The sequence below is a fragment of the Bos indicus x Bos taurus genome, chromosome 14 (genome assembly GCF_003369695.1).
Source record: "Bos indicus x Bos taurus breed Angus x Brahman F1 hybrid chromosome 14, Bos_hybrid_MaternalHap_v2.0, whole genome shotgun sequence".
Taxonomy (NCBI): domain Eukaryota; kingdom Metazoa; phylum Chordata; class Mammalia; order Artiodactyla; family Bovidae; genus Bos; species Bos indicus x Bos taurus.
The window spans coordinates 44,478,266-44,766,623 of record NC_040089.1 but is presented as its reverse complement, the minus strand read 5'-3'; the positions used below and the strand labels follow the sequence as shown (position 1 = coordinate 44,766,623).

General features: G+C 41.1%; 1 protein-coding gene across 2 annotated transcripts; it reads left to right on the top strand.

Moving 5' to 3' along the window:
* The first annotated feature begins 129,406 nt into the window (after nucleotides 1-129,406).
* Nucleotides 129,407-285,219, top strand: PAG1 (phosphoprotein membrane anchor with glycosphingolipid microdomains 1). 2 transcript variants are annotated; one of them, XM_027561254.1, is made up of 9 exons: nucleotides 129,407-129,851; nucleotides 180,882-180,952; nucleotides 223,340-223,437; nucleotides 262,800-263,007; nucleotides 264,628-264,679; nucleotides 267,746-267,842; nucleotides 269,939-270,540; nucleotides 275,128-275,187; nucleotides 280,374-285,219. In XM_027561254.1, exons 4-9 carry the CDS (start codon nucleotides 262,883-262,885, stop codon nucleotides 280,740-280,742), a joined length of 1,305 nt encoding a protein of 434 aa, XP_027417055.1. In that variant the 5' UTR covers nucleotides 129,407-129,851; nucleotides 180,882-180,952; nucleotides 223,340-223,437; nucleotides 262,800-262,882; the 3' UTR covers nucleotides 280,743-285,219. The 2 variants fall into 2 exon arrangements, with proteins under 2 accessions (XP_027417055.1, XP_027417056.1); XM_027561255.1 differs by lacking the exon at nucleotides 180,882-180,952 and having other exon boundaries at nucleotides 129,761-129,851.
* Nucleotides 285,220-288,358: the final 3,139 nt, after the last annotated feature.

Genomic DNA, 288,358 nt, shown 5'->3' with positions numbered 1-288,358 from the left:
ATCCTCCAAAGTTATTTTTGAAACCTGATTAAGGTTTAATTTAAGCTCCTACTTTTAAGAGACAAGCATTTTTTTTTTTTTTTTTTTTTGCTGAGTTTCAGCGAGAGTTTAGCAATCTCCTTGATATTTGTAAATCTCATCGAGATTATCACAGTAGGAGACGAACCATGCCTTGGTTTGCATATCATTTTCTCTGCAGCTAATAACCAGCACAGTGAAGAACTAATCATCTCGGCAGGGCTGTACCTGCTGTTCTAAGCTTGGGAAGAAGATAATTGCAGCTTAAAGTATCAGAGGAAAGAAGGAAAGAAATGTCATATTATTTCCCTTTGTAGCGAACAGAGACAGTGGCAGGAAAGAATTAGAGAACTGTGGTTTCTGAATTATTTATCTGGTGTCACAAATGTCACAGGACTTTTTAGTGAAGTTTTTGGTCATTACTTAACAGGAGTGTTTAAGATGCACAATCTCAAGACTCGCTTAATAAAATTCAAGTCATTAAATTCCCTTTTAAGAATGGAAAATAAAGAGATTGCCACTGAAAACGCCGCATGGCTTGGAAAGTACAGCCAAGTAAAGAATACACAGAAGAAAAGAGCCGGGCATTTCCACAGAAGTGGGGGCTCAGTTCCATATGGCTTGGCGTGGTGCGGAGCAGATGGCCTGGGCAGCGTGCTGGAAGAGATGACGGGGCCAGCAGGCAGCTCATGAAGCCTGCCATATGAAAAGGGTTTCAATCAGTTAAGGCAAGGAAAAGTGACGATTTTTATGTTTATGATCCTTCACTTTATGCTTTTCTAAGAGTGAAATAAAATGGCAGGAGGACAGATGTGAGGATAAGATAGGATTATCTCCTGATAGGTGGACTGGTGCCAGATGGCCAGGAAAACAGCTCTGGGTGCTAAGCCAGAATCTTAAATGTCTCCCAAATAACAGCTCACTTTTGTGTGGTGCTTTTTATGCCAAGCTTTTAAAATGTCACAACCTTACTAGGTAGGTTTGAATTTTGTTCCTCATTTAAATTGAGAAAATGGGGCCCTCAAAGAGATAAATTGATAATTCATCCTTAGTGAGTTGTGGAGCTGTTTCTGACTTTAGGCTCCTTCCCTGATGCTAAGAGCCAAATAACTGGAAAAGAATCTGATCCTGGGAAAACTGAAGGTGAAAGGAGAAGAGGCCGAGGATGAGACCATTGGATGGCATCACCGACTCAATGGACATGAATTTGAGCAAACTGCAAGAGATAATGGAGGAGAGAGGAGCCTGGGGCGCTGCAGTCCGTAGGGCCGAAAAGAGTCGAACACGACTGAGCAACTGAACAACAACCACAACGTCTCTGGAAGACGTGTACTTGGTTAAAGGCAGGTCTCCTCTATCACATATATAGAGGGAAGGACAGACATCGTACAGGTACTTACATCTGCAATGCGCCAGGTGCCATCAACACTTTGTGGATATTGGAGGTGTGAGGACTCACATGGATTTATAATCCAGTGATTCTCCATAAGTAGTTTTCCTCCATATAGAGAATTTACCGTCATGGTCCTTCTAAAGAGTGCCCAGCACTCTGCCCTGCACTGTAACTTGCAATGACTGGCTTTGCCATTCTGAGGCCCGGCTTCTCTCCTGCCTTGCCCCCTCCCTCACCTGTACACACCTTCTGAGCCCCCTAAACAGGACCGCACCTTGCTGTCTGCTGGCATGCCCAACAGCCCAACATTTGCCTTCTTAACTTTCTGCCTGGAATTCCTCACCTCTCATTCACCTCAAAATCCTTCTTGTCCAACTTCAATGTAAGCTTCCTCTAACAAGTGCCTCTGGGCTTCGCCCATAGGCTACAACCAGAAGCAATGTCCCCTCCCTGGGAACTCCCTGGACATCTTGACCACACCTCTGGGGTCACTGTGTCAGCATTGTGGTTATTTTGTACTGATCTTATCAACATTTCTTGATAGAGAGCTTTCGAATAAAAGGTTTTTAGTCTGTCCAAGTTTGTGGACCCCAGGATATAGCAATGTTGTGAATAGATGCCCTGAAAACAATTGTCCTTGAACACAATTATCTGTATGTTAAAGATGATCCTATGATTAAAAACTAAATTATGCCATTACATACTGTAGCAACTCTAGATACTGATCCCCCCAAACACACACACTTCAAGGTTTTCTTGTTGTTGCTATTGTTTCTGCTTGCTTCTTCATTTGCTTTATGCTTTGCTGAAATTTTCTATTTTTGTTACAACCATACTCAGAATGGAAACATATCTATATTGCTGCTTTAAAATCTTGATCACATAATTCTAACATTGTCTTCCTGGCATTTTTAAGAATAAATTATGAGAATATGGGAAAATATCTATAAAATGATCTAAAACCCCCCCTCCAAGCAAAACTAAGAGATTTTTTAGAAAATCAGATTTTGAGAATGAATGTCATTATCAAAAACCAGATTTTGAGAATGAATGTCATCATCCAAGACCAATCAGAGATGGATAACTTTCTTCTATAACTTTATAAGAGTCCTTGAAAGTCAGTACCACAAATGGGGACATTTTCAGTCTTTTTAGTGAAATTTATCTTTTTCCAGAATTGCAGTGATTTTCTTTTTATCTAAGCCTTCTCCCTGTGGCTATTACTTTTATAGCCATTATCCCCTCCGTGTTCTGACCTCATCACCTCAGTCCTGTATTCTTGCAACATCTTCACAAATGGACCCTCTGATTTGGGACTCTTTATCTCCTATAAATCACCTCTGTCCAGAATCCAAAGTGATCTTTCTTAAATATAACTCTAAAGGTGCAACAGACCACAGTGGTCAAGAGGCTGGGCTCTGCGGTCAAGGATACTCAGGATACTCAGAGATACTCTGTATCTCTGGACACTTAGGAGCTGTGTGACTTTGGACAAATTACTTATCTTATCCAAGTGTCATTTTGTCCTGTTCCGCATTATTCAAGAAAACAACTGTACTGTCTGATAGCACTGATGTGAAAACTTCTCTTGTAAAAATACTCAAGCAGCATGCCTGGCCTAAAGTTTCAGTTACTTAATGCTGTAACTTTCATGTCATTTGTTTACTTTGGGAGGAGGAGAAGAATAAGGAGGAGGAAGAGAAAGGGCAGGAGGAAGAGAGAGGGAGGTGAAAGGGGAGGAACAGGAAGAAAGAGGGGTTGGGGAAGAAGAATAGGAAGAAAGAGAAGAAAACTTCAAATGGTTCCTAATAGATTGCAATATAAAACACACACTTCTTGGCTTGGAATTTTAAAATATGAAACACTTCATAATTTAACTCATTCTATCTCTACAGCATAATTTCTTGCTCCTTCTTTCGATGGAAACTCTCTCTTCAGTCACAAAGAGACCTGCACACTTGCCATTCTTTCTCATACCCATGAATATGTTGGTCTGCCTGACTGTAACTCTTCTGAAGCCCACCTGTTAAACTTCTACATCATTCAAGACTCAAGTATAAGCTCCTTGGTGAAGTCTCCTTATTACCCCAGATAGAATGAATTCCCCATTTTGCTCCCAAAGCCATGTTATTCTTACTTCTGTAAGGTAAGTTTCATGTGGCATGAAAGTGAAAGGGAAATCGTTCAGTTGTGTCTGACTCTTTGCAACCCCATGGACTTAGTCCATGGAATTCTCCAGGCCAGAATACTGGAGTGGGTAGCCTTTTCCTTCTCCACGGGATCTTCCCAACCCAGGGATCAAACCCAGGTCTCCTACATTGCAAATGGATTCTTTACCAGCTGAGCCATAAGGGAAGCCCAAGAATACTGGAGTGGGTAGCCTATCCCTTCTCTGGTGGATCTTCCCAACCCAGGAATCGAACTGGTGTCTCCTGCATTGCAGGCAGATTCTTTACCAACTGAGCTATGAGGGAAGCCTTATATGGCATGGTCTAGTCTATTTGTCTTTTTCTCGTTAAGCTGTAACAATCCTTTCAAGAAATGTCTCATTAATGCCTGGTTAGACAACACCTGACAGGAGTGCCTGGCATAGAGTCGACGTCCATCAGTGTTTTTAAATGAATAATAAATGTACAAATGGATAAATTTAGGAACCAAAGCAATCATTCTTTGTGGAACAAAGATGTAAATTTGGCTAACACATATTGTTGTGTAGTTGCTCAGCAGTGTCCAACTCTTTGCGACCCCATGAACTGTAACCCAACAGGTTCCTCTGTCCATGGGTTTTCCCAGGCAAGAATACTGGTGTGGGTTGCCATTTCTTCTCCAGGGAATTTTCCCAATCCGGGGATCAAACCCAGGTCTCCTACATGGGCAGGCGGATTCCTTACTGCTGAGCCAGTGGGGAAGCCTAACACATACTGGGCCTGAGTATTTCACTTATAAAATGAAACAACAAAACACACACACACACACACACACACAAATGTGCAAAGAAACAGTGAACAACTATACATAAAATACATAAGCAGCAAGGAAGTATACGTAATATCTTTAAATTATAATGGAAAATATTCTGGAAAAACGTTTCTATATAACTGAATCACTTTGCTGTACACCTAAAACTAACACAATATCATAGGTCGACTATACTTCAATACAAAATTAAAAATAAAAAACACAATTTAATATCAGGGAATGGTTTTAGAAAATAGTGTGCTTTTGTGCTGGCTCAGTCTAATCTTATAAAGCCTTTCTTCACATCTTCAATAAGTTCTGAGAGGTCAAAGTTCATAATGGGAACCAAGAGCCATTAAGTCTAAACCCATTTTCTGGTTATCTTTCTATTAACAAGACATTCCGTTTATTATAAGATTCCAATTCTTGGTCTATCGGGGCTCACTATGAAAAGAAAGGCAATAGAGATTTTACTTCTGGGACTTATAAAAGCAAATAATCCCAGCCAAAGAAAACCTTTATGCCCAAAGATATATTTTGTGTTATTACAACTTAACAGCCAAAAAAGATATATATACAAACAAGCTTAATGCCTGAAATATTATGATGTTAAGTATACTTTGACACATTTATTCAGTGAGATTCTGCTTTTTCAAATGATGATGCCTTTAATGTGCAAATAGTTTAATGTGAAAATATTTTTAATATGTTAAATTTAAAAATCAGGGTATATGATTGCAAATAAACAAGGATCACAGTTATGTAATGAAAGCATTGTATAGGCAAAATATTGAAAAATATATCAAATATTAATAATATTTGGGTAGTAGAGCTTTTTTTGCTTTTTGGTAATTTCAAAACGTTCTTTAATAAAAATCTATTATTATTATTATTATAAATATTACTTAATTTTTAATCCTAAAGCATATAATGATGGACTACTGCCAACTAAGACCATTAAGCCAATTTAGTCCAATATACATTAGAAGATTCTAATAGTCATTCAGCCTTCTCAGAAAGTTGCTCTACGTATTCACTTGCCAAACTATGATTTCAATTCAACAACCTTCTATGGAGCACCTATTGTGTGAAGTCTTTGTGTTACGCATTGAGTTGGGAGAGAGAAGATAACAAAGAAAACACGTAAGACCTCACAGCAAGCACCTCACACTCTAGTTATGGGACTACATACACCTGGGTCCCAGCTCTCCCCAGCACAGTCTGTCTGTGTCAACCTCTCTAATAGAGATGAGAGTAAAGGGCTGCGTGAGATTTAACCCTGCAACAACACTAAGGAGTATGTACAGAAAGCTACCCTTTGAGTTAGGAGTGAAGGATTGAGAAATGTAAAGATGTGAGAGAGGATAGTCCAGAAAGAGGAAGAAAGGCGTTAAAATGTGAGCAGAGTACTGAGTTGTCTGCTGTGTTGAAAGCATTCAACATGAGGTGGGAGAAGACTTGGGAATGAAGCTAGGATAATTGCAATAATGCATTTGTTGGCAGTGTACACAAAACACCTAAATAAACCTGCTTCTCTTCCAAGCTTCAAATATTATGCATGCATGCTAAGTCGCTTCAATCTTGTCTGATTCTTTGAAACCCTATGGACTATAGCCCACCAAGTTTCTCTATCCGTATCATTCTCCAGGCAAGAATACTAGAGTGGGTTGCTATGCCCTCCTCGGGGGATCTTCCTGACCCAGGGATCGAACCTATGTCTCTTATGTCTTTTGCAATGGCAGGCAAGTTCTTTACCACCTAGGAAGCCCATAAATACTATAGAATTAATGTATTCTGAAATACTCATATATCCATAACTTGATTTCCTATGTTTTGGCTTATTTTTGTTTTCATATTTAGACTTGCATCATTTTAATTATAATAATAAGAAATATAATAACAGCATCAAACCTTTATTCAGGATTTACCCTGTGCCTAGGCACTCTGATTCTCATTTTCCATATATTGTCTCACGTGAATCTCATGAAAATCACAGGGGTAAGCCCTTCTCCCCATTCTACAGATGAATAAACTGAGTCTCAGAAATATTAAATAATTTTCCCAAGGTCACACACATAGTAGGTCGAAATGAAAAGACTCGAAGGCCCGAACTGATCACATAATTCATTAAATGAAAATTCTCTGGGCTTGAGGAGGCCAGAGTAGGCCATGCCCTACCGATGTAGTTTGTCAGGGTAGTCGCTAGATGGCAGAACCGGCCCACTTTGGACAGAATTTGGACTGGGCACTGTTGAACTTGGAAGCCTTTATGGGATCTTTAGAGCTTGTTAGAAGTAACTGTTTCTCTTCAAATTAAGTAGACTGGAGCAGAAATAATAAGTCTCACTCTGTAGTTAAGCTGTAAAAGGAAATTTTTTACTTTTTAAGATGGAGAATCACAATCAAAATCCTTTCCCACATATTTGGAAATGTGTAGTCTACAAAATAAAATTAAAAAGGATGCACGTCTTCTCATTTCTTCCTTCACAGAGGAGGGGGATATTGTGAGCTGACAATTTTAGATGAAGCTCTCTCTGGTTTCAGGTTATCGTGCCTTTGTCTGCTACAGTAAATCTAGAGAATAAAGAATCGTGAGGGACTGAGCCAGGTCCTTAATACCCCCAGAGGTCTGACTTGGGCATCACGTGTCTACCTGGAGTGGACTTTTATATATTACTCCACCCTGTCAGATTTGCAACTATAATAGGTGCAAGTATTTAACAGGGATGATTAAAGAGAAACAACGTCCAGAAAATGAATTTAGGGCCGAACTTAATTTTTATCTTTTGTCGTGTTTTTCAGGTTGAAATCAAAACTCAAGCAGGCTTTACCCAAAGAGCTAAAATAGTCATATCTATGAATGGCACTGACTCTAAGGAAATTCACTCATAGAAGTGCCCGGCCTCCTCATGGGAATAGATCAAGGGGATCTATTGAGGTAACAATCCTTGAGATAACACAGACTCCACCCAAATCATCATAGTCTGAGGCTTTTATGACAACTAAAGGTTTACAATAGAAATACTCTAAATATGTGATGGATATATGAGGTCAAGTCACGTCAAGTTCACATGACAGCTCACCTACAAACCATGAAAATCCTAGACGACCAATTTCCTGTTTTCTAGAAAGAGCACAGGCCTGCAGCCACTTACTCCCCTCCCAGGCCCCCTGTCCAGGCCCCAGTCCTACTTAAAAAAATTTAAAAACCTACTCAGGAAACATGTCACAGAAGAACACAAAGAAGAATTGTAATTGCCAAATGTGAAATGAGAAGAACTATTCAAAGCCATGTTGGCTGAAGCAGAAAGTATGTCTCCCATTGTACTTTTGCTAGAACGTGCCTGAGGCATTTCTCATAAATGGGAACAAGAAAATCTACCGTTTTCCCCCTTCTTCAAAAGAAAGAAATACTAATATCATTGTATCAGATTCCAGAGTATTTCTAGAGACATGTTTTTAGTAGATATTTAATCAGCTTTATTGAGGTATGACTGATATAAAATAAAATTCGGGAGTTTTAAGGGTATACTTTGATGAGTTTTAGCGAATGTATAGGGCTGTGAACATTTCTTGTGACCAAAAATTATACATTGTCCTGAGCAACCAACTCCTTCCTCCCACCCCTCTCCCAGCTCCTCAGCTCCTACTCTGTCCATCTAGTGTTTCTTTTTCTAAATTATCAGAAGATAAAATCATATAGCATGTAGTCCTTTTTTCCTGGCTTCTTTCACTCAATACAATGTTTTTAATATTCATCCATGGTATCCTATGTATCAGTGGAGGGTTTCTTATGAAGGCATAGTTCACTTACAATATGGTGTTAGTTTTGGATATACAGCATGGTGATTCAGTATTTTTGCAGATTGAACAGTCTTGAGAGTCCCTTGGACAGCAAGGAGATCAAACCAGTCAATCCTAAAGGAAATCAACCCTGAATATTCATTGGAAGGACTGATGCTGAAACTGAAGCTCCAGTAGTTTGGCCACCTGATGCAAAGAGCCGACTCATTAGAAAAGACCCTGATGCTGGGAAAGGCTGAGGGCAGGAGGAGAGGAGGATGACAGAGGATGAGATGGATGGATGGCATCACCAACTCAATGAACATGAGTTTGAGCAAACTCCAGGAGATGGTGAAGGACAGGGAAGCCAGGCATGCTGCAGTCCATTGGGTCACAAGGAGTCAGAAACAACTTAGTGACTGAACAGCAGTGAACAAATATTTCATTAAAGGTTATTACAAGATAATGAATGGGTACACTTCCCTGTGCTAAGTAAATCCTTGTTGCTTATCAATTTTGTGTATAATAGTTTATATCTTGTAACGTGTAGTTAGTTGCTCAGTCATGTCTGACTCTTTGCGACCCTATGGTCTGCACCCTGCCAGGCGTCTCTATCCATGGGATTTTCCCAGCAAGAATAGTGGAGTAGGTTGCCATTTCCTCCTCCAGGGGATCTTCCCTACCCATGGATTGAACCTGCCTCTCTTTGTCTCCTGTATTGCAGGCAGATTCTTTACAACTAAGCCACTGGTCTCCCCCTAATTTATCCCTCCTCACTTCCTTCTCCCCTTTGGTAATCAAAAGTTTGTTTGTTATGTCCATGAACCTGTTTCTGTTTTATATATACATTCATTTGTATTATTCTTTAGATTAATGGGGTTTTGCTTTTTTTTTTTTTTTTTTGCTGAGTAACATTACATTATATACATACTTTACAGTTTATCTATTCATCAGTGCCGAAAATTTCTTATCTTTAGTTTTCATTGTCATGAATATAGCCACTAGGAACATTCAAATACAAGTCTTTGCAGAAATATGCTTTTCATTTATCTTGGGTAAAATTTTAGGAGTGGGATTGCTAGGTCTTCTGGTAAATGTATGTTTAATTTTTTAAGACTCTGCACCACACTTTGGATAGGAATTTATCTACAGTGTGTAGTTCTTTCTACATCCTGTGTCTAGAATAGTAAGGGAGCAAAGGGTCTTTACCACAGGAAAGGTGCTTAGACAACATCTTCTCCGGAGTTTCAGATGATCGCTATCATTTGTATCTTGCTCTTGGACAGGGAGTGATAAAATACCAAGATTTTTATCCTAGCCTGGGAAGATAGAGCTGTCAGGCCAGCGCTGTCTCCCTCACATGTCTTAGGCGGGGGTGGACACTGCTTGCTCTAGTGCATTTTACGAGCAACCCTGCATTGGGATCTGAACCACCCATAATAAAGCTGTCCTCAGTTCTTTGTCAGTGTTTCTCTGCATGTGCTCCTCCCAAGGGAATGCCAAGGGAGAAGAAGAGCTTGTATACTAAATCCCCTAACTGAATGCTCTCCAGTTGCTTCCCTGTGGACCTTAATAGCCAGCATCTATATATACAAGTATCTGGTGTATAAATGCTAATGTTGACTATTATACTATTATCAAAAATCAGGTTTTGTAGTAGCTCAGGCTGAATTTAGAATTTGGAGATTGGAATTTGGACTATCTAGGACTGAAAAGAGAAATTAAAAATAAAATAAATGTATAAGACTTCCCTGGCGGCTCAGATGATAAAGAATCTGCCTGCAATGCGGGAGACTCAAATTTGATCCCTGGGTCGGAAAGATCCCATGGAGAAAGGCATGGCAACCCCCTCCAGTATTCCTGTCTGGAGAATTCCATGGACAAAGGAGCCTGGCAGGCTCTAGTCCATGGGGTCGCAGAGGGTCAGACATGACTGAGTGACTAACACACACAAATGTATAAGAGGCTACTGCCTTGATTATATTTATTAGTGTACAGTAGGTTATACTCCCTGGAGGAGAAAATGGCAAGCCACTCCAGTATTCTTGCTGGGATGATCCTGTGGACAGGCTACAGTCCACAGGGTCGCAAAGAGTTGGGACACAGCTGAAGCAACTGAGCACACACGCACACACAGTAGGTTCTACTCAGAACTGGGCACTGGGCATTTAGCAGCAAACAAGGAAGACAAGACCTTGTTTTCAGGGAGCTTGTTTTTTAACGGATTGAGAAGATAACCTGTTCATCAATGAATGGGCAAACACACACACACACACACACAACATGGAAAATATCAACACCAGGCAAAGAATAAAATCAGGATGATGTGCTAACAGGGATCTGGGGAAGCCTCTCTGAAAAAGCTGCACATATATGGATCACAAAAAGTGCGTTCATAGGACAAAGAAGCAAGTAATGCAAAGGTTCTGGGTAGAAGAACCCTGAGGAACAGAAAGAAAGCTGCTGGGGCAGAGCCTGGTGGGGGAGGTGCGGGGCGGGGAGGGCTTGAGGGAGAGAAGGCAGGAAGTAAAGGTTTGAGGTTTTATACAATAGATACTCTATATTCTGCCTCCAAGTCCAATGATTATTTTAACTCACAGATAAGAGACCTAAGAAGAAAATTAAGGTTAAAGGAATTGAGGTTAAGAATGAATTTATAAAACTCTAATAGATTTTTTTTATCAGTTCAATGAACAAAAAATAGATCAAGAACACCAATCTTGCCTCCTAAAGACATTACCTTTCTTTCTCCCTTCTTTGGCATTTCTCCTCAATTTTATTATCCAATCACTTTCTCATAGTCTTAAAGATTTTCCTCCAGGTTTTTAATCTGATTTTATTTGCAGTTGTGATGGAGTAGCTCATGAATGTTAGTCTGTGCTCCAATGTTATGCAAATTTATGCAAATGAATGATTATGTTTTTGAAAAGTTGTATCCCTGAATGACACACAAAAACAATATGTGCTATTTAAGCACTAAATCACGAGATAAGCAGCATGAAGATCATTTATTTTCATGAGGTGGCAAAACTATGACAGATTATGTACAGGACAGCCAAGGGGCAGAGAAGTAGAGAGGCCAATTACTTGTCCGTCTCCCTGACACTGAGTGAAGGAGGCTGCTCAGATGTGGCTGATTTTAGTTTACAATTTGGAACTGCCAGCGACTTGCACATATTTCATACAAAATTGTTATGGTTCATATGTGGTAAGCAAGTGAAAGTCGCTCAGTCGTGTTCAACTCTTTGCAACCCCATGGAAATTCTGGTCCATGGCATTGTCCAGGCCAGAATACTGGAGTGGGTAGCCGTCCCCTTCTCCAGGAGATCTTTCCAACCCAAGGATTGAACCCAGGTCTCCTGTAGTGCAGGCCGGTTCTTTACCAGCTGAGCCACCCTCATATGTGGTACACAGAAGTAAATCTGCATACTGTAGTAGAGAGTTTTCTGGTTAGAAAGGACTTACTTGGTTGAAATTCTTGGTAAAGAAATGTTATAATTTAAAAATATCATTTCAAAGGATTTTTTAATTAAAAGATAATTGAGTTTATAAGATTACAGTTTATTCCTGATTAATTCCAATTAATTATAATAGTGATTTACTATCAATTTATTTGGTCAAGCACTATACTACACATTCGTTGGTTTGCTTATTTATAACCTCATTTAATTCTCCCAACAATCTTATGCAAAAATTGTCACTTAGGAACGTGAATTAACTTGTCCAATCTCACACTGGCCAGTGATTCCATGGCCAGAGTTTTAATCCAAGTCTGTCAAAGTTCAGAGCCTCAACTCTTAACCTCTACATTCTATGGTCCCAGAATGAGGAAGAAACAGAAAATCATTCTGGCCATAAAGACCAGATGTCATAAGGACTATTGAAGCTATTTAAAAATAAATTACATCTTTTGAGTGGGCTTCCCTGGTGGCTAAGATGGTAAAAAATCTACTTGCAATGCAGAAGACCCAAGTTCAACCCCTGGGTCAGGAAGATTCCCCTGAAGAAGGGAATAGCTACCCACTCCAGTATTCTTGCCTGGAGAATTCTATGGGCAGAGGAACCTGGCGGGCTACGGTCCATGCAGTTGGCTGGAGATACATTTCCATATTTCTGTTCACTCATTCATTCAGCAAGTATTTGTTGATCACTTACTATTGGCCAGTACGGTATGGGCACTGTTCTCTGCATGGAAACTACAGCAATGAACAAAATACAATCACTTCTCTCCAGGAGTTTACATTTCAGAAGGGAAGATGTGTTGATTTCCTTGGGCTAGCATAACAAATTAGCACAAAATGGATGGCTTGCACCCACAGAAATTTATGTTCTCACAGGTTTGGAGACCAGAAATGAAGGTATTAGCAGAGCCACGCTCCTTCTAAAGGCCTTGGGGAGAATTCTTGGCTGTGGCTAGGTGACCTCAGTCTCTGCCTCCTTCACATGGCCTTTCCTGTGTGTCTTCTCCTTCCTTATCTCTTATGAGGCCACTTCTAATTGAGTTAGAATCCACCAAGTTAAACCCACAATCTCAAAATCCTTAACTTTTCACCAACTGTATGAGGGTTCCCTTCTCTTCACATCATCACCAACATTTGTTATTTGTGGTCTTTTTGATGATAGCCATTCTGAAAGGTGTGAGGTGAATCTCACTGTGGTTTTGATTTGCATTTCCTTGATTCTCGGTGATGCTGAGCATCTTCTAATCTGCCTGTTAGCCAGCTGTATATCTTCTTTGCAAAAATGTCTATTCCCATCTTCTGCCCATTTTTTGATTGGTTGCTTGGTTTTTATTTTGTTTTGTTTTGTTTTGATATTAAGTTGTATGAGCTGTTTATATCCTTTGGGTATCAACTCCTTGTCAGTCATTTAATTTGTAAATATTTTGTCCCATTCAGTAGATTGATGGTTTCCTTTCCTGTGCAAAAGCTTTTAAGTTTAATTAGGTCCTATTTGCTTATTTTTGCTTTTGTTTTCTTTGCTCTAGGAGATAGACCCTAATTTGAAAAGATACATGCATCCCTATATATATATATAGCAGCGTTATTTACAATAGCTAAGATATGAAAGCAACCTAAGAGTTCATCAACAGATGAATTAATAAAGAAGATGTAGTATATATACCAAGGAATATTATTCAGCCATAAAAGGAATGAGATTTTGCCATTTTCAACATCATGGATTGATTTGGAGGATATTATGTTCTGTGAAGTAAGTCAGACAAGGACAAATACTCTGTTATTGTTCATATGTACAATCTTAAAAATAAAACAAAAGAATATAATAAAACAGAAACATACTCACAGATATAGAAACAAACAAGTGGCTACCAGTGGGGAGAGGGGACGAGGGAGGGACAAGATAGAAGTGGAGGATATGTGTAAAATAAACAAGCTATAAAGGCATATTGTACAGCACAGGGAATATAGCCAATTAACTTCTAAGAACTTTAAAAGGAGGATATTCTATTAAAGTATCAAGTCACTATGTTGCACATCTAAAATATAATACAATGTTGCATAATACTTTAAATATTGTAAACCAGCTACACCTCAATAAATAAAATAAAAATAAGAATAAAATAAATGCCGGTCACACACTAAGGATTACCAATGACAGCTTTGAAGTTTTATTTATTTATTTATTTTGGGCCACACTGGGTCTCCACTGCTGTGCCTGGGCTTTCTCTGGTTGTGGTGAACAGGGGCTACTCTCTAGCTGTGTCACACGGGCTTAGTTGCTCCTCTGCATGTGGGATCTTCCCGGACCAGAGATGGCACCCATGTCCCCTGTATTGGCAAGCAGATTCTTTACCACTGAACCATCAGGGAAGTCCCCGATGACGGTTTTTTCATGTTGATTGCAAACAGTTTTTCCTTCCTGTGAGTTTTTTGGTGTGACTAAAGATTAGCTTTCTGGCAAAAAAAAAAAAAAAAAAAGTCTTAATTACATCCGCACAGATCCTTTATCCAAATAAAGTCACATTCACAGGTATGGTATGGGGAGATGGTAGTGGGGAGATGGAGACGACAGTTCAACTCACTACAGATAAACAATTTTTAACAAGTAACAAATGTATAGTGACAATAAGTCTATAGAGAAAAGGAAAACAAGGAAGAGGAACAGTGAGTATAAGGAAGGTTTCACTGAGGAGGTTACATTTAGGAAGAGACCTAGAGAATGTAATAGAAATCGGATGGACTGGAGTGCGGCAGAGGTGGTTAGCCACTCACCAGAACCTTTTCCCTTCCTGGCTCACAATGAACATTTCCCAGCCCCTTTCTATCAGGTGTGCCAGTGGGACTGAGTTCTAGTGAAGCAACAGGAGTGGAGGCATTGACCAGAACATGCAACCTGTCCCGGAAAACCTCTCCCATGAACTCCTTTCAGCCCTTCTCATCTTCCAGTTCGCTGTAAAGGAGTGCCCTCCAGAGCAACTCAGGAAGCCTCACATCCAATGTGGCAGAACTTCCTTTAGCCTGGGTTCCAGAGTGATAACATGGAAGAACATTAGATGAGAAAGAAAATATCCACTGTGTTTGAGCCACTATAGAATTTTGGATCTGTTCATTGCAGCAGGTATTCATTAAGAAATACACAGCGGGAAGAGCACTAAAGGAAGCCCGTGTAAAACGCCCCGGGCAAGGGCATGCTTGGTCTGCTTAAAGAGAAGTAAGGCAGCCAGTGTGGCAGGCACGGTGGGCAATGAGGAAAGTGTGGAAGACGAGGTCAGGGAGGCCCACACTGTACCACAGCAGCCCTCTAGAGATCGCTGTAAATTTTGGAAGCCATTGCAGAATCTAACATCACAACGATTCCCATGGCTGCTGTAAGGAAAGGAGAGTGAAGCGGAGCATGCGCCGAAGCAGGGAGCCCAGGTAGGAAGCTACTGCAGAAATCAAACTCGAGCTGATGGTGGCTTGGTCTAGACTTGCTGCCGTCCATGTGAGAGGAGTAGAGAGGTGATAGATGTGTTTGAAAAGTAAAGTTGTCATGATTTCCTGAGACACTGGGTATAGGGTATGAAAGGATGAGAGAACATGTGGATGACCCTAGGGCTTTTGGACTGGTCAGCTGAAAGGATGGCGTTGCCTTGTGATCTGTTTTGATAAAGACAGCCCTGATGTCAATATCCTGTGTACACTGACAGTAATAATGATGCAACCTGCCCAGAGCCAAGGAAACATCTGATTAAGGATTCTTGAAGAACAATAACAAGGCTAAACAAGGTACTGCATCCTCTCTTTGGAATGCTCTCCCAGTGTGCATCCACCCTGACACACAAAGGATGCTATTTTCCTTTTAAATGAACCATTTGTTTTATCTTTGACACTTCTGCGATTTTACCGTGTCATTTTCAAGTTCACATGAGCAGCTTCTATCTACCTAAAGAACAGGTTTACAAAACGTAGGAACCATTTCCATTTGAGTACTTATATACTGTCTACTCAGGTACCTAATACAGTAAGTGAGGAACTTAAATATTTTTTTTTGAAAACTGAGCACATCACCATCTTGATGTGTTAAAAAAAAAAAAAAAATGTCCTGATATAGATAGCCTACCCAGTTCAAAGAATGGTCCCTCAAGAAACAAAAGAATTCAGCAGGTGATGATGACTTCTTTAGTATAAAAAGATTCTAGAAACAATCATAGAAGATAATTTCCCTTCTATTCCCAGAAAGTGAAAATTCTTTGAAGATAAAGACTAAGTTTCATGTATATTTCATAATTCGAGAATCCTTCTCTCCTGCTTTCTAGCTGGGACTTTCCAGGTGGCACTAGTGGTAAAGAATCCATCTGCCAATTCAGGAGACATGACAGACACGAGTTTAACCCCTGGGTCAGGAAGATCCCATGGAGGAGGGCAAGGCAACCCACTCCAGTATTCTGCCTGGAGAATCCCCATGGATAAAGGAGACTGGCAGGCTACAGTCCATAGTGTCACAAAGAGTTGGACATGACTGAAGCGACTTAGCATGCAAGCAACCTTTTCCTACCACGAAATAACAGCATCTTTTAGATTGAAACAGAAGGAAATGATTCAGAAAAGAAATATTGACAGGTGAAATCACTTATGTAAAAGTTCCTTTGCAACAGGAACTTCTTGCAATAGCCAACTATAGCTGAAAAGAATTCTTTTTAATGGAATAGCTCTAATCAATTTTGGATACAAGTCTGAATGGGATATGGACTCCTGGACTATCACCCTTTAGGTCACTGAAGCAAGAACAGAAGAGGAATCTGGAGAGTAGTACAATTATTTCAGCAAATCTGTACCAAGAACCTAAAAATACAAGGCAATCTGCCTAATATTCAAAAACAAAGACCTAAACCCTCTCCTCAATGGAGACAGCAGACCTCAAAACTAGACTTTAATTTCCTGTTTTCCACCTGTGATATTTAGGGTAGGCTTATTGCATTACAAACAAATGCATAAGTGTAATGCCTCCAAACAATAGTTTTGTTTTCTCTAAATTTACAGTCCGGTGTTGAGTTTTTTTTCCCACATCACCCTCTGTACATGGTGGGCCCAACTGTGGGCCAAGCCTCTCCTTGTGGCTCCTCCCTTCCCCTCTTCTGAGTCAGTCCTGGGGGAGGAAAGAGTGACGGCAAACTTGTGCGTGAGTTTTCATGACGGTCTTAGAGAAAGAACATATTTGTACCCAAATTTCATTAGTTAAAACTCAGTCACATGGCCACAGTTAACAGTAGAAGGTGCACAAAGTAGCCGCGTGCCTAGGAGGAAAAGGAAGTGAGTTATAGAGAACACATCACAGTTTCATTTGTTATTTCAAAACATGGAAATTGCCCCTGTTGTTGGTAGAATCTTGATGATAAGCCTTTACATATTACGGTTGGCTTTGTTGATTTATTTATGAGGAAACGTCACCCAGCCAAAGATAATAAAAAGAAACAGAAAAATATCTTGAGGCAGTCACAAGAATGTTTGAAATGGCATCTTTGAGTTCTTTTGTCCGTTTCTCATTATTTATTATGTTAAGGAAAAGTTAAGCATCCCTTCTCTTCTCTTTTAAATATTACTTTTCTGGGGCCTCCGAGTTAGTTTTTCTGGATTTTGTGTAAGTTCATCATCTCTAGTCTTTCCGGGCTCTTGACTCTTCATAGGAAATCAGTCATCCTAGAGAACAAAGCAGAAGTGTGTTATAATGAAGTAGGAGGTTCATCAGCCAGATTATCTTAATTAAGTGTCTCCAAAAATGAGACTGCTGAGACTAATTATTGTCTGGAACTTGAATGAATAATATGTCTTACATAGGTATACTGGCTTTATTTTGTTGGATTTTTCCTCTCAAATTTATGTGGATAATATTAGAGACAAATTAAATTCAAAGGTTTGATTATGAATTTTCAGTTGAATAATAAAATTCTTTAATTTCTCTTGTATTAAAAAGAAAGTCATTGTATTCAGTAAGACTAGAAATGAAAGCTTCATTCCATGTTTTAGAGTCAAAAAAGGAAAGTAAGAAGCCCATTGCAATACAATTCCATTGAACTCAGGGTGGCGGTCCCCAAAGGCACACACTAGCATCCACGCAAAACAGGGACAGAGTCTAGCACAGCATCACCACCCCCGCCCCCGCCGCCCACCGCCTGATAAATCATCCTCTTTGACCATGTCCACAGCACATGGAGGCCTGTACCCTCCTCTGTTACCACCAACCCAAAGATACATTTCAAAGTAAAATTGGCACCAGTTATTCTTCTATAAGTCGACAGCCTCAGCTTAGGAAAGTTCTAGCAGAGGAATAAAAGGCAAACTGGTATATTTTAATCTGGAAGGTGTATTTTGTATCCCAGTGTATTGCTACAGCTCCCTTGGGTACAAGGAAGTAGCTCAGCCTTGGGCGATGTCATGGACCTGTGTGCCACCCCATAGCGTTTACTCAAACAGTCAACTTGATGTGGTGGACGTCTGTAAACGTGCTATTCAAAGCATGGTGCCTCCTGCTTGTCAGAAAAATCTCAGTCCCCACCCGAGAGTGATTGCATCAAAGTCTGTGTCTTGACAAGTTTGCCAGGTGATCTTCATGCACATAAAATATGGGAATCACTGTCTTACAGGGTTCTGTGATCTCTTTGCCACCGTTTCATCTCTTATTAATTTCTTAACATGATCATCATGTGAAAACTCAATTGTGTTTTCTTGATTACCTCTTTATTAGCATCACTAAGAGGAGCACATCACTAGTTACACAATCCAGCTTGATGAAATAGGCCTATTAATTAGGGCACAAATGCTTCATCTAGGATTAAACTGTTAATAGTGGATTTCTTTGGTGGAGAAATGTATAATACTTACACGCTTTACAAAGGATGAAGGATTGTGACGGTGGGGTGGAGGGGCAAAGCCAGTAATCCTGATTTTCTTCAAAATCTACTTGTCCTAAATATTTTAAATCTTTTATTAATACTACTCAAGAATTATAGTCAGCAAAATGAAATTTCATCTTGTTGCTAAAAGTTCACACTCAATTATTAAAGTTATGAAAGCAAAATTATAAACAATTCCAGCATATATATTTGTTTATTTGATTGGGAAATCCTACAGAATGCAGGGTAAATACCATTTCCAAGAAAAATTAAGAGAAACTCTACGAGTTACAATCCACTCCAGTATTCTTGCCTGGAGAATCCCAGGGACAGAGGAGCCTGCTGGGCTGCCGTCTATGGGGTCGCACAGAGTTGGACATGACTGAAGTGACTTAGCAGCAGCAGCTACGAGTTACATATGCATTTATGCAAACCAATTTATAAATGCCAAGATTAGCAAAACACATTTAAATTTTTTTAATATTTTGTTGTGACATTTTATAGATAGCATTATTCAAAAATTATTGAATTTTTAAAATTTTAATTGGCAAAGGTTATAACCACAACTATCATCCTTGAGACCGCTTTTCTACCTCTGGAAGTACAAACCTACAATTAGTATGAATGGATTCTACTCTTTAAAAAATGTGAGAGCAATTATTCTCATGGCCGATGAAATCCCGAATGACCTGAAGTGTTCCCACAATGTATCAAGGACATTTCTTCTGCAGAAAGTGCCAAGAACTTTTCCAAGAATGTCTTATGAAAAAGAGAATTTTCCCACAGTAGAAGAGAGGAAATGCATGCTGAAAGGCAAGTACTAATAGGCAGTATAAAGCATGTGACCTACTTAATTATATGCCCTTGGGACAGGCAATGTGTTTGCAAAGCAACGAAGGCCTTCAAGGTCACATTTGAGGAACACAAATCAGATGTAAGAAGGATGAGGAAGGAATCCCAGTTACGTGGCATCTTAATGAGATGAAACATCCTCACATCTTTATAGTTTATGGCTATTGACTGTGACTACAAACCCCCAAGGGAAGGGACAGAAATGCTTATTAAAACAGTGAGAAGCAGGCTGCGTGGACAAATGAAGTACGCTGCCATTGAGCAGTATTAACCAAGAATGGAATTGGGCTGTTTTCCCCGCTTAGGTTATAAATTTATAAGTAAAATGAAATTACATTTTTCTAATCTAATGTTTTCCTATTACAATCTTCAGCCCCACTTTGTGGAAAAAGACACAAGGATCACAGTTCCTTGCCAAATTACATTTTTTAAAATAAGTGTTCACAAAATAAAAATCTTAAAAATTTCCCTCATGTAAATAATTACATGGAGACTCACAGATCCCCAAAGAGCCCCCATGGGTACTGATCCTCTCTCTATGTCTCTGATAGCACTAAATAATGTGGGCAAAATGGTGGTTTTCCCACAAGTTCAGTGTCTGTATCTCTAACACGGCATTTCCCAAAATGAGTGTGTGCTTTTAATGAATTACAAATGCTCATGTACATATGAAAGATGTGTTCTATGAAGGCAACCCCAGCAACTATAAATGGAACAACTGTAATGACTGTCAAAGTCAGCCCAAAGCTCATGAAATAATAATACCCTGTACTTTGTATTTTTCTCTGAGGAGCCTTGCACACTTTACATGCCTGGAAATGTTTCTCTTTTTAGTAAAAGAGTCCTTTAAAGGCTATTCCTGAGCATTGAGCGAGATAAATTACACTCATTTCAGCAAACTATTGTGCAATTCTCAGTATTCTATTCACAGTGTATCAAACCATTCTTCCAAGTGCATTTTTTTATGAAGATGAAGTGAGAACATTTCCTGTTTTTCTTTCAGTCTGTCTTAATTCATCTTGGGCTTCTTATATTTAATTAAATTATTCTTTTGTAAGTTTTATATTGATCAAAGAGACCAGACAAGGAAATATATGCTACAGTTGAATTTTAATGCATGAAATATAATCACAAAGCTTTGCACCTACATGGGTTTTCTACTCTTCTATATTTAAAAGCCAAATTTTCTACAGAAAGATTACATTTGTAAAGTTGGACAGACCCTTGTTTAAGTCATGTGCTTTGTACTTGTTTTGGAGGTGGGGCGGGTTTAAATCAGATTCACTTTATACATAATAAAATTTTTCTTTTTAAGATCAATGAATTTTTATTAATGTGTTTGTAGTTATATCATCACTACCACAAACAAAATATGTAGTATTTTTTTTATCCCAGAATGTTTCCTCAATGTCCTTATGTGGTCACATTCCCCCACTCCCAGACCTGCTTTTTTTAAAATATTAAATGAGATCATAAAATATGTGGTCATTTGAATCTGGTTTCTTCCACTGAGCATAATCCTTTTGAAATGTTCTTATATTGTTGCAGGTATCAATTCATTTCTTCTTATTACTGAGTGGTATTTCATTGAACATATGTACCACACTTTGATTCTCCATGCAACAGTTGACAGGCTGTTTTCAATTTGAGTGATTATGAATAAAATTGCTATAAACATTCACATCCAGATCTTAGTTTTGACACATCTATTTATTTCTCTTGGATAAATACATAGGAATGGGATGGCCAGGTCACATGTTAAGCAGATGTATACCTTAAAAGTAACTGGTCAACCCATCACCCAGAGTGGTTATGCCATTTTGTATTTGCACCAGCAATGTTTGAGAATCACAGTTGCTCCCATTTTTATTCACACTTAACACTATCAATTTTTTATTAAGGCCAGTTTAGGTATGTATAGGATCTCACTGCACATATCTTATTGATTTTTAAGAATTATAGGTAGTCTGAATACAAATCCTTTATCAGACATAAGCTTGTAAATATTTGCTCCCAGTTGGACGCTTTTTTTCATTTTTTAGAAGAACAGAAACTTTAATTTGATTAAATTTAATTTATTAATATTTCCTCTAATGATCTATGCTTTCTGCCCTCATTTTCACTTTCATATGCTCTCAATATTTAAAGACTATATCTTGAATATTAGCTAGAATAAAACAACCATTATATGTTTCCCTTTCTATTTTCAAGTCATCTCATGTCAGGCATGTATTAGCTTCTTATTGGTGCGATAACATAAACCTATGAATTTTTTTGGCTTATAACACACACTTAATATCGTATAATTCTTAATGTATAATTCCCATCACTTCATGGCAAATAGATAGGGAAACAGTGGAAACAGTGGCAGACTTTATTTTGGGGGGCTCCAAAATCACTGCAGATGGTGACTGCGGCCATGAAATTGAAAGATGCTTACTCCTTGGAAGAAAAGGTATGACCAACCTAGATAGCATATTCAAAAGCAGAGACATTACTTTGCCAACAAAGGTTCGTCTAGTCAAGGCTATGGTTTTTCCTGTGATCATATATGGATGTGAGAGTTGGACTGTGAAGAAGGCTGAGCGCCGAAGAATTGATGCTTTTGAACTGTGGTGTTGGAGAAGACTCTTGAGAGTCCCTTGGACTGCAGGGAGATCCAACCAGTCCATCCTATAGAAAATCAGTCCTGAATATTCACTGGAAGGACTGATGCTGAAGTTGAAACTCCAATACTTTGGCCACCTGATGCAAAGAGCTGACTCATTTGAAAAGACCCTGATGCTGGGAAAGATTGAAGGTGAGAGGAGAAGGGGACAACAAAGGATAAGATGGTTGGATGGCATCACCAACTCAATGGGCATGAGTTTGAGTAAACTCCGGGAGTTGGTGATGAACAGGAAGGCCTGGCGTACTGCAGTCCATGGGGTCACAAAGCGTCAGACACGACTGATCAACTGAACTGAACTGAATTCTTAATGTCAGAAATCCAAAACAGCTAGGCTAAAATCAAGGTGTCAACAGGGCTACGTTCCTTTCTGGAAACTCTAAGAAGGAATCCATTTCATTGTCTTTTACAGCTTCTGGGGACTCCCCACATACCTATTGGTGGCCCCTTCCTCCATCGTCAAAGCCAGTAAAAATCTGTCTAGTCCTTTTCACATCGAATCACTCTGACCTCTTTTATTCCATTTTTAAGGAGCTGTGACTATACTGGTTCCATCTGAGTAATCCTGAATTACTTCCCTGCCTTAAGATCAGCTGATAAACCACCTTAGATCTGTTCATATCCTTAATTTCCTCTTGCTGTGTAATATAGTCAGAGGTTCTGGAGGTTATAACAAGACATCTTTGTGGGCCATTATCCTTCCTGCCTCAGGCAACTTGGTAAGAAATCAGACTAAAAGCATCTGTGCTATCATAACTTCTAAGCTGTCTTCTTAAAGTACTTAAGAGACACACTGCACTGCCCCAACCCATTTGCTTGTCTGCCTTCAATCCTTAAATTGTGAGCTCTTTGAGGAAAGGGACTGGACTTTTTTTTTTTTTTTTTAATCTCTGCAGCCCTTACAGAGATAGGCCTGCCATATAAAAGATAATAAAAAATATTTAATAGTTAATAAATGAGTGAATTAATGAATGAATAAATGAATGAATGAAATTTCTTCAAATCAACCTGCTCTTCTTGCTCCCATCTGTTTTCATTATGAGGCTTTAGGCTGAATGGGTTAAACCTTAGATCTATTGCTTATTTGCTCCGTAACTTTGAGTTTCTGGATTCTATTTCTGCTGCAGCTGTAACAGATTACCACAAATTTAGCAACTTAAAAGGATGCCCATTTATTATTCCACAGTTCTGTAGTTCAGAAGTCCAGAGTGGCTCAGTGGGGCTCTCTGCTTCAGGTCTCACAAGGCCAAAACCCAGGTGTTGGCCAGGCTCTCATCTGAAGAGGCCAGGGGGAATTCATTTCCTCTTGGTTGCTGGATTGAGGCCCTGGTTGCTGGCTCTCCACCAGGGTCCACTCTCTGCTCACAGGGGCTGCCCACACACATGGGGCCCCTCTATCTTTAAAGCTGCGGAAGCAAGGCTGAGTCCTCACCCCTCAATTCTCTCTGGATTTTGGAATCTGCCCTTTGGAGACACATGTGATTAGATCAGGTCCATCTGGATAATCTCCATGTCTTAAGGTCAACTGACTTGGGGCTTTAATTACAGCTGAGAAATCCCTTCACAGCACTACCTAGATTAGTGTCTGATTAAATAACCAGGGAATTGGAATCATGGGTTGGGGTGGGGCAAGGTGGGGGAGAATATAAAGATTTCTGTCTACCTGACTTCTGACTTAACTGAACTATACTTTCCTTCACTTTTATAAAAAGTGAGGGTAGGACTTACCCCTACCTTGTTTATTGCTATGGGAATTAAATACCATAATCCATGTAATATGCCTCACACAGATCCTAGATCAAAGTTGAAATTTATAATATATTCATTTTGTAATGTACAACACAATTAATATCATTAGCACTGCTATATGTTATATATGAAAATAGAGTAAATCCTTAATTCACATCACAAGAGAAATGTTTTCTTTTATTTTGCCTTTATATGAGATGATGTTCACTAGACTTGTAATCATTTCATGATGTGTGTAAGTAAAATCATTATGCTGTACACCTTAAATTTATGCAAAGTGGTTTGTCAATTATATATCAATAAAACTGGAAGGAAAATATATATTCATTTTCTTACAAAAGTATATTCATTTCCACAAATATCTACATTGTTTTTCTATTATTCTAGAAGCTTTTGGCAAAATGTGTGCAAAAATAAACTTGACTTTTTAATAATTAAAATTGAGTTTACTCTCTGAAAAACTATATTTTGAATGAAAAATAAAGAACTTTTCCATATAAATTTAGATGTAGTGTTTTACATACCATTTTTTTACATATTTGCAAACTTTGAATAAAGTGTTCTAGGCATAATTTTTAAAAAATCAAATAGTCTCATATGTTTTACCACCAGTAACAGATTTTCTAGGAAACTTCACTGCTCCAATTCATTTTTGTTATTTTGTACTTTCATTATAGGGAAACTCCTGTTGTGGTATGCATTTTCTTTATACCAGGAACTAATTTGAACTAACTTAATCTCTTTAATAATTCCATAATTTATTAAAGAGTCTTTCTAGGTCTTTGATGTGGAAAGACAAATGATCAACAGCTGTTCTCACCAGAGAGTTCCTAACCTCTGACATGGGCTGAGTGAGTTAATCTATAAAGCCGTTGACCTTTTGATAGCTAGTTTGAGGGCTTTTAATAGGTAAAACACTTCTAAAAGAATGAATCGGATATTTCCGTCTCCAAAAATTGCCTCCTGTTCTCCTCAGGCCTTTGGGTCCTTACTGACTTTGTCTTCCACATAAAATGAGAAGGCAGTTTTATAACAAGATAGCTGTGGTTTTTGGTTATTCCCAGTATTTTTCCAATGTCCTATTTTATGAAATGAGTTTTTCAATAGTAAACATTCTACTTACATATTAACAGAGAAAAATTCATTTAACTATATTTATGTAAAAATATTCAAGTTAACACAGAACAAAAATCCTAATAACTCACCTGGAATCCTTTTCTCCTTTTCTTATTTCCATATTTGTTGTTTTGTTTGTAGAAGGACATTTGGTCTACTTACGTTCATACAGTTCTTAAGACAATTTTCCATTATTTCATTTGGTCTTTAACCACAGCCCCTTTGAGAGGTCAGATGACTGTTATTATCCCTCTTTACCAGTGAGGAAATGGGCTTAGAGAGGATAATTGACTTGGTTATTTTCATGTTAGCTGGTAAGAAGCCGAGCCCGTCCTCTGATTTTTCATCCTGCATTCTTTCCTTAATGCAGTGCACCAGTTATATTCAAAACATCTCTCAGTTGACAGACTTCCCCTTAGGTGTAAATTATTTAGCCACATGTTATTAGCTTTGCTAATTTGTTTTAGCACACTGTATTCTAAAAAACGTTAAAAGTTAGGACTCATACTAAAGAAAACCTAAAAATTTGTGCATAAATGTGAAATTTAAAAATTCTATTGTGAGATATGTTATCATTAAAAATGCGTTTGTTATTATTATCTTCTCATGGTAAACTGCAATAACTGTTCTCTAAATGCTATGTTTTAATTCTAATTTATACAGTTCTAATTTTGAAAATCTCATTTTTCACCCAAAGTTCACAAAGCTATCTTAGCTACACTAAGAAGTACCATGCTTTTCTGGGGGTGGCGGGGGGGTGGGGAATGTTAGTAAAAACTAGACTGACTGTATCATTTATCATCCAAACAAAGACACTTTTGAGAGGGAAAGAAATGCTAGCAATAACAATTGTTATTATACTAGCAATAATTATTATTATTTCCAATAATAATTGGAAAAAGAGGTATAAAAAAGAGGTATAAACCAGGTTGGGCCCAAGAACACCAGGATATATAGTCACTCTCATAATAACCCACAAAGATCTCAAAGATTTTCAGTGTCTTGAGTGATAACAACCTTTTTCTTCATTACCTTCCCATGTAGGTGCCTACATTTAAAACTGGGCCTTGTACCTTGTCATCACCCACTAGTTTCATTTCCAAAATTTTGAAATCCAAACTTTTCCTTCCCCTCTCACTGCCTCACTGTTACTGATTCTGCCTTTCATCCTCCAATTCCTGGACCAACTCTGTTCTTACCACCTATCCACCAGACTGCAGACTCGTTTGTCTCCAACCCAGTCATGCCCTATGGGGAGCCGTTGCAGGAAAGCTCTCACTGGAAACTTTGATCTCTTCTACACTGTGCCCTTCCAATGAACCCAGCTTTTCAGTTCTTCATCTTGAATTATGAAGGATGAAGGATAATAACTTCATATTGTCTCTTCCCTTCATATCATGAGGCTGGGGGGCATAGCCAAAGAAAGTCCCCAAACCAAACTCATTTGTTTTGGGTTTTGCTTTTCAAATGCATCCTGTCTGTTAGCACTGACCCCTTCCCCTATGTAACAATCCTTTCATTTATCATTAATTAATGTGCTTTCTTCCATGCTCCTCAGGAATAAATCAGACATAATTTCTGCCTTCCAGGAGGATAAAAATAGTAGGACAGTCATAGGTTCAAAAAGTGCAATTAAAAATTACAGACACAAGGATAGCAGTATGTTGGATCATAAAGAAAGAACATAAATAGAGAACAGGATGAAACGAGCCAGGAAAGATTTCACAGAGGGTTACTGATTGAATTAAGACTTGAAAAGTGAATAGGCATTCTCAAGAGGCAAGGGAGTAAAATGAAAGAATATTCCAGGCAGAAAGAGCTTCATGATCAAAGACAGGAAGATATGAAATTGCCTAATGTACTTGGAGGATGGAAGGCACATCTGAATGGCGAACTGTGGAATTCAGATGAGGCTGGAGAAGTGTGGTCACTATACAGAGGACAGTGGGGCCCACTGACCAAACAGGAGACTGGTGTGGTCAGTCTTACATTAGAGACAGATCACTCTGGAGGTGAAGTGAAGGATAGACAGGAAGGAAGGATGCAAGACGTGAGCCTACAGTAGCAACGAAGTGACTATTGCAGATGATGATATGTCTGCATTAGGCCCCTGACCACAAGGTGGGCAAGGAGGAAAAGGAAAAATGAAAAATTAAGGGTGGAGAGAGTTGGGTTTTGGATTAGCTGCTAAGGAGGACTTAATGGGGAGACTTGATGACCCCTTAGCATCTGATGCGGGTTACTAGACAGAAGAGCAATTAAAAAAATGTAAGAAAGGCAAGAGAAGAAATACATTTATGGAAAAGATAATAGAGTTTTTACCCATTCCAGTATTCTTGCCTGGAGAATTCCGTGGACAGAGGAGCCTGACAGGCTACAGTCCATGGAATCGCAAAGAGTTGGACGCTAATGAGTGACCAATGCACATAGACACATTAGGTGCCTGTATAATGAATATTGTACTGAGCTGCCCAAATTCCCCTTCAGGGTTGCAGGATTTACCCTCTGCATTGCTGGGAATGAGTGGCTTCTCATCCTAGTCAACATATAGATTCACATATCACAACGCTGTATCCCTTTTTAGTTACTGCCCTCATGTTACGGGCAGCCAGCATTCCATGCTGGTCAGTGCAGAGGTATAAAGGCCCAGCCCCTTCCCCCCAACTAGAGACACTATGAAGGACCATCCCAGCCTCAGAGCTCCCTCTGAAGTTGCCTCTGGCTTTCTGAATGCACTACAACGTAACTTCTACTTCCCTCCAAAGTGCTTCCTTCTTTCACCTTCTAAAGATATTGTTCCCAAGAGCATTTCCTAACAAATGGGTACATGCAAATTTTTAGTGTGAATTGCCAGAGACTCTGACCTACAACATTGCCTGAAATTGATGGGACTAGAGATGTCTTAGCACCTGAGCCCAGAACAGACGATGAGTTTGGCAGAAGATGTTAACTGAGCCCATTGGACGGAATGAGCTCACTCAGGGAGGCACACCCAGTGAATAAGTAGGAGCGTCAGGGAATCTTGAGGTGTAACAGTTTTTAAATAAGGTGTTAGAAGAAAAGCTAAGAGAGAGAAATGATGCTTTGAGGGGTCATAGAATTAAGAGACGGTGAAGGCAATGGCACCCCACTCCAGTACTCTTGCCTGGAAAATCCCATGGACGGAGGAGCCTGGTAGGCTGCCGTCTATGGGGTTGCTAAGAGTTGGACACGACTGAGCGACTCACTTTCACTTTTCACCTTCATGCATTGGAGAAGGAAATGGCAACCCACTCCAGTGTTCTTGCCTGGAGAATCCCGGGGATGGGGGAGCCTGGTGGGCTGCCGTCTATGGGGTTGCACAGAGTCGGACACGACTGAAGTGACTTAGCAGCAGAATTAAGAGAGGGTACTATTTAGGAAGTCAAAGGTGGGATAAAGTGGTCCACAAGTTGCAAGGAAAGTGTGTGTTAGTTGCTCAGTCATATCCGACTCTTTGCGACCCCATGGACTGTAGCCCACCCGGTTCCTCTGTCCATGGGATTCTCCAGGCAAGAATACTGGAGTGGGTTGCCATTTCCTTCTCCAGGGGATCTTCATGACCCGGGGATCGAACCTGGGTCTCTGGCACTGCAGACAGATTCTCTACTGGCTTGCAAAGACTCTAGTGGTAGTAACAATTAGGGAACCAGTTGTCACTTGGATGGAGCCATTCACACAATGGTAAGGGCAAACCAGTCTACACTGGCTGCAGAGGGTTCATGATTTAAAAGAATGAGCTTAATTATGAGGAGGGAAGAATCAGAGCAGTAACCAAAAAGGATGCAGCATTGTGATGTGTGAATAATAGAGAGGGTATTTCTGTAACTCAAAGGCAGAAACAGAGCCAGGCTTGGGGGTTTGGAAGACAAGGAAGAAAACCTTAAGGCATCACTTGCTCAGGGTTTTTGCCCTCTGGATCCAAGTGATTCTTCTTCCTTGATTCGTACTTCCTCCTAAATGGATTAGCTTTCACTGTTTCTTTATGCACATGAATGCCTCATACCTGTTGGATTTCTGTGTTCCCAGCTCAAGGGACCAGCCTAGGTTGAGACCGGTACAGGTGGTGCAGTGGTAATGAGTCTGCCTGCCAAGGCAGGAGATGCAAGAAACACATTCAATCCCTGCGTGGGAAATATCCCCTGGAGTAGGGAATGGAAACCCACTCCAGCATTCTTGCCTGGAAAATCCCATGAACAGAGGGGGCTGGCAAGCTATAGTTTGTGGGGTCGGAAAGAGTCAGACACGACTGAACACACACAAACAGCCTGTTTTAGTACAGGAGACAGTTGACCTTCACCTTCTCTAGGAAACTGTCCTTAATCTCTCTGTTAATAAGGATTGCTCGGTCCTCTGACTCCTAAGATTTCACCTGTCCTTTTCTCATATTCTTGTCATTTTCTTTCTCGTATAATGTTCATGAACATGGCTTTTATGGACTTTATTATTCTGTAACTCTTTTGGGGGAAAATTCAGGAAGAAATTACCTTGGAATAGATAAAACTATCTTGAATGCCCTATATAGTAGTACTTAAGAGTTGATGCACAATACTTTGAAGAAAAGATACCAAATAACAAAATCAAGAAGAGAGCGGGAATGTGTTGAGTCATTGAGGTGCCCTCCATTCTCACTAATATCTCATTTTGGAGAAATAGAAAAAGGAATTATTGTCATCTGCAGATAAAATAAGCTTATGGAACCAAGAGCTAATTAATATTGAGTCAGACAGGCTTGAGAATGTTGCTTTAAACTAAACTAGCTCTTTGGGGCAGAAATAAGACATCTAGTTAAAGATGTCAGTTAATCTCCTTAAGGTGCCAATGAATGCAGCAATGTGATATACACTAAAGCATTTCATGGCTAGGTGTCCAACAGTACTAAGAGTTGTCAAGATGTTAGTTTCATTAGGAAATATATTTCTTAATGGGCTTCCCTGGTGACTCAGATGTTAAAGAATGGTCCTGCAATTCAGGAGACCCAGGTTTGATCCCTGGGTCAGAAAGATCCCCTGAAGAAGGGAATAGCAACCCACTCCAGTATTCTTGCCTGGAGAATTTCATGGACAGAGGAGCCTCACAGACTACAGTTCATGGGGTCACAAAGAGTCAGACACAACTGAGTGACTACACACACCCAATGAACTAACACCTGAGAATTCATCCAAGAAGGTTGATTTATTTACAACAATTTTCCTAAACCATACCAATTCTTTAGTATAGGTTTTGGTTAGAAAAATTATAGGGTGGAACTCAGAAAATAATTGTAACTCTAGCATTCAGTCCAGCCTCTTAATATTTCCTTTCAAAAGTGAGTTGCAAATGACTGGGTAGGAGAAAGTAGAAGAAAGAGAAAATCTATATTCAGTTTCTGAAAGCTGTGAGTGAGTGAACCAGAGCAGGGTTAGATCAGCAGTACCTGTTGTTTTACTGAAGTCTTTTCAATTGCTTCATCTCTCTCTCTCTCTCTCTCACACACACACACACTTTTCAGGGAAATTAACATTTTCTGTAAGTTTTCCTTTTCACTTTCCTGCTAATGGAAATACATTTAGGCAGATCTTGCAAATTTTGGAATATTTCACATAGAGTTATCTTACTGGTGTTCAAGTTTCCTTCTAGATTTGGTCCTTCTGTGGGAAACAAAAATTTATAAAACCAATTATATGTACATATCTCCTAGCTGAGTTAACCCCAGTGGCTCAGTGGTAAAGAATCTGCCTGCAATGCAGGGGCTGCAGGAGACATGGGTTCAATCCCTGGGTCGAGAAGATCCCCTGGAGGAGGGCAAGACTCCCCACTCTAGTATTCTTGCCTGGAGAATCCCATGGACAGAGGAGTCTGGCGGGCTACAATCCATGGAGTTGCACAGAGTCAGACATGATTGAAGTGACTTAACACACACACATGCATCTCCTAGCCAAAACACTTTTTTAATTTTGAAATTCTCTTATCTGGACCTTTCCCTAGAAGAGATCATTGACTTCGGAATCAAAACAAGCTTTTCTAATTGGTGAAACAGGAGTAATATTTGAAGTAATCAGTTGTGACAAGCCATAGATATTATAATTTAGGCAGTTAAGATGTAGAAAAAATATTAGGTAGATAAAAAAGAATACTCAGAGATACACAATTGGAATTGCAATTTTCAAATAAAATGAGCTATTTTTCCAAATAAATTTAGAAAATTTTTAAAGTTCCTTGAATACAAACTAGAGCCACTTTAAGAATTAACAACCTAAACCAAGATTTATAATATTAATTTTATGATAGAGAACACTAATGAAGTCAGAAATGATTAAAAGTTATATTTTGGGGTTAGGGGGAAAGTTATATTCTGAAATTTATTTGAATTAAAATATTTATGAAGAGTATAAAGCTTGGAATGCATAAGATTTAGCTGTAAGATATAGCTGCATATTATAAAGCATGAAATATGTAAAAACATTCAGTAAATTCCAGAAAGAAGATACACTTGGTATTGCTTTATTTATGAGAAGACTTTACTGTAATAAATTAGTTATTTTGAAGACATGTTATCAGTTTATGACAAAATTTCAAATGCTTTGAGTCTCAGTGCAAACTGAAAATTGCTCAGTCATGTCTGACTCTTTGCAACCCCTTGGACTATACAGTCATGGAATTCTTCAGGCCAGAATACTGGAGTGGGCAGCCTATCCCTTCTCCAGCAGATCTTCCTGACCCAGGATTCGAACTGGGATCTCCTGCATTGCAGGCAGATTCTTTACCAGCTGAGCAGTTAGTTATTCAAAGGACCCTGAGTCACACCTACTTGCTGATTTGGGAGGGCCTTCTGGAGAGGCAGGAAGCAACTGGGACTCCCTCTGCAGACATAGACCCTGGCAGCAGCCATTTTTGGAAACTCATCGTAACTCAAGAACACTGGTGCTGGCAAGAATCATTTTGGAGTCCTCTCACTGGGCTTCCCTGGTCACTCAGATAGTAAAGAATCTGCCTTCAGTGCAGGAGACCTGGGTTCAATCCCTAGTTGGGGATGATTGCCTGGAGCAGGGAATGGCAACCCACTCCAATATTCTTGCTTGCAGAATTCCACGGACAGAGGAAACTGGTAAGCTACTGTCTAAGGGAGTCACAGAGTCTCACACACACACACACACACACTCCAGTCTATATGCACTGGGGGCATATCTGCCAACCTTAAGCTGTCACCACTCCTGGTAACCCCAAGGCCCACAACCATCTGTTTGGGTACCTGGACCCACCCACCAGTTGTACTAGCATTACCCTGGTCTCCCTCACACCCCACAGCCAGTTGCCTGGAGACCCAGCCCCACCCATCAGTGGGCCAGGAACCAGTGGACACAAGATAGACCTGGCAGCCCACCAGGCTATGATCCAGCCCCACCCACTGGCACATCTACAGTACTCAGCCCCACTAGAACAGAAGGGCTCACAGAGACCACATAGGGGACACTCCTGGAGCATATAGCTCTGATGACCATAAGGGACTGTGTTACTGGCCCTACAGAACATCTCCTATATAAGGTTACTCCTCAAAGATTGGTAAATGTAACTGACCTACCTAATACATAGAACTAAACACAGAGAATTAGATAAAATGAGGAAACAGATGGATATGTTCCAAACAGAGAAACGAAACAAAACCTCAGGAAACTAAATGAAGTAAAGAAAAGAAATTCACCTGATAAATGATCAGGAAGATACTCAGTGAACCTGGGAAAAGAATGGATGGTTGATGTATGGCAAAACCAATACAATATTGTAAAGTAATTAGCCTCCAATTAAAATAAATAAATTTAAATTAAAATAAATAAATAAATAAAAACAACAGTAAAATGATAAAAACAAAAAAGAATGGATGAACTTAGTGAAAACTTAAAGAAAATATAAAGTAGAAACAAACAGAGCTAAGGACTACAATAACTAAAACATAAAAGTATGCTAAAATAAATCAGTACTATTGAGATAATACAAAGTAACACATCAGTGAACTGGACACAAAGTAGTGGAAACCACCCAAATCAAGCAGAAAATAATAATTTTTAAAAGTGAGGAAAGTTTAATAGACATATGCAGATGACACCACCCTTATGGCAGAAAGTGAAGAGGAATTAAAAAGTCTCTTGATGAAAGTGAAAGAGGAGAGTGAAAAAGTTGGCTTAAAGCTCAACATTCAGAAAACGAAGACCGTGGCATCCGGTCCCATCACTTCATGGGAAATAGATGGGGAAACAGTGGAAACAGTGTCAGACTTTGTTTTTTGGGGCTCAAAAATTACTGCAGATGGTGATTGCAGCCATGAAATTAAAGGATGCTTACTCCTTGGAAGAAAAGTTATGATCAACCTAGATATCATATTCAAAAGCAGAGACATTACTTTGCCAACAAAGGTCCGTCTAGTCAAGGCTATGGTTTTTCCAGTAGTCATGTATGGATGTGAGAGCTGGACTGTGAAGAAGGCTGAGCGCCAAAGAATTGATGCTTTTGAACTGTGGTGTTGGAGAAGACTCTTGAGAGTCCCTTGGACTGCAAGGAGATCCAACCAGTCCATTTTAAAGGAGATCAGCCCTGGGTGTTCTTTGGAAGGAATGATGCTAAAGCTGAAACTCCAATACTTTGGCCACCTGATGCGAAGAGTTGACTCACTGGAAAAGACTCTGATGCTGGGAGGGACTGGGGGCAGGAGGAGAAGGCGAAGACAGAGGATGAGATGGCTGGATGGCATCACCAACTCGATGGACGTGAGTTTGAGTGAACTCTGGGAAATGGTGATGGACAGGGAGGCCTGGCGTGCTGCAATTCATGGGGTCGAAAAGAGTCGGACACGACTGAGTGACTGAACTGAACTGAACTGAATCGCTAAATCACGTCCAACTCTAACATTTTGTGACATGGTAATGTTTAGGATACCAGTTTGGGAAATTCTAGCTTAGGTCTTTAAATAAGGACATTTAATTTTAAGTTAATTATTACAACTAATAGCTTTCATACTACTCTTTTAGTCTAATTCTGTGCCATTGGCTACTTTAAAGCTTTTAAAAACATGCTTAACCAAATTCTTCACATTATCAAATCTAAGAATAAAATTTCCCTGCATTCCACTCCTCCCTCCCTATATTTGAAGTTTTACTATGTGAAATATGTGATTCTAGACCAATTTTTTTCAATAAATTGTTCTATATGATACATCTTCTAGTTTAATGGTTTTTACTATTTTGTACTTGTGCATATCTTTTTGCTTGTTTGAATGAGAAATGAACATCTTGTGAATTGCTCCCGGGAAGAAAATCTACAGCCAATAATAAAGAAGCTAAATCACACTTGTGAAAGTTTAGGGAATCCAGAGAGATAATCAGAGAATGGAGCTTAGACTTTGTTGAAATACCTCTACTCCGTTGCCAGACTGTTAGTACTAAGGATTGAGATGAAGAAACAGCTGGAACTGCTCAGTAATTGTGGCTGGGGGCGGGGTGTGGCATGGGGGTGAGGGGGCATACAGTGTTGGGATTGACCACTCAAAGGCACTTGGCTTTATCTCTTAAAGTGAAGTAGGAGCAAAGGGCTATCTCCCCATCCACAACACGCGAAGACTTGTCAGCCAATATTTACTCTGAATACAAAAGCCACACTTAGAAATTGTAGTTAGGAATGCATACTATTAATACATTACATGCTGAAACTCAATCCAAATGCTGCTGATATTTCAAGGTCAGCTGCTCACCTCTCACTGTTTTCTAAGATTCAACAAAAATGTCTCCGTTCTCAAATAAAGCTCTGTCAAGGCTCAGCCTCATAGAGAGGAAGATGGAGCTATTCCAAAAGGAATAACCAAACCGCCCTGTTCCCGGGCTGGTGCTTCCAGTTCTTAGGGAAAGATTCTTTGCTCTATCCCGATAGTTTCCTATATGGAGAGAGACTTAACTTGAGCTGGGGAGCCTGCCTCAGGACAGAGATCCACCATAGCTAAGCTTAAGACTATATGTCATCATGGCTTATGGAGGAAACTTGGGAGAAAATTTTCTTTCCCAGTTTGTGAAGACTTCTTAGGGGAAAAATAGGACAAGATAACTTGTTCACATGTTAATTTTTAAATTAATACACTTTACTTTTTATATGAGAAATTTTCTGTTTCTCATATTGAATTTTCTTTATGATGATCTGACAATAAGTTATGATCAAGTCTAAGGAGCCTAACCCAGACCTTGCATACACAAAGACCTCAATAAATATCATTGACTGATTTTCTAGACTTTCCCAAAGGCTACCTTTAAAGAATTAACTGTTAAAAGTTTGATGTCAACCTTACATGTGAAACTGTTTTCTCTGGGATTTGTGATCTGCCAGACTTAAGTTTTGCTCCACAGGGATATGATTAACCATCAAGTTCTATTAGGAGCTTGTACCAAATTAGTCTATTATATTCAAATGGAGGCCTGATTTGCCACTTCCATACCACATACCACTCTTCTCTTGACATCATGTCAATACTAATCTTCCTATATGCTTTCTTTAACTCAGTTAGGCCCTGGGCTGACATTAGCATAATTGACCTAGAAATTATAGATAATAGAAGCAAGAAAAGGTTTTAACAGGCTGCTGCTGCTAAGTCTCTTCAGTTGTGTCCGATTTTGTGTGACCCCATAGACAGCAGCCAGGCTCCCCCATCCCTGGGATTTTCCAGGCAAGAACATTGGAGTGGGTTGCCATTTCCTTCTCCAATGCATGAAAGTAAAAAATGAAAGTGAAGTTGCTCAGTCGTGTCTGACTCCCAGTGACCCCATGGACTGCAGCCTACCAGGCTCCTCCATCCATGGGATTTTCCAGGCAAGAGTACTGGAGTGGGGTGCCATCACCTTCCCAGTTTAACAGGCTAGACAGAATTATTTAGTCTTTTTCCACAATGCCCTTTTTATTACTGTTATTTCACTCTCTTTAATCTATTTACCTCCCCTTGTTGAAGCAGTGAGGCCTAAGAGACTGCTATGAAGCTCCCTTTTCCTCAAAGACGAGCCTCCTTAAGATGTCATCAGTCTTGACAACAAACTTCAAGGTCAGTTCCTTACTAATTTAATGTTGCGAAGAGAAATAGGAGACTAGGTTAAATGCCCTTCCCAGACTAATCAGGAGCACAACTGTGGTCCGAACTCTTGTCCTCTGGCTCCCAGCTAAATCAGCTAGAAAAACAGTGCATTCCTCCACCACACCCTTGCTGGGACTGCTACCAGGACCACTCAAAAGGTGTAATATAGTGTTCTAATTGTGGGCCTGTATTTTAACTATAAAAAATGTGAAACCACACTCCTTCTCAGATGGGACCTGAACCCAGATGCACCTCAGACTGGGACTTGAACTCATGATCTCTGACTTAGAAGAGGACTTAATCCCACTGTCTTTTAATTGAAAATGCTCACCTGGGGTCAGGACTTACTGAAGCCCAGGTTCTTTTGTCTCATCACAGAAAGAATTCAGCATGAGCCAAAGTGGCAGGCGAAGAGTGAATGTATTAGCATTGAATGCTTAGGAGAGACTTAAGCAAGCCAGTAAGGGAACACAGCCCTGAGAACAAAGAGGGCTACACTTTTATAATCACAGAAAAAGAAGGGAGGGGGAGAAGACCACCTCCTTCCTCATTCTTGGTTAAACGTCAATGCTAATATTGTTAGTTCCTCCTTTTGGCCCTATGTGGTCTAACTGGGACTGCGACGGTTCTATTTAAATCACATGTATATTAGCAAGAGTGTGGTAACATATACTAAACTATGGTAATTCATCTCAGGTTTCAGTATAGTGTCCCCTTTTACCTAGTTTCTTACCCCTTTCACCTATATTCCTGACTTGGCTACATGCAGAAATGCTATTCTTCAAAGACCATTAATTCCCTGACTTTGTGGAATAAGATTCAGACTCTATATCTACTGTCTTGTATATTAACTATCAGGGTTTTTGGCTTGAATGTGGTGCTTGAATCTTCCTGGTCTTTCTTCAAGGTAGAGTAGATTGTTGCTAGGTTACTGGATTCTTTTCTTGAGTGGTCATTAGCCTACAACAGTCTCGCAAACTCCCTTAAAATTCCCTTTCCATCTTTAATTCCCTATTGGGATTTCTAAACTATTTAATTATCCTACTCTATCCCTATCAAATAGGCATGCTTATCCCTTTTAGGTGACCATTCACTGGGCCTCGATCTTTCAACTTAACTACTAGGGTTTACATCAGGATTGAATCCCGGGCACTGCATGGAATTACAAGAATAAATACCTTTTGATTGGAAGCTTTCAATCAGCCTTAATGTTGAAAACTCAGAAAGCACACTTCTTGCCATAGGTGGAGCAGGATAACCTAGTTAATGAACATGGAGCCTGTTCTACTGGCGTATATGACCCTCTGGCTCTAGTCCCATCAAATCTTAGCAACTATCCAAGGTCAAGTTTTGTCAACATTTAGATGGAAGTCATCCAGAGAACAGCCCAGGTGTGGCAGGAGATATGCTGATGATTCAGTAGTTGACATTATTCCTTCTGAGTCAATAATTAATCCCAGCATGCTATTATTGGCATTCTGAAGACTTCTGTAATTTGCATGGCTTAAAAATTAGACTCAGTAGAAACTATTGTTGGTAACAATAGTCAAGAGAAAACACCAAGCCTGGGTATAACTACATTTCAGAACTAATTGACTACATAAGTTTTCTCAAGATCTTCAGGATTTTCTGTAGAGAAATTTTTTGCCTTAATTTAAATAAAATTATAATTTCCTAGGAAAAATTACTGTGGACAAAAGAGCCATGAAGTAGCATCTTGACAGAGTTGTGGGAATAGTTTTCTCATGCCAGAGAATTGCTTGAGTTTCCCGATAAAAGATGGCCCTCTGTGAGTTGCTTGCAATTGAGCAGTGAGACTACAGAGACCCTTCTCTTCAGGAAAACGTATGTATTTGAAGAAACAGTAGCTGAAATACTTATGCCTTTTTATTCTAGTCATTTTCACTTATATTAAGAATGTAGATACTTAAGTGTCATATCTTCCTTCCATTGAACCATAACATCCTGATATTTAGGAGCAACAGTCTCACTACTCCTCTTACATAAGGGATTAACAGGACAGCTATACTGAATAAACAACAGTACATGCAGCCTGGGTTTCTTCCTGGTTCATAGTCCAGATGATACATTCTAGGTTAACATGTTTATGATGGTAAAATGTTCAAGCAGCTTAAGAAAATCACTTTCAATAAAGATTTCTGAGGAAAAGAGACTAACCTAAAGGAAGCATGCTGCTGCTGCTGCTAAGTCACTTCAGTCGTGTCCGACTCTGTGTGACCCCATAGATGGCAGCCCACCAGGCTCCTCTGTCCCTGGGATTCTCCAGGCAAGAACACTGGAGTGGGTTGCCATTTCCTTCTCCAATGCATGAAAGTGAAAAGTGAAAGTGAAGTCTCTCAGTCTTGTCCGACCCTCAGCAACCCCATGGACTGTAGCCTTCCAGGCTCCTCTGTCCATGGAATTTTCCAGGCAAAAGTACTGGAGTGGGGTTCCATTGCCTTCTCCAAAAGGAAGCGTAAGGAGGTGTAATTGATCCAGACATATTGACTCTACCAAGAAATATTTTTTTATGAAAGGCCACAGTTAGAACTGGACATGGAACAACAGACTGGTTCCAAATAGGAAAAGGAGTACGTCAAGGCTGTATATTGTCACCCTGCTTATTTAACTTATATGCAGAGTACATCATGAGAAATGCTGGGCTGGAAGAACCACAAGCTGGAATCAAGATTGCCTGGAGAAATATCAATAACCTCAGATATGCAGATGACACCACCTTTATGGCAGAAAGTGAAGAGGAATTAAAAAGTCTCTTGATGAAAGTGAAAGAAGAGAGTGAAAAAATTGGCTTAAAGCTCAACATTCAGAAAACGAAGTTCATGGCATCTGGTCCCATCACTTCATGGGAAATAGATGGGGAAACAGTGGAAACAGTGTCAGACTTTATTTTTGGGGAGCTCCAAAATCACTGCAGATGGTGACTGCAGCCATGAAATTAAAAGACACTTAGTCCTTGGAAGGAAAGTTATGACCAACCTAGATAGCATATTCAAAAGCAGAGACATTACTTTGCCAACAAAGGTCCGTTTAGTCAAGGCTATGGTTTTTCCAGTAGTCATGTATGGATGTGAGAGTTGGACTGTGAAGAAAGCTGAGTGCCGAAGAATTGATGCTTTTGAACTGTGGTGTTGGAGAAGACTCTTGAGAGTCCCTTGGACTGCAAGGAGATCCAGCCAGTCCATTCTAAAGGAGATCAGCCCTGGGTATTCTTTGGAAGGAATGATGCTAAAGCTGAAACTCCAATACTTTGGCTGCCTGATGTGAAGAGTTGACTCATTGGAAAAGACTCTGATGCTGGGAGGGATTGGGGGCAGGAGGAGAAGGCGAAGACAGAGGATGAGATGGCAGGATGGCATCACCAACTCGATGGACATGAGTTTGGGTGAACTCCAGGAGCAATTCATGGGGTCGAAAAGAGTCAGACACGACTGAGCGACTGAACTGACTGACTGACTGACCAGAATTTGACATAGCTGGGAAACAACTAAATTAAGAGGCCACTTAGAAGCCAAAATAGTAAATATATAAATATTTAAACTTCTCTAATAAGCTCAATAATTTTTGAAAATTTCAGCTCTACTGAGGAATAACTGACATTAAAAAATTGTAAGATATTTAAAGTGTACAGTGTGGTGAATTGATATTCATATGCATTGTGAAGATTCTCACAATCAAGCTATTTAGCACACTCATCCCCGAACATTTTTATATTTTCTGGGTTTTGATGGAACCATTTAAGTTCTATTCTCTTAACAAATTTAAGTTATACAATACAGTGTTATTAATGATTGTCACAGTGTTTAACATTAAATATTATATCCTCACCACTTCCTTCGGAGAAGGCAATGGCACCCCACTCCAGTACTCTTGCCTGGAAAATCCCATGGATGGAGAAGCCTGGTAGGCTGCAGTCCATGGGGTCGCTAGGAGTCGGACACGACTGAGCAACTTCACTTTCACTTTTCACTTTCATGCATTGGAGAAGGCAATGGCAATCCACTCCAGTGTTCTTGCCTGGAGAATCCCAGGGACGAGGGAGCCTGCTGGGCTGCCGTCTATGTGGTCGCACAGAGTTGGACTTGACTGAAGCAACTTAGCAGCAGCAGCAGCAGCAGCACCACTTCCTTGGTGGCTCAGATGAGAAAGTATCTGTCCACAATGCAGGAGACCTGGGTTCAATCCCTGAGTCAGGAAGATCACCTGAAGAAGGGAATGACAACCCACCCCATTATTCTTGCCTGGAAAATCCATGGACAAAGGAGCCTGGCAGGCTACTGTCCATGGGATTGCAAAGAATCAGACACAACTGAGTGACTAACACTTTCACTTTCACTTTCATTAGATCCTCAGACGTTATTCGTCTTATAGCTGAAAGTTTGTACAGTTTCACCAACCTCGCCCTAATTCCCCACCCCCAGTCCCTAGAAATTAGTTTTCTACTCTCTTTAACTATGAGTTTAACTTCAATTTTGGGGTTTTGGGGAGGGGCTTATTTTTTAGATTCCATGTGTAGATGATACCATACTTGTCTGTCTGACTTACTCAGCATAATACACTCAAGGTTCACCTAAATTGTCACAAATGGCAAGGATTTCCTTTTTAAAGGCTAAATAGTAGCCCATTCTCTCTTCCTCTCTCTCTCTCTCTCTCTCTCTCTCTATATATATATATATATATATATAAAATGTCTCTCTCTATATATTTCTATATCTCCATTCATGTATCTGTGGACATTTAGATTGTTTCAATTTCTTGCCTATTATAAACAATGCTGCAGTGAACATGGGACTACAGCTATCTCTTCAATATCCTGTTTTTACGTCCTTTGGTATGTACCTAGAAACAGGACTGTTGAATCGTCTAACAGTACTGTTTTTAAGCTTTTGAGAAACCATCATACTGTTTTCCATAGTCAGTACATATTACCACTAACAGGGCGCAAGTATTCTCTTTTCTCCACATGCTCATCATCTCTTATCATTTTGGCAGTAGCCATTCTAACAGGTGTGAGTGATATCTCATTATGCTTTTAATTTGCATTTCCCTGATGATTAGAGATATGGAGCATCTTTTCATTTACCTATTGACCATTTGTGCTTGGAGAATCCCAGGGACGGCGGAGCCTGGTGGGCTGCTGTCTATGGGGTTGCACAGAATTGGACAGGACTGAAGTGACTTAGCAGCAGCAGCAGCAGCATTGACCATTTGTGCATCTTCCTTAGAAAAATGTTCAGTTTTTCTGGCTGTTTTTTTAATCATATTGTTTGGTTTTTCACTATTGAGTTTTATGAATTCTTTGTATGTTTTGGATATTAACCTCTTATCGGATATGTAATTAGCAAGCATTTTCTCCCATTTCGTAGGTTGCCTTTTCATTTTGTTGACAGTTTCCTTTGCTGTGCGGAAGCTTTTTAGTTCAATGTATTCCCACTTACTTATTTTGCTTGTTTTGCCTTTACTTCTGGTGTCAAACTCAAAAAAATTATTGCCAAGACCAATATCAAGGAGCGTATCCTTTGAATTTTCTTCTAAGAGTTTTATGGTTTCAGGTCTTATGTTCAAGGCTTTAACCATTTTGACTTGATTCGTGTGTGTGGTATAGGATAGGGGTTCAGTTTCGTGTTTTCACATGTGGTTGTTCAGTTTTCCTGACACCATTTCCTGAAGAAACTATCTTTCTTTATTATATATTAACTGACTATATATTTATATGTTTGTTATATATTAACTAACTATATGTTCATAGGCTTATTTCTGGACTGTGCTCCTTTGATCTATGTGCCTGCTTTTGTGTCAATATCACACTGTTTTGATTGCCATACCTTTTTAATATAGTTTGAAATCAGAAAGTATGATGCCTCCAACTTTGTTCTTCTTTCACAAGATGGCTTTGGCTACTCAAAGTCTTTTGTGGTTTCATATAAATTTTAAGATTGTTTATTTTTGTGAAAAATGCCATTAGAATTTTCATAGAAATTGCATTGAATCTGTATGTTGCTTTGGATAGTATAGACTCTTTCACAGTATCAGTTCCTCCAATCCATGAGTATGGAATATTTTTCTGTTTGTGTTTATTCTTTCTGTTTCTGTTTATTCTTCTTTTTCTTTAATCACTTATATCTTTCTTATAAGTTTCTGTGTACAAATCTTTCATCTCCTTAGGTAAATTTATTCCCTGGTGTTTTATTCTTTCTGATGCAATTGCAAATGGAATTGCTTTCTCAACTTCTCTTGCTGATAGTTTGCCATAGTATATAGAAATACAACTTATTTTTATATATTGATTTTGTATTCAGCAACTTTACTGAATTTATTACTATTAATTTATTGGCTCTAATAGTTTTTTTGTGGAGTCTTTAGGGTTTTTACATATAACATTACATCATCTGCAAATTGAGATAGTTTTATTTCTTTTCCAATTTGGATGACTTTTATTTTCTGTATCTTGCTTAATTTCTCTAATTGTTTAATTCCAGTAGTATGTTAAATAAAAGTTGTGAAAGTGGGTATTCTTATCTTAGATTTCAAAATTAGATATGATGCTAACTGTGGGCATGTCACATATAGACTTTATTCTATTGAAGTATGTTCCCTATGTACACAGTTTACTGAGAGTTTCTATCATAATTGGATGTCAAGTTTTATTAAATGCTTTTTTATGCATATATTGAGCCGATCAGATGATTTTTATCCTTTATTTTGAATATGGTGTATCACATTGGTTGTGGGTATTACATCTACATCATCCTTGCATTCCTGGAATAAATCCCTCTTTGTAAAAAATATGTATTTGTTTAGGTCTTGGTTGTGGCTCATGGGATCAACCATTGAGGCAGGTGGAGTCTCGAGTTGTGCACAGGCTCAGTTGTCCTGAGACTTGTGGGACCTTAGTTCCCTGACCAAGGATCAAACCCACATCCCCTGTATTGCAAGACAGGTTCTTAACCACTGGACCATGAGGGAAGTCCCTGAAATAAATCCCTTTTGGTCATGGGGTGTGATTATTTTAATGTACCATTGAATTTGGCTAGCTGATATGTTGTTGAAAAAGTTTTTACATCTAAGTTTATCAGGAATATTGAACCATAATTTTTCTTCTGAAGCACTAGATACTAAGTCCAAACCCTTTGCCACTCAAGGAGAAGCTGGGAGTCGTGAATTCCCTCCCAGTAGTATGTCATTGTGCTAGTGACAGGAATTACAGTGAGACTGTGTCTTGGACTTTCCTGTGCATTTTGATATGGGTGTCTTCTCTTTAACCCAATGTGTAAGCGTCACTCAGCTAGCTTCTGGCTTTCTCTCAGAAGCAATTGCTCCATGTGGAGTTGTAGATTAGGTGCATCCACGGAGGAAATGAGCCCAGGAGTCTCCTACATCACCATCTTGAACCAGAACTAAATTTTTTTTTTTTTTAATTTTAATTTAAGAGCTGGAAGGGGTCTTAGAGATTAGTTCATACTTGAAGTATAAAATTAGGAAAGTAGAATGTGTGTATATTCCTGACAACTCTAAGCAAAACGAGGCAGTGAAGGGGATTTATTCAGAAAGCATAGCCAGCCTCTCGGTAGTCAGGCCCTCTTCCAATTCTAAGGCTCTCTCTTCAACTTTTTCACTGTAACATCCTTTTCCAGACTATGCTTATCTGAATATTTTACAATGTGCCTCCCCTGAAATGTGCCTACTTTAGCTCCACTTCCCCTCAGTACTGGATAGAAACTGGATAATCTAATAGACTCACTATGAAAAAAAATCTATCAATTGTTAATAATAACATATTATCTCCTTAATGTTACGTTTTGAAAACTGCTACCCATTTTTAAACATTTTAATGTTCTCTGATTAATGTCCTTTCGATACATGGGTGATGACTAGTGATAGTATGAAAGGCTTATATTTTACTTCTGTTTTTGGACAAGTGAATCTGAAAAACTGTGGGGTATTCATTTTAAAACAACCATTTTTAGAAACCATAATGTGTTCACTGGTCTTATTAAAGAAAAGCAAGAGAATTAGGAGGTGGGATAATATGAGTGGAAAGGAGTAAGGAGAAGCATTAGGAAGGAAGTACTGAATAAGAACAAGGAACAGTGCCATTAGGAAAGGACAAAATAATTATATATAGTGGAAGCAGAATGCTGTTCTTGTCAAATGAAAAGGAACATATAAATGCTTGCCTGAAATTAAGAGACTTAGTTAAAATTAGTAAAATATTCTTGAAAAAAAAATAACCACTTCTGAAATTATGCTGGCAATTTAGTGTTATTTTTATGTGTTACTTGTAGTAACCTAGAAAAAGAATTTTGGCTAAGAAGGGACTCTAAAAAGTGATTAATATAAGTCCCTTGCTTATACATGTAGAAACTGAAGCACAGAGAATTTAAATGACTTGCTTAAGATTGAACAGCAGCAGAATTGACATGTGAGTACATAGCCCCTAATATAATGCTCGAGCTTCCCCTGTAATTCAATTGGTAAAGAATCTGCCTGCAATGCAGGAGACCTGGGTTCGATTCCTAGGTCAGGAAGATCCCCTGGAGAAGGAAATGGCAACCCACTCCAGTATTCTTGCTCTGTCCCATGGACAGAAGACCCTGGCAGGCTACAGTTCATGGGGCCACAAGAGTCAGACACGATTTAGAGACTAAACCACCACCATAACGCTCAGTGGTAGATTGAATAATGGCCACCCAAAGATGTCCACATCATAGTTCCCAGAACCTGTGATGTGTCACCTTAAATGTTAAAAAAACAAACAAAAAAAGACTTTACAGATGTGATTAAGGATTATGAGGATTATGAGATAGGGAGATTATCCTGGTTTATCTTGGATCCAGTGTAATTACAAAGGTCCTTATAAGGCAATAACAGATGGGTCAATGGGTCAGAAGCAGAAAAGAGATGTGATTATGGAAGCAAAGCTCAGAGTGATGTCTTTTGAAAATGGAGGAAGGGGCCACAGTCAAGGAATACAAGTGGCCTTGAGAAGCTGGAAACTCCACTAAAGCCTCCAGCAGGAATGAAGCCCTGCCAACACCGTGATTTTAATCCATAAAACCCAATTCAGATTTCTGACCTCTAGAAATGTAAGAAAATAAATTTGTGTTATTTCCAACCACCAGGGTCATGTGAATTTGTTATAGCAGCAATAGGAAACTAATATGCTTTCCATTTAAACAGCTTACTTCCTTCCTTAAAATAATCATGAGTGTTATTAAAAGGAACAGCAAAATGCAGGAACTTTACTGAAAATTCAAATTTCCGTTACCAGATAAGCTGTGATACAGTCAGATGAACCAACTAGCTAGTTTCCCACAGGCTGACATATGAACTAGACTCACCATTTTAAATTAAAAAACAGTAACAGCAAAGTTTAAAACAAGGTCCAAAATATGATAAAGGGATTTTAAAATAAAATGGAAGAATCACTTTGTTAAAAATCATTTGGTTACAAGGAAACAAATTAACTCTGGCTGGCTTGAATACAGTGGAAACTAGAGGCTGGAAGGGAAGCCAAACTATAGAAAGAACAGGGAATCTTGTAGGAATCATGGTCACCACTTTTTCTTTCTGTCTCACTCTCCATAGTCCTTTGGTACTTCCTCTCTTTGTGCACAGGCTTACCGGAAGCCTACCTCTTCTCATTCCAGGCAATCATGACCACCCAATTTTGACTTTTTCTTATATCCCAACTGCAATCTAACAGGTATTGATTGAAGTCACTTCCTTCAAATCTGATCTTCTGATCTTCAAGGAGAGAAATATCTGATTAGTCCACTTGGTCAGATGCCCACCACTCCAATTAGTTGGGACTGGTTGAGTCCCGTGGGGACCAATCATGGAATTGTAGGGTTCTATGTTTCAGCTCATTAGAGAGTTCAAGGGCACAAGATCAGAAAAGCGGAATATGCAGTATAGATCAAATGACCAATATGTCAATTATATCTCTAAACAAGTAGAGTGGAGCTGGATTCAGACAAATTTATAATATTAACCACAATTATTGTTTTAAAAAGAATATATATATATGAATTGAATTTCTCATTAAATATGTAAAAGGATTCACATTCAAACAAAGCAGTGTAAAACAAAGCACATCAATAAAAAATAGACAAAATGTAAGATCAATCACCTAAAGTATATGCTCAAAATTTTTTATGGAATGAACCAAATGAAAAGTTAAACCTCATTAAGTCAAATGAAGAAAGAGCAAATGGCCAACAGAAGTAAATAACACTACAAATAAGACATAAAATACAACCACAGATACCCAGAAGAATTAGAAAAACAAGAGAGTATCATGTACAACAAATGGAAAAAAGGTGAAAGTTATTTAAAAAATGATAAAATATTACTCCAGTTCAAATGGAAAACCAGTAATTAAGAATTTTTTAAATGTAAATGATAGCTCTCTTCCCATATTTTTTCTTGTCTGCTACCCAATAGACAAAAAATACCTCATAATATATTTAGATGAAAGGCCACTGTGATTTGACAGAACTTACTCCATATTATCATTTAGCCCTTATCTATTCCCTACTTACTCATTTCTAGCTCACAAATAAGAAAGTCTTACTTAACCAATGATTTGTTTAAGCCCTCTTAAAAAATGGTGTTTTCATAAACTACTGTAGAAAATACTAGAATCTGTACCCCCTTTTTCCTTTCCTTGAAGTTATTGCTCTTCTGAAATTTTAATGTCTTAACCAGATAAGTTTCCCTGGTACCTCAACAGTGTTGGAAATTGGACTGGACAGAAATCCTTCCTCAAATAACAGAAATCCTTCTAAATAACATCAAAGAAACTGCAGAAAAATTATCAAGGCTGAACAATTAAATAATTATGAGTTCTTTGCTACTGTCTTCCACCAAGGATTTCCTGGCAAATTCTAGATTTTACCTTGTTTCCTGGAAGGTGCAGAATAGTAAGTCAACAGCACATGTTATCTACATTAGCAGATGGTAGAGATGAGATTCTGCAGAAAAGCTGATATGCTCAGCTTCTCACATCAGTGGTAGAAAGGAGGAACAGTATTCAGAACCTTGGAATCCAACTACATGACTCATTACCTGGACTATCCTTTCTAAGAATTAAAAATATATTGCAATTGAATACCAAAAAAGTATATTCCTTTAGAAAATCTGACCTCAGTTGGAGTTGGAAGAGTAGGTAACATTGTAGTTTTAAATATTCAGTCTCCGCACTACCTCTGTAGGAGGAGTATCCTTCCCTGTCTCTAGATTAGGTTTGCCACACAACTTGCTTTGACTAATGAATGAGCTGTTGGCAGATTTGATGTCAGCAAGAGCTTGAAATGTGTTTGTGCGGTTATCTTCCTGTGCCTCTGCAGTCCCCATAAAAAGAGATTTCGCTGTATATGTGTTTGTCCCAAAACAAAGACAAGTGGGGCCAACGAAAGCCAAGCCTGCAGCTCAAAGCAGAGCCATCCAGCTGAGTCTACATCTGTCAACAAGCAGACCCATAAAAAAATTGTTGAGTGGCGCTGGGATTTTATGGTCAACTGGTAGAAACTGACCAAATGTGAGAATGTATGGTCTATAGGGCCTGAAGAGGTTTGACTGCTTTCAATTCTGTTGCCTGAGTTACTTTTCCTAATTTTCACTCAGGAGCTTTAATTTCCCCAGGCTAAATTGATTTGCTCCAGCTCCCAGCCATTTCTTTAATTTTGCACTCAGCTTTGTTGTCAATACTACTGCTCCAATATTTACAGCTTCAATGACCATCAGCTCTGGGTTGCCTGTTGATTGCCTTTGACTGCTGTTGCTGAGAGCAATTCACAGAATCCCCAGGAATGTTGAAGGTATTTACGGATTTGGTGTCTGCATACTTTGTTTTAATCTTCTGTTATAGTTATAAGAAGGGATTCCCTGGTGGCTCAAACAGAATTTGCTTGCAGTGTGGAAGACCTGGGTTTGATCCCTGGGTAGGGAAGATCTCCTGGAGAATGGGATGGCTACCCACTCTAGTATTCTTGCCTGGAGAATCCCATGGACAAAGAATCCTGGAGAGCTACAGTCCATGGGGTCACAAAGAGTTGGACACAACTGAGAGACTTTCACTTTCTTTCTTTCATAGTTATAAAAAAAGATGTTTCTAAGGTCACTATTTGTTCAGGATGGTTTTCATCACTGTGAAAATCTTATTTTCACATAACATTTAGAAAGTACATATTTATTAAATGATAGAATCTAAGTAGAATCCCATATGATTAAAGCTAATAGGATATAAAAATTGCTTTATTATGTTATAGTTCAACTTGTGTAGCTATCTATTGAAGTACATAAGAGAATGTAATTCAGACTTTCAAACTGCTGAGTTCTCAATCTCAGCACTGTTGACATTTGAGGCCAGACACTCTGTATTAGGAGTGGCTGTCCTGTGCATTGTTTAACAGCATCCCTGGCCTCTACCCACCAGATACCAGTAATACCCCGCCCCTAGCTATATCAACCAAAGATATCTCTATGTATTTCTAAATGCCCTTGGGAAAAATTATCCCAGTTGAACACGTTAGTCTCTCAGTTGTGTACAACTCTTTGTGACCCCATGAACTGTGGCCTCTGTCTATGGAATTCTCCAGGCAAAAATGCTGGAGTGGGTAGCTGTTCCTCTCTCCAGGGGATCTTTCTAATCCAGGGATTGAACCCAGATCTCCCACATTGCAAGCAGATTCTTTACCATCTGAGCCACCAGGGAAACCCAGGTGACAGCTGCTGAATTAAAAAATACTCTATTTTCATTATCAACTAAAAATACTTAACTCAGAAATTACTCCAATTTCCCATTTCTCCCCAATGACTGTGCTAATCTGACTGGTCTCTATACTCTCACCAAACTCAAAGGTAGTCAGTCTTTCCTCATACCTGTCAAAGTTTAAAAAAATGTTCCATAGCACTGAAGTCCACTTGCAATGCAGTGATAAATGTCAAAGCAACTTTCATGCAGATAAATTTTTAAATAGGCAGGACCTGGTGAACATAGCATCATTATGCTAACTTTATATTGAAGCCAGATCAACAGAATATTGTAACTATGGGTCATATATAAAAAAGCTGCACATAGTCTTACTAAAGAGATCTGGAAATTACTATAATATTCATTAAAGTGATGTTTTACCTGTATTTCATTGTCCTCAATTGTACAGAGTCAAATTCTCTACTGATTTAAAGCTTTGCACTCCAGAACAGCTACAACTAGTCTGATTCTTATAATTAGACGGTATAAGATTTTTGCATGCAAACACCATAATCATATTTTGCTTTCAATAAAAAGCCATCTGTTTTCTAAAGGATGCACTCCCAGGCATGCAATATTTCATTTAGATATTATAGTGTTGCTGTATTTTTCCTTGCCATGTGAATCACAGTCATTGCAAGTGTAAAGTCCACACGGTTTGTGTTGCAATAAGGTTATCTCCTTTTCCAGTGTTAGTTTTGAGGCAGCATATCAATATTTTATGCCTAGACTGACATAGCAAATATGGGAGTAATTAAAACAGTTCAGTGGAGAGCCAGCTACACTGGCAGATGGTGAAAGCCTCTTCACCAACCATTTTTAAGCAGAGGCTATTAAGTCAAGCATGTTTTCTTTGAGAGAGCATTGGCTAATCTAATCTCCACCATTCCCTGAGTCTAATATTATTATACTATTCTTATTTTTAAACACTTTGATTTCATTCAATGAACCATTCAACTGTTCTTGGGAACTAAGTGCTAGGAGAGGTAATGCCTAATATTTATCACATAATTATCTCTTTTTGTCCTCTGATAGCATGAGTATTGTTGTCTCCATTTTACAGATGGAAAAATTGAGGCTTAAAAAGATTAAGTGCCTCCTTCCAACTCAGTGTCAAAGTAGAGATTTAAGCCCAGATCCGATCTGGCTGTCCCACCACTACCCTGAAGTCATAGACCAGAGGTCAGAGTCATGATCGTGTGCTGAGTTTGTCCAGCTCATAAGGTACAAGCCACAGATCTTTTCCACACACAGCACTGTCCATATTTCTTAAAATCTTGTGCCTTATATCACTTATGATAAGGTTCTATACTAAATAAAAACTGATTAGGCAATGAAGAGAACAGTGTTACTAAGTGTCCTGTGACAAACGAAGCTTTGTTCTCTAGTTTTTAAGTAATCATATTGGTTCAAAAATATATTTACATGCTCTGTGCAAAAACTCAGTTAGAAGGGAAGAATAAAACCTTATCATTTTAATTTTGTTATTTCCTTTAAAACTGCATATACCAATTTAGCAAAACGGTTTGTATGTATAATTTGCATGTGTGTATATACTTTTTAAGAAGTTAAGTTTTGAGTCTTAGGTTTCATGTTTATGCCATTCCTTTCCACATCGGTACAAAGATTTGTAAAGAAACACAACTAAAAATAGATCGAGAACCTTGTTTATGGTACAACTTTTTTCCTGAGGGAAGTCAGAAAACTATAAAATGAGACAGCTTACTGTAGTGTATATATTATTTCAGAGTAAGATGAAGAAACATGTTAAAACCATGCACTAGAAATGCTATTTCTGTATAAAAATAATGAAATGTCAGGATCAAAAGGAATCCTATAAATCACTATTATTCACTTCTGCTCCTTATTTTATTACTTGAAATGCATGCAGCTATGAATCTGAGACCTTTTCTCCTATTAAACTAACAATCGACTAAATTGACACAATTCCACACTCTCATTAACAAAAAAGCCATCCTATCCAAATTACATGATTTAGTTTATCCATTATTTGACCTTTTCTTATCTCGTATTTCTTGTTTATAGCTTCAAGCTTTGAAAGCTGGCTTGATTTATAAAAATATTTTCCTCACAGCAAACAAAATAAAGCAAGACAGTTCCCACAGAGCACTTTATTGTATTTGTATCTCATCTTGTTCCAAAAGATATTTGAGAGGACTTACAAAGTGATGGTACTAATATGACAATATTAAAAGAGATAAAAAGTCAGAGCCAAATAAAATAAGAATAACAAGAGGGGAAACTTTATAATGTGATTTACATAAAAAGTGAAAGTGGTTGACCACTGAGTTGCTATTATTTAATATTATAAACAAAAGAACAAACTGCAGATGTATGTGCTTCACTGGTTGTACTTTGCTTTTCTCTCTTCTTATGGTCCACTCTCGGGGCTTCCCAGGTGGCTCTAGCAGTAAAGAAGCCGCCTGCCAATGCAGGAGACATAAGAGACTCAGGTTCGTTCCCTGGTTTGGGAAGATCCCCTGAAGGAGGGCATGGCAACATACTCCAGTATTCTTGCCTGGAGAATCCCACAGACAGAGGAGCCTGGCAGGCCATGGCCTATGGGGTCATAGAGAGTCGGACATGACTGAAGCGACTAACTGTCCTTCACAATATCTTTAAAATTGTCTGCTTCTTTTCATTCCTATTACCTGACTTACTGCCAGATCCTTGTGAGCTGATAATTATAATAACTCCAGGAGGTGATAATTGAAGTAACCAGTCTATATACTCCACTGGTCTCCAGCATTTCTTCACTTCCATCCATCATCCATGTGACTGTCAAATTAATCTTTCTAGACACCACATCCATTCCTCTTGCATGTACAAATTGTTGATGGCAATTCCTTATCTTTAAATTACCTTCCAACCCCTGCTATAATTACTGCATTATTTTAATACTCCTCAAATGAGCTGAAATTTTATTACCATCTTAACATACCAAACACAGTTCCTCCTCCATACACTTTGCCCAATTCATTCCTCATTCACTCAGGACCTCCTGAGTCTCTGCATATTTATAGTATTTAAATCCTTGTCATGCATCACAACCCAGCTCAAGACTGCATTCCTGATATCTCTGATTCACAAAATGTTGCCTGCTTAAGATGTTCACCATAAGAACATAGGCAAAACACTCTCTGACATACATCACAGCAGGATCCTCTATGACCCACCTCGCAGAATATTGGAAATAAAAGCAAAAATAAACAAATGGGACCTAATTAACCTTAAAAGCTTCTGCACATCAAAGGAAACTATTAGCAAGGTGAAAAGACAGCCTTCAGAATGGGAGAAAATAATAGCAAATGAAGCAACTGACAAACAACTAATCTCAAAAATATACAAGCAACTCCTACAGCTCAACTCCAGAAAAATAAATGACCCAATCAAAAAATGGGCCAAAGAACTAAATAGACATTTCTCCAAGGAAGACATACAGATGGCTAACAAACACATGAAAAGATGCTCAACATCACTTATTATCAGAGAAATGCAAATCAAAACCACTATGAGGTACCATTTCACACCAGTCAGAATGGCTGCGATCCAAAAGTCTACAAATAATAAATGCTGGAGAGGGTGTGGAGAAAAGGGAACCCTCTTACACTGTTGGTGGGAATGCAAACTAGTACAGCCACTATGGAGAACAGTGTGGAGATTCCTTAAAAAACTGGAAATAGAACTGCCTTATGATCCAGCAATCCCACTGCTGGGCATACACACTGAGGAAACCAGAAGGGAAAGAGACACATGTACCCCAATGTTCATCGCAGCACTGTTTATAATAGCCAGGACATGGAAGCAACCTAGATGCCCATCAGCAGATGAATGGATAAGAAAGCTGTGGTACATATACACAATGGAGTATTACTCAGCCATTAAAAAGAATACATTTGAATCAGTTCTAATGAGGTGGATGAAACTGGAGCCTATTATACAGAGTGAAGTAAGCCAGAAGGACAAACACCAATACAGTATACTAATGCATATATATGGAATTTAGAAAGATGGTAACAATAACCCTGTGTACGAGACAGCAAAAGAGACCCTGATGTATAGAACAGTCTTATGGACTCTGTGGGAGAGGGAGAGGGTGGGAAGATTTGGAGAACGGCATTGAAACATGTAATATATCATGTGTGAAACGAGATGCCAGTCCAGGTTCAATGCACGATACTGGATGCTTGGGGCTAGTGCACTGGGACGACCCAGAGGGATGGTATGGGGAGGGAGGAGGGAGAAGGGTTCAGGATGGGGAACACATGTATACCTGTGGCGGATTCATTTTGATATTTGGCAAAACTAATACAATTATGTAAAGTTTAAAAATAAAATAAAATTAAAAAAATAAAATTAAAAAAAAAAAAAAAAAAAGATGTTCACCATACATTGCACAATGAATAAAAAGAAAATACCAGTCTGGAATTAAAAGAAAAAGAAGCTATCCATAAAAGATTTCTGAACTACTATTACACTTAATACTTGCTACATTCATCTAGAAATAAATAGCATATATCTTTGTATTTTCCGCCAATGAGAATATTTCTCTATAGGAATTAGCTGAAATAGAATGCGATTACCAGAAACCTCTGGAAATTCCATCTGGAATTGTGAATGAAGGTGGGTCATTAATAAACCAGCTCTAATCAGATCATGCCAAGATAATTGGGTCAGAGTAAACGTGTTGTAATTTAAAATAGAAAGACAGTGGCACTGCCTGCAGTTGTTTGTTTGCCTTGCCATTGTTCGATATTGTAATGCTTAATTGATTAAGGTATATTTTCTACACAACACTTCACTAATAAGAGCAAGCACAGCTATCTTTCACTTAAAGTAACTTTATGCGTCCCTGAAAGCTCTTAAAGCCCTAAGGGCCAAGCCCACATAATGGTACTTCTCTAATTGCACATACACAGAGCAAAGTCCAAAGAGCACCTCATAAAGTCATTTGTAATTTGTCCAACCCAAAGACTGGTAACAATATCATGAAACTTCTTCATGTTTATGAGTCTCTTCTCCCTCTTTAATTTGACTGTCTCTTGAAGTCAGAAACCAGGTCAAATCATGCATTCAATAAGTATTATTCAACATTTGTTCATGAGGATTCATTGGAAGATATGAAGCTAAAATGTATGAAGTATTCAGAGTTCAGAGTTGTAAGTAACAGAAACGAACCCTGGCCAATTTCAGGAGAAAAGGAAAACAATATATTAAAAAAGCCATTGGGTGCCACACATACAATCATGTGGGAGACTGGTGAACCAGGAAGAGAGAATACGCAGGAAGGAAATTGGGCCCATAAAATTGACTGGGCAAGAATATTGATGCCCCACATATGACCATGGGACATGGCAACTTTGGACTCTGGAGGCCACTCCTGGCACTTTACCTGGGAGACTAGATGTTGCTGTCACTTGTTGCGTCGGATTCAGGTTCTATAGCAGGCATGTCTGATTGGACCCATAACCTGGGTTATGGGTGTGCACTCAGCTGCAAGAGGCTGGCAAAACCCTGACAATTCTTTTGAGCTTCAATAGCAAAAGGCAAAACAGGTTGATTGTAAGAGTAAGATCCAGATGTCCAGACCAAAAGTTACTTTTTTCAAAACGGTATGTATCCACTACCATGTATTTTGATCATTTGCTCTTTAGAAAGATCACCCTAGTCGGAATGTTCAGAACAGATTACAGAAGCAAAACCTGAGTTTCAATCTGAAGTTGCATGCAAAAGCTACGAGGAAACTGAGGAAAAAAGGAATTTGAGAGAAAATGAAGCAATCACCTTGACAGAACCTGGAGACCAGTTGAAACTGATAAGCGAAGGACAGTTGTTGATAATTTCCGACTTGGGGGACCATATGAGTTAAAACCAGAGAAGGCAATGGGGATGGAGGAGCCTGGAGGGCTGCAGTCCATGGGGTCGAGAAGAGTCGGACACGGCTGAGCGACTTCACTTTCACTTTTCACTTTCATGCATTGGAGAAGGAAATGGCAACCCACTCCAGTGTTCTTGCCTGGAGAATCCCAGGGATGGGGGAGCCTGGTGGGCTGCCATCTGTGAGGTCGCACAGAGTCAGACACAACTGAAGCGACTTAGCAGCAGCATGAGTTAAAACAGAAAATTAAAGAATATCAGCAAATTTAGGGAAGATAATAAATATTATTTGGGGGCAGATCAAGTATAAGGTGCATGTGATAGTTTGATTCAGAGGCTGGACTCAGCTGGAATTGTCCACTGAAGTATCTGCTTACTCACAGTGTCTCCATTCAGTTTGGGCTTCCACAATGGGTTTTATATAAGCAAGAAATGAAACTTTCTTGTGCTAAACCACTAACACTTTGGGATTTAATACTGTAGCAGAGCTGGACTTACCCTGGCCTAACACAATGATTTCCAAATATATAGCTACATTATGGTTGTTCAGTCACTAAGTCATGTCCGACTCTGCAACCCCATGGTCTGCAGCATGCCAGGCTTCCCTGTTCTTCACTCAAAGGAAAGGCTCCCAGAATTTGCTCAAACTCATGTCCATTGAGTTCAGTGATGCCATCCAACCATCTCATCCTGTGTCACTCCCTTCTCTTCCTGCCAGCAATCTTTCCCATCATCAAGGTCTTTTCCAATGAGTCAGCTCTTCACATCAGGTGGCCAAAGTATTGGAACTTCAGCTTCAGCATCAGTCCTTCCAATGAATATTCAGGGTTGATTTCCTTTAGGACTGACAGGTTTGATCTCCTTGCTCTCCAAGGGACTCTCAAGAGTCTCCTCCAGCACCACAATTGGAAAGTATCAATTCTTCAACGCTTAGCCAGCTGCATCATATAATGAAATATACCTTCATTTGCCTTGTCTTCTTGTACCTATTAGCCTAGAGGCCAGTCTGAGGGAGGCTCTTCTGTTCCACCATGAGCAGTCTGGAAAGTGAGCTTCTGCTCAGTGTGGTACCTGAAATACACATGATATGGGCCTGGGCGCCCATCCTGTCATGCTACCTACAAATAGTGGAGCCTTGGATAAGTTAGAGAATATTTCTGGGCCTCAGTTTTCTCATCTGAAGAAAAAGAATAATGATCATATTACTTGTCTTAGAATTGTCATGAGAGTTAAACAAGATGAGACATCAATTATGTGGAGGGTGGAAAAAATATGGCCATAAATTTTCTTAGCAAGACTTGGAGCTTGTTTCCCCATTCCTTGAAATAAATCTGTTCAAATGATTCAGTTTGACTGATAACAGAATGTGGCAGAAGTGACAGTACTGGCAAATCTCAGAGGCAAGCGGTCTTGTAGTTTCTGTTTTCACCCTCTTGGAACATCATCATCACCTTGTGAAGAAGTTCAAGCTAACCTTCTGAGGACAAGAGATCACATACAGACAGATAGATCCAGCCATTCCAGCGTTCTCTGCTGAGGTTGCAGATATGTGAATGAGGCCATTCAGACCAGCCAACTGCAGCCACCCAAGTGATTCCAGGAAAGACTGGAAGAACCACTCAGTTGAAACCTGCCTACATTGCAGAATCATGAGCAAGTAAATTATTGTTTGTTAAAGATACTACAATTTACAATGGTTTATTATATAGCAATAGAACTGATATATTGCCCATAGAATATCCAGAGCAAATGTCTATCTGGGAGTTGGATATGAATCTAGAGCACATAGGAAAGATAATATGATCATCATCATGACAGTCAATGCCAAGAACTGCATGCAATAATCCAGCGTGAAGTCATATGGTTTTAGTCATGGGCAAAGGTGATCATTGAAACTAACATTTAAGATATGAGTAGAGAAAAGAAATTAGTGAAGGAAATTTTAAAGAAGCAGCCAGTGATAAGTCAAGCAAATCCATTAGATTAAACAAGTAGGAAGTGACTTTGGTGGAAATAATGTTTTTGAGTTGGTATGAAAACCAAGTGGAGATAGGTTGAGATATCAACAGAAAGTTAAGAAAGAGACACTAACAGATATTTTTTGTAAATATTTTCTTATGACTAATAAGAAACAATAGGGTATAAGTTGAGGTGGTTTTTTTCCCCAAAGATGAAAAAAAATATTAAATTGCTTATAAAATGGCATGAAATTTTTAAAAAATATACTCAAATTATTCAAAGGTTTCAATGACACATAAGGTCCCCAAGGAAAAAGTAGGAGATGGGAATAGGCACAAGGGTGAAGAGAACAGCCTTTTTCAGGAAGAAGAGCTATAAATTCACTGACCCTGGCATGAAGAGTAAAAGAACAGGTATCAGAAAGGCTGACTCCTGGGAATGGTGCCAAGGACTGGGGAAGGGGAGGGGATTTACAGTAGATTAGATTTACAATCTACTGTAAATTAAGTGCCAGGTGGCAGCACAAAAGAAACGGCATTTATGCCTAAGATCCTCTGATTTCTCTGTAAAGTTAGAGCTCGTTTACCTTCCAAAAATGGAGATATATGCAGTGCTAAAAGACCCAAGGGACATGGCAAAGATTTGAATAGGCAATGGGACATAGTGTCTGTGGTAATTTAAATGTGGCCATGAATTCCTGGCAGTTCTTAGTAAGAGCTGGAGTCTGTCTCCCCAGCCCTTGAAATCCAGTCAGTCTTATGACTTGTTTTCATGGACACAATTCAGTTCAGTTCAGTTCACTCAGTCATGACTAACTCTTTGCGACCCCATGGACTGCAGCATGCCAGGCCTCTCTGTCCATCACCAATTCCCGGAGTGTACCCAAACTCATGTCCATTGAGCCGGTGATGCCATCCAACCATCTCATCCTCTGTCATCCCCTTCTCCTCCCACCTTCAATCTTTCCCAGTATCAGGGTCTTTTCAAATAAGTCAGCTCTTCGCATCAGGTGGCCAAAGTATTGGCGTTTCAGCTTCATCATCAGTCCTTCCAATGAATACCCAGGACTGATCTCCTTTAGGATGGACTGGTTGGATCTCCTTGCAGTCCAAGGGACTCTCAAGAGTCTTCTCCAACACCATGGTTCAAAAGCATCAATTCTTCGGTGCTCAGCTTTCTTTATAGTCCAACTCTCACATCCATACATGACCACTGGAAAAACCACAGACTTGACTAGACGGACCTGTGTCGGCAAAGTAATGTCTCTGCTTTTTAATATGCTGTCTAGGTTGGTCATAACTTTCCTTCCAAGGAGTAAGCTTCTTTTAATTTCATGGCTGCAGTCACCATCTACAGTGATTTTGGAGCCCCCAAAATACAAGGTGGCTGAAACAAATGTGACTGGCAAGTTGGTTCAAATGCAAGCTCTGCCACTTTGAGATGTGGGACCCATGGTAAGTGTATTCATTAATTCATTCATTCAGCACCTATTTGTTGGATAACAGACTAAGTGTTAGATATATAGCAGTAAAAAAAAGGCAGGGGGTAACAATAGATCACTACCTGCTATGGTCTGAATGATCATGTCCCCTCAAAATTCACTGCTGTATGTGAAAGCTTAATACCCAATGTGATGGTATGCATAAGTGGGGCTTTTGGAAGATGCTGACAAGCTGAGAATGGAGCTCTTATGAATGGGATTAGTGCTCTTATGAAAGAGTTCTGTAGCACCTTACACCATGGGGGGATCCAGAGAGAAGCTGACAATGCATAATCCATAGAGGTCCTTCACCAGAACCCCATCATGCTGACACCCTGATTTTGGACTTCCATCCTCCAGAACTGTGAGAAGTAAAGTTTTGTTAATTATGAGCCATTGTTGTAGCCATGCGTTCCCGGAAACAAACTCACTCAGAAGGACAATGCAGATAGTGGAGTGCAGTTTATTACACTGGTGGGCCCAAGGCAGAGTCTCCTCTTAGCCAAGGACCCCGACCAGTTTTTGTGAAAACCTTATATACCCTAAGTGTACGTGCTCAAACCCACCTCCCCAAATTCTGTGAAACTAGTCTGAACAAAGGAAAAGAAAGATACAATCAAAGTTAACCCGTGATTCGTATGCCTTAAGCCTAGGTAGTTAACCGTGGACAATTATCAATAGGCCTGTGGTCATACCCCAATAAGCATAATAGAATTTATGATTCTATTTGGTTACAAAGATAATTAGGGTATTCTTTTAGGCGATGGAGAGTCTAGGTACGAGCCCTGGGGCTCTTCCATGGTGGGGGGTGGGGGTGGGTCTGGTTTTCCAGTTGGTAAGTCATTTCCATAGATACTGGGCATAGAGCTCAAAGTCCACAGTCTGGCTGAAGACGGAGTCCTGCTTTCATGATGGAGCCTGTTCTATCTGTTTCCTCCTTCACCATCAGTTTGTGCTGTTTTGTTATAGCATCCAGAACAGACTAAGGCACTATCTTTATGCAATTTACAGTCCTTGGAAATTACTTACTGTGTCTCATTTGTCTTTCTGGAAAATGTGTCTTAAAAATGTAACTGCTGGTAGCTAGCACTTCAGTTCAGTTCAGTTCAGTCGCTCAGTCGTTTCCGACTCTTTGCGACCCCATGAATCGCAGCACGCCAGGCCTCCCTGTCCATCACCAACTCCCGGAGTTCACTCACACTCATGTCCATCGAGTTGGTGATGCCATCTAGCCATCTCATCCTCTGTGTCCCCTTCTCCTCCTGCCCCCAATCCCTCCCAGCATCAGAGTCTTTTCCAATGAGTCAACTCTTCGCATGAGGTGGCCAAAGCACTGGAGTTTCAGCTTTAGCATCAGTCCTTAGTGACCATTAAACTATGTGTATAACGACACTCTCACCCTTAATTGTGCTATTTTTTTCTATTCTCTCAACAGCACTAAGAAGTAGGTACTTTTATTTTTCCCATTTTGTAGTTAAAAAAACCGAGGTTAAATAACTTTTCCTAAAGTCAAACATCTGGTAAGTCGTGGAGCTGGATTTCAAATACAAGCAAACTGACTCCAAAATCTCCCTTCCTATAAGGAAATTTTATATAAACTCATCAATTAATGTTAGTGGAGAAAGGAAAAGAAGAACAAGGGGAAAATGAGAGACTCACCAGAAAGAAATTGCCATGAAGCAGAAAAAATTGTGACCAACTATTTAAGAATGCATTAAAGCCAGGGGGTGGTTGAGGGGGTGGGCGGAGAAGGCAATGACACCCCACTCCAGTACTCTTGCCTGGAAAATCCCATTGACGGAGGAGGCTGGTGGGCTGCAGTCCATGGGGTCGCTAGGAGTCGGACACTACTGGGCGACTTCACTTTGACTTTTCACTTTCACGCATTGGAGAAGGAAATGGCAACCCACTCCAGTGTTCTTGCCTGGAGAATCCCAGGGATGGGGGAGTCTGGTGGGCTGCTGTCTATGGGGTCGCACAGAGTTGGATACGACTGACTCGACTTAGCAGCAGCAGCGGGGAGGAGCCTAACAGAACAATCACCACTATGAAACAAACGCATAAGACAGAAATGCAGGAACTCAGAAAAGAGACGGTCGCCTGCTAAGCAGGAGACTCAGGTTCAATCCCTGGGTTGGGAAGATACCCTGGAGAAGGAAATGGCAACCCGCTTCAGCATTCTTGCCTATGAAATCCCAGCACAGAGGAGTCTGGTGACAGGCTGCAGTCCATGGGGTCGAAAAAAGTCAGACATGACTTAGCAACTAAACAACAAGAAGATAACAGGAAAGGACGAATTATGAGCTAGAGGAATTTAGGAATACAGTAGGAGAAAAATATAATAACAGAAATAAATGTAAAATTTGAAGGGGATTCAAGGGAAACGAGCATTGATGGAAGTCCCATGATAGAAGCAGAAATTAAAATTTCACAAATAAGCAAAATGAAACAGAAATAGTTACTCAAGAAAATTTTTCTGAAATAATGATTTTACACATATTGAAAATCAACCATTCCCCAGAGTAAATTTACCCAGAATGATCCATGCTGAGGAATACACTCATAAACCTAATAGATTTTAAAAGAAAGAAAATATTTGAGACATGCAGAAAAATTCAGCTTAGATTGGCTTCAGACATTTTTACACATTTCAACATCAGAACACAAGGGAGGAAAACCTTCAAAATCTTCAAGGAAAAATTGTGACTTTAGCATTTTATATTCAATTTAATTGCTTTTCAGTTGTAAGGACAACAGACAAATTATCTTGAACATTCAGGGAATATTGTTCCCATAAACCCTTATTAAGGAATCAACTAGAGGAAAGACTTCAGCCAACCACTGGCAGTGAGAATTGCAACTAAATGACTCTGAGACTAGAATAAATATAGAAATAGAGTGATAAACTGGAAAATTTTTAATTTCTGACAAATTATAAAGGGCATAATGAAAAAAACAGTAAAAGAGGGGAAAGTTTAGATATAGAATAGTTACTTAAGCCTGGGTTCCTAGAAAGGAGAACTTGCCACAAAGGCTTTTGTGTAAGTATTTATTGGAGAGTGTGATCTAAAGAGTGGAGAGAGGAATAGAAAAGGAACAGAAAGGGAGTGAGTCCATACAGAAATGTGTTATTGTTTTATAGACTGTTACAGATCCCACCAACTTATCCAACATGGTTCATTGAAAAGTCTATCTTCACTCTACTGATGTGGGCTGCTGCCTTTTTAATATGCTAAATCCTTTTATTTTAGAACTGTTTCTTGTTTTTCAGCTCAGGAACTTGTACCAAACTGTTTTTATTTTTGAAGATGTAAAATATGCTTAAATACGTGGAAGCACCGATCCTTCCCACAACTCTTCCAGATTTTTCTTGTCTGTTCTTCTTATTTTTCCATTTGAACTTTAATACCAGCCTGTCTGACTCCAAAATAAAAATGCTGTTGCTATTTTTATTGAATCACATCTTTATGATGTGGATTTTTTTCGTCCAAGAAATGATACACCTTTCCATACGTAGTTTCAGAAGCATTTTAAAATCTTAAGTAGATCTTTATATAGACCTCACTCTTATTCCTCAGAGAAGGCAATGACAACCCACTCCAGTACTCTTGCCTGGAAAATTCCATAGACGGAGGAGCCTGGTAGGCTGCAATCCATGCGGTCGCTAAGAGTTGGACACGAATGAGCGACTTCACTTTGACTTTTCACTTTCACGCATTGGAGAAGGCAATGGCAACCCACTCCAGTGTTCTTGCCTGGAGAATCCCAGGGACGGGGGAGCCTGGTGGGCTGCTGCCTATGGGGTCGCACGGAGTTGGACACAACTGAAGTGACTTAGCAGCAGCAGCAGCACTCTTATTCCTAAACATTTTATTTTATTGTTGTTGAATAGAGTTTTTCTTCCCTTATATCAAATATGTAGACTGTTTATTCACAACCTTGCATGCATGCATGCTAAGTCGCTTCAGTCATGTCTGACTGTTTGCAACCCTACGGACTGTAGCCTCACAGGTTCTTCTGTCCTTGGGATTCTCCAGGCAAGAATACAGGAGTGGATTGCCATGCCCTCCTCCAGGGGATCTTCCCAACCCAGTTACGGAACCCAAGTCCCCTATGTCTCCTGCATTGGCAGGTGGTTTCTTTATTACTAGGGCCACCTGGGAAGTCCATTTACCACCTTATTAAGCAATCTTATTTTGACTGATCTCTGAGTTTTTGTTAAAGAATCCAAACTGTGTCTATATTGATTAAACTTTGATAGATATAATGTGTCTTGAAGTCAAGAGCAGCAGCAATCCTTTGTATATGATAAATAATATTACTTGAAATCAGATCACATCTTCTATGAAGGCATTATTCATCCTAGTTTAGGTATATAATGTTATGATTGCTATTGATTTGTTTGCTTTTCTTCAAAATCAAAAACAATACTCAGCTGCTGTTTTTGATCATCATTAAGTAATCCATGAGTATTCTGGGAACATATTTACTATAATGTAGAACTTTATCTCTGGAGAAGGCAATGGCACCCCACTCCAGTACTTTTGCCTGGAAAATCCCATGGACGGAGGAGCCTGGTAGGCTGCAGTCCATGGGGTCGCTAAAAGTCGGACACGACTGAGCGACTTCACTTTGACTTTTCACTTTCATGCATTGGAGAAGGAAATGGCAACCCACTCCAGTGTTCTTGCCTGGAGAATCCTAGGGATGGGGAAGCCTGGTGGGCTGCCGTCTATGGGGTCGCACAGAGTCAGACACAACTGAAGTGACTTAGCAGCAGCAGCAGGAGAACTTTATCTCAAGAGGAAATATGTGGCTTTTACCATTAAAATGTTTCAATTATTCTGAGCTATGTCTTCTCTCTTATCATGAAACATCCAACTGATTTTCCACACAAGCCTCAAGCTATACCAAATCCTTCTCGAGCAGCAGGAATCAGAAGCATTGACTCTTTGGAGCCAGGAATGTAAAGGCTCAAGCAACTATCACTGATCAGAGCTAAGTGAATTGATGCATGTATAAAGGCAGGTAGGTGAATTGATGCAGGTATAAATCACAATAGTCAGAAACCAAGCAAATAGATAGTAATCCAGGGTGAAAGGGCAGTACTGAATAGAGAATGAGAAAAATCAATGGCAGAAAGACTAGGCAGAAGCATCATATATAACTCATGAATGAAGAAAAACAAATTGTCCAACAGAAAAGGAAGAACCATCAATAAATGTGATGGGCTGTTATGCAGCTGTTAAAATGACAATTCTGGTAATTGGTTAGAAACACTGAAATACCATGATTCTAAATGAATAAAATACAGGACACTGACAACAGTATTCAGTATTGTTGTTTTAATAAAAAAATCAACTACACATGGACAAAATTTGTAAGCAAACATGAAGAAATAAATATTAGAGAGTTAGAATTATGGTTAGATTAAAAAAAAACTTTTCATTGGTTTAACAATAGTTTTTAAACTCTGTTACTAAGATATGGATTTAAGAGAATGTGAAAAGTGATGGCAGCAAGAAGACCTTTTACTAAGGCAGGCATCTGCCTCAGTCAAGACATTTTATATATTTCCTGTTAGTAAGAACGAATGCTTTTTAACCATCTCCTGTATACTAAGTCTTTCAAGCAAAAGTCAGTTCTTAACCACGGTTAATATCAGCTTTGCAAATATCATTCCTTGCACTCTGATAAGAAATGGATAACACGAATATGCAGACAATGAGAGAGGGAGGGAGGAAGTAAAATAAAGACATTTCATGCTATTCTCTCAAGGAAGGTATGAAAGAAATGTATGATGACATCTGTTCTCAAGGCACTGAGAATTTAGGTGAGTGAGAGAGAAGGAGAAATGGACTTGAAATAATTGGCAGTAAAATACTCTATTTCCTGTTATCTCAAGCTACAATAACAGATTAAGCTAGAAAATAAACACATAAACCCAACCCCACCCATGTTTCTTAAGAGCAATGTGGGAATTTGTAGCAGAACAGTTCTACAATTGTGCAAGACTGTTTCATGAATTGCAAGATGGTTTACTCAGTATCTGAAACAGTGTTTCTCAATTTTTATTTCATTATTCCTATTAAGACTTTTCCAGACATGTGTCTTTATAAATCCACTGCTTTTTGCATACCTGGAAACATATAGTCTATACCTAATACTCTTTAAATGAATAAAGGTTGTATCTATTCAAGAAAAGTTTAAGATAATATAGAAATCAAAGTAAAACTGAAGGTATACATGGATTCTGCAAAGGAGAAGCATTTCTCAGTTGAGGGACTATTAGGAAGTTGTTGTTCAGTCAGTCAGTTGTGCCCAACTCTTTGTGACTCCTTGAACTGCAGCACATCAGGCTTCCTTGTCCTTCACTATCTCCCGGAGTTTGCTCAAACTCATGTCCATTGAGTCGATGATGCCATCCAACCATCTCATCCTCTGTCACCCCCTTCTCCTCCTGCCTTCAATCTTTCCCAGCATCAGGATCTTTTCCAATGAGTCGGCTCTTCATATCAGGTGGCCAAAGTATTGAAACTTCAGCTTCGGCATCAGTCCTTCCAATGAATAGGGTTGATTTCCTTTAGGATTGACTGGTTTGATATCCTTGCTGTCCACAGGACCCTCAAGAGTCTTCTCCAGCACCACAGTTGGAAAGCATTAGGAAGAAAGATTTTCAACTGTGTGTTGGGGAACACAGAGAAGTCATATTAAGTATACGAAGAGGAGATCTGACTATGAAAAGCCTTAAAAACAATTCTTGGGAGTTAGGACTAAAAGCTGAAAGTGAAAAGAAAGAAGCCATTATAGGACTTTACAGAGAAACATGATAAAAATCATCTTTTAGGAAAATTGACCTGGCAACAGTATAAAAGATGAATCAGAAAGAGCAGAGAATAAAAGAATGTAGATTAACTAGAAGACTGCCAGTAATTGGATGTACACTTAAGAGATGACAACTGTAAGGGGGGAAAATGAGGAGATTGAGATTCTCCCAAAGAGAACATGGCAGAAATTTTCCTCACTGAAAGCCCTTGGTTGCAAGTAACTGAAACTGGCTTAAACAACAAGGAAAAGTATGGACTCCATTGCTGGATATCAAAGGAAGTGCACCCTTTCGGAGGAACTTAATCCAGTTTCCTTAACTCCATTTCCTCGAGAATCATTGACTCAGCACTCATCCACATGTTGGATTCACTCTCAAAGTGATGTTAACATAATGACCTCCTTTCCAGATGTCACATCCATACACGAATATATCCTGAGAAAAAGCAGGAGAAAGAAAAAAAGATAATCGCTTCTGAAAGTTCTCCTGGAAGAGTAAGAAAGAATTTCCCCAGAATCCCCAACGAATCTGTCCTTGAATCTCAGGAAACTGAACTGGTTTATATGACAATTGCTAATGCATTTGGGCAAGAGGAAAAAATTCTCCTTAGATCATTCTGGTGCATTCCTGGACTTGGGGCATGGCAACCCACTCCAGTATTCTTAGTTAAAGAATCCCATGGACAGAGGAGCCTGGCAAACTACAGTCCATGGGATGGCAAAGAGTTGGACACAACTGAAGTGACAGCATGCATGCACACATGTGGGCTACCTGGGAGAAGATTAGCTGATGGGTTAATCAAATGGACAGTCAGCAATGATCCTGGGGCCTAGGGAAAATATCAGAGCTGGAAACAGAAATGTAACTGTCACCCTTATAGAAGGGAATGAGCTCACCAAGAGAGTAAGTATAAAATAGGAAATATGACAATTTTTGTTCTCATATTAGAGAAAGGAAAAAAGAGATACTAGTGGATCTAAAAGAAAAAAAGAGCCGTCAGATCAAAGGAGTAGTAAATGCAGTATAATCATCAGGAAGAAAATGTCAAATGGTCCAAAGAGATATGAAGAGGAGAGCTGATAAAGCCAGGTTTGGGGCTAGAGAGGTATGAGAAGTATATGAGGAAGTCATTTAAATATTCATGAACAATTTCCAAAGAGTATCTAAGGCTGAATTCAAGTTCTCAGTGTAAATTTGCAATAGGTCAGGTAAGTTGGGTTTCTCTCACAAACCAGTACGACTTCTGCACAAACAACAGCAACAAAAGGATGATTCCATCATGGGGGATGTGTTATTGGGTTTGGGAAAAGATAAGTAGTGAGAGAGTTTAGAGTCCTGATAAAGCAATATTAGGGAAGGGCTTCCCAGGTGGTGCTAGTGATAAAGAACCCACCTGCCAATGCAGGAGGTATAAGAGACTCAGGTTCAATTCCTGGGTCAGGAAGATCCCCTTGAGAAGGGCAAGGCAAGCAAGCAATCACTCAGTCGTGTCCGACTCTTTGCAATCCCGTGGACTGTAGTCTACCAGGCTTCTCTGTCCATGGGCATGGCAACCCACTCCAGTCTTCTCGCCTGGAGAATTCCATGGGCAGAGGAGCCTAGTGGCCTACAGTCCAAAGGGTTGCAAAGAGTCAGACACAACTGAAGTGACAGCACGCACTCACGCGAGGCGATATTAAATAGTTGACCATGGAACTTAAAGTGGAAAGGGCATTGTAGGCCAAAGGGTGCTGATGGACAGATTTCCCTTGTTTATCAGGTGACACAGACAGCATTTGGGTTCCATTTAATTGAATTTGCACTCTAACAGAGTAGACTTGCTAGCTTTGTGTTTTACTTTGAGTTACCGTGAAAATACAGCTTGAATAAGAACCTGGGTCCAGGTAGTTTTTTCAGAGGCAAGTCTAGAAAGAAGAGAGGGTCCCAGGAGTAAGACAGGGAAGTGATTAAAAACCCATAGCTTATTGTTACTGATTTCATCCAGCTTTAGCAGACAGTTCAGTATAGATACCAACATCCCACCTCAAGCTTCAGTGGTGCTGTCTAAGTTTCTAACCCAAATCTTTCTCTGAAGCCCAGCAACAGAGCTGAAATGGCAAAGGTGTTGACAAACCTGGGGCAACCCTCGGCCAGTGGGAAGTGGGACTGGATCAGTCAATGCCACTGGGTCAGTCAGGGTCTGTTGCACCAGTTGGCTACCAATGTAGGCAACTGATTTGATCCCTAGGTTGGGAAAAGATCCCCTGGAGGAGGGCATGGCAATCCATTCCAGTATTCTTGCCTGGAGAATCCCATGGACAGAAGAGCCTGGTGGGCTACAGTTCATAGGGTCGCAAAGAGTCAGACATGAATGAAGTGACATGCAGGTAGGCAACTGAGACTCAGCTCATCTGGTTAACGCACAAAAATTGTGTGGAAGGCCCTCAAGTACCCCATCACGTTGCACTCTGATAGAGGATTGCCTCCAGGTGTTCACTCCCTGCCGTTCGGGCTGCACCTGCGCTGGTGATTCAGAGAAAGCCCCGAGGCAGAAAAGCAGAGTCACAACTTCAGGTTCGGGTAAGAGGTTGGCCAACGCAGACCACAGTCCAGCACAGCTGCTCTGAGATCAGTCACCGAGGGAGCTGTGACACAGGCATCACACGCAGCTGCCACTCTGGGGTGGGGTTTCTTACCCGCATCACTGGTGACATTTTGGACCACTGAGAATTCTTTGCTATGGGGGCTTCCCTGTGCATTGTAAGATGTTTAGCAGCATCCTTGGCCTTTCCTCCTTAGATACCAGTTGCCCCCTGCCCAGTTGTTACAACTTAAAATGCCTCTAGACATTGCTAAATGTCCCTAAGGAGGCAAAATCCCCTTTTGTGGAGAACCAGTGTGCAACACTGTAATTTTGGGTAAGTTTCTTCACTTCTCTAAATCTCAGTTTCTCATCTGTAAATTGAGAGTAATAGAGGACCAACCTCAGGGGCCCTGTGTGTGCATGTGCTCAGTTCCGTCTGTCGTTTCTGACTGTGACCCTGTGGACCATAATCCACCAGGCTCCTCGGTCTGTGGGATTCTCCAGGTAAGAATACTGGAGTGTTTCGGGGAAGGATTAAATGACATGGAGAACGTTCATTACAGAGCAGAGTACCTGCTACACAGTACTTGTTAACAACAACAATAATGCAGAAAACTTCTGTACTTGACATTAGTGAATTTTTATAGCTAGAATTCAAGGTTTATTTTCCCCTTCTCCGATTAAAAATAATGATAACAAAATACTTATTCCTAATATCTGTTTCTGCAAATGAAACAAAGGCTGAATTTCAATGTGAGTATATCAGTAAAAAGTCAACATCAATCACTTTTGATCTTCTTTCATTACCAAACACCAATTAATGCTCCTAAGTTAACATGACTATGTGTCATTTGTTGGAGCTAAGTGAAAGCAGGATATAAAGGAAATAACTCTGCTTAAGATGTGACCAGTCCAAGTTCCATGAATGAAACAGGGCACTCAAAGCCAGTGCACTGGGACAACCCAGAGGGATGGGATGGGGAGGGTGGTGGGAGAGGGATTCAGGATGGGGGACACATGTATACCCATAGCTGATTCATGTCAATGTATGGCAAAACCCACCACAATATTGTAAAGTAATTAGCCTCCAATTGGAATAAATAAATTAATTTTTTAAGAAAGAAGTGAATAGAAAATTAGAATATCCTATTCAAGAATCACGGAGAAGGCAATGGCACCCCACTCCAGTACTCTTGCCTGGAAAATCCCATGGACGGAGAAGCCTGGTAGGCTGCCATCTATGGGGTCGCACAGAGTCAGACATGACTGAAGCGACTTAGCAGCAGCAGCAGCATTCAAGAATCATCTTGCAGTGTTTACACCTCAGTATTTTGCAAAATACAGATGTAAAATGTACATTTACTGAAATAAATTTTTTTAACATAGTCAGCAACCTCAGGCATGAATATTTCAGGTTTATTAGCATAAACTGAATACCAGCATGCAAACACTGAAATGAATTTATGGAAATTGTTAATGATTCATTACATAGAATAATTAGATTTTTGTATGATCTGAGCAAATGCATTAGCAAAAACAATTATGCACTGATACAATGAAAAACCGCTCTCAGGGAAAAAGCCATTAGTGTAATAAAAAGGACATTTTGCAGGGGCTCCTCCTGTACTTTTTTTGACTCAGTCCCAAACAGCTGTTGCCATCTGCCAGGGAGAGCCCTTGGCAGATATATTTGACCAACTTCTGCTAAACCCTTCTCTGTTGAAAATGCCTACCCCAAAACTCTCAGAGGCCCAAGATCTTTGAGAAGGAGCGAACGAATACCCAACGCGCTGACTTATCTCATTCTAAAGGATTGTAAGAGAAAAATGAAACAACGTTAAGAATGAAAAGTATATTCATGGGAAATTGCTTGTGGTTTCTGAGTCTGTCTCTCTCAAACTTTTAGCGGGTGTGTCTTTTTGCCCACAGTGGACTCACTGTTCAAACTTGTTGCTTCATCTTGTAACTCCTTCTTTTCTTTTCTTTTATAGGTTATTACAAAATATTGAGTATAGTTCCCTGTGCTATACAGTAAGTCCTTGTTGATTATCTATTTTATATATAGTAGTGTGTATTTTTAAAACCCAAGCTGCTAATTTGTCCTTCCCCAACCCTTTCTCCTTTGGTAACTCTTTGTTTTCTACGTCTGTGGGTCTATTTCTGTTTTTTCCATAAGTTCATTTGTATCATTTTTATTTCACATGTAAGTGATATTATCTGATATGTCTTTGTCTGGCCTACTTCACTTGGCATGAAAATCTCTGGGTGCATTCATGTTGCTGCAAATGGCATTATTTCATCCTTTTTTATGGCTGAATAATATTCTATTGTATATATACACCACATCTTCTGATCTACCCCTTTGTTGATGATATTTAGGTTGTTTCCAGTGTTGGTTATTGTATATAGTGCTGCAGTAAACATTGGGGTGCACATATCTTTTCAAGTTATGGTTTTCTCTGAATATATCCCCAGGAGTGGGATTGCTGAATCATATGGTAGCTCTATTTTTAGTTTTTTTAGTAGCAGTTTTCTCGCTGTATGCTGCCACCCTGTTTGCTTAATCTATACACTGAGTACATCATGAGAAATGCCAGCCTGGATCAGTTACAAGCTGGAGTCAAGATAGGTGGGAGAAACATCAACAATCTCAGATATGTGGATGATACCACCCTAATGGCAGAAAGCGAAGAGGAACTAAAGAGCCTCTTGATGAGGGTGAAAGAGTAGAGTAAGAGAGCAGGCTTAAAACTAAATATTAAAAAAACTAAGATCATGCCATCTGGCCCCATTACTGCATGACAAATAGATGGGGGAAAGGTGGAAGTAGTGACAGATTTCCTCTTCTTGGGCTCTAAAATCACTGCTGTTGGTGACTGCAGCCATGAAATCAGAAGATGCTTGCTTCTTGGCAGGAAAGCTATGACAAACCTAGATGGTGTGTTAAAAAGCAGAGACATTACACTGCCAACAAAGATCCATATAGTCAAGGTTATGGTCTTCCCAGTGGTCATGTATGATTGTGACAGCTGGACTGTAAAGAAGGCGGAGCACTGAAGAATTGATGCCTTTGACCTGTGGTGCTGGAGAAGACTCCTGAGAGTCCCTTGGACAGCAAGGAGATCAAACCAGTCAATCTTAAGAGAAATCAACCCTGAATACTCATTGCAAGGACTGATGCTGAAGTTGAAACTGTAGTATTTTGGTCATCTAATGCTTGCAGCTGACTCATTGGAAAGGTCCCTGATGCTGGGAAAGATTGAGGGCAAGAGAAGAGGGCATGAGAGGTTGAGATGGCTGGATGGCATCACCAGTGCAATGGACATGAAATTGGGCAAACTTCGGGAGATGGTGAGGGACAGAGAGGCCTGGCGTGCTGCAGTCCATGGGGTCACAAAGAGTCAGACAGGACTGGATGACTAAACAATATGTTTTCTAGTAGTAGTTTGTAACCACTTTTTAACGTGACTTCAAACTCTTAAAGTGCTGGCATCTAGAGATTGTCATATTTATAATCTGGAGCCCTGGCACAGAGCACTCAATAGATAATGAATGAGTGAATGAATTAATAAAAATGTCAGTTAGTCCAACTCATCATGACTGGTGGAACAGGCCCTAACATCAGTTAAGAACTTAAAATATCTAAGTGTTCACAGGGATATCTCTGTAAGTACTATACCTCAGAACCACCCAGCCTTCCTATCATGGCTTAGCCTTCCTAGAATAGATACAGTCTGGGGCAGCAGGAAATGAGGCAATCATGTGTAGACACTGAATGCTCAGAGCCCTGTGACATGAACGAGATCTACGCCCCTCCATCCCTGCCCAGAAAAGAAGTTAGGCGATCTTCCAGATCACTGAAACAGACAAAGATGTCTGCCAGGAATTGCCAGTTAACTCAGGCTAAGTAGGTTTTTTTTTTTTTTTTTTTTCTGCTCAAATTAATAGTATAATTGCTTTAATTCTCCATTTCTCTATTCATGTGCAGACATAGCTTCAGATGAAATAATTTGAGGTGGCAAGTCCTGGGGGAATAAAAGGGAAGGAGCCCAGAGACAAAGGAGGAACTTTCAAAACTAGCTCAGCTGTGTCACAGAAGAGGCTGAGTGCATCCAGGTGGCAGTCTGGAAATTATGAAGTGAAACTGGATCTACATAAATGATTAGGAAATGCTTTTTTGAGTTGTACAAGTAAGAATTATAGCAATTTTCATACTGTGAACCATTTGATTTTACCTGAATCTATCAACATTTCAAAAGTAAATCCCTGTGTCAGTTCTTTCTGTCTGACTGCAAGGAACCTTTCCTGTAAGAATTCAATCTGAAAGGCTGCAAACAGTGGTAAAGATAAGAAAAAAACTAAACTTAAATAATTCTACTGTCTTCCAGAAAGTAACTCTGAATAATAAAAAAATCAAATTAAGTACAGTAGAGTCTCACATTGATGTCATCTTGGAAGTTGGCTCTGAGACTGTGCTAGAGATGGACAAGTATTTTAACGAGAGTTCTGGGTTTTCGTTACCAATCTCAGTTATATTTCATCAAGATAATGCTCCCTCTACTGCCTTGGTAGTGTTGATAACCAGTCACGAACTGCAGATTATGAACAATCACAGCATAGTTTAAAATCTGACAGAAAAATAAGCAGGCACCATATAAATTACAATGAGATAATCTGTGAGAAAGCTTTGTGAACCGCAGCACACCATGCAAATCTGAGTTATTATGGCATGGAAGGCTCACTGGAGTATTTTTTTTTCTCTTAATAAAATGATGTGACTAATTAGAAGGACAAAACCTCATTAAATTGTTTAACCTGATTTTCCTTTTTAATTATTGGAAGCTTATCTACTTTCTTAGCAGATTTCTTTTCTGAATGGAGATCTCTCCCTGCTGTGATTAGATTTCACAGAGACCATGAGATACATCACCTCTGGAACTGTTTGAGTCAAAGGAATATAGGATTAGTCTACCTGTGTTCATTTTAATTCACCGTGGAGACCGTAGACCAGGAAAAAAGTGAATGAGAGAAAAGTAAATCCAGATTACTGACTCTTGAACCCAGGTAGTTCAAATTATGGCTAAGATCTCCTTGCTTGAGATTCTATTCCTGGGCCTTGAAAAGAATTCACAGACATACTCTGAGTCAGATTTGGGGCATAACATGAAATGACTGTTATTGTCAGCTAAATGATCTGAAAAAAAAATTTTTTTTTTCCTGAAGCCTCAATCATTTATTTTCCAGACCTAATGGCTTTAAAATGATTTGTGAAAAAATAAAATAAAATGATTTGTGAAGCTGACATATATTTTAAAGCAAAATACATAAATGTTCATGCATTTAAAAAATAGACTTAAGGAATCATAAGACCTTGGTGAATAACATTATAAACCAAATAGTAATTTTCTTTGTTTTAATTTTCTTTTTCATTCTTTAGGACATTTTTTTTTTCTCTTCAAAGTTTGCTACTCTGAGAGGGAAAAGTATGCTTTTAAATGTCTCATCAGATTAAATAAGTTTTAATGGGAAATTCTTTTGAAAAATTTGTCCAAATACTTTTGAATTCTCTCACCAGTTTTTTTTTTTTTTAATGAACCTGTCCCCAATTGACCTATGTTAAAACACTCATAAAAATAGATATTTTAAAGATGTTTTAACAAAAATATTTCATCCTAAGAAGAGATAATCAGCCATTACCTTGCTATTTATTTTCTTTTCCTTCACTGTGCCCTGGGCCTTACATTGCTTCTTAAATTGCTTCTTGATGCCTCTATTGCTACTCTGAGTCCCAGCTAGGAGATACTGATACTTGGAACACATTATGATACAGTTTGCAGCAATGCTGTTTTACTAGAGTTCAGTTTTTCTAAGACCTAGTTCAAATTCAGTTCAAATAACAGCTCATGGGCTAATCAAATTCTCTTAACTAAAATTTTGTAGAATTAATATTCTGTAAAATGACTGGTCTCTTATCATACATTTAAATTGCTTTGTTCAGAAATTTGGGTCACGATATTGGTCTGGTAAAGTATACTTGGGAATATCTATTTTTATTCTTACCAGTTTCACTTTCTTTTAGATTTTGAAGAAAATAAACAGGAAAATTAAAAAAAAAAACTCATGCACAACAAAGGAAACTATTAGCAAGGTGAAAAGACAGCCTTCAGAATGGGAGAAAATAATAGCAAATGAAGCAACTGACAAACAACTAATCTCAAAAATATACAAGCAACTCCTACAGCTCAACTCCAGAAAAATAAAGGACCCAATCAAAAAATGGGCCAAAGAACTAAATAGACATTTCTCCAAGGAAGACATACAGATGGCTAACAAACACATGAAAAGATGCTCAACATCACTTATTATCAGAGAAATGCAAATCAAAACCACTATGAGGTACCATTTCATGCCAGTCAGAATGGCTGCGATCCAAAAGTCTACAAGCATGCTGGAGAGGGTGTGGAGAAAAGGGAACCCTCTTACACTGTTGGTGGGAATGCAAACTAGTACAGCCACTATGGAGAACAGTGTGGAGATTCCTTAAAAAACTGGAAATAGAACTGCCTTATGATCCAGCAATCCCACTCCTGGGCATACACACTGAGGAAACCAGAAGGGAAAGAGACACGTGTACCCCAATGTTCATCGCAGCACTGTTTATAATAGCCAGGACATGGAAGCAACCTAGATGCCCATCAGCAGATGAATGGATAAGAAAGCTGTGGTACATATACACAATGGAGTATTACTCAGCCATTAAAAAGTATACATTTGAATCAGTTCTAATGAGATGGATGAAACTGGAACCTATTATACAGAGTGAAGTAAGCCAGAAAGAAAAACACCAATACAGTATACTAATGCATATATATGGAATTTAGAAAGATGGTGACAATAACCCTGTGTACGAGACAGCAAAAGAGACACTGATGTATAGATCAGTCTTATGGACTCTGTGGGAGAGGGAGAGAGAGAGGGTGGGGAGATTTGGGAGAATGGCATTGAAACATGTATAATATCATGTATGAAACGAGTCGCCAATCCAGGTTCAATGCACGATACTGGATGCTTGGGGCTGGTGCACTGGGACGACCCAGAGGGAGGGTATGGGGAGGGAGGAGGGTTTAGGATGGGGAACACAGGTATACCTGTGGCGGATTCATTTCGATATTTGGCAAAACTAATACAATATTGTAAAGTTTAAAAATAAAATAAAATTTAAAAAAAAAACCTGAACTATCATCTGAGGATCCAAATGTTAAACCCCTAGTTACTGTTTCTAAGTTAACTGGAACAAATAAACAAGAAGGAAAGATAAAAAAAAAAAACTCACTGTCATGTTGACTCTGATGCTACTGTTCCCTATATGTGGCATCTTAAAAAAAAAAAAAAAGATGATACAAATGCACTTATTTACAAAATAGAAACAGACTCACAAACGTAGAAAACAAACTTACAGTTACCAAAAGGGAAAGGAGGCAAGGGGGAATAAATTTGGGGTTTGGTATTAACAGATACACATCACTATATATATAAAGTAGATAACCAACAAGGATCTACTGTAAAGTACAGAAAACTATATTCAATACCTTATAATAACCTAAAATGAAAAAGAATCTGAATCACTTTGCTATACACTTGAAGCTAACACAACATTGTAAATCAGCTATACTTCAAAAATTTTAAAATAAAATTAAATAAGAAATAAAATACTTTAAACCATACTTAATAAAAAAAGTTTACTCAAATATGTCTAAACATGTGGATGTTATATGTTACTACAAGAGGAAATAGTATGGGAAAATTACATTTCCAAATGATTCTGAATGATCACATATGAACACACATCTATGACTTTTCCCCAAAGCCTAACCAAGAGCCTATAGTAGGCTGAGGTCCTAAAATTAAATTATGTTAATAAGTGCAAGGGATTAGAATGAGATCTTCCAGTCACACTGATTTAAACCTAAGTGCAGTCTGACAATGGATTCTATTCTTGCACTCAAAATTCAGACAATGTGTTTAAAAATCAAATAAAAATAGTGTTTAGAATCATATAGTCATTACCATGCGTGATCCACATCAGACATGGTTTTCCTTTCCATAGATAATCAAGAGTTGGACATGTATTCTATTTATCAAGAGTTGGACATGTATTCTATTTTTGACCATATTTCTGATCCAGTTAAGTTGGTCATAATAGAGGAAAATTCAATTAATGCTTTTCAAGGCTTAGCCCTTTTTCTTTAATGGATTATCAATGCTTGGGTAACAGCTGAATGAGGAAGGGGCCTTAGATACTACTGTCCTAATGAGAGGAAGGAAATACATTCTATCAAATGTTCAGATGTACCTATTCTTAGGTTTTATTCTAACTAATTCAGTAACATTAAAAATTAATCTTTTCCACTCTTTAGAAAAGTGAAAATTTTAGATGGGAGATTAGAGAAAAAATTTATGTACGTATTTAATTATTTATGTCTATAAATGCTCCTACAGTTATAAATCAGTGCGCACAGAGCTTGGTGCTTTGTGATAGTGAAGAAGAGGTTTTGGAAATCTGCATGGGGTGCTGTAAAGCATAGGTATTACCCAACATCTTTATGGTAAGCAGTTTCCTAGGGCAAAGGGAAGCCATTCTTCTAAGGGTGGGTACTGTATTTCACAGATTTTTGCTACAGCCAGTTTCATAATTTATTGCACCAGCTTTGTTCCTAACACACCAAATATTTCCCACCCTCCTTGCTAAGCAACCCCCACAGACTGAGAAAGAAATAATCAAGGGACATATGTCTCTTCTTTGATTTCATCTGCTCCTCACCTGCCTGCTTCCCCAGCTCACCTCCTTTCTGAAGACCACTTACTACTGACACCTAACTACCAGTATCCTTTATGACCTCAGAAAGACCCCATGGCAAAGCAGAGGGCTCTCAGAAGTACAGACAGGTCTGAGAACCTAGAATATGGCCTTCACCTACTGAGCTTCAGGAAACCCCCATATACACCATGATCACAGCTTAACTCCCAGGGGTTCCATGATAGTATTTTATCCTTCTGAAAATCTTTTCAGGATTTAAGTGAATTTCTCACAGGTAAGTAAAGAAATTGACATTTGGGTAACCAACTGGGGACTAGAAACCAGAAGTAGGTTTGGATTAGGAAGATTCCAGCTACTGACAGGAGCCAAACTGAAATCTCAACTGTTCTAAGAAAATGATGAAAAAAGAAAGGTCATCTAGATGAATGATTTGTGAGCATGAAGTAGGTGCTCTCTTTATTGGCACACAGACACTTGTATCATGCTTTCTCTTTCTCTCTTCCTCCACTTTCCTCTTTAGGAGTGAAGACTGAGGAGGAAAAGGCAGAGATCAAGTGGCGAAGGGGCAGAGTCTGGGACTCCACACGAAAATGCTAAGGTTTCAGGTCTCCAGCAGTCAACTTCCTGTGTTTCAGTCATCTTACCTCCCAACATACTTCTCTTATTTTCTATAAGGCTGAATGAACTGGAACACTCTCTGGAGGAGCTTTGCTTATTTCACAGATTCTCTCTATTAACAGAAAACCACTTCATCATCATCAAAGAAAGAAGTCACCAAATGATTATGCTATGATTCTTCTTAATTTAAATGTTGTCAGTTTCTAGCAGGTATTGCAACACCTCCTCCAGTTGCCTCCCTGGATTTCATCTGCTTTCTTTGTAGTAGTTGCTGTTGTTCATCAGACCACAGGAAGATCATCCTCCATATTCATGATCCAAAGAAAAAAATAACTGATGGCCTATTTATAGCTGACAATTGTTGCCCTGTAGAAGAATGAGGAGGGAGGGTTTCTTAGGCCAAGGCCCTGCATCCAAGCAGGAGAGGACGGTATGTCAGTGATTCCAAGGCGGCACTGCTCTATCTCTAATTACCCTGATTCATCAGCTGTTAATTCTGTCAGGAATTTTTGACAGAAAACCAACACATCAGAGACAAAACTGAAGGCATTAATTCTGGTCTTTTAAGCCTAAGAATATTAACATAGCAACCAATCTGATGGAGGGGATCAGGCTGAGGGGGAGGGGATGACACCACAGCTGCACAATTGCCTGTTGTAATCACTGCCGTTATCTTCTGTGCTTTATATTCAACAGTTCTCTGATAGTTCTCTGTGCTGATCACTGCACATTGATTTGGAGAAGAAGAAATGAGTTTCTGAACACATAAGGCCTTTCTGGTATACTTAGAACAATTCACTTCCCTTTTTTTCTTTTCTGATGCATTTTCTGACTTCAAAGATCACGTGACTCGCTTATTTTTAACTTTTTTTTTTAACATAATTTATCAGGCCGGACGTTGGATGGGGTAAAGCATGCAAAATAAAATTTAAATTGAATTAGAAATGAATTTTGTCTTAATAAGAGCCCCATTCAAAGTTCACATTTAAATGTTCTGAGATGGTGTGTGGGATATTTATGTGAATCATCCTACTCAGACATCTAAAAGGGACAGGAGGGCGGAGATTATGTTAAAAAGGCAGCACTTTGACTCCAACGTGAGGCTCTATAGCTGGAAGCCTCAATGTTCTCCAACAGGAAATTTCAGGTTGTCAGCAAGCGCTGCTGACTGTCACTCATACCCCCCTGGCATTTCTGTCCCTGGCTGCAGACACGGGAAATGTATGTTTTAATGAGGGTGACTGGGGTGCTCATTGTCCATGGAGAGGGCCCGAGAGCAAGGAGCACCTTGTCTCGAGGGCAGCGGCACATAGAGCCCAGCCCTCCGTCCAATATGACTGAGCTTAAAAAGAGCACCCTACGTGCTAAATTCTCTCCTCTGAGATGATGAAAGCTAGCTCGCATTGTTGAGTGCTAAGAGTACCAGGCATAACTTCAGACCCTTGACTTAAGAAGCTAATTTAGTCCTGAAACAACCCTGAGAGGTAGGTTTTAATATTAGCCCCATTTTAGAGATGCGGAACCTGAGGCTTAGGAAGATACAATTACTAACCCAAACTCCCTGGGCCAGAAAGAAGTGACAATGAGATTCTAACTTATGCTCCTAACCAGGCGTAACCATCGCTGCTCTGGACTCTTCCCCAGCTGTCTCCCAACATGCTGCCATTGTGCTGAGCAGGAGTTCGTGTCTCGAGAGATGACCCCAGGATCTGTTGTCAGACAACCTGCATCCACACACCTGCGCTGCCTCTTTCTAGAGCGTGTCCAGGGTGTGGGGCTGTTCCCCACCCCTTGCCAGTAGCATGGGGGAAATTAGAGTTATTGCAAAGGACTGCTGGAAGAATTAAATTCCTTTTCCAATTTGATAGTGGCTCAATTAATGGTTATTGAGTCTGATTCTTTAATTCTATGAAGAAAAATATATTTGTATATTTTATATAGCTTCTCATTACATAGCAATCAGATACCAGCTCAGAGTTCATCTCTCATTGTAACTTGATAAAGCCTCAGCTTATCTTTGAGAACATAATTCTCCACTTTATTCTTATCTGTACATGGAGAACCATACACTTGCCCAGGCATTGGTTCCACATTTAGAGCTCACTTTCTCAGTAAAACGTTCCCACACATGTCAGGAAGATGCAAGCACTTGGCTCAGAGCCCCACCAGAGGAACTCAGTGACATGTTATTGAACCGAATCTCAGGCTTGTCAGTGAACTCTGCCCAAGCTTGTATTTACACACACCCATTTCCTGACGTGACCTCTTTGACCACGCAGGGTTCCTGCTCTTGATTGTTTGCACCTCCTCCCAACTTGCAGCCCACAGAACTTCACTGTCCCCACCTCAAGAAGGAGAAGACGTTGCTAGCAGTGTTAGCTGGGGTGAGAAGATAAGTTGCACCGGGTGACAGAGAGACCAAGAGCCAAGGAGCAAGAGGAGATGCAGAATACAAGGATGACTTTGGCTTCCTGAAGATGATGAACTGGCTAAGATGGGATGGAGTGAGCGGTGCCCATGTGCTGTGAGATAGAGGGATCATGAGAATACTCCCAGCCTTTGTGCCAGCGGAAAGGTCTGCACAGAACTGTAGACCTCAGGACCTTTGCACAAGTTCTGTGGAAATCCCTTCACTGCAGGCTATGCAGCCAGTGTCTTCTCCCTAGGCGCCTTCTATGACTTCTTTATTGAAAGCAGTCATTATCACCCCCATGATATTGTGTCATCTTTGTAGCACCTTATCATGGTCTGAAACTAAAGTGTTTATTGAGTTACTTGTTTTCTGATTTGTCTTCCTCTTCTAGAGTCCAAACTTCTTACTACGGCCTTCCCAATGTCTAGAATGACTCAGTGCATATTTATACAATGAATGAGTTTTACCACTGACTTTTCATCCCCTTTAAAGCTATTAATTTCCTTTATTTTAGGAGATCTCCACTCAGATATCCCATTTTTATTTAAAACCAAGCCTCAAAATTGAGCTATAAATCCTCCTTTCAGTCACCAAAGAGCCAAGATACGTTCTGTCTCACAGCTTTTGCTTGTTGTTCCCTGCCTGCAACCTCCTCGCTGCTTTTCTTCCCACAGAAAATGCTCTGCTCTGAGGATGGTTGTCTTTGATTTTCATCAAATTCAATGCTATTTCTCAGAAAGAGCTTCCCTAATCACCATGATCAAAAAGTCTGTCATTATTTTCTGTCAGAACAACCTGGATTTTTTTCTTTTTCCATATTAGTTTCAGATGCACGACATAATGAATCGATATATGTATATATTGTGAAATGATCCCAGTAAGTCTAGTTAACAATCATTACAGTCTGGTTACAAATTTTTTGTAACAAAAGGTGCAAACTTCCAGTTATAAAATAAATAAATCCTGGGGATGTAATGTACAACATGATAATTATAGTTAATAATATTGTATTGGATATTTGAAAGTCTCTTAAAAGAATAGGTCTTAAAAGTTCTCATCACAAGAAAAAAATTGATTTCTTTTATTTTTGTTTTGTTTATCAATTGTTTATTTATTTGTTTGTTTATCTATGTCCCTTCCTGGGCTTCAAGTTTTACCAGGGCAGAAACTGTGAATATTTCATTTTATAATGCATGCTTAAAATATAGCACAATGCCTCGAACAGAGTGGGTACTAGGCCAATTGTTGAATGTATGAATAATCTTAAGTCTGTCCACTTTTGAATTAGAAGGCAAATCTTACTTCCAAATTTACTAATACTTGAACCCCTTACCTCTTTTAATGTCTACATAGACTATTTCTTTGCAAAAGTGAAAAGTGAAGTCACTCAGTCGTGTTCGACTCTTTGCAACCCCATGGACTGTAGCCTACCAGGCTCCTCAGTCCATGGAATTTTCCAGGCAAGAGTACTGGAGTGGGTTGCCATTTAAAGGACAAGTTAAAATTCTACTTTGTCCATGGAACTTCACTAAATTACTCTAGCTGCTGTCACCTTTCCCTCTGCCAGACTCATTGGTTTAATTTATAAAGTGGTGCTCAGGTCTGTAAGGGATAGAAAGATACATCGGATATGGTTCCTGATCTCAAAGAGATTTAAATATTTATCACACACTTTTCGACTTCAGTGTAATGCATATGTGTCGAATGAATAAATAGATGAGCTTAATTATAGCTTTGTTGACCTCTTAAATCATTTTTCATGATACTGAACACAAAGACAGCTTCTTCCCGTAATTTTTGTAGGAAGGCTCAAGAAAGATCATACTTACAGAAGAATTGAGAAAGTGGCCCATTTGCAATGAAGAATCAGTGCTGGGAAATAAAGTAGCTTTCTAGCATCTCCTAAGTCCTATTTATACCTTTTTAATTCATTATATTTAAATGAACTTCCCGAATACCACACCCTCATGTGCCAAGTGCCAAGTCACTTCAGTTGTGTCCAACTCTTTGCGATCCCATGGACTCTAGCCCACCAGGCTCCTCTGTCCATGGGATTCTCCAGGCAAGAATACTGGAGTGGGTTGCCATGCCCTCCTCCAGGGGATCTACCCAACCCAGCCACACCCTCATATTTAAATATAAACTTGAAAACATTTTCCAAGCCAAAGGTAAAGGTTTTTAATTATTAATAGTTTTCCTATGAAATGACTTCCTCTCATTAGTGTCTTAACCTTTTATCTCCCCCTGGTTTCTCAGGTCATATATGGTAGCACTGTATTTGTGCCCCACCAATTTGGAACCAAATTTGAAATCAAATCCAGATTTTTTTCCCCTTTCTTCATCCATTACATCCAATCCTTGAAGAAAGTTTTCTGTCTGTAGCATTAAAAAAACTAGCTAAAATGTGCATGTGTGCACATTCAGTCATGTCCAACTCTTTGTGACCCCATAGACTGTAGCCCGCCAGGCTCCTCTGTCCTTGGAATTTTCCAAGCAAGAATATTGGAATGGTTTGCCATTTCCTCCTCCAGGGGATCTTCTCGACCCAAAGATCAAACCCTTTTCTCTTAAGTCTCCTGCACTGGCAGATGGCTTCTTTACCACCAGCGCCTCCTGGGAGGCTCTAAAATGTGGGAAATGCAGTCCGTCTATTGGCTACTTTGTCTATGTGAGGCTCCACCCAGGGGTAAAAGACTTTCCTCTGCATTTGATTAATGGAGTGGTTGTTTCGGTAGCGTCTTGGCGGGATTGTTGGGCTACCAATTTTCTTTAACGTTTCTCAGGTGTTTTTCTTTCCAGTGTCATTTTTTTTAATCGCTTTCAACTGCAGGCTGCTTAAGTGACCTCTCCTCCTAGTTTCTCCTTTCTGCCCCACACATCTCAGCCACAGGGATCAAATTCCAGTATCCTATCTGCCTGTAATTTCCAGATTACTCCTCCTCACTAGCTCATCAATTCAAACTTCCAAAGAACAGACCTTGGGAAGCTCATCGTTAGTCCTCACCTCCTATAATGTCCTAGTGATATTTTCTACTTAACTAAAACCAACCCATTTGTTACCCTCTGCTGTCCACTCAGTGTTCATCACCTCCTTAAATGCTTCTTCAAGGCCTGTCAGTTCCCCCCACCAGTACAGCCTTAGTCAAAGCTGCCCTCACATCTCTCCTCCACTTGGACAAGGCCTCCCTGACCCTCTTCCACCACCACCTTCTGCAGAATAAACGTGAACAACTCTGCAAACTTACTTTCTGAGACATAAATCAGGTTATGTCATTCCCCTGCTGTAAGTGTGCTGGCATCTTCTGCTTGTATCCAGGATAAAAGTTGGACTTCCCAGTCCTTTACCCCTTACTTCTGGACACACTGGCCTGTTTGGCTCTCCATAATTCCCTTCTTAGGACCTGAACTTGCTCTTTCTTCCCCTTGATGATGTTCTCTTTCATTGTATCAGCATGCAGCTTCCTGGGCCTCACAATCTCATATCAATTCCAGTGTCACCATCTCAGAGAGGCTTTTCTGTCCTCTTAGTTAAGCGACATCCCTCTTCTCCCTCTATGACGTCTCCTCTTCTGTTGTATCATTAGCACCCATCTGTGTGTGAAATCATCACACTTCTTTGTGTATTGTCTACCTCTCCCCTCTTAGAAGGCAAGCTGCCTATGGTCAGGTTGACCGTGAGTAGTATTCACCATTGTTTGTCTAGCATCTAATACAGAATCTGGCACATAGCTGGCATGCCTTTCATTCACTCAACAAAGGCTTATTTGGCAATGTCTATATGACAACCACAGTCCCAGACACTAGGATATAGCTGTAAATAAAATTGAAAAGTGCCTATTCTCAGAGGGTCTATGTAACATTTTGATGTGGCTAGTGCTCACTGTCAAAAAAAAAAAAAACTTAATAAACAACATGTACTATATCACGTGATGGGAAGTACTCTAAAGAAAATGAGTAGCAAAGGGAAGTAGGGGGTATCTTAGGGAACATCCCCCACTCCAAAATAAATATGGTGAATTACTCCTGCCTTTATTTCCATAGCACCTTAGATACAGTTTTTCCCCCACATTTATCACATTCATCCTAGTTACATGTTTACAAGACTTTCTTCAGGTAAACTCATCTGACCATGTGTTCTAAAGTTAGTGATGATGTTACACCTATAATTCTTTATGCCTGGCATATAGGAAGACTCAATTCAGACTTCAGTGCAGTTGCTCAGTCATATCCAACTCTTTGTGACCCCATGAACTGCAGCACGCCAGGCTTCCCTGTCCATCACCAATTCCTAGAACTTGCTCAAACTCATGTCCATCAAGTCAGTGATGCCATCCAACCATCTCATCCTCTCTCGTCCGCTTCTCCTCCTGCCTTCAATCTTTGCCAGCATCAGGGTTGGTGCTGACAAGAGCTGATGTGAAGAGCTGACTCTTCACATCAGGTGGCCAAAGTACTGGAGTTTCAGCTTCAGCATCAGTCCTTCCAGTGAATATTCAGGACTGATTTCCTTTAGGATGGACTGGTTGGATCTCCTTGCAGTCCAAGGGACTCTCAAGAGTCTTCTCCAACACTACAGTTCAAAAGCATCAATTATTCGGCACTCAGCTTTCTTTATGGTCCAACTCTCACAGCCATACATGACACTGAAAAAACCATAGCTTTGATTATACAGATCTTTGTTGGCAAAGTAATGTCTCTGCTTTTAATATACTATCTAGGTTGGTCATAGATTTTCTTCCAAGGAGCAAGTGTCTTTTAATTTCATGGCTGCAGCCACTATATGCAGTGATTTTGGAGCCCCCAAAAATAAAGACTCTCACTGTGTCCATTGTTTCTCCATCTATTTGCCATGAAGTAATGAGACTGGATGCCATGATCTTATTTTTTTGAATGCTGAGTTTTAAGGAAGACTCATAAATGCAATGGAGAAGGCAATGGCACCCCACTCCAGTACTCTTGCCTAGAAAATCCCATGGACGGAGGAGCTTGGTAAGCTGCAGTCCATGGGGTTGCTAAGAGTTGGACATGACTGAGCGACTTCACTTTCACTTTTCACTTTGATTCATTGGAGAAGGAAATGGCAACCCACTCCAGTGTTCTTGCCTGGAGAATCCCAGGGACGGGGGAGCCTGGTGGGCTGCCGTCTATGGGGTCTCACAGAGTCAGACACGACTGGAGCGACTTAGCAGCAGCAGCATAAATGCAATTATATAAAAGAATTAAAGAATTACTGTTTATGTTTTCTTCTCTTACCCTCTAGAATATCTTCCCTGTACAACTTCATGAAACAGCATCCCTAGGAGACCTGGAGAAAATATTTATGATATTCAAGCACACCATCAGTGCCACATGTACGGTCTCTGTGTTTCATTTACTGTCTCTGTGCTACATTTGTTGTCTCTGTGGATCAGTGAATGGAAGGAAAACCTTGTAACTGCTGTGTATTTTCTTTCAGCTTTTTCCCATTTTCTTTTTTGTAATTAGTTTATTTTAATTGGAAGATAATTACTTTACAATATCGTGATGGTTTTTGCCATACATCAACCAACATGAATCAGCCACAGGTATACATCTGTCCCTTCATCCTGAACCCCCCTCCCACCTCCCTCCCCACCCTATTGTTAAAGCATCCTCTTATCATGAATGGACAAAGGTCCGTCCTCCTTTCCTTCAGGCCATGGTGCTAGGGCTCATGCTCATTTACCCTTTATATGGCACAGACTGAATGTGTGCCCATATGGATTTCCCTGGTGGTCCAGGGGCTAAGAATCAGCCTGCCAATGAAGGGATACAGGTTCGATCCCTGGTCTGGGAAGATCCCACATGCCACAGGATATCTTCTAAGCCATGCGCTGCAACTACTGAGCCTGTGCCACAACCACTGAAGGCCCTGTGCTCTGCAACAAGAGAAGCCACCGCAAGGAGAAGCCTGCGCGCTGCAGCTAGAGAGTGGCCCCTGCTCGACCTAACTAGGGGAAGTCTACAAGCACCAGTGAAGACTCAGCACAGCCAAAAATGAAGAAATAAAATGTAAAAATAAATAAATAAATGTGCGCCCATAAAGGAGATACATAATACATATCATGAGCTCATTTGGCTTCCTTTGTGGCAGAGAAAATCATCACAGAGCAGAAACTGTGTATTTTGTACTTCTAATCTAGGTCCTTGGCACGCAGCCACGCATCAGGGATAAGTCCAATTTTCCTGCAGAAATGTTGTGATGGATCTGAGGTCCTTCTTCAATGACATTACACTGCTTTCCTAGACAAGCAAAAGCAAACGTCTTTCTTTTTCTGTGCTTCCAGTGTATTTCAATATTAGAAGCAATCAAAGGCCTCGAGCCCTTTTTTATTTTTTGAAAATTGGTTCCCAGGTTGCATCTTTGATATGGCCAAGGAAACTATAGATAAAAATAATGAAATCTGACTCTATATCCAATGAGGGATAATAAAAGGCAAATTGAGTTTTCTCTAAGAATCTGAGTGGTTGGAAAGCACATCAGGAAAGCAAATGCTTCATTACCAGCCAAGCAGTTCATTTCATTATAAAGACTCCTCATATACCCTTATGAACAAGAGAAAAAACAGCCTATTTCTCTAGTAAAAGGATATAGTAGTCACTATATGCTGTGGGATAGAGAAGAGGAAGAGATAATTTTGATGCATATTATACCGGATTTCAAAATACATGTGGTTTCCTGCTAGAAACTTAATTTCTGGCCCTGTCTCCAAGCAGTTTAGGCTGAGTTGTTACGGATTTCCTGTGTCCCTCTCTGATAATATATTTATAAAAATAGAAAACGAGAAGAAAACACTTCTCAGCCAAAATATATCATATCGTGTTTCAAGTGTCAGGTAAGAGATTAAAAGACTACACTGTTAGTTAAATCTCTTCTACACATTCAGCTTTTATGCCCTTCAGACTATCTTCCTAACAGTGATTGGTGTGAAATACCAGAGACCCTTGGATGGAGCACCTATTTGGCAAGTGTGATCCAAGCATCTGGAGAAGATCTGTGTTTTACAAAATAGCCAGGGAAAAAACAATGCAAGTATGCGTGCAATCTATATGGAAAATAATATGGAATCATTTTTGCTTCAGGCCCTATAAATGAGTGACCATTTCATGAGGCCTGGAAATGTGGGTCTTTCATGCCAGTCTGCCACTGGTATGGGAACCACTAATAAATCCAACTAATCATCTTTTAGCTGGCTCATAGATGGGATCCTTAGGAATACTTAGCAAATAAAGCTTCCTTTATTCATCCATCTTTGACTAGCCATTCTACACAGTTCACATCTTGTTTGCTAGGCCTGTGAAAAGAAGTTCTGAATGATTAACACTATTGTCGAGGATTTTCCATATATTTAGAGTTTTAATTATTACAGGTATTTGGTGAAAGAACTTCTCAGATGCAGTCAATTATTCTGCAACTCTGTAGGTTAGAGAGGGATGCACACATGTTAAATGAAATTGCATCAACTCAGATTGGGATGTTTTGACAGCAAGAGACAGCAAAAGGTTATGCTGGTATTACAAAGCAGTGAAGCATAACAAGTGATTTACGATGGCAGCAGAGGCACAAACTGAATCACAATGAATACAGCAAGCTGGCTGTTAAAAATATAGAGTAGTTAATAAAACTGCATTTCATTAGATGAAAATTTGGGGGGTCCTCTCTGTTCTAATAAAGTCAAGTGGATTTTTGAATTTTTATTTATAATACCCACTCTTAGATGGATCCTCTAGCTATATGTACAGTAGTCCAGCAGAATTCAAGTATGTCAAATTGTCAAGAGAATCCAAGTTCATTTTTATCAGGAAAATCCTGATTTAACAGATATGCTTCATGTAACGCCATGAAGGACAACATTTTCTGAGTCTAAAGAACAAAATTCCAGAGACTTTCATTTCTTTATAAAACTCTTCTATTCTCAATCCTTAACTAAAAGACAGTTCAGTCAATTCTCATTTTTGACTTTAGAACAATACATCTTTTCCGTAAGCCTAAAGATAATTGAATGGCATCCAGGAGAATGGCAAATATATGTGATTTTCGCTATTTAAAAAAATTTTATACGAGATACAGGAAAGGAGTATGTGGGTGGATATGAAATGGGTTAGATCAGATGGAGAGAATGTCATGGATGAAACAAAAAATAAATAAACAGAATCTGTGATCAGCCTGCGGGGTAATAATGCTTTCTATTTTTTTTTAACATTATGTTGAGGAAGCATGAACTAATTTATGGAGGACAAAGAGAGTGATGGATCCTATTTTGGAAAATGTGTTTATTTTTTAGTATGTGTTTTAAATTTTTTAGTGCAGCAGTTTCACTATTAACACACAAAAGTAAAATCTCCCAGTTGTTGCAGCCCAACATTGCAACGTTAGGAATTAATAGGAATCGCTATTCTTCATCTTTTTTGTACATTCTTTTAAAAATATTTATTTATTTACGTGGCTGCGTTGGGTCTTAGTTGTAGCATGAGGGAACACCGTTGCATCATTCGGGATCTTTCATTGTGGTGCACGGACTCTCTAGTTCAGTGCCAACTTAGTTGCTCTAAGGATGTGGAATCTTAGTTCCCAGACCAGGGGTAGAACTCATGTCCCCTGCATCGCAAAGCAAATTTTAAACCACTGGCCCACTAGGGAAGCACTGAAACCACTGTTCTTGGTGCTACATGTAGACATTCCATGCTAAGTGTCAAGAGGGGACGCTTAGGAAGAAGCACTTTTTATTGTTTTTATTGAGGTATAGTGAATTCACAACATTATGTTAGTTTCAGGTGCACAGCATAATGATCTGGTATTTTGTAGATTACATCCCATTATAGATTATTACAAGATATTGGGTGTAATTCCCTATGCTCTGCAGTAAATCTGGTTGCTTATCTATTTTATGTATAGAGGTTTATATCTGTTAATCCCATACCTCTATTTGTCCCTTCCCCTCCCCTCTCCCCTTTGGTAAGCATACATTTGTTTTCTACGTCTGTGAGTCTGTTGATGTTCTGTGTATACATTTTGTATTATTTTTTTAGATTCCACATATGAGTAATATCATATAGGATGTCTTTGTCTGATTTATTTTACTAAACATAATATTCTCTAAGTCCATACGTGTTGCTATAAATGACAATATTTCATTCTTTTTATGGCTGGGTAGTATTTCTCTCTGTGTGTGTACGTGTGTATAACATCTTCTTAAGCCAGTCTCTGTTGATAAGCTGCTTACATGTCTTGGCTATTGTAAATAGTGTTGCTATAAAGATTGGGATATGTGTTTCTTTTTTAATTAGTGTCTTTGTTTTTTTCTGGATATACATCCAGGTGTGGAATTGCTGAATCATACAGTAGTTCTATTTTTAGTTTTCTGAGAAATCTCCATACCACTGTCCATGGGGGCTGCACCAATTTACATTCCCACCAACAGTGTACCAGGGCTCCCTTTCTCCACATCCTCTCCAACATTTGTTATTTTTAAACTTTTTGATGATAGCCATTCTGACTGATGTGTGGTGCTATCCCACTGAGGTTTTGATTTGCATTTCCCTATTCAAGTCAAATAAGTGCTTTTTTAAAGTGGCAGAAATTTTCATTCTTTTTTTCCCTAAACAAGCAATATGTTATACGATTGTTCACGCGATAATTCTCTCAGAAGCACATGAATTTCATTAATTTTGTTGGAGTTAGTAACCAGGTGATATACAGAAAAACATGATTACCTCTCAATTGCAGCAAAAAAATAATCTCCAGGTATAATGAAATAGTCCATCTTATTGCAATAAAAAGCAAGAAAACCAGGGCACTGAGACTTGATGCTTTCTGTAGTTTATGTCCCTGAAGATCTCTGGAGGTAATAATCATTCCATCTTCCATTGCCATAGTGCCTGATCGTTTGCAAAGTACTTCATATATATTATTTCATTCAAGGAAAAAAATGCATATTCTATAAGATCCATTCCTGAAAGAAAATAAAATATCAAATAAATGAAAACCACTCTTAGACTGAATAATTCAGGGAGCTGCTCTGTCAACACAGTGAATCACTTCATGAGAAATAGGGGAGCCAAAACAATAAAACAAAATCATCATTATGAGTATAACTGCGAAATATATGGGCCTTGTTAAATGTTTTTTATTTTGTTCATGATTCGGGGACTGTAATTTTTTCCAGATTTGTTGAAATTAGGAAAAAGATGATAGACATCCTAAATCTTAGATGCATTGCGGAATTGTAATGCTTTGCCACCTGAGGCAAAATGTGTATGTATTGTTTGGTGGTAATGACCTTCCTTCCTTTCCCTCTGATTCCATCCAGAGCCCACTCTGATGTGATACATGCTCCATACTTAGTTCTGTGTACTTTCCGCTCCATCCAGGCCAGAATGTTCCCTATGACAAAAATGTACACATTCCTGCCCCATACCATTCTAAAATCATATCTAAAATAATCTTTCTTCCTCCAAGAATGTTCCCATGCTACTCTGAGCTACACTCTCCTTTTTTTGTCTTCCAGTAGTTCATATTTTTCATTCATTCATTCAACCACTATTTAAAGAGAATCCACCACACACAAGGCATAAACTAGGAAATGGAATAATGAATGAAAATGAAAAAGACAAACAAGATCTCTAATACTGGGGAGCTGACATTCTCTGCGAGAACAGACAACAAACATATGTACAGTAAAAGATTATTTTAGATGCTCTCAAGTGTTATGAAGATCCACAAAGGGGTGATACGAGACAGTGGCTGAAGGAGATGGCTCAAACCATAAAGACTCTGCCTGCAATGTAGGAGACCTGGGTTCCATCCCTGGGTCGGAAAGACCCCTTGGAGAAGGAAATGGCAACCCACTTCAGAATTCTTTCCTGGAGAATCCCATGGATGGAGAAGCCTGACAGGTTACAGTCCATGGGGGTCACAAAAAGTTGGACGCGACTGAGCGACTAACACACACACACACTGAATGGAATGAAAGGAGTCAGCCCTTCAAAGTTAGGGTGCAAAGTTTTCCAGGCAGAATGGATCTGCAGAGGCCCCAAGGAGGGACAAACATGGAAGTTTCCAGAAGGAAAAAAGACAGGAGGTGTGGTCAGAGAGTAGCAAATGATAGGAAGCTTGGCAGAGATGGAGCTGAGAGGTAAGCTAGTGCTGGATCACGTAGGAACTTAGTGTTTAAACCGAGTGCATCCAGAAGCCATGAATAGGGCTTTAGGCAGGAGATGACAAGACAGTATTTGTGTTTTTTGAAAGCTCTCCATGGCTACTGTGCAGACAGTGGACCGCAAGGGAACAAAATGAGAGTGAGGATTACTAGCAAGGAGATTGTTGCAGGCCCAAGGGGTACAAGTGAGGGAAAGACTAAGGTTGTATGTGAAGATGGAGAAAAGTTGACAGACTTGAAATCTATTTTGTAGCTTAATCCATCAGGATTTATGAGAAAATTAAATGCAGAAGGAAAAAGAAACTCAAATTCATACTCTACCCCATCTTAATTAAGCTATTTAATGTGTTTGTACATGTGTTCCAAACAAGATTATGATTACTTTGTAGCCAGAAATTACTTCCATCCTTCTTTTTTGTCTCAATCACAGAAATGAGGATGGCTCTTTGCAAAAATGAGCACACAGGAAAGGCTTAACTTGGATCCAGTGAATATTTTTACCTCTTCTGTGGGGCCAAAAATAATCCAATCCAACTGACCATTGCAAAGCAAATTGTCTGCCTCCATTTTTTTTTTTTCTGCATGCTGCCATCCATACCTTCACCTCCTGCTACATTTTTGGTATCTGTAATTCTCTCTGTGATTTCTTGGCACCCACTGTCTACTGATGAGATCTCTGCCTTGGTCAGAGTGCCCACTTCCTTGCTTACTGCACACAACTCTGATGTGGCTCATTGCAGCCAGTAACTCTGCACTCACTCTCTGCCATGCCCTTGGCAGGTGATGGGAACCCAAAGATAACCAAGAAGAGGCATCAGAAAACTTGCCATCTAGTCTTCACTAAGAACTAAATGGGAGAATTCTGGACTACATGGGTACGCATAAGAAAAAAAGGGAAGAATTATACAAGAAAATGCAAACATGAGTCTCTCTAAGGGCCGCATGACATCATCAAGTGACTCAGTGGTAAAGAATCCACCTACCAATGCAGGAGACACAGGATCGACTCCTGGGTCAGGAAGATTCCCTGGAGAAGGAAATGGCAACCCACTCCCACATTCTTGTCTGGGAAATCCCACAGACAGAGTAGCCTGGTGGGCTATAGTCCACGGGGTCACAAAGAGTCAGACACTGAGCAAGCAAGCAAGCAAGGGCTGCTTAAAAATGAAGCTCCAAGTGCTTCCCCATCCCTTAGCTCTTTTGTAAACACACCATGACTTTAGTTCCAGAAAACGGAATCTTGAATCTCTCCACAAGAGGCAAAGAGGATGAGGTGAACATGTGTGCAGAATTGTCTTTGAGGTTGCTGGGATAACTCCATCTTTCATTCCCCCATCCTCTCTTCTCAAAAACAAATGTCCTTTCTTGTATTGGAGTTAGTTTCTTTTCAATAAATATTTATCAGATTACAAATAACATACACAAGACCCCAGAAGGGTCCTAGAAACGTAGTCCTTGTCCACTAAATCTTTGAAGAAAATGTGTTAAACAAAGTATAAAAGAAATGTATGGCAAATAAACCACTGCATAGGATGTTTGGCACAAGGGAAAGGTGCGAAAAGACCACAGACTGCTCAATACAGACAGGGCGGAAGGGGAAGGTATAAAGGAAGTAAAAGAGAAGGGAATGCTTGATGACAAAGAGCATGTTTGCTTGATCATCTACATCCTGAATGGATGATTCACAAAAGATGCTTCAGAGGAGAAGCAGTTGGTGTGGATGTAGAAAGGTGAGTACTATTGTGAGCAGTTAAGAAGAAGAGTATGCATGTAGAAGACCAGCTGGAGCAAGTCTCAGAGATACCACACTGCTTTGGAGCACTGAGGAATGGTGTGGAGTTGTCTGACTGGAGAACAGGAACCAGGGTGAGTATGCTAAAAGCAGACAAGGTAAATGAATCCCATATCAAGGTCGCACGTTGGACATTATTGTGTAGCCAACAGGGAGTTCTCACAGACTTTCAGATTGGGACGCACCATGAGCTGGTCCAGAATAAGGATGATAATTCTGGTGGAGCCATAGGAATGCCTCTCTCAGGTCTCCACTTAAGAAAATCTCCTAGGCATAGAAGATAATTTTATGGTTGCCAAAGGGAAAATGGGGAGGGATAATTGAGAGTATGAGATTAAGAGGTGCACACTACCACGTGTAAAAAAATAACAAGGATTCACTGTATAGCACAGGGAACTATATTTAATATCCTGTAATAAACTATAGTGGAAAGAATTGAGAACAAGGACTATATCTAACTGAATCACTGCTGTACACCTGAAACTAACAAAATACTATAAATCAACTACGAAAAGTAAGTGAAAGTGTTCGTCTCTCAGTGGTGTCCAACTCTTTGAGACCGCATGGACTGTAGCTCGTCAGGCTCCTCTGTCCATGGGATTTTTCAGGCAAGAATACTGGAGTGGATTGCCAATTCCTTCTCCAAGAGATCTTCCTGACCCAAGGATAGAGCCCAGTCTGCCACATTGCAGGCAGATTCTTAATCATCTGAACTGTCCAGGAAGCCCCACAAGTATAGTTGATTAAAATCAACTGTACATCAACTTTAAAACAGTAAGAGAAAGAAAATCTCTTGGGGAGCAGAGATGATTGACGGTCTCCAGAAGTCACTCCTTTGAGTTCACCCCAGTGGTGAACACCCTAAAGCTGCCCATCCTGATCACAAGGAAGCTCTTCAATGGGAAACTTTGTCTCAGCTATTTCCCATCATTCTGACTGAGACTGTCTCCACCCTGGCTGTTCTCTATGGTTCTGGGTACCAATTCTTCCTCCTCCTTTTCCATCCACAGCTGTCAGGGCTGCATGGCAGTTAGAGGCTCCCCCCACCCCCATCTGTTCCCACTCCCTCTCCTTGTTTTCTCCATAGACAACACCCCAAATAAACCTCTTGCACCCTCGCCATTGGCTTTCCAGAAGACCAGGCTGACACAGCTGCTGACATATGAAGGATGAGCAGTACTGATCCACCCATTTTGGGGGTAGTAGCTAAAGGACCACAGATAGGTTGGTAGTGTCAGGGCAGAAGGGAGAAGTAGAAGGGACGTGAAAGAGAAGGGAATGCTTGATAACAAAGAAGAACGTGTGTGCTTGATCATCTCCAATGACCTTGTGGGAGGGAGATTGCTATTTTCAAATCACTCAGTCATCAATGTATTTTTCAACTATGGTGGGGATGGATAAATATTTGTGTTTTTGTCTCTGGTGAGTCATTGCCTGTTCCCTCCCCACCATTTATGTCCCTGACCCAGTAACTGTGCTTTTAGTGTGGGATTGACTTAGTAACTTGGATCAAATGTAAGTAAGAAAATGTTTGTTATTGCAAGCTTTAACATTTGTGCTCTTTTTATTAATATCGATAGCAACATGAACTAACAATTTAGGTAATCAAATTTTCCTAATTAAAGACTACTACTACCATTTATTCATATGCTATGGGGCATAACCTTGAAGAGGGTTTTTAAAGAATACAGTTAGACTTTCTACTTTCACAGAAGAAATCATAGCTTTACAAAAGTGTTTAGTTGAAAAAAGAAATAGCCTATTTAAGAAACTACCTTTATTTTCTTATTCCAAACTATTTTTAATGTTTAACAAGAGAAGACTAATTATAATACATTAAGCCAATGTAGTGATTTCCAAATATTTTCTTTAAGTTTTTATCAGATTACTTTTCAAATTTAATTATGTAGACTTCATTGTGGACTTTCTATTCTGATTTTCTATGTTTCCATTTGTTTCTCTACTAAATAGATACATATCAATATTCAGAGTGAAGAAATATGAACTTATTGAAAAACTAGATGGAGTAATTTATAGTTCTCAACTACTCTGATTTGATGAGAACAAAGATTACTTTACAATTAAGAAAAACTGTAGGTCCATTAAAACTATGGAATATTTGAGCTGACCATATGACCACCTAATTAAAGATGTTTTGAAATTCAAAACAACTTGACAGTAATTGTACAGTCACTCAGTCAGTTCAGTAGCACAGTCATGTCCAACTCTCTGCAACCCCATGGACTGCAGCACACCAGGCTTCCCTGTCCATCTCCAACACCCGGAGCTTGTTCAAACTCATGTCCATCGAGTCAGTGATGCCATCCAACCATCTCATCCTCTGTCATCCCCTTCTCCTCCCACCTTCAATCTTTCCCAGCATCAGGGTCTTTACAAATGAGTCAGTTCTTCGCATCAGGTGGCCAAAGTATTGGAGCTTCAACATCAGTCCTTCCAGTGAATATTCAGGACTGATTTCCTTTAGGATTGACTGGTTTGATCTCTTTGCAATCCAAGGGACTCAAGAGTCTTCTCCAAAACCACAGTTCAAAAGCATCAATTCTTTGGCGCTCAGCTTTCTTTATGGTCCAATTCTCACATCCATACATGACTACTGGAAAAACCATAGCTTTGACTAGATGGACCTTTGTTGGCAAAGTAATGTCTCTGCTTTTTAATATGCTGTCTAGGTTGGTCATAGCTTTTCTTCCAAGGAGCAAGCATGTATTCATTTCATGGCAGCAGTCACCATCTGCAGTGATTTTGGAGCCCAAGAAAATAAAGTCTCTCACTGTTTCCACTATTTCCCCATCTATGCTCTTGTGTGTAAATATGGAATTTTTAACTAAAAAAGAATTATTTGTTCTTCCCACATGATTCTTCCTAAACTGTCACATATAAACTGGTTTCATAACTTGTTTTCATCTCCACATCCTGTGAAGTACTTTTGTTTATAATATTCTTTTTGAAGTAAAAGAAAGCCTTGCAGATGAAAGAGATAGCACGAGCTCGTACTCTAATATCATAAAGTAAATAAGTGGAGTTGTTCACTTGATCAGTAGCTGTCACTTTGAAATAATTTTCCACTGAGTCCAAAGTCTTGGAATTCTTTGGAAGAGAGCAGTCACTCCTAGAAACCTTTATAAACCACAGGGACAACTGAGTGGTTGATTGCCTTTGGCATATGAAGAAATTCACATTTCAATAGTATGTCAACATTTAACCTTCAAAATCTAATCCACATGGATTATACTGCATTTATAGTTATTATGAAATATTGACTATATTCCCTATGTTGAATGATATAGTCTTGCAGCTTATTTATTTTATGCATAGCACTTTGTATCTCTAAACCCCACACCCCTATCTTCTTCCCCCGCCTTCCCTTTCCCATTGGTAACCCCTAGTTTGTTCTCTGTACCTGTAAATCTGTTTCTGTTTTGCTATATACATGCATTTGTTTTATTTTTTAGATTCCACATATAAGTGATGTCATACAGTATTTGTCTTTCTCTGTCTGATTTATTTTACAGAGTATAATATTCTCTAGATTCATCCTCATTACTGCAAATGGCAGAATTCCATTTTTTTCTTTTTTTATGACTGGGTTCTATCCCACAAGAACTTTTTTCCTCCAAAATTCTGCTCATCAAAATGGCTCAGCTCAAATGAGAAAGTTTCCTTGAACTCATCAGTCCCCCACCATGTTCCCTTAATGCTTTTCACTAGCCTCATGTTTACTGAGCAGGCCAAGGGATACTTGAGGAAAGGACTCAATTCCTATTCTTTGAATTATTCCAATACCATTATACTGTCCCCGGTAGATAACACAGTACCAGAAGCACTGGGACAAATGTTTCATATTTGTTAAATCTTACATTTTCAAAACTACTTTAGGAGATAATCTTGATCCAATCTGTTTTTTTCATTGAGAGGATTTCCTTTTAACTGAAGTCACAGTCCTTCTCCACCTGACACTCCTAGATTAAGCTATATATAGATATAGCAACAGTCTTTCTGAAGGACAGTTTACAGCAAGTTATAACTTTAAATGTATATAATTAAAATTTTAGACATATATAATTTTTATTCTAAGAATTTCAATTCTAGAAAGTTAGCCTAGAGATATATCATACAACTAGTCAAAGACATTTGCACCTAGATATGGATTACAGCATTGCTTATAACAGCAAAAACTGGCCACTCTATAAGTGACATGTTAAACAAATTATGGCACATCCATTTAAAAAGAGAATATTGTGCTACTCTTTAAACAAACCAGAAAGTCTATGTATGGTGACATGTAAGGACTGCCAACATATATCACTAAGGAAAATAATTTGGTTGTACAAGAGTATATTTTTATCTCTTTTCAGTAAAAAATACATACATTGAAATAATCAAGATGAATAAACTATAACTTATAAATCATGATTAGTTCTAAGGTTGGGGTGTACTATCTTAGATTTAGATATTGGTATTGAATGGATTGCTGTAAGCCATATGTATACATTATCTATGATGAGAAACACATTACTAGAGAAACAGATCTTCGGCATTTGTTCTCAATAATGGGAGGAGACCAACAGCATTTGGAGGGGTGCTGTCTCTAGGCAGAAAAGAATAAACAGGTTAAGTTTGAAATGCAGGATAGAGAAGGGCTGGAAATGCGCAGTAAGGCTAGAGGTCCAGGGAAGGAGAATATATGATGAGAACTGTCCAAAAATGGAGCGAATTGCATTGTTAAGTAGTGAGCTCCCCACCCATCCAACTCTGTAAGCAAGAAAGACCTCAGAATGTTCCTTTTTACCTTTCTCTCCCTTCTTTCTCAAGATTCACTTAACACAGACACTTCTCCCCATATCTTTCAACATTACTTTTGTCCTGATAATCAACCTCTCTTGCTTGAACTATTAGAATAACTTTCTAACTGGTATCCCTATATCAAGTGTAGAGATTACAGTACTCAGTCTCTAAGTCGTATCCAGCTCTTTGCAACCCCATGAACTGTAGTTCCACCAGGCTCCTCTGTCTGTGGGATTTCCCAGGCAAGAATACTGGAGAGGGTTGCCACTTCCTCCTCCAGGGGAGCTTCCCAACCCAGGGATCAAACCTGTGTCTCCTGCATTGGCAGGAGGATGCTTTACCGCTGAGCTACCTGGGAATATCAAGTGTAGCAGGCAGAATTTGGGCCATGACCTTTGTCCCCAGTGTCATGACTATAAATAACTTCTGTGCTGTGCTTCATCACTCAGTTGTATCCGACTCTGCGACCCCATAGACTGTAGTCCACCAGGCTCCTCTGTCCTTGGGGATTCAACTTATATTACATGGCAAATGGCCTCTGCAGATGTAATGAAGGTTATTAATGAGCTTGGCTTTAAAATAGAGAGAGTATCCTGGATTATCCAAGTGAACTCAACATCATCACATGCACCCTTTCAAGTGGAGCTTCCAGCCCAAGACAGAGGAGGAAATAAGAGAGAGGTAGCAGAAGGGGAAGTTGGAAAGATTGGACTTGACCTGGGGGAATTATTGGCTCAAAGACCAGAGGGGCTTGGAGGTGAGAAAGAAACAAATTCCAACAACCTGTGAGCTTGTGATGAGAACCTCAGCCGCGCCAATACTTTGATCCCTGTCTGGTGAGATCCTGAACAGAGAACTCCTCTAAGCCTTGCTGGGCCTAACCTCCAACCTGCAAAAAATGTGATACTGTTTTAAATGCCTAATTTGTGATCATTTCTTTCAGCAGCCATAGAAAACTAATATACCAACTGTGGCCCATCTTTGGTCAATTTTTCCAAATGCAGAGAGACTGATTTCTTTTTTCTCAAAGTACAGATCTGGTCATGACATGCTTATTTACAATCATTATTTGCTCTTCTGAAACCCTGTGAATCCTAATCCGAACCTTAATCCCTCACACAGCCTTCAAGATTTGTGTGGTTTGTGTGGTTTCCAGCTCACATGACAGAGAAGGCGATGGCACCCCACTCCAGCACTCTTGCCTGGAAAATCTCATGGACGGAGGAGCCTGGTAGGCTGCGGTCCATGGGGTCGTGAAGAGTCGGACACAACTGAGCGACTTCACTCTCACTTTTCAGTTTCATGCATTGGAGAAGGAAATGGCAACCCACTCCAGTGTTCTTGCCTGGAGAATCCCAGGGACGGGGGACCCTGGGGGGCTGCCGTCATAGGGTCCCACAGGGTCGGACACGACTGAATCGACTTAGCAGCAGCAGCAGCAGCAGCTCACATGAACCTCTCCAGCCTCATCTTCTATCAGTCCTCAACTCTGAGATTTAGCCATTCACAGACTGCAACGCTCCTTTGCATGCATGGCCTTCACAAAAGCTGTTCCCTCTGCCTAGAATGTTTTTCTCTCTTATGTTCATCTGGCCACTACTATTCATTCTTTGTTTTCTGTTAGGGTTTTCTTCTTTTTGATATTTGAAAATATTTATTTGTTTACCTTTTTGAATACAACTAATACCTTTTTACTTTGGAATAGTTTAAGATTCACAGAAGTTGCAAAAACAGCACAGTTATTACATTACCTTCCCCTCTAGCGATAATAGCATATTCTTTTTGAATTGCCAACAAAGAACTACTTAACATATTCTGCTGCTGCTGCTAAGTCACTTCAGTCGTGTCTGACTCTGTGTGACCCCATAGATGGCAGCCCACCAGGCTCCCCCGTTCCTATGATTCTCCAGGCAAGAACACTGGAGTGGGTTGCCATTTCCTTCTCCAAGGCATGAAAGTGAAAAGTGAAAGTGAAGTCGCTCAGTCATGTCCGACTCTCAGCGACCCCATGGACTGCAGCCCACCCACCAGGCTCCTCCGTCCATGGGATTTTCCAGGCAAGAGTACTGGAGTGGGGTGCCATTGCCTTCTCCTACTTAACATATTCATTACTTTTAAATACTTTTTACCTATCCAAGTTCACAGCTAATTCAGAAGGTAGTCGTTTCACAATTGTATTTTTTTGTGTGGTTTAATGTTTTATTTTTTTATTTATTTTAAAAATTTTTATTGGAGTATAGTTGCTTTACAAAATTGTGCTAGTTTCTACTGTACAGCATTCATCCTTTGAATTTAAGTCCACACACCTTCTGCTCAGAGAAGTCTCTCATGACCTCTCTGACTAAACCAAACACAGAAATTACAGGCTCCTGTACAATTACATATCTATTCTTCCCAGCAATTGTCATAATTACAATGGTTTATGTGATTATGTGACAATTTGTTGTTGTTCAATCGCTAAGTCATGTCCGACTCTTTGCAACCCCACGGACTGCAGCATGCCAGGCTTCCCTGTCCTTCACTATCTCCTAGAGATTGCTCAAACTCATGTTCATTGAGACAGTGATGATATCCAATCATCTCATCCTCTGTTGCCCTCTTCTCTTCCTAACCTCAATCTTTCCAAGGATCAGGGCCTTTTTCAATGAGTCAGTTCTTCATATCAGGTGGCCAAAGTATTGGAGCTTCAGCTTCAGAATCAGTCTTTCCAATGATACTCAGGATTGATTTCCTTTAGGACAGACTGTTGATCTCTTTGCAGTTCAAGGGACTCTCAAGAGTCTTCTCCAGCACCACAGTTTGAAAGTATCACCACACTGTAAACTCTGTAAGGACAGGGAGTGGTTTGTCTTTCCTTACTTGTCTTTCCTTAATTACATAATCAACAACTCTTAGTAGAGTGTCCAAAGCATAATCAGTTCTCAAATTATATTTCCCGCCTGAATAACTGAATCAATGAGGCACACTGAAGCAATGAATTGGTGTTCTAGGATAGAATAGATGAGAACATAAATACCAGCCACAAGTAGAAGGATGAATCAGTGACCACATATTATCCTACTGGCTCTGAGATTGCATGATGTTTAGTATTTTGTGGCTGTCCCAAAGTGTAACTGCCATTTAATTTTACCTTTCCCAGGGAACCTTGGTTTTTCTAATGAAAATAGCTGTCAAAACATCACTTTATCACCAGTATATGTCCTGACTCACCAAATAAACTTAAAGTAAATATTTAATGGGGAATGACCAAGTAGATGGCACCCCACTCCAGTACTCTTGCCTGGAAAATCCCATGGACAGAGGAGCCTGGTAGGCTGCAGTCCATGGGGTCGCTAATAGTCAGACATGACTGAGCGACTTCACTTTCACTTTTCACTTTCATGCATTGGAGAAGGAAATGGCAACCCACTCCAGTGTTCTTGCCTGGAGAATCCCAGGGACGGGGGAGCCTGGTGGGCTGCCGTCTATGGGGTCACACAGAGTCAGACACGACTGAAGTGATTTAGCAGCAGCAGCAGCAGACCAAGTAGAAGACACAATATGTGTCCCAAATGATGTAACATGCCCTTGATTATTGATGTGTTCATCTTATTTATTGAATTTCACATTCATAAAATACAATTTTGCAAATATCATCTCCTTTAATCCTCACAATAACTTTGTAAAGGCTTAGCTTGTGGGTTTTTTTGTTTGTTTGTTTTAAGCTTTTTTCAGTTCAGCACGGATCAAATCAGAGATTCACTGCTCAGAGGTTAATTGACATGTTCCAGTGAATTCCATCTCAGGTCTTCCTGCTCCATGGCCAGGTTTTAACAGCATAGATTTTCCATTTAGGAACTAAAGCCTTGTGTTTTCCTGTGTATGTTATTTCTCTCTGTCCCCACTCGCTGGTGCTCAGCCCAAGTGCCTCAGACATGGTCTGGGCATCCATCGACCACACCTGGTGTAATTTCTATTTACATCTGCCTCTGCACTTCCCAGAAATGAGAAGAGGAACCATGGCGGGCAATCAATAGTGTTTACCAAATGGATTGTCTGCTTTATCCTCACAATTCACACTCACATGGTAAGCAATTATTCAAGCCTTAAGCTTCTCAGTGAATGTAAATTTTTTACACAGGAAGCATTCTCATTATTGATTATTTTGGGGTTGACTTTAGAGCATGCCTCTTCTTAAACAGTTATATCTAGAGGGAAAATACTGGTGTAGTTTCAGAGGGATGTGTTCTTTTTTTCTTATGAATTTATATCATGATATCATAGATCAATGTGGAGTGGTCCTTACCCAGAATAAGTGGAACTGGAACATAGAAATGAGCTCAAAGATAAACTTCTACTTTATTGAAGTGGATAGAAGATTCCAATAATTCTGTTGAATGCACTGGGAAATCCAAAACTAAGTTATAGAAAAACAGTTTTAAATAATTAATTCTGAAATAAGGGCATAGTTTCACCTCATAATTACTTTTTAAAAGAAATTATTCTTATTTGGATTCTTCTTGTATGTTCTATTTTCAGCAAGAAACTTAAGATTGGAATTAAGTCAAAGGGCACAAACATCTTCTATATAATTGTATTTCTTTCTGATTGTTACATTAATGCATGTTTCTGTAGAAAATATAGAAAATACATAAAAGTGTCCAGAGGGAGAGAAAAATTCACTTATAATGATCATTATTCTATCCTGAGGCAAATATTAACATCTTGACACATTCATCTCTACAATAATCCTGTTTATTTTTCTTAGTCTAAATGTAGTCTATTTTTTTTTCTACTTAAAATTGCTTTTTCACAATGTTTTTTCAATGTTTTTCATTTGGGTCAATGCTCTTAATTAAAACTGCTATTCCTCTGAATTACAATTCAAAAGTTTGCCCAGCTGATGTAACCACTGTTAAAAATTTGGTATGCACATCCCTTACTTGGGCTTCCTAGTTGTGGCAGTTAGTAAAGAATCTGCCTGTCAATGCAAGAGACATGGGTTCAATCCCTGGGTCAGGAAGATGCTCTGGAGAAGGAAATGGCAACCACTCCAGTATTCTTGCCTGGAGAATTCCATGGACAGAGAAGTCTAGCAGGCTACAGTCCATGGGGTCGCAAAGAGCTGGACCCAACTGAGCACACACTTCTTCCTTACTTATTTCTTTGCTAAACTATTAATAACATGTACAATATACATATGAATACCACTGCTCCCACTGTTTTATTTTTACAAAAATGGAATTGTACATATAACTAATTTTTCTTAATATCATCACATTTTTCCAATCTCTTCGAATACATCTATCTCATTCCATCAAATAACTGCATAATATTCCATAGAGTAAAAGTATAATAATTTATGAAACCATTTCCTGTTGATGAAAGCTCATGATTTTTTTCTTATTTTTTTCCTATTGTAAGAAACAAAGCAATAAAAATCATAGTACATATATTAAATAATGACACTTTTAATTTTAGAAACTATTTCTTTGCTAACAATTACAAATTTTACTAACAAGTGTAGTTGGGTTCTTTCCATTGTTTTCCATGATGTTATGACCCATATTTGTTCAGTTCATTGCTCTTTTGCCCAAACAGAACATAGAGCATATAGAACATATAGAAAGCCTGAGTCAACTAAATATTTGCCCAGTTGAACTGAACAGATGATATTATTGTGGGAGTCCTAAATTTAAGAGTGGTCAAGATGTGAGCTGTGCTGTATGTTATTTAGGTAGGACATCATGGGCTTACCCAGTACATTCAAAACCCCCATCTACATCCAACTTGGCCATCAATGGGCAGTATGTCTCTGAACTTGGTCTCCTTCCACTTCATCTTTTCTTTATTTATAAATTGGTTAACTGGCATGCATCTCATGTAGCATAGACTTGTTCTACTTTAATACTCATTTTATTTTTATCAGATGTCTGATGACAATGTACTGTAACAAGTTCCTTCAGCATTAAAGTAATAAGTTAAAATAATACATTTGTAATTATGAGCATACTCACTGAGATCTCTTTATAGCACATTTCACACACAGAGGATGAAATGATGATTAAATTAAATTCTTCCCACTCATTGACCGAGCTTTAACATATTCAGAGTCTCTGTGAGAGTCAGCTCCTTTAGTCCACAGTCACCCTGAAAAATAATGGACCATCAGAGGATGATGAGAGAATGATGCGAATGAATCAGTATAAATTCATCAATTTGAGCAGGAAAATCAGAGGGCCCTTGGGGAAGAGTCAACATCTTCTTGAAAGTCAGAAATCAGAGGTACTCAATAATGAATGTCTTTTTTTTCCTCACTTGAAGTGCAAATAAATTAAGACATAGATAGAGAAGTTAGGGAGATAGAGGCCACAAGGAAGATTCCCTGGAGGAGGGCACGGCACTCCAGTATTCTTGCCTGGAGTATCCTATAGACAGAGGAAGGACATCACAGTCAGACAGTCAGATATGGACTGGTGGGCTACAGTCCATGGGGTCACAAAGAGTCAGACATGACTGAAGCAACTTAGCATGCACCAATAAGGATATTAACAGAGGAGGTGACTTAACACAGCAATGTTGGCCAGAAGGCATTCTGATACAGCCGGTTTGCCTTCTCCAGAATTAGAAGCTTCACCCCACTCCAGTACTCTTGCCTGGAAAATCCCATGGATGGAGGAGCCTGGTAGGCTGTAGTCCATGGGGTCGCTAAGAGTCGGACACGACTGAGCGACTTCCCTTTCACTTTTCACTTTTCATTTTCATGCATTGGAGAAGGAAATGGCTACCCACTCCAGTGTTCTTGCCTGGAGAATCCGAGGGATGGGGGAGCCTGGTGGGCTTCTGTCTATGGGGTTGCACAGAGTCGGACACGACTTAAGCGACTTAGCAGCAGTAGCAGCTGCCCTGCTGCGGGTGCGGGGGTGGGGGAGTGGGGGGAGGGGTAAACTCCCAGAACAGATCTGTCTCATCATACAACCCAGAGAGGAGCACCAAAGATGGCTTACTTCTCAGCAGCTTCCACCTAAAAGAGAAGAAGAAGAGGTAGACTATACACTTCCTGTTTCTTCTTCCAGCCTTATCAGTTAGAAAGCCACTAAGCTCTTCTGGCTACTATTTTTCCTTCACCTTGAGAATCATGCAAATGATAAGTGACTTGTCATGGATTACCCTGGTTTACCAACAGGGAGGAACAACTGCTGCTTCTTCTCAAACAAAAGAGCTGAGACAATGGAGGTCATGTCAGTGTCATGGAGTTGGAAAGACTTACAGGAAGGAAAATAACAATAATAAGACATTGCACTTATTTATTAGATAAGCAGCAGAAAATCGTGGTTGAATTCATGGACTCTGGAGCCACAGGACTTGGCTTAAAATGAGTGGTGGTAATCTGCTGCTTGCCAGCTGTGTGATCTTGAACAAACTACTTAGTCTGTATGTGCCTCAATTTCTTCATCTATAAGATGGGAATGCAGTAATTCACATATGAAAATTAAATGAGTTACATATATAAAATGCACAGATCTCACCCAGCACACCAGTACTTTCTGGTTGTTATCTGAGCACTTTCTAGGTTTCAGAGACTGCCAGAAGTTTAAAAACCATTATTTCATTGATCATGTAATTAAATATCAATTAAGAAAAGCCATTGCTACATTTTGCAAATGAGAAATCTCGAGACAGTGAGAGTAAAAGCAATTTGATTAAGAGTCTAGTACCTGTCAGTGGGGACTTCCCAGTTGGTTCAGCAGTAAAGAATCCAACTGCTAATGCAGGAGATGCAGGTTCGATCCCTGGGTTAGGAAGATATCTGGAGAAGGAAATGGCAACCCACTCTAGTACTCTTTCCTGGAGAATCCCATGGACAGAGGTGTCTGGTGGGCCACCGTGTGTGGGGTTGCAAAGAGTCAGACACGACTGAGCAACTGAGCATGCACATACATGTCAGTGGAGGCTTACAAACCAGGTTATCTACCCCCAGAGCCTACCCTGCTAACCACTGTGCTGGGGGCTGAATTACTGGTTCTCTCTTTCCCACAAAAAAAGAGAAAAACTGCTTTGGGGTCCACACTGTTGCAGGCACAACCACGCCTTTTTTCTACAACAGGTCACATTTTTTCTAACTAAGCTTCCATCAATTCTCCTGTTGCCCCAGGAGTGTGGACCTACAGCAGGCCATATCATTCCTGAATTAGAAGAGTCTAGATTGGTCTAGACAGTGAATTCTGGAATTTTGGAATGGCTCTAAGTGGGTCTCAAAAGATAACTGTACTAGACTCCCCTGGAATTAAATACTGTTGATGTAATCAAAATCAGGCCAATCTCTGAGGGTTTCTTTTAAACACTTAAGTCCCCAAGTCCTCCATACCAAAGCTTACATGGAACAGACATCCCTACTTATCCAGGAGTCTTCTGGAAAGAAAGGACCATGGACTTTCTCTTAATTGCAATGTCTGTGCTTAGTCACTCAATCATGCCCAACTGTTTGCCACCCTTTGGACTGAGAAGGCAAGAGACCCTTCCCAGGCAAGAATACTGGAGTGGGTTGCCATTTCCTCCTCCAGGGGATCTTCCCAACCTGAGGATCAAACCCATGTCTCCTGGGTCTCTTGCACTGCAGATGGATTCTCCATCCACTGAGCCATCGGTTGCTTAACTGCAAAATTTTCACAAAAATCTCTGCTCTGACTCAAAGAAAGCCTCACAAGTACGTCTAAACTTAAGACTCCAGGAAACAATCCTTTCTGTCCGTGTTTGCCATTTTAGATAAAACTCTTAGGGAAATGTGCTGAGAATCAGCCTGTTCATGCAAGTTTATTATCAAGCTTGTTAGTACTCAGCATTGGGTTAAATAAACCTTGATGCTTCCTACCACACATTTGAGGGCAATTTAAAGCTCTTAATGGACATGATTGCATGTTGTCAAATGGAATGTTACGGTAATGACTCTTCCTTAACTCCAGTTGCTGTCATTTTCAGAGATTCTGTTAGTAATAAAGTAAAAGTTTGGTGCAGTAGAAAAGCGAGTGATTACTTCTGAAGGGTAACATTAAATCAGATAAATTAAAGCCATATGTCTCTTCTGTTCTCCTTCCTGAAATAAATTGTTAGTCGGTATCCCTCAAAGTCATTAGAAACTCCTCTGGTTTCAAAGTTATTGTTTCAGTTCTGACATAAAATATGAAAAGGACTCAAAGAGTGAGTCTAGCTGCAATTCAATAGAGCTAACTAAATTTTAACCTGCTAGAGAGGCAATATACAGTTATTTCTATATACTCAAGATCTTTTTTAAGTGTTTCTGTTTTGTCAATGCTTGAACTCTATTTCTTTTCCTTTTTAAAAGTATGTGTCTTAAGCTAGATTCTTAACATTTCCTATCAGTATAAGTGACTCACCGACTTAATTTGGCAAAATGAGTTTAATTACTAGCATAAACATAAGGCTAAATGAAAAATTAAAAAATGAATGACAAGCTCACTATGAATAATAAAATCTGTTTCTGAACTTCAATGGCTATATCACTATTATCATTCATAGAATTATTGGAACTAAGAAAGACCAGTAGCTCTTAATACTTAAGGAGGGTGTGATAAGCTAAGTCACAAATGAAGCCCAAATGGGGTGGACTTTTAATTTCAGGTGTGGTCCTGACTTACTCTGAGATTTTAGGAAAGAGGCTTGTCTATGGATTATCTTTTCCTATTTGTGAAATAAGGAAATGAAAAAATATAAAAGTAATATCTGTAGAAACAAGATTGTTAAGTAGGCATGAAATGAAAAAATGAATATTATAATTAATAAGTACTTATTTGTATATCATCATATCAACCATAAAGCATGTCATTAGTACTTAGAATTTTTTAAGATAATTCATGAAGCATGGTTTAAAATATGAAGACATAGGAAATGTGGACTTGACTTCCACAAGCACACAATCCAGCTGGGGAGACAGAATGCTCATACTAAAATGTGTTGATTACTTCACTGACCACCAATCAACTTGATCAGATTGACTGGTGTGGACATGAAAATACTGCTATAATTGCTCTCTTCCTCATCTTGAGATGCTGTCATTTCTGCTCGATGATAATCAACACTATAAATAAGACAACATAAAAATATGTGTATTTTAATTACACAGGGTAATTCTGTGTTCTGATGCCAATTCCCTGACACCAACTGGGAGTCCTACAATTCAATTCAATTCTAATAATAACTGCAGTTAGCATCAGATACTATAAGCTAAAATGCAAAGTCCCTAACAGATTTCCCTTACATCAGATGCCAGCTGCAAGTGGGGTCTCCAGGCTACCTATACTCTGTCTGACTTGGCTACAAATTCAGAAGTTCCCACGATGCTACTTCAGATTCAGTAATTGGCTAGAATGACTCAGAGAACTTAGGAAAATATATTTAGGATTATCAGTTTAGTATCACCTTTTTAAGGTTCTAAGACTATTCTCATTGTATTTTGGTTAAAACCCCAAATAAGTGTAAAGTAGGACAGAACAACCAGGGTAAGGTATTCAATACAGTAACGTATAGGAACGTCTGTCCATGTGAGGTCAGGTGCATGACCCTCTGAGTCATCGATATTTGCATCAACCAGGAAGTTCCTCAAACCTTGCGGCCTTGAGTTTTTCTTTCTTTCTTTCTTTTTTTTTAATTGATGTTTCATTGCACAAACATGCCTGATTAAATCATTGGCCATTTATTGAGCTCAGTCTCCACCTCTTCTCTCTCCCCTCGCCAGGGTCAGGGAGTGGAGCTGAAAGTTCCAACTTCTAAGCACATGGTTGTTTTTTCTCCGTATCTTACTACCAGCAACTCCAGCATGGCCCAAAGAGGTTCATTATGTATATCATAAAGCACTCTTATCAATCAAGAAAGTCCAAGGGTTTTTGAAGTTCTGTGCTAGGAACAGGGAGAATTTGGAATTAGTGCCATGGGGATGATATAGACAGTAGGTATTATAGATGCCCACAGGAGTAGAGATATCTCCAGCAAGGGAGCCAGGATGATCAAGGTCAACTACATGGACATGTGGAGACATGTATTAGACATTCAAGTATGACTAGTATTTGAAAGACAAGAGGTTGGAAAGGAGAACTTGAGTAAACCACAACAGTAAAGAAATAAAGTATATATATTTTTTAAAACTCAAAACACATGTGAAGATTAAGCATTATGCTGGTAAATAACCAATGGGTCACTGAAGGAATCAAGGAAGAAATTTAAAAAAAAAATACATGGAGACAAATGAAATTGGAAACACAATGACTCAAAATCCACAGTAAACAGCAAAAGCAGTTCTATAAGGGAAAAGAGAAAGTGAAAGTCACTTGGTCAGATCTGACTCTTTGTGACCCTATGGATTATGCAGTCCATGGAACTCTCCAAGCCGGAAGACTAGAGTGGGTAGCCTTTCCCTTCTCCAGGAGATCTTCCCAACACAGGGATCGGACCCAGGTCTCCTGCATTGCGGGCAGATTCTTTAGAGCCACAAAGGAAGCCCAAGAATACTGGAATGAGTAGCCTATCCCTTCTCCAGCAGATCTTCCTGACCCAGGAATCAAACTGGGGTCTCCTGCATTGCAGGTGGATTCTTTACCAACTGAGCTATCAGTTTATAGCCAAAAAAGCTACCTCAGGAAAGAAGAAAAATCTCAAAAACAACCTAAGCTTACACCTAAAGGAACTAGAAAAAGAAGAACCTACAAAACTCAAACTTGGTATAAAGCAAAGAAATCATAAAGATCAGAGCAGAAAAAATGAAAATAAAGATTTTAAAAAGTAGTGCAAAAGATCAGTAAAATTAAGAGCTAGTTCTTTTAAAAGATAAACAAAATCAGTAAAACTTTAACTAGATTCACCAAGAAAAAAAAAGAGAAAGCTCATATAAGTAAAATCAGAAATGAAGAAGTTAAACCCCAAACCACAGAAATACAAAGGATCATAAGAGATTATTATAGAATGAGCAACTTAGAAGAAATGGATAAATTCTTAAAATGTACAATCACCCAAGATTGAATCAGAAAACTAGAAAATATAAACAGATTGATTAAATTGAGTCAACAATTTTTTTAAAAGTCCTAAAAAACTAAAGTCCAGAACCAGACAGCTTCAAAGGTGAATTCCACCAAACATTTAAAGAGCTAATACCACCCTTCTCAAATCCCAAAAAACTGCAGAGGAAAGAACATTTTTGAACTTATTCTATGAGGTCAGTATCATTTTGGTGCCACAGTCAGTCAACAATACCACAAAGAAAAACGGAAAATTACAAGACAGTATCACTGATGAACATAGAGGCAAAAATCCTTAACAAGATACTAACAAACAAAATTTAAGAATACATTAAAAGAATCATACACCATGATTAAGTGGGATTTATTCCAGGGATACAAGAAGGGTTCAATTCCTCCAAATTAATCAGTGTGGTTTACCCATTAATAGATTGAAGAAAAAAAATATGATCATCTCAATAGATGCAGAAAAAGAGTCTGACAAAATTCAACATTCATTTATGACAAAAACTTCTAACAAAGTGGGTACTGAGAAATTATACTTCAACATAATAAAGGCCATATATGACAAACCTAGTCAACATTAAACTCAATGGTAGAAAGCTGAAAGCATTTCTCCTAAGATCAGGAAACAAAACAAATGTGCCCACTGTTGCCACTTTTATTCAATGACAATCAGATAAGAAAAAATAAAATAAAAAGAGTCCAAATTGGAAAGGAACAAGTAAAACCATCACTGTTTTCAGACTACAGTAAAGAAAGTCCTAAAGATACCACCAAAAAACTATTGCAAGATACAAAAGTAATATACAGAAATCTGTTGCATTTCTATACACTAACAGCTAACTGTACTCAGAGATTATAAGACATTGATGAAAGAAGTTGAAGACAAGAAAACAAATGGAAAGATGTTCATGGATTGGAAGAATTAATAGTTAAAACTATCATACTCCCTAAGGCAATCCACAGATTCAATGAAATCCTTATTTTAAAACTAGTGGCATTTCTCAGAACTAGAACAAATAATTCTAAAATCTGTGTGTGCTTAGTCGCTCAGTCATGTCCAACTCTCTGCGACCCTATAGACTGCCAGGCTCCTCTGTCTGTGGGGATTCTCCAGGCAAGAATACTGGAGTGGGTTGTCATGCCCTCCTCCAGGAGATCTTCCCAACCCAGTGATCAAACCCAGGTCTCCCACATTGCAGGCGAATTCCCCACCTTCTGAGCCACCAGGGCAGCCCCTAAAATTTGTGTGGAAACTCAAGATTTCAAATAGCCAAAGTGATCTTGAGAAAGAAGAGCAAAGTTGGAGGCATCAAGCTCCCTGATTTCAAATTATACTACAAAGTTACAGTAGTCAAAACAATATGATACTGGCACAAAAACAGATATATAGCTTAATGCAACAGAATAGAGAGCCCAGAAATTAAGCTACACTCTATGGATGGTTAATCCATGACAAAGGAGGTAAGGATTTACAGTGGGGAAGAGACTGACTTTTCAGTAATGATACTGGGAAAATTGGGCAGCTCATGCAAAAGAATGAAACCGGACCACTGTTCCACATCATGTACAAAAATAAACTCAAAATGGAGTAAAGATTTAAATGTAAGACTTGAACCCAAAAAATACCTAGGAAAAAAACATAGCCTTAGCCATACATTATCAAAAAAAAAAAAGCCATAGCCAGTACATTATCAACATGGGTCTTAGCGATATTTTGGGGGGATATGCCTCCTCAGGCAAGGAAAACAAAAGCAAAAATAAACAAATGGGACCACATCAAACTAAAAATTTTTTGCACAGCAAATGAAACTCTCAACAAAATGAAAAGACAGCCTAATGAATGGGATAGATATTTGCAAGTGATATATCTGATAGGGGATTAATATCCAAAATATACAAAGAACTCATAAAAATAAACACCAAGAAACACACACACACAAAAAAAAACAGATTAAAAAATGAGCAGAGGACCTGAATAGACAATTATTAACATGACAACAAATAAAAAGTGTTTACAAGGATGTAGAGATAAAGGAACTCTTGTGCAACATTTGTGGGAATGCAAATTGATATGACTACTGTGAAAAACAATATGGAGTTTCCTGAAAAAATTTTACATAGAACTATCATATGATCTAGCAGTTTCACTCTGAGTGTTTTTCCAAAAAGATTAAAAACATTAATTCAAAAAATATATGCACCCCTTTGTTCATTGTAGCATTATTTACAATTAGTCATGATAAGAAAGCAACCTAATTGTCCATTCATCAGTTCAGTTCAGTCGCTCAGTCGTGTCCAACTCTTTGCAACCCCATGAATCGCAGCATGCCAGGCCTCCCTGTCCATCACCAACTCAGACTCATGTCCATTGAGTCAGTGATGCCATCCAGCCACCTCATCCTCTGTCGTCCCCCTCCTGCCCCCAATCCCTCCCAGCATCAGGGTCTTTTCCAATGAGTCAACTCTTCGCATGAAGTGGCCAAAGTATTAGAGTTTCTTCAGCTTTAGCATCAGTAGTTCCAATGAACACCCAGGACTGATCTCCTTTAGGATGGATAGATGAATGGAAAAGAAGGAAAAGAAACAAAATATTAGCCATAAAAAAAAACGAATCTTGCCATTTGTAACAACATGAATGGACCTAGAGAGTATTATGCTAAGTGAAATAAATCACACAGAGAAAGACAAATACCATATGATTTCACTTATATGGGAATCTAAAAAACAAAACAAGTGAATAAACATAACAACAGAAACAAACTCATAGATACAGAGAACAAACAGGTAGTTGCCAGAGGAGTGAGGGTAGAGGGATAAATGAAATAGGTGAGGGAGATTAAGAGGTATAAACATCCAGTTACAAAATAAATGATTCATGGGGATGAACTGTACAGCACTGGGAGCATAGTCAATAGTATTGTAACAACTTTATATGGCGATGTGGGAACTAGACACATCCTGGTGATTATTTTGTAATGCATAGAAATATACATATATTGAGAATGCTCAAACTACCGCACAATTGCACTCATCTCACACGCTAGTAAAGTAATGCTCAAAATTCTCCAAGCCAGGCTTCAGCAATATGTGAACCATGAACTTCCAGATGTTCAAGCTGGTTTTAGAAAAGGCAGAGGAACCAGAGATCAAATTGCCAACATCCGCTGGTTCATGGAAAAAGCAAGAGAGTTTCAGAAAAACGTCTATTTCTGCTTTATTGACTATGCCAAAGCCTTTGACTGTGTGGATCACAATAAACTGTGGAAAATTCTGAAAGAGATGGGAATACCAGACCACCTGACCTGCCTCTTGAGAACCTGTATGCAGGTCAGGAAGCAACAGTTAGAACTGGACATGGAACAACAGACTGGTTCCAAATAGGAAAAGGAGTTCGTCAAGGCTGTATATTGTCACTCTGTTTATTTAACTTATATGCAGAGTACATCATGAGAAACGCTGGACTGGAAGAAACACAAGCTGGAATCAAGATAGCTGGGAGAAATATCAATAACCTCAGATATGCAGATGACACCACCCTTATGGCAGAAAGTGAAGAGGAACTCAAAAGCCTCTTGAAGAAAGTGAAAGTGAAGAGTGAAAAATTTGGCTTAAAGCTCAACATTCAGAAAACGAAGATCATGGCATCCGGTCCCATCACTTCATGGGAAATAGATGGGGAAACAGTGGAAACAGTGTCAGACTTTATTTTTCTGGGATCCAAAATCACTACAGATGGTGACGGCAGCCATGAAATTAAAAGACACTTACTCCTTGGAAGGAAAGTTATGACCAACCTAGATAGCATATTCAAAAGCAGAGACATTACTTTGCCAACAAAGGTTCGTCTAGTCAAGGCTATGGTTTTTCCTGTGGTCAGGTATGGATGTGAGAGTTGGACTGTGAAGAAGGCTGAGCGCCGAAGAATTGATGCTTTTGAACTGTGGTGTTGGAGAAGACTCTTGAGAGTCCCTTGGACTGCAAGGAGATCCAACCAGTCCATTCTGAAGGAGATCAGCCCTGGGATTTCTTTGGAAGGAATGATGCTAAAGCTGAAACTCCAGTACTTTGGCCACCTCATGTGAAGAGTTGACTCATTGGAAAAGACTCTGATGCTGGGAGGGATTGGGGGCAGGAGGAGAAGGGAACGACAGAGGATGAGATGGCTGGATGGCATCACTGACTCGTTGGACGTGAGTCTCAGCGAACTCTGGGAGTTGGTGATGGACAGGGAGGCCTGGTGTGCTGCGATTCATGGGGTCACAAAGAGTTGGACACGACTGAGCGACTGATCTGATCTGATCTGATAGAAATATTGAATCACTATGTTGTACACCTGGAATTAACATAGTGTTCTAGGTCAATTATATTACAAGTTTTTAAAAGAGGGGAAATGGGAAATGGGAAAATTTTATCCCTGTAAAAGTCAAATTGAATATAATTGAATAATGCAAGGAATCAAAAAACTAAACAGGGAAACACACTAAAGCAATAAACCTCAAAGGATGTGAAGCAATGAAGAAGAGCAAACCAGTTTGACCAAAGCAGAAGAATCCGGGTGGGGTAAAATAAAAGATAAAGTAGGTTTTAATCACCATTGTATACCCAAGGCTCTTTTTATCAAGACGCCCAATCATGTATTTTCAGAACAAAATTCTAATTGCTAATATAGACAAAGCAAACCACTATCAAATTGCCTATAATTGGTTTTTTAAATCTAATAGGCTAGCATTTTCTGGGGAAAAGAAATCACTTTAGAATGGCATTGTAGTTGGTTGGATACTGAACATTCCTTGAATAAGTGATTTGGAGAAAGTTTGTCAAAGGAATATAAATAATATTTAAAATTGCTGTTACTGGCTCTACAAACCAAAATCATGTCTCTTGGGCTCAGCTGTCCATTGTATATATAAACAACACAGCCTGTACACTTTGTTTCTTTTCTAGCCAAGAGAAATTAGGCTCCCATGGCTTCAGACAGCTGTCATGTGTTTCCCGGACTGCTGCCACATGAGCGTCAGGCTCTGCAGATCATTACCAACACCAACATCTGGCTCTGCTGTCTTTCTTTCAAGCAGAGCTTAATTTTCTTCTGTTTCCAGAAACAGGAAATGCCATGTGCACTTCAGTGGAATTTGGGATTAAATATTTCTGAAACCAACTGCTGTTTTTACAAGATGTCTTGGAGTGATGGTTTATTTTATGGGTTTTGCCTCTGGGAATTCTTCTGTGTGAATTTCTGTGAAATCTCCAAGGTCTACTGTTGTATCGGGCTACGTGCTTGTGCTTTTTTCCATCCCTCAAAGAATACGGTTGGATTCCACTAGGAGGGTGACCACCAACCGTACAAGTAACATCTCAAATTCTAAGAGCTTCAGTAGCTTGTTCAGAATAGTAGGTTTGGCCACCAAGTATGTGGAAACTTTGAGGGGCCCTCATTCTCCCTAGTCTTTCCTAACACCCCACTCTAGAAAGTGTTTTCCTCTTTGGGCATAAGGAAGGGAAGAGAGTTCAGCAGAAACTAAATGCTCCTTCTTCATGGGGGAGAAGGAACAGGTAAATAGCTGACTCTTTCCGAGAATAATAACAGCCACCTTAAACATTCTCATTTTGCAGATAAGTAAGCTTAGGCAGACTGAGGAAGAAATTCAAGTAAACAGCACATATCCCTCCAGTCCTAAATGGACTTCGTACTTCCAACTGGAGTGTGTGAGAATTACATTCTATGGAAGTGATGAAGACAGAACAAGTAAAAAGTGAACAAAGGAATCTCTGTCAATATTATGAGTAACACATCCTCCCATTACTTTTAAAGCCACAAACCTTAAGCAGTGACATCAAGATAGAAATTTAAGGACTATGTAAGGTTAGGATGACAAAGGGTGATGGGAATAATCTGTAATATAAAGACATCTTCTTAAGGCACTCTCTGCTCTCACTTTTATAAGTACTGTCTCTTTTCCCACCATAATTCCTTTCTCCCATTAGAAAGATCTGGAAGTGTCAAGTCCTAAGCCCTGCCTTTTCCTTTGCAGTACGTGTGAGGCCACAGAGTAACATTAGCAGGCTTTGTCTTGATCTCCCCTGAAAGCCTTTTCTACAAGGTTTCCCTATTCTCAGAGGAGCCCTAAAGTCACTCCTAAGTCTTCTGTCAAAAAGGGAAAGCACTCTCTGATGAACCACAGTTAATCACTGCTTATATTAAAATGATAAAACAGGCATTAGGAGACATCTAGCTGCAGATTTTGACTCTAGGAGGAAAAAAAAGTTAATTCTAATATCTGGCATTCATTAGGAACTTACTATGGGCTTTCCAGGTGGCTCGGTGATAAAAAATCTGCCTGCCAATGAAGGAGATACAGGTTCAATCCCCAGGTCAGTAAGATCCCCTAGAGCAGGAAATGGCAACCCACTTTAGTGTGCTTGTCTGGAAAATTTCATGGACAGAGCAGCATGGAGGGCTACAGAGCGTGGAATCACAAAGAATCAGACATGACTGAGCACACATACATGTGCTTAAAACTATTGTTACTCCATGTTAGGTAATCAAAGATGGTAGTCATGAGATTGTAGCTGACAGATAGGGATACCAGAAGCCAGGGCCAGCCAACTATGTGTGGTTCTAACTGTGCCCATGGCCTCTCCACTGGCTACCTTCTCCTTCTATTAGTGGGTAACATGTCTGGGAGAGAGGGGTAGGTAATTCTCAGACATTAAAATTTAAGGTACATTTCTGTAACAGTTCTTTAAAGTATTTATCCATTTGTAAGGGATTTATAACCTATTTAGTAGTCTCTGATCATTCTTTCCTATAGATTAAGACAAATGTGAGGCCCTTTACACTTTTACTAGATGTAAGCACTAAGCTGCAGGTCCAGTTTCAACTGCTATTTCTTTTCTTGGTCACAGGCCAATAGTTATCCCAAGTTTATCTCAGAAGCTACTGATAAACAATCTTTATCAGTCTCTGCTTCTCAGCCACCAAGACCATAGGCAGTCTTCCTCTTTGGCCCCTAAATTTCATTCTCCCCTGCCCCAGACCCCACTCTTATCATTGGGCCAGAACCTTCCCCCAGCACCTATTTCCTTTCAGGCTCGGAGTTGCCATTGAACACTGTATTAATTTATTGTAAAAAAAACATTTTGGAGCTAGCCTGAAAATCAGGCTGCTCTAAGTTCTAAAGAATTTAGCACAAACAATTGAGAAGTAGCATTTGAAATTCAGGCACTTCTTAATTTTCCTATGTCAGGGAAAGAGGAATTTAGCTTTTCAATAGATTCCAAAAGTTGCTCAGGATAAAAAACAGAACAAAACAGAATGTTCACCTAACTATCCCCAGTCTCACCTCCTCCCACCCCCATATCCCACCAGGGATTCAGTTATGATTTCTAGGGAATTTACTAGCAGCTGCATGTGTTCAAACAAGGCAAACTTGGTAATAAGCCATGTCCAGAAATCAAGCACAACTTGTATTAACCTTTTATGGCAACCTCATTCTTTCCAAGTGAAATCTAATTCTATGTTCCCATTTTTGTCTCAGCTTTGCCAGTCACCTGGACTCCCCACAGTTCTCTGAGCTGGACTGTAACTATGAAGCAGGCAGAAGGTAGAAGATTTTCATGTCAAAGAATCTCTTTGAGTGAGATGGATAAAGAAATGTAATTAACAAATACAAAAAACTGGGGGGCCAGAACCTCTCAGCGCAATGATCAACCTGTGATTCTTAGCAGAAAGAATTGAATAAGAATCTATTCGAGGTACAGTTTCTTTAATGAGCAGAAAATAGGTTCAATGGAGTTGCTAGCATCTGTATAATTGAAATCCTTACCATTGGGACTTTTAGAGGCATTGAATGAAGAAATTCTAAGCCAAAGAGCAGGCTTTGCTGACCCATAAGGAAATCAAATCTCAGAGGGGGGGGGGGGGAAACATTGCTGCTATTCTTGCCAGACAACAACAGAAGCTAATGAGAAACAAGTTCTAAATCAGACACAATCAATATTAAGACACGGTCAATATTAAAGCAATGTTATATATTTCATGTGTTTAATGCCAGTGATAGTGGCTCAAAATACAATGGCAGTGGGTCAAACTAATTAACTTTTTATAAAATTAAATCCTGGTTCTCAAAAAGTCAATATTCAAATGAATTCATACATTCTACAAATAAATAATTTGACTGGAGTTTCTAACACTTCAGAAAACAGGATCACAAGTTGGGACACCTCTCCTAAAAATCCCAACATGACTATTATGCTGACTTTTTTATGATTTTTTTTTTCTTTAAAATATTTTCTTATTAAAAACTGAACTAACAGAGTTCCACAATCAACTCCCTAATTTACAGAGAATTCTCTTTTAATTAGGGTGTTCATTTATTAATTTTTTCATAATCACAGAGAGGAGTAGTTCTAATTGAAGTAAAGATGTTACATTGTCTTTACATTGGGAGTAAAATGGACTGGAATGGGTGAATTTAACTCAGATGACCATTAGATCTACTACTGTGGACAAGAATCCCTTAGAAGAAATGGAGTAGCCATCATAGTCAACAAGAGTCCAAAATGCAGTACTTGGATGCAATCTCAAAAACAACAGAATGATCTCTGTTCATTTCCAAGGCAAACCACTCAATATCGCAGTAATACAAGTCTATGTCCCTACCAGTAATGCTGAAGAAGCTGAAGTTGAATGGTTCTATGAAGACCTACAAGACCTTCTAGAACTAACACTCAAAAAAGATGTCCTTTTCATTATAGGGGACTGGAATGCAAAAGTAGGAAGTCAAGAGATACCTGGAATAGCACGCAAATTTGGCCTTGGAGTACAAAACAAGCAGGTCAAAGGCTAACAGAGTTTTGGCAAGAGAACTCACTGGTCATGGCAAACACTCTCTTCTGACAACACAAGAGAAGACTCTACACATGGACATCACCAGATGGTCAATACCAAAATCAGATTGATTATATTATTTGCAGCCAAAGATGGAGAAGCTCTATACAGTCAGCAAAAAGAAGACCAGGAGCTGACTGTGGCTTAGATCATGAAATTCTTATTGCCAAAATCAGACCTAAATTGAAGAAAGTAGGGAAAATCACTAGACCATTCAGGTATGACCTAAATCAAATCCCTTACGATTATACAGTGGAAGTAACAAATAGATTCAAGGGATTAGATCTGATAGAGTGCCTGAAGAACTATGGACAGATGTTCGTGACATTGTACAGGAGGCAGTGATCAAGACCATCCCCAAGAAAAAGAAATGCAAAAAGGCAAAATGGTTGTCTGAGGAGGTCTTACAAATAGCTGAGAAAAGACAAGAAGAGAAAGGCAAAGGAGAAAAGGAAAGCTATACCCATTTGAATGCAGAGTTCCAAAGAAAGCAAGGAGAGATAAGAAAGCCTTCCTCAGTGATCAATGCAAAGAAATAGAGGGAAACAATAGAATGGGAAAGACTAGAGATCTCTTCAAGAAAATTAGAGATACCAAGGGTACATTTCATGCAAAAATGGGCACAATAAAGGACAGAAAGGGTACGGACCTAACAGAAGCAGAGATATTAAGAAGAGACAGAATACAAGAAGGCAAGAATACACAGAAGAACTATACAAAAAACATCTTCATGACCCAGATAACCATGATGGTGTGCTCACTCACCTAGAGCCAGACATCCTGGAATGCAAAGTCAGGTGGGCCTTAGGAAGCAAAGCTAGTGAAGGTGATGGAATTCCACTTGAGCTACTTCAAATCCTGAAAGATGATGCTGAGAAAGGGCCACACTCAATATGCCATCAAATTTCAAGAACTCAGCAGTGGCCACAGGACTGGAAAAGGTCAATTTTCATTCCAATCCCAAAGAAAGGCAATGCCAAAGAATGTTCAAACTATTGCATAATTGCACGCATCTCACATGCTAGCAAAGTAATGCTCAAAATTCTCCAAGCCAGGCTTCAACAGTACATGAACCATGAACTTCCACATGTTCAAGCTGGATTTAGAAAAGGCAGAGGAGCCAGAGATCAAATTGCCAACATCTGTTGGATCATAGAAAAAGCAAGAGAGTTCCAGAAAAACATCTATTTCTGCTTTATTGACTACGCCAAAGCCTTTGACTGTGTGGATCACCACAAAACTGTGGAAAATTCTTAAAGAGCTGGGAATACCAGACCACCTGACCTGCAATGGCACCCCACTCCAGTGCTCTTTCCTGGAGAATCCCATGGACAGAGGAGCCTGGTGGGCTGCTGTCCATGGAGTTACAAAAAGTCGGACATGACTGAGCGACTTCACTTTCACTTTTCACTTTCATGCATTGGAGAAGGAAATGGCAACCCACTCCAGTGTTCTTGCCTGGAGAATCCCAGGGACGGGGGAGGTTGGTGGGCTGCCACCTATGGGGTCGCACAGAGTCGGATACGACTGAAGCGACTTAGCAGCAGCAGCAGCAGACCTGCCTCTTAAGAAATCTGTATGCAGGTCAAGAAGCAATAGTTAGAACTCAACACGGAACAAGACTGGTTTCAAATTAGGAAAGGAGTACGTCAAGGCTGTATATTGTCACCCTGCTTATCTGCTTATTTAACTTATATGCAGAGTACATCATGAGAAATGCTGGGCTGGATGAAGCACAAGCTGGGATCAAGATTGCCAGGAAAAATATCAATAACCTCAGATATGCAGATGATACCACCTTTACAGCAGAAAGCGAAGAAGAACTAAAAAGCCTCTTGATGAAAGTGAAAGAGGAGAATGAAAAACTTGGCTTAAAATTCAACATTCAGAAAACTGAGATCATGGCATCTGGTCCCAGCAATCTACTTCATGGCAAGTAGATGGGGAAAAGTGTAAACAGTGGCAGACTTTATTTTGGGGGGCTCCAAAATCACTGCAGATGGTGACTGCAGCCATGAAATTAAGATACTCCTTGGAAGAAAAGCTATGAACAACCTTGACAGCATATTAAAAAGCAGAGACATTACCAACAAAGTTTTGTCCAGTCAAAGCTATGGTTTTTCCAGTAGTCATGTATGGATGTGAGAGTTGGACTGTAAAGAAAGCTGAGCGCCAAAGAATTGATGCTTTTGAACTGTAGTGTTGAAGAAGACTCTTGAGAGTCCCTTGGGCTGCAGAGACCCAACCAGTCCATCCTAAAGGAAATCAGTCCTGAATATTCATTGGAAGGACTGATGCTGAAGCTGAAACTCCAATACTTTGGCCACCTGATGCAAAGAACTGACTCATTGGAAAAGACCCTGATGCTGGGAAAGATTGAAGGCCAGAGGAGAAGGGGACAAAAGAGGATAAGATGGTAGGATGGGATCACCAATTTAGGACATGAGTTTGAGCAAGCTCCAGGAGTTGGCGAAGGACAGGGAAGCCTAGTGTGCTGCAGTCCACGGGGTCACGATTGGTTGAACATGACTGAGTGACTGAACTGAACTGAACTGAAAGACAAGGGTGGGTCGGACGTAGTTTACAATACAGCATTCTGAAGCAAACTTCTGGATTGGTAGACTGTGTATAAATATCCCACCCTCTGTCCATGGAATTCTCCAGGCAAGAATACTGGAGTTGGTTGCCATTCCCTTCTCCAGGGGAACTTCCTGACCCAGGGATCCAACCCTGGTCTCTCACTTTGCAGGCAGATTCTTTACCATCTGAGCCACCAGGGAAGCCCAAATATCATGCACTTTCTTCCAAAACTTTACTCTACATTGGAAATATAGTCCAGAACAGTTACTACAAGAATTGTTCCTGACACTTCTGGTTCTATATCAAGGAATGATTCTGTAATATCTTTGGTTCTAACTTACTGATGGAAAATCAGTAAAAATTTGGAAATGAAAAACAATATTCAGGAGGTCATTTAGTGACAGGAGAACAGAGAAGAAGGACCGAGGCCTGAGACTGGCTCTTGCCTGGATTTTGTCTAAATCATTTAGTTTCTTTTTTTTTTTTTCCTCCAATTTTATTTTATTTTTAAACTTTACATAATTGTATTAGTTTTGCCAAATATCAAAATGAATCCGCCACAGGTATACATGTGTTCCCCATCCCGAACCCTCCTCCCTCCTCCCTCCCCATACCATCCCTCTGGGCCGTCCCAGTGCACCAGCCCCAAGCATCCAGCATCATGCATCGAACCTGGACTGGCAACTCGTTTCCCACATGATACTTTACATGTTTCATTGCCATTCTCCCAAATCTTCCCACCCTCTCCCTCTCCCACAGAATCCATAAGACCGTTCTATACATCAGTGTCTCTTTTGCTGTCTCGTACACCGGGTTATTGTTACCATCTTTCTAAATTCCATATATATGCGTTAGTATACTGTATTTATGTTTTTCCTTCTGGCTTACTTCACTCTGTATAATAGGCTCCAGTTTCATCCACCTCATTAGAACTGATTCAAATGTATTCTTTTTAATGGCTGAGTAATACTCCATTGTGTATATGTACCATTGCTTTCTTATCCATTCATCTGCTGATGGACATCTAGGTTGCTTCCATGTCTTGGCTATTATAAACAGTGCTGCGATGAACATTGGGGTACACGTGTCTCTTTCCCTTCTGGTTTCCTCAGTGTGTATGCCCAGCAGTGGGGTTGCTGGATCATAAGGCAGTTCTATTTCCAGTTTTTTAAGGAATCTCCACACTGTTCTCCATAGTGGCTGTACTAGTTTGCATTCCCACCAACAGTGTAAGAGGGTTCCCTTTTCTCCACATCCTCTCCAGCATTTATTATTTGTAGACTTTTGGATCGCAGCCATTCTGACTGGTGTGAAATGGTACCTCATAGTGGTTTTGATTTGCATTTCTCTGATAATGAGTGATGTTGAGCATCTTTTCATGTGTTTGTTAGCCATCTGTATGTCTTTTTTGGAGAAATGTCTATTTAGTTCTTTGGCCCATTTTTTGATTGGGTCGTTTATTTTTCTGGAGTTGAGCTGTAGGAGTTGCTTGTATATTTTTGAGATTAGTTGTTTGTCGGTTGCTTCATTTGCTATTATTTTCTCCCATTCTGAAGGCTGTCTTTTCACCTTGCTAATAGTTTCCTTTGATGTGCAGAAGCTTTTAAGGTTAATTAGGTCCCATTTGTTTATTTTTGCTTTTATTTCCAATATTCTGGGAGGTGGGTCATAGAGGATCCTGCTGTGATGTATGTCGGAGAGTGTTTTGCCTATGTTCTCCTCTAGGAGTTTTATAGTTTCTGGTCTTACGTTTAGATCTTTAATCCATTTTGAGTTTATTTTTGTGTATGGTGTTAGAAAGTGGTCCAGTTTCATTCTTTTACAAGTGGTTGACCAGATTTCCCAGCACCACTTGTTAAAGAGATTGTCTTTAATCCATTGTATATTCTTGCCTCCTTTGTCGAAGATAAGGTGTCCATATGTGCGTGGATTTATCTCTGGGCTTTCTATTTTATTCCATTGATCAATATTTCTGTCTTTGTGCCAGTACCATACTGTCTTGATAACTGTGGCTTTGTAGTAGAGCCTGAAGTCAGGTAGGTTGATTCCTCCAGTTCCATTCTTCTTTCTCAAGATCGCTTTGGCTATTCGAGGTTTTTTGTATTTCCATACAAATTGTGAAATTATTTGTTCTAGCTCTGTGAAGAATACTGTTGGTAGCTTGATAGGGATTGCGTTGAATCTATAAATTGCTTTGGGTAGTATACTCATTTTCACTATATTGATTCTTCCAATCCATGAACATGGTATATTTCTCCATCTATTAGTGTCCTCTTTGATTTCTTTCACCAGAGTTTTATAGTTTTCTATATATAGGTCTTTAGTTTCTTTAGGTAGATATATTCCTAAGTATTTTATTCTTTCCGTTGCAATGGTGAATGGAATTGTTTCCTTAATTTCTCTTTCTGTTTTCTCATTATTAGTGTATAGGAATGCAAGGGATTTCTGTGTGTTGATTTTATATCCTGCAACTTTACTGTAGTCATTGATTATTTCTAGTAATTTTCTGGTGGACTCTTTAGGGTTTTCTATGTAGAGGATCATGTCATCTGCAAATAGTGAGAGTTTTACTTCTTCTTTTCCAATTTGGATTCCTTTTATTTCTTTTTCTGCTCTGATTGCTGTGGCCAAAACTTCCAAAACTATGTTGAATAGTAATGGTGAAAGTGGGCACCCTTGTCTTGTTCCTGACTTTAGAGGAAATGCTTTCAATTTTTCACCATTGAGGATAATGTTTGCTGTGGGTTTGTCATATATAGCTTTTATTATGTTGAGGTATGTTCCTTCTATTCCTGCTTTCTGGAGAGTTTTTATCATAAATGGATGTTGAATTTTGTCAAAGGCTTTCTCTGCATCTATTGAGATAATCATATGGTTTTTATTTTTCAATTTGTTAATGTGGTGTATTACATTGATTGATTTGCGGATATTGAAGAATCCTTGCATCCCTGGGATAAAGCCCACTTGATCATGGTGTATGATCTTTTTAATGTGTTGTTGGATTCTGATTGCTAGAATTTTGTTAAAGATTTTTGCATCTATGTTCATCAGTGATATTGGCCTGTAGTTTTCTTTTTTTGTGGGATCTTTGTCAGGTTTTGGTATTAGGGTGATGGTGGCCTCATAGAATGAGTTTGGAAGTTTACCTTCCTCTGCAATTTTCTGGAAGAGTTTGAGCAGGATAGGTGTCAGCTCTTCTCTAAATTTTTGGTAGAATTCAGCTGTGAAGCCGTCTGGACCGGGGCTTTTGTTTGCTGGAAGATTTTTGATTACAGTTTCAATTTCCATGCTTGTGATGGGTCTGTTAAGATTTTCTATTTCTTCCTGGTCCAGTTTTGGAAAGTTGTACTTTTCTAAGAATTTGTCCATTTCTTCCATGTTGTCCATTTTATTGGCATATAATTGTTGATAGTAGTCTCTTATGATCCTTTGTATTTCTGTGTTGTCTGTTGTGATCTCTCCATTTTCGTTTCTAATTTTGTTGATTTGATTTTTCTCCCTTTGTTTCTTGATGAGTCTGGCTAATGGTTTGTCAATTTTATTTATCCTTTCAAAGAACCAGCTTTTGGTTTTGTTGATTTTTGCTATGGTCTCTTTTGTTTCTTTTGCATTTATTTCTGCTCTAATTTTTAAGATTTCTTTCCTTCTACTAACCCTGGGGTTCTTCATTTCTTCCTTTTCTAGTTGCTTTAGGTGTAGAGTTAGGTTATTTATTTGACTTTTTTCTTGTTTCTTGAGGTGTGCCTGTATTGCTATGAACTTTCCCCTTAAGACTGCTTTTACCATGTCCCACAGGTTTTGGGTTGTTGTGTTTTCATTTTCATTCGTTTCTATGCAAATTTTGATTTCTTTTTTGATTTCTTCTGTGATTTGTTGGTTATTCAGCAGCGTGTTGTTCAGCCTCCATATGTTGGAATTTTTAATAGTTTTTCTCCTGTAATTGAGATCTAATCTTACTGCATTGTGGTCAGAAAAAATGCTTGGAATGATTTCTATTTTTTTGAATTTACCAAGGCCAGCTTTATGGCCCAGGATGTGATCTATCCTGGAGAAGGTTCCATGTGCGCTTGAGAAAAAGGTGAAATTCATTGTTTTGGGGTGAAATGACCTATAGATATCAATTAGGTCTAACTGGTCTATTGTATCGTTTAAAGTTTGTGTTTCCTTGTTAATTTTCTGTTTAGTTGATCTATCCATAGGTGTAAGTGGGGTATTAAAGTCTCCCACTATTATTGTGTTATTGTTAATTTCTCCTTTCATACTTGTTAGCATTTGTCTTACGTACTGTGGTGCTCCCGTGTTGGGTGCATATATATTTATAATTGTTATAGCTTCTTCTTGGATTGATCCTTTGATCATTATGTAGTGACCTTCTTTGTCTCTTTTCACAGCCTTTGTTTTAAAGTCTATTTTATCTGATATGAGTATTGCTACTCCTGCTTTCTTTTGGTCCCTATTTGCATGGAAAATCTTTTTCCAGCCCTTCACTTTCAGTCTGTATGTGTCCCCTGTTTTGAGGTGGGTCTCTTGTAGACAACATATGTAGGGGTCTTGTTTTTGTATCCATTCAGCCAGTCTTTGTCTTTTGGTTGGGGCATTCAACCCATTTACATTTAAGGTAATTACTGATAAGTATGTTCCCGTTGCCATTTACTTTATTGTTTTGGGTTCGAGTTTATACACCGTTTTTGTGTTTCTTGTCTAGAGAATATCCTTTAGTATTTGTTGGAGAGCTGGTTTGGTGGTGCAGAATTCTCTCAGCTTTTGCTTGTCTGAAAAGCTTTTGATTTCTCCTTCATACTTGAATGAGATCCTTGCTGGGTACAATAATCTGGGCTGTAGGTTATTTTCTTTCATCATTTTAAGTATGTCTTGCCATTCCCTCCTGGCTTGAAGAGTTTCTATTGAAAGATCAGCTGTTATCCTTATGGGAATTCCCTTGTGTGTTATTTGTTGTTTTTCCCTTGCTGCTTTTAATATTTGTTCTTTGTGTTTGATCTTTGTTAATTTGATTAATATGTGTCTTGGGGTGTTTCTCCTTGGGTTTATCCTGTTTGGGACTCTCTGGGTTTCTTGGACTTGGGTGATTATTTCCTTCCCCATTTTAGGGAAGTTTTCCACTATTATCTCCTCAAGTATTTTCTCATGGTCTTTCTTTTTGTCTTCTTCTTCTGGAACCCCTATGATTCGAATGTTGTAGCGTTTAATATTGTCCTGGAGGTCTCTGAGATTGTCCTCATTTCTTTTAATTCGTTTTTCTTTTATCCTCTCTGATTCATTTATTTCTACCATTCTATCTTCTAATTCACTAATCCTGTCTTCTGCCTCTGTTATTCTACTATTTGTTGCCTCCAGAGTGTTTTTAATTTCACTTATTGCATTATTCATTATATATTGACTCTTTTTTATTTCTTCTAGGTCCTTGTTAAACCTTTCTTGCATCTTCTCAATCCTTGTCTCCAGGCTATTTATCTGTGATTCCATTTTAGTTTCAAGATTTTGGATCAATTTCACTATCATTATTCGGAATTCTTTATCAGGTAGATTCCCTATCTCTTCCTCTTTTGTTTGGTTTGGTGGGCATTTATCCTGTTCCTTTATCTGCTGAGTATTCCTCTGTCTCTTCATCTTGTTTAAATTGCTGAGTTTGGGGTGTCCTTTCTGTATTCTGGCAGTTTGTGGAGTTCTCTTTATTGTGGCGTTTCCTCACTGTGTGTGGGTTTGTACAGGTGGCTTGTCAAGGTTTCCTGCTTAGGGAAGCTTGTGTCGGTGTTCTGGTGGGTGGAGCTGTATTTCTTCTCTCTCCTTTCGAAGAGTTGGGTTGCTTTTCTGGGTGCCTGATGTCCTCTGCCGGCATTCAGAAGTTGTTTTGTGGAATTTACTCGACGTTTAAATGCTCTTTTGATGAATTTGTGGGGGAGAAAGTGTTCTCCCCGTCCTACTCCTCCGCCATCTTGGCTCCTCCTCCCATTTAGTTTCTTTAGTGAAGTCGCTCAGTTGTGTTGGTCTCTGCGACCCCATGAACTGTAGCCTTCCAGGCTCCTCCATCCATGGGATTTTCCAGAAAAGAGTACTGGAGTGGGTTGCCATTTCCTTCCCCAGGAGATCTTCCCAACCCAGGGTTAGCCCTGGATAAAATGAGGATGGTAATCATGCTTGTCACCAGAAAACATGAGTGTTGCTTTTTGAAGCTCTCAGTGAAGCCTGCACTATGCAACTGTAATGTCCTAAAACTGAGATGATCTTGAGTGAGTGTGTTAGTCACTCACTCATGTCCAACTCTTTCAATCCCATGAACTGTAGGCCACCAGGCTCCTCTGTCTATGGGATTCTCCAGGCAAGAATACTGGAATGGGTTGTCATTTCCTTCTCCAGGGCATCTTCCTGACCCAGGAATCAAACCAGGGTCTCCTGCACTGCAGACAGATTCTTTACCATTTAAGCCACAGGGGAACTCAAAGTCAATTGGGGGTGGCTAGGAGGGATGGAGGCTCAAGGGGTGGGGCGGGGTGATATTCTTTTCAAGTCCATGGACTGTAGCTCGCCAGGCTCCTCTGTCCATGAAATTTTCCAGGTAAGACTACTGGAGTGGGTTGCCATGCCCTTCTCCAGAGGATCTTTCTGAACCAAGAATTGAACCCAGGTCTCTTGCATTGCAGGTGGATTCTTCACCATCTGAGCCACCAGGGAAGCCCTTGAGATGCTGTTAGGACAACATTTTGCATCCCAATCTGTGCAGCTGCCAAACTGGGGTGAAGATGCAGAATGGATTTCTTCTCTCCAAAAATGAAAGATTTGCTAACTCAGAACTTAGGCACAACCTTAATCAGATGTGAATAATAAACAGAAACCTTCTTCCTTGTAAGAGCTTACTCGTTTTTCTTAGAGTTATAGAAGCTGCATCTAACACACAGATCTGTAGTCTCATTCAAGTTCCACTGTGTGAGCAAGGCAATTTTTTTAAATTAGTAAAATGAGCATAAATCTTTTTTTTTGTATTCAATTTATAAGACCATTGTGAGATTTCAGTGAGGTAATGTACATGACTTGTCATACATTCAAATGTTCTGGAACACTGAGTTTCACCTGATGGTACCAATCAGGAGGCCAAGTCTGGTCCTTGGTCCAGGAGACCAAGTCTTCTCCAAGTCACTTTTCCAGGACCTAGGTTGAGTCCAAGGTTTCTTTCTTCCCAAGCATCCCTCCCTCTATGTGCACTATGAAACAGGCCATCTAACATTTCTTACTCCATCACTTTGCTCTCTACACCCACACCTCCTCTCCTAATCAACCTTCTTCCCAGGCCAGATTTAAGCCTCCTTTAATGATATGTGTAGGCTCCCCAGGTGGCGCAGTTGATAAAGATCCCATCTGCCAATGCAGGAAACACATGAGATGTGGGTCCGATCCCTGGGTCAGGAAGATCCCCTGGAGTATGAAATGGCAACCCACTCCAGTATTCTTGCCTGGTAAATTCTATGTCCATGGCGTTGCAAATAGTCAGACACACATATACTCACACACACACACACAAATGATATGTGTAAGGAATACAGCATGTGTGTTATGTATGTAATGCGATTTATGTATTTTTCCTAAGTAATGCATAATAATTACAGAAAATTTGGAATAATCATATAAAGCTCCAGTGGGCTTGGAGCTGAACTTGGACTTGGGAGTCAGACTTGGGCTTGGATGTCCTGAGTTCAACACCAGGCTTGGTGCTTCCCACTTCAAAGGTCTATTCCCAACTCCTAATTGCTGGTCTAATAATCTGAAGTGAAGTGAAGTCACTCAGTCTGTCGGACTCTTTGCGACCCCATGGACTGTAGCCTACCGGGCTTCTCAGTCCATGGGATTTTTCAGGCAAGAGTACTGGAGTGGGTTGCCATTTCCTTCTTCAGGGGATCTTCCCGACCCAGGGGTCGAACCCGGGTCTCCCACATTGTAGGCAGATGCTTTACCCTCTATCGGACTCATCAGAGTGCTCCTTAGGAATGAAATTCCAGGGTCCCACCTTTGCCCAGGGCTGAGCCATAACCACTGAAGATAAGGCCTGGAGATATTTTCAGATAGCTACAAAAGTGATTCTCATGCAGAAGGAAAACTCTGCTCTAGATTCTAGACCACACTTGAGTAGTAAAGATGGGGTGGTCCAGACTGACATCAATAGTGCTTGTTAGAAATGTAGAACCTTCCCACAGTGCCCAAACTCACTGAATACGAACCTGCATTTTAAGAAAATCTCCAGAAGATTCTATCACACATTAAAAGTTTAAGAAGCTCTAATGTACCTTGATCTCAACTGGGAAGCTTTACAGCCTAATGATAGCTGGGCCCCATCCAGAGATTCTCATGTACGTTCTATTCTGGATTCTGGGGTGCGGTCAGGGCAAAAGGGCTCCTATTCGCTCAGTAAGTTATTTTAATGTACAGCCAAGGTACATTGTCCCCTCAATCCCAGCTCTTTAAGGTTAGACCATAACATGAGTTAAACTGACTTTTGTAGGTTTGCCCAGAGCCCTAAAGGATCACTTAGAGTAAAGAGTAGTTTTAAAGGGACAATGGACTCTGGAGCAAACAAGTTCAAACTCAACAGCTTTAGGTTCACAGAACCCCAGGCTGCAGACTTCCTGTACCTTCCCGCAGCGTAGCTGGGCATCTAGCTCCCACCCGGCCCCGCCCGGCTCAACCCCTCCCCGCCCCTTCTCGTCCCTCCCAACCCTCCCCGTCCCGCCCCCCCGTGACGTGCCGCAGCCAGCCGGGCTCATGCGCAGTGGCACCCCGCGCCCCGCACGGCTGCACCGCCTCGGAGCTTGTCATTCTCCGCGGCGCGGCTGCGAGTGCAAACTGAGGTGCCTGCTCGCCGGCTCGCTTCCCGCCGCGCCCGCGATGTGACAGACCCCTTGGGAGCGGGCTGGCGGCTCTCCCGGCAGCAGCGACTCGGCTTTTCCCCGGCCGCCTTTCTTGTAGAGCCGCGATTCCCTCGGAGCCAGAGACACGCACCAGGGGCTCGGAGCGCTGCACTCCAGGGCGGGCGGCTGCGGCAGCGCTCGGGACCACGCGGACCCGTGTAGCTTTCGTTGTCGCCGCTGCCGCCAGGCGGTGCGCCCCAGCGAGTGCCGGGCTCCGGGCACCGCGGAGCCGAGGCGGCTGGTGCAGAACGGCAGCGCCTCGCCCCGCACCCGCCGCAGCCGCCGGGGCAGTGCGGGGCCAGCGGGGCTCTGCGCAGCCGGAGCGGGGTCCCCCTTGAAGGCTCCCTGTCGCCTGCATCCCAGTAAGTTGACTGTAGTTTCTAAAGTTGGAGGGTGGCGCCGCGGGAAGGGGAGGTTTGTTTTTATTATCTTCACGTCGTGGGAAGCACCTTTTGTTAGCGGGGCTCCAGCTTGAGGAGTTGAGAAAGCAAAGCCGCGGACAGGGTACGCGGGGAGAGGCAGCCGTCCCTGGCGGGCTGGCTCCAGTCTCTGCTGAACGTGCCAGTTGGAAATGTGCTGTGAGAGGACAGGTGCTCCGAGGGCATTTCGCCTGCTGCTGATTGCTTGTTCCGAGCTCCTTGATTCTGTGTGTGTGTGTGTGTGTGTGTGTGTGTGTGCGCGCGCGCGCGCCCGCACAGGAGGTAGGGGGTTCTTGTCACCTCCGTCCCAGGTCCTCAGGGGAGTGACTCCAGTAATATTCCTGGATGCCCTAGGTCTTCAGGGATGGAGGCTAAATCATTGCTTCTCTGGCCTCCAGGCTTCCCGCGCATCCCACTTTCCCTCTAGGCAGAAGTTCCCAGTTTTCCCTAATTAGAGCCCAATCCTTTAGGGGAAAACAACTTAATATGTCAACCTACAGTTTTGTGCTATAAGGCAAATAAAATGAGAAATCCGCTCAGTGTTACATGATTCCATTTATGTGAAGAATGTGAGCAAATCTCAAAGCAGTCGTGTTCAGATGATGACACTTGGGTTTCACCCTGACTGCCCTACACCTCTTATGTAAGCCTCCCGGCCGGATAAGTGTGTCTCTCTGCAGTGGCTGCAGCTGTGATTCTCCGTTCCATTTGTTTAAGGTCCAGCTTGAACGTATTTAATGAAAATGCTGACATGATATAGCGCCCTGCAGTCTGAAACAGAGTGCACTCTTCAGATTGGAGTGTCTTCTCCTAATAGGGTGCATGCAAGGAAAAACCCAGTGTATTTTTCAAGGCAGCTCCAGGAATTAGACACATAAATCATGTTTTAAAATAGCATGCATTGTACAGGGAGCTTGCAGAGGACCCCTTTGAACACATCCCCTTTGTTTTAGAAAAAGTGGAGATTGTTCATGCCAGACAATTGTTGAGTCTGAAAGTTAAGTGTACTGTTAGGCTTAATTATCTTAATAAACAAAGAGCATGATTTATAGGTAGATGCCCTGTCCTACTTTGAAGGATAGAATTCCAGAATTCTTTAACCTTTCTCTCTCATCTGTTCCCCCAGAGATTCCTCTTAAGCAGAGAAATAGATTATCATCATTGATGTTTAATATTTGAGTTAATTAAATTTGTAAAAGGATAGTTTGAAATACCATACAGTACTGCTATGACTGTGAAGACATGAATATTAGAGATAAGGAGAATATTCAGATTTTTTTGGTATGGAAGTCATTAGTCTAATAAAACAGATAACATTCAGACTGCCCTAATATATCTTCTTTTGATTTGAACTTATATTGCAAAACTCAGGATTGTGGTTTAATGTGAGATTTATTTAGGTGCTCCTTAGAAAAAGAAGCACATTTATTTATAGTATTCTGGCACATGGAACAAGATGAACTAGTTACAGGCATCTCATTTAAAAGGCATCTCATTTAAAATCATAGTATTTTAAGGAATTCTAAGAAAACACACAAAATGTTATTTCAGAAGTTGATAAGTTATTCAACACATTGTAGTTGGTGGTGAGAGCATCCATTGCTTATCTCAAGATATATATCCAAGTATAGCAGCTCAAACAGGTTGACCCCCATATACTCTGTCACATCAAGGTTAGGAGGATAGACTAGGGAGACTTGCTGCTAACTCAGGTACCATCTGTTTGAGCCTGGGCATGTTACCTGAACTCTGTGCCTGAGTATGTTTGTCTGTAAGATGGGGATTACAGTACCTGCCTCCCTGGATTGTGATGATGATTAAATGAGTTCATAGATATAAAGCTGTTAAACCAGTGTCCGACTTATTAAACTGGGTAAAATTATCATTGTTACAAAAGGAGGTGCTTTTGTGGATACTCTTGACATTGAATGATTGAACGACTGCAGACAGAGGTTAACAGAAGCTGTTCACATGTATCATAGGATACAGGGTATAAGCATTTGAACCCCTCCTGGTAATGTAGACACCAGCTGGTATTTGACCAGTCGTCTCTTTCGATTCCTTTTCAAGGTGGTGGCTTCATCTCCACTTTGGAGAAGAGGAAACTAGAACTCAGCAAGATCAAATCATAGAAATCTCATTTGGGCTTTTAACCCATGTATGTCTCTTTCAAACCCTGCTGCCTCAACTTCCAGAGTGCTTTTTTCTTCTCTTCTCCTGGAATCCTCATAATAACATAATAAAATAGGTGCCTTCTTATCTTTCACTTACAGATGAGGAAATTTACATTTAGCTGTAAAGTATTCAGAGTGCTTAACTCACAGCATAGTTCTCCATGACTGGGAGCTGTTATTATTCTCATAATTATTGTTAAAAGGCTTGTCTACCTTAGCACACGATAGAGATACCAGCAGGTGAAATGGGTTTTATCCTTTGGTTTGAAGTGGATTCCATTGCTTTTTCCTTTCCTGCTCATATATTCAGAGAATTGAGAAAAAGAGAGTGGTGTGTTACGGTTCCTGGGTTCCTGCTGGAGGCCGCCCCTCCCAGGTTTGTTTGCTGCCTGCAGATGAAGCTGCGGGATCCGCACAGCCTAGTGAACCACCACAAGCAGGCCATTCATCTGCAATCTGCGTCATCTGTGAGCATGAGTTCAGTCCTAGCTGGAGAGTACCCCTGGGGCAGAGAGAGAGAGAATGTACACTTTGCTGCATATCGTACTGTTTGTTCAGAATGGCAATAATTTATATTTCATGTTAAATAAGCATTCTTCCTCTGGGCCTTAGTACAGTGTGGTCGGAAGCAGTTTCAGGGGTCATGTATGAGCTGTCCAGTCGGCCTTCCATATCCGTAGGTTCCACATCTGTAGATTCAACTGACCATGGGTTGAAAATATATTTTTAAAATTCCAGAAACTTCCAAGAGGCAAAACTTGAACTTACTTTGCTCCAGCAGCTATTTATATAGCATTTACATATTTATGTTAACGTGGCATTTACATTGTATTAGATGTTATAAGAGATCTAGAGTTGAAGTGTGTGAGGGAATGTACTTTAAGGTTATGTGCAGATATAAAGCTATTTTATATAAAGAACTTGAGCATCCACTGATTTTGGTATCCTCGGGGGTTCTAGAACCAATTGCCCATGGACTGGTGGACTGCATTTCATTAAAACTCTGGTCCACAGCCTGTTGAGCATCTTACTTGACTTCTAAAAGTTGAGAATAATTGAAAAGTTACTTTTTTTCCTGTGGCTTCCTTAGAGTATCATCCAGATCTACATAGTATTCTGGCCCTTGGTAAATATTAACTCATTTTGTAGATATTAAAATGTAATTGCTGTCAAGGGCACATAGGCCACAGGCAGCTTACAGACTGATTTAATATTTAATTAAACGTGGTATCCTGCCACTGAAAGGTGCTTCAAGACAGATATTCTACCTTGGCTTTTTTAAATAAAAAATTCTCTGTACAGCATGGTGATTAAGGTTAATAATACTGTATTGCCTATTTGAAAGTTGCTAAGAGAGTAGATTTTAAAAGTTTCATATGAGATTATTTTTAACTGTGTATGGTGATGGATGTTAACTAGACTCATCTTGACCATTTTGCAATATATACAAATGTTGATTCATTATGTCGTACACCTGAAATTAATATGATTTTGCATGTTAATTATATCTCAATTAAAAAATTTAAAAGTCCATGGGTGTAAGGTTCCAGGAGGGTGTCAGAAAGGGTCCTTGCCATCAGCTGAGTCTTTCCACATCTCTCTGAAATATCTTCTACTTCAGTTTTAGCCCTCCTGCCAGAGCACCAATATTCCTTTTACTCTTTCAAGTGCTTTTACGTTTCAAATGTTCCTCTGCTCTGGGTGATTCGATAATACAAGTCTTCCTCAGTCACTTCTGTGACTCCAGTTGGGGCCAGAAGTTACTTTCAACTAATTCTTTAGAATTTGCATGATGTTATTTCTTGTCCCTGTTAACTGTTTGTTGCTTGTCTGTGACCATCTCTGTTTCCAGACAACTTTCTTCCAACATCCAGCTGTCAGAAGATATAAGTACCAGAAAAGCAGGCTACTTATGGTATGAATAAAATGAATGAAGACCATTTACTCTTCCCAGTCATCTCTCCTGTTTTGAATTATCTTCCCTGTAGGCTTGGGGAGTTGGGGGCTGATTGTATTTCTAAAGCTGTGGCCTCAGACATCTGGGAGAAACACGTGGAAGGTGATACCAGTTCTCCAAATAAACAGTGCGTGTGCAACACGGTAGAGACAGCCCCTCAAGGCTGGGACGCTGCTGAATTTGAGGGTGGGGGTGATTGTAGGGACAGATAGCTCCATGATTTGTCTGCCACATCCTTACTGGATGGAACGAATAGCTAACACAGAACCCTTATGTGTGCTGGCTGCCATGCCAGGAAATACATACACGATTTACTTGAATCCCCACAGTGACCTTATGTGGTTACTTTGTTATCATTTTTTGCACAAGCAGAAAGATCAGAGCACTTGTTCAAGAGCACATTAGTGAGTTTCGGACCCAGGAGTGGAGCCCGGGAGTCTATGGGGCCTAGTGTTCTGCTGCGTAATTTGGGGCCTTCATATCGTCCAGCTTTGTTGCATAGATGTCTTGTATTGTGCTTCTTGAAATAATCCTATTCAGTCTCACTCCATCCCCACAGGGACCCTGAGATAGAACTGAAGGGATGGTTGAAGGTCTGTGCCCACGGTCTTCTAGATCTTTGTGGAGGAAGAGTTTAAAGCTTAGTTCATTCAGTGATCTCAGAAAAGAAACCCACGTGTTAGCATTGTGAAATACGAAGCATATGGCCATCCACTGATAACGGAACGCAGTGAAGAAGCTTGCAAACTTTATCTCTGTTTGATGTCACGTAGTTGCGTCATTCAGAGAAGGCAATGGTAATCCACTCCAGTACTCTTGCCTGGAAAATCCCATGGGCGGAGGAGCCTGGTGGGCTGCAGTCCATGGGGTCGCTAAGAGTCGGACACAACTGAAGTGACTTAGCAGCAGCAGCAGCAGTTTCGTCATTCTCATCCAAGAAAGAACAACCTGAGATTTTCTCAGGGGATTTCTAAAAAAGTAAATCAAGATTGATTTAATCAGCAGTGAACATTACTGTAGTGATGTCATGTGTCACAGTGAGGTTTTTAAGTAAATGAACATGTGTGTCTCACAATTAAGGTGTAAGCATGTTGTCTCAGAAAATGAACATTGTGTCACATCTTCTGTATCTGCATCCTAGTCTCTCTAACTGCACTCGAAGTGCAGAGGGAAAGGGCAGAATTTAAAACCAATGTCCAATATTTTCAAAACCCTTTACCATGAATGGCACCTCCTCTATTTCTCACGATTTCACACTGGAGCTAATATTTGTTGCAGAGTCTCTGTAATTTGCAGCAACACTTTTGTAAGGAGCATTTTTTTTTCCCCAAATAAAACAATTTTTAAAATCCATTAAAAAATTCTTCATATCCCTTGGGTTTTGAGTTATTATATTTGATGTTGTCATTGTTATAATATTTGGTATGTTAATGTCTAACCTACTCCCCCTTCTTGGTTTTATAGGACTGTATAATTTTCAAGTCTGTGAGTGATTAAAAACTTAAGAAAAATTCAATTTCCTAAGTGTGGGTTTTATGGTAGAGGACAGGGAAAGTTGGCCTGATTGGGGTGCATGCGTGTAAACTACAGAGCACTTGAAACCATATGAACCTCATGGAGTAGGCAAGTTTTTTTTTTTAAGTGTTTTATTTGACCAACAGTAGATTTGTGCTTTGTTTTAATTTCATAGGACCCAGTCCCTGCATCTTTTGTTCTAGTGTTCATTTGTAAGAGAACACTTACAAATCAACTTCAGTTGATTTTCTAAAAGGACCAAAAGCTGTGACTAGTCAACACTGCTACATGTGTTATTTCAGTCTGCAGGGAGCTCCAGGGTTGCATATGGAAGCTCTCCTGTGAATTTGTTCCCTAAGAAATAAAGGGCATTCAGATGCGTCGTTGAGGTTCAGGTCCTGAGGTATTTGTGACTCAGTCACTGCTGTTAATGTTTCTTCCACTCACTCTGGCTTTTCACCCTGACCTGTACTCATTTTTCCATCACCCCCGTGTGGTTGAACTTGCTGAAGCTTTTGGGAGACTTTAATATTGAAGTAGTGCATGTTATAGATCACAGGCAGTAAAACCACACAAGACAATTAAAAAAAAAACAAACTGTAAAAGAGCCAATCTGTAACATGGCCACACAGGGGAACACCACGACTTCTGTATTCAACACTTGGGAATTGCAGCCAGAGTGGCCTTATGATATTTTCTGTGACCTCTTCTAAAAAGAGCTGTGAGTCTCTTATTCACACATAATCAGCCACTAGCAGCTTGGCAGTGTTTGAGTCAAACTTAATTGGACTGGTTTTTACTCATTTATGCATTCACCAGATACATATCGATATACAAGGCATAGTGTTAGATAATGAAACGTCAGACGTAAGAGGATTCCTTTCACATCTCTCAAAACTCTCAGTCTTGGGAGGGGAAATGATGCTTAACTCCAGTTTTAACCAGTGCATAAAAGATGCTGGGCTCTATTAGGGGTACCTAAGTCCACAGAGGTGACTTACCCCTAGGGAATAGGGCAGGGTCTGAGCCTGAAAGAGTGAGTTGGAAGGGACCAGGCAGCTGAGGATAGGAGTGGGACAGGAAACTCTTTGTGAGCAGAGAGACCAGGGAGAACGGTGCAGTGAAGGCGCCGAAGAGCGTGGTGTGTCTATGAGACAGCTGGTTTTTCCCTGCGGCAGGTGCCCGTGAGGGGCAGTAGGTAGGTCCAGAAATGGAGAGTGGAGCCTTGGAGCCACTTTGGAAAGGGTCTTGTAGGGTGTATTTGGTCCAGATGAATTTGAGCATTTCAGGCCGTTCTTTTACAAGGATCAGTCTAGTGTGTTGTAGAGAATGGATGGGATGTAAGGATGGCTGTGTGGAAAAGAGCAGTTGTGTGCAAAAGCTGTTGAATCCTAGTATGGATTTAAGGTCTGAACTTAGACTGATGGGGAGATGGGGGAGGGACAGAGAAGGAGAAGAGAAGCAGGAAGGGGTGGTGACGTTAGGGATGACTCCCAGAGCTCTGGCTTGGGTGATTGAAAGGACACAGTTCTTGATAGTGAATACAAAGGATGATGTGGTTTGTAGGGGGAGATAATGCATTCAGGTGTATAATGATGCATTTGTATAATGATGCAGGGGACCAGGGCAATATCCGGTGCAACATCCAGGGCTTGGGATTCTATTGACAGTTGCACAGGCCTGTGGTACTAGAATTTAAGACAGAGGCTGAGCTGGAGATACAGGTTTTCAAATCTTCTGGGCATTTGGAGTTGTTGTGGAGGTTGTAATCTGACTGAGAAGGTTCATTGTAGTCATTGTTCAGTTGTTCAGTAGTATCTGACTCTTTGCAACCCCATGGACTGCAGCACGCCAAGCTTCCCTGTCCTTCAGTATCTCCCAGAGCTTGCTCAAACTCATGTTGTTGAGTCAGTGATGCCATCCAACCATCCCATCCTCCATCGTTCCCTTCTCCTCCTGCCTTCAATCTGTCCCAGCATCAGGGTCTTTTCTAATGAGTCAGCTCTTCACATCAGGTGGCCAAAGTATTGGAGCTTCAGGTTCAGCATCAGTCCTTCCAATGCATATTTAGGATTGATTTCCTTTAGGATTGACTGGCTTGATCTCCTTGCAGTCCAAGGGACTCTCAAGAGTCTTCTCCAACACCACAGTTCAAAAGCATCAGTTCTTCGGAGTTCAGCCTTTATGGTCCAGCTCTCACATCCATACATGACTACTTTAAAAACCATAGCCTTAAGTAGACAGACCTTTGTTGGCAAAGTAATGTCTCTGCTTTTTAATATGCTGTCTAGGTTTGGCATAGCTTTTCCAAGGAGCCTGAAGGCCAAGGTGGCAGGCAGAGGGAAAGGAGATGGGGGAATAGTAAGATTAAGTGAGGGAAGTTATAGACAAGTGCTTGGACACAAAGTGGTAGAAGCCAGAGGCAAAGCGGAATGAGGTGCTTGATGGAATGGGAGCCAGGTGACAAAAGGAGTAAAATACAAAGAAAAGGCAGAGAGCAGAGGAACAGTCTGACTGTTAACGCACTTGTAACTACACACAGGACAGTGACTGTGTCTCATAGAGCTCTCAAGGCTTGTGAAGAAGTATTAAGAACCTACTGTGTGGAAAAGGGACGGGGAGTGGGGTGAAGGAAAGAATTAAGAAATAAAATCATGAATAAAGCACGATCCTCGATCTCAAGCTGCTTATAGCATAGAATTGTCATTTCTTGTTTTCCCTTTCCATTCATTTTTCTCCTTCGTTGATAGCAGGACATGGGCACTTGGGAAAGTGGGAAGAATGAAAGAATTACTTTCTTGGCACATAAAATTCTTGGTTCTCATAACAGGCATGTCTCTTTGTGCCCATGAATGAGCACGCCAAAAGGGACAGTGATGATGACCCATCATTTGGTAGTTTACAAAAATAAGCTTTTCTCATGGCCACAGCATCTTTGGAGGGTTGGACCTTTGAACCAATCTTGTTAGAGTTATTAATGAGCCTTTTGGCTCACTGGATTATTTGAGATATATTAGGTACAGTTTCCTGTAATTTTCACTTGCCTTATAAGAAACAGGCAACATTAAGTCATAGACAAGCTGGAGTATTGGGGGGATGATGAAAATAATTACCATGTGTTTTAGTTAGTATCATGCATATCAGTCCTTGTTCCTTTCATTTTGACCTAAAGGTGGAATTATTCCCATTGCAGAGATGAGGGAACTGAGGTGCCTCTGTGGAGATAACATAGCTAGTAAATGGTAGAGCTCCTAGGACCCCAAATAAGGCATTCTGGCTTCAAATTCTGGCTTCTTGCCACTCCCTTATGTTGCCTGTGTCTTCCTGACTAGCTACTAAAGAAAAATTAGGGGGTAGCTACTTTAAAAAAAATTTAAGAGTTTTTTTTTTTTTCATTAGTCTGCTCAAAGTACCAATAGTGGAAGCTATATTGACTGCAGTCTTTATATTTGATGGACCACAGATTCTTTATGCAAATGTATGCAATCAAGTCCAACTAGGGGAAAGCTTTTTTTAGAGACAAACATCTTTTTCTTTCATTATCTTAAAAAGCTTAAAAAACATCTAAGTTTAAAAAGAAAAGCATTCAACATTTTAAACTGTAAAATTGTTGTGGTTAAACTTGCTGTCTGGTATAATGGAAATTTGTTTTTCAGTTGTTACAATTGCCTTTGTAGGTGAAAAGTGTGTGTGTGTGTATGTGTGATATAATTCAGTCAAATTAAGTTTAAACTATTGGTTTTCCTTTTATAATATCATTCCTGAATTCTCCAAATACATTAAGTGGTATAGCTTGCTTTATCTTGCCAAAGCAGCTATCATGTTCCCCTTTTAATGCCAAAGCATTAAAGCATTTGTCTTTTTCTTAAGCAGTGTAAAATTATGCAGGATAAATCGAAAGGGCTTATTTTAGTTTTACAACTTGTATTTTAGCTTCAGATATTCTGAAATTTACCTAATTTTGCTACTGTTAAGGCAGATATTAACTGTTAATATATAGAAATGTTTAGAATCATGAAATGTTCATGGAATCTTACAGCTGTTTGTAAAGTTTATGATGCTACCTTTATTTCATAAAAATTATCTGGGGGCCTTTCTAAATAGCAGTTTTCAGATAAAAGCAATTTCTAGCAAGTAGCAAGATGCTGGTACCAGTGCTTATCTTTAAATCTCAATTTCAAGCATCATGGTGCCAATTTTACATTTTAGCTTTGGAAAAAAATTGAATCCAAAAGGGCTTATGCATTTGTGGCATTTGGTGGGTTCATCTTTTATTATTAGTGCTGATTTCCTAAAATCGCCATACACTTATAAATTTTTTTAAAGTTTTATAAAAACGTTAGGCAACCGTGTTAGTTCTAGTAATTATCATTACACATGGTGTGTTATGGTAGCCTTAGTCCGTTGCAGTTGAGAAATTACAATATAGGCATATGAGAATTTAAATAATATCAAATAATATTGTGTTTTATGTGTGATTTTAGTGCATTTTATAATAATATGTGAGGAAATTCAGACGAGGTAAAATGAAACTTAGTTTGGCCATTCCATGCCTCACGTATCCCAGTTTCATCCAAATGCAAATATGATAATCCAGGGCACAGAGGTAGTATCCTGTAGAGGTGATTTGACAATACTGTGTTTATTATTCACCACCAAGATGAGTAATTAAGCTGCATTCCCACTAATCTTTCCAGAAGTATGTATTTTAATATTATGTACTAGGAGTTTTCATTTTCTAAAGAGAATAATTGAATTTTCCTTACCTCATTTTTCTTCCTGTTGAATTTTATTCTGACATTTTTTTTATGTTAGTATCTACTTGACATGATAGAACATGTCTAAATTAGTAATCTAATTTGAATACCATAGTTATGTATACAGTCACAGCTTGTTTGAATAGAGGGCTTTTTGCATATTGTGTATGCTCTTTCTCTTAGCAGATTGAGGAATTATATGCTTAATGTTTCAGAATCCTAAACCTACTTATGTTTGCCAATAGACGTGCAGAGATATAAATATTTTTACAAACGTAGTCTTAAAAGATATGCTTCCTTTTCAGATATTAGGAATTGACAGTTAAACACTCTGCTATAACCTTTTCTCATATGCGATAGACTGATAAATCCAGAAGTGGCTGAAACCAATGATGTCATGTGTAGGGCCTAAATTGTTAGTGTTGAGGTTAGGGGTGTATTTCTCTGTTTTCCTAAATAAAAAATAATGATGCTTTGCAGTAAAGTATTATGAATCTTGATAACGAAACACAGTCAAGTAATATAAGACAATTTTTTCTTTGCTGTACTATATTATAGTCATTTTGCCCAAAATATACATCTTAAGCTTCTAACATCAGCGTGAAATTCCCAGTATCTCCAAAGTAAGAGTTGAAACTGTAATGTTCAGGGACTCATTTAAAGCATACAATATGGATAACAGCTTTTCAGATTTGATGCCAGGGTGTATGGAAGAGGATTGCTAAACACTGTGGTGGCTGAGAAAAAACAAAATGCCAAAGGATCAGACTTGCACTTAATGGTTTTTGCCACCACAGTTCTTAACCTTTCCAACTGGTTGAGTGGTTTACTAATAGCAGCTGGTCAGGACCTGCATTATTGTAGATCTTTTCTTTTAATAAATATTCAATAGCATATTCAGAATTGTTCCCCTAGCTACAGTTCATAATAAACACCCCAGTGCTGGCAAAGAGCACGCTGCTTTTATATTGTTTTACAGCCATAGGCCATTTGACATTTGGACCCTTCTCATACGGATTTTTCCAGCTCCACATATCCTGAAAACTGTCAGCCTTGGATCAGAACAAGCCTTTTGCATCTTTGCAGTTACAAGGAAATTAAAAAGAACTTCTTTTCTTCTCCCCATAAAATGCCAAGGCCCGTGGTCAAAGAATTATCATTTGCTAGTCATATGCGTTTTCTTTTTGATGTTCTCACTAGCTTTAGGAAGTAATAACATGAAAAGCACTGCTGAAATATGAACACAACAGTTTGATTTGATCTTCATTATACTCTTCCTGTTTAAAGCTGTGGTTCTCAAGGAAGGGTGACTTTGCCACCCAGAGGACATTTTGGGTGTCACAGCTGTTGAGCGAGGGTGGGGGTTGGCGGGGCGGGGAGGGGAATGCCAGGGCTACTGGTGGCATCTAATAAACAAGTAGAAGCCAGGGATGCTATTATACATCCCACAGTGCACCAAACAGCCCTGCTCCACAGGGAAGAATTATCGGGGCCAATATGTCAACAGTGCTGTGGGTGGCAAACCCTGGTCTAGAAAGTAGGGAGTGTCTTTCTAATTTGCTTTATATTGTTCACGCAAATGGAAGTGTGTTCAGTGGTTCTGATGAAGAGATCCTTCCATTTAATAAACTCATACACTGAACACCTGCTTGGTCCTGAAAATGTGGGGAAGACCACGACATCGTCCTCAGGAGTTTCCGCCGTCTTTGCAGGATGAGTGGTAAACAAAATACTATTGTTTGATGTGATGTATGCTGTAATTAGAGAGGCACACGTGGCATGTTAAATTAGAAATAATTTCAATTTCATTTGCTAAATGTGGGGGAGTATCTAGAAGAACTCATCTCCTCTGTCTGGATGTAAAATTAGTCATTTGGGAGCAAAATTTCTCCTTTTCCCTTAATGATCGGAATGGATCTCATTTACTGCATCCTTCTTCCCCTGTTTGAACTGGTGTTAATTTGAAACATCAGGACAAAAGAAGAGGTGTTGACATAAACAGTGTTACTCCCAACATTTAGGATTAGTTTTCCCACATCTTCATTGAGGTATAATTTACATGACATAAAACTCTCCCATGTTAAGTGTACAATTCATGGATCTGTAGAAAGCTGACAGAGTTATGGGACTTCCATCACAGTTTCGTTTTAGGACTTTTTCATCACCCCAGAAAGATCCCTTGGGCCCCTTTGTGTTCATTCTGCATTCTCACTGCCAGTCCCAGGCAAGAGCTAATCTTTATGTCTTTTTTCTCTTCTCTGTCTCACTTTCCGTCTCCATTTGCTAAAAGGCACATCTATGGACATTTTATTTGGAATGTTAATTTTTGAAATTTATTTAATTAACGTTACTCTTGGTTGCTCCAGGTCTTTGTTGCGGCACGCAGGCTTCAGTAGTTGTAGCACACAGGCTTAATTGCTCCACGGCTTTTGGGATCTTCCTGGACCAGGGATCAAGCCCGTGTCCCCTGCATTGGCAGGTGGATTCCTATCCACTGCACCACCAGGGATGCCCTGGAATATTAATTTTTGCATAAAATTTTAAACGAATTTAAAAATGTTTACAAAAATAAACACACAGTTTGATAGCTTCTTTTTGAAAATCAGCATCATGTTTCCCGTTTTCATACTACCTGCATAGTACACCTGCTGTGGCCCAGACTGGGGATGTTCAGTGTCAGAACTCCCAGACTGATACAGTGAAAGGTGACAGAGGAAAAGATGAGCGCGTGTGTTAAGGCCTCATATCTGAAATCGGACATGGTATGCCTGTTTCTTAGCTTTGTCCTGTTTAGTTCCCTGTAAATGTGTCTACTAAAATAATATTGTAGAAGTCATTGAAAAGCTGAGGTCTGGTAAACACCTGCGTGATGTGGGAAAATAATACAAGGCTTAAATCTGGAGAACTCACTTGTCTGGGGAGTTGTACGCAGGTCAGCAGTTCTTTAGCCCAACACTCTGGGGCCAAATGTCTTTTAGAATCCATCTAGCTTTCAGAAAGGGAATGCAGTTTGCATCCTATAAGTTAGGTAATACTCCCGTGGCATACGGGAGACACAGTCATTTCTACAGCAAAGTAGATGAATATTCTCATTTAGTTGGACAGAAAAAGACTTGTCAGCTCAGGTCAGGGTTTGGAACAAATTCATTTGGTAGCAAAATAACAAAGACACTCTGTTTTCACAAAATTTTGCATTTTAAAGTTGTGGCTAAAGGTTTATGAACCTGTCCAGGATATTACATTCAAAAATAATTGTCCCATCCTCCTTCAGCCCCACCCCAAACATCTCCTCTGCCACATACATGCTTCATACAGCTTAGCCATGGGCATACTTGTCTTTCTTTCACATCATTAACTTCCCATCAGACTTGACAAAATGCCAGATTAGCTGTTCGGTTTCGGTGGATGAGGGCCAGGTATGGATGTGTATGGCCAGCCAGACCCACATTCTCTTATGTCAGTGGTTTCACCTCCCTGCTTTAGGCCTGGATTGTAGCCATGTTCATCTAGCCCATCCCTTCCTCCGCCAGGCCCAGGGCCACAGATGATGAAAATAGCTTTTAAGGGTCAGAAAAGATGGCCTTAAAGAAAATCCAAAGGTAACAATGATAGACATCACCGCAGTAGCCCCAGACTCATGCTTGGTAACCATCACACCTGTCACAAAATCGTGGGCTGTGAGATTGAACACCTAAAGGAAAAGAGAAAAGCCAAGGTAGGGAATCCACTGGAGTCAGTTCTCTTGAAGTGAAGATATTTAGAATTTAAGAAAGGAAGACATGAAGAAAATGACATAAGGGTCTTTACTGGGACCACAACTTAGAAGGAGGACACCCATCAAAGCAAGATATTTCAGACTTGTTCCAGAATGCTTAAAATCCTGCATAATCATCTTATATATTTGCCTAATGGCATTTAGCAAACCTTGTTAGTCTTTTAATCATAAATTTCACATCTCTATTAATTTCCAGATTCCAGTGGTGAAATTGTAACTGAGATGGCAGTGAGTTTTAGCTGGCTTTCTCCTAGGGAGCTGTAGAATGAGCATTGAGTATTTTGATCAACATGTACATTTGCTTTTGTGGCATGTGAGCAAGCATGCCCTTACAGAGGTGTTACTTAAACAGAATTGTACTCTAGACTGTGGGACCCATTTATAAACAAGGGAACTCCATTTCTGCAAATGAGAAAAAAAAAGAGGGTGTAGTGTTGCATTAGCATTAGAGAAAAACTGCATGTTTATAGGGACATCCAAGAATTTTGCTTTTCTAAGGCTCAAAACATCAAGGCAGTACTAAGTTCTTAAAGAGCAACGTGAGCCAAAGTTAGTGGGCACTTGCGTACATGCTGTAATTTGCTGCCTCTTTCTTTTCTTTGTTTTTTACAGTTCTTAATTGCTTCAAGGGTGACACCAAAATTTCTGTCTAAAGGGGAACCATCCATGTGTACAGGTGTTGAGTCATCACCGTTTGGCAGTGGAAGTGCATGCCCCGCCTTTTCTAGCATAGATTTCTTTCTAGAGCATCTTAGTTGACATCTCCTTCTCCAGCTTCAGCCAACACTTTCCTCACAGGTTTTACAACCTCTTCCCAAGATTCATTTTATCTCTTATCTCCCAGCTTTAAATAGCTCCACTCGTCCTGTCTTGGTTAGCCAGGACAAGTTTGTCTTCTCGTGCCAAGCGTCTTCCTTTCTTGAGTTTTCAAACATTGCTTGTTGTTACCACATTTCCTGTTATCAAAGGGCTGACAGCACACAAGGGCCCCACCTTGTTACGGCTACGTCTTCTTTCCTCGTTTAAATATGCCCCCCACCTTCTTTGTGCTGTGAGGATGCTGCCCCCTTCTGTTGGAGTGGACCCTCTGATCCCTCTTATATGTGTCTCCCTCTCTCCAGCCGCTTGTAGAGCAGTGGTTCTCCACACTGGCTGCAAAAAGCATCACCTGGGGAATTTGCTTGCAGTGTGGGAGACCTGGTTCGATCCCTGGGTTGGGAAGATCCCCTGGAGAAGTGCATGGTAACCCACTCCAGTATTCTTGCCTGGAGAATCCCCATGGACAGAGGAGCCTGGCGGGCTACAGTCCATGGGGTCACAAAGAGTCAGACACGACTGAGTGACTAACAACCTGGAGAGATTTAATACTTGGTGATGTCCAGGGCTCGCCTCTAGTAATTGTGATTACCGATTACCATGCTGTGGTGGGGGGAGTGCCAGGGGGAGGGTGCAACTTTGCCAGGCTGGTGCTTGAAAGCTCCTCCAAGGTGGTTCTACACTGAGAACCACCTGTGTAGAGGCAGCAATACCTGTTTATAGCCATCGAATCACTAGAAGGACCAGCAGGGAAGTTTGGTTGCCAAGAGGGAGGAGTTGGGGGGAAATGGAGTGAGAAGTTGGGGTGAGCAGTTAAAGGCTTTTATATTTAGAATGGATGAACAACAAGGTCCCACTATATAGCACAGGGAACAATGTTCAATATCCTGTGATAAATCATAATGGAAAAGAGTATTTAAAAAGGACGTGTGTACATACTGGAGAAGGCAATGGCAACCCACTGCAGTATTCTTGCCTGGAGAATCCTATGGGCAGAGGAGCCTGGTGGGCTATAATCCATGGGGTTGCAAAGAGTCGGACACGACTGAAGCAACTTAGCATGCATACATACATATATATATATGTGTGTGTGTGTATGTGTAACTAAATCACTTTGATATATAGTAAAAATTAACACAACATTGTAAATCAACTATACTTTAGTTTTAAAAATACTGCTTTTAATAAAAGGACAGGAAGAGGCTAAACAATGGCAACATCCCCATTTTATGTTGGGTTTCAGCTCAGGGTGTGGGTGTTTGTACGGGGCAGCTGCACACACCCAGCTGGTGTGACGACTTCTCCCCCTGGGACCATGTTCTCATTAGTAAATCCTGGTGGCCCCCATGGTCTCGGCAGGCCAGAAGCCATTTCGGGCGAAGCCTGCACTTATCTCCTCATGAGGCTGGCACCCAGGGGCCTGATTTTCGTTTCAGAACTTTTGCTTCCAGCCTTGCAACCAACTGTTTTCCTTTTGCTTCTGTGTAACTCTGTAAACCGAAGCTGGGCGCCCTCCTGCCTCATCTGCCGCTAGTTCACTTGCAACTCACTCCCCACAATGACACACGCGGGAGAACCTATTAAAGTTCCCAAGTGGAGACTTTTTCACTTTGCCTTTCTTTTACGAGAAAGATGGGTGGCAGGGTCTTTGCTGGAAAACTGTTGTATAGAATGTAATTTTTCTGAATTAGTGGGAGAGGGGAAGCTAGTACTAAAATGGAGCTGTCATCTATTCAGAGTTTGCTTTTATTCTTAATGCACCTATGGGTCTCGGAAATCTTTCCTTACACATTAATGAGTCCCGGAGTTGGACAGAAATGCATTCGAATAGGCTTCTTTATACAGCCTCTTCTCTAGACATGCTGTGGTCAGAATGCATGTCCATTTTCTGAGAGCAGCATACAGGACCCTTTGGACAGGCTCCATTGTCCCGCAGTGTCTAAAGGAGCTGAGAACAGTTATAACAGGAGTGGGCCTACCATACTCTCTGGACCCTACTGCTTCCACTTATTAAGGGATATTTTGTTACAAAGACGGTAACAATACTTTTATTTGTGTCGGTAAGTAGAAAATTGTAAGTGAGGTGATTTTGGCATTAATGATGCACAGCTAACTGTTTTAAGGGCGTCTTGTAAAATTTTTGGAAAATTCAGTTGTGCAAAGAAAGAAAAGGAATATTTCACTTTATGAGCTACTGTAAAGATACAGGAATGACTTAAATGCCAGCTTTCTTTAATGGGATCAGTTTATAGAAATTGTATTTCTGTAACACTTTCCCCTGAACACAAGATATCATGTAATTGAAACTTTGTCCTACAGTTGTTGTCTTGCATGGAAAAATGCACTTTTTCTGCCTCCTGCATACAGAGTGAGAGCCTTGCCAAGGCTGGCACTGCAGGCCAATGATTAGTTAACGTGTTCATCCATTCAGTATGCGTTTATTGAGTTCTTTCTGTGTTCCACACACTGACTTTCTCGCAGGAGGAGATAGTCACATAAACAAGAGAATACCAGCAGGTATTAGGTTCTAGGAAAGTAAAACGTGTTAATGTTACTGGGAGTGACTGGGCAGTTAGGGAGGGCGCCCTGGAGGAGGTGACATTTAGGCTGACACGTGACCAAAACAGGCAAAGCTGACCAGAATTCAGAGACCAGCCTTGCCAGAGCAGACTCAGGCAGTCAGAGGAGGGCAGAGAGCAGCCTGACCAGGTTTGTGTTTTAGGACGATCACTTCAGAGCAGGACGAAAGGTGAACTTGAACCAGAACTAGGGATTCTAGTGCCTCAGGCTGGAGTCCGGATCTGGAACCAGGGGGCCTGCTGAGAGCAGAGCGGGCAGCCTGCCGACCTGATGCTAGACTGCTGATCTTGGGCTCTTCTTCTGCCCTTGGTCCTGATTCACAGGGCCTCGTGGCCTGTCAACATCACCAGCCTTCATCCACTTGTTAAAATGCTTGTTCAGAGTGCTGACTTCTAGACCCCAACCTGGTCTAGTGACAGAGAGTGGGACCCAAGACTTCAGCAAGACGTCATTGAGCCTCCGGTGTCCGATGCGTGGAGTCCATGAACCTGATTTTTGAGAAATACTATGTCTGAGGGCTCTGCTTACTCGACCATCCCATGTAATTCTTACAACAGCTCTGTAAAAGGAATGTATGCTCCCTGGGTTACAGATTGGGAAACAGACTCAATGTGATTAAGCCTCTGGCCCAAGGTCATACTGCTCATGCATGTTGTGACTGGCAAAGCAGTCTGCCCTTATTTGTAGCCAGTGCTGCCTGCATGAAGATGGGAAGAACACCTCTGCAAAATTTTAGAAATCGTTTGCAGGTTAATCGTCTCATGAATGAACATGGTCCTTCTTGCAAATCCAGTACATCCCATCTTGGGACAGAACCCGAAATGTCCATTTTTGCTGGCTTTTCTGGAGGAAAACTTTAATGTTCTTTCTTAGGTCCTGGAATTGGGATGGGTGTGTATATTACAAAGGAGAGATTTGATCTTCATTGGTCTTTCTGGGTCTCTTTTTGCCTTTTTTTTTTCCATAAAAGAAGCCAAGAGGTTTAAGGAGTAGCATTTTTTTTTAATCACCATAAACCTAGAAACCCAACCATCATGCCTCACAGAAAATTATCATGCTTTCAGTTGCCATGAGTCATTTATTTTTTAAGTGGCTCTTGAACCAAGAGTTGTGCAAATGATGTTGACGAGGTGGAGGAGGGTTGCTGTGTGGAAAGCACACTGATAATTAGAGATCTGGTGTAAAAGCTGGCTTGAAAACACATTGACTTCAGTGACCCACCTGCCTCCATTTGAGAGTGTGAGGGAGGTTCCAGCTTTATTTTCTTCTGGTGATGGCATATTGGATGTATTTATCTGGAGATTTAACTTCATAATAAAGTTTGGGTGGGCCTGACTTTAGGGACTTAGCATGCATGCATGTATTGGAAAAGGAAATGGCAACCCATTCCAGTGTTCTTGTCTGGAGAATCACAGGGACAGAGGAGCCTGGTGGGCTGCCATCTGTGGGGTTGCACAGGGTCAGAGACGACCGAAGTGACTTAGCAGCAGCAAACTTTGGGGAAGGAAGGCATCCTGTATTATTAGTCTGTTAGGGCTCCCATAACAGAGTACCACAGATTGGATGGCTTGAACAACATAAATATATATCCTCACAGCTGTTGAGGCTGGAAGTCCAAGACCAGTGCCAGCAGAGCTGGTTTCCTACGAGGAGTCTTCTTGGCTTGCACATGGCAGTCCTGTCCCTGCCTCTTCACAGCGTTGTCCCTCTGGCACATGGATCCCTGATATCTGCGTGTCCTCTCCTCTTCATGTAAGGACACTCTTAAGATTAGATTAGGCCCCACTCTAGTGACCTGATTTTTAACTTAATTTCCTCTCTAAAGGCAATTTGAGAGTTGCCTTTAGATATAACTCCAAATACAGTCATGCTCTGGGCCACTGGGAGTTAGGACTTTAACATAGGAATTTTGGGGAAATATCACTCAGCTCATAGCACACCCTTGCCCCTGGGGAATATGTAGAGACAAAGAGCATGAACAAAGCAAGAAAAAATTCTCCCAGAGCAGGGTGCCTGCCCCCCTACCACCCCGTGCTGCCACGCCCCCTCACCCTGCGCTGCCATGCCCCCTCCGTTGGGTGCCCTGCTCAGGCAGGCCAAGGTGAGGACCAGCATCCTCTAGGTTGTCGGCCTCCACTCATGCTGTACCCCAGTTATGAATGGCCTGCCTCAGGCATGAACCCAGTTTGAATGAACTTCCAGGAAGATGAAGGGGCTCTGTCTCCCTTGAAGCCTGACTGTTGGGTCCTGCAAATTGCCACGGGGAAGGCTGGCCCTTCCAGACCCCAACATGATAGTCAGAGGTTTTCCCAGTGTGGCGTTTTGTTGCTTATTGTTCAGCCTCATTTCCATCATTAGTGCTAGGAGGTGGGCTTAGGGCCGCCTCTGGAGGTCTGACATACAAGACAAGCAATTGCATTGTAAAAGCAAAATGCCTCCAAACCCCCCACCTGCCAGCATGTGTCTGTAAGCAAAAGAGGAACTTCAGCCACAGTCTTGAAATGAGAAGCAAAACAAAGGTTTAACTGCAGTTTAAAGAACATCGATTTGTGAAGCAGGAAGAGACTTTGGCTTTTTAATTGCAGTGAAAGCATTTTGTGTTGATTGTGTAGAGTGTCTATAAAGTCTGGAAATAGACATATATGTCCTAGAACATATTTTGTATTGTAAAGTAATATAGTAATATTACTTCCCAGGTGACTGTGGTAAAGAATCTGCCTGCCACCACAGGAGATGCAGGTTCAACCCCTGGCTTGGAAAGATCCCCTGGAGGAGGAAATGTAACCCACTCCAGTATTATTGCTGGAAAATTCTATGGACAGAGGAGCCTGGCGGGCTACAAAGAGTTAAACATGACTGAGCATACATGCACACAAAGTAATATTAATATACCATATGTTATGTGTATTCACCAATTTTTAGACTTTATGATCACCTTCAAGTTAAAATTAATTATGCTAGGTTATTACCCCAAATGCTAGCTACACCCTTGATTCCTGGCTCTGCCACTGAAGGCAAGATGACTTACCTGGGCAGGCTTGGCTCAGATACGTAGTTCTGTTTTAGTGCAGGTAGTTTTGATGGTGCCAAAAAGATTGTATATTGTTAGCGTATTATTTTCTTCATTTTATAGGTTTTTTTGCTCAGTATATATCTTGGAGGCTTCATTCATTAAACATTAGTTGAAAACCAAGTATTTTTCAAGCACATTAATGTATATCATTAAGGCCTCACAATTCCCGCTTTGTAGGAGAGGAGATCTAGTTGAAGTGGTGGCATGACTCACCTGTGTCATGAATTGAAGAGATCTGTGCTTAGTCACGCAGTCATGTCTGACTCTTTTCGATCCCATGAACTGTAGCCCACAAGGCTCCTCTGGTCCATGGGGTTTTCCAGGCAAGAATACCAGAGTGGATTGCCATTTCCTCCTCCAGGGGATCTTCCTGACTCAGGGATCGAACCAGAGTCTTCTGCATTGGCAGGTGAATTCTTTACCACTGAGCCACCACGGAGGCTCTCTCTTGGATTTAAGGGAGATCTGATGAAAGTTGTGTTCTATGCTTTACTCCCTCTGTTTTCCTGTGATTTCTCTATTGGAGCTCAACACCACAAGAAATTGACACTATTTTTGAGACCACTTAGGGATTAAAGAATGAATTGTTGGATCAGATTACACATCCTTCTAATTTAGGTAAAATGGTATACAATACCATTGACTTGACAAATAATTTTCTTTGTTGTTTCTTATGTATTATCTTGGCAAACACATGCTGCTAAATGGTGAACCTAATTTACAAAGCGGTTATCAGATCAGTTTACTGACAAGGGATAAAATTTTGGACTGAGCTAATATTGTTGAATCTCTGGAGATACGTCAACATCTGATGATGAATTGATAGACGTTTCGAAACCTTTTTGCTCTCAGATGGGGCTTCCCTGGTAGCTCATATGGTAAAGAATCTGCCTGCAATGCTAGAGGCCTTGGTTCGATCCCTGGGTTGGGAAGATCCCCTGGAGAAGGAAATGGCTACCCACTCCCAGTATTCTTGCCTGGAGAATTCCATGGACAGAGAAGCCTAGTGGACTACAGTCCATGGGTCCCAAAGAGTCTGACATGACTAAGTGACTAACACTAACATTTGTTCTGAGATACAATGGATTTGTCATATTTGACAAAGGTGAAATCATATTCAGAATAAATGTTTTCTCTGAAGCCTCATTGTAGAAAGTAATGTCATTTTAATATTCATAAATGGATTTATCTTTATTCAGACAGATGTCCAAACTAATATTGTCAGGGTCTTTTGGTTTACCCTATGATCTAGGATACTGGATCATAACTACTAGATTAACTACTGTGGTAAGTACAACTCATTGTTAAAATTGGCCACTCACTGTTGAAGTGACCCTAGTGTTTATCAATTATTTCTATAAATAGTTTATTCATATATGTATATTCTTATTTTTAATTGGAATATAACTGCTTTAGAATGTCGTGTTAGTTTGTGTGTACAACAAAGTGAATCAGCAATGCATATACATATATTGCCTCATATCTGTGTATTCTTAACCAGACCATAGAGGAAAAGAATTGTTTAGTGCTTAGTGCTTCTTTTGGAGTTCCTCTTGGTGCCTGACACAACATGAGTATTTGCTATGTGATATTCTAACTGAACGTGTTCAAATACCCAGCTGATTGATTGGTCTGCTCCCATAGGCCACATTTTATCTCTTCTTGAAGCCTTTCTATCAACCATTCAATAGACCTGGCAAATAAAACAGGAAGTCCCTCTGAGCCTCTGTATCCTTCACTCTTCATAGTGCCTGGTCACCAAGGTTTATACACTGTGTCTGTTAAATACTGAACCTGCCTTTGAATTTCAAATCCCTCTGCCATTCTCTTAGAGTCTTACCACCCGGATGAGGTATAGCCCAATGTGATTTTTAAGGTTTTTTGGCCATACTTAGCCCGAACTATGTTATTTTGTACCCTGGTGCTGGGGAGAATTATCTAAGGTGCAGAGTTATTCATGCCATTCTTTAAAATTCATTAGTTTTTCTAAAAGTGGTCTCCAGCAAAGAGCACCAACTCCTTAGCATGGATACAAAGTCTTTAGTGACCTGGTCCCTGATTGTCTATCCAGCTTCATTTGTTACAATTTCCTGTGTGTTCTGTGTTCCAATTATACATCAACTCAAAGTTCCTTAAATGTTGCATAAACTATTTCCTGAATCCCTTAACTGACTTATTAAGTCCTGCTTCCGGCTTCAACTACCCCTTTCTCTGAGCTCCTAGCTGTGCTTGTCCAACCACCCCTGTCAAATCTGGTTTAGATGTCCTTTATTTGCATTCCCATAATGCTTCATTAGAGTATCCCTTATCAAGAGCAGCTCACACTTTATCATAATTGCCTGGTTAGTGGTCTCTCTTTTCCAGTTGGACTATGAGTTCCTTAAAGGTAGACATCACAACATATTAATGTTTATTTCCCCAGTGTCTAGGATTAGGGCTTCCTGGTGGCTCAGCGGTACAGAATCCACCTGCCAGTGCAGGAGATACAGGTTTGATCCCTGGGTCAGGAAGATCCCCTGGAGGAGAAAATGACAACTCACTCCAGTATTCTTGCTGGGAGAATACTATGGACTGAGGAGCCTGGCAGGCTGTGTAGTCCATGGAGTCTCAAAGAGTTGGATAGACAAGAGTCTGAGCATTAGCACTAAAACTGGTTTATAATTCAGTTCAGTTGCTCAGCTGTGTCCAACTCTTTGTGACCCCATGGAATGCAGCATGCCAAGCTTCCCTGTCCATTGTCAACTCCCAGAGCTTGCTCAAACTCATCCCCATCGAGTCGGTGATACCATCCAACCATCTCGTCTTCTGTCATCCCCTTCTCCTCAGGCCTTCAATCTTTGCCAGCATCAGGGTCTTTTCCAATGAGTCAGTTCTTTGCATCAGGTGGCCAAAGTATTGGAGTTTCAGCTTTAGCATCAGTCCTTCCAATGAATATTCAGGACTGATCTCCTTTAGGATTGACTCGGATCTCCTTGCAGTCCCAGGGACTCTCAAGAGCCCTCTCCAACACCACAGTTCAAAAGCATCAATTCTTCGGCGCTCAGCTTGCTTTATAGTCCAACTCTCACATCCATACATGACTGCTGATAAAACCATAGCTTTGACTAGATGGAACTTTGTTGGTTAGGTAATATCTCTGCTTTTTAATATGCTGTTTAGGTTGGTCATAGCTTTTCTTCCAAGGAGTAAGCGTCTTTAAATTTCATGGCTGCAGTCACTATCTGCAGTGATTTTTGGAGCCCAAGAAAATAAAGTCAGCTACTGTTTCCACTGTTTCCCCATCTATTTCCCATGAAGTGATGGGAGCAGATGCCATGATCTTAGTTTTCTGAATGTTGAGTTTTAAGCCAACTTTTTCACTGTCTTTCACTTTCATCAAGAGGCTCTTTAGTTCTTCACTTTCTGCCATAAGGGTGGTGTCATCCATTGGTGGTGAAACTGGTTCATAATAACCAATCAAACATTTGCTGAGTTGATTCTTAAATGAACTGAAGATAAAAACAGGATGACTGTTACAGACACTGCCAAATCAGAGTAAGGATCAATACCTGCATTTTTAGAACCATTTGCACTTCATCTACATTTTATGATGTTTTACACAATTTGCTGTTATCCTCTCACTTTCCTTTCAAAGCCTGTGAAATTGATAGAATAAGCAGTATTTTCACTGTGGTTTGAAAACAAGGACTTAAGTAGGTCTGTTACTTGCCTACACTCATCAAAAAGCCAGAGGTGATGCTGACTTGAGATCCAGGGTGACATTTCAACCAATTCTGAAAACTCCCAACTGGAGAGGAAAATCACTGTTACTCAGGAATTGACATTTTCACACCTGCATAAATCTTAAAGCTGGACTGATCGGAAATCGTCTAGATCCCAAGATCTATTTACCAACGTGTGATCTCAGGCAAGTGACATATTCTATTTTGTTGACTTCATCTAAATAATAGAATTTTTCTTAGAATGTTTTGAGAAATTAAAAAAACTACTATATACCCAGCACACAGCAAGAGCTCCATAAATGCTTAGCTGTGTTTATAGTCGGCCCCAAGGACATGTATTAAGGTACCTGCTGCATATTTGCAGAATGCTGTTGACTGATTGATAAAACAAAGAGGGAGTTCCAGAATTTACCTGGGGACAAGTTCAGAAAGTTGTAGGATATGTCATCATTTACACAATTGTTTTATATGATATAAAAATATCATATATATTAGCAAAGCCTTTGACTGTGGATCACAATAAACTGTGGAAAATTCTGAAAGAGGTGGGAATACCAGATCACCTGACCTGACTCTTGAGAAACCTGTATGCAGGTCAGGAAGCAACAGTTAAAACTGGACATGGAACAACAGACTGGTTCCAAATAGGAAAAGGAGTACGTCAAGGCTGTATATTGTCACCCTGCTTATTTAACTTATATGCAGAGTATATAATGAGAAATGCTGGGCTGGAGGAAGCACAAGCTGGAATCAAGATTGCCAGGAGAAATATCAATAACCTCAGATATGCAGATGACACCACCCTTATGGCAGAAAGTGAAGAGGAACTAAAGAGCCTCTTGATGAAAGTGAAAGAGGAGAGTGAAAAAGTTGGCTTAAAACTCAACATTCAGAAAACGAAGATCATGGCATCTGGTCCCATCACTTCATGGCAAATAGATGGGGAAACAATGGAAACAGTGGATGACTTTATTTTGGGGGGCTCCAAAATCACTGCAGATGGTGACTGCAGCCGTGAAATTAAAAGATGCTTACTCCTTGGAAGGAAAGTTATGACCAACCTAGACAGCATATTAAAAAGCAGAGACATTACTTTGCCGACACAGGTCCATGTAGTCAAGTCTGTGGTTTTTCCAGTGGTCATGTATGGATGTGATAGTTGGACCATAAAGAAAGCTGAGCACTGAAGAGTTGATGCTTTTGAACTGTGGTCTTGGAGAAGACTCTTTAGAGTCCCTTGAACTGCAAGGAGATCCAACCAGTCCATCTTAAAGGAGGTCAGTCCTGGGTGTTCATTGGAAGGTCTGATGTGGAAGCTGAAACTCCAGTACTTTGGCTACCTGATGCGAAGAGCTGACTCATTGGAAAAGACCCTGATGCTGGGAAAGATTGAGGGCAGGAGGAGAAGGGGTCGACAGAGGATGAGATGGTTGGATGGCATCACCAATTCAATGAATGTGAGTTTGGGTGGGCTCCGAGAGTTGGTGTTGGACAGGGAGGCCTGGTGTGCTACAGCTCATGGGGTTGCAAAGAGTTGGATATGACTGAGCGACTGAACTGAACTGAATGTTAGCAACAGAAAACTACAAAGGACTCAAGAACAATCTTACCTTTATGAAGAGAAGTATAAAACTTTATCTGAAACACATATTGTTGTTGTTCAGTCACCTGGTTGTGCCTCACTCTTTGTGACCCATGGACTGCAACATGCCATGCCACGTGTTAAGAACTAAGTAAATGGAAAGACATACAGTGTTTATAGCTTGGGAACCTCAGTGTAGGAAAGATGTGGTCCTTCCCCAAATTAATCTGTAAGTAGAATGCAATTTCAGTCAGTCTTTACAGGGTTGTTGTTTGTTTTTGTTTGTTTGCTTTCAGTGAGAGTGTTGGAAAAGGTCTCACATTTCTGCCTGTCTTACAAATAGAAGCAATACTTTTTCAAGGATGTTTGTGATGTGAACAGCGTTAGAGGACAGGGATCTTGTCTACATTCAGAGCAAAGGATAGGTTTATTTACTATCCAATATAAAAATGCCTCCATTCAGGGCAAGGCTTTGTGATGAATAATTCATGTTCCCCAAACTCAGGGTTCTTTAGGTGTGATGCAGAGGCGCACTGCAGGCACAGCAGCCACCTGAGCCCCCAGCCCCCGGCACCCCTGGGACCTGAGCGCCAAGCAGAAGTGACTAAACAGGAAACCCATGCTGCTTGCTTGCCGGACCCTAAGTAATACAACCCTTTGTCTCTGACTCAAGAGTCCTGTGTCTTCTTACAGCATCCATGAAATGTGGCAAGCCAACTTGTTTGCTTCCAAGTGGGATATAATCTCAGAGCCTTCACAGTTCTGTCTTCTTACAGCATCCATGAAATGTGGCAGGCAACTTGTTAGCTTCCAAGTTGGATATAATCTCAGAGCCTTCACAGTTCTTGACAGAGTTGTGATAAATCTCCACTTGTAAAATAATTTAGCAAATTGAATTTCAAGAGGAAACAGTAAGAATTTTGTACTGTGATTTCTCAGAAAGCTAAAAAACAAACAGACCAGCTCTTATTGCCAAGAAAGAAACTGTTCTTTGCTGATTTAACTTTTTCTCCCTAAGGATGGTAAATGAACCTATTCATTTTGTCCAAAGCCTCTCATTTTGACATTTTTGATAATAACTTTCCCTTGCCCTTGTTAGAGCTTAGCATCTCTACTTTTTTCTACTGGCATGTTAAGCTAGTTTTTTTCCCCCCGGATGTGTGCATTGTAATTTGGTTTAAATGTTTGTTTGGCAAGGCAGATTTATTTGGCTTCTTTTTAAAGGCTTAGCACCTTTCCAACTATTTTCAAGATCTCCGTACCCAGTTTACTCTAATTACATCTAAAGATATCATAATCATTTTGCTATTTACCCATAGCAAAGATAAACACAGGGTTATATGCATGAGGAAAAAATGCATGCATGCATTTTTTTCACTTCAGTTGTGTCCGGCTCTTTGCAGCTTTATGAACTGTAGCCCGCCAGGCTCCTCTGTCCATGGGATTCCCCAGGCAAGAATACTGAAGTGGGTTGCCATGTCCTCCTCCAGGGGATCTTCCCAACCCAGGAATCAAACCACCGTCTCCTGAAGCTCCTGCCTTGGCAGGCGGGTTTTTTATCACTAGCACCACCAACAGAGAGAAGAAAAGTCCCTGACTAATAATGATAATAGGATGTTTATTTTAGTACTCTGGTCTCTCCCTTTGGAGAGAAATGCACTTTGGGTGATTAAAGGTCATAAATGTAAGATTTACATCTAGTTTTGATTTTAGTGAGCTTCTGTTACAATACCTGCACTTGGGTTTAGTACGTTTTTTTCATAAACTGATAGATCATTTAGACAGCTTCAGATCCTTTTAGGAGGGAGTTGGCATGTAAATAATACATCATCAAAGACATGTACCCAAATGTGAAGCTCTTTTAAGATAATAGACATTAAAGAGTTATTTTTTGATAAAACATGAAGTACTTAGGCAACATTAAAAATGTCTTAAACTTAGAGTAAATGGGTAGTCCTAAAGAACCTTAAGTTTTAAATCAATGTGTTTTTTTTTTCCTGATCCTTGACATATCTTGGGAAGAGCCCAATGGCATTAAAATGCCTCCCCTTCCTATAAGTGAAGTCTTAAAACCATGGTGGGCAGCAGACAGAATTGCCCACCTTCTGTGTCTTCAGCAGTGCTGGCTGCCTGGCCCATCCAAGTAACCACCCACAGGGCAGCTCCCTGGCCGAGGGTTCCTTCTGCTACTGCTCATCTCCGCTCTGTAAGGACATGTCACTTGTCCTTTCCAGATAAAGGGGTAATACGTCTCTCCACTAGCCTATGTGTTCCTCTCTGCTGGTAAACTCTCTTCTGTGGATATAGGAAGGGGAATGTACTATTTATTTCCTAAGCAGATTTTACAGTGGCCAGTGGGCTGTTTTGGACTAGCTGATTGAGTACAGGGGTTTCTCTGGTGGCTCAAGCAGTAAAGAATCTGCCTGTAGTGCAGGAGACCGGGTTCAACCCCTGGGTTGGGAAGACCCCTGAAGGAGGGCATGGCAACCCACTCCAGTATTCCTGCCTGGAGAATTCCATGGACAGAGGAGCCTGGAGGGCTACAGTCCATAGGGTTGCAAAGACTCAGTGCAACTAACACATTGGGTACAGAATTGTTGTTCGGTCTCTAAGTTGTGCCTGACTCTTTGCGACCCCATGAACTTCAGCACTCTAGGCTTCCCTATCCTTTAGTAATCTTCCAGTATTTGCTCCAACTCATGTCTATTGAGTAGGTGATACCATCCAACCATCTCATCCTCTGTCGCCCTCTTCTCCTCTTGCCCTCAGTCTTTCCCAGCATCAGGGTCTTTTCCAAGGAGTTAGCTCTTCACATCAGATGGCCAGAATACTGGAGCTTCAGCTTCAGCATCAGTCCTTCCAATGAATATTCAGAATTGATTTCCTTTAGGATTGACTGGTTGGATCTCCTTGCAGTCCAAGGGACTCTCAAGAGTCTTCTCCAGCACCACAGTTCAAAAGCATCAATTCTTCAGTGCTCAGCCTTCTTTATGGTCCAACTCTCACATTCATACATGACTGCTGGAAAAACCATAGTTTTGACTACACAGACCTTTGTCAGCCTTTTGTTATTCCAGTAATGGACTTGACTGATCATGGAACACAACATACCTTTTCATAATTTTAATGCTTCTGTGGGTTATTTCATTTTTTGTGTGCTGCTTGTCACTTCACTGTTCGTTTGCTTTCTAGGGTGCTTTTTTTTTTTTTTTTTTTTGCCAGATTGGCTGTGAATCAAGCTGGTCAATGAAGCTTAATTTTTGCTAACTCTCCAGAATGGCTTGTTAATCCTTATTTTACATCTCACTGAGTACTGTACCATGCAGTTTCCTTCTGTTCACCCAAGGAACAGAAAACAGCTCCGTGAAGAAGTAATGTGGTGGATTTAGAGTCTACCCTGAGGAGTCGCCATTTGCTTCTGATTAAAAGTAGAACATAAAATTCAAACCCGGATTTTTGCAGAACTGTTCTGAGTAAATGCCAAACCTTCCTAACTCAGAGCTCCTCTTAGGCTCTTTGCAAGTGCCTTTGTCTACTTGAGAGTTCTTTTCATTTACACATTTCTTGCTACTTACTATATCTTATTTGATTTGGGTACTTTTTAAACCTAAAGAGTAACCTTTCACATTGATCTGCAAAAAAAAAAAAAAATTCTGTTGAAAACAGACCTCATCTCACTGTATTTTCGGCAGACTTTTACTTACTTTTAGCCGTGCTTTTGCCACTCTGTCCGTTCCATCTAAAAATAAAGGGCTGATTAAAGGAAAATAGATGTAATATTGGAACTGTGTCTGCTCTTTATTAATGACTGGCATCCAGTAGCATGCACGCATCTCGTTCTCTTAAATTCTATAAAGATGTCACATGGGAGAAAAGCTTTCAAAAAATATAAATACAACCCCACATGATATCCATACTGCCAATTCTTACAGAGAGCCGAGGAAAGAAAAATGCCTTCAGAGACGAACTGAAGTAGGGGGAAAAACTACTAAAAACCTCAGTATTGTAGGTAACTGATTACGAAACATCGCCCACTGAGGAAAAGTCCCTTTCTTTTTCTAAAATTATCTTTAAATTAAAAGTTAACTAAAATCTTGGTGGGTATTTTTTTGAGGACACAATTAAAAGATATTCTTTGTAAACTTAGTTTTCTTATGGGTTAAATGCCATAGCATTTAAAGTTTTCCTTAAATTATTTGCTAAGTATTTCAAATTGATTTGATGCATTCTTTTGCTCTTACTTGATGTAGTGTCCTCAGCATAGTTAAGTGCAATTTCCTTGCTTGATGAGTTTTCTAATTTTAACCTCAAAATGAAAGGAAGGACTACTTATGCTTCTGAAAAGGTGGGGTAGCCATACTTTTCCCTGTTATTCTGACAAAGTACAAGTGAAACCCCTAGATACTCTGTAAAACAGATATAATAAGGCTGAAAGGTGGAGAAAAGAAGGCAGATCATCTATGGACCTTAAGACCCAAGGAGTGATGTGACGATTTGTTACATGGGTTTTCTTTTTGCCTCATATATTTGGCAACATATATCGAATTTAGATGCTGGGAAAGATTGAGGACATGAGGAGAAGAGGACAACAGAGAATGAGGTGGTGGAACAGCATCATCAACTCAATGGAGATGAGTTTGAGCAAACTCCAGCAGACAGTGAAGGACACGGAAGCCTGGTGTGCTGCTGTCCATGGGGTCGCAAAGAATGGGACACGACTGAGTGACTGAACAACAATCAAATTTAGAGTCGGAGAAGCCAGCAGTCAGGAAACACTAACAGGAGCAGACAAAACAGCGGTGACAACGAAAGCCTGTCCTTTTTAGCCAAAGGATCAGAAAAGGCACAGAAAACTTTTCAATAATTGCTGTCCTCCATCCAAACATCACAGAAAAAAACTATGGCCCCACCCTGCCAGCAAAGGCGGACTGGGAGGCTGGGACTTCCACCCTTGCCAGGCTCTAAGGAGGCACCCCAGACCCCTCCCTCACTGGGTGGTGTTAACAGAAAGCTGAGCAGTAGGGAGCCAAGACTTTGATTTCTACTGGGTGGTACCAAAACCTGCCACCTCCACCCCTGTGCAAGTGGCAACCACACGAGGAGTCGAGTTGCGCACCTCCCAACCACCGGGGTGGTGTCGGTAGAGACCACATAGGAAACAGTAACACTGCCCCTCCCAGCCAGGAAGACATAGGTGGGGGCCAGAACCCCCCTGCCCAGTGGCAGAGGGGAGCCGCTCTCTCAGATGTCAGTGGAGGTGTAGTGGGGAACCTCATTCTGTCTCATGTGGCAATAATGTCACAGTCTTTCCTTTTCCTTTGCCGGAGTGGTGTCAGAGGAAAACAGCTAAAACACAAGGCTTAAATAAGATCCAGAGTCTCATAACATAATGTCCCACATGTCCAGATTTCAATGAAAAAATCACATGTTCTTCCAAGAGCCAGGAAGATCTCAAACTGAGTGAGAAAAGGGCATTCAATAGAGGCCAACACTGAGCTAGACGACATAGAAGGTAGAATTATCTGAAAAAGGATTTAAAGCAGCCATCATCCACATGCTTCACTGAGCAGTTGTGAACAGTGAACAGGAAGTTTCAGCAAATAAATAGGACATATAATTTTGAGCTTAGTGGATATTTTAGGCTGGAAAAATAGAACTGAAACAAAAATCTCAGTGGATGGGATGAACAGCAAAATGGAGGGGACAGAGGAAGCAGTGGGTTCCCTGGACAATAGAACAATGCAAATTGCCCAAATCTTAGCAGAGAAACAGACTAAAGAAAACATAAAAACAGAGCCCTGAGGACCTGTGGGACTGTGACTACAGATCTAATGTTTGTAGCATTGGAGTCCCAGGAGAAGATGAAGAAGAGAGAAGGGCTGAAAAAGTACTGGCAGAAATAAGGGCTGCAAACTTGCAAATTTGGCAAAAGATAAAAATGTTCAGTTACAGGAAGCTAAGTGTGGTAAGCTGAATAATGGTCCTCTTAAGATAGGGATTTCCCTGGTGGCTCAGATGGCAAAAAATCTGCCTACAATGCAGGACACCCAGGTTGAATCCCTGGGTCAGGAAGATCCCCTGGAGAAGGGAATGGCAACCCATTCCAGTATTCTTGTCTGGAAAAACCCAATGGAGAGAGGATCCTGGTGGGCCACAGGCCATGGGATCACAGAGTCAGACACAACTGAGTGACCAACACAGTGAATAATGGTCCCCTTAAGATATCCACATCATAATTCCAAGGGCCTCTTAAATCAGTTACTTTACATGGTCACGGGATTTCACAAAGGTCAATTATGGATTGTTAGATGGAGAGACTCTCCTGGATTATCTGGGTGCACCCAATGTATTCACAAGAGTTCTTACAAGAGTGAAATAGGAGGGCCAGGCAAAGAGATGTAAGGATAGAAGCAGAAGGAAAGGTGATACGATGCAAGGTCACAAGACTAGATTTAAGACAGCCTCTAGAGTCTGGATGGAGAAGGCAATGGCACCCCACTCCAGTACTCTTGCCTGGAAAATCCCATGGACGGAGGAGCCTGGTAGGCTGCAGTCCATGGGGTCGCTAAGAGTCGGACACGACTGAGCAACTTCACTTTCACTTTTCACTTTCACACATTGGAGAAGGAAATGGCAACCCACTCCAGTGTTCTTGCCTGGAGAATCCCAGGGACGGGGGAGCCTGGTGGGCTTCCGTCTATGGGGTCGCACAGAGTCGGACACGACTGAAGTGAGTTAGCAGCAGCTAGAAGCTGGAAAAAGTGAGAAAAGCGATTCTGACCCTTACCACCACCAGGGGAAATGCAGTGGGTCTTCTGACTTCCAGATCTATGATTTTATAAAGTTGAGATATTCTTAACTGCTGCCTTGGTTCCTTTGAGCTGGTCTAGCAGAATACTGGAGACTGTATGGCTTATAAACAACATGAAGGGATTCTGGGTTTTGACAAAGATGCAAAAGCAATGAAGTGAAGGAAAGTTAGCCTTTTCGATAAATAGCCTTGGAACAGTTGGGCATCCATATGTAAAAAACAAATGAACTTTAACCTCCCTCACATCTTCTGCAAAAATTAATTCAAAATGGATCATGGTCTTAAATGTAAAACACAAAGCTATAAATCTCTTGGGAAAAAATATAAAAACAAATCTTTAAGGTATAACTAGGTAAAAAGTTTTTAGACTCAACACCAAAAGGAAAATTTGATAAATTGGATGTAACCAAAATTTAAAACTTTGCTCTGCAGAAGACTGCTAAGAGGATGAAAAGGCGAGGTACAGAGTGGGAAAAAATATTTGCAAACCATGTGTCTAACAAAGGACTAGTAAAAGTCAACAATAAAAAGAAACAAACAAGGCAATTAGGAAATAGACATTTCACTGAAGAGGATACACAGATGGCAAATAAACACATGAAAAGATGTTCAACATCATTAGCCATTAGGAAACTGCAAATTAAAACAAGATCAAAATGGCTCTACACACTTCCCAGAATGACTAAAATACAAAATAGTGACAACACCAAATGCTGGTGAGGATAGGGAAAAACTAGATCGTTCACATTGTTGTAGAAATATAAAATGTTGTAGCCACTCTGGAAATGAGTTTCTTAAAAAACTTAAACATGGACATTTATCCGAGAGAAGTCAGTAAGTATGCTCTCACAAAAATCTTTACTCAGATATTTGTAGTAGCTGTATTTTTAACAGCCAAACCTGGCTCATATGTCCTTCAACAGATGAATGGTTAAACAAATGTGGTATATCCATACCATGGAATACATATATATATACACACACACACACACACATCAGCAATAAAAAGGAGCCAGTTACTGATAAATGAAGCAAATTGAATGAATCTCCAGGGAATTGTGCTGAGTGAATAGGGTCAATCAAAAATGGTAACATACAGTATGGTACTATTTACATAATGTTCTTTAAAATGACAAAATGATAGAAATAGAGACCAGATTTGTGGTTTACAGGGGTTAAGGATGTGCTAGGGGCAGAAGGGAAGTGGGTGTGGCTGTAGAAGGGCAACCTGTATAATCCTGGTGGTGATGAAAATGTCTTGTATCTTCCCTGCATAGTTGTCAATTTCCTGGTTGTAATGTTGTACTATAGTGTTTCCAGAAATTACATTGGGAGAAACTGAGCAGTGGACACATGAGATCTCCCTGTGTTACAAGCAACTGCATATGAATCTACAAGCATCTGAAAACAAAAACGGAATTAAAAAAATTAAGGGACTTTTCTCATGGTTCAGTGGTTAAGCATCTGCCTTCCCAGCAATGAAGACACAGACATAGAGAACTGATTATGGGCGTGGGCAGGAGGAGGAAGGAGAGGGTGAGAAGCATGGAGAGAGTAGCATGGAAGCATATACACTACCATATATAAAATAGATAGCTAATGGAAATTTCCTGTGTGACTCAGGGAACTCAGACCAGGGCTCTGTAACAACTTAGAAGGGTGGGAAAGGGTGGGACATGGGAGGAAGGTTCCAGAGGGAGGGAACATATGTATACCTATTGATGATTCATGATGATGTATGGCAGAAACCAAAGCAATATTGTAAAGTGATTATCCTTCAATTGAAAAAAAAAAATCTGCCTTCCCATGCAGGGGACAAGGGTTCCATCCCTGGTCAGGGAACCAGGATCCCACATGGCCACAGGGCAACTAAGCCCGCGTGCTCTGAACTCTGCTCACCTTAATTATAGAGCCCACATTGGGCAATAAGACCCGACACAGTTCAGTCGTGTCTGACTCTTTGCGACCCCATGGGCTGCAGCACGCCAGGCCTCCCTGTCCATCACCAACTCCTGGAGCTTGCTCAGACTCATATCCATTGAGTCAGTGATGCCATCCAACTATCTCATCCTCTGTCGTCCCCTTCTCCTCCTGCCCTCAATCTTTCCCAGCATCAGGGTCTTTTGCAATGAGTCAGTTCTTTGCATCAGGTGGCCAAAGTATTGGAGTTTCAGCTTCAGCATCAGTCCTTCCGATGATTATTCAGGGCTGATTTCCTTTAGGATTGACTGGTTTGGTCTCCTTGCAATCCACGGGTCTCTCAAGAGTCTTCTCCAACTCCACAGTTCAAAAGCATCAATTCTTCGGCACTCAGCTTTCTTTATAGTTCAACTCTCACATCCACCTGTGACCACTGGAAAAACCAAGAGCTGACACAGGCATAAATAAATAAAAAAAATTTTTTTTGAGTGAAGAGCTTTTAAAATGTTCTGTAGATAATTTCAGTTTGAAAAGTTGGGTCAGTATCATACTATACAGAACTTTCCATATCCAAATTCAGAAAGTTATTACAATGAAATTGCCTCTTAAAGTATAGTTATTCTTTGGTGGGGGTTGGGAAGGAAAGCAAGGGGTTCTGTTATATTGATCATATGTATCCAAAAATTGTTAATACTTGTTGAACCCCAACACTGTGTAACGTCAATAGCGTTTTAAAAACAAGGACACTCTGACACAGAGAGGTGAAATACTGTCCTGATGAGCAGTGAGGCCAAGCCTGAACTGGTTCAGAAACATGCATTCTCTCTCAATGACTACACTCTTCTACCTATTCACGCTAGCTGCTTATTTCACCTCTAAACATCTTTGTGGTGCATGGCACTGACTTTAGAAAGTTTAAGCATTTTTCCTAGGCCCTGCAGTAGTACATCTGAGATTGAAATTCCAGGCCTTTGCTATCCAAATTCCATCCTGCTCCTACCTCAGCAGAAGCTATATATCAGATGACCCTCAAATCTGATCCTCAAGCCTTGTTTTGTGGGCCTGCTTAGTGATGGAAGGTAGAGTATTATTTTTCAAATCATAGTAGTAGTAGCATGTATTTAAACATAGTGACATATCATGTGAAAATCCATGTTTCCAGCTTCTCTTAAAGGAGGAAAAAAAGGAAAACATTCGCCAACACTGCATTCACGTTCCCAAGTTCCCCAAAGGAGTTAGATGTTAATACATGTGCTTCGTGGTTGCCCATTTACACGAGGCATGTTTGCCACAGTCCTTACCATTCCTTATTGCCTCCCAGATAATGCAGCCAGCCATCAGCTGCCTTTTTATCATGGCATGACACTTGTTTTCCTTAGAATAAAGGAAGGCAACATTGTTCACCTTCCTTTCTACCAAATCTGAGACGGCTTTGTGTTCTTCTGACACACTTCACTCATATATGGTAATATATGGTATCTGATCTTGCCTGACCCTGGTCAGCACTTGAATTTATGACTCACCCTTCATGACAGGGCAAAGCTGTGACTACTGCTGACACCATTGTCTCCTTCTCTTCCTCACCTGCCCACAGGGGCTTCTGTCTTCCAAGTTTTTGCAGCCTTTCTCGTCTCTTCACTAAGAATCTATTGCTGCCTTTTTTTCTTTTTTCTTTTTTTTTTAGCACACAAGTCACATTTCTTTCTCATGGCTTTAATGTTCTACCTTTTATATTAGCAATTTGTCTAAATGTATCATCCCTAATTATAAACTATTTAAAGTTATATTTCTAAAAACCTCCATTATTAGAGAATTTATAGTTGTCATACTTAAGACTCCCATAGAATTGGAGGAGTTGAAATCATTAGTCCAACTAGGGAAAGATAGTCACTGAAATAAAATAGGCATACACAAAATAAAGTGTCTTCTTTGGCATTTCTTAAGTTAGTAATAAAGAGTATTGTGCAATTACTTCATTGCTACGGTTACTTTAATATTTCTTGCTAAAGACTTTCTGGTAGTTCTGTCAGAGTTTCAATGAGGTACTCATCAGTTGAATTAATTTCATGACACTTAATATGTGTAATAAGTAGTAATATTTCTTCTGTGGGATTCCCAGGTGGCACAGTTGGTAAAGCATCTGCCTGCCAGTGCAGGAAATGTAAGAGATGTGGGTTCGATCCCTGGGTCGGGAAGATCCGCTGGAGAAAGGAATGACAACCCACTCCAGTATTGCTGCCTGGAGAATCCCATGGACAGAGGAGCCTGGCGGGCTACAGTCCATGGGGTTACAAAAAGTCAGACACAACTCAAGTGACTTAGCACACACACATTTCTTCTGCATCCACACACGAATTTCTTCTGCATCTGGCTTTCTAACAAAGTATTCAAGGTGTTTTCAATTTTACGACTCAGAGGTACCATCTCTCTACAAAGAAGCCCAATTCTGAATGTCTCTACTGATTCTCAGATTTGTTGTTGTTGTTTAGTCACTAAGTCATGTCTGACTCTTGTGATCCCTTGGACTGTAGCCCACCAGGTTCCTCTGACCATGGGATTTCCCAGGCAAGCACACTGGAGTGGGCTGCCATTTTCTTCTCCAGAGGGTCTTCCCCACCCAGGGTTTGAACCCAGGTCTCCTGCATTGGCAAGCAGATTCTTTACCACTGAGCCACCAGGGAAGCGCAGTTCTTAGTTACACAATCTGAAGTAGTTGATCTGTTAGGAAATGGAAGTAGAGAGTTGCACATAAGGGGAATTTACCACAAGGGAAAGGTTAATCAGTTATTCATATTGATGTACTTTGTAGTACTTAGCACCTTGTTGTTACAGAACAGACATTCAGAAGGAGCTAATAATATTCCATGTGGAACTCCTAAGTAATTCACTACTGTATTATGCTTAGAAGTGTTTTTTTTCTTCCTGTCCAAACTGTAAATGACAAGAGGCTGCTTGTTTGTAGCCATTGTGTTAGGATTGAGGGATGATGGAAAGTTCCAGGAAGATGATAAGCTTTCAAGCTGGGCATGTGACTAGTGCTGATAGAAGATGGGGGTGGGTGGGGGATTGCGGGAATGGAAAGCTGCTTGGGATGCAAGCTGTGGGCTCTACGCCCATCTCGCTGCCAATCCCTGTTATCTTTATTTGCAGGGAAGGTCTGAGAAGGCTGAGATGCAGCTTGGTTTTCACCAGACCCAGACATCAGTGACTTCTTAACTCATAATGCCACTGTGGGAGAAACTGGAGCATTTGCAGGAGAGAAGGAAGGTGATGGAGTGAGTGAAAGGGTGTGGAACAGAGTAATAAGAGAGGATAAGAGCTTGTACTGTGGAGCCAGACTATTTGTTGCTATGTGTCTGCCTCCCTGCCCCGCCCCCATCAGCTCTGTGACCTCGAGCAAATAATTAACCTCTCTAAATGTCAGTTTCCACGTCTGTAAAATGGGGATAATAACTGTATTTCCCTCATAAGGTGTTGTCATATGAAAGGTACATAGAACACGCCTGGCATAAGATGTCAGCCACTGTTAGTGTTTCTGTTATAGAAGGGGAGGCTCACAGAGCCGGGACCAGAAGACAGGCTTGTTCTGTCCTGTACCAGACAGTCAATGTTTCCTTTCATAAGTAGCAACATCTTTTCACTGTACAATTTTTTTTTCCCCTTCTTTGTCAATTGCTCTTTTTATTCTGTACCTGCAAGGTCATCTGAAACAGCCTGTCTTTTAATGTAATAAGTCAGGAGCCTAGAAAATAGATAAAATAAGGCAGGACAAAGAATGGCAAGTCAAAGCTCTGCATGCTTTTGGGACGCTTATCAATGTATGCTTTCAGACGTCTCTTTGGAAAACCTATTTCCAGCTTTAGATGTTTTTTCAGGCTTGGTCTTTGCACTAAACCCAAATATCTTGTCATTTCCGAAAAATGTCCATCCGTGACTTATAAAATATTATAGAGATCTTTGGCTCTGTTGGAAAAGGCCTTAGTTCTTATCTCTACTTCATTAGGGACTAGAGAAGAAAAGCCTTCATATTATAATAGAATTTATTGTCCCCAGTTCTTTTCAAGACACTTGTTTTTAAAGATATTTTTCATACTAGATTCAAATCACTTTTTAAGTTGATTTTATTAAACAGATTCAAACTTTATCACTTTATCTCAAGAAATGAAAGAATGAAAGCGTTAGTCATTCAGTTGTGTCTGACTCTTCCTGACCCCATGGACTGTAGCCCACCAGACTCCTCTGTCCATGGAATTCTCCAGGCAAGAATACTAGAGTAGGTTGCCATTCCCTTCTCCAGGGGATCTTCCCAACCCAGGGATTGAACTTGGGTCTCTTATGTCTCCTGCATTGGCAGGCAGTTTTTTTTTTGTTTCCCACTAGTGCCACCTACGAAGTCCTATCTCAAGAAACAAGTACATAAAAAATAATATGCAACTGAGTACGTAATTTGAATCCAGAGACTCTGACATTGAAAGAAATAAACTAGCAGACACTTGCTGTATTTTTTCTAGTTCTGTGTGTCAGGAGTTTTGCTGAAAACATTGATAATAATTTTCCTTCCCTGTAAGGAAAACTATTCTTGAGTTCAGGGATTTCATAAACCCAGTTCCATGCACTGGGCTTGATTCCTGTGGGCCAGACAAGTAGGCTGGTTCTCTCCATGTGTACCAGGTGGGAGTCCTGTCTTCAAGGAGCTGCTCTTCCAGCCCCCAGTGTGGCTCCTTAGAGTAGACTTAGGGATGGAGGAGAAGGAGCGGAGAGAATTATGAGATGAGGTATTCATGTTGCCATGGAGGCAGTTGGGACTGAGAAGTGAACAGAGGAGTGAAGGAGGTTGAAAGACTTTTGAGATGGCAGGGAAGGGTGACTTGAGCTCTGACTGCTCTTTATTATCCAATATCTTCTCTCTTTCCTGTTCTTTCAGCAGCTGCAGACTTTATCTCTGATGTGGGGGGCTATGGAGAGCAGGTTATGAAGTCGTGAGGAGTAAAAGTGGGGATGTTTCTTTCCCTGTCTCTTGCCCCCTCCTCCTCCTCACTCTTGATCCCTTCCCACCTTGTCACATAGAACTGACATCCCCACTGGGTTGCAGAGTGGAAGCCTGGGAAGGGAGTTCCAGAAGAAAATGAAGCAACTTTGTTTTCTTCCTCTCTTCTGGTCTCCTTTACCACTTCATTTCTTTCTAGGTCTCATGGGAACGGGAGGTCCAAATGAGGAAGAAGGAATGCCTCCTCTGCCCTTTTCACCTCCCCTCTTCCTCCTGGCCTCGATGCCAGCAGTTACCCCCTTGCCACACAGAAACACACACAGTCACATACATACACACTTACACTGTAGGTCCATCTTGAGGTGTGCATGTGTGTGTAGGACGGGGGTAATTAGGGCTCCAATAGACAGAGGTTTGAGAACATAAAACTGGATGTTGTAATCAAAAGAAGACCTTAAAATTGTGAGGGGAAAAATCAGATGATTCAGCTATTGGCCTAAAATGGAGTCCAGAGAACTAGTTCTAAAATTTTAGTGAAATTGTTAGTCGTTCAGTTGTGTCCAACTCTTTTCAACCTTATGGATTATAGCCCACCAGGTTCCTCTGTCCATGGGATCTTCCAGGCAAGAATACTGGAGTGGCTTGCCATTTCCTTCTCCAAGGAATCTTCACAACCCAGGGATCGAACCCATGTCTCCCGCGCTGCAGGCAGATTCTTTACCATCTGAGCCACCAGGGAAACCAACAATAAAGCAGAAGATTCCAACTGACTGGGTCAAAAAGACTGCAAAAGCCTTGAAAAGTGAATTCTAACTGGGCAGATGGGAAAAGGGGGCCAAGGAGCAGAGCATGTTCCTGGCAGAGGTAGCAGCTTTATGCAGGTAATAGCGTTAGCTAGCACAAGAAACCAGAGAAGGCAATGGCACCCCACTCCAGTACTCTTGCCTGGAAAATCCCATGGACGGAGGAGCCTGGTGGGCTACAGTCCATGGGGTCGCTAAGAGTTGGACACAACTGAGCAACTTACTTTCACTTTTCACTCTCATGCATTGGAGAAGGAAATGGCAACCCACTCCAGTGTTCTTGCCTGGAGAATGTCAGGAACGAGGGATCCTGGTGGACTGCCGTCTATGGGGTCGCACAGAGTCCGACATGACTGAAGCGACTTAGCAGCAGCAGCAGCAGGGCAAGAAACTCAGATGGGTACCAGAAATGAGTGAGCCAGAGGGTCTCAAAGCCCTCTCAGAAGGTCAGCAGATGGTACAGAGATGGGTAAAACCTCATGCATTTCCTTTTATTCTACTTTAGCAACAGCACTGCCATGCAGTGTTCAAAAGCACCTGGTGCTTGGCTGCAGTATCTGGGGGACGATAGGGAGTGGTAAGGACTGTGGCCAACAGAGAGCACATGCCTCATCTAAAGGGCAGCAGTTCAAGAGCTTCACTCAGTTGCTGCTTTGGGGAATTTGGGAATACAAGTCCAACGCTGAGAGATTTTATATTCCACATGATATACACTAGGCCCTGTTCTGTGCGTGCTAAGTCGCTTCAATCGTGTCTGATTCTTTGCGACCCTTTAGACTGTAGGCCACCAGGCTCCTCTGTCCATGGGATTCTCCAGGCAAGAATACTGTAGTGAGTTGCCATTTTGTCCTTCAAGGGATCTTCCCAACCCAAGGATCGAACCCGTGTCTCCTATGGCTCCTGCATTGCAGGTGAATTCTTTACCGCTGAGCTACTGGGAAAGCCCAGGCCCTGTTCTAAATGCTTAATATACTCATTTAGCACATCTCCAAAAATGTAGTGAAGGTTTCCCCAAACCTGTTGCCTCAACCAGTTCATGACAGACTTCCTGGGATGTGCAGCTCAGCAGTATCTTCTCTTTGCACTTTTTCCCCTTCATGTACTAGTATTTCCTGAATGCTTTGTACCCCAGATGACAGAATGATATTCTCTTATGAAGGATATTGCCTTGAGAGAGAGGAGAGTGCTTCCAAGGTAGGATTGGGTACTTCTGGCTCTCTTTGATTAGCAGTCCCTCTCAAGGATTATTTAGGAAATGCTGCCCACAACAATGTCAGTCTGTTCTGGTCTCCCACTAATCTAATGTTTGACTTTCAGCACCGTGCTCACATTGTTTCCAAACTTCTGCACCAAACTTTGAATTTTGATTCAGTTAATCTTTTGTGTTTTTATAACAGGCCTTCTTCAATGCGGTGCTTTTCTTTTATATCCAACAAATTGTTCCTGATTTCTAAATGCATAGAAAGAAACTGAAACTTGTGGGGAAAAGTACAGCCAATCTTTTTTAATACCTGGAGAAATTTTTTTCCAGAAAAGCCACTGCACTGAGAGGGTACCAGTTGGTATTCAAATCTGAGTCAGGACAGATGTTTGCCACATACAGTGATGAAAGTGCATGCCAGTGCTTTTTCACCTTTTGGAAAATAGTGGCCCAGGAGGGATGGGATTTGAATATTACTGAATATTCCTCACTAACCACTTTTATGGCTGAAATCCTGAAGAAAAACTCATAGTAAAGTTTCCCTGATGCTGGGAAGGATTGAAGTCAAAAGGAGAAGGGGGCGGCAGAGGATGAGATGGTTAGACAGCATCACCTTCTCAATGGACGTGAATTTGAGCAAACTCTAGGAGATGACTGAGGACAGAGGAGTCTGGCGTGCTGCTGTCCACGGAGTCACAAAGAGTCAGACAAGACTTAGAGACTGAACAACAAAATAGAAATGAATAGCTCCCAACCTGAAACAGGAAGAATGAAGTACGACTGGACAGAGAAGATGTGGAGGAAACTGGTTTAAAAGATGCAGTGACAGACCAGCAGATCAAGAGCGACTCAGAGTTTTTACAAGTTTTCACATGGTTCTAGCTTTGTTTTGTTTTTCTGGGAAGGCATATCCTTGAGGGTTTGAATAATATTCACTTGGTTGGTCTCCAGAACTCCAAGGCAGGGCCACGTGTAGCTGGGACTTAGGAGCAGTTAGTGAAGTAGGGACCAAAGGTTGAAGGTGAAACATGGACCCAAAAGGTATCACAAATGTGAGATCCAGATCTTGAGCAGGAAGCCTGGTGGCCAGTTCCACACACCATCACGATGTGGGCTGTGTGTAACCAGCAAGCCCTCTGCTGTATTCTAGATTTCCGTTTCCAGCATCTCTAAGTGTATTCACAGTATTCAAAGATGAAAGGAATCGGTGACAAACACAAACAACCGGTGTTCTCAGCGCAAGCTGTAGATACACAGAAGAGTAATTTAAGGAGGAAGAGTCCTGAAGGAACAGGAGGGGTTGGAAGGTGTGAGGCCCTCTTAGGTATCTGCACCTGCAGACTTTTCAGCCTTTCCTCGTCTGTAGAAGGAAGCTGCTGAGCTAGATGGTTCCCTAGCCTGTGGTTCTCAGACTTGAATGTGCACGCAGATTGCCCGGGCATCCTGTGACATTGCACCTTCTCAGTTCCTAAGTCTCGGGTGGGGTTGAGGTTTGCTGTTCTGACGGGCTTCCGGTGCTGCTGCTAGGCCACAGACCACATGGCGTTCAGCTCGCTCTGCGTGATCTCTCAGCCCAGGCTTCCACAAGCTCTGCATGTCTGTGAGCGTGTGATCATCTGGCATTTCAGAAAGACAGGAAGATGGCAGCAAACATGCCTGCCGTGGCAGTCACTCTTCTCATTCTTCATAATCAACTTCATCAGAAACCCTTTATGTGCCTAATTATGCATGACAATTTCACATGCTTTACAAAGAGAACTAACTCGATTTGGCCCCCGCGTTATCAGACTTGACAGCCTAAGACAGCTGGAGAAATATGCGTAGAGACAGTAATAAATATTGAGGCAGTAATAAATATGGAGTGATAAATATTCATCCATATATTAATATAAAACATTAAAATAAAAAAGGTTATGTATTTAGCATGGGCCTTAGGATATTATAGGGCTTCCCTGGTGGCTCAGAGGTTAAAGCATTTGCCTACAATGCGGGAGACCCGGGTTCTATCCCTGGATCGGGAAGATCCCCTGGAGAAGGGAATGGCAACCCACTCCAGTATTCTTGCCTGGAGAATCCCATGGACGGAGGAGCGTGGTAGGCTACAGTCCATGGGGTCGCAAAGAGTCGGACACGACTGAGCGACTTCACTTCACTTCACTTCACTTCACTTAGGATATTTATCTTTCTTACAGTGTTTGTACCTTTTCAAAATCTGAGAAACTAAAAATGCTGACTGTAATTTTTATTTAAAGAAAGAGAGTTTCTGTTTTTCAGATGGTGGCTGGGGAAGGGGAGGGTCCCTTTATAAGGTTTCTTGTTATTGTTGTTTTATTTATTTTTAGCTTCACTAACATCAAAAGCAATATTCTACGAGCCCCATGTGCCTAACCCTGATTACCATATATGTGTGTCTTGGCCTGATTTTGTGTTGCTCAATGCTGAGCATGTGGACACAGTTTCATTAACCTCAGGTCTTTCTACCTAAGGACCTTAAGCCCATCAAGTCATTCTCACATAGTCCTTGGGAAGCAAAAGAGGCAGGACCAGATATTGTTATCTCTGAATCGTGGGTGCTTCTGGTCTGTCCGGAGTCTCGTGGTAATTAACTCACACGGGAAGGCTTAGATTCCATTCTACTTCTTCTATACATGTGCTAGACTCACCCAAGGTCTTGGCTGCCTTGGTGGAGAAAGGGATCCAACGAGTGGCCATTGCCAACATTCTCTCCTGACAGCAGAACAAATTTTGTTACTGATGGGCCACCCACCCACTGGAGATTACATTCAGGTCCCCACGGTGCTGAGCAGGTTTGTTACAACTTATCACAGTGATTTCAGATTCATCCCTTTCATTGATTTCTTCTAGCCGAGAAACGGCTGAAAGAATTATCACAGAGCTAGAAAATGGTCACATCTCACCAAGGATGCCTGTGTCAGATATTAGTCATCATGGGATTAGAGACAGTTGGCTTATTGCTTTATACTTTCTTGATTCAAGTAATATAATATTTAGTGATGACTATGTATGGGCTTCCCAGGTGGCGCTAGTGGTAAAGAACCCGCTTGCCAATGCAGGAGACAGAAGAGATGTGGGTTCGATCCTGGGTCGGGAGGATCCCCTAGAGGAAAGCATGGTAGCCCACTACAGTAGAATCCTATGGACAGAGGAGCCTGGCAGGCTACTATGATCCATTGGGTCACAAAGAGCTGGACACGACTGAAGTGACTTAGCACTCATGCATACGTGTATGGACTTAGGAATGCAGAGGTACAGATAAACTGTATCTGGCCACAGCGCTAGGCAACAGCAGTGTATTATCCAAAATGATTTGCGTGAGGTGTACCTCTGGAGTCAGGTACCCTTGCATTTGAAACTTGGCTTCGCCACTCACTGGCTGTGTCACTTACCTTTTCCAAACCTCCGTTTCCCCATCTGTAGAATCAGCATAACAATAGAACAGATTCCATGGAATTCTCAGGAGATCCCATGAGATGAGGGTGTATGGAATGTGCAGCACAGGGCCTGCAAATATTAATAGGAAGCCTTGTAACTGGTAATTTTTAGTAATCATAGTAAAACTATTACAAATGACAGCATCTGAAATCATTTGAGTCTTGAAAGAGAGCAGAGATTCTAAATTCAGCATTTTCATATTATTTCATGAGTGAGTATTAGTGTGGGAGTTTGTATCTAGGTTAATGAGAATGTCACACTCTGTTTATTAGGAATAAAGCTGTTATTGAAGCAAAGCCTGCATTAATTAGGCTCAACTTCATCTTTCATTCAGTTATGTCACATACAGCTGTTGTTTCCCTCGTTTTGTAAAATTAACTAGAAAGAGTGAAGGCAGTCTGCTCAGATTAAAGAAGACATAAAAACCCTGAGTAATTATTAGAGCCAGAAGCTAAGCCTTTATGAAGCCACAGTGGCAACACTATGTATTTTGCATTAGTGTCTGGTAATAGACCTTTGTGGGCACCGGGAGCTGTGCAGGCCAGATCGAGGGCACTGAGTAGCTGGTTGCCCCTCAAAGCTAGTTGAGAGCAGAGGGGGAGGGGTATCTGGAACTCCATCTTAGGAAGTGAGGTGATGCCATTTGCTGCAGACAGGGTGGGAATGTGGGTGAGGCGCTCCAAGGACCCCATACTTCCATAAATGGAATCCAAAGCCTGCCAACTGTATATTGTAAGACTGAAAGGCAGGACCAAGCAAGGGCAGGAGGCAGCTGAATGGAAACCCACGAAGCCAAAATGAGCCATTTAAGGTGGAAGAGGGGAAGCAGAGCCCCAGGAAAGTCCCTCAGCTCAGAAACCTGTTCAGTAACACTTTTTATAGAGTGCTTGTGGCTTCTGGGCAAGTGGAGGTTGACCCAGCTTGGCACAAACGGAAGCCAGTTCTTCCCCAAATTCAGTGTGCACGTGGCTTACCTGTTCAAATGTAGATTCTAATTCAGTAGGTCTGAGATTCTGCATTTCACACAAGCCACAGGTATGGTTGGCGATGCGAGGCCGGGGACTACACTTTGATCGCATGAATGAGTGATAAGTCGATTCAGTTGTGTCTGACTCTTTGCGACCCCATGGACTGTAGCCCACCAGGCTCCTCTGTCCATAGGATTCTCTAGGCAAGAATACTGGACTGGGTTGCCATGCCCTCCTCCAGGGGATCTTCCCAACCCAGGGATCCAACCCAAGTCTCTTGTGTCTCCTGCATTGGCAGGAGAGTTCTTTACCACTAGCCCTACCTGGCAAGCCCATATTTTGAGTAGCAAGGGTTTAACCCACTCTCTCTACCTGCATTCCATTCTTGGTCACCACCTCTTTCTATTTAACCCCGCTCTTGTACCTGAACTCCAGCCACTCTTGCACTCCACCTACACCTGCAATCCACGTCTCCTACTAATCCTCCAGGGCATAACTCATCTCTCTACCTCCTCCGCGGCTTCACCTGTGCTGTAATGTGGCTGAAGAAGCATACACTGCTGTACGAGTAGGTCTCGCTTTCATCTCCATGGGCCCTTCTTCCTTGTCGGTTTACTCTTTCACTCACTGGAGGACTTATTCCTCCTCCCTACTCTCCTGTCAGACCTCCACTACTTCCTTCCCCACCCTTGCTGCTGCTACTGCTGCTAAGTCGCTTCAGTCGTGTCCGACTCTGTGTAGACGGCAGCCCACCAGGCTCCCCCGTCCCTGGGATTCTCCAGACAGGAACACTGGAGTGGGTTGCCATTTCCTTCCCCACCCTTACTGTCAGCTAATATCCCTGCCTCCATTTTTCTTCTTTGTATCATGACTTAGAAAAGAATTTCCTCCTGTTTCCTCTGCTGGATCTGGATGTTTATGTGTGAGTCACTGGCCCAGGCCTTCTGTGCAGCAGCCATGGGAACACTGGGCATGCTCTGATTCATCAAGCATCATGGTGGTCACTTCGGGACCTAGGGTGACCAGCCCCTCTCTGACTTGCCTTCCCACCACTCTCCACGGAGTGGCAATGTCCACAGTTGGCCCCTGATCGCCCTCCAACCTCTATCCTATCCTGCACCACCAGCGCCCAGCCCCCAGCCCCCTCAGCCCCCCACCATGCCCAACCCCGTCCCCCCAGCTCCCACCCAGCCACGCCCACTTCCCCTCCCAGCCCCCACCCAGTCCCAGCCCCTCCTACTCCCTCACCCAGCCCCTCCCACCACCTTCAGGGCTCTGCTCAGCATATTTTACCCCCTGAGATCTTTCCCAACTCCCTACTTAAAGTAGTGCCTACCCCAGGGCAGCACTCGGCTCCATACTGGCTTCTGTTATTTTCCTCAGAGATTGTTATAACTGTTTCGTCAGAAGGCTGATTTGTCTCCCGCCTGCACCAGAAAGCCCCAGAGGGCTGGGAATTGTGTGTCTCCATCAGTATTGAAACTCCACCTGGAATAGTGGCCAGCACATGATAACTCCCCTTGAATATCTCAACAGATGCTAGAGTGGATGTCAAAGTGTTTGTTGCTTAGCCATGTCAGACTGTTTGCGACCCCATGGGCTGTAGCCTGCCAGGCTCCTCTGCCTGTGGGATTCTGCAGGCAAGAATACTGGAGTGGATTGCCATGCCCTCCTCCAGGGGATCTTCACGACCCAGGGATCCAACCCAGGTCTTCCACATTGCAGGCAGATTCTTTACCATCTCAGCCACCAGGAACATGTAGTTAAACTAGAACAGAATCAGAAAAAGCCAGTCAGTAAAAACTACATACCAACATATGTATTCATAAAGCCACTCTGTTGTTCGTTGCTCAGTTGTGTCTGACTCTTCGTGACCCCATGGACTGCAGCACACCAGATTTCCCAGTCCTTCACTGTCTCCAGGAGTTTGCTCAAGTTCATGTTCATGGAGTCAGTAATGCCATCGACTCACTCTGGATCATTTGAATTGACATGGCTACCTGTTTTGGGACTCTTTTTCACCTGACTGTGCTGAATGTAATAGAAATCATTGAGCCTTCCAAGCCCTTGGGGGATCAGGAGGGAAAATGACTAGCATTAAATTCTTTCCAGAAATTCCTGTCCTTCCTTTTCTCTTCAGTTGCTTTCAGGGAGGTCAGTAGTTAAGTCAGGATTTAACCCAGCACCTGCTCAGGGCTGTGGGGCTTCCTATCTTCATGTGGGACATGGACAAAGAGCTGTAACCTGTTAGCACTTAACAACAGTTCCTCAAGCCAAATGCCCACTTCCCTTAGGGCTGATGGTGAAGAATCCACCTGCAATGCAGGATACTCGAGTTCCATCCCTGGGTCAGGAAGATCCCCTTGGAGAAGGGAATGGCAACCCACTCCAGTATTCTTGCCTGGAGAATCCCATGGACTGAGAAGCCTGGTGGGCTATAGTCCATAGGGTCGCAGAGCGTCAAACATGACTGAGCAACTGACACTTTCACACTTTTACACACTTCAGCCTGTACATAGGTTTTATTACTTGTGTCTCTCTGTATCTTATGTGTTGGTAACTTGGTTTCCTGAACTGAGCCTCTTTGCTTTTGTATAACATAGAGGTCTATTAGTGTTAGACTCATTAGAAAAGACCCTGATGCTGGCAAAGATTGAAGGCTGGAGGAAAAGGGGATGACAGAGGACGAAATGGTTGGATGGCATCACCGACTCAGTGGACGTGAGTTTGAGTAAACTCCTGGAGATGGTGAAGGACAGGGAAGCCTGGCGTACTGCAGTCCATGGGGTCGCAAAGAGTCAGACATGAATGAGCGACTGAACAACAACTATCAGTATTTAACTCAAAACAGTTATTGCTCTACTTAGGAACAGGTGCTTTTCCCAAACCCTGTTTCTGTTACAGTTGTTTAGAGCTTGAAATGCAGCTTCGTGGTTTTAATAACAATGGTGTGGCTGGTGTGGAAACCTTCCAGAGCTCACGGCTTTGCTGAGCTGTCTTGCTTAGTATTTGAGAATGGGGAATTCCCCACAGAAGGGCAAAGAGGAGAGAATTTCCATTGCTTTTCTATGTTGAAAGCAAACCCTTTGCCAGTGTGATCTTTCACCCTTTTCCTCCTAACCAGACACTCTCCCTCATATTCTGCTGCACCTTTCTCTTGCAGGTCCAGCCAGGGGGCTCTTAGCTCACATGGTCAGGGGCCCTAGGACATTGGATGGGGGCTGGGGAGCTCCTGTCTTGCTGACCTCTGGATAGTCTGAGCTGGCAGGCCATGGAGGGACCACCACCTTGCTCACTATTTCCCTTTGCTCTTTCTCGAATTGGTTTGCATTTTATTTCTTTCTAAGAAATAGCTCTTTCTTTTCTCTTTTAAACTCTGTCAAAAAGGGGAAAAAAAATCACATTGGTTTACCTCAATTGGTACTTTTTGTAAGACTATTCAGTCTAGTTATTGGGTCATTCTTTTTCACTCAATGCTTTTTACTTCTGCCTAATAGTTTAAGATACCTTCTTAGATCCTCAATCTACAAAAACAGAATATTAAATTTGTGATTATGTTCCTCAAACTTGAATCACGCATCCTCTTGGAGGAAGTGATCTTTGTAAGTGATACAGATTTATCTTAACCGTAGGAAACCATGCTAACAAAAATACGGCATTTTTCAAGATGAAGATATAAAATAGTATGGCTAAATCTATTATAACAATTATCACACAGTTCTATGCAGTTGGGGAAGGTCCCCTGGAGAAGGAAATGGCAACCCGCTCCAGTATTTTTGCCTGGGAAATCTCATGGACAGAGGAACCTGGCAGGCTACCGTCCATGGCGTCACAAAGAGTCAGACATGACTGCACAACTGAGCACACAGACAGACTTTTGTTCCAGTCTGTTCCAGATAAAATATATCTTTATTCTGATAACACTGTCATCTTCTTGAGGCATGAAACCATTTTTGTTTTTGTTTTTGTTTTAACCTCTAAGAACCTTGCATGCTGGAAGGTACACATGTTTGTGATTTGAAGTTAACCCATAGTTACCGTTAGTCTGTGAGAAGAGATGGAATGAAGTTATGAGTAAGACATAAAGCATGGGTGTAATTAGTAATCATTGACAGCACATGTGATTAATGCAATCATTTTTACTTTACTACTGGAATAAAATTTGTGATAATACATAGATCTGTGAATATTGGCAGAGCAAGTTTTAGCTTTTGTGTTTCAGCGTTATTTTTTACCTTACTAGAGGTAAATTAATTATTTTAGTTACTTTCTTTATTGCTCAGAACTTTAATAAGTAAATGAAAAAGATCATCATCTTACCCTGCATTGTGATGTGCTTAGTCGCTTAGTAGTGTCTCTTTGCGACACTACTGACTCTTTGAGACACTGACTCTGACAATTTCTGACTCTTTGCAACTCCATGGATGATACAGCCTGCCAGGCTCCTCTGTCCATGTAGATTCTGCAGGCAAGAATACCGGAGTGGGTTAGCCATGCCCTCCTCCAGGGGATCTTCCCAACCCAGGGACTGAACCCAGGTCTCCCACATTGCAGGCAGATTCTTTACCATCTGAGCCACCAGGGAAGCCCAAAGAGTGAATATGACAGAAAACAATGAGAAGATGGCCTGATTTGAGCAGTGAACACATAAGTAGCCTGCGTGCATATTCATGGGATTCTCTAGGCAAGAATACTAGACTGGGTTGCCATGCCCTTCTCCAGGGTCCTTCCCAGCCCAGGGGTCAAACCCATGTCTCTTGTGTCTCCTGCATTGGCAGGCAGGTTCTTTACCCCTAGAGTCATGTGGGAAGCCCTTTATTACTGCAGTTTAATCCAGTTCAGAGTTTTGAAATTGTTTCCTGTTGTGTTTCCTTTCCAGAAAACCCCGAGGTCATTCTCTTATTTCAACAGTTGAATGCAACTTCACAGCTGGGAGAGAGTGATTGTGAGGTATTCATTTTTCTGGTTTATTCTACACTGTTTATCCATGCTTGCTTACAGTTTAACTTTGTACAGGCATCAAGGGCATATTTGGGTACTCTGAGATGTGGGACTGGAGACACACAGCTTTGAAGCTGAAAAATCTCAAGGGTATTTGCTAATTCAGTTTTGAAGTTAGCACCAGGAGGCTTCTGCCCCAGCCTCTAAGACACCACCCACCATGCTTCCTACAACATGGTGTTTCCCTTTGGTAAGTGATGGGCATGAGCTTGGTTCTCCCTTTTAATGCCTATGTGAAATTAGGCAAAGGGCCTAATCTCATTCAAGTTCTGTGTTCATCTTTGAGATGGAGACTATAATTGGATAGCTTGATGAGTTTCCAGTTCCAAACAGTGCTCACCACCACCACCAATACCAGCAACAAAATATATATTGGACTGTGTTTTACTGTTATTATTATCAATAGTATTGGTCATCTCATTTAGTGCTGATAATAAAGTTATATAAAAATTCTTAAATGACTTTATGTCATCTATGAACAGAACTGAAACCAGAAAAAAATCAGCCAGCCTAAACGAACAAGTTAACACAAAGGCATTCTTTATTTGATGTTAACAATTAGTTTGCTACATGTTTATCTGCTTTTCTAATGAATCCTGGACTTTGAAGTGCTCTGCCCACCCATTTAAAAGATTTACAAACCTCAAGCACTGTGACCTGACTGACCTCTGTCCATTATACATCATTATCCAATTCCTCTTATGGGCCAAAAAGGAAAGAGTACATCTGGTCTGAATCTCTTCACAGAAGCAATCTTGTAAAATAGGCCACTGTCTTTCAATCAAATCTTTCCTTTAACTTGTTGAGAAGCTCTTTCTTTTGCTAGAGGAACCCTTTCCTCTTAGGAGAGCAGGGTGCTATTTGAGGGTCATTGGGGTTCCCCTCGGAGATCTTTCTAAATATAACTGCAGATCCTGGAAAACAGCCTACCCTTTAGTTAAGTTCAACTTAAGAGTCAGTGTATTAGGAGCTTCAATTATCCATGCTCCAAAAATGCCTTCCTCTGATCTCCTAGCATTTGATAAGAATCTCGAATCAGGGGTTATATATTGTTTTCTCTAATGCACTTCCATTTTCACTAAAGCTGCTTGCCTTACATATTTTATTTGTGGGCCTGAATTATAGAGCATTTTCTAATTAGGGGACATTAAGATTTAACTCAAGAATATATATTTTAGAATAGGGCTCAGATGTTTCTGAGGAGGAATCACACAGTCCTCTTAAGTTTCTAGAAAGCATTGTATTGAGTGCTTTTTTTTTTTTTTTGTAGGTGGTAGATTGCTTCAGTCTTACTGTGGGGATATTTTCCTGCCTTTTTTAAAAAATTGATCTGAAATTTGCAGTTTGCTGTCTGCCAAATTCCTGACCCCAGCTTTTGGTTATCATCATTTGTATATCCCAAGCAGTTTTCAAAACTAATCTGTGCACAGTGAAACCTTCTTCCCCACCCCTCCTCATTTATCTGCTACTCATAACTGATACCTTCTCCTGGAATCAATATTTTAATTAAAGGCATCACTGTCGACCTCGTAACTCAAGCCAGCAATCTCCATCCTGTCATTGCTTCACTCTTTGCATTCAGTCCACACTGGATCCCGGATTTAAGAGAACATATGAAAGTTCCCCAAACAGTGGCGCTTGGTGAGGTCAAATATTAATTGCCAGCTGTCACAAATGTTAATTGTAAATATCCTTCCGGTCCAGCTATCCTCTGCCTCCCACTGTCACTACATCAGTTCTGGTTCTCATCAACTCCATGCCAGTCTGTTGCTGGAGCTCACTAGTATAGCTGTCTTTCCAACAGATTGTCCCCACTCTAGGTACCCTGCTCCCCACTTTATAGTGTGATTTCTGTTCAGTGACTTCTGTGGGCCCTTGTAACCTTGAGGAGAGACCCAGACATCTTGGTGTATGCCTCCACCGTCGGTCCTGTGCACCCTGTAGCGCACTGCCTGCCTTCCCCTGCTTTGCTGTCTGTGCTTCATTAGGACTGAGTTTCTTGGGCTGTTTCAACACATCCTGTCCTTTCAGGCTTTGAACGTGCTGGTCTCACTCCTGATAATGCCTTTGCTCAGTTTCTCTTGGTAAATCCCTATGCATCCTTCAAAGTCCACGTCAATTTCCACCTCCTCTGAGAAGCCTCTCCCACCCCCACATGTCCCTCCTGTGCACTGGGTTCCCCTGATCCTTTAGCTGTATCTCTGGTCAGACTATACTTAATTATCCATTAATATGTCTGACCCTCCTATGGACACTAAGCTTGTGGGTAAGATTCAGATATTATTATTTTTGTATCTACAGCATTTAATAGATGCCGTGCACATAGTAACACACAGTGGATGCTCTAATTTAAATGAGTGTATCTCTGACACTGTAATAAAAAGGAAGGTGTGTGTGTAGTCACTCAGTCATGTCCAACCCTTTGCAACCCTTTGGACTATAGCCTGGTAGGTTTCTTTGTCCGTGGGATTCTCCAGGCAAGAATACTGCAGTGGGTTGCCATTCCCTTCTCCAGGGCATCTTTCCAACCCAGGAATTGAACCCGCGTCTCCTGTGTTTCTTACATTGCAGGCAGATTCTTTACCCACTGAGACACTGGGGAATCCCAAAAAAGAAGGTAGTGTTTGTAAAAAGGAATCTCAAGCGGTGCTTATTCTCTATGTACAAACATTTTTCTCAACAATAATATTTTGTTTTTCTGTTAGACTTTTAGTATCTATGGATTAAAGAAGAGCTGCCAAAACCAATTTACAGCCTTTTGCCTCTTCTATGGGCTTCCTTGGTGGCTCAGACAGTAAAGAATTCACCTGCAATACAGGAGACCCGGGTTTAATCCCTCTGTCAGGAAGATCCCCTGGAGAAGGAAAAGGCAACTCACTCCAGTATTCTTGCCTGGGAAATCCCATGGATAGAGGAGCCTGGGAGATACAGTTCATGGGGTCGCAAAGAATCAGACAAAACTGAGGAACCAAGCCAGAGAGGGGGCATGGCTGTCAGAAGTAAAATGGTGGCTGCGTAATCCTTGGAACTTGCAACTGTGTAGTCATTTCCACCTAGAGAGTAGATTTAGTCAGAGCATTCACCAATCTGGGTGAGGATAGTAGTTACTTGTATAATGTTTGAATTTGGGATTCAACAATTAAATTACCCTAACCCATTTTCAAGCTTCTTGTGTGCCCATGTCTTAGAAGTGTGTTTCAGATCACCAGAGTTGTTCTTTCCACTCATGAGAAAGACAAGCCATGAGAACAGCATCAGTAACTGTCCGCTGGGACAGCAGCCCTAATCCCAAAACAACAAGGCTGCAGTTAACACAGTTAGCAATGGATTGTGTCTTTGAGGAGCTCGGGAAACATAATGGGATTCATTTTTAATTCCAGCCAATTCGAGAAACAAAGCAAAAGCCTTGGCCTCTGGCTTTGTAATCAAAGGTTACCACAGGCCTGTCAGAACTCTGAACAGCTGTCTCCACTGTGAAAATAGGCTTGGGTTGTCAGGTGATTTCAGAACTGAGGAAGTGATGACTTTAGCCAGGTTTTGTCTCCCATGTGAACTCTGACTCACAAAGATGAGGTTAATTTCAGTGTACAGTGTTTGCTTTATTTTTCAAACCAATTTTAATAGCAACCTCCTTGCACTCTGAAAAAATGTCCCAGAGCAGTTAAAAAAGAGTTGATATAAATAAGTGTTACAATGTATATCTTAGCTGTCTCTAGGTCAGTAGTCAACAAAATACTTTGCAGTCAATTAATTAATCTTGTTTCTTTTTCTCTTTTTTGCTATCCTGCCTTGCGTTTATTATGTGAGTATCTTCTGAACTATAAAAGCAGTATACATATTCACTATAGAAAGTTGGAAAATATGAAATTCCAAAGAAAGAAAAAAGCTTTCCTATGAGGTTGTACCCTAGAAAGAACCATTGTCAACATCTTGGTTGATATTAGCCTTAAATAGAGTTTCTTCCAGGCAGGGATGCATACTTTTCAAATTCTTATTATGAAAAATTTTACATCCATGAGAGAATGAATAATACAGTGAGTTCTTGTATACTCACTGTATAAATTCACAGATTACCAAGATTTTGCCAGTATTGGTTTGTCAGCCTCTTTTTAATCTTTCCTTTCCTCATTTCTTTTGGAAGTATTGACTAACTACCTTGAAAAGGAAAGAGGAATCCTGATTCCTGAAAGAGGGCTGTGGAAGGCAATCATTTGCCTGCCAACTTCATACACCTTCACCCAGCTTTTACTTAGGAAGCAGAAAGTATGGTTTTCCATTTAGTATTGTACTTGGGGGATAAGTAGCCTTAATGCTTAGGTCTATCACATGCTAGATGGGTATTGATTTTTCTTCTTAAATCAAGGTTTCCCTAGAGCATAGTTTTATTTATTCATAAAGCCAAGATGATGTCTGACAGGAGTTATGGCAGTGTAAATCTGTGATGCAGGCACAATACGAAGAGCTTTTGTAAGACTCAAAAATCAATGATGCTGGAGGGTTACTTCATAAGCTTGAGAGAGTGCATTTGCTGTGCTTCCAAGTATAAAAGGAGAATTTCAGCCTCTAGTTAAGTTTCATTCTTCTGTTTTCTAGGCCGCTGTCCAAATGAAGTACAGTTAACTCTTGAATAATGTGGGTTTGAACTGTGCAGGTTCCCTTATACGTGGATTTTTTCTAATAGTGAATACTATATATAGTAAGTACTAAATGAGTCACAACTGGTTGAATCCATGGAAGAAGAACCATGGGTAGAGCAACCGTGGTTACAGAGGGCCCACTATAATTATACAGATTTGCCCCCCCCCACCCCCACATTGTTCAAGGGTCAGCTGTATAGCATCAGACTGGATAGAACCAAGCTTCAGCATTGGTCCCTTTTTGACACCAATCTGTTGACTTACTCTCAAAAGCTATGTTGGCCCTACTGATCATAACACTGTCATTTGGCTTCATGGTATAGAATACATTCTAAGAGTATTCGCTTTTTGTCACTATATTTACTTTTTGGAATGTGAATATATCCTGACAGTATTCACTTTTTGTGTGTGTTCTATTTTCTTTTTAGAAGTTTTTAATATATAAATATTACTATTCAAATTTTTTAACTTAAAATATGTCTCAAATGGTTTCCCCAACCTTAACTGACTTTTTGGTGGTTAAAATTTTGTCTAATCACTAGAATGTCCCCATCTAGAGTTGTAAATATCAGTTTTCTATTAGGTATGTGATCTCAACAAGGTAGAACTTGGTTGGGAAGTCAGAGGACCTAGACACTGGTTTCATTATTTACTCCTGGCTTCTGTGTGACCCCAGGTAAGTTCCAGAACTTCTCTAGGACTGTTTTTATTTATTTTGTTTTGAATTTTTCATTTAAATAAAGGTGAGTGAAGGTGCATGAAATTGTCAGGCATTTGTTTGACTTAACGTAGTTTTCTGTATAATAGGACTCTTTTTTTTTCTTTTAAAATAACTAGTTGATATTGAAAAAACAAAAAGAAGGAAAGAGGAAATGAAAGACCAAAAAAATGGACAGGTGAAGTGAGGATTATTTCTTCATGAAGAATAAAGTTTCTTCCAGTGTGAAAATACTGTGATTTTCTGTGAAAAGATTTCACATGCTGAGCTGTTATCAGTAGTCATGATTTCCTTAGAAATTTCTGAGCCATCAAGGATGTACCTTGAGTTCAGAATCTGAGATTCCCAGCACCTGCTCCTGAGAGCAGATAGGGGCTCTGGCCAGACCTATGGTTCCCTGGGACCCCAGTTCCCCACAAGGGCTTCTCTGATGGCTCAGATGGTAAAGAATCTGCCTGCAATTCAGGAGACCCAGATTTGATTCCTGGGTTGGGAAGATCCCCTGAAGAAGGGAATGGCTACCCACTCCAGTATTCTTGTCTGGAGAATTCCATTGACAAAGGAGCCTGGTGGGCTGCAGTTCATAGGGTCGCAAAGAGTCAGACACAACTGAGCAACTAACACACCTCTCACCAAATCAACCCCAGTCATTAAAGGAGTGACATCATCGCAAGATGGCCTTACATCCAAGTAATTAACGCATGGTAATTTTGAATGGTGGGCCTCTGAGGTCAACCATAGTTTCTCATAATTTTGCTGTGTCACCAGGTAGTGCTAAGGTCCCTCCTTCTCTGCATGTGCTTCACTCATTCTCTGCAGACTTCAGGCAAGCTGTTCTGCTGGCCATTTTCTGATGGTTTTAACTATGAAGAGTCACAGAACAGAGTAGGAGGGGGAATAAAATAAATAAAACTTTTCCTGTAACATCATGTAGGGGAAGAACCAAAAAATGGAGGATTCTGTGAAAATGAATATTTCCTATGGGACAGCCAGAAAATGTAGACACTCAAGAGTGGCAAGCCAGGCTTTGCCGTTTCATGACCACGATCATCTGCCATTGTCCAGCAAATGACGCAAAGCGCAAAGGCGTGCTGTCCAATGTTAGTATCTAAAATTTATTTTTCCAGGGATTTCCCTGGTGGTCCAGTGGTTAAGACTTAGCCTTCCAGTGTAGAGGGTATGGGTTTGATCCTTGGTTGGCGGTGGGGGCTAAGATCCCACATGCCTCGTGACCATAAAACCAAAGCATAAAACAGAAGCAATATTGTAACAAATTCAATAAAGAGTTTTAAAATTTTTTAATAAAATTTATTTTTCCACATTTGAGTATGTGTAGTTTATAAAATGTGTATATACAATTACAGGTATTGTTAGGCAGTTATGAAGCTAAACAGATATGTTTGCAGAGGATAAGGGAAGTTTAATTTTTAGTTGAGTGTGCTCTTGAGTGTCTGCTCTAGAAGGATCTCCTTTCACTGGAGATGAGTTTGCCTCCTGGGTGTATAAGAGTGTGGTGTGGGCTGCAAATACCAGCTCAGAATTGCATCCTCAGGGTGACCATGGGGAAAAGGGGTGTTTTCATAGATACCTGAGGCACTGTTAGTGGAACTGCTGTGAGTGACAGGATTGAATTCCTGTTGACTGATTTCAAATTGCTTTGTTTTATAATGCCTTCATATAATCTAATACATATTATGATATTTGAAAATGTGCCTCGAACATACACAGAAAAGTGGTGAAAACCCCTGAATTACAAGACAGGATCACAGTTCTTCAGTTTGCCATTTGACACCCTTTTCCCATCAGACAGTTTATATAGGTTGCAGGAATAGAGAGGATGGTTCCTTCTTGTATTCAGATCTCCACTTAAATGTTCCTTCCTCAAAAAGGGCTTCCTCAGGCAGCCAGGGCTCAGGAATCCCTCATAACACTCTGTCCTTCCTCCCTCATTTGCCTTTTAAAAGTAATTAGCCTCCAATTAAAATAAATAAATTAATTAAAAAAAAAATAAAAAATGAAAACCTTGAAAAATAATTTAAAAATTAAAAAAAAACATTTACTTTCCCTACCTGATCCTCTAGTGTTAGTTGGCCTTTTGTGAGTCTTCACCTATGGGGAGGTCAGCTGAGACACGTCTGTTTTGTTCGCATTGTATCCTCAGTGCCTAGAGCAATGCCCGGCATTGTAAAAGCACTCAAAGGTTCTTCCCATTCGCCTGTTTTCTTCTATGGATCATCTCCTCTTTCCGTCCCTGAGGCTATTTCTTTATCTCTGCAGGAATCAGGCCTTCCTGTCTCTTCCCCTTGGCGTGGAGTCTGTGGCACTTAACACTTTACATTTCTGTCATTACCCAGCAGTTCCTTCCTGGTGTTAGCATCTGATAGGTAGGGACAACGATAGCACATCGACTGTTACCGTGATAGGCACTTGAGTCAAGTGGTTCCTGTTCAATTTTCCAACCACAAGATTACATAAAATAGATAAACAGCAAGGACTGTAAAGCACAGGGAATGATATTCAATATCTTGTAATAACCTATAATGGAAAAGAATCTGAAAGTATATGTGTGTGTGTGTGTACACGTATAATTGAATCACTTTGCTGTACATGTGAAACTAACGCAATGCTATAAAACAGCTATACTTCAGTTAATAAAAATATACCAATAATGGAGGGTAAGGAGAGCTTAAGCTTGAGCACAGAAATTCCTGCGTGTGGGCCTCTCCCAGATCTCACCTTTTTGCCTGGCTGTTTATATGTATCCTTTAATATGTGTGCATGTGTGCTAAGTCTCTTCAGTTGTGTCCAACTCTTTGCAACCCCATGGTCAATAGCCCAGGCTATGCTGCCCATAGGATTATCCAGGCAAGAATACTGGAGCGCGTTGCCATGCCTTCCTCCAGGGGATCTTCTTGACCCAGGGATCAAACACGCAGCTCCAGCATTGCAGAAGGATTCTTTACCGTGGAGCCACGGGGGAAGCCCATCCTTTGACGTATCCTTTAATAAATTGGTGAATGTGGGAGAAAAAAAGAAGATTCTGAAAGAGAAACAAAACAGATAAAACAGTTACAAGTTTGATGACTTACCTCCACACCAGTACTAACAGTAAGGGTCAGTTGGATAGAATGTTGTGCTTTGATGGTGGACTTAAGGATGACCTGTTGTGCTTCCATTTTTTAAGGAACTGTAAAACTCCTTTAATTTACCACTGTGAATACCTCTTTCAGAAGGAAGACTTTCTTTTTTTAGAAACACTCCACATCTCATTCCCCAGCTCAGTCCAGAAGCCTGAGAGTCTGATCTTGTTATGTCTCAGAATGTGGTTACTACATTTTCTCCTAATGGCTGTATTTTACATGATAATGAATCAGTCTTTTCTACAAGCCTGCTTCATTTATGCAAAACAGATAGAAATTGAAATGGGTATGAATCATATTCTTCTTTCAGGGAGCAGTGAAGCTACTGTAGAGCCTAAATATAATGTTATGGTCCCTTATGTCAAGTTAAGCAAAGAAATGTTGGTTCTGTGGTTAGTAAGGATAAGCTTATTGGACAGTTTCAGGAAAACAGAAAGCAGCTTTTGAATTTCAGGCCTTGGCTACTTAATTCTTACTTTAGGAAGGTCAACTCATTTTCAATCATCTTTTGTACTTTGAAGTAATAACCTCTTGTACATTAGTGGCCTGAAAGCATTAATGACATTACTGCCCACTGATTTTCAATAATATGGAAAAGGTATTCCAAATTGGTCCCAGCTATCAACAAGGAAAAAGGCAGAAAATTAAATTAGCAGGAGAATATTGGAAAAAGCCTTTTGTAAATGCTATAGAATCTCTCAAATCTAATCCTTGAGAGAAATGTATTTTGTTCTGGAAAGAATAGGTTGGAAAGAATAGGTTTCTCTCTCAGGAGATACTGAAACATCTTTCATTTATAAGAGATGGATTATAGCCTATGGATGGAATAGTGTGTGCATGCTAAGTTGTTCAATTGTGTCTGACTCTTTGCAATCCTGTGGACTATAGCCCACCAGACTCCTCTGTCCATGGGATTCTCCACGAGAATGCTGGAGTGGGTTGCCATACCATGCCCTCCTCCAGGGTATCTTCCCAACCCAGGGATTGAACCCATGTCTCCTGCATTGGCAGGCAGATTGTTTACTACTAGTGCCACCCGTGAAGCCCATTAAATAGAGTTAACTCCACAGATTAATTAGAAAATAAAGCATGCCAATTAATACTCAAGCATTTCAGAACTGCTCAGCTCTTGGAGTATTTATTGATTTTTGTCTGCAAGCTTTATAAACAGACACCTCAGATCCCTGAAAACACTGAGCTATTTAAAATTTTTAAGTTAAGGTTAAGTTTCCGTGGGTTAATGGAGAAAAACTTGGCTTCTCACTAATGGACAAAATTTTGAGTTTAGATCTAATGTCAGTGAGCTGGGGCAGAAACACACGTTTACTCACTTAATTTGACCAGTAATCTAGCCTTCTGTTCTTTTCAACAGTAGGAAGTTAACAAAAAAGAACTTTTTAAGTAAGATAAATGTGCTTCAGGGAGTCTTGTCTGCAGATCCTGACAAGGGAGGTAATAGACTTATTCAGGAATTTCATGACAGTTCTAGACGAGTTCTCTGAAGAAGGACACAGGCACAGAGAGCTTTGCACATAATTGCAAGTTGTGTACAGAACCTCCGAGGTTGCTCCAGGACCCTTTGAGATCTATTCTCATGGGCCCAGGTTAAAGCAAAACAAACCTGACTCATACTTTCCAAGTAGGGGCCATGCTTAATTTTTTGTCCTATAAATACTAGTTCTTTAATCCCTGGCATTAACATATCACCCAAGACATGTTTGAATTTTTTGCTGGGTTGTGTTTAAACAGAAACAATATTTATTTATTTATTTTTCAATAAAGCATATATTTAAGATGTTGACAGTTATTAAATACTTAATATCTTATATAACCATATATAACTTTATTATAGAAATAAGCATTTTTAAATGTTACAATTGCTCTTTGCCCTGATATAACATCATTGTATTTTCTCTTGCTCTACCTTCCTTGATTTCTCTTTAGTATGTAAAAACTTTACTTCATGGGTAGGGGTAATTCATCCCAAGGTTCTTTTGGAAAAGTGAAAGTGGCTTAGTTGTATCTGACTCTCTGTGACCCCCCCATGGACTATACAATCCATGGAATTCTTCAGGACAGAATACTAGAGTGGGTAGCCTTTCCCTTCTCTAGGGCATCCTCCCAACCCAGGGGTCAAACCCAGGTCTCCCGTATTGCAGGCGGATTCTTTATCAGCTGAGCCACAAGGGAAGCCCAAGAATACTGGGGTGGGTAGCCTATTCCTTCTCTAGCAGATCTTTCTGACCCAGGAATCAAACTGGGATCTCCTGCATTGCAGGCAGATTCTTTACCAACTGAGCTATCAGGGAAGCCCCTGGAAAATGTAAAAATTGATCTTAATTCCATTTCAGCAACAGTTGATAGTTAAATAAATTTAAATAATAATTGGGTGTATTTCCTGTGATGCTTAAACTTTTAAAAAATGTTTGAAAAGATAGTATCACTGTTAAGTTAGAATATGGAAAATTCCATTATTTTTACTTATGACTTACATTCCTTTTTCTTTGGGGATTAATGGCTTTTCTCGTACTCCTTACTTTTATATATGTAAATTCCTATGCTAGCCTTTATTCCACATATCAAGAAAAGAAGTAAAAGTAACTAATACCATCAGTCAAGGAATTCCTCTTCCAGCAGAAGGTACCAAATAAACTGCTAACAGTGGTTACTGCCCTAAGAGAGATGTCAGAAACTTGCCAAGAGAAATGGAGCATAAAGGAACAGGGAATTCTGCAGAGGAGGGAGAATTTGAGCTGGACCTTAGTGTATAAATGCATCCCTTATGGCTCAGACGGTAAAGCGTCTGCCTACAATGCAGGAGACCCAGGCTTGATCCCTGGGTTGGGAAGTTCCCCTGGAGAAGGAAATGGCAGCCCATTCCAGTATTCTTGCCTGGAAAATCCCATGGACGGAGGAGCCCGGTAGGCTACAGTCCATGGGGTCACAAAGAGTCAGACACGACTGAGCGACTTCACTTCACTTCTTAGTGTATAAATAGGAGTTGGTTGGTCAAAAGTGTCTTTGTGGGGGCTCATTAATTCCTGCCAAAATTAAATGCTTGTTAAAACATAATCTACCATGAACCCAAAATAGGGACCTATAGATCCTTACAGCAGGTTGGAACACAAGGAAAAAAAACTATCCTTCTGGAACTTTCTGTGTATGAACACTAAGAATAAACCAAACTTGACTAAGAACACTTGGTAAAAACCGAAAACAAAGATGCCAGGCAAGTGGTAATAAAGGATGATATGATTTTCTTTCCTAGCGTCTTTTCCTAAAAGGAAATGCAGCTTGAAAATTGGCAATGGAGTTGATTTGAGGGCCTTTTTAAAGTTGATGTTAGAAATTTAGTGAAAGTAAGTGTCTTGGACAAGATTGACCTTATCTAAGTCATCTTTATGTCCTTAGTCTATTTACCTCACTCTGGATTATAGTAATAATAATGACCAACACCTACCAGGTTCTTTGTACACACCAAGCACAATGATAAAAGGCTTCACTTTTATCTGATCTTCATCATGACTTTTTGTGATTTGTGTTAAGATTAAGAGTGGGCTGGAACCAGACCTCTTCCACCACTTACACGCTGAGTCACGAAGGTGTGTTGTTTAGTCTTCCTGTGTTTCAGTACCCACATTAAAGGGAGAGATAACATCTTACAGAAAAACCCAAACAAGCTTTTTTGGCCAACCCAGTACTTAATTCTGAGGATTGTTTATAAATATTAAGGTATTCTTTAGCACCGTGCCTGGTATTAGCTGTTATTACCATTATCATCATCCTCATTTTGCCGTCAAGGGGACTAAACTCAAACAAAGGTTTAATAACTTACCAATTTCACATACAGTTAGTATGAACTGGAGCAGTTCTGGGCTCCTCTTGTGGCTCAGATGGTAAAGAATCTGCCCACAGTGTGGGATTCCTGGGTTCGACTCCTGGGTCAAGGAGACCTCCTGGAGTAGGAAATGACAACCCAATCTAGTATTCTTACCTGGGAAATCTTATGGACAGAGGAGCCTGGCAGGCTACAGTCCGTGCGGTCACAAAGAGTCAGCCTCAACTGATCGACTAACATTTTCACTTTCATGTGACTACAAGCCTTGTCTGTATCCTTACTGGATTCAATAGAAGTGAAGAGTTCCATGTTTTCAGATTTCATGTCATACTACTTTGCCTTACTTATGTTCTTCCTGAGTGAGCTTATCCCTTCCTAGGACTTTATTGGTCATCAAACTCAGGGCCTGGTGAACTGTGTCCTGCAGCCAAATACATCTGGCACCTGTTTTTATAAATAAAGTTTTATTGGAACATAGGCACACTCATTCTTTAGCTATTGCTTATGGTTGCTTTTCTGCTACAGTCACAAAAGTGAGTAGTTGGGATAGATCATAAGGCCCTCAAAGCCTGAAATATTTATTCTCTGGCCTGTTACAGAAAATGTTTGCATATCCTGATCTTGCTCACTACTTTCAACCTTTCTCCTAAGATGTTAATTCCTAAGTTTAACCACCCACCAGATTTCCCTACCTCCACGCCCCGTATCCACCTTAAAATCAACCTTTCAGTCATCTGCTCAGTTGTATCCAACTCTGCGACCCAATGGGCTGTAGTCCGCCAGGCTCCTTTGTCCATGGAATTTTCCAGGCAAGAATATTGGAGTGGGTTATCACTTCCTACTCCAGAGGATCTTCCCAACCCAGTGATCAAACCTGAGTCTCCCTTACATCTTCTGCATTGGCAGGTGGATTCTTTACCACTAGTGCCACCTGGGAAATCCCAAAATCAGTCAGTTCAGTCGCTCAGTCGTGTCCGACTCTTTGCCACGTTATGGCCCAAAATCAACCTTTACCAAACTAAATTCTTTCTGTGTTTATTTCTCTCTCTTTATGAGTTCCTCCTCGTTTCCTAAACCAGCTAAAGGCATCATGGGGCTTCCCTTTATATTTCTCATGCCTGAACTGTCAAAAAATGTTACCAAAAAAAAAAAGTTACAGATGAGCTTACTTTCAAAACAGAAACAGACTTAGAGACTAGAGAATTTACCAGCGGGAAAAGGGTACAGGGACGGGGTAGTTAGGAGTTTGAGATTGACACGCACACAGTGCTATATTTAAAATGGGTAACCAAAAATAAATAAATACATAAAATGGGTAATCAACAAGGATCTACTGTATAGCACAGAGAACTCTGCTTAATATTATATAACAGCCTATATGGGAAAATAATTTGAATAAGAATAGATACATGTATATGTAGAACAGAATCACTTTGCTGTACAGCTGAAACTAATACAACGTGTACTCCAAATATAAAGTTACAAATTAAAAACAAAAATGAACGCCGTAAAGACAATAATCTAGGTTTTTAGTACTTTCTCATTTTGGTATTCTCAGGTCCCAGCTGCATTCAATCGGAAATTCCTGTTAACAGTCCCCTAGAAATCGTCATAAACTACATTCACTGAGAAATAACTATTAGGATGTCTTCATCAAATAAGCCATGGAGACATTGGTCCATGTCTTAACTTCAGATACTGCCTCACAAGAATTTAGCAGTGCTAGGAAGTCAGAATATTATAAAATCTGTACATTTATTATTAAAATACACTGAAGAGAGCGTGACTATTTGACTTATTAAGTTGTTATTTTAAAACTATTCATCACTGGCATTTTAAAATTAAATCTCTGTTCTGTATGCCAAGCCTCATTGGCCAGATCATGAGGAGTCAAAACTCCAACATTAGATTATCCTTTTTACTGGTTCATCCAAAGAGTATATTCAGATAACAAATGGATTTCCATCCTTTTTAGTATTACTTGAATATTATTGTAAAGCTCATGATATTATTAACTCTGCATCATCTTTTATGAATTTAAAATTACTATGCTGTAATAACTTATGAAAGAGCATAGAAGAGCTGAGTAAAAATAAATAAACTTTGAAATACAAAAGGATTAGTGGGGATAATAAATATCCACTCATTGTCTTAACATTTTTGATCTTGGCATTTGTTTTATCCAGTAAATATTTTCATAGTACTTTAATTTCAGTTTATCTGTTTGAAAAATTATGCAAAAACAGCCTCTGTTTTCAGGAACAACAGAGATGTTTATAGCATTTAAGTCAAAAGCAGAGCTTGTAAATTAATTCAGATTTTCTGAGCAAAGACATTAGCTTTTGTGTAACATAAGGACTTGGACTTGTTTACACAAAATAATCCCAAGAATAATAGTTTCCCATGCTCAACAGGGGTCTTAAAAATCAATATTTTTCTTTGGTTGATGATTAGGTAATACATTAATAGGCTTCTGTAAATACTCCCTAAAATTTCAATTGTCTGTAGACTTGCAAAGCTGTATTTTGATCAGACATGTAAAGAAATGATGTAGCTCAATTACTGTCAAATTAAGGATGATTTTTACGTTATGATTTGGAGAGAAATGCCATCTATGATCAGACTTCAAAATAGCTGAACTACTTAGAGGAAAAAGTAAGTGGTTAAGGACATCAGGCTGAAGTGTGGCCCCAGTGCCCTGGTGGCCCTGTCACCTCTTCTGTGGAGGTGGCTGCTGCTCCCACTGTTTCCTTGTCACTAGTCCATCTGCTGGTGACTGGTCCTCCCAGCAGACCTCCCACCTAAGCTCAAAGCTGACACATGAAGTCTCACTACAAAGCCTCACGTAAAAATCACTTTCGACTCTTTAGTGAATGGGTATTAGCAGGTTGATAGTCCCTTTTGATGACCTTTTTCTAAGAACAGGCAGTTTGGGGCAGAACAAAGAGAGACTTCTGTTAGAAGCACAGCTGTTATAGAGATTCCGTAGCCTTAGATGAGTCCCCTAATTCCTCTCCATGTTTAAACTGGCACTAATAATCCCTACATTATAAAAGATGGGAATGATGCTTGCAAAGCACCTAGCAGGTGGTAGCTGCTTAGGAAATGGTGGTGAAGTGCTTGATGATGTTACAATAATAATAATAATCAGCAGTGCATTTGAGGCATTCCTGCTTGTTAATTATTCAACATCTCCATTCGGTTTTCTGATGTTGTCCTTGTCACTCACCGGTGCTCCAGTTACAGGAGTGAAAGAAGTTTAATCTTGATAAATAGATGGCTCTTCTCTGATGCTAGGTTTCTATCATATGAGATCATAACTTCATTTCATGGAGAAAAATGTGCAGAAGTCACTGTGCAACCTTTCATCATGGCATGTTTTTTAAAAGAACTAGTTGCCTTAACAATGAGGAAGTGACTCAGGATATAAAAAGTATACAATATTTTGTAATTTTTAAATGAAATATTCAGGCTATTTTGAAATGTGAAAGTACATATTTGACCTACTAACAGAAATTGATACATAACAGTATTTCTTTGCTGGCAACTTGGTAAATGTTTCTATAAAATCAAAGATCAAGGAAACTTCAGAATACAATAAATAGTGTTTTAATGTTCATTGATTGCTTTACACAAAGTTGTTTAACATGATAAAAATTGCTATTACCTATTTGTCTTAATAATGTAATAACTTTCATTTACTCATTCTAATGGAACAGTGTATTCGGTATTCCTAATGGCAGGCTAAGATGAACTTGTGAAATATAATTTTTTTTTTGTAAATTAGGCCTCTTTAGCTATCTCTGTTTTCTTCCTAGGTTGCCAAAATCTTAGGTATGTTCAATAAATCAGAGAAGGTAGGAAGTTTGAACAGGGATTTAGATTCTTAGTTAATCCCATACCAATAAAGAAATGCATGAGTCAGTGTATCATTCTGTAGAAATTTATGTGGCAGTTTGGGACCTGAGGGTTTAAAAAAGCTTAAGTTTTTTTTTAAAAGGCATCTGACAAGTGATTTATATAAATTAGAGCCTGTATCTCATTTTCCTATTTCTTCTTATCACATCTAACAGGACTCTAATAAGGTAGAGCTAGTTTTACATGAGAGTAGTGCCTCCAGGCGCTGTGGAAGACACTGGACTTGGGCATGTGATACAGTTGACATCACAGTTATCTACCCTAAGGTAGCCAACAGATTGACAGAAATATATGTACATAAGAAATAAAACTACATTAAGACTTTTATATATATATATATATAGACTTATCTCAAAAAAAGAAAAATATGAGGTAAATATCAAGTCACAGTCCTTTAGAGACAGAAAGAGTGGAGGAAGGAGACAGAAAACTGAAATGCACTTTTGCAGTCTTCTCTACTTGCTCAATTCCAAAAGATTGATGACTCTTGGAGGCTTGAAGGGCTGGGTTTGGGTTTCATTTGTAATGAGCACGTGTTCTACCGTGTTCCACTCGTTTATCAGCAAGAGTATGAGGCCGCAGTTGTGAAATCAACTCCCTGACTGATTGAATCTGCACCTAGTAATACACTTCTTCTTTCAGTGCCTTGTTGGGTTTTTTACATCAGGACTGCTGGTTTCTCTCAGTCATATCTGTCTGTCTTGTCTGTCGATCTGTCTTCCTACCTGAAAGGAAACCTGCCTTAAATGTAAATGCCTTTACCACTGATGGATTAATTCATGGGCAAAAGTAGAGAAAAAGCCATGTGGGTGCCATGTCTTTTCATTTAGGACTCAATATGGATTGCCTCTCTCATGTTTTATGACATTTTATGACAACTGCACTTAAGTAAGGGGCAACCTCATATTAAAATCATGGCTTGAGAACTGCACAGTGGTACCAGGAATGCAGATCCCTGTGATTTGAAATACGTGAACCCCAAAACCGAATTTCAAGAAGGGTCTTCTCCAGCAGTATTCTCAGCACTCTTCCTGAGAACGTTTGCATCTAAGATTGTCTCCTTACATAAATTCTGACACTTCAGTATATGAATGAGGTAGACAAATTTATGGGATTAAATTCTCATTCATTTGATAGATTAAATGCTTCTTTGAAAAATACCAAAGGTTATTTTTAGTTCGGAGTCTCAGTTTTCATGGAAACACTATCTAATTGGAGCCTTGAGGAGTAACAATGAAGTATATTCTTAATTTCTAAAGTAAATGATTAAGTGTATTAACTTTAAGGAAGTCTTCCAAAGTTTTGTTTTTACAGGAGAAATATTAACAGATTTGTTTTTGCTTTTGTCCATGTATAAAATAAGAATCTTATGTTGACTGTATAATGTGCATGTTGACTTGATGAATGGGGCTGACTGGTCCTGTGTCAAACAGGATGACCCGGGAGAGACTGGGAGGGCAGGCACTGCCTCTGTCCCCAGCTGAAACACAGGATTCGATGCTTAGTAGGTGTTGAATAACTATTTATTGAATCTCCAAACAACTGATTAACTACTGAGCATGAGCAGTCTGGACTGTAGTGCCAGCCCTGCCAGTGCTCAAGACCTCTCTGAGCCTCAGTTTCCCCGTTGGTAAAGTGGGCATGACAATGTTTGCTCTGTTGTTTTAACAGGAGACTGTGATTGTCTAGGAAAAGTGTGTGACATCTTTGAAACTGGAAAGTGCTTTATATAGGCAATCATTTTGAGAATTATTATCGTGTCACTAAGTACTGCTTATTAGTACCATTACCTAGTTAGTACTAGTGTCCTGTTAGCATTCAATAAATGCATACTTAAAAAAAAAAAAAGATTGCGTTTAAACTCGTAGGTATAAAATAAATAAGATACAAGGATATAATTTACAACATAGTGAATATAGCCAATATTTTCCCTGGTGGCTCAGACAGTAAAGAATCCACCTGCAATGCAGGAGACCCCGGTTTGATCCCTGCATCAGGAAGATCCCCTGCAGAAGGAAATGGTAACCCACTCCAGTATTTTTGCATGGAGAATTCCATGGACAGAGGAGCCTGGCAGGCTACAGTCTATGGGATTGAAAAGAGTGAGACATGACTAAGCAACTTTCACTTTCACTTTATAGAGTATAATCTATAAAAATATTGAATTACTATTGTATATCTGAAACTAATATAATATTGTTGACTGTACTTCAATTACAAGTAAATAAACAGACTTGGAAACAAACAAAAAAAATGTACTAAAACTAAAATTGAAGGGAAATTAGTGGTTTAATCACTTTAATTGACCTCTAAAGTTTTTTTGAAACACTGTCTTTATTTTGACATAATTGTAAATCCTTTATGTATTTAATCGACTTTTGTTGTTTCTTTGGGAAGGAAACTCAAAAGCATATACTTGGACATCTGAACTATTATTTCTCAGCAGCATTGCCCATTAATAGGTTTTTAAATACATAAGAAGCTTCTTATGTAAGAGCAAGAAAAAGATAATGGAACCCATAATATAAAGGTTTAAGATGTGGATAACTGGAAACTTGGCTTATGATAGATTGCCACCACTGCTTTGGAAATTAGGTTCAGATATATATCACATAAAATTCACTGTTAGATATGCTGGAAATTTAATGACAAGGTTTTGTTGAAATGAGATCTTGTGGGTTTTGATGAAGAAAATCAATCAGGATATGCCTTATCTTTTATTCTCCCTTCTAGCTGCTCAGTGTGCAATTAAATTGCCTCTGCAGGACCACAGTGCGTCGCATATATTAATTTTATACTCACCCAGCCTATATTAACTTTATGCTAGCACTTGCTGATAAGGGACACCAAAAAGGCATTAATAAACTTATAACTGTGAGCTGAAATCACAAATACCGTAGTCCTGAGTTTTGTTTTTAATCTTCTCTCTATATATCTTTAATTAGATGATGTGTTCATGATTGAACATATCCGAGCTTATTTCTGCTGTACATTGGGCATTGTGATGAAGCCCTGGGTAGCAAAGATTTATGACCCCAAATTATGTCCAGGCAGGGAGATGGGACATGATCTCACATCAATTTTGAAAGCCAGCTAATCAATATATGTAAACTTACATACACGAATGATTCTGGAGTCTTTGATGAAAACCACAGTCACCCCCGTGACCCTCCCAAGTTCTGAAAAAACAATCAAGAGCGAGGATAAAATAATTGGCAGATAAGGTTCAACTGTCATCATTATTACTGGTATAGGCCAGATGGGAGGGTGGAGTTTATTTATTGTAGTGATGCAGAACCCGAGAGGTGAGCACAAGTCACAGTAGCTGTGACAGGCCTGTGGGCAAGAAGGATCAGATTATGGCATGGAGGGTCAGAGGCCAATTCCCAGGGGGCAGCTCCATCCCTAAAGAAGATAGAGAGGAGCTAAAATGGCCACCCGGGCTTCCCAGGTGGCATTATTGGTAAAGAACCCACCTGCCAGTGCAGGAGATGTAAGAGACATGGATTCAATCCCTGGGTTGGGAAGATCTCCTGGAAGAGGGCATGGCAACTCACTCCAGTATTCTTGCCTGGAGAATCCCATAGACAGAGGAGCCTGGTGGGCTACACTCCATGAGGTCACAAAAGAGTTGGACACGACTTAGTGACTCAACAACAACAAAGCCAGGGTACCTAGTTTATGCTTCCTGGAGTCACACACTGATCCACCTCCCTCCCCTTAAATGAAAAAGTCAAAAAAGCCAGAAGTGTTATCTGCTTGACCTGCTTGATCAGGGAAAAGGGGATTTAACCCCAGTATAGGACAGGCAAGAATATTTGATGCAAATGAACTGGGCAGAAAGTAAGGACAGAGGGAAAAGAGAAAAACCTTATCAAGAAGGATGGTCAGGAGTTAGAGATGAGGGGAGAAGGAGTGGAACATTCCAGACAAGAATAATAGCAGCAAAGGCAGGGGAAGGTGAATTTGTTCTGGAAAGGAGCTGGGCTGGCCAGTCAAGTCACAGAGAGGTTTTAGAGTCCCTACCATAGGAACTTGGGAGCCCCCTCCTTAACCAAGGAGCTTTCAGAAGTGGAACACTAGAGTATTTCTTTCTGAATGTATATTAAGAGAGAGTTTTTTTCTTTTTTCCTTTGTTGCTTCCTAGCACATTGAACTCTGAGATGTTTTCATGTGTTTGCATGGTTGTCTCTGTAATTTATCCTGGCTAATTACATTTAACTATAGGCTTTTAAGTATATATTGAACTTAGTGACTAATCATTAGATTTCAATAGCAAAGAGTCTGTAATTTTTGGAGTTATATGACCTATGTAAGGATATGTTGCAGAGAGAAATGATTCCCTCTCTTTCTGTGATAAAAATCTTGTCTGTGGCTACATTAAAAGCTACCTTAAACACATGGTTGTTCAGTCGCCAAGGCCTGTCCAACTCTTTGCACCCCCATGGACTGCAGCACTCCAGGCTCCTCTGTCCTCCACTATCTCCCAGAGTTTGCTCAAATTCACGTCCATTGAGTCAGTGATGCCATCTAACCATCTTATCCTCTGCCGCCCCGTTCTCCTTTTGCCATCAGTCTTTCCCAGCATCGGAGTCAACTATAAATGAAATAGATAACCTTACTATATGGCACAGGAAACTCTACTCAATATTCTGTAGTAATCTATATGGGAAAAGAATCTGAGAAAGGATGAATATATGTGTAACTGAATCGCTTTGCTGTACACCTGAAATTAACACAATGTGTGTGCATGCTTAGCTCCTCAGTCATGTCCAGCTCTTTGTGACCCTATGCACAGCAGCCCATCAGGTTCGTCTGTCCATGGGATTCTCCAGGCAAGAACACTGGAGTGGATTGCCATGCCCTCCTCCAGAGGATCTTTCCAACCTACGGATCGACCCTGCGTCTCCTGCATTGGCAGGCGGGCTCTTTACCACTAGCACCACCTGGAAAGCCCTAAATTAACACAATATTGTAAATCAACTATACTCTAGTTCTGAAGATAGTTTTTAAAACTAAAGTTTGTGGTTTATGTCAGTCTGGGTAGGCCTAGTAGAATCCTGCTTACAAAGACATGCTCTAATACATTGAGGAGGCAGCAGCCTGTTGATATTTGAAGACTTTTTCTGTTGTTTATGGATCATAGTAAACATTTCTCCAAAATAAAGTCCTTAGAAATTGGGCTTCAAGGAACAGTAACAATCAATTATGAAATTATTTATTACATAGATTTTGTGGATATTCCATTCATTAAATTGTGTTTGCTCCAAAATGACATTATTAAAAAGGAAAAAACAAAATGTCTTTGGTGCTGTAAGACTCTAAGATGGGTGTATCCTGTACCCCATAAAGCAGTTTTAACTCTTTGCTGAATGCTTTGGGTATGGAATGGTGAGAGGAGAGAAAACCCATGGGATTCTTTCTCTGTTTTGGGGGTGTTTGGAATTTCACTGGGGAGATATGACAAGCAGTTGCATGGCAGGCGATAAGTATTAATACAAAACAGTGTATGAATAAGGACCGGAATATCTGCTGTTGGTCATTCATTGCCTGGTCTCTTCAGAAGACTTACTGAATGGTCTGGCAAGTGTTAAAGATGTCATGTTCCTTTGCCTGACACCCTGACAAATGCTACTGTCTTGACTTAGCACAGAGGTCATTGGTTCACCACAAAACTGATATTTCTTCCACTGTCTAAAGCCTGGTAGTTTTTAAGAGTTTGTTTTTTGACTGTCGTTTATCATTTTATCTCACTTCCCTCCTAACTGTTATGTTTATCCAACTCAGTGTATCTCTAGTGACATAGAAAATTGTATCTCTAGTTGACATAGAAAGAAGAGAAAATTTGATACTTCATGACAAGAGGAAAGTTCTGAGCTCTAGTTACGCTGCCACGACTAGGCGGTAGAATGGTCTGGGTGAATGAGCCAGACGGGAAGTGCCCTGGGGTCCATCACCTTTTCTGTTGGATGCTGTATGCATTCCGGGCTGTGGTTTTGTGTGTGTTTGTTTTCTTTTTTACTAGTGCAGAAGGTATATTTTATTTTATCTCTGTGGCTGTTTGGCTTCTGAGGAGTTGACTTGTTTTAACAGCAATTCTTGTGGACTAGATTGGATTAAATGAACTCTGCCTTTAAAAAAAAAAATCTTTATCAAACTGTAATTCTCATATCATGCAACTCACTCATTTAAAGTGTACATACAGTTCAGTGGCTTCCCCAGTGGCTCAAGCAATAAGGAATCAGCCTGCAATGCAGGAGACACAGGAGATGTGGGTTCAATCCATGGGTCAGGAGGAGTCCCTGAAGAAGGAAATGGCAACCCATTCCAGTGTTCTTGCCTGGAAAATCCTACGAACAGAGGAGCCTGGCAAGCTACAGTTCTTAGAGTGACAGAATCAGATACAATGGAGTGTGCATGCAATTCACCTAATTAATTAATAAATCAGTGGTTTTCAGTATATTCACAGAGTTTTGCAACCCTCATCATGATCCATTTTAGAACATTCTTACAACTCTAAAGGAAAGTCCCTCACCCCTTAGCTGTCACCACCCACTTCAATTTCCCCATCTCCTGCTCTGTCCCCACCCCTAGGCAACCACAGGTCAACTTTATGCCTCTAATAAACCATTGTAATGAAGAAAGCAGTCAGAGGACATCAGCTGATGGACTTATTTTTGATGATTGGAACTGCCACTTTATAATATCTGAAGGAATAGTGTGATGTTCCTAAGTGTGACTGGTTAGAAGAATGAGTCTCATCAAAAATAATATAAGCTGAAAGTAGCCACAAATTCAGTGTGTAGAAAAGTACTTTTCAGCCAGTGTCACCTGTGTGCATCAATCATTTGTCATCATCTCAGACCTACTTTACTCCACCTCTGTGCATGATAGACATTTAACAGAATAAAGTCAATAGGTATACACTACTATATATAAAATAGATATTAACAAGGACCTACTGGATAGCACATACTAGAAAGTGCATTAAAAAGCAGAGCCATCACTTTGCCAAAAAAGGTCCGTATAGTCAAAGTTATGATGTTTCCAGTAGTCATGGACAGATGTGAGACTTGACCTTAAAGAAGATTGAGCAACAAAGAATTGATGCTTTTGAATTGTGGTGCTGGAGAAGACTCTTGAGAGTCCCTTGGACTGCATAGAGATGAAACCAGTCAGTCCTAAATGAAATCAACCCTGAATATTCATTGGAAAGGCTGATGCTGACACTGAAGCTCTAATACTTTGGCCATGTGATGCAAAGAGCTGACTTATTGGAAAAGACCCTGATCCTAGGAAAGATTGAGGGCAGGAGGAGAAGGGAGTGACAGAGGATGAGATGTTTGGATGGCATCACTGATCACTGACTCAATAGACATGTGTTTGAGCAAACTCTGGGAGATAGTGAAGGACGGAAAGTCTGGCATGCTGCAGTCCGTGGGGTCACAAAGGCTGGGACACGACTTAGTGACTGAACAACAGCTATGTAGCACAGGGAACTCTACTCAGTACTCTGTAGCTACGTGGGAAAAGAATCTGAAAAATAATAGCTGTACGTATAACTGATTCACTGTGCTGTACATCTGAAACTAACACATTATAAATCAGCTATACTCCAATGTAAAATAGAAACTAAGAAAACATGAAGTTGCATACAACTTTTATATTTTCATAGCATTGTTCACTGAGCCAAATCCCATTTCAGCATGTTATATGCAGGGATTTTTGCTAGAATACATTGAACGGCTCTTCCCTCAAGGAACTCAACAGCATAGAAGAGGAGGATGGATGTGTATAAATAGGCAAGTGCAAAATAATGTCAGAATACTCTAGAGCCAGCACAGAGGGGACTCAGGAGAACAGGTATCTGGGGACTCTGATGGAGAAGGGAAATGTCAGAAACAGCCATAACAGAGGTGACCCTGGAAAGTAGCTAAGGCACATTAGTAATTCTTGCAGAGTGGAGAAGGGAATTTAGGTAAAGGGAGCAGGGTGTTCAAAAGCGTGGGTCTGGGAAGCATCCTAGAACTTTGGGACATGAGCAGATAAGGAAGTAGGGCATTGGTAGGAAAGGCAGTGAGTGGGTTGCTGAGGGCACTGAGCCACTGTGGGAATGAAACTGTGTGAGTTGCCTAAGAGATTGGACTTGACTCCCTGAATTAGTTTCCTGTGGCTGCTATAACATAGGTGCTGCACACTGGGTGACTTAGAACAACTGAGATTCATTTTCTCACAGTTTTGGAGGCTAGAATTCCAAAGCACAGTGTCTGCAGGGCCATGTTGTTGTTTAGTCGCTCAGTCATGTCTGACTCTTTTGTGACCCCATGGACTGTAGCCTCTCAGGCTCTTCTGTCCATGGGATTTCCCAGGCAAGAATACTCGAGTGGGTTGCTAGTTCCTCTTACAGGGGATCTTCCCTACCCAGGGATCAAACTTTCGTCTCCTGAATTGTAGGGAAGATTCTTTACCCGTGAGCCACCAGGGCAACTCTGCAGGACCATACTTCCTCTAAAACCCATGGGATCAGATCGTTCCTCGCCTCTTTCAGCCTCTGGTAGCCCCAAAAGTTCCTTGACTTGGGGCAACATAATTCCAACTTCTGCCTCCATCTTTGCTTGGTGTTCTCTGTGTTTCTTGCCTTCATCTTCCTTCCATGCATGTCTATCTCTCTGTCCAACTTCCCCCTTTTTATAAGGACACTGGTACTATTGGCTTCCCTGGTGGCTCAGACGGTAACGAATCTGCCTGCAAAGTGGGAGACTAGGGTTTGATCCCTGGGTCAGGAAGATCCCCTAGAGAAGGAAATGGCAACCCACTCCGGTACTCTTGCCTGGAGAATTCCACAGACAGAGGAGCCTGGTGGGCTACAGTCCACAGGATCACTAAGAGTCGGACACAACTGAGCAACTAATGCACACAGGCCTATGGGATTAAGGTCTACCCTCATGGCTTCATCTTAAGTAAATACCTCTGTAACAATCCTCTTTCCACATGTGGTCACATTCTGAGATACTGAGGGCCAGGATTTCAACATATATTTTTAGGGGACAAAATCCAAACCGTAATACCCACCAAGCATCAGGGTGTTATTGACCAAGTTTAAGAAGGAGAGTCAGGTGATTATTTTTGCATTTCAGAGGGTGACTTGGACAGCTGTGAAGGAGGAATACACAAGGTCTTATGGCACTCCATAGCTGACCAAGTCTGTGGGGTGCTGCTTTATCCTTCATGCACCAAATTTTAAAAAAGAAGAAGAAATGAAGAAAATCACAAATCCACAGCAGCACTGAAAAACCTGAAAGAAACACCATCCACAGACAAGGATATCCAAGAATCCCAGAAGTTGTTAAGAGAAAGTAATATGATTGGTGGTGAAGCCCAACAGAACTGAGAAGTACATTCTCTTTTACAGTTAAATAGACTGTATATTAATGCAACTTTAGTTTTAGGTCAAGGAGGAGAGAGAGAATTGAACAAGAAGTGCACACGCTCTATGACCATCAGTTCCATGCCTAGGAGTCAGTCCCATCCATGTGCTCCCACTCTTACACCTCTGAGATGTGTCTGCAAGAATCATTTTTGTAACATTGTTTCTAACTTAGGAAAACCAGAAATAACCTAAATATCCATTGGCCTGGAAATGTCTAAATATAGTATATCTGTAATACCATTGAATGCTCTATAGTTCAAAGAAATGAGATAACTGTGTTTACTAACACAGAAAGTTCTCTAAGGTATAATAAATGAACATGAAAAAACAGTTGAACAATGTATTGTGTAGAAAACCATAGCAAATATGTAACAAAGAAAAAATACCTTTAGATTTTTTATATCTTTTAAAGCCTTTTTAAAGTGTTTTTCCCTCAACTCTAACAAAAGTGTAAGGAGGTTGAATTCATGGGTGACTCAGTCAGCAGTTGAATGTGATGAACAGCAGGCTTTAAGGAAAGCAGAAGACGGGAGACAGAATGGAAGGGATGAGGTGGGGGCCAAGGATTCAAAACATTCAGAAGTAAAATGACATTTTAAAGAGGGGACTGTTTTTTTGTTTGTTTTTTAGAAAAATAAGCACACAAAAAAAGACAGAAGTTGAGTATCTTACTGTAAAAGAGATCTAGGGTTTTGGTTGAGAGACGGAAGGATTCATGCATCTTGAACTACAATCGGCAAAGCCATTTGGCATAAAAATGGAGAAACAGTATCGTGAGAGGAGAGTCAGTGTCATCAGCAGAGTAGAATTGCTTCTGCTGAAGACTGGGTAAGGCCATGCTTAGGGAGCCACAGATAGTACATAAAGTAACAAATACCATCAGGGATGGCTACATATCTGAGGACCTGGAATGAAAGCTCTTCCTCACTTTGGTAACTCATTTGTTCCTCTCCTTTTTCCTTCCTTTCTCTCTTCCCTCCCTTGCCCGTTCTTCCTCTTTTACACACGCACACCCACACATGCATCCCCTGATACACATCTGCCAGCCTGTGAACAAAAAAGAACAAGAACTCGTAGAAGACAGTGATGTCCAGAGAGATAAGCACCTCCAACTAATCACAAGAGCTTTTCTGCCAAAAACATCATGTGAAAATTTTGTGGCCAGCTTTATCCTCAAAACTGTGAACCAGGTAACACCAGCATTGCAGATAGCTGGAAAAACAAAGCGACGACGTCAGCTTTTAATTTGCCTAGTGGTTAATGTTTATGAACAGCATGATGCTTTCGTAGATAGGCATTATTTCATTTGAGCTTCATATCAACCCTTTCAGGAGCTTCTGTCTCTTTTGGGAGCAGGACTCTGAGTGCCAGAAATGGGCAAGAGAAGAAAAGGCAGGTGTCATACCTCAGTTCCTCAGCTGCTGTTATTTTGCCCAGCCCCTGATGCTTGCTTGGCCTTAGCAGAGTGTCCTTGGTACCACACTGATTTGTCTCTCAAGCTAAACCTTTCAGACGTTAACAAACTTGTTTCATCAGCTGTCCTAACTAATTTTAAAGGATCACATAAGTCAGCAAACTGTATTTATCCATGTTATTTATTTTTTAAATGGAGTGGTCCTTTGAGCAATGACAAAAAGCTGGGTAAATAAAGGGGATGCTGCTGCTGCTAAGTCATGTCAGTCGTGTCCGACTCTGTGCGACCCCATAGCCGGCAGCCCACCAGGCTCCCCCGTCCCTGGGATTCTCCAGGCAAGAACACTGGAGTGGGTTGCCATTTCCTTTTCCAGTGCATGAAAGTGAAAAGTGAAAGTGAAGTCACTCAGTCGTGTTCGACCCTCAGCAACCCCATGGACTGCAGCCTATCAGGCTCCTCTGTCCATGGGATTTTCCAGGCAAGAGTACTGGAGTGGGGTGCCATTGCCTTCTCCAAATAAAGGGGATAGGTTGTGCTTTTTCAGGGGGTCACCAACAGTAGCTTACAAAATAAAAATGCAGTATTTCGGAAATGATATTATTTTATCATCTGTGATACTAATGTATTTGGGATGCTAAAGGTATGAAATACTGTCAGCTGTGAGTAATGAAAGAAGGGGCCTCCCTGGTGGCTCAGCTTTAAAGAGTCTGTCTGCAATGCTGGAGATGCAGGTTCGATCCCTGAGTAGGGAAAATACCCTGGAGGAGGGCCATGGCAACCCACTCCAGTATTCTTGCTTGGAAAATCCTATGGACAGAGGAGCCTGGTGGGCTACAGCCCATAGAGTCACAAAGAGTTTGTATACCACTGAAATGACTGAGCACACACGCACGCAATGGAGGAAGGCCTGTAGAAATGGGCTTCGAATCCCAGGCAGCCTCTGAGGTATCACCCTGATACCAGGGCTACAAATATTGGCTATAGTTGTTCACAGGAAGAAATAGCTGTTATTACTTCACTAATTCATTGCATGCAAACCCTCGCTTCTCCACTTGGGGGGAAAAAGCCAAGAAAGTATCACTAAACACACTACCTGAGAGAAGTAGGAGGACAATAAGGAAGTTGTTGAGTGATATATGTTCCCTTTTTACAAGTTTCCAGACACTACATGACAAAACTGTTACCCTCCCCCCAAAGTCATCACAGAGCTATGAAGTGTACGCGGGGAGTGGGGATGTAAATTAGCGCCTAAGGTAAACTGAGGGCCACAAAGCTGCCCTGAGAGTCCCCTGGCTCTTCAGGGACCACACTCTTGGGCTGAGCCCTGTTCCAGCAACACAGGGGCCTGGTGAACAGGAGAGCGAGCCTCTGGTTGCTCATCCTGCGACATCTGAGGTTAGTGTGTGTACAACACACCGTTCGTCTTTTCCCCTTTATGTGGGTCTGTATAGATTTTCTTACCTCTACTACTTCTTAACCACAGGACAGTTACCATGGCAACACCTGTTGATGGCAGACGAAAAAGAAAAGAATGTAATTCTGCAGTGAGGAGGCTGCTACTGTATGTCTTTCCCTCTCTCACAGTTGTATTCAGGGGATGTCTTTGTTTCTTCTTCTTTCCAGGCTTGTGAGTGACCCGTTTTCTCCATTTGAACAGATTGATATAGAAACTGCTCTCAGCTGTTTCACATGGGAAGATGCAGCCTTGTTAGCTCCTAGAGCGTTTGTTGTCTAATGATTTCTACTAACTGTGATAGAAATCTTATCTTGGTCTAAGGGAGTTCAAAATCTTTTACTTTTTCTAAATCTTTAAAGCTTATTTTTCCTTTCTCTTTTTTTCTGTTTTTTGTTTTTATTAGTGTATAATTATAAAAGCTAATTTTATAATTAGTTTCTGCTGTACAACGATGTGAATCAGCTATATGTTTACATATCCCCTCCCTCTTGGACCTCTCTCCCACCCCCGCTCCTACCCACCCCTCTTACCCCTCTAGGTCATCACAGAGCCCTGAGCTGAGCTCCCAGCGCTATACTGCAGGTTCCCACTAGCAATCTGTTTTACGCCTAGTAGTGACGTGAGTCTGAGTGCACTCCGGGAGTTGGTGATGGACAGGGAGGCCTGGCGTGCTGCGATTCATGCGGTCGCAAAGAGTCGGACACAACTGAGCAACTAGACTGAACTGAAGTGTATTTATGTCAAACCTAATCTCCTTTTTTCTTATTTCCTTCTTCTCTTTCCCCTTCCTGCCTTACTTAACCAAGTAGATGGACTTACATTCCTTCTTTGACCAGACACCCAAACAGAGGGCCACAGTAAGTAAAGCCCAGATTTCACATCTTACTTAAAATGCCATTAGCCTAGAGATCAAAACAGAGAAGAAAATAAAACCTGGGTTATATATAATGCCAATTACTTCTATGGTGAGATTAAAGGAAATATAGATAGTAAATAAATTGAAGAGACTTTAAAAAAAAGAAAAATAGGTGGCACTAGTTGTAAAGAACCCGCCTGCCAGTGCAGGAGGTGTAAGAGACGTGGGTTCAATCCCTGGGTTGGGAAGATCCCCTGGAGGAGGAAATGGCAACCCACTCCAGTATTCTTGCCAAGATAATCGAGTGGACAGAGGAGCCTGGCGGGCTACAGTCCATATGGTTTCAAAGAGTCAGACATGACTGAAGGGACTTAGCACTCACCTTAAAAAATAACAGTGTACTGAAGAGCAGTCATGTGTGATCAGTTCCTAGTGTCTTCACACAGAAACTTACCTATATCATCAGTAGTCCATATTTAAATGGGCATTTTGGCATGCCTCCTCTGAATGCATCATTGCAGGAGAATCTTTGAATGCAATGTAAAAACATAAAAGGCACCAACTCTGGAGCCAGGTTCATATGATGAGGGAAACATGCACAGGTAGCTTCTGTGGCCCATGGTGAGGCTGGAGCTACAGATCTGGAGGTAATGAAAAGTGGTTCTGGTTCAGCCTCTGCCTTACCCAGCTGTGTGATCACAGCTGGGCCTCAGCTTCCTTGTGGCTAAAATTAGTTGAGCTGAAATATTGCAGAGTTTCTTTTCACTCTAAAACTACATTACTCTAACTCTGAAATATGCACAAGTGCTAGACAATAAAGCAGGGCAGACTTAAGGACGAATTCAAGGAAAAACACGAATGACCCCAGAGTCAAAGAAAATAAATGGAGCTATGACATCAATCTAAAGAGATGTCCCAGTAAAGCGAAAGAAAAAAAATCCCTAGGAATTTTGTTAAGTGAGATTCTTAGAGAATTCTCTCCGAACTTTCCTCAAGATTAAAGAAATGATTGAAAGTTTCCTCTAATTCTGCTTCATGATGTTTGAGTAATCAGTCCTTCAGTCTATTATTGACAACAATGTTTAAAAATACAAATTCCTTCTTTGAAGCTGTATCATGAATTACGTGATCCTGCTTGTGAGTGCAATGTTCACTTGAATCATATTCTTAGGGAATCCTCTCAGAATTTTCCTCAAGATTAAAGAAATGACTGAAACTTTTCTCTAACTCTGCTTCATGATGTTTGAATAGTCAGTTCTCAATCTATTATTGACAACACTGTCTAAAAAATACAAATTCCTCCTTTGAAGTTGTATCATGAATTATGTGAACCTGCTTGTTATTTCAATGTTCACCTGAATTCATATAATGAAGAAATGGGCTTCCCTGGTGGCTCAGGTGGTAAAGAATCTGCCCATAATGTAGGATACCCCGGGTTCGATCCCTGGGTGGGGAAGATCCCCTGAAGAAGGGAATGGCAATCCACTCCAGTATTCTTGCCTGGGGAATTCTGTGGACAGAGGAGCCTGGCGAGCTATAGTCCATGGGGTTGCAAAAAGTCAGACTCAACTGAGTGACTAACACACATACACAGTGAAGAAATAACGCCAGTGTAGCTGCTGGGTTGCTGTGTAAACTTCTTGATATGAGAAGCCAAAGTGATAAATGCTGTCTTGCTAACACCTTAGTCCTATTTATTATTTTTTTCAAATTTCTTATTGGAGTATAGTTGATTTACAGTGTTATGTTAGTTTCAGGTGTATAGCAAAGTGATTCATATGTGCATATATATATGTGTGTGTGCGCATGCTAAGTTGCTTCAGTCATGTCTGACTCTTTGTGACCCCATAGACTCTAGCCTGCCAGGCTGCTCTGTCCATGGGATTCTCCAGGCAGGAATACTGGAGTGGGTTGCCATTTTCTTCTCCAGGGGATCTTCCCGGCTCAGGGATCGAACCCGTGTCTCATGTCTTCTGCATTGGCAGATAGGTTCTTTGCCACTAGTACCACCTGAGAAGCCCGTATATATATATAGAAACTTGGAAAACATTTTTTCATGTACTAGTTCTTTTCATTTCCTAGAATCACCATAATAAAGTACCACAGACTGCATAGCTTCGTGCGCATGTGCTCAATTGCTCAATCATGTCTGACTCTTTTTGACCCCATGGGCTGTAGCCCACAATGCTCCTCTGTCCATGGAATTTTCCAGGCAAGAATATTGGAGCTGGTTGCCATTCCCTTCTCCAGGGGATCTTCCCAACCAGATGGAACCTGATTCTCCTGCATCTCCTGCATTGGCAGGTGGATTCTTTACCACTGAGCCACCTGGGAAGCCTGGGTAGCTTAAACATCAGAAATGTATTCTAGATCTAGAAGTGTATCCTAGATCAGGGTGTCAGCAGGGCCATTTTCCTCCTGAAGGTACTAGAACAGGACCTGTTGCAGACCTCTCTCCAGCTCTTGGTACACCCTTGGATGGTGGCAACCTACCTCCAGGCTTCCCAGGGTGTTCTTCCTGTGTGCATCTCTCAAATTTCCCCTTTATAAGCACCAAGTCACCCCCCTGCACACCCCTTTGAAACTCAGAGACTTTACAGACAACAATTTTTCAATAATGGGGTAAATAGCCAGAGCTCAAGTGTGACCTGTGCTCTGACCCCACAGAGCTGTTGCTTCAGGTCAACACAGACCTCACAGCCAGCTCTTCAGAACCTTAAGAAGAGAGGGAAGGGCCCTTTCTGTCTTGAATAACTCTGAGGCTAGGACTCCTAGCAGTAGGTGTTTTTCTGTGAATTTTTGAACCTTGAATGTACACGTGGGCAAACCTCAGGTCTCTTTCCTCAGCTTCCTACGCAAGAAGAAGTCTTCTTACATTCCCGCCCCCCGCCCACCACACTCCTGCCCACCACCAAACACCTATACACCCATTTGCACAACTTCTTCCAGAAAATATCGGTGATCAGCAACCCTCCACCTTCGCCACCCCTTGAGTGGTCCCAGGAGGAGATAAAACAGTGGTTATTCCTCATCAGGACATGTTCAGAGGCTGATCTTGGGCTCTGGGATAAACAACAGCAGTGGCCTGCTGGCTACCCAGTTAAGTATCCATCATTAGGCAGAACCTAGCCAAAGCTATAGGCTAAATATATAGCAGCCTAAGACTCAGTCCAAAAGACAGCTTCCCAGATACACAGAGTGGGAGGGAATGGAGTCATATTTACTTTTTTTTTTTTTAGCAAAGAAATACCATTGAAAGGTAAATAAGGACATGAATGAATGAATGACCTTTTTGGTTGCCTGGGTTATTATTCCCTGTTTATTTACATTGGCTAGGATGTCTTTAAATATTTTTTAACTTCCCATTCATAAACTAACCTTTAGAGGAGTCAGTTTATTTTCTGTTTGCTGAAGCAAGATTTAAGTTCCGAAACTAAGCTTTTTAATGTTAGCATTTATGCTACCTTGCTTTTTGTTCAGATATTTGAAAGGCATGCAGCTTTCCTTAAATACATTAAATTTGCATAACAAAGTATTCTGATTTTAGCCACCAAGAAAGGATTTTTTTCACTGTTGAGTGCTTTGGTCATTTTTATTTTTTCTCTGTTAATATTGAAACTGCAAGAAATTCATGCCCAAGCCTTGCTCACTTGGGATGCAGGCTTACAGATAAGGCTTATAGTAAAAGGTGTCATTTTAAGCCTCTTTCCAAGTGACAATACTAACGAAAAAGAAGTTTTTGTTAATAATAATGTCATTTATTAATGTCTAATAAAATGTCATTTATTAATGACTCAGTATATGTATTATTACTGTATCTATGCTTCCCTGGGTTCCTTATATTGTAGATAGTATAAGGATCTGTGTTGAAGGATTTTCATCTTCCGTTCCCTTGAATATAGTCTTCTTGGAAAGGGGATTATTTTCATCAAACCACCCACACCAGTGAAGGGGATTTTCAGAAGGAATTATTTTCCCAGTGTCATAATCTTTTTGATGCTTTAAAAAAATCCTTTTTTTTTTTCCTTCATCTTACCTGCAGAGTGGTCTCTCTTTGACATCTCTGTGAACCACTCTTCCTTGCCTTTTCCATTTTTTTTGTTCTCAGTAAGGAAAACAAAATCCCAGAAAACACTCTTTTCTTTTTTTTTTTTTTTTTTTTTTAGTTTTTTTTTTTTTTTCTTCCAATTTTATTTTATTTTTAAACTTTACATAATTGTATTAGTTTTGCCAAATATCAAAATGAATCCTCCACAGGTATACATGCGCTCCCCATCCCGAACCCTCCTCCCTCCTCCCTCCCCATACCATCCCTCTGGGCCGTCCCAGTGCACCAGCCCCAAGCATCCAGCATCATGCATCGAACCTGGACTGGCAACTCGTTTCCTACATGATATTTTATATGTTTCATTGCCATTCTCCCAAATCTTCCCACCCTCTCCCTCTCCCACACAGTCCATAAGGCTGTTCTATACATCAGTGTCTCTTTAGCTGTCTCGTACACCAGGTTATTGTTACCATCTTTCTAAATTCCATATATATGCGTTAGTATACTGTATTTATGTTTTTCCTTCTGGCTTACTTCACTCTGTACAATAGGCTCCAGTTTCATCCACCTCATTAGAACTGATTCAAATGTATTCTTTTTAATGGCTGAGTAATACTCCATTGTGTATATGTACCACTCTTTTCTTAATGGACTGTTGCTTTACATACACTGGGGATTTCAGCTGTTAGATTGTGTGAAAATGAAGCAAGAGACATCAGATGGTGTGACGACTAGAAGTGTTAACATGGTAAATACCAGGAAGGCTGGAAGTGTGAGCTAAAGCAGTCTGAGGTGAGGGGGGCGGGGGGAAAAGATGAGACAGCTGGGAGAACCAGCAAGAAAAATGGCCAGAAAACATGAGGGAGCTCAACAAGAGAAGTGCAGCCCAAGGAAAATAAGAATGCAGGGGAAGGAAGCATCATAAGTTATGTTTTTCCAATATTCACAGTATGCATGCGTGCTAAGTTGTGTCTGACTCTTTTCAACCCCATGGACTGTAGCCCGCCAGGCTCCTCTGTCCATGGGATTCTCCAGGCAGGAACACTGGAGTGGGTTGCCATTTCCGTCTCCAGGCTTCACAGTATACCTTAGCCCATATAATTGCTGTACCATTGAGCATATGTAGTTTTGAGTACTATGTACACATACCATTGAGTACTATGTAGTTTTCTTGGAGCACTTCAGTGAAAGGCTCAATATTGAAATTTTAACAGAAGAATATGTCTTTGTTTTGAGGTTGATATCTATTATACTGACAGTTTTTTTAAACCCATTATAGAATTCAGCAGAATTAATAACAAATAGCACATATTTGTTTAGAGATATATTTGATTCTTTAACCAAAAGGGTATCACACTGCTAACATTTAATATTTGGACAAAGACAGGGTATGATGTATAATGAACTTGATTAATAACTGGTTTTGTAAGTCTGTCGAGAGGAAACAGCAAATTGCTCTCTTCCTGGAAAAGTTTCTGTTATTTGAACCTAGGGCTTCCCCAATGGCTCAGCAGTAAAGAGCCTGCCTGCAAAGCAGGAGACACAGGTTGGATCCCTGGGTCAGGAAGATCCCCTGGAGAAGGGAATGGCAACCCACTCCAGTATTCTTGCCTGGGAAACCCCATGGGCAAAGGAGCCTGGCAGGCTAGAGTCCATGGGGTTGCGAAGAATCAGATACAACTTAGCAGCTAAACAACAACAGCAATTTGAACCTAATCCTGTTCTAGGAAACATGAGGACTCACTTGGGTAAAACACTAGAAATAAGCATGGCCCAAAACTGGGTGAGATGGCTAATATAATAACAAATGAAGGAAACAGAATTGGAGAACATCTTGACATTGAACACAGAGACCTAAATCTAAGGCAGATATAGCACAGGGATGTCAAGAGCACCTCACTACCACTGCCACCAATTAACTTGCAAAAAGGCAGTAAAGAGAGATCTTTAGTCCCCTGGGGCGGGGGAGATGATACATGAAGAGGACCAAGTTGGGAGGACACCAAGAAGGTAGGAGGAGACATGCTGGGGGCTGAGTCTTTCAGTTTTCGACATTCTCTTATTTGAAGGCAATTCTCCAGATGAATTAGCACTGCACCCGTGAAGAGGAGCACAGGACTCTTACATGTGTCAGTCCAGATACTACACTTTTATTTAGAAAACCTAATCTGTCAAAGCTATGGTTTTTCTAGTAGTCTTGTACAAATGTGAAAGTTGGACCATAAAAGAGGCTGAGTGCCAAAGAATTGATGCTTTTAAATTGTTCTCCCTATAGCAGGAAATACTTCAGATGTTTAAACCTACCCACAGTGTGTAAGGCTTCCGGCCCATCACGTTCTAAGTCTTGCCCACAGTCGTCTTGCTCAGTGCTGACTGAGTGTTGGTTGAATTTTGATCTCCCATGCTGAGAATGGTATTGCTTCAATGCTGACCACTGGGATGACCTCACCGCTACATTCCAAGTAGCCTTCCTTACCATCCAGATGTAAGATCCGGTATCCCAGGCATGACTCCAGTTTCCCAGGAGACTCACTGCTGGATCTTCTAAGTTTAACTCTTTCTCTTCCCATCTGTCTCAGTGTCTGGAACTCATAATCTACTTTGGATACCATGATCTATCATGATCTTGCCAAGAATTGTGCCTCTTACCCTGCCTCCTTGCCCAGTGGCAAGATTCTGTAGCCATGACTGGACCTCAAGGACGGTAGCAGGCACCTTCCTGATTCCCCGGCTTGTTGCTCCTTGCTGTGAGAGCTCTGCTGTCCCTGTGATAGCTGAGTCCTGAGAATTCCCCTCCCACCATCCCTAAAACCCAGATGAGGATGATTTCCTAAATCAGATCAAGGTTACCTTGTCCATCAGATGTGTTTGGTTCCTGAGTTGCGTTTTGCAGCTGGATTGGGCTCTCTGCCTACTCTGCTCTCGTGAGCAGGCCTGGCCAGGGCTCAGCTCCTTTTTCTTTGCAGCCTTTGTTCTCTTTGGGTCATACTAACGGGTGAAAGGGTTAGTCACTCAGTCAGGTCAGACTTTTTGCAATCCCATGGACTGTAACCAGCCAGGTTCCTCTGTCCATGGGATTCTCTGGGCAAGAGTACTAGAGTGGGTTGCCATGCCCTCCTCCAGGGGATCTTCCCTACCCAGGGATCAAATCTAGGTTCCCTGTATTGTCGGCAGACTCTTTACTGTCTGAGCCACCAAGGGAGTGAGTCATGTGAAAAATGAAAGTGTTAGTCACTCAGTCATGTCCGACCCTTTGTAACCCTATGGACTCATGTCCGACCCTTTGTGACCCTATGGACTGTAGCCCACCAGGCTCCTCTCTCCATGGAATTCTCTAGGCAAGCATCCTGGAGTGGGTAGCCATTCCCTTCTCCAGGGAGCGAACCAAGGGAGTGAGTCACACTAGATGATACTCAAAACTGCACTCTTTGAAATGGAGAAGGGGACACTCAAAGGCAGGAGAACAGGGCTTTCTTTAAATATGTGTCTTTAAGTATTTTAGATGTTGCCCTGTAGAACAGTACTGGACTTGTCCTGCATAACCCTAGAAATTAGAACCAGGACTCAAACTAGTCTACAGCCACAAGCCTTCCTTACCCCTAGCTCAAACCTAACAGTGCTTCCCAGATACAGAAAGGGATTCCTTCTCAAAGCCTTTCTTTTGATTTATTTATTTTTTGGCTATGCTGTGTCTTCATTGCTGTGTGGGATTTTCTCTAGTTGCAGCAAGTGGGGGCTACTCTTTGCAGTGTGAGGGCTTCTCTTGTTAAGGAGCACGGGCTCTAAACTGTGTGGGCTCAATAGTTGGGGTGCAAGGGCTTAATCACTCCAGGGCATGTGGGATCTTCCCAGACTAGGGATCGAACCCATGTCTCCTGCATTAGCAGATGGATGATTCACTACTGAGCCACCAGGAAAGCCCCTAGACACCTTTCATTATGGGAGGGAATCCATGATAAGCTGGAATAGCATGTTGAGGTTTTGTTTATTGGTTTATTTCCATTTTGCTGCAGTTGTTTAATCACTAAGTCATGTCCAACTCTTTGGGACCCCATGGACTGTAGCCCGCCAGACTCCTTTGTCTACGGGATTTCCTAGGTAAGAATACTAGAGTGCGTTGCCATTTCCTTCACCAGGGGATCTTACTGACCCAGGGATCAAATCCACATCTCCTTAATTGGCAGGCAGATTCTTTACCATTGGGACACCAGGGAAGCCCTTATTTCCACTAGAACATGGATAGGCTAGTGTTTACTTAGCTGGCATTTGCACATGTGCTATATTGCCGTGGTAATACGTCCATCATGAGAGACCTACAGTCCTACTCCTTTTTCTGTCTTCAGGGACTGCAAGTGAGAGCAGCTTCATTACTGTAATATCCTGGAGTCTGCTCTGATTTTTAAAAACTCACTCAAACAGTGAATAAATATTGAGTGATTATTGTATCTTAGGCACCGTGATTCATTGCTTAGAGCATTTAACTGCTATTTTTAGCTGAGTATATTTTGACATTGCACTCACGAGCTAGAAGTTACAGACATTGGAGAAAGGGTTCAAGTATCAATTGAGGTTGGATTTATAGGTCACCTTTAAATTTCTTTTAAATTTGAGAATTATTCATTGAACTCCTTGAGTAAACGTCTCCTTATAAAGGAGCTCCTTGAATCTAATCTCATATTGACTAGATGTCTGGCCTGTCAAGCTTGAATTTGGAGTTGAGTTGCTCAGATCTGTACTACCAGATCCCGGTATTTATCTACCCAGATCGCAAGGTTTGCTAACGGTATCATCACTGCTGCCCTAGGAGGGGCCGTAGGGCATAGTTTTCAAGAAGTATTCCTCTCCCTAAACTTCCTTTCAGCAATGGCAACTGGGCCAGGCCATCTGTCAAGTGTTTAACCAATCCCTTGGGGGTCACAGTGGCCCAGAATCCAAATTCTATTTTAGCTCCTCTAAGAGGCTTTAGCTAGAATGACCCTTCAGGTTAGTCACCAAAATTCAAGTCAGTCCTAATGACGTGGGTAAACCTGGAGCCTATTATACAGAGTGAACTAAGTCAGAGAGAGAAAGACAAATATTGTGTATTAACGCATGCATATGTAATCTAGAAAGATGGTGCTGATGAACCTATTTTCAGGGCAGCAATGGAGATGCAGACCTAGAGTACAGACTTGTGGACACAGTGGGGAAAAGAGAGGGTGGGTTGAGCTGAGAAAAGAGTGTGGAAATGTATACATTTTGCCATATGTAAAATAGATAGCAAGTGGGAATTTGCCATGTGACACAGGGAGCTCAACCCAGCGCTCTGTGACAACCTAGAGGGGTGTGATGGGGTGGGGGATGAGAGGGGGTTCAGGAGGGAGGGAACATATGTATACCTGTGGCTGATTCATGTTGATGTATGGTAGAGGCCAACACAATATTGTAAAGCAATTATCCTCCAATTTAAAAAAAAAAAAAGGGAAAAAAAAAACCAACATGAATTTCCAGAGTCCATTTGTTGGAGCCTCTTATGAATGACCTCATCCGTGTTAAGACCCTGGTTAGAGTCCCCATGAGAACTATCTGTCAGAGAAGCTGGTGGAGAAGAAGTGCTGAGCTTGGCTTCTGCTGATTTAGTGTGTGTGGTAGTGGGGCGGGGTGGGAGGCAGTCATAGTTGAGTAGATACCTGGTTTCAGAAACCCTGAAATTCCATTTAGCAGAAAAAAGAAGTCAGCGTGGAAAAGATAGGATTTCTGTTTGACTAGAGCAGTCATCGTTTGCAGTAATTAGCTGCTGTCCACACTCAGAGATAGTCACGGTCTGAGATGGGACCTGAAGGAAAACTTGGTCCACACAAAAGTATATTCAGGTTGTCTCAGTCAGACTGTGATAGTTTTCAGTGGAGCTGGGTGATCCTGCTTTAGTGCAACAACTCCAGGGAGTCCAGCAAAAATTACACTTGGGTTTGCCCTGTGCTGTGTTCAGTCGCTTCAGTTGTGTCTGACTCTTTGCAGTCCCATGGACTGTAGCCCTTCAGGCTCCTCTGACCAGGGATTTTTCAGGCAAGAATATTGGAACAGGGTGCCATTTCCTCCTCCAGGGGATCTTCCCGACCCTGGGATTGGACCTGCATTCTTGTATTGACAGGCGGATTTTTTACTACTGAGCCACCAGGGAAGCCCCATTTGGAGAAATGTCTACTCAAATCCTTTGCCTGTTTTTGGTTGGGTTGTTTGTCTTTTCATCATTGAATTATAAGAGTTCTTTGTATATTCTAGATAAAAGGTCCCCAACCTCTGGGCCACAGACCAGACCTTCGCAGGTTAGGAAGCAGGCCACACAGCAGGAGGTGAGCGACGGGAACAATGAAGTGTCATCTTTCTCACCATCGCTCACGTTACTGGTTGAACCATCCCCCTCCCGAATCTGTGGAAATACTGTCTTTCATAAAACCTGTCCATGGTGCCAAAAAGAGGTTGGGGACTGCTGCTTTATCAGATATGATTTGCACATATATTTTTTCAATCTTTGGGTCGTCTTTTCACTTTCTTGATCGTATCCTTTAAAACATAAAAAATGTTTTTGATTTAGATGAAGCTTAAATTATCTATTTTTCTTTAATTATTGTGCTTTTGGTATTACATCTAAAATACCAGTGCCAAATCTGAGCTCGTAAAGACTTACCCTTATATTTTCTTCTAAGAGTTTTATAGTTTTAGCTGTTAAATTTAGGCATTTGATCCATTTTGAGTTAACTTTTCTATGCAGTCTGAGTTGAGGATCCAACTTCATTCTTTGGCATGGAGCTATCCAGTTGCCCCAAAATCTTTTATTGGAAAGACTGTTCTTTCCGTATTGAATAGTCTTGGCATCTTTGACAAAAATGAATTGGCCATAGATATGCGGGTTTATTCCTGGATGCTGAATTCTGTTCCATTGATCTAGATGTCTATCCTGTGCCAGTACCACACTGTCTTGATTACCTTGTTTCCTGGAATGTTTCTAACTGGTGAAATGCATGTTCTGAAAATGCAAAATTATGTACCACTTTTATGTTATTAAATTAGCGGTCAAATAATGTGTTCAGTTTTAAAATCAGACTCCTTACTCCTGTCTTGGAGAAGGCAATGGCACCCCACTCCAGTACTCTTGCCTGGAAAATCCCATGGACGGAGGAGCCTGGTAGGCTGCAGTCCATGGCGTCGCGAAAGAGTCGGACACGACTGAGCGACTTCACTTTCACTTTTCACTTTCATGCATTGGAGAAGGAAATGGCAACCCATTCCAGTGTTCTTGCCTGGAGAATCCAGGGACGGGGGAGCCTGGTGGGCTGCCATCTATGGGGTCGCACAGAGTCGGTCACAACTGAAGCGACTTAGCAGCAGTAGCAGCAGCAACTCCTGTCTAGTAATACAGATAGCATACGCAAGCCAGTTAACTCCCATACATATTAGTAAGATTTGGCTTTTTAAGAAGCATGTTTGTTCTTTTCATTTTATTTTTTTAATGTAGCAGTTTGCTTTAGATAGTAAATTTTGCTCATATCACTAATGAACTCAAGAGAGTTCTCTGGGATTGACAGTGACAACATGGGAGAGTGGAGAGGTTTGCAGTTGGAATCTGTATCTAAATATATCTGTATGGCAGGAGCTCAGGAGGAGGGTTTGATTTGAAATCTAATGAAAGATTGAAAGATGGCTCTTTTCTGTCAAGCCCTTCACCCAGTGAAGCCCTGCCCTCTCTATTTGCTTGATTGACAGTGGAAAGACCTGGAGTTGAGTTGGAGAACAACAGCCCTTGACTGTGTGACTTATTCTAATCTTTTTAGACTTTCTTTCATTTTTTTTTTTTTAAGGAAAAAAATAATGTAGCTAAATGCAGCAGCAAGGAAAAGTCAGCCACTTTCTTACTTGGTAACTATCAGGGAAACAATAGATGTACCTAAAGATAGTATAAATAATCTGCTGATTCTGCTGTGGAAAATAGAAAGTCTCAGTCTAAGCGATTATGTGTGGTTCTAATAAAAGAACATCACTGGACGCAAATCTAGAAGGCTCATGTTGTATTCAGTTTTTTAGATTTTAAATCAGGAATTATACCTTAGTCTGTTAAATAATCAAGCCATTCTGAATCTTAGTCAACTTCTAGGATATTCTCCTTGGAGATTCATTTATTCATTCATTTCATCCTTCTCCCATCATCCCTCTCTTACTACTTTTATCATGGTGTCTTATGTAAAAATAGAGGTTCAGTGCAGGAGATGTTTATTAGACAATGGGAAGAGAATTGGAGAGGAAAGTGGGGTGGAGGAGAGGCAGGGCACTGGCCATAGAGCAGAGCCATGGATGTGAGATGAACTGAAGTCATCCCTGCAGTCTCCTCCATTCCTGCACATCTTCCCCATTTTCACAGTGGATCAGATGAAGGAACACTCGGGACTAGATCTGCATGTCATTCGGCCTGCCCTGTTCATGCTGCACCAAAGATTCTGCTTTTAATAAGACATTTTCACAATTAATCACAGCTTACCTTACCTCAAAGCATATATACTCTCTTCAAATAAATCACCTGTTTTATCTCAAGTTCAGACAACAGTTATTTGAATTTTAATATCACTCCAATAACACATAGATGGCTTTGTTGTAAAATGGGGACACATCAGGAAAGAGCGAGGAAATTGGTGTGTATTTGATTACACGTTGACTTGGCTGCTATTTTGAGGCCTTTTTTTATTCATTCACTACTGTGTGTAGTTTTGCCTCTTCTTTGTAGTTTGCTTTGTTCAAGAAGGAATATAAAGCTCTATGTTTGGATTTTTACAGTGAACTAGACCAGTATCTGTCACAGTCTTTATCCATCTTTTTCTTTTTCCCTAACTTTCTTTCTCTTTCGTTATAGGCCAAGACAGAAGAGAGAACATTCAACACCACAACATTTCAAAGGGAATAGATTTTGCCAGCATTTTGAATACTTATTTGGACAGACATTTCTCCAAGGTAAATATTACCATTGTACCAGTGACGGGGGCACATCATTAGAATTTGCAGATTGCAGTGGGAGTGCACAAAGGCTTAATTGTTTCGTCTAGTACAAACCTAGAGTGATAGGAGAGAGAGAAGGAGAGGGGGCCAGAGGAAAGAAAGCCGTGCTACTGGGATCTCCTGCAGTCTCTTCTGAATGTGTTACCAGGAGAATGCCAGCAGAGTCTGGGAGCCCATTGAGCTGGACTCAGAATGTGTGGGAGAAAGGGGAGAAAGGGGAAGCTGTATTTTTTTTTCTTCTTTTCAGTGTCTCTCAGATATTCATGAAAGCAGAAGGCAGTGTGGTCTGATTGTAAAAATAGCATTTCTTCTTTTAAGAGGAAAAAGTTGGGTAATTCCTTTTAGGGGTTAAAATAAGATTTATGCTGTTTCACATCATGGGGGGGGGGGGGACCTGAATCATGGTATTTTTAGCCAACTAAGACTTATGAATATGGAAGATTTTAAAGAAATCCATGTTCTTCTTTTATAAAGATACCTACTAAGTAAATCGTTGGCTGCTGATAAATGCCTCGTGAATGAATTTTCTTGTTGGGAAGATTATATTCTTAATGCCTCTTTTGGGGGAGGGGAAGGGGTGTTTGTGTGTATGTGTGTGTGTATGTGAGAGAGAGAAATAGAGAGAGTGAATATGAGACAGACACACTAAAGAGAAATCTGTCAGCATCATACAGTATATTTCAGGGAAGTAACTCTAGGCATTTTCTTTGTGAATCATGAGCTTAGTGGGAATAAAAATGTTCACAGAGGTAGCTGAATTTCCTAGTGAGCTCCAGCATTCATGAATTAGCTGCCAATATTTTAACACAAATTGCTGTGTCATTTCTCTGAAGTTCCCCTGTTGCTCTGAGTCTGTAGCTAAAAGCTGTTTTGGCCAAGGCCTGAGATTATAGCTGATGAACTGCCTCCTTCCTTCGAGAAAGATGTTCATGGGCACGCACACACACAAATGCAAAAATCTATGATCCAATTTAAAAGAAAATAAACTTGTCAACTTTCTCTGTTTAGCAGTTGATAGAGAGTTGACATTACTTCCTCCCGAGCCGGCTAGAATGCCGTTCCAGATTGACAGGGCGAGAAGAATGCCTTCCTCTCCAGTCCTTATTCTGCCTATTTTCTTCTGAAGGGGCTGGATCGAGGAAGTGGAGGCTGTACATTAGAAGAGAATTGTGTGATACTATTCATTCTCTGATCTGACAGAGAAGACATTGTTTATTCACTGTAATAGGGTTGCCAGGAATCTGTGCTGTGCATACAGAATGCAACAGCACAGAGCAGTGGGAAATCTCAAAATCCTGAGCAGTATATCAGCTTAGAGGTTTTTAAAATATATATATATATAAATTCTAATAGCCTCCATGACTGTAGATGCAAGTCATAACGTGGGAAGATAGTTTTCCTCGAAGTGACTTCTTCACATTGCGTTTTGCATGTCTCACGTGGAAGAAGTCATTAAGATAGCAGCCTGCCTTTCTAGATACTGTAGTAACAGAAATTAAAATCATGAAAGGTGAGAATTACCTTCTAAACACACTAGACCTGCTTTGAGATTGCTCCCTGCATATTAGCATTCAGATGTCGGAATCAGTGGAAAATAACCCATGCGTGTCATGGGATGACTCACAGAAACAACTAGGGGCTGCCTGAGATACAAGGAAAAAAGACAAACTCAAAGATGTGCCTTGAGGTAAGACGTGCCCTGCCAGAGACAGTGCAAGAAGACGCCATGCTCAGAATGCTCCAGAACTTTAAAGGCAACAACAACTATAAAGGCCAAGGTTCAAAGCAGTGCGCAAACGCTGCATTGGAAACCGAGCTGGCGGAAATGTAAACCCAGACCAAGGCTTGGGGTTTGTGCTTCTTAAAGGCTCTGCGTTCACCCCACTCCCCACCACCCTGAGCACAGCCCCAGGTGTGTGGGGACTCAGGGTGTGTATGTGTGTGCGTGTGTGTTTCTTACCAGAACAGAGAAAGGTGTTGCCAGGCTGCAGGCTGTATGTTCACAAACACAGCACGAGAGCTGGTCCAGGGTGGGCCTGAGAGCAGGTGTGCGCGGCCACCCCCAGCCGTATTCATGGCCCGTGTTCTTATTTCAGAGAGAGATTTGTCATATTCCCCAGTCTCGGCGGTATCTGTAAGAAGAACTCCCCGCATCTTTTTAGATAAGAACTGTGTGTGTATGTGTGTATGTGTGCATGCTCAGTTGTGTCTGACTCTTTGAGACCCCATGGACTGTAGCCCACCAGGCTCCTCTGTCCATGGGATTTTCAAAGCAAGAAATACTGGAATGGGTTGCCATTTCCTTCATGATATAAACTATGCTATTTCTAAAATTATGGTTATGATGACATCAGTATACAATCAGCTATTAGATGACTGTCATCTAATGACTATTAAATGACATACCCATCTCGGCTTTTTATGCAGTTTATATAAGGATTAGTCTTACACACCTCATGGAGTTCTTTTACTCTACCACTTGGGACATCATTCATGTACATTATCTGCTTTGGTTTTCTTCTAAAGAAATATATATCCCCTTAAAACATATTTGACAATCTTTATAAAGTTGAATTTATTAACCATTTAAAAATATGTAAAATATATTTATATGATGCTGTTTTCAAGGAAATGCCAGAGACATCAAGAAAAATCAATCAAGGTGTTACTAAACTATTTCCCTCCATTCATCAAGGGTACTTTTATTTTGTCTGTTTTAAAAGTAGTTTTTATTTTATCATTATCTGTTTGTTTATTTTTTGGTTGCCCCAGTCTTCGTGGCTGCTCTCAGGCTTTCTCTAGTTGCGCAAGTGGGGACTACTCTCTGTTGTGCTGTGCAGGCTTCTCATTGAGGTGACTTCTCTTATGAGCACAGGTCAGTAGTGAGCTGTGAACACGGGCTCGGCTGTCCCAGGTCATGTGGGATCTTCCCAGACCAGGGATCAAACCCGTGTGTCCTGCGTTGGCAGGTGGATTCCTATCCAGTGGACCCCCCGGGAAGTCCTGTTTTATTATTTTTAACAACTGAGTTAAGGACTCTGAAGGGAAGTAAGGCAGAGATAGGGCTATTTCCTACTACTCCCACAGGGGCTCCTGGGAGGTGCTGCTAACTGGAGGGCTGGGCAGGCCCTGAAAGATGCAAAAGATGCAGTTTGCAGGGCAGTTGCTGCCTCACCTGTGATTCTGGCAGCCCTGCCTCTCGTTCTGCCTCCTTGTTCCTTTTCTGCTGGAATCCCTGGGAACGGTACATGAGGCCTGATCATAAGCGTGTGTGAGTGACAGCCAAGCTTCCATCACAGGTGACCCCAGCCCACCAGGAAGTCAGTGTCTGCACCTCCAGAAGAGCACCACCCGGCCTAGCCTCGTCTGTATCCTTGTAGGGAGTCAGGCCTGGCGTCTCACAGCGAGGCACACAGGAATCTTGTTCTCACCAATGTTGTGTGTCATCTTAGTCTGTTACAAAAGGAGACATATACCAGTAGAAGGAAGTTGAAGTAAACACTTAAAGATTCTATTTAACAAGCACTATATTGTATGTACAGTGAAGCAGGTGCAGGTTTTATAGCTCTTTGCAAATATTAAATCATTTAATCTGCCCGACTCCTCTACTACTACTATTAGGATGATTCCCATGTTACTGAAGAGGAAACTGAAACTCAGAGAGGGTGAGTAACTTCAAGGTCCCACAGGCAGTGAGGGCCAGCAGCACTGGTGGGAGGGCCACCTGCAGGAGTCTAGGCCTTAGGGCTCCGTGCTCGCCACCCCAGGTGGCTTCTGTGTCACAGCAGAGCTTGCTGTGGCAAGGACTCAGGGACTGTGACAAGGACTGTCACATCCCTTTGGGGTCTCTGAACACACGTGCCAGCCAGCAGAACTACACACAGCGTGTGTGACGTTGCTGGTTTGGGAACTGTCCACCCTTTGTCTCTTGGTGTTTATGTTGGGGGAAGAATTTGTAAGCTCTGTCCTTGCAGAATTCAAAGCAGGTGTGATTAATGCTTCACAGTAAACCCAGGCTTCCAGACCCCGTGTCATGAGGTTGTCAGATGAGCTGTCCTGCACAGCATCACCCAGCAGCACTGGGAGAAAGACCAGACGTGGTTGCTGTCCTTCTTCCTCTGCACTTCTTCACTGGGTGGATCCTGTACCTTGACAGATGGTGGCTTTTATACATCTCATGGGTGGCTGATTAGTGAGATGAGAAGCATAGAGGCACTGATGTGACATTATAAGCCGTAGTCATCTGGTCAAAACTCTTACATGCTTCTCACAGTGTTGGCCACGTTTTATTTTCAACTGGGTAATAGTTACATGGGTGTTTGTTGAATTCTGGTGGTGGTGGTGTTTTAGTCGCTAAGTCGTATCTGACTCTTTTGTGACCCCATGGACTGTAGCCCACCGGGCTCCTCTGTCCATGGGGTTTCCCAGGCAAGAATACTGGAGTGGGTTGCCGTTTCCTTCTCAGGGGATCTTCCCAACCCAGGGATCGAACCTGCATTTCCTGCATTGCAGGTGGATTCTTTACCCACTGAGCCACCTGAGAAGCCCATCTGTTGAATTACACTTCTTGTGAATCTTAAATATCTTAATGTATTTGGGTAAGTTTTATGTTAGCCTATTAGGATATCTGTCCGATACAAAGTTCAGTGTTAAAAAAAGAAAAAGTAATGACAATCACATACAATTTGGCTTTTTATTTATTAGAAACAAACATTATTCATATCCTTGTATATATCCTCACACTCCTCTGGATAAACTGACTACACAGACAAGTCAAAATATGTATTAATTGCAGAGAGATGCTTACAAACTGCCACCTAAGACATTTTGTCTTATCTCGTTTTATAAGTAAACACAAAAATTATCATAGCTTGATTGTGTTTGTTCAAAGTGTAAGATACCCAGATATATGTTAATGAAAACAATTATTTTCAAGTTTGATATAAGAATATATTATAGCTTTAAACTCATATATTTTGTTGCAAATCAGTTATATACCAGTGTGCTTTTTCAAATATTTGTCTTCAAGTCATGTATTTCATTAGATACTGAATGTGAAATTAATTAAATAGCACATGACTTATTAAATAGGAAAAATCAAAATAGGATTTTTAAAGTTTGTATTTAAATGAATATGACATATAGTCTTGAATAATAACTTACCTAAAATTGAGTAATTTTATTTAAGTCACTTCTTTCTTGTGTACCATAAAATGTTTAAATAATTAAGATACCTCCTGGAGAACTTTGCTAAAGTGTCACTGGACAAGTCAAAACAGGTGAAAAAGCCTTTAATAAAGCCAGGAAAAGAGGTTGCAATAATTAGTTGTATTCAGTTTAAAAGGAATCTAGCCACCCTCCAGTAAATGACTGGTAATTGGATAATATGAGGTCTAGTGAGATGCAGAAGGAAGATTGAAGTCCAGTGATACAGTCAGTTGATTAGAAGAAAGTGTGAATCCACTCTTGGCCTGCCTTACTCCACCCACATCAAATGAGCATCTCCTGTAGTTTCTTGTCCCAGCTCTCAGTAAAAATCAGCAGTTACCTCTTCAACCTAACCTCAAGTGTGCTACACAAATCCCTATACTATTTATGTTCTCTTTTCTTATTGTAAGATATACAGAGAGACATACACTGTCTTGAAATACCCATCATAAATCAGTGGCACTTCCCTGTTTTATTATTTTCTTTACAACTAAGGATGCTTTCTTCCCAAGAGTCCTATTTTTCTTAATCAAGTAAAATTTCTTAGAGTTTAATTTCCTTGTATTCTTGGACATTGGGGCTTCATTTGTCTCATCTCTTTGGTGAACTTATTAGTTTTCATGTTATGACTTCATTATTAACTTATTTTATTACAGTTAATACATTTTACATCTATTATATCCAAATGAAGCTAACGAATTTCAATATGATTTAAGTCAGCATTATTATTTTCTAATAATATTCATGTTACTGGGCTATTCTAGTTTTTAATTTAAAAATCCAGTTCTCATGGGAGTAACTACTCTTTAATAAAACCTCTTAAAATTCTGAAGATTTCAATAGATATGATCTAAGGAAAAAGAAATACACATAAATGAAATATCTTTGTCTTTTTATCAATGTATGCTACACCGTTTCTCTGTGAATTGTAACTAGCTTTCATTTTCAAACTTTGGAAAGATGAGTCATTTGTAGTAGGAAGTGGATGCTAAAGATCTATGTTTGGCAACTCGAAGAACATTTTTAGCATTTGGATTTCCCTATTTATAGTACAGCGTCAGGCAGAGTGAATGTTTGGCATTTCTATAAGGGATGCAAACTTTTTAACATGCTCTGTTGTGATCTAACAATTCATTTCAGAGTAAGATGAATCAGTCTTGTTTGGAAAACGTTTTATACAAATATTGGCAAGAAGATTGTGACTGCGTTTCTATGGATTTTACAAATGCAGAGTTCCCTAAAGTATAGTATATTTCACAATATTCCTTTCTTCTGCATTACTATAATTCTATATGAACTTTTATTACTCTGAACTCTCACACTCCCCTGCCCCATTCCTTACTTTTTAGACTGTTAATCCATGTTGAAGTCAGAGATCATGTTTCTCGGTCCCTCCAAGTGTCAAAAATTTTTTAACCTAAACTCCCTCTTAACTGCAGTATTTTTCTCATAGTTAAAACTCCAGATAACTTCTTTAACATATGCCCTTTTCTTTTAGATTAAGGCATTTGAGAACAGTAATTTGTAGGATTTTGCCCTTAATTGGCTAAATAGGAGAGAGATTCTATCCCCCCCACACACGTCCCAACACACAGTTGAACTAATGAAAAATAGAAGAAACTAAATGTAATGTGTGATCCTGGATTGGATCCTGTTCAGTTCATTCACTCAGTCGTGTCCAGCTGTTTGTGACCCCATGGACTGCAGCACGCCAAGCCTCCCTGTCCATCACCAACTCCCAGAGTTTACTCAACTCATGTCCATTGATTCGGTGATGTCATCCAACCATCTCATCCTCTGTCGTCCCCTTCTCCTCCTGTCTTCAATTTTTCCCAGCATCAGGGTCTTTTCTAGTGAGTCAGTTCTTCGCATCAGGTGGCCAAAGTATTGGAGTTTCAGCTTCAGCATCAGTCCTTCCAATGAATATTCAGGACTGATTTCCTTTAGGATGGACTGGTTGGATCTCCTTGCAGTCCAAGACACTCTCAAGAGTCTTCTCCAACACCACAGTTCAAAAGCATCAATTCTTCAGCGCTCAGCTTTCTTTATAGTCCAACTCTCACATCCATACATGACTACTGGAAAAACCATAGCCTTGACTAGATGGATCTTTGTTGGTAAAGTAATGTCTCTGCTTTTTAATATGCTGTCTAGGTTGGTCATAACTTTCCTTCCAAGGAGTAAGTGTCTTTTAATTTCATCGCTGCAGTCACCATCTGCAGTGATTTTGGAGCCCCCAAAATAAAGTCTGTCACCGTTTCCACTGTTTCTCCATCTATTTGCCATGAAGTGATGGGACCAGATGCCATGATCTTTGTTTTCTGAATGTTGAGCTTTAAGCCACATTTTCACCCTCCGCTTTCACTTTAATCAAGAGGCTTTTTAGTTCCTCTTCACTTTCTGCCATAAGGGTGGTGTCATCTGCATATCTGAGGTTACTGATATTTCTCCTGGCAATCTTGATTCCAGCTCGTGCTTCATCCAGTGCAGCGTTTCTCATGATGTACTCTGCATATAAGTTAAATAAGCAGGGTGACAACATACAGCCTTGACGAACTCCTTTCCCTATTTGGAACCAGTGTTGTTCCATGTCTAGTTCTAACAGTTGCTTCCTGACCTCCATACAGATTTCTCAAGAGGCAGGTCAGGTGTCTGGTATTCCCATCTCTTGAAGAATTTTCAAAAGTTTTTTTTTTTTTTTTTTTTCCAGGAATTTTCAAGAGTTTGTGGTGATCCACATAGTCAAAGGCTTTGGCATAGTCAATAAAGCAGAAATAGATGTTTTTCTGGAGCTGTCTTGCTTTTTCGATAATCCATTGGATCCTGAAACAAACCCAAAAAAGGGACATTAGGTAAAAAACTAAGGAAATCTGAACTAAGTATTGTTGTTTAGCTAAGTCATGTCTGACTCTTTTGTGACCCCATGGACTGTAGCCTGCCAGACTCCTCTGCCCATGGGATTTCTCAGGCAAGAATATTGAAGTGGGTTACCATTTCCTTCTCCAGCGGATCTTTCCGAGAATTAAATATGGACTTCAGTTAATAATAGTGTACCAACATTGGTTTATTAATTATAACACATGTACCATGTTAATGTAAGAATTTAATAATAGAATAGAAAGAGTACAGTAACTATATTTATACCTAATGTAGTAAATGGCTAGAGTTGGCCCCAGCCTTTTTGTCATAAGAGGAAATGGGATAGAAAGTGATAACTAATTCTCCTTTTGCCAAGGTCCTCTAGCAACACAGCCACCTGTTAACAGAGGTCAGTCCCAGGCAGCCACAGTGACCATGGGGCTGTTATCTTCCCTGTGCCTGTCTCCAGAGACAAGAGAGGTTGGTAGCTCAGACTTCCTGGGCTTGAGTTCTAGCCATTGGGTACTGGGGGCTTTGCTTGACTTGTTAAACTCTCTGGCCCTCGTTTTCCATTTCTGTGAAATCAGAGTCAAGCCAGATTTTTCTCTCCTGAAAACCATGGCTTAGAAAAATTCTGACTCTCTGAATATGTGCTGGAGGTTTATTTGTAATTACAACTACGGAATTTATTGAGGATAAAATTTTGGTACGGAAGCAGTTTGCACGCATTGTATAGTTTATGGCATAAGTTATTATTTATCTATCATTTTCTAGCACTTTTGTGCCCTGCACCCCACCCTCAAAAAAGTCCTTAAAAATAATGCTGTTGCCATGTGAGAGCCACTTACACATTAAGAAGAAAAGACCACAGTTTTTTGAAATACCACATTGAATCTGAACTCAAAATCATATTAAACATTAAATTAGACCTTAATTTGTGATAAATTGTTATTCATATAAGGTGCATTTTCAAACAAAGATTTTAGGTTAATGCGCTTGCTTCCCAGGTGGCACTAGTGGTAAAGAATCTGCCTGCCAATGCAGGAGACACAGGAGATGGGGGTTTAATCCCTTGGGTCAGGAAGATCTCCTGGAGGAGGAGATGGCAAGCCACTCCAGTATTCTTGCCTGGAGAATCCCATGGACAGAGGAGGCTGGCGGGCTGCAGTCCCTGGGGTTGAAAAGAGTCGGACATGACTGAGCTACTGAGCAGGCATGCATGCTTCAAAGTAATTTAGTTTGAATTTTTTATTTAATATAATTTATAGTGTTATGCGGTGCTTTAATTTAGGGCAATAAAATTTTGAATACCCGATTATACTTAAGGCCTTGGAGACATTTAAGACCATGCCACGTGTTCATATTATGCTTGTTGAGTTCATCATCAGGAAGTTACTCATCCAATAATTGTTCCTTAATTCCTTTTGAGTCAGTCATTGTCCATTATAAGAAATTATTATTTTCTAGCTATGGGTCTCAGTGCTGTGTTTTGATTAGAGGCATATAGAAAAGAAAGTTTACTTAGGTCTTCTTTGAAAGTTAAATCCAGAGACTTCCCTAGTGGTCTCGTGGTTAAGAATCTGCCTGCCAATGCGGGGGACACTGGTTCAATCCCTGCTCCAGAAAGATTCCACGTGCCACGGGGCAGCTGAACCCATGCACCACAGCTGCTGAGCCCTCGTGCTCTAGAGACCATGCTGCACAGCAGGAGAAGCCACTGCACTGAGAAGCCCGAGCGCTGCAACTGAAGGGTAGCCCCCACTCACTGCGACTAGAAAAAGCCTGTGTGCAGCAACAAAGACCCAGTGCAGCCATAAATAAAGAAACAAAAATTCAGATGGGGGATACATGTATACCTGTGGCCGATTCATGTTGATGTATGGCAAAAATCATCACAATGTTGTAATTATAAATAAATTATTTTTTTTAAATCCAATAATAATCACTTGACCAGTAGAAGCACTCTGGGGAGGGATTGAATAGTGGTTCTCAACTTTGACTAATTCAATAAAGTCAATCCAGGACCTTTTTTAAAAGTCCCTGTGTGCAGAATATACCCCAAACTAATTAAACCTATTGTCTGTCTAGAGGCATTTTAAAAAATTTCCCAGGTGTTTCTACTGTGCAACCAAAGTGAAGAACCATTAGCCTTAAGACAGTGGGAATGCCTCTTGTGATGGTCTTTCTATCGCATAATTCTCCTACTCTTTGAAACTGGGTGACTTCAGTAGCTCTGATCATTTTAAAAGTGTCTCCTTTCGAAGAGAAAGAAGCTTGCCAATATTCAGGGGGGAAAAAGAATGTCCCTTGCCCTAGATCTCCACCTCACAAACACCAGGAGAGTTTGTCCTGATTTTGAAAGGGTTCAGGAGAAAAATCTCCTGCGTGCCTCAGTGCCACAGTGCTTCCTCTGGCTTTTGTTTTGTTTGGCATTTCAGTTCACATACAGGATCAATGAGAACTAACATTTATTGAGCGCCCCTGGTAAGTATCAGGCCCTGTGAATATGGCTCTGTCTCACAACCAGGGGAGGTAGGAGTTAAAAATAGACTTCTGTTTTGTTTGAAAAATCTTATCTCAGTGTAATTGAATATTTAATCATTTATTCGTTGATTGAACTTTTATCAAATACATGTGCTATTCTAAAAATAAGATTAAAAATGCTAGAAAAGTACAAAGGGATCTGTATCTATCATCTTTTTTCTTCATAACAAATTTAGTGGCTTAATATGACCCGATTATTTAGCTTTTGATTCTGCAACTGGCAATTTAGGCTGGATTCAGCTGAGCAGTTCCTCTGGTCTCAGCTGGCCACCACATACAGCAGTGTTCACTGTGCTTTGGCTTTGCTGATCTTTGCTGGGTCCTCACATGTCTAGTGGCCTCAGTGGGACAACCTAGCTGATGGACTGCTGGTCAGTAGGGTTTCTCACCCTTCAGCAGGGCTAGCCTAGTCTTGTTCACATGATGCAGTTAGGGTCACCTATAAAATGAATGCATGTAAGCAAGGCCTCTTAGGCTTCATCTCAAAACTGAAACCATATCATGCATGGCTGCCACATTTATTGCCCAAAGTTAGTCACAAGTCCAGTCTAGATTCAAGGGGTAGGGAAGGAGATTTTATCTCCTTTATGTAATATGAAAAGTCATATTACAAAGGGTGAGGATAAAGGAAGGAGTGAGTAATGGTGGTTATTTTTGCAATCAACCACAGGTGGGAAACTCTAATTCTGTCTTGGACACAAGGAAGGTTTCTGAGAGGTGGTTGCATTTGATCTGGTTTAAAAGGTGAAAAATAAATTTAAAATATATTTGAGATGAAAGCACTAGAATGGACAAAAGTATCACATTGCAGTTTGCTTAGTGAAAAACAAAATGGAGATTTTAAGTTTCTTAAATGTAGGAAATATATCTAGCCCAACACAGAGCCTGTAGGAGGCACTTAAGGTAGGCGTTTTCATTTGTATCAAAAGAGTCAGCACAATGGAACTGAGAGTGTAGGCCCATGAGACAGATGTAATACTTGATAGCTTTCCCACTTTACTAGTTAAGTGACCTTGCACAAGTTACTAACCTTTCTGTACCTCTCTTTAGTACAATGATGAGAATAATGCCTGTTTTATCAGTTCGCTTTGCTGCATAACAAAGCACTCCCAGTTTAACAGCTTAAAACAACCACCATTTACTTAGCTCCTGAACTGTCTGGGTTTATGTTTGGCATGACTCAGTTCTTTTGGTTTCAGTTGGGTTCACATATGTGTCTATAGTCAGCTTCCAATCTCAGCTTCTGGCAATTGACTGACTACAGAGGGACAGTGAGGCTGACTACAGAGGGACAGTGAGGCCACATGTGTCTCATTCAACAGCCTGGTCTGGACTTATTCACAGGGAGCATCAGCAAAGTTCCAAGAGTGAGAGCCGAAACATGCAAAGCTATAGTCTTGGTTCAGAACTGATACTCTGTTGCTTGCACTGCATTCCATGAGACAAAGGCCAGACCAAACCTAACCCAAAGGCTTGCCAGAAATTAAGGGTTTAGAAATATACATTTTCATCACTGGAAGGAGCTACAAAGTCACAGTGCAAGGAGTGAAGATACTGGGAGGGGTAGACTTGTGGCCACTAATACAATCTTCTACACCTACCTGTAGCTCACAACAATCCTATGAAGAGTAAGTGAAATGTAACAATCTTTCTAGGTAAATAATTGTTGTCCAACTCTTGTGAACCCGTGGACTGTAGCACTCCAGGCTGCCCTGTCCTTCACTAACTCCCAGAGTTTGCTCAGATTCACGTCCACTGAGTCAGTGATGCTATCTCATCCTCTGCTGCCCCCTTCTCCTGCCTTCAGTTTTTCCCAGCATCAGGGTCTTTTCCAGTGAGTCAGCTCTTCACATCAGATGGCCAGAGTTTTGGAGATTCAGCTTCAGCATCAGTCCTTCCAATGGATATTCAGGATTGAATTTCCTTTGGGATTGACTGGTTTGATCTTCTTGTAGTCCAAGGGTCTTCTCAGCACCACAATTTGAAAGCATCAGTTCTTCGGCTGTCTTGGTGAGGCTCCAAGTTAAAAAGAATCTGGCAAGCAGTGGATGTTGAATAAGTAGAAGCTGTTAATTTTCCCTTACATATATTAAAAATCAGATTTTTGAGGCAAGTTCTTTAATTGCCTACTTGTAAAGAGTATCAAATGAGCCTCCAAATGCTATTTGCAAAGATTAAATGTTATATATTTTTTTATCTGTTGCAGAAGATAATATAAGTAGCGGAAAGCACATTGTCTACGAGGGCATGTGCACCTTGGCACAGAATTCAGGTGTCGTCACCTGAAGAAGCGAACAAAGCCTGGCAGCCGAAGCCAGACAAAGTCACAGCTGTTCAGGAAAAAGACATATTTAATCGCTGTGAGGGGTCAACTCAGGAAAAGAATCAGAGACAGTAAAGTGTGATATTTCAACTCCCAAAATATTAAAAGCCTTTTTAAGGGGTCAGAACTTATTTTTAAACCTATGCAAAGGAAGCAAAACCTTAATAAATCTTTATTGATTTCTTTCACTGTTGTGTTATAACTATTTTCACAAAACCAGCCAAGCCCCATATAATTCCAGATTGATCCACAAATTGCTCTTGGATCCCACAAATTGGACTCAGTGGAGATTCATTTATGTAGCAGCTAGAATATCCATAATCAGTGATATTAACTGGGTCAAAAAAAAAACAACTATCTCCTTTGAAATAAATAGAGCATCAAAGGTTATTCAGGAATGTACAGGATAGAAATAGGGCAAATGTTCATTGAGGATGGTGTCTGCTTTTTAAAACTGTGGAACTTGAAGCTCTTTAAGGTAAAGAATCTGCCTGCTAATGCAGGAGACGCAGGTTTGATCCCTGGGTCGGGAAGATCCCCTGGAGAAGAAAATGGCAGCCTACTTCAGTATTCTTGCCTGGAGAATCCCATGGACAGAGGAGCCTGGCAGGCTGTAGTCCATGAAGTAGCAAAAGAGTCAGACACGACTTAGCAACTCAACAACAACAGCGACAACAAAGATATGTCCCATGATCACTGGGCCCTGCAGCCTGAGCCCAGCTTGCATCACCCAGCCCCCCACTCTCCAGGAGCCCCAGGACCTTCAAAAAGCCATCTATCTGCTTACACTTAGCTTTCAAGCACTGAGTTTCCACTCTATTGCAGTTTCTTTTATGATTTTAGAAAGTCCTAATGGTGGAGTGATTGAGACCCATGGCTCTCATCCTTATCTCTCTCACTTTCTCTCTGAGTGATGGGGAGTCAAGGATAGAGACGGGGATGATGGAAAACTCTATAAGCCTCAGTTCCTACTCCATCAACCATGATCCTACAAAGATACTTATGTTTCCATGGTGGTTCTGTCACATTCATAGTCCCAAATATTGAATCCCAGAAATGCAGGTTAAAAGAAAGTGAAGTGAAAGTATTAGTCACTCAGTCATGTTCGACTCTTTGCGACCCCATAGACCGTAGCCTGCCAGGCTCCTCTGTCCATGGAATTCTCCACACAAGAATACCAGAGTGGGTTGCCATTCCCTTCTCCAGGGGATCTTTCCAACCCAGGGATCGAACCCAGGTGTCCTGCATTGCAGGTGGATTCTTTCCCACCTGAGCTACCAGGGAAGTCTGTAGGTTAAACAGATTATCAGAAAGAAAAAGGCAATAGAAGGTAAAAAGTCCAAATCTACCCAATCCAGACAAGTTTGCTGATAGCTTTGATTGTGCTTTTAAATTCCATCCATCGTGTGTGTACTGACCACTGTCTCTCCCTCTAAAACACAAGAGCAGGGGTCTCTCGTTCCATAACAACTAAACAGTGTTCATTCTGAACACTCAGTGTTTGTTTTTAAAGTAATGTTTTATGGGCTGTGTAATAAAGTACCTAACCTGGAACTGAGCATATGGCCACAAGTATTTGTGGACCTGATGTCTGTCTCTGTATGCCTGAGAATGATTTCTGCTTTCTGAATTTCATGTTGGCAAGGAAAGTGGTTTCGTTGATGCTGGTAGACCATCTGGGGTTTGCTATTCTAAATTTGATAACTTTATTTATATATAATATCTTTAAGGGGAATTCCCCATTTTTGACATTTGTTTGAAAAACTAGAAGTTGTAGAAAGGTTTCTAAATCCAGGATAAGAAAAATTTACCCATGCAAACCCTGCAAGTATCTTAAATTCCTGCAACTTTATTTTTTACAAATTAAAATGTAATGCAGATATGTTGGACTTAATCTCAAAAACCTGTGGACAGTCTCAGGTTTTTAATATTATTAGTGTAAAGGATTTATAATATGTTAAACATTTTATATTAAATATATGCCTTAAGAGTTGTGGGAACCCCTATTTAATTGAAAGCCATCCACAAATTTAGTAAACAATGTATTTAATCCTTCAGATTTTAGAAGATGATTAATAAAACATGAATACTAGTTCTATTTCACATATCTATATGGGCTTCCCAGGTGGTAAAGAACCTGCCTGCCAATGCAGGAGACATGAGACACAGGTTCGAGCCCTGGGTCCGGAAGATCCCCTGGAGGAGGAAGTGGCAACCCACTCCAATATCTTTGCCTGGGGAATCCCATGGATACAGGGACACAGGAGCCTATCGGGCTATAGTCCATGGGGTTACAAAGAGTTGGACAAGACTGAAGCGACTTAGCATGCATGCACACGTATATATACGTTCTGTTTTTTAAAACTATAGAATTTTGTTCCTTTTGTCTCTTGAAAGAATGGCAACCCACCCTCAACTTGAAGGGTGTAGAATAATAATTTGCCCCAGCCCCACCCTGCTTTGTTATTCCCCAACCATCAAATTGAGTGTTGATAACCATTTCCCATTAGTTTTGTCCTGTGATTTTCTTAAGGTAAAGAAGAAATGAAAGTTAGAATGAGCGGATCACATCTTTAAAGAAAAATGAGAAACACCATGCTTCCTTGAGAAGGAGAAAAATATTTCCACATGGTTAACCTGGCCTGCCTTGGTGTTTACATTACCTGCCAGACTCTGTGCACGTGGGGCCTCTTTTAAATCTGATCTCGTACATCACAACTAACTATGGAAACAAAAACAAACAAAAGTCAATACAGACTAGAATCTCCGGATTCAGCGAGATTACTCAAGCATGACTGGAGGAGAGATTGTCAAGTGCTACTGGATGACAAAGTACAGTATCTACTGACTAGTAGCTCAGGTGCGGTTTCATAACAGGGTTCCCATACAATCTGGAAGGTGTGGCAAGTATTAGTCAAACCTGTGGCACAAATACGTGGGCATAGGAAAAAGAGGCATTGTGAAGGAGAAATGCGCATCGCAATGAGCAGTGGCCCTGTGCATGGGAGGGCCTTCCTGTCTTCTGATGGGGGTTAGAACTGAACTAGGAGAAGGGCTCTGGTGGGGCTGAAGAGGTTCCGGATAAAGACTAAGTGAGTTAGATGGAGACAGACAGTAGAGTGAGAAGAAGGAGGGAGGCCACATCCAGAACTTACAGGAAGTGGCAGCTACTTGATGTGATTTCATTTCCTGTACGCTTTAATCAGTGGAAAACTATTAAAGGATTTTAAGCAGAGGACTCGGTGTGATCAGATTTTGGTTTTGGAAAGATCCCCCTGGCTGGGGTTTGAAGAAGGAACTGGAAGGCAGCAGGGTGAGTCCAGTGGCCAAGACAAGAGATATTGTACTTGAGGAGGGTGCAGAGACCAGCTGAAGAGATGGATTTGAAAGTCATCTCGGAGATGAAACCAAGAGGGCTCGCTGTGTTGGATTGGACGTGGGGGAAAACCGAGAGGGTGGTAAAGGGAGGACCCTGGCAGGTGAGCTTGCACAGGGAGCTGAAGGTAGCACCATTTACAGAGGGAATGGGGTGGAAAGGAGGGTCCAGCAGGCACATGCGCAGAAGCTGGGGGCCTGAAAACATGCTGGTGCGGTGGGCCCATTGCAGCTGGGTCTGGACTCCAGAGCTCAGAATAGAGGTTTCGGCTGGAGGCACGAAAGAGTCAGACATGACTCAGCAACTAAACAACAGAACAAATAGGGCATCAAGGAAACACGAAGGGAATTGAACTCATGGGTATGGCTAAAACGTCAAGAAGAAAATATGAGGCAAAGTAAGTAATAAAGCCTAAGACTGAACTCCAAAGAACAAGGATCACAGTACAGTGAGTCTCCTACATACAAACCTTCAAGTTGTATCTTTCAAAGATGCAGACGTGTGTTCCGTCAATGTCAGGTGTGAGTGACATTGCAGCCTGCCCTCCATCGCCTGTTGTTGACAGTCCTTCAGCTCTCCCATCTTCACCTCCACTCCCTCCTCCAGCCAGTAACTCTTCTTGCCTGTTTACTCGATGCCAGCCCCTGTATGCTAGCTGTGGTACTGTACTACTGTAATTTCCAAGGTATTGTACTGTAAGACTTTAAATGTTTGCTTGATTTTTTGTGGGTTTTTTTAATTTATTATTTGTGTGAAAAGTTTTGTAAACCTAAGTATAACACTATATAGCCAATTGTGTTGTTAGTTGGGTACCTAGGTTTTGTTGAACTTACAAACAAATTGAACTTATGAACTCGATCCTGAAAGGGAACTCATTAGTGTGTAGAGGACTTACTGTGTTTCATAACCAGGGAGAGGAGGGAGGCTCCAGGAGTGTCTTCTCAAATGTGTAGTTACCACCAAACTGTCATTCTCATTTCCTTCCACTCAATATGATGGCATTCTAATGGACACATTGATGACAGTCATTATGGGTGGTTACTTAAGTTGCACATATAAAATGTATTGATTTTTTTTAATAAAGATAGTCACATATAGAAACTTACGCACAAACCTCACAATCCTGTGAATGTGAGTTAAATGACAGGAGTAGACACAACCCTTGATTATTCTTTGGTTTCTTAAATGATAATAGAGAAGCAAATGGCAACTCACTCCAGTATTCTTGTCTGGAAAATCCCATGGACAGAGGAGCCTGGATGGCTACAATTCATAGGGTCACAAAGAGTCGGACGTGACTGAGCGCCTGAGCACGTTTAAGTGATAGAATTAAAAAATAAATAGGGACTTCCTTGGTGGTCCAGTGGTTAAGACTCCAAGCTCCCAATGCAAGGGGGCCAGGGTTCAATCCTTGGTCAGGGAACTAGATCCTATATGCTGCAACTAAAGATCCTGTGTGCCACAGCTAAGAGCCAGCACAGACAGATAAGTTTTTTAAAAACATAAATAAGTGAAAATAAAAATAAGTAAAAGCCTGGTGGCGAGTCAGGAGGCGTAATCAGTTCAGGTCCACGTTTTTGGCAGGATGGCTTCATAGTTCCCACCTCCTCTTACATCACACAACCCGGTGTCCGCCTGTGGCTCTTTGCACGGCTTAAAGATTCATCAGGGCTTCAGGTGTGGTCATCCCGACTCCCTCACTGGTTTCCCATCAGCCCCAGCCCTGCAGTTTGAACAGCCTTGTGTCACTGCTGAGAAGCAGTCATTAGTTTCTGGGTTGGCTTTGTGTCTGTTCATGGCCTCCGCATGGCATTACACAGGTTCCTGTACATTTCTGTGAAAGGCTGTTTGAAATCACATTATATCTTAAAGAAATTTGAATCAATCATCATTTAAAACAGTATCTGTGGAAAATATTCATATTATTTCATAATACCACTTTTACGAATACAAATTTTTATATACGTCGGATTTGGTTAAAGCAAGATCTCTTAGAACTTTATACTGTCATCAGATGTCTTGCGTTGAAACAGCTTATTCTGATACTTATAATGATTACAATTTGTTGTTTGAATTTAACATAACTCCAGTTAGCTAACAAAGAGAAATAACCAGACGCCGGGTGTATATTTGAATACTTTAGGTACATTGAGTCTTTAACAGATGCAGATTCTTCTTTAAGTATATCTTTGAATAAAATAAGTTAAAATAGCCAGGAAAGCAACAGAAGGAATGAATATGTATCTATCACGTGCATTTTCTGAGCAAGGGCACCAAACTATGCATGTTTCACAAGATACAAATGTAACTGACTTTGTTAGTGATAGCAAATAGAATTTTCTACACTGAATGCAAAACGGAAATGCTGAAGATGCTGAATGGAGCTGACATGCAAACCTAGGTGCCTATTTGGAAGGCTGGCAGAGTGTGGTATCAATATGGCTTAAAGTGCTAACCCAGACCAAACAGAAGCGCCTCGAAATAGAGGCAGCTTCCAACTGTCGATTCCATATGTCAAGAGGATTTGTCCTGGAGACATGACAGCTGAGTTCCTGGCCAGTACTGTTCATATCACATGGTAGTAATGGAAGGATAAGATTACTGACAAAAGATCCTAGGCTGTATGTAACAAACCCATCAACATTAAGTGGATGCTATTTGCAATGTAACTTCAATCCCAGACCAGACATGTGTGGGGATGAACAATAACAAGAGACCCCAAAACTTTTGCATGGTAGACTGAGGACCCTATGCTAAGTAAACACAGTTACCCCAGTAAAGTGGTCTAAAGTAACCTCTACAGACCATTAGAAGTGCAGTTTCAGGCATTAACGTCTAGCCGCTTTCTGCTGGGAAGTGAAAGGAACAGCCAAGATTGCAAAAAGAGAAGCTCTCTCTGGCAGAAACTGAGAGCCAACAAAGCCACAGGGTACAAATCGCCTTCTGTGCAGACGTGGCTGCCACTGTGGGTCTAATTAAAATCCTAACACGTGCATATTGTGAGGGGAGCTATAGGTTAAAATGGCAGCTGTACCCACTCATTTATTATCTGTTCAGTAGTTTCAGTCTTTAAAAGTACAGGACTGTTTCGGGAACTATTCTTGGTAAGACTGCAAAGGCATGCATTCATTCACACCATTGATACTTACTGAGTGCATGTAACTGTTGTCAGTGCTGCAGTTACTGCTTGTCAAGACATAGATCCTGTGCTCAGGGAGGCTATGTGTTCTAGAGTGCATCCCCCAACCATGAACACTAAGACCAGTACATAAGATGCTTTCAGATGAAGTATTAAGAAAGGCTTCCCAGGTGGTGCTAGTGGTCAAGAACCTGCGTGCCAATGCAGGAGACGTAAGAGACATGGGCTCTATCCCTGAGTATATCCCCCTGGAGGAGGGCATGGCAGCCCACTCTAATATTCTTGCTGGAGAATCCCATGGACAGAGGAGCTTGGCAGGCTATAATCCATAGTGTTGCAAAGAGTTGGACATGACTGAAGTGACTCAGCACACACACACATCAGGAAAGGAAGAGGGGGTGACGAGATAAGGCTAAGCTGGGGGTGCACAAGATGGGTGTGGGATGGTTGATCAGAGAAGACTTCTCTGAGAACATGATACCTGAACAGGATGAAGAAAAGGAAGGGGAAATCAGTGGTGTGATGGCCCAAAATATGATCGTTCCAGTAGATAAACAGCTAATATAAAAGGATGGGGCTTCCCTGGTGGCTCAGACAGTAAAGAATCTGCCTGCAATGTGGGAGACCTGGGTTTGATCCCTGGGTTGGGAAGATTCCCTGGAGAAGGGAACGGCTACTCACTCCAGTATTCTTGACTGGAGAATTCCAAGGACAGAGGAGCCTGGCAGGCTACATACAATCCATAGAATCAACCTAGAGTCAGACACGACTGAGCAACTTTGACTTTGCTCAATATGTCCAAGAGCTAGAAAGAAATAGCCCTGGGTTTTGAAAGATCATGGCCTAGGAGACTAAGGAACCAGCTGAAGCTGGGGGAGGGAGGCTTGGGCCTGCCTTATCCATGGTCATCTTTCAGTAAATTGCTTGTTAAAATGACCTGAACAGTATGTTGTGTCTGTTTAAGTAATAAAGATCAAAAGAAAAATTCAAGTAGCTGAAAACATAAAGAAAGGTATTGTCATAATAATGTATTGGCTTCTAGTACCTTCTTTACCTCTGAGAATTATGGATCATTTTGTAAATGGACAGATAATTTTAATGAGTGTTTAGATCAACTTTGATATGCAGCCACAAACAGCATGTGAGAACCAGTAACAGACAAGAATTTCTTATTGAAATCTTTACATTTGAAAATACTTTGAAATAATGCTATTTTAATTTATCCAATGAATTATGTTCAGTCATACAATTTTTAGATCCATATTTGAGAGATGCACAGATAAACATGTAGACATAATCTAGCAGACAATCAACATAGCTCAGCGCACTTCTGAGTCTGTGTCTTTATGTTGCAAGGTCAGATTCTACCTTCTGGAATAGACTATAATGCTATGTTTGGGTCTGGGTGTTGAGGTTATACAAGTGTTGCAAAAACCTTGCTTTGCGTGGTTCCCAGTGTGGACTTGCATGGGAAGAGGAAAGGTGAGCTATATCTGTTTCATATTGTCATATCCTGACTATGTTATGTTCCAATAATGTAGGAAATAAAATGAAGTCGGATTTGTCAGTTAAGAGCTTAGAAGTATGAATGAATAGTCTAGGTGAGTGATTCTCAGCCAAAACTATATTCAGATGTTCTGGGGACACATTTACAACTATAAATATCCAGACCAAATCTCTACTTAATTAAATCAATTTCTGGGCTTAGACCTGGGCATTAGGATGTTGTAAAAGGTATCCCAAGTGATTCTAATGTATAGGCAGGGTTGAATATTCTAGTCTAATTTATAAGAATTTAATCATTCTCTGTAGCCTTTAGGATAAAGTTAGTTTGATTTTAATCTTCTTAGTCTGCATCTCATATATCATCTGAATACTCCTTTCATTATTCTCTTAGAGTAGAGATCAGAACTTATGATCCCAAAGATTAATTTAGTGAGAAGATCTTCCTTCTTTCCTTTCTTCCTTCCTTCTTTCATCCTTTGCTTTTTAAAAATGCATCTGGACATTGAAAGTTCTTTAAATCGTTAAAGGAATAGTACATGGCAATTAAATTTAAATCTTAATATATACAATATTTAGAAATTAAGATCCGCTTCTAAGAAATATTGAGGTTATTATAATAAAAACACTTCTATAAGACTTGAAAATGTGTGAAATAAAAAACTTGTAATTGGGGTTGATGGTAGAGAGAGGAAAGAAAGAGCTAGACTAAGGTAATTGCTATAATTGAAGGATAATTACAGCATTTAGCTTCCAGCCAGAGAAAAGGAAATATAATTTTTATATGTATATTAGTTTTTATAAGAAAAAGAAAGCTAACTTACCAGGATTAAAAAAAAAAAAAAAAAACGCCTTCTAAGCACTGAAATCTCTGAGTTTATCACACAAAGCTTTATATACTACACAATAGAACAATATAATTCATAGTCTTACAGAAAACTGCAGATAAATCATGACAGTTCCCTCTGTTAATATTTGATAATAGACACCTTTTATGACATTAATTAGTCAGTGGGTTCAGCTGCTTTCCAGTCTACCCACTGGCTCATGACAGTGGACAGTGTCAGCCACAAGATAGAGGATATTTGTCTTCCAGTTTGCATTGGCAAGAAGGTAGCCTTCAGTTCATCTAAAAGCCATATCCAGTGATAAATTGGGGGAAAAGACATCCGATTACAACTTGGTTAATAATGTGGAAGATTGGAATTTTATTTTTTAGTCTATCCCTACCCTGCCTAATCTTACAGTGGTAGCTACTAGGACACAACCTGGGAGAGTCGTACTAGTACTGGGAGAGCAGTGCTAGTTCGAGACTGTGCTGGAATCATACACCTTGGTGTCTTGCATCCTGGCTACAGAATCAAAGACTTGTGGAAGTGAATGTCACAGAGCATCTAAAATTGTTCTTTTTTTTCTGGTGTTTTTTTTTAATTGGAGTATAGTTGACAAATATTGTTGTGTTGGTTTCAGGTGTACAGCAGAAGGATTCAGTTACACATGTACATATATTCATTCTTTTCCAGATTCTTACTATTTTGTAATAATCTATATGGGTAAAGAATCTGATTTCTTTCTGCTTTTTTTTACTTCCTTCTGTTTTTAAGGCTGAATAATATTCCACTGTATACATATACCAAATTTTATTTATGAATTCATCCTGTGATGAGCTTCAGGTTCCTATTTCAAAATACATTACAAAGCAAACATAATTAAAACTGCATGGTACTGGCATAAAACAGGCATATATACCAATGAAACACAGTAGAAATCCCCCAAATTAACCTGCACATATACGGTTAATTGATTTTCAACAAGTCTGCCAATACTGCACAGTAGGAAAAGGATAGTCTCTTCAACAAATAGTGCTGGGGAAAATGGATATCCACATGTGAAAAAATAAAATTGCACCCTTCTCTTACACCATACCCATACATTCTCTCAAAATGGATTAAAATCTTCAGTGTGTAAGACCTGACACTGTAAATCTATCAGAAGAAATCATGTCACTGGTCTAGGAAATGATTTCTTGAATATGACACCAAAAGCACAGCAACAAAAGTAAAAATAGACAAGTGAAATTACATCAAACTCAAAAAAATCTGCATGACAAAGAAAACAAGCCACAGAGTGAAAAGGCAACCTGTGGAAAGGGAGGAAATATTTACCAACTTTATATCTGGAAAGGAGCTCCAGAATACATTGTATTCCATATTATATTATTCCATATTATACTACATTATATTCCAGAGTATATCAGGAACTCCTATAACTCAATAGTAAAAGAGCTCAATTAAAAAATGGACAAAAGACCGGAACAGAAATGTCTCCAACAAAGACATACAGATGCCCACAGGTATATGAGAGTGCTTGACATCACTAATCATGAAAGCAATGCAAATCAAGACCATAATTAGATATGCACACATATATACATACACATTAATAAATATTAATATATTCTATGTATGATTATCATATATATCATACATATGATTATTCTCAGTCACGTTCTCAGTAAGATGAAGCACAATGTGTCAGTGGCTGCCAGTGGACCAGTTGTCACTGAAATTTGCTTGTTCCTAATGTAATATGACAGTGTATTAAAAAACTGGATGAATTAGGATTTCAGAGAGTTTGGGGAAAGGCTTAAGAAAAATAACGTAAAAAAGACTCTCTTAAATTTAAAGTATAATAATGTACTGTTTTATAGTGTTGAGAAATCACGTAACCAATAGAAGTAATTGTTTACCGAAAGAACTGGAATGAAGCCACTTGGCTTAGATTTTTTTTAATCTAATGAACTAAAATGATAACTGCTAACTTATTTTCCAAATAGCAATAAATAGGTGTGACTACTTCAATTTTTCTAAAAGAGTTTTCCTCTTTTCCAGAAAACACACCTTATTGTTCCATTTTCTAAGTATATTTTTCTTGAAGTTTTCCTATAGTAGAAGCATGAGAAATAGTGACCTTCTCAGGATCAACGTCCACTGTTCTATTTCCACAGTCTGCATCTACAGAGCTGCTATTATGGCTATGCAGTGCACACTCCACACCTCTGGGGAGACCTCACTTACATGCTAAGGTCTGTGCTGTTAGTACAATCAGAGCTACTCACAGTCTCAGTGGTGGAGAAGAGTGAATGCAAATTTTTGACTCCAGGTGCGACATTTCTTTGAGTTCCCATATTCCATATTTTAAGTTCTGAATAGTTTTACCTGGGCTTCCCAGGTGGTGCTAGTGGTAAAGAGCCTGCCTGCTAATGTAGAAGACATAAGAGATGTGGGTTTGATTCCTGGGTCGGGAAGATGCCCTGGAGGAGGGCATGGCAACCCATTCCGGTATTACCTGGAGAATCCCTGTGGACAGAGGAGCCTGGTGGACTGCAGTCCATAGGGTCGCAAAGAGTTGAACACAACTGAAGAGACTTATCATGCACGCATACTCCATAAATATCTGTGTTTCTTTTATTAACAAATAAAAGTTAAAATTGAGTAACTTGGTCAGTTGGGTAGAGGTGGCTTGCACCTTTTCCTGAATTTACCACAGTACGTGTCTAAGGTGCACCTCTCCCAGTCTACCATTTCACCATAGGCCACTCCTCTACTTCTCAATTTTATGCCTTTGAAATGTTCCTTCCCCAAAAGGGGTCAAAACATAGGACAGAGCAGTGGGGTGAGGTCAAAGCCATACCCTGATATTAGCTCTCATTTTATTGCTCTCTAATTTCAAGGAAAAAAAAAATGAAAATTGGGGCAGAGTGACGACATTGACACCGTGACGTACAAAATTCTTTGAACTAGCAGGAAAAACAACTCTCTTAAATATCAGCGTTATAAATCCATGTTCTAGGTCTCTCCAAAAAGTTTACATTTTATTGGCATGTAATGTAAATTCCAAATGTGACCCTTCTACTTGGAGACCACTGTGACATTTAAAATGTCAAAGTCTACAAATTATAAAAGACTCTTCCTAAATACAGCCTTAACCCATGACTTCATTTCATTCATGATTTACAAACAGGAAAAGAAGAGGGGGGAATCTTAAGGGAGAAGATGTGATTTTCATTAGCTATGAAGATTTTCAAAATTGCATTCGTCTCAGTTCATTAGGTCTTATAATCACATTAGCTACGTGGCATTGTAAGGAAGAAAATGCCCTCCAGAGGGCTCCCAGTGGATTTCAGGATTCCACTACCCCTGCCCGCTGGGACTCCAACACAGGAATAGGTTTTTCCTTTCCTAGGATGAGCCAGTGAAAATGATACAGCTTGTAGAAGCCATATTCATACAGATGTTCCTCTCACTCTTTCCTAATTCCATCTACAATGATTCCCCTGGCCAAATGCTATGTTCAGTTCAGTTCAGTTGCTCAGTCGTGTCTGATTCTTTGTGACCCCATCAATCGCAGCACATCAGGCCTCCCTGTCCATCACCAACTTCCAGAGTTCACTCAAACTCATGTCCATCAAGTCGGTGATGCCATCCAGCCGTCTCATCTTCTGTCGTCCCCTTCTCCTCCTGCCCCCAATCCCTCCCAGCATCAGGGTCTTTTCCAATGTCATGTTAGTTTTGAATAATTCTGAACGTCTAAAGACTTGAAAAGTAACTCCCACCTCACTGGGATTCCCTTAGAGTTTATAGCAAATCCTGAGCCCAGGGTTTTCAGTGAACTGCTTACTTGAGGATCACTTAGGACACACGTTAAAAAAACAGATTCTTGGGCCTTGAATATCTGCCAGAATATCTGAGGGTCAGGCCTGGGCATCAGCAGTGTAACACATGTCCCAGGGGTAGTGAGCAGGACTGAGGAGTCCTGAGGGGGATCTGTACAATGGTTGATGCTCTCACGTGACCTGAGAAGGAAGCCACGTGAGACCCATGGGGCTGATAGATGGAGGTGGCCTGGAGGCCACGCCCTCTGATACCAGTCAAGGCTAGTTGTTCATTCAGTAGGGCCCTAGGCAGAAAACTCCGCCATCAAAGTTGAGAAAATATTCTCGTGCTCACAAGTGAGATATACTTGTCATGTCTCTACTCAGGATCCTGCAGTTTACCCGTTATTGCCTTTTATTTTGAAACAAGATTTTTCAATTGAAATATAGTCAATATACAATATTGTGTTAGTTTCAGATGTACAGCAAAGTGATTCAGTTATATATGGGTTTTTTTTTTTTTCAGATTATTTTCTACTTCTCTGTGCTATGCAGTAAATCTTTGTTGCTAATCTGTTTTACACTTAGCAGTATGTCTTTGTTAATCCCAAACTCCTAATTTATTCCCCCTCAACCCCTGCTTTCCGTGTTGGTAACTGTAAGTTTGTTTTCTCTGTCTGTGAGTCTGATTCTACTCTGTATATAGGCTCATTTGTATTATTTTTTAGATTCCACACGTAAGCCATAGCATGTATTTGTCTTTCTCTGAGTTACTTCACTTAGCCTGATAATATCTAGCTCCATCCATGTTGCTACAAATGGCATTATTTCGTTCTTGTTTGTGGCTGAGTAATAGTCCGTTGTGTGTGGGGGTGTGTGTTGTGTGTGACATCTTAAATCTTCTTACCACATTTTCTTAAATACTCCATATTGCCTTTTGTATCTGGTTCAAAGTGTGTTTGGCTGTCATGATATTTACGCCTTTTTAATGAACAGGGACCTCGTCCAAAGAACGTGGCAGTTTCCATGCTTAGTCACTTAGTAAGAACAGGATCTCCACAGGGGTTTTTATTCTCGCACACTCACCTCCCCTACCTCCATCAACAGAGTGTTAACTTCCCAAAACTGTGCAAAGGAGGAGAAGAAAATAGATGTACTGAAGTATCGTGGATGCACACACATCATATTAAACTCCCAAAGTAACCCATGGAGTAAGGTCAGCTGTAGACAAAGTGGTAAAGCAGAAAAGAATTTCCAGGAAAGTGCTGAGTCTGTTCCCCTCGCCCCCCTCCACACGCAGTGCGTCTGCTCTCTGCCCTCAGCCCTCTCACCTTCTTCCTCCCTCCTTTCTCCTCCCCAGGTGACTTGCTCCGCTCCATCACGTATGCCTCAATGGGATTTTAAATGCATGCGCACTTCTTTCCTGAACATCTTTTTTTTTTGTTTAAGCTTTGCTTTAACTGTAAAGTGAAAGCCGTTTTCCTCCATTCCGGGTGAGGGGTCGGCAGAATGGGGGGTACTCTTTACAGGTGCCCTCCCGGGTCCTTGAATCTGACCCATTCTCAGTGGCTGGCTGACCCTGACTGTGATGAGTGTGTGCGTGGGCGCCCAGAGGCGGTCCTGTCCACCCTGTGAGCATGCAAAGGCTGTCTTTGGAATCCACCAGACACAATGAGGGCAGTTCTCAGCTTGAAACAACATCAGTCCAAGGGCACTGCAGCTGCGTTGATGCGGTGGCGCCTCTGCTGTCAAGCCGAACAGAATCACGCTACAATTATTACCACTAGATGTGGCTTCTCATGCAACATGGTGGAAGTGGAAGGCCTTCTGGCTCTGTTTTTTCCTAACTTCCCATGCTTGGAATTCAGTGGTAAATTGTTTTTCATCTTTGATCAAAATATATCTCTGTATTAGGGAAAATGAAAGTGTTAGTTGCTCAGTCGTGTTCGACTCTTTGCAACCCCAGAGACCACAGCCCACCAGGCTTCTCTGTCCATGGGATTCTCCAGGCAAGAATACTGGAGTGGGTAGCCATTTCCTTCTCCAGGGAATCTTCCCAACCAGGGATCCAACCCAGGTATCCTGCATTGCAGGCAGATTCTTTGCCATCTGAGCCACTAGGGAAGCCCTATGTATTAGGGACTTAATTCTAGAGATTTTTCACCTCTTGCCAGTTGAATTTTACCACTGAATTGCATCAGACCAGTGTCATCTCATATTCAAGGTGTGATTTGAAGATGAAGCAGTGCTTATCAGAGTAGATATTTACTAATTATTCATTCAATGAATTACGGAGTGTCAAAGAGTAAAATACAGCTTGTGCCTTAGAATCAAAGAGTAAGAACTGTTGGTGGTCAAGAGACCAATGAAACCAACGCGAAGAGCTGAGCATCTTTAATAATAGAGACAGAGAAAGTCTCCAGGATGTTGTGTCATCTTTGGAAGCACCTCAGGCTTATCAAATACTGAGATTGGAAATTAGATGGATCACTTTCAAACTTTTCTCTGTAAGATTTTCCTAATTCGGGACAAATGCCTTAAAAAGCCTCTGCAGCTTCCAGCAGCAGCATCTTCTCTTTCCATATTTGTGTGTGCCCATCTTCATATTTTGATTTGATCCTCGCATTTTGTTGAAAGGCTTTTATAAATATGAATTGTAAATGTGTAAAGATATCAACTGGACATTAATGAAAAAATGAAGAGACTTCCCCGTCAGCCCTACAGCCAGTGTGTCGTGCTGGTGTTCCCAGCATGCATGCGTGCTCAGTCGCGTCTGACTCTTTGTGATCCCACGGACTATACCCTGCCAGGCTCCTCTGTCTGTGGGGTTCTCCAGGCAAGAATACTGGAGTGGGTTGCCGTTTCCTCCTCCAGAGGACCTTCCTGACCCAGGGATCGAACCCACCTCTCTTGCTTCTCCTGCATTGGCAGGTGGATTCTTTACCTGCTGTGCCACCTGGGAAGCCCAGTATTGTCAGAAGTGCTGTTGATGTTTCAGGGGTTGTTGGAATTTACTTCTGACACTGGACACTGACCTTAAAGACCTCACATGAGGGGGACTTCCCTGGTGGGCCAGCGGTTAAGAATCCACCATCCACATGCTCTCACAGTGACACATTTACAGCTGGCTGTGACTCAGTAAAGTTTTGTTTTGTTTTTTCCAAAAAAAAAGAATCCACCATCCAATGCAGGGGACACAAGTTCAATCCCTGATCAGGGACTAGAATCCCACATGCCATGGGGCCAGTAAGCCTGTGCACCAAAACTTCAGAGCCCTTCTAGAGCCCGTGCCCCCACAACAAGAGAAGCCGCTACACCCTGAAACCGGAAAAAGGACGTGCCATAACCAAGACTCAGGGCAGCCAGAAAAAAGTCCACCCGTGATGTCCCCTCCAGACACGTGTGACCTCGTCATGTTTTCCATGAATCACTAAGACTGTGCTTCCTGGGGAGTTGAAACTATTGATCCCACTGAGGATTTGTGTCTCAGAACTTAGGAATCACCAACTTCTTTTATAAAAGGATCTCAGAGACGGAAAGAAACCTTAAAAGTGACCTCACTTTTCGGAAAGAGAAACGGAGGCACAGGAGGTTTGGGCTCATTTCAGGCCACACAGCGACGCTCTGGGAAGGAATGGAGTGGGAGCTGGGTCTGTGACTCCACGTACCAGCGACTCATCCACTCGCTGCCATCTCATTAGACTCTGGAGAGAGTGGCCTTGTGTGTGGGTGTTTCTGTGGGAATCAAGAAGGCTCCAGAGACACTGGAGCTCTGACCTCATCTCACATAACTCTGAGTAAGATGAAGGTCAGGTTTCAGCACAGGGATCTGGTTGGATGACCCTTCAAGCCTAGTTAAGGAAGAGGAAACTGCACTAGAATTACTCATCCATGGCCCTCAGACCAGCAGCCTAGACCTTGCCTGTGAGCCATGTAGAAATGCAGGATTCACAGGAATACAAGAGAGCAGACTGGTGGTTACCAAGGGGGAAAGGGTTGGGGATGGGGTGGGAGGTCAGGGTTAGCAGGTGCAAGCTTCTATGCGTAGAATGGATAAACAAGATCCTGCGGTATAGCACAGAAAACCATATTCAGTATCCTAAGATGAGCCATAATGGAAAAGAATATGAAAAATGTATATATATCTATAAAACTGAGTCACTTTGTGTGTAGCAGAAATTAACACAACATTGTAAATCAACTGTACTTCAATTGTGTGGCTGTGTGTGTGCTAAGCCACTGTGCTGCTGCTGCTAAGTCATTTCAGTCGTGTCCGACTCTGTGTGACCCCATAGACGGCAGCCCACCAGGCTCCCCCGTCCCTGGGATTCTCCAGGCAAGAACACTGGAGTGGGTTGCCATTTCCTTCTCCAATGCGTGAAAGTGAAGTCGCTCAGTCGTGTCCGACCCTCAGCGAGCCCATGGACTGCAGCCCACCAGGCTCCTCCGTCCCTGGGATTTTCCAGGCAGCAGTACTGGAGTGGGGTGCCAGCTAAGCCACTTTAGTCATATCCAATTCTTTGCGACCCTTTGGACTGTAGCCCACCAGGCTCCTCTTCATGGGATTCTCCAGGCAAGAATACTGGAGTGGGTTGCTGTGCCCTCCTCCAAGGGATCTTCCCAACCCAAAAATCAGGATCTCTACCACTAGCGCCACCTGTTGCTGTTGTTCAGTCGCTCAGTCGTGCCCGACTGCGACTCCATGGACTGCAGCACTCCAGGCTTCCCGGTCCATGAGATTTCCCAGGCAAGAATACTAGAGTGGGTTGCCATTTCCTTCTCCAAGCACCACCTAGGAAGCCCCAATTAAAAAATATTAAAACTAAAAAAAATAATAATAATAGCCTACAGGATTCAGAATCTGCAGCTTAACAAGATCCCCAGGTGTTCTGTCTGCAGTAGGTACTGTCCTAGAACTGTCTTCTCCAGTTTCAGCATGCATCACATCACCTGGAGGGCTTGCGAAAGCAGAGCTCGCCCAGCCTCACCCCAGACTTTCTGACTCATAAGCCTCAGGGAAGGTCCAGAATTCTGCATTTTTAACAAGTTCCCAGGTGATGATGAGGCTTCTGCTCCAGGACCCCCACTTGAGAAGCTCTGCTCTGCAAAGACCATGACCTTGTTGCTTCTTCTACAAGGGGCTTGGGGAGCCATACTCCCTGAGTATCTGCACACACTGCCCACACCCTTCCAGCAGAAAGCCTTGATGATGAGCCCTGAGAACATACATTTTTAAATAACGAGTTCTGACTCATTCTGATCAAGCCTCTGTCTCCCCAGCCCTAAGTAGTTTCCGGGAACACTGACAAGTAACCTGCAGGGATGTTTTTTGCAGATTTTTGCTTTCTAGAAGTCAATGAAACATATTTTGTTAACCAGTTTATAATCTAAAGAATCCCTAATGTTTGTAAAATGTAGGAAAGATGAGGGCTTCTCTGGTGGCTCAGTGGTACAGAATCTGCCTGCCAGTGCAGGAGACATGGGTGTGATCCCCGGTCCAGGAAGATCCTGTGGGCCACAACTATTGAGCCTGTGCTCTAGAACCCGGGAGCCACAACTGCTGAGCCCGTGTGTCTCACCTCTGAAGCCTGAATGCCCTAAGACCATGCTCCACAATTAGAGAAGCCACCACCACAATGAGAAGCGAGCACTCCACAATTAGAGAGTAGCCCCCACTCTCCACAGCTAGAGAAAAGCCTGCACATCAACAAAGACCCAGCACAGCCAAAAATAAATAAAAAAATTTTTAATTTGGGAAGTATGAGAGTAAAAGATGGCCCTGACGTGTTAACCACTGAGGAGTAAGTCGAGCTGCCGTCTTGCTAGTGCCTGGGCATAATGTTAAGTCAGCGTGCTCACATCCGGGTACATCAGAGGGTGTGGTTGATCTAACTCACAAGGAAGCCAGCACTATGAACTAGGATTCCTCTGGGACGTGGCTTAAATTCAGTCTAATCTCTGAAATTCTACTTCTTCCATCCTGAAGAGCTCCTTTTCCCAGGGTAAGCATCCTTTGTTGTATAGTCCGCATGCAGTAGCCGGGTTAGGTGAGGGCTTGGTAAAAGCTAATTGGGATGTGACAGATACTATAGCATGTGTAATTAGCTGTCCAACCTCAGTCCAAGTGTTACAATGAATCTGATCTTTTAAATATCATGATCCATGAGTGGAGGATTTGAGAGGCATTTATGTCACGTGGTGAATTTCTGAACCTCTCAACAAAGAGGTTGCGGGGCTTTTCTTGGCCAAGTCTTTTACTGTTATGAAAAAAAGTGGCTGAATCACCCAAGCATCCGAAACCAAATAAAAAGTGCAACGTGGTGCTTAACAGAGTGAGATCTAAAAGTCCTGACCTCATATAGAAAACAGGCTTGTGGCTGCCAAGGGGGAAGAGGGGGTGGGGAAGGGTGGATTAGGAGTTTGGGATTAGTAGATACAAATTATAATATAGAGAATGGATAAACCACGAGGTCCTAGTGTGTAGTACAAGGAACTATATTTGATATCCTGGGATAGACCATAATGGAAAAGAATATGAAAAAGAATGTGTGTGTGTGTATATCTGTATCGCTCCATTGTACAGTAGAAATTAACACTGTAAATCAACTGTACTTTAACAAAATAAATTTTTAAAATAGAAGTAAATAAAAGTCCTCATCTCTGTAAACCAGCCCTGTGTGTAAACACCGGTCTCCAGCAAAGTGGATGGTGCCAGGGCTGCAAAGTGCTCTAGGTCGCTTGGAAGGAAGGCCCACGATGAGGAGGCTGGGAGTGAGCAGTGGGCAAACCAGCAGAGAATGAGTGTTCTTCTCTCCGGTACTGAAAACCAGTCACTATAGCGTGAAGCTGAGCTTTCCGGGAAGATGGCAGGGCTCCCATATCCTCACCTGTCTGTGCTTGTCCCAGCCAGGTGGACACCTGAGGGTTACGAACACGGTGGAGATGGCTATGTTTTTTATTTCAAGCCTGGCCCCTTCCGGGCCCTGAGGGGGCATGTGGGGAGAAGCCAGTTGCTTGTGTGTAGGATGGAGGCCGCAACATGGAGATTCCCCACCAGGCAGGCAGGCAGGCTGGCTGGCTTCTGAACTCCTCTTATCCCTCAGCTTCATTTGAGAAGACTGAGAAAAAGAATGTCTTCTTCTAATTCTTACCATCTCTGAAGGCCTTTGTCAAGAACCATCCAGGTGCTTCAGTGAGAGTACAAAGAAGGCAGGTGTCTCTGTTCGTTCCAGAACTGAGGGTTTGCCAGTTAAACCCTTGGCTTATTTAATTGTTTGCTTGGTGTGCTCATCTCTTTTAATTCTCCTTTTCTTCCTGACCTGATAAAGTATTCATTAAACTTGCCTTTTGAGAGTCAGGTGGGGAATCTTCCTTTCACAGAAATGTACAAATTTCTGGACTGGGTCCTATATTCCAGCTCATGGAGACATTGAGAATATGGTGGGATGTGAGATGGATATGTGTCTGCCCTCAGTGAACTTTTAATTCAGATCAGCAGAGCAAATATGCAAGACAGGAAGAAATAGAGCTGAAAGGTCCAACTGCACACTTTGTAAAAAGACCATTAAGACTTGCTTATGCAAATTGAAGACCCCTTACCTGCGCTCCTCACCCAGTCTGTCAAAATCATTCTCTCTCCCTCTCCCCTTTCCTCCTCTCCGGTTCTCTCAGGAGATTTATGTTTGAAAATAAAAAATGAACCTTGGGAATTGGTTTCCAAGTCAGGGTATGAAGAACAATAACCTTAGAAGGCATTCCTTAACCACCAAAGTCACTTGCCTTTTGGCTTTTCTCAAGGCAAAACCAAAATGGTGGCGGGACTTTGATAAGCAGTAAACTATATTCTGTAAGTTTAGTGTATTTTGGAAATGAGACACACACACACACACACCCCTCAGAGGGTCAGATTTCCCATTTCCTGTGGGGATCAATAGGTTTGGTGTGTACAGGATGAAATCAGATTAGGCTGACAGATGGCCTGCAAGATTGATAACCTGCCCTGGAGATGAACGCTCCGGTCTTCCTGCAGCAGCAGCAGCAAACCTTGATGGCAGGGCCAGTTTGCTGACGTCAAGTGTTTCTCTTGTGCTCCAAGTTGCTGAAGGAAGAAATGTCAAGATACTGCTCCAGAGTGATGGTGAAATGATTCGGGAAAACCATCAAGAAAATCTCCCCCTGGAGACCTTTGCTGTCTTGCGCTCTTTGGGTGTGTTTCCCCCTGACTCAGGGAAAGACAGAAGCGGGATGATCTTTACAGCAACTGGTTTGGCAGAGACCCTTGGGTCTTAGCAGGGCCCCCATGGACAGCAGACATTGCCTGAGGTGACTCCTTGTTCACAGCAGTCCTGCTTGACTCTCCTGTGTTCGGTGTACACAGCTTCCCGACAGCAGGGCCCCTTTAGTCTGAAGGGAAAGTGACCTCAATTCAGATACTTTAGCTTCATAGTCTTTCAGGGAACGGGAGAATTCCGTGGAGGGGTTCTTGCCACCGCAGCCTGTGCACCTCCACCTGCTTCATGGGACAGAAACCCAGCTGAGGATTTCAGTCCTCAGCGCTTGTTAAATGTGTCTGATTGATCTGTTGCTTGTAAAGTGCCATTTTACTGCATGGTTCCCACACCTGGTGACAACCAGGAAGGAGGCATATCCATGGGAATGGGTCCTCGATCTCCTTATTTCAGCATCAGTGAGGGGTCGTGCGTGGAGGTGGTTTCCATCATGTGTAATTATGAGTCAACTAGGACAGCTGTAAAATGATAATGACCATCATTACTGACCTCAGCCGGCTTCAAAGGAGCCATAGCTAATCTAACTGCTGCTGCTGCTGCTAAGTCACTTCAGTTGTGTCCGACTCTGTGCAACGACGTAGATGGCAGCCCACCAGGCTCCCCCGTCCCTGGGATTCTCCAGGCAAGAACACTGGAGAACACTTTCATTCATTTCACCCAGTTTTTGTTTTTCTTCCTTAATTGGACTTGATCGGAGTGGCTGATGGTCTAGGCTAATGAAGACAATTAAAATGTTCAACAGAGGCACCAACAGCAAGAAAAGCGGGTCTCTCCAGGAGAAGCCTGCTGATTAGGGCCGAGAATAGAATTACACTGCCCCCTTGTGGTTGAAAGTGGCATGTGCTTTTAAAATAAAAGGCTTTGGGTTTTTCTCAAGATCGAATCGCTTGTTGATTAAACCAAGAAATGAATGGATATAAAAGTATGAGAAATTTTGGAGTTTTCAGTCCAAAATAGTTAACCAGCACAATTTCTAAAAAAAACATCCCCAACAGAAGTCCTGTGAACTCAAGCACCGACCTTTTTTAAGGCCAAGTGACAGGTTCCCACAGTAGTCTGAAGTCAAGGGGTAGGAGGATCCCAGTGCCTCTTATAGAGCAATGTGTGGGTGGGTGGCTGGGTGGGTATGCACGCATGCATGTGTGTGCTCTGTCCCTAAGTCGTGTTCAATTCTTTATGACCCCGTGGACTGGAGCCCTCCAGGCTCCTCTGTCCATGGGATTCTCCAGGCAAGAATACTGGAGTGGGTTGCCATTTCTTTCTGCAGGGGGATCTTCCCCACCCAGGGATCAAACCTGCATCTCCTGCATTGGCATCTCCCACTAAGCCACCTGGGAAGCTCTTAAAGAGCAATACTGTAATTATTGCTGGTCATGAATGGTGCATCAGTGCAGCAAACAGTAAAGCCTATTCTAAGAGAGAAAGAGTTGATGTACAACTATTAGGCTAAATCTGCTATTTCACTAATATGATCTTTTGCAGCACATCTTAGTGGGACATTCAGGTGTCTTAATAAATGTTCACTGAGGTCAGTGAATGGTCCTGCTTTGCCCTATGTTGAATAACTCATAAAATATTTACACATGAGGTCTGACAATGGGATGCTGTTTGAAGAAACAGCATTCTATAATTGAATGTAATTTTATTGTGATAGGTAGGAAGAGAATTAGAGAAATAGGCTTAAATGTCTCCTTGAAAAAAATCATGAGAGAGCACCCCAAACTGTTCATGTGTTTCTGCTGATATGGCTTGATTCAGGATGCTCAGGAGACATCTTACTTGATGAAGGAATTAGGAGAGAATAAACTGGTCCCCATGGACTTCCCTGGTGGATCAAATGGTAAAGAATCCACCTTCAATGCAGGACACGTGGGTCCAACCCCTGGAAGGTCGCCTGGATGAAGGGAATGGCAACCCACTCCAGTATTGCCTGGAGAATTCCATGGACAGAGGAACCTGGCGGGCTACAGCCTATGAGATTGCAAAGAGTCAGGCACGACTGGGTGACTAAACACATCCACACACATAGAAGCTGGTCCCCAAGACCAGTGACAGCATCAGCCTTGGACTGTCTTTTCCATGTGGACCCTGGCAAAGAGTGTAAGGTATAGGAAAGCCTCACTCCTTGCGGGACCATTCCTTTTCAGGGTGACTCCTTACTTTCCAGAGACTGTGCCTTGTTTTCTCTCCCCGTCTTGAGAGAAATCTTCAACCTTTGGTAAGGGTGCGGATGGCTCCGCTACTCAAGATGAGCTACATAAGGACCCCTGCTCCCTGCATTTAAGTTCAGGGAAACCAGTGTGTGAGGGCCCAGCCTTGTGCAGGAAAGTCCATTCCACTTCTTGGAAAGCCCCGAACCATTAGCAGAGGGCTTCCACTCTCATCCCCACTGGGAAGGAGGAACATGGAAGCCAAGCATGTGCATCTACACAGGTGGGGGAGGAATGGGCTATCTACACACTGGGAGGGGTAGAGGTGGTCTGTCTGCACACCGGAGAGCACAGCCCATGAACGCCCACGGCGGGGAGGCGGTCGTGTCTCAACTGTAGATAAGCCAGAAGAAATGGGCAGAATTATGGAAACAGAAAGAGACTAGGAGACAAGAGTTAACAGTGGTGTGGATTTTCTCTAAAAGAAGAATAACCCCGCCTAGAAGTCATATGTGTGTAGACACCTCCCACACACACTGCTGGCCCCTGCAAAGGAAGGGGCTCCCGCCACACTCCCAACCAGGGCTGTGACCTGTGCGGCTCCTTCAGTTGCATGCAGAAGTTTCCGAGAGGTGAAAGCCGCCCACACAATCGGAGCCCTTGCCTTGGGGGATTACAGTGTATTATAATATCTGACTCAGAAATACACCAGATCTTTCTTTTCACTGTGGCATTTTTTCTGTGCACCAGGAGAACTTTTGGAAAAAGTATTGCTTTCCCTTTCAGAAGCTTTTCTGCAGATTCTAGTGGAAGGGTAGTGAGCCTGGAGTTTTGATACATTTTCTGTGAGTTACATCCTTTATTCAGTCGCTGGTAATAATCTGCTTTCATCCTCCTCCCCATACTGCTTTGTGAGGCAAAGCACCATATTATATTCTATCGCCTCCCCCTGTTGAGAGAGAGAAAGAGAAACGTGCACAGAGATGAGAGAGGGGCTTGCTGGATGGATATGTGGCTTTTGAATAATTCACTAAAGAAACTATTTTCTAAGGACCTAGCGCTTTATCAATAGACACTGATCAATCATTGTACAAATGAGTGAGCAAATGAAAGAAGGAACACACAAATGCCTGCACAACAGATCTTCTTTGTTTGTGCCTCTTAAAGTGCACCACGCATGGACCTGGATATAAACATTTACTGATTTATGTGCTTGCTTGAATGTATTTTAATAACTTACTCTGATGCCAATTTGTAGCCTGAGTTTAAAGTGAATTATTCATTATTGCAACGAATCATAAGAGAAGTGCTCTTCAGTTATAGCTGTCCAGGGGCAAACAGGCAAAGGCAACGTGACCGTCCGTGACAGTACGTGTGCAGTGTCCACAGGTATAGTACATAACCGATGCAGGAAGAATGCAGTTCTTTATTACCCAGGAAGCTGTACACTTACGTATTTATGGACCTGTAGGACATGTTCATGTTGGTTTAAGGCCATATAGAAAGCAGTCAGCTTCATCTCCTAGAATTCTCTCTGCATACTTACAATTTCTTTTTCCCCAGCTTTTTTTTTAATTATTATTTTTCACCTTTGAATATTTAAATAAATGCAAAATGTTTCACCTGGAGCAAGTTTTCTCCCGTTGAACCACAGTGCATTCCCTTAGCTGCCCAGGTACAGGCTTGATGTAGCTGCTCAGTGGATGGCTACATAGTCCCAGCTCTGTCAAGGAGCAAATGGAAATGCAAATATCAACCAGCCTTTTTATTAAAAAGTGTTTTGAGTTCTAATGAATTGTCATGACACAAATATTTATTTGGTGACTTTATTCACGTAACTTGACAATGAAGCTAAGGCTGTGTAAGTGAGAAATGTTCTAGAATTGATCGAAGCAAATGTTCTTTAACAAGCTCTGATGAGAAAGCAAATCATTAATTTGAAATAGTGCTCTATTTTTCAAAATCTAAATCTTAAAATATTTCACAAAGCTCGTTGGCTGTTTTCATTTAGAAGCCTTGTAACTCACTGGACCTGGGAGCAATAGCCCCCAGTGAGAAGGAGCGCCCTCTAGGGGCAGAGGCCACAAGTGCTGGCTGGACTCAGGTCCTCCGCTGCCGCTGAGTCTGGCAACACCGCGGGGGAACTTAGTGCCTGAACTTCAGCTTCCTTGTCTGAAAAATGCGAGTTAGTCATGCTTTCTTCACAGGCTTGTGTCAGCGATTAAATGAGGAAAGCACTTGACTGCATGTGTGCTAAGCACTTCAGTCGTGTCCCACTCTGCGACCCTATGGACTGTAGCCCACCAGGCTTCTCTGTCCATGGGATTCTCCAGGCAAGAATACTGGAGTGGGTTGCCATGTCCTTCTCCAGGGAATCTTCCTGACCCAGGAATCAAACCTGCATCTCCTACATCTCCTGCCTTGGCAGACGGATTCTTTACCACTAGTGCCACTTAGGAAGCCCCATGTGCCAGGTACTAAATGCCAGGTACTACAATGTCCTAGGGACAGCTCTTACCCTCGGTTTGTAGTTGTTTGTAACTAGGCTTCTTTGCTGCTGGTGATGTGTTCTCAGCACAGACTTTCCTCCAGGGTCTTGAAAGTAGACTTACTGAATGCTTACAAACTTTCATGAAAGCCAGCCCTGAAAATAAAGTCATAGGCTCAGAACAGGTAACTGTTTCTGAAGGTGAATATAAAGACTGTCTATGTCATTAATTGTATTGACCTTAAACCTTCAGAGAGAAGCAGGCTTGGGGAGTTGAGGATTCAAGTGGGGAAGAAAAACGTAGCAAACTACGTTTTTGTGAAAGCTGTAATAAATGGTTTACAGTGTTCTGTGGACAAAAGGAATCCAAATACACGTGTATTTATTTGTTGTTTCTTTTTCAGCAGATTTTCTCCAGGTGAAACATTTTGCATTTATTTAAATATTTAAAGGTGAAAAATAATAATTAACAAGACTTGGAGTCTTACTTGAAAACATTAAGAATGCATCTCCCAAACTTACAAAAATAACATCTGTGGCCTCAAAACACAGAGCTAGGCACCACACACTCCTGCTTTGCATTTTGGGTGAGAAAACAAAAGCCCAGACCACGGAGGGGTACTGGTTTCAGGTCGAGTCCAGTGCGTTCTGTACACACCTCCCTGATCTGCTCAGACTCGCCCCCAGCCCCCTCTCTCATCTAGCCCCTCCCCCACAGGAACTTGCTACCAGGTTCTAGCACCTCTCCTGAGAAGGTGTCAAAACACAAGCTGTTCTCTCTGCAGGAAGACGCCACCCTCTGCCCCCATGTCGCCACCTTGGAAGGACTGACTGACTCCAGCAGCCCGTGCCACTCCCCGCCCCCACCATGGGACCCGAGGGAAGCTTGCTGATCGAGGGACAAACACAGATCATCTTGCTGGGGAGCCTGGCATCCGTGGCCACCTTCTTCCTCATCACCTTCCTCATCCTTCTGTGTTCCAGTTGCAACAGGTAAGAGTGACATGTGTCTACTGGAGCCTTAACACGTTCCTGGGACCTAGAAGACTTTCTGTATTAAAAAGCCTGTGATGGATGGCATCCCAATGCATAGACGTTCACAGACACTCCTGTGATTAACTGCCTTCTCTCCTGCAGAGGGGCCCAGGACACTTTTTATTAGCTCAATGAAAGGCATATTTGGTTTTCCTGGGGAGCAACTGGAAGAGACCTTATATATGAAAGCCCTTATATATGAAACTTCCCAGAAGGAACTTTTTTCTGTTCTAACATGAGCACACCCATGTCTAAATTTATATTGTCTTTCTCCATCTGTGGACATTTGGAAATCTAAGTACCATGTGTATTAAACACACTCTTTTTTGCTACCATTTGAGAGTTACTGAGAATTTTTGCTGCTCTGTAACTGTGGAGGGGTCATTTTATTAAAGACTTGTAATCTAGAACTGCAGTTTCTTAAGAAACAGATTTTTCTAAAAGAGAACCATTCTGTGTATGAAATAACCATCTTGTCTTATTTTAGAATTACACTTCTCTCTCTCTCTTGACTCCTTCATATAAAATGTGTAACCCTCCCACCAAAAAAAAAAAAAAAAAAGGAGATCTTTGCTTGGAGAGAAGCAGAGTCCTTCTGAAGCCAGAGTGATTTTCCAGGTGTTCAGACATTGTTACAACATATGCCACTCTCTGGTGAGTTGGCTGCTGCTGGAGCAGCCAGTGCAGACCAGCTGGCAGCCAACCCTCTTCCGAACTCTTCTCAATAACCTTGGAAGAGAGTTGCCAAGTGTCATTTAAAAGTCCGGATATGGCTTCCTGCACTGAAATCTCTGTCAAAAAGAGAAAATCTGGAGTCCCTGAACTCAAGTAGTGCCGGTTCGGACCCAGGTCTCCTGAGCTGGAGAGAGACCAGCTGGCTGAAGAAACAAGACCCAAGAGGAGAGGAGTGTCAACTCTTCCGGGCCTGGGAGGGCCTGTCTCTGTAATTATTTATGCTCCCACTAGGTGTCACTGTTGCCTTGTACATCTATGGGAAAGGTAGCTTCTAGTACTGATGGCTTTCTTTAGCCTGTCCTGAGTAAAAATAAATTCTATTTTTACTGGATGGACTTTTCCATAGTCTGGAAGTACACATGACTCATCCTGAGAGCATGTACCCTTCCCAACAAGCCAAAAGTTGTATTTTCTTTATTTTCTCAATCCCCTGGCAGTGTGTGACTTTGCAAAGACTGAATTAAGGAAAATGAAGACATGAGAATTGTCTGGACTTCCTTAAAAATAAAAATTAAAAAAGAAATCATCCCAGTATTCTAGATATAAACAGTTTCTGCTCAGGAAACTGCCCCCAGTCCTCTTGTTAACTTGTATTTTCTACTCCTGGAGGAAGTGGGGGCAAGAGAGCTGCCCAGCCCCTTGCTAGGACTTGACCCCCTCAGACCCTGCTGCCTGCAGAGGAGGGGTAAGTTGTCTGGCTTCTGGTTTCTCAGTAAAATAAACTCAGTTCTTTATTAAAAGAGAGATTTAAGTGTTGATACAGTCTGGATAGGAAAGGGGAGTGTGTGTTTGATTTTAGGTGTCACTGTGGATATTACAGCCACGTTTCCTTTTCTGTTTCAGAGAAAAGAAGCCAAGACCGCACAGTGGGGACCATGAGAACCTGATGAATGTGGTGAGTGTGCGTGCACGTGTGTGTGTGTGCACACGCATGTGCCCTTTGAGGCATCAGCCACTTCTCTAAGCAGGTCCCTGCAAGCTTACAAGCTGAGGGCAGCAACTCAGCCAGAGTTAACTGGCTGCCTGGGCTGAACCCTTGTGCTGCAGGTTTATACTCCCCATGGCTAGCTTGTGTGCATGCTCAGTCACTTCAGTTGTGTCCGGCTCTTTGCAACCAGTGCTCGAAAGATGCTCAGATAGTCCCAGCTTACCGCAGGGATGTTTCTGTTTCGCCTCTGCCCAGTTCCAGCTGGTTCATTAGTTGGCCACAGCTGTCATAACAAAGGACTGCAAGCTGAGTGGCTTAAATAATAAATTTATCATCTCAGTTCTGGAGGCTAGAAATTCAAGATCACGGTAGCAGCAGGCTATGAGGGCGCGTGTGTTCCAGGCTGCTCTCCTAGCTTCCAGTGGTGCCCTTGGCGATGCTTGAAGACTCTGCCCTCACTGTTATATCTGTCCCTGTGACTTTTCATACCATCTTCCCTCTGTGTGTATTTATGTCTGTCCAAGTTCCCCTTTTAGAAGGCTTCTGATATGACCTCATCCCTCATCTTAACCTGTTTCATCCGCAACGACCCTGAGTCCATAGGAGGTCCGTTCTGAGGTACTGAGGGTTAGGACTTCACTACAGGAATTTGGGGAGGATGAAAACTCAACCCATAACAGCTGATCAGTAAGGTTGCAGGAGCCTGAGACCCCCAGCATCCTAGATAGCCTGGCCCAGTTTTCTTGCTCTGTGTCCTACAGGGTCCTGACAAGCTCTAAGGGCCTTTGGGATCCACCCAGGTGAGGAGCAGCTTGAGCGTCCTGGTCCCACCTTGTTCCGCTCAGGCCTGTGCCCTTAACTGGCTGAACAATACTAACAGCTGGGGGTGGGCCACCCTCCTATTGTTGTTGTTGAGTCGCTACATTGTTGTTGAGTCATTAAGTCATGTCTGACTCTTTGTGACCCCATGGACTGTAGCCCACCAGGTTCCTCTGTCCATGGGATTCTCCAGGCAAGGATACCGGAGTGGGTTGCCATGCCCTCCTCCAGGGGATCTTCCCAACCCAGGGATTGAACCCATATCTTCTGCTTGTCAGGTGGATTCTTTTCTGCTGAGTCACCAGGGAAGCCCCTGCCTTCATATACGCAGGATAAAACTATGAAGTTGCTTCCTCTCCTAGATGTAATTTCTCAAGAACAACTGTAAATCTGTCCAAGGAAGAAGGGGCAAAGAGAAACGATGGATGAGTGAGGGGTCTGGAGGTGAGGGATCTGGAGGTGAGGTCTGGAGTAAAAAAAGCAGCCAGCAGTCAGGTTCCGAGCCCCGAAGCAGGCGTCTCCAGTCCCAGGCGCCCTGCCCTGTGAATGTGGGAACTCTTCCAGCCGGGGCAACGAAGTGGTCAAGTCTCCTCTCCTAGGAGCCCCGGGGGTCCTCCCTTTTGTCTCTGTGTGCAGGAGGCTCACCCATCCACCTCTTCCCGGCTTCTCAGCACCGCCCTCCCTCTTACCCTCACTTTGTCACCCCCACGGCAGTCTCTGGTTGTCTGTGTCCCCACTTCTCACCTGTCCCCAGCACCTCTATTAGACTGCACCCAGAAGGCAGGCGGGGGAGAAGGTGGCGCCTCTGCTGTAGCTTCACATACACGCAGGTCCAGGGGTGACCCAGGGGAAAGGGGGTCCCCTTTCATGGGATTGAAAGAGTTGATTCCCTGTAAGTTTCTGGAATGTGAGCTCCATACTCTATTATTATTTTTGTGGTTTAGTCACCAAGTCGTGTCCAACTCTTTGCGACCCCATGGACTATAGCCCACCAGGCCCCTCTGTCCATGGGATTGTCCAGGCAAGAGTACTGGAGTGGGTTGCCATTTTCTTCTCCAGGGGATCTTCCCGGATTAGTGATCTAACCTGTGTCCCCTGCTTGGCAGGTGTATTCTTTACCACTGAGCCACCTGGGAAGCCCTCTGTGTTATTATTACTTCGTTGCCAGTCAGGAGTCAGAGATTTTGAGAAGCCAGGTAGCCAAGTGGTGCTATTTACATCAGAACTTCCTGTGTGGACTCCTGGAGCCGGTCGGGTGTGCCTACCTGGGTCCTGCATGCACTCCATGAGCAGGATTGGGGAGCAGACCATATCAGCAGTGATTCAGCTGCTACATGAGATGGGCGGCATATTTCAAGAAACACGTGATCTAGCAACTTACTTCCAACTGTAGCTCAGCCTTGTCCACTTCCGCCAATAAGCCCAGTAAAAAACGATCAATGCCATTCTTCCCCAAAAGGGTCCTGAATTTGTGAGAATAAGGAAGGTTTGCAGACCTAAGCTTTAGCATACAACATTTTTTGCAAACCTTCAAGCGGAGACTTGGCTGATGATGAACATCTCGGATGTCAGTGACGTTTATCTTTGATCAGATTTAAGACTCTTCCCTTCAGATGACAAAGGTGATGTTTTCCCTCGTTTTCCTCAGCATGACACACCTCTGAAAAGGGTGACATTTCCAGCATCTCTGGGAGAAAGATGAGGCCGCTATCTGCTGGTGCTGATTCGGATCAGCCCTGGGGCTTCCCCATCCCGCCTTGCCTTGAGCTAGGAGACTGGCTCCCCACGACCTGCTGTAGCCCACTTGTGATCTGGGAAGGAAAACTCTGTGGGTGGCAGCCTCAGGAGATTCCCAGGACAGCTCTGTCCAACAGAACCTTCTACCAAGATGGCTCGGCTGCACTGACAGAATGGCCACTACCCACGTGTGGCTGTTGAGCCTTTGACATGCAGCTAGTCCAACTGAGGGACTCAACTTCATTTCATTTCACTTAATTTGCATCTAAGTAGCAGATTTGGGTTTTGTTGTTGCTGTTTTAATTTTTAGAAAAAGCCATGGACGGAAATCCCTGGTGGTCCAGTGGTTAGGACTCTGGGGAACTAAGATCCCACAGGCTATGCAAATGAATAAATATAAATAAAACAACAACAAAAAGGCATGGCTATTCCCCTCTGCCCCGCAGTCTGACTCGCTTGGCACCTTTGTTCTTGCAGCCTTCTGACAAGGAGATGTTCAGCCGCTCTGTCACCAGCCTGGCCACAGATGCGCCCCCTAGCAGCGAGCAGAACGGAGCACTCACCAACGGAGACAGTAAGTGCTGTCACAATTCCAGCTTTCCAGGCAGGCCTTATTACCTGCGAAAGAACTAGAAATGTAGCTCAGAAAGGTCAGAAAATGTAGCTCAGAACACCACCATGATTACCATCATCATTTCTTTATAACACCGGCTCACTTGCCTGCGTGACCTGGACAGAAGTACCTGGGAATTAATATCTTCCCCAAGGCAGCCCTTCACCAATGAGTGGTACAAGGAGGGGTCCCTTGTCCCTTGGCTGAGATAACTCATAGGCCTGTTGATTGCTCTGTTTTCCAGACTTTTCCTGCAGGATTTGGCTTCAGTCACATATTTGAAGCTGTCTTATTAATGCAGACTTTATTGGCTACATTATCCAGTGTATTTCTTACACCTTTCAATAAACCGTTCACACATGAAAAAAGAAAGTGTAGCTCAAAAAACTAGGAAATGTGTTCTTGCTCTCCTTTTGTATTACTGCCAGTTTTAGCAAAAAAAAAATATCATTTGGATGAAAATTTAGTACCTATGAGTTGGCTGCTGTGTGCCCTCGCTCTAAGATCTCTATGTTTATGAACTTGTGTACGCTAACAACTGTAAGATTACTGTTACCCTATGAGATTACTATTACTAGTATTACTACTGCTCTGTAAGATGGAGATTATTACTGTCCTCAGTTTACAGATGAGGCAACTGAAACATTGCTGCTGCAGCAAATTACCACAAAGTTAGTGTCTGCGAACAGCATAGGTTAATTTACAGCTCTGGGTATCAGAGGCTGAACCGGGTCTCCCTGGGCTAAAATCTGTAAGTATTGTCCAGCCCAATAGCAGCAGGGCAGCATTTCCTCCCCAGGTTCTAGGGGAGAATTTGGTTCCTCGCCTGCTTCAGCTTCTAGAAGCTGCCCGCATTGGTCCAGGCCTTTCTCTCCATCATCAAGCCCCTCTCTGACTCTCCTTCCTGTTTCACTCACAGGTGTTAGCCACTCAGTCATGTCTGACTCTTTGAGACCCCATGGACTGTAGCCCACCAGGCTACTCTGTCCACAGAATTTTCCAGGCAAAAATACTAGAGTGAGTTACCATTTCCTTCTCCAGGGGATCTTCCCCACCCAGGGATCAAACCCATGTCTTCCATATTGCAGGCAGATTCTTTACTGTCTAAGCCACTGAGAAGCCCCTTTTACTTATAAGGACCCTTCTAATTACACTGGGCCCACCTGGATGCCCAGGGTCCTCCCCATCTCAAGGTCAGCAGGTAGGTAGTTTATCCTTGTCCTTAATTCCTCCTTTGCCATGTGACGGAACACATTCACGGAATCTAGGGATTAGGACATGGACACCTAAGGGTGCATTATTCTGCCTGGCACACAGAAGTTACTAATTTGCCTAAGATCTATGGTCTATGCACCAAGGATCTGTAATGTGAACCTTTGGTTTGAGTCCGAGGCACCCCATCTACACGCTCACTGCCTGATGTGAATGCTGACAGAAGTCACAACTACATTTCCATGGTGCAGTTTACAGACTGCTTTCACCTGCGGTAGCAAATCCACTTACCTCCATTTATAGACCAGGAAGCTGTGGGGCAGTCAGGATTGACACTGTGTCTTCAGACGCCAGTGCCGGTTCTGTCTACCAGGACACAAATGTCTAAATCCAGAGGGCGAAAGCTCACCTCCTCCATGACGATTAAGTATTCAGAACACAGTGGGTGGTGGTGATAACTTCGCAGATCAAGAGATCCATTATCAATTTCCCCAGATGTTGTGTCCAATTCTTTGCGACACCAAGGACTGTAGCCCGCCAGGCTCCTCTGTCCATGGAATTCTCCAGGCAAGAATACTGTTGTGGGTGGCCATTCCCTTCTCCAGGGGACCTTCCCAACCCAGGGATTGAACCTGCATCTCCTGCATTGGCAGGCAGATTCTATACTGACTGAGCCACCAGGGAAGCCCAGATTTCCATTAACAGTCACATCATGTACAGTTTGCAACCTCAAGTCAAATAAAAAGCCAGCACCTTGATTTCACTTCACTTGACATTATCCAAGTCACTGTAATAGTTCTATAAGGAAGTGTCTTTCTCCACTTTTAATATTCCTGCTGCTTTAGTTCTTTCAGAAGACAGCACGGTGACCTGCATGCAACATTATGAGGAAGTCCAGACCTCGGCTTCAGATCTACTGGACTCCCAGGACAGCACAGGGAAGCCGAAATGTCATCAAAGTCGAGAGTTGCCCAGAATTCCCCCAGAGAGCTCGGTGGACACGATGCACAATGGGAGAAGTGCAGATGGGGACCAGGCTCTGGGGATGGAAGGACCCTATGAAGTGCTCAAGGACAGTTCCTCGCAAGAAAACATGGTGGAGGACTGCTTGTATGAAACCGTGAACGAAATTAAGGAGGTGACGGCAGCTGCCCAGCCAAGTCGAGGCCACAGCGGTAGGTCGAAGTCTGCTTCCGGTGTGAAAGAGCTTCCGGGGCCGCAGGCCAACAGCAGAACAGACTTTGCCGAGTATGCCTCGGTGGACAGAAACAAAAAGTGTCGACAGAGTGTCAATGCGGAGATTCTTCTTGGAAATTCATGTGATCCAGAAGAGGAGGCCCCGCCTCCTGTCCCCGTGAAACTCCTGGACGAAAATGAAAACCTTCAGAAGGAAGAGAGTCAAGCAGGAGAAGAGGGAGCCGCTGAGGGGACCAGTGAAACCAACAAGGTGGGCTCCTGCAATTTGTTTCAGAGCTTTGGTCCCGATTGGGAATCTACCTAAACCTGGGGCGTTTGTTTGCATGGTATTCTAAGAAATACATGCTGACACCTTCACGTGTATTGAATGGTAACAGCTGTTTTCATGTAAGCTGTGTTTGAATTTTTTTGCCCCTCCAAGTAATAAAATACTGAAAACTCATGCTTACAAAATATTTCTGCCTTGGCATCTTGGATATTTTCCAGTTTTTGCATCATGTCTAACTGAGGCCAAGTATTATTTTCTGCATTTTGAAGGCCAAAAACGAAAAAGATGAGACTTTGCTGCCCATTTAGCCTCTTCTACTTTTCGCCATCCCAAGCAGTGGGGTGATTCCCGCCCCTCCACCCAAGGTCCCAGAAATCAGAGCCCAGGAACAAGCCCACAGGTGCTTCTGGGCATATCTGGCTATGTATAGACTTTAATAGGAGTCACATAAGAGATTTTATTTAACAACAATTTCTAAACAATAACCTGTGACTCTTAATTTTAGATGTTCAACAGAGCTCTAAAATGCAGTAAGAATCCCTGAGCCTTCTCTCTGTGTGTCCCATGAGCTGACATCTGAGCCACAATAGCTTGGAATTCTCATGTCCAGCTATCAGCATTACCTTGGGATTTTCTATTCTCTGCAGAGACAACAGTAGGGTTCTCTTCTCAGGTAGGAAGGCCAAGTAGGGGCTAGTCAGTCGATAGCAGCCTTAGAAAATTTGTGGAGTTCATGATCCAAAGGGGAGCCCTGGCTAAGGTTATATGTGCGTGCTAAGTCGCTTCAGTCGTGTCTGACTCTACGACCCCATAGACTGTAGCCCACTAGGCTCCTCTGTCTGTGGGATTCTCCAGGCAAAGATACTGGAGTGGGTTGCCATGCCCTCCTCTAGGGGATCTTCCCGACCCAGGGATGGAACCTGCATCTCTTCTGTCTCCTGCATTGGCAGGTGGGTTCTTTACCACTAGCGTCACTTGGAAAGCCCTTACTCCAAGGGGTCATTCTGCATAGTGTTCTCTGAATGCATTTCAGCTTTTCATGTTACCCATGAAGTAAGCCGTTGACAACAGCAATGAAGTGTTTATGAACATATTTGTTAAAGGCAAAAATGCACCCCAATTTTTTGCCCTTTGTATAACCAAAGATAATAAAACTAATGTGAAGTTTATGCTGTTTAAAACAGTTAAACCTTTTTTTACTTTCAAGCAGTTGATAGATAAGAGAGTTGATTGTCTAACCACTGCCAAGTAAGCAATTTTCCAGATGTCACATTAGAAACTGGAAATACCCATCTGGGAACCAGATTACCTTTCTGTAGGAATATAGGGATGAATGATCCATCGTTTCCATATAAACCATTCTCATTTTAAGTGATTGGGAGAACTTAAAATGCTTAATATTCATGCTTTCATTTGCAAAAGGATTTTAATGAGCTTTTCCACTGTAAGCTGCAAGATCTAGGTGCTGGGAATGCACTAGTGAACAAGCAGATAAATGAACAAAAATCTCTGCCCCTGTGGCACTTACATTTTAGTTAGAAGATAAAAACATAAATATGTATGTAAGTAAAGTATATTTTTTATATAATACTTATATGTAAAATGAAGTCACTAAGTCGTGTCTGACTCTTTGTGACCCCATAGATTGTAGACCACCAGGCTCCTCTGTCCATGGAATTTTCCAGGCAAGAACTGGAGTGGGTTGCCATTGCCTTCTCCAGGGGCTCTTCCCAACCCAAGAATCGAAACCAGGTCTGCAGCATTGTAGGCAGACTCTACCATCCGAGCGGCCACGGAAGCCCCATATATACATATGTATTATATAGATAACGTCACTGACTCAATGGATATGAGTTTGAGCAAACTCCAAGAGATAATGAAGGACAGGGAAGCCTAGCGTACTGCAGTCCATGGGTTCAAAAAGAGTCAGGCACGACTTAGTGACTGAACAACAAAAGTATATCTTAGAAGGCTTTAAAATATAAAGGAAAAAAATCAGAACAGAATCTGAGGGACTGAGAAAGTTGGGTAGGAGCACAGTTGTAAGGAGAGTGGTCAGGGCATGCCTGGCTTTGTTCAAAGGGGCATTTGAACAAAAAATTAAAAGGAGTTGAGAGAGTGACTTGGTTCATGTTTTAGGGGAAGAGCCAATGAAGTAGAGGAAATGGCCAGTATGAAGGCCCTGAGGCCAGAGCATGCCCAGCCTCTCCAGGGACGAAGAGGGTATAGGTGTGGCTGGAGAGGAGAGAGCAAGGCTAAGAGGAGTTGAAAGAGAGATTAACTGGGGGCCCAACCCTGTATGGCCTTGGCTTATAATCTGAATAAAATGGGGTCGCTTGAAAGCCTTGAGCAGGATGACTTCATCTGGGTTTAAGAAGGATCCCTCTGATGGAGTTGACATTCAGCCGTGAAGAATGAAAGCAAGGAGACCAGTTGGGTAGCCATTCTAATAAGCAAGACAAGAAACACTTGTTGGAACAGGGTAGGAGCAGCAGAAGTAACAGGAGACACTAAACTAGAACCAGGAGATTTGTTGATGGGCCAGATGTGGATGAAAGGATGAGGAAACAGTGATGAATCCAGGGTGTGGCCTGAGCCCCTGGAAGCGTGGGACTGCCATAAACTGAAGTAGAAGGACTGTGGGCCAAGCAAATTTGGGAGTTCGGGGCTGGACATATTGGTTTGAGATAGATATTGGTCATCCAAGAAGCAACATCTGAGAACAGCTGGATGGAGGAGCAGGCTTACAAGGATAGGCCTGGGCTGGGCTTTTACATTTGGAAGTCAGCAGCAGAAATTAGTTTTTTCAAGCTGACATCGGGTGAGATCACTGCATGAGTGTGTGTGAGTGGGGACTTGAAGAGTTCTAAGGACACAGGTCCAGGAAAGAAAGGAGCCAGCAGAAGAGAGGAAAACAGGAGAGAAAAACAGGAAAATCCAGTGTCCTAGAAGCCAAGGAGTGAGTGTTCGGGGAAGAAGGGGTGACCTTGCAGCACACAGCAGGTGAGTCAGGAGAGAGGTCAGGAGAGATCAGTGACACGGTGGACATCAGTGTCCTCCTCGAGAGCAGTTTCTTTGGAATCTAGGAGGCAGAAACTGAACTGAAATGGGTTTGGAGAGATAATAGGAAGAGAAAAATTGAGTGTTGTTTTTTTTTTAGACAACTCTTTTAAGAGGTTTTGCTATAATGGAATTAGTAACAGAACTAGAAGGGTGTGTTGGTTTGGTTTGGGTTTTAGAATAGATAAATAGCCTGTTTTTATGTGGATGGGGATGACTCCATAGAGGGGAAAGTTGATGTAGACAGAATGGAGTGTTGCTGGTGCTTATATCCACGAGTGGGTGCAAGGGGTCAGGGTCTCCTGCACAGGAGGAAGGGATCGCCTTAAAGTGGAGCCTGGAAAGTTCACTTGTGGCAACGGACAGGAAGGAAGACGTGTGAATGCAGAGACTGGAGGTGTGATGGGAGAGGTAGAAGTTTATAGACATTTCTTTTGATTCCTTCAGTTTTCTCAAGGTCCTCAGCTAGGGATGAGGTGTTGGGGGTTCGGGGAGAGAGGAGAAGATGTGAAGAAGGCAGCTAGGAAAGCAGGGGCCAGCGGGTAGTAGCAGGTGTAGGAAGATTCAGAGCAGCTTTAAGGACTCATCTGAGGGGTGAGTTCTCCAGTGACCAGGAAGGGAGTGGAGTTCTTAAAGTATGACAGTGATGGCCGACCATGGAGCTTGAGTTTGATAGGGTAGGAAGGAAGGCGGAGGAGAAGTGAGACGTGCAAAAAAGTGGTTGGGGGCCCCACAGTTTTGCAGGCTTGTTAAACTGGGTTATGGGAGGAGTAGGCGTAAACAGTGAGTGCTGGTCTGAAGGGGCCTGCAGGGAGATGGGATAGTGGGGCTGCTGTGGTTTAGGCTAAGAGGGGTCTGAGGTGCATACTGAGCAGGGAGGTGGGGCAAGGATGCACGGTCGGTGCAGGGAGGTCAAGGAGTAGGTGCAGGTTTGGAAGGATACAGGTCGGTTGAAATCAGCAAGAATTCAGGCAGGAGAGGTGTTAGAGATTCAGTGAATCCAGAGCCAGAATCATCAAGAATCATCAAGAATCATCAAGAAATGAGGCCAGAAAATGTGAGTTGATTTCTCCACTAGTTGTGAAAAGTTTCCAGATGACCTAAGAATCTTCCTGATAACTCATGCAAACTAGAAATAAAAAGTTTAGGGATTTGACAAACACCATAGTATTTTTTTCAGTCAATTTTTCAATCTTTCATTAATGATCAATCCTTCAGTGATAATTAGGAATTGAAACAGTAATCATAATCATTTGGTTTTTCTGTACCTACAGATTCAAATTAAAAAATTAGAAGAAATTTATCTAATGTAATACTGCTGGGTATGTAAAATCATACTTATGTGTTTATTCCTGAGGTCCTTTATATAATTTCTTTGTAGAAAATAGTTTCTTGTCTAAGAATCGTTTGAAAACATTTTTGTATATAGTTGCATCAAAGCATATGCCCAAAAAAAGGTTAAATTATTGACTTTAAACTCTCTTCTCTTGATTTATTTCGTTCTAACAGAGACTTAGTTCATTGTCATACAAGTCCCGGGAAGAAGACCCAACTCTCACAGAAGAAGAGGTGAGTTTTGTTACTTTTAAATAATCCAGAAGCTCTTGTAATAGAGAATAGCACTTCCTTCCTTAAGTAGACGCTCTGTCCTGTTACCCTTCATCTGAGAAAGCTGAAGTAGGCTCTTAAGCCTATGGTTGGAAATGAGAGTTGGCTATGTTGGCTTTATCATGGTTCAGAGAAAGTAACTGGGAGATGGGAAGACAAGGAAGAGGATAAGTTGAACAAGGAAGCTCAATAGGGAAGAAGGAGAAGACAAAAATAGAAAGGGGAGGGGAGGAAAGAGGAATGAGAAGAGAGAAATGTAAGTGTGTGAGCTTTAATCAGGGAGGAGGTTCCCATTAAAAGGAAGTTAATAGTGGGTTGGAATATGCAGAGAATTGGAACAGGTGGATATAGAGAATTTGCTCCTGGCTGGGAGACAGAGGAAGAAGGGCTTAGGCTTCTGGGAGACAGAGCAGGAAACTTCAAAAACACTTCCAGACTGGAAGTAGGGTTAGACATGGCCACCAATGAGAAACAGTGATATATCCTCCCAAGCACCGGGGCTAAAGAGTCATGGATTAAACTTTCAGTGAAGCATTAAAATTGTAAAAGCCAGTATTTATGGGATTTTGTCAAGCTAGATTCAGAGCCGAACACCTTAATTTGTCAAGCTACATAAAGCCTCTTCCTGGCATGCCTAGCTTAGTAAATTGTGTACGTGTACAAAAGCAATGTGGGCTTTCCAGGTGGCGCTAGTGGTAAAGAACCCACCTGCCAATGCAGGAGGCATAAGAGACACAAGTTCAGTCCCTGGGTCATGAAGATCCCTGGAGGAGGGCATGACAACCCGCTCCACTATTCTTGCCTGGAGAATCCCATGGACAGAGGAGCCTGGTGGCTACAGTCCATGGGCTCACACAGAGTCAGACACGACTGAGGTGGCTTGGCACACACACACATGCAAAAGCAACACACACGTGTGACGTTGCCCAGCCCCCACCACGTTCCCTCTCCAGGGAGTGGAACTGCCATCTGTCCACCTGGTTGCAGAAGCCAAAACTCTGGGGCCCTCCTGAACACCGCATTTTCCTCACTGTCTTCAGATTCAGCCAGTAATCAGGCCCTTCAATTCCACCTCAGAAGCTAACTTTCACGTTCCCCCACCCCTGTCCATATCCACTGGGCCCGCCCCTCACAAGACTAATGCAGGGCCCTCCTACCAGGGCCCGAAGTGGCTCCTGTGCCTCCTCCGGCATTTTTCACTGTCCTGGAGACATCCCATTGGGCTAAGAAAATACTTTAATTCCCTGGCAGTCCAGTTTTTAGGACTCAGTGCTTTCACTGCTGAGGCCATGGGTTCAGTCCCTGGTTAAGGAATTAAGATTCTACAAGCCAGGCTGAAAAAAAATATATAAGAGATCTGGAAACTAATTCTTTAAAATAAATTGAGACTATGTGAAATTTTTAATTACTTTTCCTCTTATCTTACATTTGTTTGTGGTTTTTGAATAGGACACTGTTATACTGATGAATGTTGAACATAGAATAAAGAACTGTGACTCCCATGTATTCATTCTAGGAAGATGATTTAGGAAAAATAAATATGGAGATCATTTATTTTTATATTCATGTGATATAATGTTAGTCCAGACTGAAACTGAGACCTGAATTTTAAGTACTATTATCCTAATTTAACAGAATGATGGGGGAAGGGTTGAATATAAAAAGAAGAGAAATGAGGGAAAGAGGGTAATTTATGAGAACATAATAACAATTTACAGACTGAATAATAATGATGAAAGATGTTAAAGAGAAAAATTGCAAAGCTAAATAGTAAGAGGGCTTGAAGAGAAACCTTTTATTTATACAAAATAAAAATAATAGTCGTAGGAGACATATATTCAAAAAGAATATTAGAAGACTTGAGAAATGTTAATAAGATTTCAAATTTACAGTGACACCCTCCTGCACATTTGGTTCATGCCCAGGGAAAATATTAAGTTGCAAGTTAATGAAAGAGCCTGTAATTTAAAAAAGAAAAGACTGTAAAAGCCAAGAAGGCCCAAGTACTTACCAGGAGTGGAGGCCATTGTGACAGAAGCATGGGCAAGAAAGGAGGAAGAGAAACAGAAGTGGTGCTAAGGGCCCAGCTCTCGCTGTCACTCTCACAGATAAAGTTGTGTTTGTCCTCCTGATGTTACCGCTGAAGCTGAGGACACCGGCTACCTTCATTACTATCCATGCACGTGTGTTTAGTGGCTCAGTCGTGTCCAGCTCTTTGCAACCCACGAACTGTAGCCTGCCAGCCTCCTCTGTCCATGGGATTCTCCAGGCAAGCATAATGGAGTGGGTTGCCATTTCCTCCTCCTCCAGGGGGTCTTCCCAACCCAGGGATCAAACCCCGGTCTCCTGCACTGCAGGCAGATTCTTTACCTTCTGAGCCACCGGGGAAGCCCCTATCATGCATGACTCACCCCTTTATAATCTGTCCACGTTTTTGGCTCGGACCACCTTTTAAGTAAAAAGTTTCATGTGTTGGCAACTTGCTACACAAAGCAGAGGCCTTGTGTTTTACTCTTCTGAAATGGAAAGCTACTCTAATTCCTCATTTTGAAAGGAATTTTTTAGTTAAAACCTCTCAGGTGAGAATGTTAATTTAATATGCATGAAAATGGTTAAATCAACAGGGCAGGAGTTTCACAAAGATTATTTCTCTGACTCAAACCCTTTGGATTGTCAAAGCCTGGCAAATGCCAGCCACCAGCCTGTAGGGAAAGTTCTCATGCAAATGACAGTTAGCGTGCGGCAGGCGTGTCTTAAGAAGTTTTGGAGGCCAGCTGGAAGCTTTCTGCCCAGCATGTGGATATGTGAGAGTAGGACATCTCTCTCTGCACTTGCAAAGCCAAGCATCTGTCAGGAAGTATGTTCCCTTATTTCCTGGGTGTTTTAATACATCAATTGCTGTGCAAAGATAACTGCAGGTAATGAAGGATATTTTTACTTATTTCCAACCATGATTTCTAACAATAAAACAATACCCTCCCTCCCAAATCTCCTAATCAGTCCATTTTTGTATCAAAGAAAATGAAACCTCTCCTGATATTTGTGGCTTTGTTGTTGATGTTCAGTCGCTCAGTCATGTCTGACTCTTTGCAACCCTACGGACTGCAGCACGCCAGGCTTCCCTGTCCTTTGTCCCCTGGAGTTTGCTCAAACTCATGTCCATCGAGTTGGTGATGCCATCCAACCATATCATCCTCTGTCATCCCCTTCTCCTGCCTTCTGTATTTGTGGCTAGAGGAGATGTATTGGTGAGACTGAGTGGGTTTGCTTGGAAAACAGCCTGTTCTTCCCAAAGGAAAGAGTGTCCCATAAGTTTTTGTCTTTGTTGCATGAGAGGTGCAGTGTTGTCTGACTCTCCACGACCCCATGGACTGTAGTCCACCAGACTCCTCTGTCCATGGGATTTCCCAGGCAAGAATGCTGGAATGGGTAGCCATTTCCTTCTCCAGGGAATCTTCCTGACCCAGGGTTTGAACCCATGTCTCCTGCATCTCCTGCACTGGCAGGCAAAGTCTTCACTACTGAGCCACCTGGGCAGCCCATCCCCTATGTTGATTGTCTCCCAATATCATTTCTGAGTTGATTTCATATAAGAATGAATTTTCCCACTGAAGAAAACTTAGCCCCATCTCTGAATGTCTATTTAACCAATAGTATGCAATGAAGTATTAATTTAAAAAATAGTAGAGGGGGGGGATGGTAAGGAAGATGGGAGGGAGGTTCAAGAGGAAGAGGTATACCTATGGCTGATTCATGTTGATATTTGGCAGAAAACAACGAAATTCTGTAAAGCAATTGTCCTTCGATAAAATTAATAGATAAAATCAGAAAAAAAAAAAATAGTGGAAAGTGATCCTCTGACAGATATATGTATACTGCCAACCAGCATCCAGAAGCTATTGTTGAGACCTTTGTGATGCGGGAGGAGTGGATTATACAGTCTGGTGCAGTGCTTCTCCCACTTAGTGGGCATGAGAGTCAGCCCACCCCCAGAATTTGTGACTCAGTGGTTCTGGGGTGGTGCCCCAGAGTTTGCCTTTCCAAAAAATGTCCAGATCCTGCTACTGCTGACTTGAAGCCCACCCTTTTGAGTATCACCAGGATGATATGTTTTCTACCCTTTTTTGTAAAGCAGTCAAAACTTTCCTCAGGTGAAATATCATTGTGATAAAGAAATCAAATAAAACCCGATGTTGTGGTCAGGTCCTGGGGGTCTTGAGCTGCCCACTCTACCTCCTTGCCTCAAACCCTTGGCAGAATTAGAGAGAACCTGGATTTCATAGAATTAGGCTACTTACAAAGTTATAGACAACACATATAATTGTTCTGCTGCGTACTCCAGGATTAGCATAGGTTGTGAAGAATCGGCTTCTGGGTATATATCCAAAAGAAATGAAAACACTGTCTACAAGAGATATCTGTACTCCTCTGTTTATTGCAGCATTATTCACAATAGCCAAGTCATGAAAACAACTTAACTGTCCAACAACAGATGAATGGATAAAGAAAATGTGATTACACACACACACACATGCATGTACACATAATGGAATATTATTCATCCATAAAAAAGAAAATCTTGCCATTTGCAACAGCATAGATGGATCTTGAGGGCATTGTGCCAAGTGAAATGAGTCAGATAGAGAAAGACAGATACTGTGTATTCTCATATAGATGTGAAATCTAGAAAAGCCAAACAGAAATAGAGTAGAATGGTGGTTGCCTCAGGCTGGGGACTGGGGGAAATGGGGAGATGTTGGTCAAAGGGTCAAACTTCCATCTATAATAAGTTCTGGGAATATAGTACATCATGGTGGCTAGAACTAACAGTACTGTGTTGTATACTTGAAACTTAGAGCTTAAATGTTATCACCACACACCAAGAATATGGTAATCACAGTAAAGAAGTTGTTAACTAACTTTATTGTGGTAATCATTTCACAATATGTGTATCAAACCATCATGCTGCACTCCTTAAACTTACATGTGTTGTGTGTCAATTATGTCTCTGTAAAGTTTGGGAATCCGAAAAAAATTCTTAAAGGGACCCACACCCCCATAGTCCCAAGAATCTAGCTTGTCACTAAAAGGGGGAGGGAGGAATCAAGCTTGGAGCTTATTTATTCACTTCTCCCCTTGTTTTCTAGATCTCGGCCATGTATTCATCAGTGCATAAAAAAGGACAGCCAGGGAACAAATCAGGACAGTCACTTAGAGTACCGGAGGCCTCCTACACCTCCATGCCGGGAGCCGCTCCGAGGTCCCCCTCTTCCTGCAACGATCTCTATGCCACTGTTAAAGACTTTGAGAAGATGCCGCATAGTGTCAGCACACTTCCAGCAGCAGGCAAGCCCAGTGAGGAGCCTGAGCCAGATTATGAAGCAATACAGACTCTAAACAGAGAGGAAGAGAAGTCTGCCCCAGAGACCAACAGTCACCATGGCCTTTGCCCAAAAGAGAATGACTACGAGAGTATCGGGGACTTGCAGCAATGCCGAGACGTCACCAGGCTCTAGCAGCCTGGAAAGGACCCAGCTAGCAAAGGACCAGCCGGCAAAGCCAGTGCTGCTGCAGAAGACAAGAAGCGATGTCAGCCACACTTCATATGCTGCTTTAGGAAAGGGAAGACGATTGGAGATGCCAGAACTGCTTCTCAGTTTGGGGAGAAATGCGGTAGGCACCCTGCTGCCAGGGCACTGGCATACCCAAGCACACCTGCGTCATGCACCCGCTCCCTCTGGAAGGATCCCGGCTGTCAGTGATCTCACCCTCTTCGTGAAGAAAGCCACGCAGTAAGGAAGAATGACACTTGTCAAAAACCACAGCTCACCTGCCTGAAACACTGCCATTCACAGGAGCCTGGTTTCTCTCCCTCTCTCCTTTTCACTGTCTGCTACTGATAGTAAAATGAATGGCATTTCTCTCTGAAATCTTCCGATTTATAATGGTTCGTTCCAAGGATTTTCTCCCACCAGGCTGGGCCTTTGCCTTCAAGTGGGTGTTTTCCGTTGCTAAGAAATTGTGGTTGCTATTTCCGGTCTCCTCCCCAGCCCATTCAAAGAGCTGCACCTGGGAACCCGAGCCCCCAACCAGTGGAGAGCACTGGGGACACCCCTGGAGTTTCCTAGCTCTTCATTCCTTCTGATTTGGGCACTCCATGTCAGCAGCCTCTTCCAAAGTACTTGAAGTCATTGTTAGATGCTTTATTTTATTTTTATAGTCAATATGGTTTTTTCCCCCCCAGTGTTTGAAACTCTTCAGAGTCTTTTTCAGTATTTTCAAAGAATATCATGGTACTTCTATACTTGTTTTAGTCCAGCTCATTCTTCCAAAACAGAGAGCCTTAATCTCAATGTTAGGACACAGACCACGTGTTTGGGTGGCAGCCACTGCATCCATCTCTTCCCAAGGGCTGTGGACTTGAATGTGTATTTCTGATGACCTCTGCTGCCACACTGACGTGCAGGAGTTCATACATGAACTGCTCCCCTAAGGTAGTCTATTTGAGATGAAAATATAAACATTTATTTTTGTTATATAAATTTATAAGGTATTTTATGTTTAATGCCTAATTTCTAGGAAGTGCCAGATAAAATATATATTAACTATTTTGATTTGATGTACAATGATTTATATTCTCATTTTGAAAAGACACCATGAAGCACATAAGCTGTACCAGTAGTTGTTATCTTTTTTCTAACCAAGTGTTTAAAACATGGAAGGTTTTTAAAGACATCACTTTTCAAATGGTACTTGGAGCTCTTGGTCAAAAATCAGCTGACTCATTGGAGAAATAAGTGGAATAAACATAACTGATCATTTTCAATGTTTTGTGGTGGGCAATAGTGAAATATTTGAAATGGTAAAAATGGAAAGAGGAACAAGATATGACCAGGGATGACTGACGATTAACCTTATGAAAGTATTATGATTCCATTAAGGTTTAGCTACGTTTTTAAGAAAAAGGTGATGAATTCTGTAGCCTGGTGCTTGCACATGTAAATTGCCTGTTGGGATTTTTTTTTCCCCTTCATTCAGTGGCTGAAATAACTCAGATTGAGAGCTCAGCCTGGTTTGAATTTAATCATCTCTTTAGATTTTATAAGGCCGACATTGGGAAACCTGTTCATTTTTCATTCTAAAAGGAACCTGGTTGAAGTGCTATTATGTAGTGTGGGCTACAGAAAAGAAGCTTTTCCTACACTCTAAAGAAAAAAAAAAAAGGCAATTATTCTGTACCACTGTGACATCTGCGATTTTTCAGATTGAATAATCTTACTGTTTTCACTCATTAGGACAAAGAATGCAGTTGGGAGGATGAAGCATCTTGAAAATTGTAGGGACCAGCTCCCGGGCATGTTTTTTTCCATTCCTTGCATTCATGGCTTGATTTTGTGACTGCTCTGTAATACGTTTCTGCAATTGTAAAGTAGCTCAGTTGGAGTAAATAGTTTGCTTGTTATTTTCCAATCAGCCTGGTCTCTCCTGTGAAGACTTTATGTGCATAAAAGCACAATCATCATTGATCAAAAGATCATGGCAGAATAACCTTGGATCAGGGAGAAGTTTATCAGAAAGGTGCAAGGCCCATACTCTCTGAATTCATCTCCTTTGTAAGCACTGGTTTCCCCGGTGATTCTCACTGCTTATTATGAATGAGTCTGACCCAACAACCTCAGTATCATGGGGTTGCTTTGGCACCTGTTGACAGCCACCTCACACTGTTCACCGAGCCTTGTGCATGCTGCAGTCTCATCCTTTATGAGCACCTGACTGCTCAAAAGTTGCAGTTCATAATGTCTCACTTATGACCAAGGAAGCGGGTATGATCTCTAAAGAGTAAAGCTGTTTCTAGATAGGGAAGCCCTTTATAAATAGTCATATCTTGAAATTTCATTATTGGAATTCCCCCAGAAGTTTCAAAATAAGGGCTATGCCTTACGGCCGTAAAGTGTGCAGTGAAATCTCTCTCTCGATTGGAGAACCTGTGCTAAGAATAAGTTGTGATATAAAGTATTAAAAGGGAACTGTAAGGGCCTCCAAAACACATCCTGAAAGAGTAAGTAATAGCACAATCTATGAGGACTAGGGCCTGAGAAAAGCAGAGTAAGCTTTGGGAGATGGCTCTGCTCTTCAGAACATTAGGTACCTTACTAAAGTATTTTATTGATGTAACATCACTGTTTTAACCCTTTAGTACAGTATTTCATAAATTTCATCACTTTTTAAAAATTTTATTTGTTGAAACTTTGTGCTAGAATCTTTAGGTTGGAAGCCTATGGTTTCTTTAAAAAGTTTTCATCTTAAAAGCTACGTAGTTTAAGTGTATGAAAAGTAATTATCAAGAAAGAAAGAGTTTACTGTATCTTTAAAATTCAATTTGACATCCATATTATGTATGCATTGAACTATAATAACCTAGGTTATTATAATCTTGCCTAGGATCTTTGCTTTTATTCATGTATTTTGAAAGTTTCAAAGAGTTTATTTTACTGATTCTCAGATATTGTCTGTCAGCAGGGAAGTGTAACCTGCTTTATGTGAAATGTTTGAGGAGATTTTAAATTCTAGGAGGAAGTAATTTTTGTGCATATCTTTGCCACATTTTTTTTTTCCTGCCCTTCAGTAAATTATATCATTAGGATTATTAAAGCTTTTGAAAGTACCACTCTCCTTTGTGGGAAAAAGGCTAATTACTGATTTGTCTGCCCTTAAAATCTAAGAGTTGATTCTAATTGAGTGCTAGATTAGGTAGTTAGCAAAAAGAACTGAAATTTAACCTCAGCATGTTACTAGATCTAGCTCTCATATTTGATTTTCATTTTTCAAATTAGAGCATTTACTTACTTTTACCAGTAACTATATATATAGGGCTTCCCTGGTGGCTTAGACTGTAAAGAATCTGCCTGCCATGCGGGAGACCCAGGTTTGATCCCTGGGTTGGGAAGATCCCCTGGAGAAGGAAATGGCAACCCTCTCCAGTAATCTTACCTAGAGAATGCCTGGACAGAGGAGCCTGGCAGGCTATATACATACACGCACATGTGTATATATTTAAAGTCACTCTGGTGCTTAATTAATTAGGATACATCCCGTCATGTATTTTGAATGTGTATCCTACTAGTGTGATGATTATTGTCATAAAAGCAGAACAGAAGAAACAGTTGTCCAGTCATTTTCTTTTTTTCCCAATCATTTTCATTTGACAGTTACCAGAAAACCTTCTTAACTGGCCCTCAGTGAATTTCTCTAGTTAATGAATTCAAATTTTAAACTATGTCCATCATTCTCTTAGCTGAAAAACAGTGGTGTGTTTAAATAGTTTTATTCATGCAGCTCCCTAAATATTCAACCGGACAGAAGGAAATGAAAGTAGGTGTCCTTCTCAGACAGGTATTTGAGGAGAGATTTGGCCGAAAGCAGCAAGGGCCGTGTGAGCCAGGATAGTGACGCCCCCACACACAACCAGACGGCAGAAGCAGGGGCTATTATCACCTGAAGGCACTTCCTTCACTGTCTCCAGAAACAGGGAGGTTTTAGCACAGAATGAACAGCAGTGGAGGAGGATCCTGTGCTGCTCTGAGATGGTGCCATATTATGGCTAGAATCTCAGAGCCTCAGTTCAAGACTGATGTAGGACTTTGTAAACGAGTAAATGCTCCTGGTAATAGTTGCTGTGAGTCTGTGTGGTCTAGTGATGTCATTCTGAAAGTGTTGATTTCTGGTACCAACCAGCTTAGCTTTGGTTGCTGGAAGCACAGTAGGTACTGATGGTTATTTCCTGGAAATCTTGACAGGCTTATTGTACTGTGTAATGGGGAAAAGTTAAAGTGTAATGTTTGGTGTTAATAAGTGACTGATGTGAAAATAGGAACATGTGTCTAAAATATCAAATATGGCTTTATTTGCAGTGAAGTCTAAATTCTTTGTCCTGTAGTTGTATTTTCTTGCTCTGTGTTGTAGCTTTTCTTAAATATATTATTTCTGACAGTATCACTAGATGAGTTTTACACACTTAGAATGTGTTTGACTTTAAGAGAGCAATCCAGAAACTGTGTGAGAGTCTTCATCTGGAATTGCCAAAGTAAATTAAATAAAATCATGGTCTAGAAGAGAACAAACATTCATAAATGGTGTTTTACCCCTACTGCTCATTTTAAAGCTGTATTTACATGCAGTCTCCAATGCTTATAAATATTTCATTGTTTTTCTAGGTTCTTCTTTTATTTAACTAGGAAATTGTAGTTCAGATTTTTCTTAATGCCAGATGACACAAGAGATACATTTTTTGCTTTAAAAAAGACGATTTTTTTTTTAAAGCATTATTTTGGTAATCATTTATCTTAATGCAGTTAGATTGAACTCCTCTTTGCTCACCACTTCCATATTGTGGGTGTTTTTTAAAAATGTGGCTCAGATGGTAAAGAATCTGCCTACAATGTAGGAGACCCAGGTTCGATCCCTGGGTTGGAAAGACCCCCTGGAGAAGTACATGGCTACCCACTCCAGTGTTCTCGCCTGGAGAATCCCATGAACAGAGAAGCCTGGTGGGCTACAGTCCATGGGGTCACAAAGAGTTAGACACAGCTGAGGGACTAACACTTTCACTTTCACTTTTAAAAATGTATCATGCTCTATCTCGGCTCACTTCCTGTTACGTATTATAAAGGTTGGTAATTGTCATTCCTCAGACCTCTGTATGTTAAATTGGCAACCGTAAATTGTTTTAATGTTGTTACCATTTAAATTTTGCACTGTATTAACATGCCTCATGTTTTCAGGGGACGTTTGAAATATCACTAAACAATAGGAATTTGCATTTCACTGTGCATTCATTTTTTTTCCCCTCATAAAAATGGTTTCCAAAAAAAGTAACATATTGTCTGTTAGATGATCCCAATCAGTTTCAAAGTACTCCTCTTACTCAAAACTACTCAAAAATAATTCATGACAGCATCATTGTGACTCATTGTCTCAAAAGGTCTTTGTAATGGTCAAATTTTTCCAATTCACGAAAGAGTGGGAGAGTTGTTTTCAATATTGTTGTTGTTGAGTCGCTAAGTCGTGTCTAACTCTTTGCGACCCCATGAACTGCAGTACCCCAGACTCTTCTGTCCTCCACTGTCTCCCAGAATTTGATAAAACTCATGCCCATCGAGTCGGTAATGCCATCCAACCATCTCATCCTCTGTTGTTCCCTTCTCTTCCTGCCTTCAGTCTTTCCCAGCATCAGGGTCTTTTCCAATAAGTTAGCTCTTTGCATCAGGTGGCCAAAGTATTGAAGCTTCAGCTTCAGCATCAATCCTTCCGATGAATATTCAGGATTGATTTCCTTTAGGATTGACTGGTTTGATCTCCTTGCAATCCAAGGGACTCTCAAGAGTCTTCTCCAGCACCACAATTCAAAAACAACAACTCTTTGGCACTCAGCCTTCTTTATTCTCAATATTTGGAATGTTTAAAACCTTCTGTCACTTTGCATGGCACCATCCCAGCCCCTCTGTGTCTGCTGCTCCCAGAATGTTCCGTGCCTTCTTTTCCAATAGCAGTTACAATCTTCAGTATCGCAGACCCTGACTGGCAGCATTGAACTATTCCCCAGCTCTTCCCAGTTCACATTTTCCAGCGTCAGGGGCTCCCTGGATAAGCCTCAGACCCACTTGGGGAAGCAGATGCTAGGTGTTATTTGTCAGAAACTTTGCTAAACCATGTAAACCATCACTTCTCAGCCTTTTCCCTGATGGCTCAGTGGTAAAGAATCTGGTGCCAATGCAGGAGACACAAGAGATGCAGGTTCAATCCCTAGATCCTGAAGATCCCCTAAGGAGGACATGGCAACCCACTCCAGTATTCTTGACTGAAAAATTCCATGGACAGAGGAGCCCAGTCGACTACAATCCATGGGGTCGCAAAGAGTCGGACATAGCTGAATGAGCACAGCACACAAATCATGTACACTCTTGCCCACGTCTTTTGTGAGATGTGGTTGGCACTAAGGGGCCAATGAAAAGAATTTTTAAAACATTCTGTTGAGGATTCAGACTCACAAATGTAAAAAAAAAAGGAGCACTGTGCCCTCTCCAGGTAAGTTCATGGCCCCTACAATGTACTGAGGCTGAAGGTAAATCCTGGAACAGCAGACCAGTAGCGACCCGTAAAGTTGAAGGACACTGATTGTTTTAAGAGGGGGGCGGGGAAAACCCTTTCCTATAAGAAAGAATCACTTCTAAAGTATATTGAGTGTAACATTTTTCTAAATCCTGTAGCTATTATGCCCCACCCCTGGGAAAGAGTGCTTATGAGTTATGTTGCTGTAACTAGTTTGAGCTCCTCTCCTAGGTCTCAAGGAAATGAGGATAGTGTTCAAGCATCTGAAGTTACCAGATGTTGAACATAACTTGGCCATTTATAGACGAAATCTCCAACATTTGGAGGCAATGGGTGATTCAGTGACTGAGGGCCTCTGTCTCTATACACCGAAGGATCCAGGCCGGGTTTAGTTTTCATTTTTTTTTAAACTTCACTCTCATCACGCTAAGGTAGTGTTTGACTTAAAAGAGATCATTCCAGAAACTGTGTTAAATTAGAGTCTTCATCTGGAATTACCAAAGTAAATGAAATAAAATCATGGTCTAAAATATGTATTCTAGTGTAATTTTTTCCCAAATTACCAGAACAGGTATCTGTTCATTTTCATTATACATTTAATCGTTGAAAGTCTACCTGCTATACCCATTAGGCACCCTTCACAGGATAATTAAGGCTAAAAGAGAGGAGACCAGTCTTGGCCCCTGGAGCCTGCATTTCAGAACTGGCTTGTTGTAATGTCTGGTTTAATTTTGTTTTGTTTGTTTTTTCACTCAGCAAGTGGGAAACCATGAGTGTAAACAGACTCTTTCCTTTTCCTTTTTTACGCTTAAGGAAAAAAGAAATGTAATTTTAGCTCCCATTTAGGTAGTAAAGGCTTCCCTGACAGACAGCGGTGCCTTTCCCTAGGCGAAGAGACTAGAACCAAAGGCTTTAGTCAGTCTTTGAACATTCCTTTGACAAGTTTTTATGTATTTTTCATGTGAAACCCATAAATGAACCTGGCATGATGATCGTGACCTAGCCAGTAAACTTGCTTGCTTTT

Coding starts and splice junctions, on each gene's coding strand:
- PAG1 (XM_027561254.1), top strand. CDS start 262,883: ATGGGACCCGAGGGAAGCTTGCTGATCGAGGGACAAACACAGATCATC. Junction 264,680..267,745: donor ATGAGAACCTGATGAATGTG/GTGAGTGTGCGT, acceptor TTGTTCTTGCAG/CCTTCTGACAAGGAGATGTT. Junction 267,843..269,938: donor AGCACTCACCAACGGAGACA/GTAAGTGCTGTC, acceptor CTGCTGCTTTAG/TTCTTTCAGAAGACAGCACG.